Source organism: Esox lucius, chromosome 6 (genome assembly GCF_011004845.1).
Source record: "Esox lucius isolate fEsoLuc1 chromosome 6, fEsoLuc1.pri, whole genome shotgun sequence".
Classification (NCBI taxonomy): domain Eukaryota; kingdom Metazoa; phylum Chordata; class Actinopteri; order Esociformes; family Esocidae; genus Esox; species Esox lucius.
In genome coordinates, this window is record NC_047574.1 from 1,387,337 (window position 1) to 1,637,882 (window position 250,546).

General features: G+C 43.6%; 6 protein-coding genes and 1 long non-coding RNA gene across 19 annotated transcripts in view; 4 read left to right on the forward strand and 3 right to left on the reverse strand.

The window, feature by feature from the left end:
* rbfox3a (RNA binding fox-1 homolog 3a) overlaps positions 1 to 15,239 on the forward strand; it is a 546,865-nt gene extending 531,626 nt beyond the window's left edge. The window contains exon 16 of the mRNA XM_029120435.2: positions 10,874 to 15,239. Coding sequence (XP_028976268.1) covers positions 10,874 to 10,876 — 3 coding nt within the window. The 3' untranslated portion in view covers positions 10,877 to 15,239. The remainder of the gene's footprint in view (positions 1 to 10,873) is intronic.
* A 23,780-nt stretch (positions 15,240 to 39,019) lies between these two features.
* On the reverse strand, positions 39,020 to 56,753 carry c1qtnf1 (C1q and TNF related 1). The gene is made up of 5 exons (XM_010904268.4): positions 56,263 to 56,753; positions 44,742 to 44,908; positions 43,889 to 44,037; positions 42,102 to 42,648; positions 39,020 to 40,615 (listed from the first exon to the last, which is right to left on the reverse strand). The coding sequence occupies exons 2-5, from the start codon at positions 44,906 to 44,908 to the stop codon at positions 40,582 to 40,584; spliced, it is 897 nt and encodes a 298-aa protein (XP_010902570.1). The 5' UTR covers positions 56,263 to 56,753; the 3' UTR covers positions 39,020 to 40,581.
* A 10,992-nt stretch (positions 56,754 to 67,745) lies between these two features.
* Positions 67,746 to 91,760, forward strand: abca5 (ATP-binding cassette, sub-family A (ABC1), member 5). The gene is made up of 37 exons (XM_013134059.4): positions 67,746 to 67,849; positions 68,502 to 68,686; positions 70,847 to 71,036; positions 71,533 to 71,706; positions 72,005 to 72,102; positions 72,333 to 72,562; positions 73,757 to 73,898; positions 74,292 to 74,480; positions 74,723 to 74,870; positions 76,393 to 76,570; positions 77,085 to 77,143; positions 77,288 to 77,574; positions 77,708 to 77,827; positions 77,947 to 78,085; positions 78,342 to 78,432; positions 78,811 to 78,950; positions 79,118 to 79,237; positions 79,555 to 79,756; positions 80,083 to 80,249; positions 80,434 to 80,561; positions 80,951 to 81,088; positions 81,318 to 81,431; positions 81,805 to 81,975; positions 82,152 to 82,265; positions 82,488 to 82,694; positions 82,891 to 82,982; positions 83,315 to 83,438; positions 83,762 to 83,879; positions 84,204 to 84,295; positions 84,404 to 84,579; positions 87,435 to 87,510; positions 87,636 to 87,730; positions 87,966 to 88,085; positions 88,161 to 88,313; positions 89,192 to 89,271; positions 89,405 to 89,460; positions 89,547 to 91,760. The coding sequence occupies exons 1-37, from the start codon at positions 67,837 to 67,839 to the stop codon at positions 89,766 to 89,768; spliced, it is 5,148 nt and encodes a 1,715-aa protein (XP_012989513.2). The 5' UTR covers positions 67,746 to 67,836; the 3' UTR covers positions 89,769 to 91,760.
* A 5,552-nt stretch (positions 91,761 to 97,312) lies between these two features.
* Positions 97,313 to 100,537, forward strand: chmp6b (charged multivesicular body protein 6b). Its single transcript, NM_001305885.1, is given in 8 exon segments — positions 97,313 to 97,511; positions 97,835 to 97,944; positions 98,150 to 98,237; positions 98,485 to 98,571; positions 98,770 to 98,835; positions 98,951 to 99,031; positions 99,619 to 99,703; positions 100,001 to 100,537. Coding segments are annotated over 8 exon segments (621 nt in total). The 5' UTR covers positions 97,313 to 97,448; the 3' UTR covers positions 100,042 to 100,537.
* A 3,119-nt stretch (positions 100,538 to 103,656) lies between these two features.
* baiap2b (BAR/IMD domain containing adaptor protein 2b) lies at positions 103,657 to 176,741 on the forward strand. Of its 13 annotated transcripts, none has more exons than XR_004575803.1 (16): positions 103,658 to 104,037; positions 120,334 to 120,409; positions 125,318 to 125,404; positions 142,391 to 142,402; positions 143,730 to 143,791; positions 144,764 to 144,835; positions 146,191 to 146,328; positions 155,694 to 155,846; positions 159,115 to 159,351; positions 162,032 to 162,266; positions 162,815 to 163,019; positions 163,373 to 163,444; positions 164,345 to 164,528; positions 166,709 to 166,746; positions 167,004 to 167,096; positions 175,687 to 175,797. XR_004575803.1 is itself a non-coding variant. In XM_029120322.2 (16 exons), the coding sequence occupies exons 1-15, from the start codon at positions 103,963 to 103,965 to the stop codon at positions 174,301 to 174,303; spliced, it is 1,683 nt and encodes a 560-aa protein (XP_028976155.2). In that variant the 5' UTR covers positions 103,658 to 103,962; the 3' UTR covers positions 174,304 to 174,318; positions 175,687 to 175,773. The 13 variants fall into 13 exon arrangements, 12 of the variants coding, with proteins under 12 accessions (XP_034148561.1, XP_028976155.2, XP_028976152.2 ...); XM_029120322.2 differs by lacking the exon at positions 167,004 to 167,096 and adding an exon at positions 174,267 to 174,318 and having other exon boundaries at positions 175,687 to 175,773; XM_034292670.1 differs by lacking the exon at positions 167,004 to 167,096 and having other exon boundaries at positions 103,657 to 104,037; positions 166,712 to 166,746; positions 175,687 to 176,741.
* LOC109615876 lies at positions 113,866 to 116,303 on the reverse strand. The gene is made up of 5 exons (XR_002196882.3): positions 116,071 to 116,303; positions 115,617 to 115,755; positions 115,043 to 115,217; positions 114,357 to 114,464; positions 113,866 to 114,204 (listed from the first exon to the last, which is right to left on the reverse strand). It is a non-coding gene; the product is annotated as an uncharacterized LOC109615876 (long non-coding RNA).
* Positions 176,742 to 178,783: 2,042 nt separating the features above from the next.
* aatkb (apoptosis-associated tyrosine kinase b) lies at positions 178,784 to 242,739 on the reverse strand. Its single transcript, XM_029120425.2, has 14 exons — positions 242,007 to 242,739; positions 213,619 to 213,752; positions 204,607 to 204,748; positions 198,321 to 198,400; positions 197,257 to 197,375; positions 196,878 to 196,965; positions 196,024 to 196,157; positions 192,586 to 192,792; positions 191,495 to 191,644; positions 188,745 to 188,941; positions 184,557 to 188,131; positions 182,939 to 183,062; positions 182,551 to 182,778; positions 178,784 to 181,444 (listed from the first exon to the last, which is right to left on the reverse strand). Exons 1-14 carry the CDS (start codon positions 242,194 to 242,196, stop codon positions 181,416 to 181,418), a joined length of 5,397 nt encoding a protein of 1,798 aa, XP_028976258.2. The 5' UTR covers positions 242,197 to 242,739; the 3' UTR covers positions 178,784 to 181,415.
* Positions 242,740 to 250,546: the final 7,807 nt, after the last annotated feature.

Consider the following 250,546-nt stretch of genomic DNA (forward strand, 5'->3'; position numbering starts at 1 on the left):
CTCTCTCTTTCACTCTCGTTCTCCTTTAATTGACCAATTTGTAAAAAAGTAATTGTCACAGCAATTCGCTAATTTGCAGGGGAACTAGGGACCGCCACCTCAGTCCAGATGTCGGTTTCCACACCATAGAAATGCATTGCTACCTGAAAATAAATTCACTATATTTCACAAGAACAATAAAATCAACATTGGAGTTTTTGTCACCTTTTAGAGCGAAATGAGACTTTTCTGGGTAATTATGATATTCCCCAAACCCAGAAGGACCTTATACAGCCAGTATAGTTTGTCTATAAAATAACCTGTGTTGGGGAATGTTACTTTTGAAAGTAAAATCCTGTTTAGAAACAGAACATGTATTTGGATGTTCATTTGCAATCAACTTTGGTTGTCCGACAGAGGATGATTTGGGATCGAACTTCGGTTGTCCGACAGAGGATGATTTGGGATCGAACTTTGGTTGTCTGACTGAGGATAATTTGGGATCGAACTTTGGTTGTCCGACAGGATGATTTGGGATCGAACTTTGGTTGTCCGACAGAGGATGATTTGGGATCGAACTTTGGTTGTCTGACCGAGGATGATTTGGGATCGAACTTTGGTTGTCCAACAGAGGATGATTTGGGATCGAACTTTGGTTGTCCGACAGAGGATGATTTGGGATCTAACTTTGGTTGTCCGACAGGCAAGAGATTGCAGCAAAACACAATAACCGCACTGATTTGTTATAGATGAGGGTTATAATGACGTAGTCAAAATAATAAAGTGCTTCCCAACCTTGAATTGTGCAGCCAAGCCTTTCACTGCAGAAGTCGCTTGTGGACACTACGTATTGATTTGAAATGAACGGGAGCTGGGCGGTGGTTTGGTCTATCATGCCCTTCATCTGGGAGAACTCCTGCTGCTATATTTGTGTCCTTTGTTGCCACTTGCTACTGGAGATAATAACACTACTGTACATGAAGCTAAGTTGGTTGCACTGCGGTTAATTAAGTAACTTTATTTAAAAAGTAACTAGTAAGGGATTATTTAAAACTAACGCGTTACGTTATGCGTTACCTTTAAAAGGTAGTCTGACTGAACACTGATATAATAATAACATTAGATAATAACATTAGTTAACTTAGGCTAACCATAACCCCTTACCATAACCCCTTACCATAACCCTTACCATAACCCCTTACCATAACCCCTTACCATAACCCTTACCATAACCCTTACCATAACCCTTACCATAACCCTTACCATAACCCTTACCATAACCCCTTACCATAACCCCTTACCATAACCCCTTACCATAACCCCTTACCATAACCCCTTACCATAACCCCTTACCATAACCCTTACCATAACCCTTACCATAACCCTTACCATAACCCCTTACCATAACCCCTTACCATAACCCTTACCATAACCCTTACCATAACCCCTTACCATAACCCTTACCATAACCCTTACCATAACCCCTTACCGAATGTGCACCAACCAGATCGACATGCTTCGCAAAACCATTGGTTCTTAAAAGACTAATTTCTCTCATCTTCTTAGAACAGCAAAGCTGGCAAGAAACAATAATCATCAGGGCTGGCCTGATTTTGTCTACACACGTCAGCTTACAATTGAATAGTGTTTGCAGTACACACATATGATAGGTTCACGCCATATTTCTACAATAATGGAGAAATCCAGATGTATGACAGAATAATGTTTAGCCTGTGGATATGATTAACAAACTCACACACGCCGTCAAATGACAAGCCGTCAAATGACCCATTAAATGACCCATTAATCAAAGACACCAGGAAAACACACACAAGAGCTGGTAAAAACCTAGGGCCATTGGACAATGCTGAAAAATTACAGACTATCAAACTAATAGGCATTGAAAGTTTTAAGGGGGAGCCCCTGTTATCCACTCAGTGAGTGGAATCATAAAAGGCTTTGTCAGCATTGGCCGATAGTTGGGATGTCCCAACCTGGAGGGACAAACCCTTCTGGTCTTCACCCTGTCCTTCTAATTCAGACCTGAGACACCTGGTGAGGATGAATACCTACCAGGTAGAAGATATGTCTTTCAGCCCTTCAGGATGGAAGTTCCCAGGTGTTCCCAGGTTTATGCATTGACAAGTAGTGGAAACAAGATGTAACCTGTCCACTGCCACATAGTCAACTGTCAATCAACTGAAGTGAAGCATGTGTCTTATACATCATTAGCCTGTAATGTTTTAGATTTGCATATGAGCCTATTGGGAGGAAAATATTATTATAAGCATTTACAAACCCATTCCATGTCATTTAAATGACTGAATATGATAGTCATGTTTTACTTACAATAGCGTTTTTTTTATGGTGCACAAAAGTTGGGGATGAGTGCATCTTTTAACACTGACATCTTGAGATGAGTGATCATGTCGTGAATGGCTCAGAACTGAAGGGAAACCTGGTTGTTGGACACAATATGAGGACAAATGGTGAGATTCAGTAGCAATCATTAATGTCAACATATCCACATCCTTGATGCAGTTAGAAGATGTTGATTCCAGAGCATATCTGTTATATCTTCTGACAAATAGGCCATACTCTGATCCCAACAATTTACACAGTATCTACAGCCCCCACTCCTCCACCACACACACACACACACACACACACCCACTATCACTCTCTTTTTCAGTTAAATGTGTAGGTGCAAAGTCAGTAAGGCCTGGTGGTGGAGAACCAGTATGGCATGTTAACAATCAGACCAAACTCTTCATTCACTTTGTGTCAAGAGGTCACTACTAATCTCCAAGTGTTCCCCATTGACTGTGGGTTTGGGTTGATAGCGCTCACATTTCTCTCCATCTCTTTCTTCCAAACACCCTGAAAAATGTCTTTAAGGACATGTTCTTCTTTCATTTCTCTGAGATTGACTCTCTCTACTCGTATGGAACCCTCCTCAAGGTGACTCCACACACACACTCCCAGGGCTAGCAGTGTTCAGGAATGGTGGGGTGTGTGTGGGGGAGAGAGAGAGAGAATGAGAGCGATAGAGAACAGGTCATTGTGGGAGGGATGGAGGTGAACCAATTTAACGTGGTTGTAAAATAGTCCCCTCGTCCCACAGATTCTTACAACAATGAGCATGTTCCCTGATCTGGGAGGACGAACACACACTCTCCCCACCTCCAAGACTGACACACACACTCACACACACCCCTAGACAAAACACTCTCCCCATCCCAAAGACTGACACACGCACTCACACACACCCCTAGACAAAACACTCTCCCCACCCCAAAGACTGACACACACACTCACACACACCCCTAGACAAAACACTCTCCCCATCCCAAAGACTGACACACGCACTCACACACACCCCTAGACAAAACACTCTCCCCACCCCAAAGACTGACACACACACACACACACACCCCTAGACAAAACACTCTCCCCACCCCAAAGACTGACACACACACACACACACACCCCTAGACAAAACACTCTCCGCACCCCCAAGACTTAAACAAACACTCACACACACACTCACAATGTTATACAAACAGACACACTCTCACCACCACAAATACTGACACACGAACACCCTTATACATACAGACACATTCATGAATGCAGTAATAGTTGTGTGTGTGTGTGTGTGTGTGTATATATGTGTGTGTGTGTATATGTGTGTGTGTGTGTGTGTGCGTGTGTGTGTGTGCGTGTGTGTGCGTGTGTGTGTGTGCGTGTGTGTGTGTGCGTGCGTGCGTGCGTGCGTGTGTGTGTGTGTGTGTGTGTGTGTGTGTGTGTGTGCGTGCGCGTGCGTGCGTGTGTGCACGAGGGGAGGTAAAGGGGGAGGATAGAGGGCTGAGTAGAGGAGTTCTACCAAGGCAATTTACCCCTCAGATCACTGATAATAGAGCTCAGTCAATAAGCACTGATCTCATTTCAAGATACACCACGCTGACTACAGACAGATACACACACACACACACAAGCGCAGTCCCAGTCATAAGTGCAAGCACACACACACACACACACACAAACAATGTTGCGTAAGCTACTTTGAAAATATAGTTTTCCAAGGTACTTGTTAATACAAACTGAAAGAAATGAACCCATTCTGAAACATAGTTTGGTTGACTAGAATCACTTTTCCAAACCATGTACCTAACAACATAGAAAATTTAAGCAATTGATCTGGTCTTGATTGAGAAACTGTAATTCTTTAAAACGCCATTATAAACCTCTTCTAACTTCAGCCTCCGCAAAAAATCAATCGACGTCAAAAGGACATCGGAACATGTGCAAAAAGAATCCCCAGATCACCAGAAATCATCTTCATATTTAGTTTGATGTTACTTACAGGTGAGTTGGCCATTAAAAAATGAACATTCTCACATGGCTTGATGAGGTCCATTGATTTTTAGCCAGCAGTGGCTGAAGGTAGAGCCTGTTTGAAGGAAACTGAACCGTGGATTACAGTTTATCTTGACTCACAGGCTACTTTCACCAAGAGGAAACATCTAGCATCAAGTTTAAAGACCTTTTTTAATGGCTGTGTGCTCATACTCATACCCCCCCCCCTTTCTGGTTTTAGATTGGGTGTCTGTTTATAAACATTAAATACTGCTAATGTAAAAGAGGGTTTAGATGCATTTATGAACAGAACTGGATTGTAAATTAATACAAATTGCAAGAATACGTACGGTAGATCACTTTTTGATCGTGCTGTGTTTTGACCAAAAGTGTATTTTATCCTGTAAATAAGAGTCCTTTCAAGTGTTCACTACACCAGTGGTTTACTACTGAACACATCCTCTGGATTTGGGTTTAGCTGAACAAGCACCAATCTACTGCAAATTAGAGCTAAATTACAAGTTACAACGTAGTTCACTACTCACAATTACATTACACACACACTACCCCAAAACACTACGCAATACACGCACTCACTACTCCACAACATTACATCACACACACACACACACACACCACTACATGGTCCCTTGTCATGGAAACAACATAACAATGCACCCTTTTGGTGAGTTGTCATGGCGGGTGTGTTTAATTGTCCGGACTCCTTCTATTCTTCCTTGCAGTTCCCAGTGAACGGCAGGCTTTTGGGAAGTGTGATTGGATGAACTGCTTCTTCCTCTCCCTCCTTTCATCTCCTACTTCTGTGTTCATCCTCTTCCTCTCTTTGAAATGGAGGACATGTGATCTTCCATCCTACCGTGTCCTTGGGTTTCTGCTGAACTTCTCTCTTGGGATCCTTATTTATGCAGCTCAGACGCCACGTCCTCATACACATATTGTAGTGCTTCTCCAACCCTTCACACATACACATATTGTAGTGCTTCTCCAACCCTTCACACATACACACGTATGCGGAGACACATGTTAACGCTGTTATCTGAGCACTCAGAGAATATAGCAGCCAAGGTACCAAAGACCTCACTGGGAAAATACTTTCAAAATTAAGATTAATTCATTTTTTATTCCAGATCCATTTAATTCTCATAAGCAAGGTACAGTTTAACTAAAGTGACTGAAGTACTTCAACATCTATTTCTCTTATGAGAATTAAATGGATCTGGAATGAAAAATGAATTAATCTTTATTTTGATTTATTTGTCCTAAAAGGTAGTGTTTAATTCCTGTTTCCACCCCTGCATGGGAATAAGGTATTGAACTACTGAAAACACTACAGTAACTGGATTTGAGCGTGTAATTCCACGAGTAGTTGTACTTCACATCATTCCGTTCTTCCAAACTCCTGGCAGTGTGTCTAACAGACTGTGATTGCTCTGTTGATAGTACAGCACCTGTTTTATCAGCACAACATCTGGGGCTTTTTGTTTAGCTACAAGGGCAAACATATGGCTTTTTTATTTTAAAAGAGGGTGCTTAAAACCTTAACACTTATTTCGTTCTTGTTGTTTCAGTTGAGTAGTTGACATTTCTGTTAATAGAGGATGGTACTCATCTGTTATCATGACAATACTTTGACCTGTTTGGCTAACTACTTAAAAACACTAACAAATAAATCACATGAAATATATCAGTGTTTATATATATAAATATATATATATATAAATATGTATCAGACTACATCACCCTTTTTGTTAGAATATTAAAATGTAAAAATAGCTGTTCTGTGGTAATGGGATACCAACTCTGCTGATCTAATATTTTGATGTAAATAATCATTGAATGTGAACTTTAATTATATATATATATATACCTGTATATGTATGTATGTCCGAATCTCTTCCATGGCACTTTACACAATTCTTTCAGGATTATTCTTTCAGATTTTTACAATTTGTGGTTTGTTTCCAAGTCATCAAACCTGTATTTGTGTGTAATTATAGATTGTAAAGTGTTATAATGGTATTTATTAGTATTTACAAATGATTATAGTGCTCTTATCTATTATTGTATAGGAAAGTTAGGAGAAAAAAACGTTCTTCCTTTTATAAACATGTATCCTGATATTTATGAGTAAAAACAGTGGGGAGATTTTATATGACATGAAAAAAAAAGCTTTCACCTCTTTGTTGATACTTTCACATAGAAGAACATATGCTTCCCAAATGAAACCCTTTTTCCAATGCTTACTATGTAGGAAACAATGGTTCACTGTGTCTGTGTGTCTTAGGTCAGATGACCATGTGAAGTGTATCATTAATGACCATGTGAAGTGTATCATTAATGACCATGTGAAGTGTATCATTAATGTATGTGTTTAAAAAATCTGTCCAAATGACCTATTTTCAGGCAGCATCTGACAAATTGTTTTTTTATTTGATGTTGTTGTTTTGTTTAGTTTGTTGGTTTCTGTCGTTATTTTCCTGTTTCAAAGTAGACAAGCAGAATTTTAAACGACCCTAGCTTTGTTCCCCTTTACGACGCTCCTAAAACTGAAAGAGCGCTTGGAGGCCAACATGGAGCGTTCTGGAAGGAGTGGCTGCGGAGGCGAGGTAGGAACGGACGGGGCTCAATAAAATCCAGCTTTTTTTTCAATCCTTCCAACTGCATCTCCATTTCTGGTGAAAGCAGCAGAGCCTGTTCTGAAAATCTACATGAGTTTAAAAAATGGAAAAATAATTGTTTATATTTGTTCCAAATATTAGTTGTTTATTCCAAGATTATTTTTGCCCTTTCGTAAAATGTACATCAAATCGATAGTTGTCATTAAAAACAGACACAGCGGTGTTTTCGAGCCGTGTGACTCTGGGCCGAGAGGAGGCTTGGAGACGTGGGATCAGTCCACTGGCCAGAATGCGGGCCTCTCTCCGCTTCGGCTGAACGCTGTCGCCTTACGGCCCTGTTTGACGTGATGGAAGTCCCTGTCTCGCCTGGCTGGGTAGGCAGCCATTAAATGATTGCCACTTTAATTGGCTCTGTTAATGCAGTCATTTGTAAGATGGTACGGCGTGCCGCGGGCCACGGGCCAGGCACAAAATGGCTGCCGTTGGCTCTGTGTTGGGAGTCACTCCCACTTTCCCTTCATTTCTACTTTATTTCTACCCTGCTGGAACCAAGTCAATGTCCATAGCCTGTTCAGCTGCAGCGGAGGTGGTCCCCACTCGTATGATATAACTGTTCCGGGCGCCGGGCTCGTCTGCCATGTAACTCATCATTATCTACCCCATGTAAAGAAACAGAGACGCCTTTCCTCAATGGAATATCAGGTGACAGTATTCTGGTGGATATTACGAACGAGCTGCGGTGTCAAAGGACCCACGTGGGACCCAATTTATAGTCTCACAAATGTTTAATAAACTCCAGTATATGACTCACGTTGCCATAATATTTGAAGGGAATAACTAACTTTAGTTGCAGTAATCTGTAATCCCTGGTGTGCATTTCTGGTTTGATTAACTCAACATCTTCATTTCTCGTCGTGGCCCAGTGAGGCGGAGTGGAGTCGTTTAAATGGATGTTTGTTCGACTTTGTTCTGTTTTAAAACGAAATATGTTTTATAAAAAGCAGAATAACTCAAAATAATGTATTTATGTAAACTTGTAATGCAAGTTCTTTTGTATATACAGTATCTACTCAGATGTCCAGTGGTCATAACAGAGTGTTTGCCGTTCAACATGTGGATTTGTTGCCTGTGTGTCCAGTTTTTCATTTTCTTGATATGTTCAGAAACCTTCCTGCATCAGGCTCCACTGGTAGCATGGTACTCCATCCTGAACATTACTGTTCTCCAGACAAAATCCAAGGCTTCTCTGTAGGCCTGATATAAAAGGATCCGCAGATTTTTCAATGTCAATATAACAAAACAGTATGTATCATCTTGAATTGTTTATCCTCAAGCTCAATATACTTTGTCTTTAAACAAGTTACTCCCAGGCTTCACGCTTCTCTGTTTGGTCAAGGATGCTTATGACATCACAACACTGCAAGGTGACATGGAGGGTCATCCAGAGGATTCTCCATACACCCCCTCCTTTCATGTCCCCTCTCTCTTATCTCTCCTTCTGTCTCTCGTCCTCCTTCTCAATCCCTCTCTCGCTATTCATTCCTCTTCATATCTGTCCCTCCTCCTTTCTTCTCTTAGAGGGAGGGGCTTCTCAACCCATTAACTTCTTCAGGAGTTATTTACCCCAAGTGATTAATACGTTTGTCACCTCTGCTCTCAAGGAGGCAGTGGGGGAGGGAGGGATGGAGAAGGGGGACAGGGAGGGAGGGAGGGATGGAGAAGGGGGACAGGGAGGGAGGGAGGGAGGGATGGAGAAGGGGGACAGGGAGGGAGGGATGCAGAAGGGGGCCAGGGAGGTAGGGAGGGAGGTAGGGAGGGATGGAGTGGGGGGGCAGGGAGGGAGGGAGGGAGGCAGCGAGGTGGGGGAAGCTTTCACCACAACAACAACCAGAGGGGCACCGCTGTTCTTCTTCAATCTTCTTCATCGTTCTTCTCTCCCTCCATTCGTCCTGTGGAGAAGACTGGCTCTGTGGTTGTTTGTGGAGCAGATCTTTATCTGTCCTCTCTGGGGAGGCTGGGAGAGGAGCCCCTACGACAGACGAGAGGGAGGCGTTATTGAGGCTGATTGGGGAAACATGGTACAGATTCACAGGTTTCTGGGTTCCTCTCTCCGGAGGACCAGGAGGGGCAGGGGGAGGCGCTGAGAGTTGGAGGGGGGTGAGGTGTCGTAAGGGACAACAAAGTGTTACTGAAATTAAAGTCGGCCTCTGTGTTCTTCCTCTGAAGATTGACGTGCCCAGCGCTCATCTCTCCAAATTAAAGAGGTTCTGTCATGACAACAGCCCCCAGGACCCTCTCCTTCACGCCTCCTCTTCCCTTCTTCCTCTCCTTCTCTACTCCTCCTCTTCTCTCTGAGTTGTAGCTGCCGGTCATACAGCCCTCTAACCCCTGCTGTGTGACGCCCAACTCTGAAGAACACAGAGATGATTCCCTTCTCTCTTTCTGTCTCTCTTTCTGTCCACCTCGCTCTCTTGGTTGGTCTCTCTGGTTTCCTCTCTCTCTCTCTGTTGGTCTCTCTGTTTTCCTCTCTCTCTTGGTTGGTATTTATTTTCCTCTCTCTCTTGGTTGGTCTCTCTGTTTTCCTCTTTCTCTTGGTTGGTCTCTCTGTCCACCTCTCTCTCTCTCTGTTTGTCTCTCTGGTTTGCTCTTTCTGTGTCGGCCTCTCTCTGTTTTTATATCAGGCTCTTTCTTTTGGCCTCCCTTTTTCCTGTGTCAGTATCTGTCTTTCTCTCTCTCCGTCTCTTTTTCTCTCTGTTGGTTTCTCTAAATTCAATTCAAATGGCCTTCACTACATTCATTGCCACAGCAAACAGAAATATATAATATTACCAAAACAGTGAGCAGGTTTTACTGTAAGAAGAGTACATTGGAAAGGAGACAGTTGGAGTTATTCATTATCCTGCCTGTATTATCCCCATTCATTGTGTAGCTGGTGGTCTTTTACCTGTATTATCCCCATTCATTGTGTAGCTGGTGGTCTTTTACCTGTATTATCCCCATTCATTGTGTAGCTGGTGGTCTTTTACCTGTATTATCCCCATTCATTGTGTAGCTGGTGGTCTTTTACCTGTATTATCCCCATTCATTGTGTAGCTGGTGGTCTTTTACCTGTATTATCCCCATTCATTGTGTAGCTGGTGGTCTTTGTGGTCACTACGTCTGTAGTCTGTGGTCTCTCTCTCTTTAATTTCAATATCAGATCAAAGGGCTTTTTTTGCACGTGAAACATTGTCAGTCTGTTTCTATCTGTATTTGTCTCTCTTTCTCTCAATGTCATTCCCTACCAGGACCCAAAAAGGTCATTGTTTGATATCCATTAGATATCGCTGGCCTACTGGTAAACCTACATAACATTCCCCGCTTTAGGGAATAACCTGTTTAATTACAGTGTGATTGCCATGTAATCACTGCTATATAAGAACAGGTACTTAAAAGGTGCTTACCACTGTTCTTTCATGTAATTGTAGGGAAATGCAGGAACATTGTATCATTAAATGGGTCATTTCTCCAGTAGCCCGTTGCAGGTGACAAGATGTTTCTACTAGGTGTCCTGGTTTGTCCTGTAAAGTCTGGCTTTTATTTCTTCACATTCTCTCTTAATGGTTAACTGGTTAAAATGTTACAGATGTGTTAATGTTACTGTATATACAACAATATTAACAATATAAATGTATATATATATAACAATATTTATATTGTTGTATGGATTTTTATGTTAAATCAGCTTGTTGCCATGATATTTATTTTGACAGATTTTGTACAGTTTTAATCCTGTCCTTTGGAAACATATTAAATTCTCCCATTTGGCATTTAATATATTACAAATCATTTTGCTGAAAATACAATAGTTTTAATTAGCAATTGACATTGATCTATTTGTTTCTTCTTCACTCTAGTAAATGAAACACAGACTAGAAGGTTGACAACATGGACAAACACAACAACAACAACAACAACAAAAACAAACACCAACAAAGTAACCAACACAAATACAAACAGAAAGGACATTGTCAGGATCCCTTCTGTCGAGGCTTAAAGGGGAGGATGGATGGAATATGTTTTGGCCGGGAACCATAGCAACGGCTAAACCACTGCGCCTCAACTTTTAGGGGCGGAGCCAGACGTAGCTCTCCCTGGGACAAGCCCTGCTCAGCGGAAGAGACCGTGAGAAAGGTCACCATAAAACTATTTTATTTTTCTAAACTTTTTTAAGTTTATGATTTCCAAAAAGAGCAAAGATTAATGTATGTAGATATATTATATGTATGTATAAGAATGATCATGAAAAGAAAAAAGTAATGAGTATGATGTGTCTTGAAACAGATCAACAGTGTCTAATGTCTTTGAGCTGACTGGGGGAAAGAGGGGGTGACGTTCTGTCCTCCCCCTACACACCACCCCATACCCCCTGCTTTTTGGGGGTTGAAGGGATGTTTGGAAGGACCGGCTTATAAGATGGTGGTAATGTGGCTGGTGACTGAGAGCTAGGCTGCGTCTTCCACTAATGTCCACTGGTCATAGGTTGCCAGGGTCAAGACCTGACCTCATACACGAGCTATGATCCTAGTGGACCGCGTTTACAGGTCAGCCTGGCTCGGCAGTCGACCTGCTGTTTAGAATGAAACACCAGACACCCTCTGGGGGGTGCGGGATGACTGCGGGATGACTGCGGGATGACTGCGGGATGACTGCGGTCGGACTGCGGAGGAAGGACGTGGACTCTTGGAATAGCTCTTCAAACACAGCTCTTCTGTACACATTGCGCTTCGAGTCCACCTGGTCTGTTGAACGAGGAAAACCCCTGGATGCGACCATGTCCCATGCCAAAGACAGGAGAGGAGGTGCAAGATGGTTGGAGGAGCCTACAGGGCAAATAAAGCTGAGGAAATACCCTAACCCTAACCCTAACCTAACCCTGACCATAACCTAACCCTAACCTCTGGATCGGTTTCAAAACCCATTTCTATGCTGTTGTGATTAAGACGGCAGTGTTCTGGTGTGGGGCTAAATTGACCTCCTAAACTCTACATAGTGTATATTACTGATGGGAAGGAGTGTACTATGTAGTGAATAGGATGCTGGTTAGGAGACAGTCTCAATCCCTGTACTATATGAAAGAGAAAGGAGAGAGTGTAGGACAGAGAGAGAGGCAGGGTGAGAAGGAAGGGGGGGGGCAGGGTGAGAAGGAAAGGGGGGGGCAGGGTGAGATGGCGAAGGGGGCGGTGTGGACGGTTCTGTCAAAAGCATCTAAAAACCAACCAACAAGTTTTCTTAAAGTCTCTTTAAGCCTTTCTATTTCTATGGAGCTGTACTTCCGTCACATCCTTCTATATTTAAACATTGTACTAATAACATGCTGTCCAACATGGTGGGAAAAATCCATTGTAGCCATTTACTAATGTTGTATTTATTGTATTACTGAGTAAGAAAAAACATTTATATATGATGAATATAAATATATCTATTTGTGATCTGCAACCCCTGGAAGTAAGTTTGCCTTTGATTTGAGATTTTAGCGATGTTTCATTTGATAACACAGGATTTAATGCACTGTTGAACATACAGAGATTTATACTATACTTGTGTGGCGATATTATCTGTTTGATTTACTTTTCTTTCTTCAGTTCAACTATTGAATGTAACTTAAAAAAAAATGACTGGACTTTTTATGTAAATGTTGTTATTTTTTATCAACATGTTGTACTGTGTAACCTTATAGACTATAGGTAGAACACTACGCAATGATAATATAGAAGAACATTTTTCGGACATAAAACTGAACAGACAGTCACTCCCAGGCCAGAAACCACGGGGGGACAGTATTCCTTGGAACACACGGAGAAGGTATTCCGGAAGACACACTCGTGCCCTGCAGACTGTCTCGCTCCGGATAAGAACTTTGTAATCGTTACTGAATCAGTCAGAAGGCTTCTCACCAAGTATCTTCACATTTGATGAGAACAAGAACATCAGGGAGGACTGGGAGCTGGCCACAGACGACCCTGTGCGCCAGATAAAAGACGTTTTTTTTCAATTATTGATCCCCCCCCCCCCCCTTCTCTCTCCTGACGTAAAAGACAGTGGGGGGGGGGCGAGAGCCAGAGACTAGCACTGTGGGGGTGGGCGAGGGAGGGGCCTGTCTGATCAAGACAAGGCATGGTGTGTGCCCCATGACGACAGCGCTAAGCTGAAACCCTGAGGTTTGTTTGAGGGGATTTGTGACCCATTTACAAGACTGGGGTTGAGGATCCTGGAACGATGCGACGCCCTCTCTGCTCTGAGAGAACAACATGGTGGTTCTGTAAAACACAGAGCCCTCTCTCCTGTCGCTGGAGAGGTTTCCCCACACCCCAGTGGTCCTGTCTCTGGCTGTGTAACAGTACCTGACCAGCAGGCCTAAGTGCGTGTACTGGACGGAATGTTCCGGAGAAATAATCCCATTTTGCTGCATTCTTTTCCTCAGAGATGACAGGTTTGGTTTCCACAGGACAGGTATCTTTTAAAGCTGGACAGGAGGACAGGTGATAAGCTGTATGTTAATTCCATACAGCACAGATGAAAACACCTGACCCGGAAAACTGTGCATGTGTGTATGTGCTTGTGTGCGTGTGCGTGTGTGCGTTTCAGAGGAAATACCCAACAGAGAGAAGCCCTTGTTGGCCTCTCACTACTCAATATGTGGCTGGCAAGTTGTCATTGCAAAGCTCCAGGGACACTTTCTGGAGTCGCATCTGCACTGAGGGAGAACAAGGCCTGATATATAAGGACAAGCAAACAAAACAAAAAAATAACTATGATGTCAATCTAACAGAGATCTGGGAGCTGGACCTCTGAGGTGTTTTAGTCACAGAGACATTCTAACATTCTGATATTCTGATTCTGTTAGTTCTATTGTTCTGTTACTTTGTCTGTTTGAGACTTCCTTCCTGTTTACACACAGACTTGCTGTCCATCCCAGGTGAAAGACAAGTGTGATAGAAGCAGTGATGAAACTAACCCTGGTCATTGGTGTAGCTCTGTGCCGCTGTGAATATGTTACTCTATCGGATTCACACATGAACAAGTGAATTCTTAAGCAGGGAGCATTTTTTTTCTTCATTGATCGCAAACCACTGGTGAGTTTTTTTTATTCCCGGCACCACTGAAAGAGGTGGGTTTAGTGTGTTAATATTTGCTCTGAAAGGGATGAATTCTAATTTGAAATCAGCACACGTATCTCTGCAAGTCTTTTGCGCACAGCGTGCTTTGATGTCAATAAGGACTTGAGTCCTATTACCTACTCAAAATGTTATTTAAGTGTGCAGATCTCCAGTTAGGATTTGTCCCCAGCAGGTGTGAAGAAGCCTTCACTTAAACTCTGTTTCTGAAAAAGACTTATTACTGTACTGTATGACCACTCGCTGCTCCTGACCTCACCCTTTGACCCCTGACCCCAAATCCCAGATCCAGCATCTATCCCGATGACGTATGGCTTCCCAGAAATCCACAAGCTTCCTTCCTTCCTTCCTTACTTCCTTCCTTACTTCCTTTTAAAACCCAGCTGTCAGTTGTCCTCAAACAATTTGTTTACAAGCTAACACCCAACGCCGACCATGTCTCTGTTCAAAAACCCAACCTGGTCCTGGACACAGTACCCGATCCAGCTCCCCTGAACCAAAATCACTGACCCAGCTACCTCCCTCATATGCCCCACCCATCACCAACCCTGTTCACAATCGCCCTATGCAGTCCCCCAAAGCACAAAAGTGGGTGGTATAGAAGTAAGCTTACCCTGTGAAAGACAACCCCTTCCCTTCTGTGTGTCTGTCTTGTCTGTCTGTTTACGGCTTATAAACGTTGTGCTTTTGTATTCCCAATGTACAGATGCTCCCATGTCCTTTCTCACAGTATATCAGAATGTTGTATTACTGTATATTCAAAACAAAACTCTTCATGTGCTTCACTGAAATCTGTGCAAGAAACCGAGCTATTTCAGTTTTTTTTCTTCTTTTTGGCAGTTGTTCCAAGGTAATATAGAATAAAAGAGTAGGTAAATTAATACATAAAGACATATATTGAAGAATTTAAAGTTTTCAGCTTTTCAAAGACGTGTACTCTTAGTTTTTCTTTTCTTTTTTCTCTTCTAGTTTTGTTGTCCTTTCTGTCTTCTTCCAGTGTGCTTCAGAGATACAGTACTATTTATTATATCGTTAAATTATTATCACTGTTAGTGCAGTTATTATCATGATTACTACAGTTATTAATAAATATTTCTTTCCTCAACGAGTGACTGGTATCTTGATCATGCGTCGGCCCTGAGTTGATACACCGCCTGTTGATTCTAGTGGTTTCAGTAAGAACTCAGCACAGCTGATGCCAGAAAACAGACAAGAGACAGACTTACTTAAATGAAACAACTTTAATTAATTACTAATCCCTCTTCCAATGTAAAATCTGCGACATATTACCATTCACTACAAGCGCAATATAAACAACAACATACTAACACAATACCACAACCATACTATATACAGCAACATATTACCACCACAACCACAATACAACAACATATTACCACCACAACCACAATACAACAACATATTACTACCACAACCACAATACAACAACATATTACCACCACAATACAACAACATATTACCACCACAACCACAATACAACAACATATTACAACCACACAATACAACAACATATTACCTCCACAACCACACGATACAACAACATATTACCACCACAACCACACAATACAACAACATATTACCACCACAACCACAATACAACAACATATTACCACCACAACCACACAATACAACAACATATTACAACCACACAATACAACAACATATTACCACCACAACCACAATACAACAACATATTACCACCACAACCCCACAATACAACAACATATTACCTCCACAACCACACAATACAACAACATATTACCACTACAACCACACAATACAACAACATATTACCTCCACAAACACACAATACAACAACATATTACCTCCACAAACACACAATACAACAACATATTACCACCACAACCACAATACAACAACATATTACCTCCACAACCACACAATACAACAACATATTACCTCCACAAACACACAATACAACAACATATTACCACCACAATACAACAACATATTACCACCTTAACCACAATACAACAACATATTACCTCCACAACCACAATACAACAACATATTACCACCACAACCACAATACAACAACATATTACCACCACAACCACAATACAACAACATATTACCACCACAACCACACAATACAACAACATATTACCACCACAACCACAATACAACAACATATTACCACCACAACCACAATACAACAACATATTACCTCCACAATCACAATACAACAACATATTACCACCACAACCACAATACAACAACATATTACCATCACAACCACAATACAACAACATATTACCACCACAACCACAATACAACAACATATTACCACCACAACCACACAATACAACAACATATTACCACCAAAACCACACAATATAACAACATATTACCACCACAACCACACAATACAACAACATATTACCACCACAACCACAATACAACAACATATTACCACCACAACCACACGATATATAATATCTTACCCAACACACCAATCCTAGACAGTCCATATCCTGTACATAGATACATGTTACTACACATCACATCTAAATCTATTTTCTAAAACTCAAATTCAACAACTTGGTTCTCAGAGACCCTCTCCTTAAAAGGTAAGACTAATGAGCCAGATCTTTGTTGGCCAAACAGCCCAGTTAGTTTTTCCTTGTTCCTACTAGAGGACATCCCCAGACAAAAACATCTTAAATTCACGCATGCACATTTCCTCCCCTGGTTGTCTCCTGACCTATGGAGCTGGGAGTTTGTAGACCTCTCTCCACCTGAACCCAGACACACTGTCAGACCCCACAATCCCTGCCACTGGTGACCTCTAACATGTGCTAACTCCCTAATTTGTCTGACCTTTACATTGAGGGCCTATAACATTTCAACTTCCCTCGCCGCCAAGTCCCCCAGATGTCATCCGGACCTCCTGCCAGTCCTCGTTTTCTGCCGTCAGCGGTGGACGAACCTCCCTTTCTGGTTCTGGAAACACCTCCTGGACCTTTCCCATGATCCTCTCAAGCAAATTAGCCTGATAGCTAAGCCAATTATTGAGGTGATTTCTATGCTTCATCACCCAGAAGTAGTGAGACACTGAGAAAGCCACTGGGGGACAGACAGATTGTGAGAGAGAGAGACTGGGGGACAGACAGACTGTGAGAGAGAGAGACTGGGGGACAGACAGACTCTGTGAGAGAGAGAGACTCGGGGACAGACAGACTGTGAGAGAGAGAGACTGGGGGACAGACAGACTGTGAGAGAGAGAGACTGGGGGACAGACAGACTCTGTGAGAGAGAGAGACTGGGGGACAGACAGACTCTGTGAGAGAGACACTGAGGGACAGAGAGACTCTGTGAGAGAGAGAAGAATGTTGTGGGTTTGATAACCATTTGTCTTCACTCTCCTCAGGGACGTAAGATGGAGTGCTCCTGTCCGTCTCCACGGCGATCATTTACCTAAACAAAACAAATGCTTCATCGATCCCTTTTTACAACAACAACCGGTTATCACACAGATAGTACACACACACGTGTTTACACACACACACACACAAACACACACACACACACACACACATGTGTTTACACACACACACACACACACACACACAAAGAAAAAGCACACTCCACCTCACAGCATGGATCCTCTTCACTTTGTCATCCTTTCCTATTGTTTACCAACAGTTCAGTTAACAGGCTGATATCTCACTGCTATCAGGGGTACACACACACACACACACACACTACACAAACAGACACCAACAAATATACACACACTACACTCACACTATATAAACACTCGCACACACACACACACATGCACTGTTCTCCAATAAAATCTTTAAGAGGTTGGACTTTACTCAGTGGAACTAGTCTGTCTGGAATTCAAATTTCAAATCTGAATTACCTTTTTGGCATGATGTAACAAAGTACACTTTGCCAAAGCCTACAGAGGAAATAACATTCATTCTGTTTCTCTTTTATAGCTCTCTTTATCTCTCTGTCTTTTTCTCTCTTTGTCTCTCAAGCTGTAAAAAATGTACATGCAATGGCACATTGTGGATTCAGTTTAAAAAAAGGGTTTTAAAAACTCTAACTCTTTGTCTTTCTCTGCATTTTGGTCTCTGTCCTTTCTCTCTTTTTTTCTCACTCCCTTTCTCTCCACTTGCGCACATACATTTATATATACACACACACACACACACACATACACACAAACACACCAGATTATAGCAGTCTCACTTGGCTAGCGGGATGCGTCCTCTTCATTCTCCTCGCTAGGCTAACTCTGCAGTCAGGGCAGTCTGCCGGACGGTGGAGGCAATAGCCGCGTCATTTAATTCCCCAGTAATAAAGCACATTAGCTAGCCTCACTACAGTAGCCGGCGTTGCACCGCTGCCGCGATTCAGACGGATCCCTCTAGCTAATGGCTGGCAGGTGTGTTAGCAGGGTGGACACTTACCAGGACACACACACACACACACAAAACACACACCCCTTGCCAGGACACACACGCACACCAAAATGGATTACACGCACACAAATGCTGACACACACACAGCAGTGTGGTTTTACCTCTAACAGGCCAGCAACATTTAGTTCAATAGACAGAAAATAAAATCACACACCACAAAACACATACACCACACACACACATTCCCTTGGAGCAGAGCATTAAGCGGTAGACACAGGCGTTGTTCCCCACGGGGCAGACTATTAAGGTAACCCCAGAGTATTGTTCTGCACCTGATTACACACCCCAACATGTAACCCCAGAACAGCCCTGATCATATCTCCACTGCTCAGACCCCATGTTCCAGACCACAGCAGAGAGAGAGAGAGACTGGCAAAGCATTAATACTAGTCAGTGATGCGGTAAATTAATTTTGGATTGCTTCTCTGGGTTCGAACAAAATTGTTTTGTTGAGGGGAAAAAAGAGATTAAGGTTTTAATTATACTTGGTAATTCATTCCACAAAATAAATCCCTGCTAAAATGGCCTCTTCTGAGGCAGCCGCGATGTGTCAGGCATTTCCCGGGCGTGCACGGTTATTAGGACACACACAGGATACACACACAGGCGCACACACAGGACACACACACACACACACACACACACACACTGGACACGGACACACACTGGCCCATCAGTCATGTTTAAAGCTGTGCAGCCTTTTTCTATGTACTGCACCTTAAACACCTAATAACACTTCCTGTTGCTTAAGACAACAGATGAATCAGGAAGGCACCCAGGCCGAGGCAGACGTTGGACGGGAATGTTAGGACCCGGTGCGATCAGATCCGCTTAGCGGTCCTGCTTTAGCCACGTCGTACCGCTTTGCACCTGTCATGTCCAGAAGCAGCACCAAAAGGTTTTGGAGTCCCAGTATTCCAACGCAGTGTCTGTACAGCAATGATCCTTATTATTTATTTGAAATTATTTTCAATGTCATTATTTCAGTGGCTGAAGTTGACTTCCTTTATTTTTCCTAATTATTTGGCATATTTGTATCCTGATTTCAACTGTCAATAATGCATTTTAGACCACGTCTTCATGAGAGCTCATTAGACCACATCTTCATCAGAACTCATTGTGCATTTGTGCAATGTTGTGCCTTTTTTTCTGCAAACACCACGATTGCATAACAAATGACAAGAAGATATTTTATTTTATTTATTCATTCATTTTATTTAATCTTTATTTAACCATGAGAAAACCCTTGAGGTTCAAACCTTGTTTTTTAGTGGGACTTGGCAAGAGGTTCAACAGGAAGTAGTTAGCGTGTGTATGCAATGCATTATCACTATTAAATACATTACCACTATTAAATGCATTTCCACTATTAAATACATTACCACTATTAAATACATTATCACTATTAAACCACTTTCATTCATCAAATAACATGTATGCATATATACTGTACATATAACCCTTTTCACACTTCAGTTTGTCAGCTTGTCTAACATCTTTTTGCCTGTCCCGAAATGAATTTAAATTAAATCACCTGAGTTTGTTCAATATTTGATTGATCGTTTTAAAGCGATGAACTGCTGAAAATGTTGCAGAGTGTGTTTAAAAAAAGAGAGATAGAAATTACAGATAATTACCTCAGACACCTTTTTGAAACCGTAGACATTTCTGTTTGTTGTGTGATAAGGGCCCCCTCAAATCGGAAAAGGTGTCAGCATTTCACTCGAACTGTTTGCCAAATTGTTTGAATAATTTGAATCAATGGAAATCTTGTTTGGGTTTTTGACTCCAGAGAGAGGGTCTAAATAGATTAAAGGTTGGATAGAAGAGAGAATGGGAGATGGACTTAGAAACAGGGGCAGGAACGGCTCTGGGATGAAATGACTGAGGGGGCATTTTTTATCAAGGGGGGGCATATCTAATTCAATAAATTGGCAAATGCTCTATAAAAGGCTGCAGCACCCAGACGCACTACTGAACCTCTAAATCAACTGTCTACTGTTTACAGATCAGCTGGTGTCTGTAAATAGTAAACAGTAGTACAGTTGGTGTCTGTAAATAGTAAACAGTAGTACAGTTGGTGTCTGTAAATAGTAAACAGTAGTAAACAGTAGTACAGTTGGTGTCTGTAAATAGTAGACAATAGTACAGTTGGTGTCTGTAAATAGTAAACAGTAGTACAGCTGGTGTCTGTAAATAGTAGACAATAGTACAGTTGGTGTCTGTAAATAGTAAACAGTAGTACAGTTGGTGTCTGTAAATAGTAGACAATAGTACAGTTGGTGTCTGTAAATAGTAGACAATAGTACAGCTGGTGTCTGTAAATAGTAGACAATAGTACAGCTGGTGTCTGTAAATAGTAGACAATAGTACAGCTGGTGTCTGTAAATAGTAGACAATAGTACAGATGGTCTGTAAATAGTAGACAATAGTACAGATGGTCTGTAAATAGTAGACAATAGTACAGATGGTCTGTAAATAGTAGACAATAGTACAGATGGTCTGTAAATAGTAGACAATAGTACAGATGGTCTGTAAATAGTAGACAATAGTACAGATGGTCTGTAAATAGTAGACAATAGTACAGATGGTCTGTAAATAGTAGACAGTAGTACAGCTGGTGTCTTGTTCTGAAGAAAGGAGCACCTACAGAACATAGGTCTTCTGCACACATTCTGTCAGTCCTGGGCCTTGAAAGTAAATCTAAGACCAAAATCATGGTGTCTGAAAAATAACTCAAGTGCTATGAGCAGGATTTTTTTTTACCTAGTTACTGTGGCCCTACAGATTAAACACCAGTGGTTCCTTCAACAAGGCTAAATTATCTGAGAGGCAAAACGGGCCTTCTACTCTATCAAAGAGAACATAAAACCCAACATCCCAAGCAGGATATGGCAGAAATTATTACAATCCATTATAGAAGCCCTCTAGATTGCCCTCTTGGACCACATGGCAAAAGTAAATGTCAGTCAATGGCCTCAAACAACCAAGTTACTAAAATCAACTGCGCCTAGAGGAAGTCAATTTTATTTTCTATTTATCTATGCACCATTCTTCAAACATTTTGTATTATTGTTTTATTATTGTGTTAAAATATTATAAAAGCAGAAATCTAAAATATCATCCCCCTTGTGATAGCAATTCAAAGCTACCTCAAGTGTGGCCTTAACCTGTGTTTGGTTTAGTAGCAGTTTCTACGCAGTCCTTTCTGTGTGTAGTGAACTGCAAAGCAAACTCTCAAGCATGAGCACCAAGGAGCTTTCGAAAGAACTAAGGGACCAAGTTGGGTGAAGACACTGATTGGGGGGTGGGTATAAAACCATTTATAAGACCTTGGATATCCCTTGGAGAACGTTCCATGACGGTTACTAAGAAGTGGAAGGTGTAAAGGACTACCAAGACCCTGAATGCTTTGCATTGTTCAACCAAACTGGATGGCTGAACAAGTCAGAGACCAATCAGAGAGGCTACCAGGAGACCCACGCAACTTTGACTTAGCCACAGAATTTTAGGACTTAAACTGTACAGAAAATCCCAAGAACCACACATTTGTCCTGTTTGGTGGAATGGCAGGAAGGAAGTCTGAAAGCCCAACTTGAACCAATTTGAAGTATGGCAAAAAATTCTGGACATTATGTAAAATATGTACACAAAACATGCCATCACACAAGCAACATGAATGGGGACGGCAGCATTGTGTCATGGGGTTGTTTCTCATCTTCAGGGGCACTTTTCAGGATACAGTGGTAAATGACTGGAGCATTGTACAGAAAAGTCCTTGAGAAAAATCTGCTGTGCTCTGCAAGAAAGCTGAAACTGGGACGGCAGTTCTCCTTTGAGCTTGACATGACCCAAAGCACACTGCCAAACCTGCAGCAGAGTGGCCCAGTCAAAGCCTGATCCAAATCCAATTGAAAATGTGTCATGACTTGAAGATTGCTGTCTGTTGATGCTCCCCTTGGAACTTGATAAAGTTTGAACCACTTCCTACTGGAGAATGGTCAACTATTTGTCAAATCTCGGTTTGCAAAGTTGGTCTCCCAACAAGCTCACAGCTGTAATTACAGTCAAAAGAGCTTTAAAATATGCTTTTCCAAATAGAATTAAGTTTTCAAATAAATATATATAAATTATATATATATATATAATATGTTTAACACAATATATATTACATATATATATGTATTATTGTGTTTCACTGTAAATTCATGTGTCCCCTTAAAAGCATGATTTAGTGTAGGTTGGCGTGTATGTACACACAGATACCCAGAACTCAATGTATAAAACTCTGGCAATGGGTTTCACGGGTGGTTTAGACTTTCTTCAGGCAGGGTGTATTTATCCGTTTATTTTTCACATTTCCCATGCCAATAAAGACCCGTTTTAATTAATTGAATTGACAGAGAGAGAAAGAAATAGAGAGAGACAGAGTTTTTTACTTTTGTTAATTATATATATATATATATATATATATTTCATTTAGTTATTTATTTTATATATTTACTTTCCACTTACTTTGGCAATGTAAACAAATGTTTCCCAAGCCAATAAAGCCCATTTGAATTTAATTGAGTTGACAGACAGATGGACAGAAAGTGTGTATAACAGAACAGCAGTGAGAACACAGTGGATTACTCTCTCTGATGACTGTAAATATTGTCTCAGGGCTCAAGAGGCTGTCGGAGAGTGAAAGTGCATTCACCTGGTAAACAAACGAAAGCGTACACACAAACATGCGCACACACACACAGACACACCCTTAGCGGATTTATGAGGAGCAAGCAAGTACTCCTCTCTGACTGCTCCCTGCTCACACACACACAGACACACACACGCTTTCTGGTAGTGTTAATATGTGTCCTGTGGGAGAGAAGCTCTGCTGTGTCCGATGGCCTTGCTCACCACTTGCTATGAGGAATAGCTCTATTTACCACAAGCCATCTATCTCCATCACATCCTCTCTCTTACACACACACACACACACACACACACACTAACACACTCACATGAAAACATACATAAATCCACTCACACACATGAAAACACACACACACAAATCCACTCATAGACACACACCTGGACAGGTATTTAAAATGATAGAATGGAATCTGAGAAGACTACCAAAGTCTGTTTAAGACATTGTTCAATCTTGCTCCTGGTGGATGTGTCTCTTCTCTTAGTGGATGTGTCTCTTCTCTGTCCTCCTGGTGGATGGGTCTCTTCTCTCAGTGGATGTGTCTCTTCTTCTGGTAGATGTGTCTCTTCTCTTGGTGGATGTGTCTCTTCTCCTGGTGGATGTGTCTCTTCTCTGTCCTCCTGGTAGATGTGTCTCTTCTCCTGGTGGATGTGTCTCTTCTCTGTCCTCTTGGTTGATGTGGCTGTCCTCTTGGTGGCTGTGTCTCTTCTCTGGGTGAATTTGTCTCTTCTCTGTCCTCCTGGTGGATGTGTCTCTTCTCTTAGTGGATGTGTCTCTTCTCTGTCCTCCTGGTGGATGGGTCTCTTCTCTCAGTGGATGTGTCTCTTCTCCTGGTAGATGTGTCTCTTCTCTGTCCTCCTGGTAGATGTGTCTCTTCTCCTGGTGGATGTGTCTCTTCTCTGTCCTCTTGGTTGATGTGGCTGTCCTCTTGGTGGCTGTGTCTCTTCTCTGGGTGAATTTGTCTCTTCTCTGTCCTCCTGGTGGATGTGTCTCTTCTCTTGGTGGTTCTGTCTCTTCTCTGTCCTCCCGGTTAGTGGAGGTGTGATAAAAGTTTTTTAGTTTTTTCACTGTGATGATTGTTTTATCTATCAATCACAATTAATTTTAAAAACCCTTTTTACATCAGCAGTTTTCATATATTCATTTTACAGACACCCAGCCAGAGACCCCAAAGAACAAGCAAAAATAAGAAATGTTGAACAGTGGTATGGTCAGAATATAAGAAGAAACCTAGAGTGGAGCCATACTCTGAGGGTTGGTCAGTCTTCTTCTGGCTGTACCAGGTCAAGATTATCAGAGTACATTAGCTTTTTGGGTCAAAACAATGTTTTTGCATTTTCAGGTGACAGGCAGAATAAATGCATGTGGGCTGTGTCCAGAGTTTTTAGGAACAATCCAGATCAGCTGCACAACCAGGTGGACGGGGACAGGGACAACCAAGTGGGTTGTGGGCAATAATGACTACGTGGATGAGGACAGGAATGAGCAGGTGGACGAGGACAGGAACCACCAGGTGGACGAAAACAGGAATGACCAGGTGTACTCTGGGCAGTGACAACCAGGTGGATGAGGACAGAAACAACCAGGTGGATGAGGACAGGAACGACCAGGTTTATGAGGACAGGAACGACCAGGTGTACTGTGGGCAGTGACGACCAGGTGGATGAGGACAGAAACAACCAGGTGGACAAGGACAGGAACAACCAGGTGGACTTTGGGCAATGACAACCAGATGGACAAGCAAAGGAATGACCAGGTGGAATGTTGGCAGTGACAGCAGGAATCATCAGGCACCAACTAAATCAGAAACACAACCAGGAGGACATTGGACAGGGACAGCTACCAGTAATCAGACCAGATAGCCCAAGGTGATATCCAAGGGCTCATGTCCTTCTAATAGCATTGATTGGATCTAAATGGTGACCTCAGGATATAGTTCAGACTGATCCCTGTCCCTTGTCATATAAAGTATTGCAGCATAAAACTGAGGCGTGGAGTCCGGAGACATTGTGGCCCCATCTGAAGGACACCAACAAACCACAAACCACCCTGAGCAAAGGCCGAGTACAGCCCACAGAGGTCACTCTCATCACATGAAGACAGCAAGCAGGAACACGATTAAGACAGTGAATCCGCCCCAAATGGCTTTGGATAGTGGAGATGAGGGCCTGAGGTTAGTACTGAGGATGACAGACTGGGGTTAGATCTAAGGATGACAGACTGGGGTTAAATCTAAGGATGACAGACTGGGGTTAAATCTAAGGATGACAGACTGGGGTTAGATCTAAGGATGACAGACTGGGGTTAAATCTAAGGATTACAGACTGGGGTTAGATCTAAGGATTACAGACTGGGGTTAGATCTAAGGATTACAGACTGGGGTTAGATCTAAGGATGACAGACTGGGGTTAGATCTAAGGATGACAGACTGGGGTTAAATCTAAGGATGACAGACTGGGGTTAGATCTAAGGATTACAGACTCAGGCTAGTATTGAGAATGGTGATAGGGAAAAGAGCTGGGGCTTGAAGGATGAAGGAATGCGGCTGAGGTCTGGGGATGAGTATAAAGGCTAGGGACTGACGGATAAGGGATAAGGGGACTTGGAGATGAGGGATGAGCGCAGACACACAAACCACACACATGCAGAATGACACACACAAACACACGACACACACACAGAACAACACACACAGAGAACAACACACAAACACACAGTGTTTAGTCATTTATATAGGAGTGATTAGGGTTCTCTGAGGAAGAGACTCACTGGCAGAAGCATTCATTTCACCAAATGAGCACTTATTGTTCTGGGCCATCCTGACGCAAAGCTCTATGTGTGTGTTGGGGGGGGTTAGGGTTAGGGAAGTGGGACAAAGAGCACCTGAGGGTTACTTTATTGGTAGACAGTGAGGAACTGTCTATCCTCAGGGGGCCTAAGGATAGATACAAATCTATATTTATATATAATAATTAGCTATTTTGTTTTCATTGATTTAATATGTTTTTTTATCTTCCTAGTGAATGTCTTCAGTTTGGGTTGAAAAAAATATCCAATCAGAATTTTTCTTTGGTTGCCTCTTGGTAGAAATGATCTAGCTGTGCTCAACGCTCATTGGCTAGGCCCTCAGGCTTTGAATAGAAGGCACCAGCTAACGTCATAAACATTTACTTCAATTAGAGCAGCATTTTGGAATGACCGTAGAATAAACAAATCACAAATTGTCTTGGTGGGACAATTGTATGACGCTTCAAAGCTCTCTATAGGGCCTAAGTAAACGTCACCAATTCTGAGCCAATAGCGCGCCTCATGTTGTTTTCTCACGCTTGAGCCTAGCTAGCTGGCTGGCTTTTAGCACTTGCAGTGAGGGTACGTAAGGATGGAGAAGGCCCGGCAGTCAGCCCTGGCTTTGATCTCAATCAAAACAGAACTTCTTTTGGATTTAAAATCAATAGACAAGCTACATGAACCTGCCATTATCCATTTCATAAAGACGGACTGGAGAATGGACTTTGTTTTTAAATGATAATCATAATGATGAGTGGACTTTTTTTTTTTCATCTACAGCTATCTTCACATTTCATGAAGTAACACATGTGAAATCCCTACATAATTTTAATATGTTTGGACAAACACAACTAAATAAATTACTAAACATTCACAAACAAAGGCCACAGCTGCACATTAAATTATTATTATTATTTTTATATTTAATTTTCTATCTGTTGCACTTAATTGGAGTTGTCTGTCAGGCGACTCTCATCACATTATCTAATAGGGTTTTTGGGGCCGTGGAGACATGACAAGTGTCTGTCACAAATAGCAGCCCATTCCTTACATAGCGCACACGTTTTCCCCAGACCCATGTAGGCCCAGACAGAACCATGCTAAAGCAGTGTACCACTTAGGGAATGGGGTGCAGTTGACATCTGGTTGTTGCCTTTACTGTACGACATGATTAATGACAACATTAACCACATCAATTAGTGGCTTGATTAGAAAAAACTGCCTGTTTAATTTCTGTACCCGGGTCCTAAATACAGTAGCACCATGTTCCCTACGAAACGCTCCTCTAGGGTCCAGGGCCCATATGGATGTATTAAAGGTAGTGTGCTGTGTAGTGGAGAGGGCGCCATAGAGGATGCTGGCCAAGGCCTTCATTAAATATGACCACAGTTTCACCACAGACTCTGAGTCCCTCAAAACAAGCTGAGAGTGTCAGAATGTTTCTATGGGTTGTATGTTGGTTGTGTCTTCGTGTGTGTGTGCAGTGTGTGTTGTTGGTGTGTATTTGCATTACGTGTGTGTGTATGTATGTGTGTAGGTGTGTATGTGTGTTGTGTGTGTGTGTGTGTGTGTGTGTTGGTGTGTGTATGTATGTGTGTTGGTGTGTATGTGTGTTGGTGTGTGTATGTATGTGTGTAGGTGTGTATGTGTGTTGTGTGTGTGTGTGTGTTGGTTTGTATGTGTATGGTGTGTGTATGTATGTCTGTTGGTGTGTGTGTGTGTGTGTGTGTGTGTGTGTGTGTTGGTGTGTGTATGTATGTGTGTTGGTGTGTATGTGTGTTGGTGTGTGTATGTATGTGTGTAGGTGTGTATGTGTGTTGTGTGTGTGTGTGTGTTGGTTTGTATGTGTATGGTGTGTGTAGGTACGTCTGTGTGTGTGTGTGTGTGTGTGTGTGTGTTGGTGTGTGTATGTATGTGTGTAGGTGTGTATGTGTGTTGTGTGTGTGTGTGTGTGTGTGTTGGTGTGTGTATGTATGTGTGTTGTGTGTGTGTGTGTGTGTGTGTGTGTGTTGGTGTGTGTATGTATGTGTGTTGTGTGTGTGTGTGTGTGTGTGTTGGTGTGTGTATGTATGTGTGTGTGTGTGTGTGTGTGTGTGTGTTGGTGTGTGTATGTATGTGTGTGTGTGTGTGTGTGTGTGTGTGTTGGTGTGTGTATGTATGTGTGTTGTGTGTGTGTGTGTGTGTGTGTATGTGTGTGTGTGTGTGTGTGTGTGTGTGTGTGTTGGTGTGTGTATGTATGTGTGTGTGTGTGTGTGTGTGTGTGTGTGTTGGTGTGTGTATGTATGTGTGTGTGTGTGTGTGTGTGTGTGTGTGTTGGTGTGTGTATGTATGTGTGTAGGTGTGTGTGTGTGTTGGTGTGTGTATGTATGTGTGTAGGTGTGTATGTGTGTTGTGTGTGTATTTAATAAATGATTCAGTGTTAATTAAGTTGGAATTATCTTCCATTAAGGCAGAACAGAAGCATCTGCTGCAAAGGGAACAAGACGAGAGCAAGTTATAATGTCCACCTCACACACACACACACACACACACACACACACACACACACACCAACACACTTACATACACACACAGACACCATACACACACAAAGACTACACACACAAACATACACACACAGACACCATACACACACACAGACTACACACACACACCAACAAACACACATACATACACACACAGACTACACACACAGACTACACACACACACACACCAACACACAAACATACACACACACAGACACTTCACACACACACACACACACACCCAGTCCCGCACCACAGACAAACACAGGAAAGGTGTCCTGAACCGTTTAATTACAGCAGGAGGAGGAGAGATGATAAACCAAACAGAATACCAACGGGTACATCTCTGAACGTCCCAGTTAATGAAGTATACAGCAGACTCTGGAGGCAGAGAGAGGCCTAAAGTGACATGACATCTGGCTGCGACGAGCATTAAAAGCCTATTCCGCTGTTTTAACACCAATAAAGAGGCGTTAAAAAGGGGAGGTGAGTTGCAACGCCCCACTTTACACCTCCCTGTTGTGTAATTCCCGTCGCTTTGGTGAGCACACACACACACACACACAAACACACATACACACCAACACACTTACATATACACACACACACATACACACACAATAATTCTTTGTTGGTTCCGGCTTAGAAAAATGTCATGTCCTGCTTAGGGGTTAAGTTGAGGGGTTAGGTTTAGGGGTTAAGTTGAGGGGTTAGGTTTAGGGGTTAGGTTTAGGGGTTAGGTTTAGGGCTTAATGGGGCTTAATGGTAGAATGAGGGTTAATTTTAGGTTTTGACATTACTAGTTAGGTTGAGGGTAAGGTGATAGGGCCTCCACATTAATAGAAAAAAAAATGTATGTGTGCATGTACACTCACCTAAAGGATTATTGTTTTGTGTTTGACCCCCTTTCGCCTTCAGAACTGCCTTAATTCTACGTGGCATTGATTCAACAAGGTGCTGAAAGCATTCTTTAGAAATGTTGGCCCATATTGATAGGATAGCATCTTGCAGTTGATGGAGATTTGTGGGATGCACATCCAGGGCACGAAGCTCCCGTTCCACCACATCCCAAAGATGCTCTATTGGGTTGAGATCTTGTGACTGTTTGGGGCCATTTCAGTACAGTGAATTCATTGTCATGTTCAAGAAACCAGTTTGAAATGATTTGAGCTTTGTGACATGGTGCATTATCCTGCTGGAAGTAGCCATCAGAGGATGGGTACATGATGGTCATAAAGGGATGGACATGGTCAGAAACAATGCTCAGGTAGGCCGTGGCATTTAAACGATGCCCAATTGGCACTAAGGGGCCTAAAGTGTGCCAAGAAAACATCCCCCACACCATTACACCACCACCAGCCTGCACAGTGGTAACAAGGCATGATGGATCCATGTTCTCAATCTGTTTACGCCAAATTCTGACTCTACCATCTGAATGTCTCAACAGAAATCGAGACTCATCAGACCAGGCAACATTCTTCCAGTCTTCAACTGTCCTATTTTGGTGAGCTCAAGCAAATTGTAGCCTCTTTTTCCTATTTGTAGTGGAGATGAGTGGTACCCGGTGGGGTCTTCTGCTGTTGTAGCCCATCCGCCTCAAGGTTGTGTGTGTTGTGGCTTCACAAATGCTTTGCTGCATACCTCGGTTGTAACGAGTGGTTATTTCAGTCAAAGTTGCTCTTCTATCAGCTTGAATCATTCGGCCCATTCTCCTCTGACCTCTAGCATCAACAAGGCATTTTCGCCCACAGAACTGCCGCATACTGGATGTGTTTCCCTGTTCACACCATTCTTTGTAAACCCTATAAATGGTTCTGCATGAAAATCCCAGTAACTGAGCAGATTGTGAAATACTCAGACCGGCCCGTCTGGCACCAACAACCATGCCACGCTCAAAATTGCTTAAATCACCTTTCTTTCCCATTCTGACATTCAGTTTGGAGTTCAGGAGATTGTCTTGACCAGGACCACACCCCTAAATGCATTGAAGCAACTGCTATGTGATTGGTTGATTAGATAATTGCATTAATGAGAAATTGAACAGGTGTTCTTAATAATCCTTTAGGTGAGTGTATGTGTGTGTGTGTGTGTGTGTGTGCTCACTATATTACAGTAGATTAACTATAGTAAAAATACTATGTGGTAATATTTAAACTTTAGGGGAATATTAATATTTTTCTGTAGGTTAATATTACATCATATTTTACTATAGAGAATATCACAGTATATTTTACTAAAGTGAAATATTACAGTATTTTTTACTGCATGGGAATATTAAATGATATGTTGCTCTAGGGGAATATATATATATATATATATATTGTAATATTCCCCTAGAGAAAAATATACTTTAATATTCCCAAGCAGTACAATATTCTGTAATAATCCCTTATAGTAACATATACCTTGATATTCTCTACAGTAGGGGAATATTACAGTCTACAGCTCCGGAAACAATTAAGAGATCACTGCACCTTTTTCTTTCCTTTCCAAAAAAAGTCTTAAAGGAAGGTTTTGAGTGAGGAATAGAAGGCTTAAAATTAAGAGACCACTGCAAATTGAACGCTTCTGTTCTTCACTCAAACTTTCCTTTTCAACATCTTTGGAAAGGATATAAAAAGGTTCATCCATTTTTTCCTGAGCTGTATTTTACTTCATAGGAATATAACAGAACATTTTACTGTAAAGTAATATTTAAGTATATTTTACTGTAGGCTAATATTACAGTATATTTTACTGTAGGCTAATATTACAGTTTAATTTACTGTATAAGTATATTTCATTTTCTTGTTGCAGGCTGCAAATGTTGTCTCTGAGCTCAAAGACCCTATAGACATACTCCATGTGTACATCTCTCTCTCTTTCTCTTTCTGTGCTATCCATCTCCGGACTAATATTTGAAAACTTTGAATCATTCAGGCATTTTTCTCTCCCTTTATTAGTTTCTCACCCCGGAGATAGAAAAGAGGAAAGGAAAAGGAGCGAGAGAAACAAATGGAGCAGGAGGATGTGTGTTAATGTTTTATATTTACCAGGCAGGTAGGCAGAGAAAAAGACAGAGGGAGGGAGAAAGGGAGAAAGAGAGACAAAGAAAGAGACTGAGAGGGAGAGATAGAAAACGGTGAAGCAGGATGGCTCATGGAGAAAGAAGTCGGCAGATTATTATTTCATGTTGTCTTTGTTTGGCTGTTAGCTGTCAGGTAATTGGCCAGGGCTGCTGTCTTTCGGCGTGAGGCCCGGGAGACATTGTGTCCTACATAGAATGGGGACACATCCTGAACGACAGGGGTCAAAGTGGAATTCAGGCTCGGCCAATGGCTGCATTGTTTCTGTAAACCCACCGTCACCACGTAATCCAGAGGAAAATGACCAAAAAGGAATGTCATCCATTAACATGTCAGGTTACCCCCCCACCTTCTCTCACCCCCCCCCCCCCCTCCCCACACCTACCTGGATTAGTCCTGGTTTAGGTCAAAGGTTTTGCTTCCCTGGTTCTTTCCTCACAGCAACGAGTCACAGATCTTGCTGCTGTGATCGTCAGACAGGAATTTATCAATGTTTGATTTCATTTGGAATTTTCTCTCTCTTTCTCTATGGCACAACCTAGTCACGCTTTAATTCTTTCATCACCCCAGCAGTCCATCTCTCTCTCCTTCCTCCTGTCCCTGGATGGAAGCAGAGACATTAAAGGGATCTTTTACCTACTCTGATAGCTGTTGCATAATTAACAGTGGTGCTCCCAGCACAGTGAAACAGAGTGGCTGGGAGTCTATCTAAGAATGCAGACAGCCGCTCTGTCCCACTCTTTGTCAACAGACCGTTTCTCACCCTCACATAGCGGTCTACCACACACACACACAGGGGCACACATCCTTGCAGGCAGCGTTGACATGGTCTAGCTGTGGAAAGGGCTCTCCATGTGGTGATGACACAGCTGTATCTGGCCAGAGAGACGAGGGGGAAAGACAGAGAGAGAGACAGAAATAGGGCAAGAAACTTCCACGATCCAGGAAGTGTGAGAGTAAGGAAGAGAGATGGAGTGAGGAAAAGAGAAAACCTGAGAGGGAGACAGTGAACGAGCTAGGCTGGTTGAACCTGTAGGAGTGAAGAGTGGTGATGGTCACTGTACTGTGTTGATTCTACATTGACATGACTAAAACAGCCCTGGTGCACTTTCACTTCCCCAGGATTTATCTACGGCTATCCAATGACTAGCCAGTAACTAGCCAATGACTAGCCAACAATAGTCAACAACTAGCCAATGACTAGCCAATAATAGTCAACAACTAGCCAATGACTAGCCAACAATAGTCAACAACTAGCCAATGACTAGCCAATAATAGTCAACAACTAGCTAATAACTAGCCAATAATAGTCAACAACTAGCCAATAACTAGCCAATAATAATCAACAACTAGTCAATAACTAGCCAATAATAGTCAACATCTAGCCAATAACTAGCCAATGACTCAAAATTCATAGTCTTTTTCACTGAGTGAGACAACAATGCTGTTGTCTGCCTCTTTCTATTTCTGTCTCTCTGTTTCTGTCTCTCCTCCTCTGTCTTGCCAGACTGTGGTTGTGTTAGAATGAAACATCAGAAACCCCATTCATAAGTGCAATCACACATTCTCAAAATGTAGGTTGGAGCAGTGCTGCAGCCAAGAGACGACCTACAGGAAACCAAAACACACCATCTATACACGGTTTATATACATTATATACTGATGGGTGAGCACATAGCAGGAAATAAGGTATTGAAGTACAAGGGATGAATATTTTCTGTATATAGATTTACAATCGATGTACAGCATCTCACAAAAGTGAGTACACCCCTCACATTTTTGTAAATATTTGATTATATCCTTTCATATGACAACACTGAAGAAATGACACTTTGGTACAATGTAAAGTAGTGAGTGTACAGCTTGTATAACAGTGTACATTTGCTGTCCCCTCAAAATAACACAGCACAGCCATTAATGTCTAAACCGCTGGCAACAAAAGTGAGTACACCCCTAAATGAAAATGTCCAAATTGGGCCGAAAGTGTCAATATTTTGTGTGGCCACCATTATTTTCCAGCACTGCCTTAACCCTCTTGGGCATGGAGTTCACCCAGAGCTTCACAGGTTGCCACTGGAGTCTTCTTCTACTCCTCCATGACCACATCACAGAGCTGGTGGATGTTAGAGACCTACCTTCCATTTGAGGATGCCCCACAGATGCTCAATAGGGTTTAGGTCTGGGGTCGTTATCATGTTGGAATACTGCCCTGTGGCCCAGTCTCCGAAGGGAGGGGATCATGCTCTGCTTCAGTATGTCACAGTACATGTTGGCATTCATGGCTCCCTCAATGAACTGTAGCTCCCCAGTGCCAGCAGCACTCATGCAGCCCCAGACCATGACACTCCCACCATCATGCATTACTGTAAGCAAGACACCCATGTCTTTGTACTCCTCACCTGGTTGCCGCCAAACACCCTTGACACCATCTGAACCAAATAAGTTTAACTTGGTCTCATCAGACCACAGGACATGGTTCCAGTAATCCATGTCCTTAGTCTGCTTGTCTTCAGCAAACTGTTTGCTGGCTTTCTTGTGCATCATCTTTAGAAGAGGCTTCCTTCTGGGACCACAGCCATGCAGACCAATTTGATGCAGTGTGCAGCATATGGTCTGAGCATTGACAGGCTGACCCCCCACCCCTTCAACCTCTGCAGCAATGCTGGCAGCACTCATATGTCTATTTCCCAAAGACAACCTCTGGATATGACGCTGAGCATGTGCACTCAAGTTCTTTGGTCGACCATGGTGAGGCCTGTTCTGAGTGGAACCTGTCCTGTTAAACCGCTGTATGGTCTTGGCCACCGTGCTGCAGCTCAGTTTCAGGGTATTGGCAATCTTCTTATAGCCTAGACCATTTTTATGTAGAGCAACAATTATATTTTTCAGATCCTCAGAGAGTTCTTTGCCATGAGGTGCCATGTTGAACTTCCAGTGACCAGTATGAGGGAGTGTGAGAGCGATGACACCAAATTTAACACACCTGCTCCCCATTCACACCTGAGACCTTGTAACACTAACGGGTCACATGACACCGGGGAGGGAAAATGGCTAATTGGGCCCAATTTGGACATTTTCACTTAGAGGTTTACTCACTTTTGTGAGATACTGTCTATATATACAGTGTGGGTTTAGTGAAGGTTGATGAGCAGTTTCAGTGGGGCTATTTATTAAACAGTTTGGATGCGTCTTTATGTGGTGAACATAGTTTCATAGAGCCTCCACAGGACGTAAGAAACTCGACAGAGATTTTGGGGATATTCGGGGTCCTGATTGATCACCATGCAGGTGTAGAAGAACAGGGAGTTATCTCTTCCTTAGTCACCTTTCTGGTGAGTGCCATAAAAAGAATGTTTGGTTTGATTTGAAAGAACGGGATTTTGCTGCGACTTGACATCTCATCCCCCTCTGAAGGGAGTTAAATCTTTAATACAACATAAACCATAATGAAAATTAAACTCACAAGAATATATCTTTAAAAATGCAGTGATACATTGAGGTGGGGCCTGCTACTCATTTAAAATATTAATGTCCCCCTGTCAGCCTTGGGATGTAGATTATTTATTAGGCTACATATCGGCATATGCTAATAAATATACTCTGATGTGTGGGTATTCAAAGTGAACTCTGAATCAAATATTTATACTGCTTGTGGCCCTCACATATAGAATGCCGTGTATCCGGAGCATTCCCCGGCCCCCCCACTTCACCGGAGAACACAACCCCCCTGGGGCTTCGCTAGACGACATGTCAGTGTGGTCCTCGGGTGCCGTACAGACGTCAAAGGCATGGTGGGTGATGAGGGGTGGGGTGTCTTGTTACTCCCATAGCGAGAAGATTCTGAGATGTTCTGTACATTTGGGCAAATCGCTGATCATAGAGCTGCATCTGGGAGGTAGATTCTGATCTGTTGACTTCCTCACAGCACTGACTTCTGCTGGTATCTCATTCATTGAGCAGAATATCCTAGTGAGTTGTGTGGTTCTCCCACCTGGTTGTCTTAAATGTATGTACTGTAAGTCGCCCTGGAGAGGCGTGTAAAATGGTTGAAATGTAGAAGATGTGATGACGGTTGTGTACAGTTTGTCTTTTATCACGGACGTGAGATGAATTTAGATGTGTCATATTTACATTTCTGGTGAACTGGCACAAGTCAAATTCCACTTGACAGTTGCAGAGGCCCCGCTATAAAAATGGGTTTCAAACCTTTATCTCTGATTCATCCAATCACCAATCCTGTTCTACATTCCAGGCATACTCAAGAAACAGCGGATAAAGAGATTAAAGAAAATATTTAATTAATTGTGTTAGATATGAATTTTCCGTTCAATGTGGCGGTCGCCTTCAATGTAATTAGGCCTATCTGGTTAGCAGGATAGGGCACTTTTACCATATGCCAATCCTCTGCCAATCCTCTGCCTCCATCTGCCAGTCCTCTGCCTCCGTCTGCCAGTCCTCTGCCTCCATCTGCCAATGAGCTGCCAATCCTCGCTGTCATCATGTTTGCAGTCAGAACAGGGTTAACAGGCCTCATAGTATAGGTGGCGTGGCAGTCCTAGGTCCCTTATATCTAAGGACCAAATAGACCCTCATAGTCTAAGTCATGGCCTCATTGCAACAAGTCCACAGCATTTGTGGAAGAGTTGAAGATAGAGACGTGGGTCATCTCTCGTGCACATCAAGCCAAGCTGTTCTGCTTCGTATCCCACTGCTTGTTGAACCGCTACATATTCACTGCCATACAAATGCTGGAGGAGATGCATTTCTCTACCAACAACCACGATTGAGATTGCAAGTGTTGAACCATCAGGTGTCACTCTGGACTGGGAGAGACAAGGCAGCCCTGTCCCGTGTCCATCTGGTGCCGCGCTGACCGTGTCCCCTGACCCCGTGTCCCCTGACCCCGTGTCCCCTGACCCCGTGTGCCCTGACCCCGTGTCCCCTGACCCCATGTCCCCTGACCCCGTGTCCCCTGACCCCGTGTCCCCTGACCCCGTGTGCCCTGACCCCGTGTCCCCTGACCTCGTGTCCCCTGACCCCGTGTCCCCTGACCTCGTGTCCCCTGACCCCGTGTCCCCTGACCCTCTGCAGGTTATAAAGAATGTCCTGTTATACTTCTGGTATAAATCCTGGCTGGTATACAACAGATGTACTGCAAGTCACTCACTTTAGCTACTTCCAACTCGGTTAGTCTGGGACTGAAATTAAATGTGTCCTGGGAATCATTTGATTAAACAATTGCCTTACTTGGAGGTTCAACCTTTGACTGTTTCTGTAACTGACAAGTGATTTGGATGACCCATGGTTATGACCTTTTACCAGCATCACCTGGGGAACAGGGGTAGTCAGGTTCCAGGTGTGTTTGACCCACTGGGTTGGAAGAGCCTTGTGGAGCAAAGCAGGGCCCTTGATTCTGTTACATTCTGTTGAAGGTACCATCAAGTTTTATAAAATCAAATAATAAAAGACACACTGATGACCCTGATATGCCTCTTTTTTTAGTAAAGTGACAATTTGTTTTGCATGATGTGATTGTGTCAAAAAATGTATTCATGTTCCTTGTAAGTGAAGAATTTCCCAAACCATTAGCCGAAGAGGAGAGAGTGTATGCGTTTGGCCCACAACGGACTTCGGCAGTATTCGCTGACGGGCAATTTCAGAACTCTTGTGTGGGGCTTAAAAACATAGACGATGCTGCCACCGTGTGGTCAGAGTGCATTAAAACACCCAGAATAGAGCCAGTGTTCCTGTGTGCATCATGTGTGGAGTTTTTATTCTCCGTCTCGCTCTCTACAGAGGTGCATTTCACCTTCTTTTTGTTTACATTTCTTGCTTTACTTGCGCTTCTCTGAACCCTTGACACATTTGATCGACATGAGGGTGTAGCCTATATATTATCTGCCTCATTTAAACAGCCGACATGAAAAAAGACTATTCCAAAAGTAAATCTATGTTTGGTCTAATTTAGGATGTGTGCAACCGCTCTTTCTTTGGCAGAAGCAGGGGACATTTGACATTTGACTTCCGGACATTTGACTTCCCAGTGACAAACACTTCCCATTTACCTTTTGATTTTAAACATTTCCCAGACCTCAACCATAAAACTAACCAGTCAGAATTAACACCAAACCCTAAACATAACTATTCAGAATTAACACTAAACCCTTAACATAACCAGTCAGAATTTACACCAGTCCTCAACACTTAAACTGTCAGAATAAATACCCAATTCTAAGCCACTAACTCTGACTCCCAAACTCTAACCATATCGATTCAGTAAGAATTCCTACATGTAACCCTCAGACTTTAACTGTTAACCATTAGGAAGGATTGCTTCAGGTTTCATTTCATACATAGTTGACCCAGGTCACCAAAAGATCTCACCAATATAAACGTCCTCCTGTACATGGAAAACACAGCGTTCCCTTAACAGGTCCAGAGATACGGTGGCAGTAGCTACAAAATGGCTGCCACCTGTAGAAAGAGATGTGGTCATGAACAGGCCAGATGCCGGAGTCCAGTGTCAGCCATTTTAACCGCTATCTTTCCCGATGCATTTGTGCTACGCTGGTGAGATTGCTTGGCTTGGGTCTGTGCTGATTATCCCTGCACACTAATCTATTCTCATGGCTTATTTATAAACTGCTCACTCTCCCCCTGCGGGTAAAAGCCTTTTAAATCACGTTACATATCTTCATCGGGGAAGAAAGAAAGGTGGAAGGGGGAGAAAAAGACTACTGGTGTCACTTTCTTAATTTTTTTATTGCAACAGTTTTGCAGCTCAATCTTTCTAGTGGCTGAATGGCTGGAGGCCAGGGTTGCTGGGGGGTAGTGCTGACAGAGTGCTTGTGTGTGTGTGTGTCTGTGTGTGTGTGTGCGCATGCTAGCGTGCCCGTGCGTCCATTTGTGTGAAATATGAGCGCTTGGGCCTGGTCTGGTTACAACTTAGAGATGCGTCACCAAGCACTGCCACTAGAGGGCAGCATGTCCTCTACTAAACCAGGATATTTTAGATATTTTTTCAGTGAGTTTAGTGTTGTGAAAAAGTTTATGAAATGCATACATTGTGTGTTTGTCGTTGAGTTGCCAAAAAGACAGGACTAGGGGAGAGAAAGAGGGACAGATAACACCACCCGTGAAGCCCAGACCAGAACCATGCTCCTTCCAAAGATTGATTAGGACCCTCCATTGTCGAATTCAGTGGTGAGACACTGAGGGTGGTGTCCAATATGGCCACAGAATTCGGGATGCACTGATTTTAATTATTAAGTTCATGTTCCACAGTTTATTAATAAAACAAGCAGAACATTCAAATGAATAAATCCCTCCAGTTGTTTTAAAAAAATAAATAACTTGGGTAACATTTAAACACAATTTAGAGGGCGTTTCATGTTTTACATCTTTCAAAATCAGACATTAACAAATTCAAGTCATGGAATTAGGGATCTGTCCAGGCTTGTGTGTGAAATTAGTCAAGTTACGTGATTCTACTGAATCTGTCCAGTCTTGTGTATGAAACTGGTCATGTTTCTACAGTATGAGAGTCAGAGGGGTTATAACTACAGTATGAGATTCAGAGGGGTTATAACTACAGTATGAGAGTCAGAGGGGTTATAACTACAGTATGAGAGACAGAGGGGTTATAACTGCAGTATGAGATGCAGAGGGGTTAAAACTACAGTATGAGAGACAGATGGGTTATAACTACAGTATGAGATTCAGAGGGGTTATAACTACAGTATGAGAGACAGAGGGGTTATAACTACAGTATGAGAGACAGAGGGGTTATAACTACAGTATGAGAGACAGAGGGGTTATAACTACAGTATGAGAGACAGAGGGGTTATAACTGCATAATGAGAGTCAGAGGGGTTATAACTACAGTATGAGAGACAGAGGGGTTATAACTGAAGCATGAAAGACAGAGCCATAATATTTGCTTTCTCCATTTTTGTTTTTTGCAGGGTCTGAGTCTTGGTTGGTGCTCTCAGTTCTCTCTAGAACATTCCTGTGTGTCCACTGACAGAGCTTGGCAGACACACACACCATCAAATATCCACGAGAAAAACAAATTTACACCATACACAGCACACAACACACACACAAGAAGCAAGCCAGTGTGCCTGGTCTTCCAGCCTCCCTCTCTTCGACTAACAGCAGGACATTCTTTATATTTTTAATTATCCTTTACTAATTTTCTTCAAAACTGCTTTCAAAGAGTCCACTGAGGATCACGACCACCAACAGCTGGTACTGACCATTCAAAATATATTAACAGCTGCAGGCAATAAATCAGTTGTATGTCAACTCCAGTTATCAGTATTTCCTGGGTTTTTATCCCATGCCATATTTAATATCGGTACTTTCTACAATTAATGTAAGAAATTTGGATGACCTCTTATTTGTCCAAGAAAAATGTTAGATAATTAAGTAGGATTCAAAGAGTTTTTCTGATGAAGTGATGGGAACACGCCTGCCAGGTTATATGTCATCACGTCTTGGTAGTATCACCAAAAGGAGAGGTCAATTCCACAGCCAAACCTGTCGATGATAATGCCCATCACAGACCAAGTTCTATGTTACGGAGGTCAATGGCAGTGGTACATTTAAGTGAAATCATATTGGTATTTCTTTCAGTGTGGCTTATTTAATGAAGAATATGTTGGGCAATGTTCAGGTTGTTATGAAATAATGTTAGAATTGTTATAAAATAAGTATACACAGCATATAGTTTTTGTTTAATAAAAAGTATTTTAATTTGGACATTTGTATTCCACACGTGAATCTGCTGTCGTATTGGCTAGAATATTCCAGCCTCTCTTCCATACATCTTAGTGGACATTTGTTCCCATGGCTGATGTCGACACGCCGTTGACTTTTCACTACAACAGATTCCTATTGGTTACGCTTCTCCTGACCTTCTCTAGGGCTTTGTGGGGAAGTAAAGGAAGAACAAGAGATAGGTTATCAGTGTTTGATTTGGAATGGGACCTAACTAAGACCCAGGGATAACATGTGAGGGCTTGGGTTGGAGCAAGGCCCCAGCTTAACAATGAGACATTATGTCTCAAGGTTTCATAGAATGTTAATACTGGCTTGTGACAAAACACTTTATGTCAAAGTTGACGAACGTTTTTCAATGTTATTTTGAACCTTTTCATCCTGAGGTCTAACACATGAAATAAAAAAGAAAATACAAAAGCACGCAAAAGCAGGTAAAAAAATTTTGTGCTAAATATGATAAAAATACAAATGGATTGCTTCTCCTAAACTCTTAACAGCACCGTTAAGTAAAAGCACCATGTAATCATATTGTGTGTTTGATTTTGCACTAAATGTCCATTATTGTTGACCCAATACAGCACTTTCAGTGCAACGGCTCCTTTCTCTTCCATTTTCAGTATAAATCATGTACAGGAGCACGGGTAAAGGGCCCACCCCAAACCACACGTTCTTCCCAGAGTAATACAGTGTAACTGAGTAGGGTGACTAGGGCTCCCATAACAGGTTTTACACTATATAAGGAATTGGGTGCCATTTGGGACATAGATTTGCCAATACTAGTCCTGGGTTTTCATTTGAACCCCACCCTTGGACAATAATCGTGGGCCTGACGGAGAATCACGACAACGTGTTTTGAATGTCCGCAGCCGGGATCCAACAATGTGTCTGGATGTAGAGCCGTGCTTTGTCCAGTTAAAATGAAGAAGTCAAACACGCCTACCACCTGCTGCTGTAGTCCAGTAAAGCTTATTTTGTGATGTGTTTTATGGATGTGCTATGGAGGTTTTTTCAGCAGAGGACAACAAAGGTCTTTGGAATTGAAAATGAGACTTTTCCATCTGCCGAAAAATGCACAAAAACACACACACACAAAATACAGTCACTTGTAATTAGCAATCTTGTAAGTCACTCTGAATAAGTAACTCTGTTAAATGAATCTCTGAAATATATTACAGCATGTGTTTACAGTAAATGCAAACCTTATCCAACTTAAAAGGTTCTACATCTACATTTGAACGCAACAGCATGAGAAAGAATTTGGAGTTTGGTTCATCTGATTTTGATGAATTGAGACCTGGTTTGGTTCACTTTACTCAAAGTAATTCAATGTTACTTTTTCATTCTGGATTATGTCATATAAACCACAAATATATAAATATATAAAATGTATGTTTTTTTATAAAATACATATAAAGATAATAACAAAACAAGAGCCAATCATGCTTCAGATTTGGTTTGTGTCACACGTGTCCATTTGACTGTTTCATACAAACCCCGGCATGTGTCCAAAGTAGAGCCCCATTCCCTATGTAGTGTGCTACTGTTGACAGACCTGCACTTCTCTGATCAAAAGTAGCACACTACATAGAGAATAGGGACCCAAGCGGCATTTGGGACACGGCGTCCCCTACCCGTCGCTCTTGGGCTTGATGAGATGTCCGTTGAAGGTGATGTAGGTGTCAAAGTCGTCGCTGAAGAGGGCGTTCTCCCGCTCGCCTTTGAAGAGCCGGACCCACACCTGGTCTTCAGCCTCCAGCTCCAGCATCAGACTCTGGCTCTGCATAATGCTCCGGTCACTGGGCTGGGCGTACAGGATCACCACCTCCCTGTCGTTATGCATCACGTGCACGTAGGTCTCCTTCTGGTTCCATGTATGCACGTTCAGGCTGAAGTAGTAGATGCCAGGCACGTAGCAGTAGAACTTGCCAGTGAACATGTTGAAGTGGCCGTAGAGGTTGACCAGCTCCGTGTCGAACACCAGGGTCTGGTAGTAGTCGTTGGAGTGGATGGCCTTCTTGCGGCCCACGGAGAAGGCAGCGTACTGGGATTTGCAGGGCTCCCCTGGGCTCCCCATGCTGCCCTTGGTACCCTTGAAACCCTCAGGCCCCCGCGGGCCGGTCAGACCGACCTTGCCAGCCTTCCCGTAGGGACCTCGCTGGCCACTGTCCCCCTTCTCACCTGGAGGAAGAGGGACATGACAAAGTGTGTGTCAGACCCAGATTTCTGTCCTGCAAAGATTCACCCGCTGTGTCAGTCCTTTAGCTCTGGTGAGCGATGTCCATTTAGCTCTTATTTTCCTCACTCACAATATACCACATGACAGATGCAAACTAGCACAGCTGGTGTCCACTCTGCCAAACCACTCCCAAAAACCTTTAATTCCATCATCATCATCTCCCTAGTCTCAGCCCAAATTCCTCCCTAAGGTATACTGTAGTGCACTGATTTGAAGCAGGGTCTATAGGCATCTGGTCAAATCTAGTGCACTCTGCAGGGCATAGAGTGTGGTTTGGGATGCACAAGCCTGTGCAGTCTTAAAGCTTGAACCAGTTGCAACCACCACCACAACCCACAGATGATTCCTCACCCAGTACCCTGGGGAACATTCCCCTACGCCACAAACCCAAAGCCTTGGTCCTCTCTCATCTTTGGACTGAAACCCTGAGCTTGCGCAGTCACAGATGCTGCTTGCATGCCTGTGGTTAAGTCAGACCCTGAATTGTTCTGGTTAGAAAAGTATGAAAAGAACACAAACTCTCAAACATCTTGTTTGGAGTTAGCGGTTCCAAGTTTCAGACCCATTTGCTATAGCTACAGCCTCTGAAATGATACTGACTGATTAGAAGCTGTTTACTACTATAGTGGATATTTCTTGTGCATCCGTAAACCCCTTTGTAGGAACCTGCATCTAACGTTTACAAGACTTTAAACAACAACAACACGACATCCTCCTCCTCTTCCATTACAACTGAGATCTGAATAATATCTTCTAGTCCAGGGTGGTTTACAGTGGGGGGATGGTTCTGTGAGTGTCTAAAGCAAGTATGAAGAGACTACATTCAATGCAAACATGTCAATTCACTACATGTCAATTCAAACTGATAGATGGACCGGTGAGAACATTTTTAAATATGTAAGATCTCAGGCACTCTGAAGGGTAAAAAAAACTAAATGTAAACATTAACTTAAAACAGATGGCTTTTGGTCATTTATAACTGGTCCTTGTAGTAAAGTATAAAGGACTTACAAATGGCCCTTTTAAATCTGAAAAGTGCTGTCTCCTAGTGACTCAGACGGTAAACACCGCTCGCAGCAGAGCCAGCGACTGAAGGAAACGCAAAGTGCAAATGTTCAAGGAACTGAATTTGAATGCAACTTTCCTCTCGTCAGTCGGCAGCAGTGCAGGTGGCCCACCTACCTTTGAGGATGGTGATGTTGATCTGGGGTGTCACTTGGTACTGGGGGTATTGTTGTGGGTGGGGCCGAGGGTAATGGGGGTTGGGGTATGGAGGAGGGGCCTCCTCCCCAGGGTCACAGCAACGCCGACACTCTTTAGCCCCCGCCTCACTACCAAGGGCAGCAGAACACAGTGTCAGAGGCACACCCCCCCTAGCCTCCCCATGGAGTTCACTACTCTGACCCTGTTCATGGCCAGGAGACAAATTACAATGCTTTTCTTTCCGCCACTCTCCCAAGAAGCACCCAGAAACACTGTGCTCTGGGTATAATTCAAGGCCTGGGAAATGCTCTTGTGTCCTGCCTCCGATTGGTGCTTTTCAAGAAGTTTACTTTTTGTTAGAAATTGTAATAATCAACTGTGGGACATCTCAGAAACAGGTGTATTTAATCTGAAATAAATTGTGCATAGTCCTTTCAAATAGTTTGTAGCAAATGTATGAGTATTTAGTATTATTAATTATTATTATTTTTCAGTTTTTATCTGTTATTCAATTTGGACAGTCTGTAAATTTTATTTTTCACTTTGACATTATGGAAATGATTGTGGGAACCACTGGCATCAATTGTGATTACATTTTGTAACACAAAATGTTGAGAAGTCCAAGGAGGTGAAGACTTTTGACAGCCACAGTGAATAATGAATGAATAAGGCTACTTTCAGAAGACACCGTCCTTGGCAGAAGACTATAACATAGACTTAAACTATTTGAAAGCAAAAAGAAAAGAAAAAGTTCCATGATCAAACGCCCCATAGGAAATATCAGATATCAGGCGTTATCAGATAGGAGGATTGTTGTGTAGATGTATAGGACCTGGTATCTCTGTGATATTCCCTGAGATCTGTCCTGGGATCTGTCCAGGGATCTGGCCTCTCTCTATTCTGGTCCTGTTCCTGGTCGTAGGGGGTCCGGTATGGTTCACCTGACACCACCAAGAGAAGCAGTATCACCCACACAACCATAGCACCCCGCACTGTCATCTTTAGAAAACAGGAAACAGGAAGTGATAACAGTCATGATCAGAAAATGATTGAGCTCCTGTGGTAGATTAACAAACCTCAGATACCACTACATTTTATTTTAAAGGAAGTGAGGTGACAGAATGCAAGAAAACAAAGAAAGTCTTGTTCCCTCTAAGGTAATGCCCTCGCAATCTCAGCTCAATACTTAACATCTGCTGCTCCAATAGTATCTTGCAATTCACTTGACATCCGTCTCTGGTCACCATTTATTTATCCATACATCCATTCATTCATCCATTCATCCATTTATTTCAGTTTGGCACAGCCGATGACTGGAAGGAATTGCGAAAGACCGTAAGCTTAACCCTTTCACCCTAACTCCAGAACCAAACTAAACATGCTGCTGTCTCGTTAGTGCATCTGCTGAACATTTTGTTGTCTCATTATATTTAGTGCACTTTGATGGTTATTGTCTATTCACTCATATATAGTGGCATTATATACAATACAGACTTTCAGCTCCCTCCAAAGATTTTCTATTGGGTTCAGGTCTGGAGACTGACTAGGCCACTCCAGGACCTTGAGATGCTTCTCACAGAGCAACTCCTAAGTTGCCCTGGCTGTGTGTTTTGGGTCGTTGTCATGCTGGAAGACCCAGCCACGACCCATCTTCAATGCTCTTACTGAGGGAAGGAGGTTGTTGGCCAAGATCTCGCGATACATGGCCGCATCTATCCTCCCCTCAATACGGTGCAGTCGTCCTGTCCCCTTTGCAGAAAAGCATCCCCAAAGAATGATGTTTCCACCTCCATACTTCACGGTTGGGATGGTGTTCATGGGGTTGTACTCATCCTTCTTCTTCCTCCAAACACGGCGAGTGGAGTTTAGACCAAAAAGCTCAATTTTTGTCTCATCAGACCACATGACCTTCTCCCATTCCTCCTCTGGATCATCCAGATGGTCATTGGCAAACTTCAGACGGGCCTGGACATGCGCTGGCTTGAGCAGGGAGACCTTGCGTGCACTGCAGAATTTTAATCCATGAAGGCGTAGTGTGTTACTAATGGTTTTCTTTGAGACTGTGGTCCCAGCTCTCTTCAGGTCATTGACCAGGTCCTGCCGTGTAGTTCTGGGCTGATCCCTCACCTTCCTCATGATCATTGATGCCCCACGAGGTGAGATCTTGCATGAAGCCTCAGACCAAGGGAGATTGACCGTCATCTTGAACTTCTTCCATTTTCTAATAATTGTGCCAACAGTTGTTGCCTTCTCACAAAGCTGCCTGCTTGTTGTCCTGTAGCCCATCCCAGCCTTGTGCAGGTCTACAATTTTATTCCTGATGTCTGGTCTTGGCCATTGTGGAGCGGTAAGAGTCTGTTTGATTGAGTGTGTGGACAGGTGTCTTTTATACAGGAAACGAGTTCAAACAGGTGCAGTTAATACAGGTAATGAGTGGAGAACAGGAGGGCTTCTTAAAGAAAAACTAACATGGCTGTGAGAGCCTGAATTCTTACTGGTTTGTAGGTGATCAAATACTTATGTCATGCAAAAGAATGCAAATTAATTATTTAAAAATCATAAATCATAGTTGAAGTGTACCTATGATAAAAATTACAGACCTCTACATGCTTTGCAAATAGGAAAACCTGCAAAATCGGCAGGCAAAACACGTCTTTTATTTCTTGTGGGATTCACATTCAACTGTAGGTCATAACAGAATGACACAATCATAAAACAAAACATGGCAACAAAGAAAAAAATGAACTGACCCCGGTTCAAAAGTCTGCATACCCTTAGTTCTTAATACTATGTATTGCCCGCTTTTAAACCAATGACAGTGTGTAGTCTTTTGTAGTAGTTGTCTATGAGGTCCCGAATTCTTGCAGGTGGTATAGCTACCCATTCGTCTTGGCAAAATGCCTCCAGGTCATGCAAAGTCTTTGGTCATCTTGCATGAACTGCCCGTTTGAGATCTCCCCAGAGTGGCTCGATGATATTAAGGTCAGGAGACTGTGATGGCCACTCCAGAACCTTTTTTCTGCTCTATCCACTGGAGGGTCAACTTGGCCTTGTGCTTAGGGTCATTGTCGTGCTGGAAAGTCTAAGAGTGTCCCATGCGCAGCTTTCATGCAGAAGAATGCAAATTGTCTGCCAGTATTTTCTGATAAGATGCTGCATTCATCTGGCCATCAATTTTCACAAGATTCCCTGTGCCTTTTGAGCTCACACACCCCAAAACTTCAGTGAGCCCCCACCATGCTTCACAGTGGGGATGGAATTCGATTCACTATAGGCCTTGTTGACCCCTCTCCAAACATAGCACTTATGGTTGTGACCATAAATCTCTATTTTGGTCTTGTTACTCCAAATTACAGTGTGCCAGAAGCTGAGTCGTGTCAAGCTGTTATTGAATATTGTAACCAGGCTTTTTTGAGGCACTGGCACAGTAAAGGCTTCTTTCTGGCAACTTGACCATGCATCGCATTTTTGTTCAAGTATCATCATATTGTGCTCCTTAAAACAACCACACCATCTTTTTCCAGAGCAGCCTGTATTTCTCCTGTAGTTACCTGTTGGTTTTTCTTTGTATCCCGAACAATTCTTTCTTGGCTGAAATCTTTCTTGGTCTACCTGACTTTGTCTGGTAGTGAATGAACAGTACTGACTGGCAATTGCATTTGGATATCTTTTTAAATCCTTTTCCATCTTTAAAAAGTTCTATTAACTTGTTACAAAGGTCTTTTGACAGTTCTTTTCTGCTCCTCATGGCTCAGTATCTAGCCTGTCAGTGCATCCACATGAGAACTAACAAACACATATTTATACACAGACACTAATTGCAATTTAAAAGCCACAGGTGTGGGAAATTCACCTTTAATTGTCATTTTCACATGTGTGTGTCACATTCAAGGGTATATAAACTTTTGATCAGGGCTATTTGGGTGATTTCTTTTGGGTGAAGATTTAAAAAGGAGCCGTAACAACTATGTGATAATAAATCACTTCATATGATCACTATCCTTAAATAAAAGACAGTTTTTTCAGTCACATTTCTGCCAGGGTATGCAAACTTATGATCAGAACTGTAGTGTCATTATATACATTATATACAACCCCAGTGGTTGCCATTCTAGGATAAATGTTTTAATATTCTTGTTTTGGTTTGTTCCATTTGATTTTGAGTGACATAATTTAGATTTTTTGGGGGGACTGCAAACCACTGGGGGCTTGTCTGGGATCTAAGTATTCCTTTATAGGGGGGTTTAGATTTTTTTTTGAATGAGCATTCCTGTTCATATGCCAAAACCACCTCCTGTTTTTACGGTCAAAAAGCTTTATTGTTGTCTCCAATAACCATAGATCCTGGAGCTGGTCTTACGATACAACAGCATCGGAAGACCCATAAATCAGCATTGAGGAAGGTAGTTTGCTATATTGAAATTGGGTGCTATTTGTGAAATATATATAAACAATTCTCTCAAAGTAAAAAGAAACTAACAATATTTTCTGATTTAATTTACACTGAAGACAAAAAAACTAAAGGTTCCCGGTCTTTGAACTGTGTTAGTGATACCAGAACTCTCTTCATCCGCACTGATGATCAGATATGTTTGAAGAATACCTTTAGCCAAAGGTCAAGTTAAGGGTCACTGTTCCCTTATCCTCAGTTCCAAGGTGTTACGCTGCTATATTATGGTGCTGGGGGATATGAGGAATGCACTTTCTAACTTTTCTCAAGTCTCCTCCAGTTTAGGAGGAGATGAGGTCCTGGTCCACACCTGCGGAGTACCTGGTTTGGGGGGCTCGTTGCTGTCCCTGTCCTTGTCCACCTGGTCATACTTTTGACCTAGTCTAAAATAAAATAGACTCTGGATTTAGCCCAGAGACATTTATTAATTATTCCAATTGGACTCTTAATATCTCACCCGGCACAGCCAGAAGAGGACTGGTCACCCCTCTGAGCCTGGGTCCTCTCTAGGTTTCTTCCTAAAATTCGACCTTCTTAGGGAGTTTTTCCTAGCCACTGAAATTCAACACTACTGTTGTTTGCTCCTTGGGGTTTAAGGCCGGGTGTCTCTGTAAAGCACTTTGTGACAACTGCTGTTGTAAAAAGGGCTTTATAAATAAATTTGATTGATTGATATGAAAGGAATGTTAAATCCGCTGGCTGATCATGTAGTTGTTTTATAATACACTATAACTCACATACATACTACGTAAGGCCCAATGCCATATTTGGCATCTATTTGACACTACCAGTGATCAGATATTATATATTAATTATCATAAACATCCACTCATCACCCTGATCTTAAACATCCACTCAATAACCCTGATCATGAACAGCCACACGTTTAATATAGTACATTTATCTCCCCAATCAAATAATGACTTTCTCTGCAGTTTGACAGAAAAGTTTCACTCCATTTTATCAAAGTGTGTCCAAAATGACACCCTATTCCCTCATCAAGTGCCGTATGATCCCATTGGCGTTCTATAAAGGGAATTCAATAGCATTTGGACTGAGAATGTGGTCCATTATCAGAGGAAGTGCCTCATATCTGTGCAGTGAAGAGGAAGTGGCTCTTATCTGTGCAGTGAATCATAGGGTCTATCAGTGTAATAGTAGGCCTTGATTGGTTTTCTTCTCTGTCTAGGAGATCATACACTTATCCCCCTAAAACCTGTAATTACGACACATAAACACACACATATATACACACACACACACTTCTCCATATCAAGGAATATAATTGCCATCATCACACCAGCCATTAACCTGGAGGTCAGTGTTTCAGCATTTCATTTTGTTTCTTCGTGATGCAGTATTGTAGCTGTTGAAAGCAACTAGCTTCTTTAGAAAACAAAATTGCCACCCCCACTGCAGTAAGTAGACCTGTTCTTTTGAATTAAAATCATAGGCATACCATCACCACAAAGAGAAGGGAAGACAGAGTACGTTGAAAACACACAACGTGAACGAACAGATTAACAATGCCGTCAACATGGATAGATTCAGAGAGAGAAAGAAGACAAAAGAAGAGCAGAGGGGATATCAACAGTCCAGCCACGGTTTGTCTTTGCGTGTCTGGAAAACCAGCCGCCTCACGCATCTGGAGAGCTTCAAAGAGATTGTGGCCACGACCGGTTCTTAATCTCCTGACTAATCTCATGTGATCACACCATGACCCCTCACCTCTGCCACAATAACCTTTGCTTCTTGATGTGACTTTGTGCCTCACAAACGAGACCCTGCTCCACACCTAGTGCACAGCTTTTGACCAGAGAACCCATGGCACCAAGGGAACATGTAGGGAACGGGGTGCCGTTTGGGGACGTCCAGGTTGGAAGAAAGAGATGAGGGAATAAGAGAGGAGAAGGAACCCCTGATGTTCAAACAACACGTACTCCACATTCTAAGTGTTCTAGAATAATTCAGCCCACTTGAATCTTGGATGATCTTTGGAATGGAACTTCATTCTTAAAGGATTCCATTTAATAGTTGTTTTTGTTTGGTCCTCTATGAACAAGCATTCTGGAGTCTGGTGTGCAGGTGATGATGGTTATTTAAGGGGGTAGTTAGCTGTGATTTATGCCTGTTTACACAACAGTACAGTGGAACAGCAGGAGCTGGTCTTTAAATATGGATGCTTCTATGTATCTAAGTGAATCAGCATGTATGTTCACCATCCAGTTAACTTATTGGTCATTTGAAGCAATGGTTATTCTCAGAGAATCTGCACTCTCTTAGACCATGCTAGCATTTACATATCGAACATTGGAAGCCGATAAATATCAAAAACATTGTTGAAATACAAAATAGTTATAGTCCCACATCCAATATCATCCTAACCATCCCTTTAATTCCCTCAGGATCCACTCCAGTCCCACGTCATATGTTGTCCTGGCAAAGGTGAGATTGCTTCCCATCGTTGATTCTTGTGGCTACCTGTTCAACCAAGACACTTTACCTTGGTGAATGCATTCGCAGGTTGGGTGGGGCAGCATGGCAGCTGCCGTTGTGTCGGGACTTACTGTCCCAGGTGCATGGGAGGGTTTGGCTACCACGACCGGAACATAAGAACCTATGGGCTTGGTGCCTGAGAGGTTCGGTCTGTTGGCGAGAGGTTTGCACCTTAGTAAGTTAGGGTTGGTCATCGCTACCATGAGGTCAGCAATGCGGGCAAGCTACACATATAAACGGCAGGTTGTTAAGTCTTGGTGGGGAAACAAGGGAACAGATCCATTTCAAAGTGTTGCTTTAGAGGCTAACTCTGTGGCCCATAACAGCAAAGAGGACGTGGCCTCTTGGGCCCTGTTTTACAGGACTGTGGAACAACCTCCCAGCCCTGTTCATGGTGGGTCGAGAGAGGGTCAACAGGGAGCCTTCACCTCTGGGACGGAACCGTGGTTACAGTCATGGTGGGTGTGGCCTTCCTTGTCATCACTGATGTCATGGAATGGCAGACGTCTATTACATACGTATGATGTGGTCAGCTGGTGTGTAGAATATTCTGTACAGGCGTCAGCAATGTATACACACGCACAGTGCAGACACACACACTACATTCCCATGGATTAACTATAATGATACGTCATTCTTTGGGCTGGAGTGTTTAGGTAATGGTGAAATGGTCTGCATCCAACCACAGGGCTGACCTTACAGTAAACTGTGTTGCATAAGCCCATTGCGTGTTTTTGCTTCCCATCTCCAGAGAACTCCTGTGTTTCTGTTTACACTTTACTGTGTGTGTGTGTGTGTGTGTTAGCTATTGGTTTTATGTATGTTTGACATGTGTGCTTGCGTGTGTTCTACTACTTACATGTTCTCTTGGGAACTTGTGCAAAAGGAGGCATGAACTATAGACGAGAACATCTGACATCTATTAGATCCTGGGTGAGGGACCGGCAGGGTAGACCCTGAGACCCTGGGACATGGTGTGTGTGTGTTTGTGTGTGTACAGTGTCATACATGTCATTAATAAACATCAGCCCCACTAGAAGGCCTGCTGTGGGGAGAAAACACTCCAAGATGTTACATCAAAATGAATCATCAATATTTAAGAAAAAAAAAGAATATTCAATTCAGTTTGATACCAGATTTTGGAGGATTATTTCCCTCACATGCAAGGCTTTGGTCCACTAGCCACTGTCACTAACAGATCCAAAAGGTTTGTGTGTGGGTCCAACACTAAAAGAACGTTAGACATTGAAATACAATTTTTGGGGAATGTATTTTTAAGATACATGCTAGATCGTTTCTGAAGGGGAAAGGGTGTGTGCCTTCATGATCAACAACAGGCAGATTTCTTGGTTTCATGTGGAATTAGTATATGGGTATTTGCCTGGCTTAAAACCCTGCCAAACAGCCATCCTGCACACACAAACACACGGAGACATACACAAACACACACAGAGACACACACAAACACACACACAGATCAATATTACACCAAACCTTTTCCCTTTCAAGCCTTTACAGTATAAAAGTGACACATCCTTCTCCAGGAAGGATAGCCAGATGTTTTCAATCATTTGATAGCACAGTTTCAGACAGGGGTAATGCATTTTCCCTCTCAGTTTTGGACAGGGGTAATGCATTCTCCCTCTCAGTTTCGGACAGGGGTAATGCATTCTCCCTCTCAGTATTCAAACGGGGTAATGCATTCTCCCTCTCTGTATTCAGACAGGGGTAATGCATTCTCCCTCTCAGTTTCGGACAGGGGTAATGCATTCTCCCTCTCAGTATTCGGACAGGGGTAATGCATTCTCCCTCTCAGTATTCGGACAGGGGTAATGCATTCTCCCTCTCAGTATTCGGACAGGGGTAATGCTTGTTTCAGCTGAAGATCAGGTTCAGTTACCTGTCCATCAGTCATTAGCTGTTGTCTGAAACATGGTGCCCTCGACAGTAATGAAGACATGCACACACACATCTCATGCAAGTAAACACATGCAGAAAAAACAGACCATAACATGACAGACAGAGAAGGTGAAATTAAACAACACATTTATGCCCCCTTCAAAATAGCACATTATTCTCTAAATAGTGCACTAGTTTAAACCAGAGCCTGGCAAAAGTAGTGCACTAAATATGTAATATTGTAGTGTGCTATTTGGGAGGTACTCTAGTTAATCACAGGCTAAAAACCAAAACATGGAGAGAAATATTCACCTGTGAAGTATGTAGACAAGTATCAGTACAGTTCCTTTAAGCGGCAGCAAAACCTCGGTTTGGTAGTGTCAGTTGGTTTTATATAAGTTGCTTGAGCCTGGACATTTCAATTTAAAGCTTTAGGCCTTAATGTTTAAAAAGGAAATATCAGTCAACTTGTATATTAATACACACCTGCCTGGCTAAAACAGCAGCCTTTTCATTGCACGATTACATTGTTGTATGAGATCTAAAAACTGCTAGTGTGTTTATGTGGTTAGTTCCAACACTAAGTGTTGTTGCACACAATCGGGCTTCTAGCCTTCTTCTCTGGTTGCTTGGCAAAGATCTCTTTCATTGTCACCACTTGATCCAAATGTATTCTATTCATGGACTACACCTCCTTGTTGCAATGGTCACTTACATTCTATGGACGCTGCAGCCATTTTGATGACCAAAAGTTGAGCAGAGGCTAATAGGGTCTGTGCACAAGCGTATGGACGAACTTCCGCTTTAGCCAGATGTCGGCATATCATTTTCCGGTTTACTTAAGGCGATCACCCGCGTCGCCCAAAATGTCAGTTTTTAGTAGATGTCTCCAAGACCTGCCTAAAATAAGCATTAGTGATGTCCATCGAATTGTTGATGCCTGGTCCCCTGCTCCAACAAGCAAGCGGAACAAGGGATTCAAACTCTACGTATCGAGTTATCTGCACAACTACGAGGGTAAGTAGTTTACTGTGGTGTGCCGGCCGGCTATTGGCTAAGCTAGTTAGCCACGTGTTCCTTTTTAGTGTAGTATTAGGCAGGACAATAGAACGCATACAAATACACCCTAGCCTCAAAAACGTCAAAAGAACCCTGGCTGAGCTGGAACGATAGCGCGTCCCCATAGCAAGTGAATTGAAACAAACCTTTGTTCAGCCTCTTCTAACCTGAATGAAGCTTAAAATTCCATAGCCTCAAAAAAGCACCAAAACAGGTCTCCTCTTTTATTTTACTACTGTAACCTCATTTCACAACGAAACTGAAAAATAACAACTGGCATAGGAAGTAAACAGCTGGTCCTATATGGTAATAATTGCGCTTAAACCTGCGTTATGTGGAAGTATATAAAAAATCGCCTTTTCTGACTATTTCTAGTCTAGCGTTTGAAGTAATTGAATGACGCAAGCCATATTTTATTAAAAAGAGGACATTCTCCTGAATAAAATTATGCCCAAACTTAAATGAGTCACCATTTTTTTCCATACAACAGCATCACTCATCTTGTTGTGAGTTTAGGTGTTTACTAATGCGGATGAGTATTAGTAAGTAAACCGGAAACTGCAATACTGACTTCTAGACAAAAGCAGAAGTTCGTTACTACGCTGGTGCACAGAGTCTATTACAGTACCAGTCAAAAGCTTGGGCACACTTACCCATGGCTGAATATTGTATTTAGCTAGCAAAGTCAGTCAAGAATAGCTAGCGATGTTATAAGATTATCTAGAGCACTGCTAGCGAAAAGTGAGCTGGCAAAATATTTGAGACTCGGTATTAGCTAGCTCATTATACTGCATCTAAAAATGGTACTGTGTTTTTTTTTTTTAAATCTTAGTAATGCACTTTACTCCAAATATTAATCAGTTTCCTTTGAAGGTGCATTTAGTGGAATGCTCAGTTGGTCGTCAGCCCCAAAACAAACATGTCTACTGTGACAGAAGGTTTTGCATGCATTTACTGTGACAGGTTTTGCGTGTATTTACTGTATCTACTGTGACAGAAGGTTTTGCATGCATTTACTGTGACAGGTTTTGCGTGTATTTACTGTGTCTACTGTGCCAGAAGGTTTTATGTGCATTTACTGTGTTCCACACATGTTATGCCATGGTGATGGAACATATTGAGATAACACTTGCACATGCTAGGTGGTGGGGCAAAGAAGAAGTCCATTCATCACTATGTCCTGAAAGATTTAGGCACCTAGACACCATTCAAATATGTGCAGTTGTTCCCCTTTAAGATTAAAAAAAGGTTCATATTTTGTTTTTATTTCTCTCTCTGTCCCACCCTCCCAGGCGTTGCGATGGCATGCCCAAAGAATTCCTGTCCCAGATTTTATTTGCACATTTTGCTGCTGTCTATTCAGTGTTTGCTCAGTGTTGGGACTAAGGCAAACCATGAGGTAACCTCAGGACAAAACAAAAGGACGTCATCAGTGATTTCAAGTATACAATGAAAACACCTAATAAGCGTTGAGTAATAAATGTGTCTGAGTTCCTTGCTGTCAAGAGGGCTGTTCATAGAGGTGCTCAAATGACTCCTCTGAATGCAGCACGTCTAACATCTCTGACACCAGTTCTCCTCTCCTAGCATCTCTGACCTCATTTCTCCTCTCCTAACATCTCTGAGACCAGTTCTCCTCTCCTAACATACCTGACACCAGTTCTCCTCTCCTAACATCTCTGACACCAGTTCTCTCCTAGCATCTCTGACACCAGTTCTCCTCTCCTAGCATCTCTGACCTAATTTCTCCTCTCCTAACATCTCTGACACCAGTTCTACTCTCCTAACATCTCTGACACCAGTTCTCCTCTCCTAGCATCTCTGACACCAGTTCTCCATTCTTAGCATGGTTTATTCAAGTCCTCTTCTAGCAAGGCTGACAGCCCAGTCACTAGGCCATCGTCCAGTTGCTGCTTTCCAAACAAAACATTTAACTTTGTGAAACCCAGTGTTCAGTGGTTGACTGTGACCCAGCAACCTCTGCAGTTCTTCTGGGAGATCAGTTCCAAGACAGGGGTGGAGGGGATTTTAGCTAGAAATCTGGGAAGGGTTTGTCACAGTTCCACACAGAAGCTGTGTGTGTGGGTTTGTGTGTTGTTGCCATATACATCTGGACAGAAATGTCCCCAAAACCGGTTGAACCAGTAAAATGGGTAGAAAAGGCTATTTTTCGCCCAAGTGTAAGGTTTTGCTAATGGTTGGAATTTGGGTTAGGGTTGGAATTAAGATTACATATTCATTTTAAGGATAATCTGTCTGTCTTGACAGGCTTTGTAAACACACTTCATAACTGACAGAGAGTTTACAGAAACAAAAAACTATTGAAAGTGGATCTGAGCAGCAGGCGACAGGCTGTTAAAAAAGGAGTGTTTAATGTATCAACATAACATTCCTCACATTTAAGATGCAATTCAGCAGTGACAAGTTCAGATAGTATAACAACACTCACCTCTCCTAAATGCTCCACAACCCTCAGGCTATATTAAGAAGTTCCTGCTTGTCCCTGTTTTCACTTGTTTTGAAGTGGGTTTAGCCCACGTTATCCCAGCTCCGTTATCCCAGCTCCGTTATCCCAGCTCCGTTATCCCAGCTCCGTTATCCCAGCTCCGTTATCCCAGCTTCACCTCTGGCTCTTCAGGTCCTGGCAGAAAGTCAGTCTTTGAGTGTCACCATCCTCGTCCGTCTCTGTCCTAACTCTGAGCACTGCAGCCTGTCTGTGGTATCACTGTGGAACGGAGAGTCGGACGGGCAGACAAAGAGAGAGAGGGGGTGAGGCAGGGAGAGGCAGGGAGAGGAGGGGTTATAAGGGGTGGGAAGAAGAAAGGGAGGAGGACAGAGGAATGAAAGAAAATAACAAACGAGTGAGGAAGGAGAGAGGGAAAACAGACTGAAAGAGGTTAAGGGGAGAGAAAGAAAGAGAAGCGGTGAAAGATGAGTACTGGAAGGATGAGTGGGAGGAGAGAAAGGAAAGGGTGAGAGATTATTTTTTCTAGACATAGGGAACAAATAGTTCTCCCAATGTTTTCTTAGGAATCTGTTGTAGTTCCATTGTTTGACACGAGGGGATTTTGGGCAATACAACTGCAACCTTTAGGCACAATCAGGCCTGAGTGGAGGTTTGATAATGATACTGGGTGGAAAAGATTTTAGCAGGACTGACATTTTAATTTTAAACTTGGCATCAAGCCAAAATAACCAAGGCAAGGTTTTCAATATGATCAAAACACTGAACCTATGCCTTTCAGCTAAAGATGTTCTCAATGTTGAGGGCAGTCTCTGTGTTTCATATTCTGTTTGATGGAAATCCTATCCACCTCGTCACACACACACACACACGTTCTGTGAATAGTTCCTTGTGATGACAGACTGAGTCCCATAATGGTGGCGCTACAACAGACAAGTAGATAAACTCCGCCCCATGTAGGCCTCTGGTCATGAGTAGATAAACTCCGCCCCATGTAGGCCTCTGGTTATGAGTAGATAAACTCCGCCCCATGTAGGCCTCTGGTCATGAGTAGATAAACTCCGCCCCATGTAGGCCTCTGGTCATGAGTAGATAAACTCCGCCCGATGTAGGCCTCTGGTCATGAGTAGATAAACTCTGCCCCATGTAGGCCTCTGGTCAGAAGTAGATAAACTCTGCCCCATGTAGGCCTCTGGTCAGAAGTAGATAAACTCTGCCCCATGTAGGCCTCTGGTCAGAAGTAGATAAACTCTGCCCCATGTAGGCCTTTCGTCATGAGTAGATAATCTCCGCCCCATGTAGGCCTCTGGTTTAGGAACCATTGGAAACAGCCTGGACTTTGCTTACGCCTGAGAACCTAAACAGGGTTGGTCGTGCACCGCTCTGAAAGGTGTGTGTGTGTGTGTGTGCGTGCGTGCATGCGCGTATGTGCTTTGTGACTAGATTCTGTGTGCCAAGCATCCATCTGTTGAGAAGAAACAGTGTGCGAGGTCATGGCTTCTGTTCCATGTAAGAGGAGGAATTTCCCAGCAAGCAGCACAAACACAATCCTTATGGTCATCATCTACACTAAACAAACACTACTACAACTACATACACATCACTACCACTGGTACTACTTCCGGAAACCCACACACACATACACATGCGTGCACACACACACACACACACACATACACATGCGTGCACTCACACACACACATGCGTGCACACACACACACACACACACATACACATGCGTGCACTCACACACACACATGCGTGCACACACACACACACACACACACACACACACACACATACACATGCGTGCACACACACACACACACACATGCGTGCACACACACACACACACACACACACACATGCGTGCACACACACACACACACACATACACACACACACACACACACACACACACATGCAAATTCTACCCATAACATTATCCTTAACATAATCGTTAAACCAAAAACCAAAACCTTTCCCTAATTTTTATCCCTAACCCTAACCCTAAATCCTAACCATAACCCGAACCATAACCCAATGTTAGGTAGCATCTATATTTGGTACTATTTCAGCACTGCAGTCCCTTTAAGTGATAAAACGTACAAATTATCTCCAGTCAAAATATATTCTGCTACTATCAGAACACCACTAGATGTCACTCTTGTCTATATTAACATAGAATCATCAGAACAGAGCCACCGACATAACTTGTCTATATTAACATAGAATCATCAGAACAGAGCCACCGACATAACTTGTCAATATTAACATAGTATCATCAGAACAGAGACACAGACATAACTTGTCGATATTAACATAGAATCATCAGAACAGAGCCACGGACATAACTTGTCTATATTAACATAGAATCATCAGAACAGAGCCACAGACATAACTTGTCAATATTAACATAGTATCATCAGAACCGAGCCACCAACATAACTTGTGTATATTAACATAGTATCATCACAACAGACGTAACTCGGAGCCAGATGTCTAAATAAAGGATCCAGTTGTTATTATCGCTCCCCACAGGGAGAGGAAGTCCAGCCTGGAGGTGGGGGTATGGAGGGATATGGAACTGGGCCGACATTCTCATGAATTTCTGAACAGTAAAGAGTTTTCTCTTCCCAGAAGTATGTTAAGAACAGAGAGGCATAAGACTGATGGACTTTTACCCAATGCCAAAGCTTCCAAACATGGTGTTGTTCAGAAGGAGTGCAAGACAGAGGTAGGTGTTTGTACATTTCCCGGCTTCCAATTCTGATTTGGAGCTTCAAATTTGTCCAGTGTTCCTCTGCCGAGGCATAGCTGATGCCATTTAGATCTTAGAACACCTGCTACCTCTGCCCCCCAAACCTGTGACATCGCAGTTTGGAGTACCACAAAATATCAGATCAATACAGGTACAACAAAACCTATTCTATGTTTAGGCTAATTACATGAACAATGAATGAAGAGAAGATCACAATAACCAAAGCAGGTAAGCAGACAGCTCAGTTGTCTTGCCATTCAGGCATAAACCTGCTTTAAACATGGAACATCAACCAGGTCATAAGTTCAGAAACACGCTGTGATCTGGCCCAAATACCTACCCTTCTGTCTTTTGAATCTAATCTGACGAAAGTCGACTGGCTTAATCTGCCTGTCCACAGAGGGTAAAGGCCTAATTGAACTCACCTGACTATAATTAGCTCTGAGGCTTGGTGGGGGCTGTTTTACTGGGGCAAATGCATTTCGTCTCTAGTTATTTAAAAAAAAATTCAGGAGCACAACCAGGCAGCCTGAATTCTCCACCACTGTGGGGAAGCCCACAGTGGTGTTCCTCAAACAAATGTTCCTCAAGAACCCTTAAAGTCTGCCATCTTAGATTTTCTGCCATTTTGAAACCTTCCTATGTAAACCCTTCCTATGTAAACCCTTCATATGTAAACCTTCCTATGTAAACCCTTCCTATGTAAACCCTTCCTATGTAAACCCTTCCTATGTAAACCCTTCCTATGTAAACCCTTCCTATGTAAACCCTTCCTATGTAAACCCTTCCTATGTAAACCCTTCCTATGTAAACCCTTCCTATGTAAACCCTTCCTATGTAAACCCTTCCTATGTAAACCCTTCATATGTAAACCCTTCAATGCAAACACTGAATTTTGCTTTGAATCTGTTGGAGAAGTTCCTTTAACTTTCATTCGACCACTGCAAACTCAACCGGTACTTCCAAACCAAATAAAGTAATGTATGTCCCTGATTAACATACATCCTGACTTTGATTCCAGTTCCAAGCAGTGGCAATAGGATTGGAGCTCTTTCTTTATTTCCATGAACCTAGCAAGTCTGCTGGATCTTGTCTTAAAACTACAGTTAGGTCTGGAAATATTTGGACACAAGTTTCATAATTTTGGCTATACAGTGGATATAATTAGTCTACACACCCCTGTTAAAATGCCAGGGTTTGTGATGTAAAAGACTGAGATAAAGATAAATAATGTCAGAACTTTTTCCACTTTTAATGTGACCTATAATGTGAACAATTCAATTGAAAAACAGACTGAAATCTTCAAGGGGGTAAAATGAAAAATGAAAAAAGTACAATAACCTGGTTGCATAAGTGTGCACACCCTCTTATAACTGGGGATGCGATTGTCTTCAGAATGAACCAATCACATTCAAACTCATGTTAAATAGAAGTCTTTACACACCTGCCATCATTTAAAGTGACTCTGATTGATCACAAATAAAGTTCAGCTAGTAGGATTTTCTTAGTTGCATCCCAGAGCAAAAGCCATGGTCCGCAGAGAGCTTCCAAAGCATCAGAGGCATCACATTGTTGAAAGATATCAGTCAGGAGAAGGGTACAAAATAATTTCCAAAGCATTAGATATACCATGGAAAATATGCCACAACAGAGACATTACCAAGAATTGGATGTCCCTCCAAAATGTATGAAAACACGAGAAGAAAACTGGTCAGGGAGGCCTCAAAGAGGCCTACAGTAACATTAAAGGCACTGCAGGAATTCCTGGCAAGTACTGGCTGTGTGCTACATGTGACAACAATCTCCCGTATTCTTCATATGAATGGGCTAGGGGGTAGGGTGGCAAGACGGAAGCCTTTTCTTACAAAGAAAAACATTCAAGCCCAGCTGATTCCCCAAAAGCACGTGGGAAAATGTGTTATGGTCTGATGAAACCAAGGTTGAACTTTTTGGCCATAATTCCAAAAGGTATGTTTGGTGCAAAAACAACACTGCACATCACCCAAAGAACACCATACCCACAGTGAAGCATGGTGGTGGCAGCATCGTACTTTGGGGTTGTTTTTCTTCAGCAGGATGGTTAGTCAGGGTGGAGGGTATTATGAACAGTTCCAAATACCAAGCAATTCTGGCACAAAACCTTCAGCTGTCTGTTAGAAAGGTGAAGATGAAGTTCACCTTTCAGCACGACAACGACCCAAAGCACACATCCAAATCCACAAAACCATGGCTTCACCAGAAGAAGATTAACGTTTTGGAAGGGTCCAGCCAAAGCCCAGACCTGAATCCAATTGAACATCTGTGCGGTGATCTGAAGAGGGCTGTGCACAAAATCTGACAGATTTGGAGTACTTTTGCAAAGAAGATTGGGCAAATATTGCAGCGTCAAGATGTGCCATGCTAATAGACTCCTACCCAAAAAAGACTGAGTGCTGTAATAAAATCAAAAGGTGCTTCAACAAAGTATTAGTTTAAGGGTGTGCACACTTATGCAACCAGGTTATTGTGAGTTTTTATTTTTTACCCCCCCCCCCAAACATTTCAGTTTGTTTTTCAATTGAATTGTTCACATTATAGGTCACATTAAAGGTAGAAAAAGTTCTGACATATTTTTCTTGTCTCATTCTTTTACATCACAAGAACCTGGCATTTTAACAGGGGAGTGTAGACTTTTTATATCCACTGTATACGCCACCACAATGGATTTGAAATTAAACAACCGAGATGCAATTGAAGGGCAGACTTTTAGCTTTAAGGAATTGCAACCATTTTCATACACAGTCCCCTTATTTCAGGGGCTCAAATGTAATTGGACAAATGAACACAATCATGAATAAAAGTTTTTTTTTTAATACTTTGTCAAGAATCCTTTGCAGGCAATGACTGATTGAAGTCTGAAACGCATGGACATCACCAAACATTGGGTTTCCTTTGTGATGATTTGCCAGACCTTTACTGCAACTGTCTTCAGTTGTTGTTTGTTTGTGGGTCTTTCTGGCTTAAGTTTTGTCTTCAGCAAGTGAAATGCATGCTCAATCGGGATGAGATCAGGTGATTGACTCGGCCACTGCATAATATTCCACTTCTTTGCCTTAAAAAACTCCTGGGTTGCTTTCACAGTATGTTTTGGGTCATTGTCCATCTGTAAAGTGAAGTGCTGTCTGATCAACTTGGCTGAACTTGGCTTAATCTGAGCACACAATATATCCCTGTACACTTCAGAATTAATCCAGCTGCTTCTGTCACATCATCAATAAACACTAGTGACCCAGTGCCATTGGAAGCCATGCATGTCCATGCCATCCAACTGCCTCCACCGTGTTTTACAGATGATGTGATATGCTTCGGATCATGAGCCATTCCAAGCCTTCTCCATACTTTTTTCTTCCCATCATTCTGGTACAGGTTGATCTTAGTTTCATCTGTCCAAACAAAGAATGCTTTTCCCGAACTAGGCTGGCTTTCTTGATGTTTTTGGGCAAAATCTGGCCTATTTTTGAGGCTTGTGAATGGTTCGAACCTTGCAGTGAACCCTCTGCATTTGCTTTAGTGAAGTCTTCTCTTTATGGTAGACTTGGAAAATGATATGCCTACCTCCTGTCAGTTCTCCTTCCCCACTAAGTTCTCCTTCTCCACTATAAATCGTTGTTGATATGAGGAATGCATTTTCTGAATTTTCCCAGTCTCCTCCCGTTTTAAACTTTAGGAGGACATGAGGTCCTGGTCCACACCTGCGGAGTACCTGGTTTGGGGGGCCCGTTGCTGTCCCTGTCCATCTGGTCCTACTTCTGACCTAGTCTAAATTTAAATATACTCTGGATTTAGCCCACAGTATCCTTTGTACAAGACTACACTTTAGTTTTAAACATTCTGTTGCCCACAATATTTCAGCAAAAATGTAATGGCTGGGATAAAATTTGCATTTTGAGACGATAAGGAGGTGGACTAACAGCAAGCCCTGTGGTTTTGTGGGATTATCCATGAACTTCAGTGTTTTCATATGAGTTGAAAATTTTCAGTTTTACTTCAGCATAATCAATGTCAAATTTTACCCGATGTGGCTCAATTTATCCCCTCCCTAGGCTCATGAGATCACATTTTTGGAGTCATATTTTGAAAAGGGTTTATTTTAGATCCAAAGTGATTAATCCCATTCCCATTCCTACAAAACACTAGCAAAAGCGGCTGTGTACAGTCATAGACATAATAAAGAATAGACGCTGCATCGACCGCTACTGCCTACTGGCGCTGACAAGCCGTGGGACCGCCATCTTGGACCGGTCAGCTGCTCCACTCAATGTAATCTGTTTTGGCAGGTGAAACGACCCGTCAGCGCATTTAATTAATCATACCTCAGTGAATACCTTACTGATTTTCACGCGGGTTTTTTTGCTGCAAAGGTCATACATGTAGCTATGATACAGGACACATGGTTCGACGTATTTTAATATTCATAGTTTTATATTCATCAAAACTGTGAACATAATCCCCAAAAAGGGAGAAAAACAGGAACATTTCCAGTTTGACTATCATTCTGATTGAAACACCTAATGTGTAAATAGTGGCAGTAAAGTCAGAAATATTTTTATATTCATCAAAAACTGTGAACATAATCCCCAAAAAGGGAGAAAAACAGGAACATTTCCAGTTTGACTATCATTCTGATTGAAACACCTAATGTAAATAGTGGCAGTAAAGTCAGAAATATATATTTCTCTCTCTCTCATTTCACAGCCCCCATCCCAACATACTCACATGGGTCCCAGTCTAAAATAGCAGGATGAAATGAAAAGTGACTGTTTTTATTTAAACTACACATTTACTTTGTTGAAACTCCCTTGAAAAGTCTGCAAATTTAATTAATGTAGCAATTTTCAAAACACAGTTACAAGTGCTTTTCAGAACCCAGAGGGAAAGGGATCAGGGCTAAGACAATAACAAGGACATAATGTAAAGATAAACTTCATTATACACAAGCTCACAAACTTAGTGTAAGGTAAAGGAGACCAACATTTGGATTCCTGGAGACACACCATGAGGCTAGAGTTCATGAAACACAAACAAACAGAGGTATTTACAGACCCAACAACACTTACAGCAGTATTCACATAAAATGTGACAGACCACTGTTTTCAGGCAGTTTTAAGCCATTGCTTTCAGATTCAGTGTTAATCTTGTCAGAATGATGACAGATATGACATAAAGATACTATATGTGATGAGTAAGGTTAAAGTACAGATAAAGCTTAGAATTAGTTTTGGGATGCTGGAATTTAGGATTAAAGTCTTGAATTGTCGTGGAACCACACACATGCACACGCTCTAAAACCCCTGAAAGAGGACAGTTCTTCCTCGTGCTCCCTTTCTGCAGTTCAAGAGAGGTGAGTTTGGTAATGTGGTGCAGCCTTATTTTGAGAAACACAGACACAACCAATGACAACAAGTCAGAATGATGGTTGTCGATGCCAAACTGAGTCTCCTCAATGTGTTCCCCAAGCAGAAAAACATCCTCCGTTCCAATCTGCTCCCGGACGATGTCTGTGACTGTCGACACCTTAGGAGCTGGCATTGGTGAAGCTTGGCGGATCACCCTCTCTGCAGCACTCAGCACCTTATTAAAATAATAATTAAAAAAAATACATTATAATTTATATAGTGCTTTACACAGGTGAGACACCACACCGAACCATCAGGCGGCGGAAGATGGCCTGGAAGTGCCGATGGATTGTTATTCCAGCCTCCTTATGTGGAAAACAGGCACACAATACATACATACATTACTCACAAGACATAAAGATATTCATTAGGTATATTTTCTAAATTGTAATTAAAAGAACACCAACCCTACCTGACGCTCTGATTGAATTAAATAGGAGCTCCAAGTGATCTTGGCTGAACCTGTAGGTGAGCACATACCGCTGAACTAAATAAGCTTGTTTGAAAACCATTCTACTATCAGATGTTCTGTTGCCTTTATTTTAAGTGTGGTGGGTATGAGACATGAGAGGTAACTTACTTGTGTTAGGGTGAATTACACATGAATAATACACAGTGTTGGGCAAGTTACTTGGAAATTGCAGTGAGCTAAGCTATTAGTTACTCTGTCATGAATAAAGCTTCACTACACAAAAGCTACCACCCAGTCAAATGTAGCAAGCTAAGTAACACAAAACACAAAAAAAATATATATAAAAAAAAAAGTTACACAAACACAGCAGTAGGCTAGTTCATTACATAGGAAGCTACTTTAAGTTGTGCTAATTTCACATGACAAGAAAAGACGCTTGTGTGGCCAAGCTACTTGGTAAATAAAGGAGTTACTACTACTGAAAAATGTTACTTGATTCTGAAAATAGTGAAGCTACCACCAAAATACTAAGTTACTAGCTAAGCTAGTACTGCACAACAATGATAATACCGTCTTTTATTTATATGAATATATAATTAGCTGGCCAATGTTATACCAGTAATATTTGCTTTATTTCTACAATAGCATTCTTGAGTCAGTGTTATAGAATATGACTTATCAAGTCTCAGTTCGCTGGGTGAACACCGGCTGGTGCAGTAAACATAGCCTAGCTAGCTGGATACGATTTCCGTACAGTAATATCAAAGATCCTTGCTCCTTCTCAACTCTCTGGTAATATTCTAGTCACAAAATACAACCAATAATACGGTAATGTTAAATTTTACTTGTGAAAAGTAATCCCCCGAGCCCTGCTTTCGATGGTCCGCCGATATGAGCAGGAGTATGCTCCATAGTGCTCTGGTATCGTTGCTTCTGCTGCTACGCAAATAGGAGTATGACCGGTCAAACATGGCGGCCGTATTTCTCGCGCCCCAGCAGCCAATGCGGCGTCTACTCTTTATTATGTCTATGGTGTACAGTTACCATTATAGCTAACTCAAAGATGGTAAACACCAACCCGTTACTGACTAACATAAATTGAAAACGAAACACTTCACTAGCCTAGAAGCAATTTTCCTAAATAACTTCCAGTTCTTTTATCTACTCGGTGATTGGACACTACAGACCACAATGCAGCCCTGATTGTACCCTTCAAATGTAAGCTACCATAACCAGTGTTTTTGAAACTGCTATTCTACAAAATGATGGGTTCATGACTTCTTTGAACCTGTTTCCGCTTAACGAAGGGGGGTGCTCGTTCCTTCGCCATTCGTGCCGCGTTCAACCAATTAGCAAGTCGAAATGTACCGATTTTTTAGTTCGGAGCCAAACTGAGCTCAAATGTATTGGCCATAAGAAAAGAAAAACGTAACTGAAATATTTAATAGTATGAAAAACCTAATCAGTCGTATGAAGAAAGTGGTAAAATTGTATGCTAAAATCATTAAATAAATTTCCGATCTTAAAATGTATTCGTCCAACCAAGTTTTTTTCACGTTCGCTTCTTCTTACGATTACAATTTCTTTCCACCCTCGTTCGAGTCATCTTTTATCAAAACCAATTTTTGAGCCTCTATTGGCGTGGAGGCGGGGCAAATTTACAATGAAACATTTACGTTTTTCTTTTCTTACAGTCAATACGTTAGAGCTCAATTTGGCTCTATACCACCGGTTCCTGCTAGCACATGAACGTGGTTCTGCATTGATTGAGGCGGAAGTACGACAGTGACGGTTGCTTGGAATTGTATTAGCGTCATGCAGGCAACATTAGAGATTCCGTAGCAACAATAAGACTTCCGGTTTTCGGATTTTGCCTTCAAAATAGAAGTCCGCGGTAAAACGCGATTTTAATAATATTAAATGTATCTATTTTGACACTTTGCTTAGTGTATATTGTAAAAATGTACTCCAGGAAATGTTCAGGAGACTCTATAGAATAATTATATGCAAAGAAATCAAGGGGCACTATGTATTTGCAATTGTTGCTGGTGTTTTACTCCACCCATCCTAGATCCTATTGGCCACAATGTAACTCAATGGATATGAAATATATATTGGCCTATAAAAAAAAAAACTGTTCTATACGCCGCGGTGAATGTATTTTAGGAAATGTTCAGGAGACTCTATAGAATGATTATATGCAAAGAAATCAAGGGGCACTCTGTATTTGCAATTGTTGCTGGTGTTTTACTCCACCCATTCCATTGGCCACAATGCAACTCAATGGATATGAAATACATATTGGCCTATAAAAAAAAAACTATTCTACACGCCGCGGTGAATGTATTGTAGGAAATGTCAAGGAAGGTGGATAGAGTAATTATATGCAAAGAAATTTTTTTTTTATAGGCCAATATGTATTTCATATCCATTGAGTTGCATTGTGGAAAAAGAGGGTGTGGAAATATTGTGTTGCTAGATGTAGCACACTGTTCCCCATGATTAGACAGGTTTGTCTTACTCTACACATTCTCCTGGACATTTCCTACACTGCTTTCTCTGTGGAATATTCAATAGTTTATTAGTTATGAGGCAATATGTATTCCATATTCTGTCATTGGCATTGTCTGAATTTTACCCTTGGAACGTGTTTTAACACCCACTAACACCCACTTTTTATCGAAATTACTCTTAAATATGATCATATGTGAATTGTTGTCAATGTTTTGAGAGGTACATGTTCTCAAACAATTAATAAACTCAATTTATCTCCGTTTTTAAGTAATTCGTTGGTCTCTTTTATTTTGAAAAATTCCAGATTTTCGGAAGTGTTTCTTTAATGTTGCTCACAAGACGCAGATTGGAATTGTTTGTATACATAAACGCTCCTAAATCAGACTGTCTCGCAAGCTTCAGAAAGCAACACGTTATTTTATGAAAGACATGTCTTAATGTATTTCATACGTAAGTAGCAAACCCTTGTATACTATGCTTGATGGCATACCTGTTTGCGTTAGGACATGTTAATCAGTAAGCTAGCTAGCGTGCTAAGATAATAACGCCTTTCTTTTTTTTATCTCTTACTAATACTACCTAACGTGATTCAGTGCTTATCTAGCAATCGTGCTAACAATTTAAAGGACGACCAACCTGTTTGTTTTACTATATTATTACCCACCTATATCCACTTAACCGAATATTTTGCATTTTTGATTACATCCATCCTCAGATGTCAAATTATTCCATTCGTCAAGACCGTACCTAGCCAAAATCCACTGTACAACAATAATGTTACCTTGCTAGCTAACAACTGTATTGTAACATATGTATCTGTCCCCACATTTCGGGGGTTTCTTTTTGACGTGGCATTTCGATCACATCCTGATGTTAGTCTACTGCAGAATTAGAAAAACTCTACACCTTGTTTGCTCAATTCGATTGACCAGTTATTTAATAGCTTACTGGTTAACCTGCCGGCTAACTAACGTTACTTTTCTTGACACTTAATAATTGAATGCCAACGAGCAAGCGCCATATATATATTCAGTTATTATATATACGTACCAAGCTAGCGAGTCATCTAAAGTTTATCACACAAGGTCTCTTATTTTTGCAGCTATAGCGCCCGGCTGTGGAGAACGTCCTCATTCTTGCCCCAGGCAGTTGAAGCATGCCGGCGGTAGTAACGTTAGTATGCAGCCGAACATAGTGAGAAGAAATGCCGGAGTCTGGCCTCAGACAAGAAGCCTTCTTTACAAGAATCTGCTCATCAAATGGAGGACCAAACAACAGAGCCTGCAGGTGGGCTATTTACTGATCGAATGAATCATAATCTGCCCATGCAAACCTGTAAACGTTTAACCAATGAGTCCTGCTTCGCAACTCTGCAGATATACACATCACATTATTTGGAATTTTACGAAGAAACATACTATGAAACTATATATTTTTCCCTAATAGTTAGGGATTCGGGAATTGTTTATTAATACATTTTGCTTTAGTGCATTATTAAGGACCTTCTCTCTTTAGTCTGTTCTTTATTTTTCTTCTGCGGTTTAGCTACTGTTTGAATGGGGCTTTCTGGAAAAGGAAACAGCTTTTTTAAGGAAGGCAGGTGCCTGGGATGACATTCTTGTGTTGCAAATGTCAGGTGTTCCCTCTGCTGTGCACAACTTTTGACATCAACCCCATGTAGGCCTTATCAAAAATAGTTCACTAAACGTGAACTATGACTCGTCTTTATGAAAAATCTTAGGGGAATGTCTACACTGGATTGATTTAATGTCCTTGATGTCCAATGCTTTCTTAAACTGAGTTCTAAGTTGAAGGGCAGCGGCGAAGATGCTTCCCTTATCCGAAAATGTCTGTCCGTTTTCACTGACACGAGACAGGATGTCTCCAGACCACGGTCCGGATTTCATCATGGGGTCATGTTGTTCACCTTCTCACTGGATCATTGTAGCCCCAGAGCTGTACCCATAACAGCTCCTGATGCAAATGTGAAGCTGAAGGCTAGATTTATTAATCCTCCTAACTCCTCCAGTCTCTTTCTGACAGTCATCCTTTTTTGGTTGGTTGTGGTCCTTTTGTAGGTATATTATAATGCAATCAAATAAATGTTCCACTTCATGCCTCCATGTCAGGGTGACTAGGAGCAAAGGTGTGAGTTCAGCTGTAATGATTCCAGCTCTAATAATATCAGCTCTAATGACTGCTGTGTTGAGATGTAACTGTGTAATATCCCTTCATTATGTGTGCTGGGTTGAGTTGTAACTGTGTAATATCCCTTCATTATGTGTGCTGGGTTGAGTTGTAACTGTGTAATATCCCTTCATTATGTGTGCTGGGTTGAGTTGTAACTGTGTAATATCCCTTCATTATGTGTGCTGGGTTGAGTTGTAACTGTGTAATATCCCTTCATTATGTGTGCTGGGTTGAGTTGTAACTGTGTAATATCCCTTCATTATGTGTGCTGGGTTGAGTTGTAACTGTGTAATATCCCTTCATTATGTGTGTTGGGTTGAGTTGTAACTGTGTAATATCCCTTCATTATGTGTGCTGGGTTGAGTTGTAACTGTGTAATATCCCTTCATTATGTGTGCTGGGTTGAGTTGTAACTGTGTAATATCCCTTCATTATGTGTGCTGGGTTGAGTTGTAACTGTGTAATATCCCTTCATTATGTGTGTTGGGTTGAGTTGTAACTGTGTAATATCCCTTCATTATGTGTGTTGGGTTGTAACAGGATAATATCCATTCATGATGTGAGCTTTTTACTCCTAGAAACCAACCAACCAGCCCATTGATATTGTCCTAGCCAGTACTCACAGAACCAGACAGGCATGACATATTCTGGGGTGGGCATAGATCTTTCTGTGGTGCCTTGAAGCCAGCTCAGGGCTTAACATTCCAACCACCCAGGTCGGCCGATCAGAATGGGTTGTTTTGTTGTTTGGCACTGCCTGTTCAACTTGATTTCTGATTGACAGTTGGACCTTGAACTGGGTGCAGACTGTTTGACTAAGCGGCCGACAGTGTTGGCGTTGCATGACTGAATGATTATCAAATCACTTTCTATCAGAAGTGTTTGTAGATCAGCTCGTTAGTCATCAAAATGAATCATACATTTGAAACAATATTTTTTATGTTAAAGGGGAGGCGAATAGTGGTTTGTTGTGGGGACATCACGGCTGTACAACATTGACATTCTAATTTAACCTGGGCCTTGTCTTTCCATTAAGGTTGAATTACTGTCAAGCACTTCAACAAGTGCTGAAATGTGTGGACAGTAGAAAGTATTGTTGATGCCTTCAATTTGATGAATTGAGCTATTTATGCTATTTCCCTCCAGTAGGTGATTTGATTTATTGATTTCATTAGTGGATTGGTGCCTTTCCTGCTACAGCAGTTGATTGGATGTACTGATTGATTAATTGACTGATGGTTTCCTGTCTTCCTACAGGAGCTGGTCCTTCCCTTGTTGTTGCTTGGCCTGCTGATCCTCATCAGCGAGCTGAGCCCCCATGTCTATTATGGAGGCATCAGCACCATGGAGCTGGAGAGGGAGGAGTTCCCCCTCCTCAAGGGCCTGGGATACACCCCCATCAACAACGCCACCAGTCACATCATGGATGAAGTGGCCCAGGAAATGCGTGAGTCAGAGGAAGGAAATGATGATGTTAAATTAGGGGTTGTTTGTTTGCATTGGATTTTTGGCACAGTTGTCCTTTGAAATCCATGATCAAGTAATCAAAACCTACAGGACAGTCGGTCTCCAGTACTTTATTCCTGGGGAAAATCCACATCGTGGTGGATCTCCAGGAACATGTTGGGCCCGCCCTGGTGTAGACCATACATTGACTTAAGCATAGAGGGAATTTTTACTATTGTTAAATCCATTATTTAGAGTAAATCAGTGCTCTCTCTCCTCCTCCTCCTCCTCCTGTAACTCCAACCAAACACCTAGCTCCTCCCCAAACAGCCAAGGAACGTTCAGGACAACAGATTGAGGGTGTTATGTCCAGTCATCCTAGTGTAATGAGATCCTGTGGTCTCACTGGATTCGTCTCCTTTATATTGCTCTAGTTTTTTCATGTTATTTTCAGCATAGATGAAAATGTTTGTCTTCCTCGTTTCCTGTGACTGCAGGTATGCAGGATCGGCTGGAGATGTTCTCTAGTGAGGAAGACTTGGAGAATGCCAGTTTGTATGATCCGTCAGGTTATGTGGGGGTGGTTTTCATGGGCAGCACGCCCACCTCCTACAAGCTACGCTTCCCTTACAACCAGCTGCCCCTGCCCAGTGACTATACAGAGTCCATTGGTGAGACACTTTTCACTGTTCGTGTTGGTGTACTTTATTTTCTGTTGTGCACGACAGCTGCTCCTGTTCCTCGGTCTTGTCTGTGAGGTAGATATGTAAAGACGCTTTCGTCTGTGTACAGCAGACATTAATGAAAGGAGTGGATTCCACTGTGGAGTCAAAGTATGAATGATGTGATTGTTTAATTTAAGATCATTATAAACTTGTTAATCATATTAGATAATTCATTGAGTTTTTCTTATATAGGTAATAACTGAGTCTGTCGTTTTGTCTGCCTGCCTCTGTTTTTCTTTTCCAGCCAATTGTTTCACCAACTCTGTGAACTGTCAAGCAGCAAACTACTGGTACTCTGGATTTGTCCGCCTCCAGACTCTCATTGATGCCGCGATCATACAGGTTAGAGGTCATGACCTCTAAAATGTCAGACTTCCTGTTCCTGAGTCCATACACAGGAGCTCCAACCATGACTCTGTTGAATGGTTGGACATGGGTGGAAACAGACTCGCTTGGGGGTTTTCGTTAGTCGTCTTTTGTAGGACTGCAGCCGATTCATTACCTAGGAAAGTCTGTTCTCTGGAGGCCATATGCAATGCAGATCATTAACCTTTGTCATTTCCTGTGTTCAGATGCAGACCAAGCGGTCAGTGTGGAGTGAGCTGGACCACCTGCGTGTGGTGATGATGGGTCAGCCTGGGTCAGTGGAGGTCCAGAAGTTTCCCCACGCCCTCATCTCCATCTACCTGGTGTTGGCCTTCACCCCCTTTGTCACCTTCCTCATCGTCAATGTGGCAGCAGAGAAGGAACACCGCCTCAAAGACACCATGAGCATGATGGGCCTCTATGACTCCGCCTTCTGGTGAGGAGGACGTGTGTGTGTGTGTGTGTGTGTGTGAATACACGTGTAATTGTGCATGTATGCACACGACTAGAGTCCTTGACATGTCTTGAAATTCTGCCTATAGATACTGGCTCATTAGTGAGCCCAGGATTTATGGATAGTGTTCCTTCCCCTCCTCATTTTGGCCCACTGCCTCTCACCACCTACAGGCATTTGGTATTCAGCTTCTGCCATCCAACAAGTCCCTGCCCCCATTGGTTTTAGCTGGCTTTCATTCTCAGGGCATTGTTCGTAAGGATCTCTCTGAGTCGTGGTCTTTAAACTATTTCTTCCTCAGAGTTTTAGCTTTCCCATTCTCTGTTCCTTCTCGGTTTCTTTTCCACTGTGTCTCTTCCAGTCTTTCTTTCAGAGCCAGTTCGTTCAGGAAAACGCAAATGTTCTCTAAATCTTTAACTGAACCAGAGGTCTGTGAGACCAGTTCTTGATGATGGTGGCTCCTGGTTCTGAGAGGTCGCTGGTACCTCTGGGGGTCATTCTGAGAGGTCGCTGGTGCCTCTGGGGGTCATTCTGAGAGGTCACTGGTACCTCTGGGGGTCATTCTGAGAGGTCACTGGTACCTCCTCCCAGAACACCACTGGTCTCATTAAATCCCCAGTCAGGCTTTTCTTCCCAGGACTCTGCCTCCCTTCTGATGGATCGGCCTGTCCAGTTGGCCAAACCTCCGCTGACCGTGGTTCAGTGTTGGGATCCGTGTGGTCTGTGGTACGTTGGCAGTGCTGTGAGAGAAGGATCAGACAACATGCTTCCCCTCCTGGAACCATGTTAGAAAGGTTGTCTGTCTTCGGTGCCCTGGAACACAACCCTGCTTAGAATTGTTATTTTGCCTCAGTCTCATTTAAACATCTCCTACACAGCTTGTGAGGGAAACATCCAACACTCTTCCTGATTATTTTACCTTTAATTGAAGAGGCATTATCGCTAATGGCTCAAACTGTTCAGAAGCTGTAGCCGAATTTGTAGGACTGAAATCGGAGGTAGTCTGTATGTGCCAACTGCTACGCAGCGGTCATCTGCAATTGCTTGCCTAACTCAGGTTGTGTGAAGGAAGTGTCAGTTCATTGGGTGGGTCTTTTCCCTAATGGATATTCTTTGGGCTTCTTGGTGGCATTCCTGGCAGGTTCTGCATTTCTCAAAAAAATTGTGTGTTAACAGGCTATCGTGGGGTCTTCTGTATGCAGCTCTGGTCACCACCATGTCCATCCTGATGTCCATCATCGCCACGTACACAGCACTCTTCCCCAACAGTGACTTCATCGTCATCTTCCTCCTCATCTTCCTCTACGGCATATCTTCTGTGAGTACCTCTGAGGAGCCCTGGTCAAATGATGACATGGAATTAATTTCATTAGTTAATATATCCCCCTTAAAAGCTGAGATTAGAGATTGAAGTTCAGACTCATCTAAAAGAATTTAAAGAAAAAGGTAGAGCCATAATCAGACCAGTATTTCCCTTCAATGTGCCTGGCAGTCATTGATTAGAGCAGTGATTTATGTACACATTTTAGTTGTTTTACAGCCTTATCTTCCACCAGGAGACACAAACTTGCATTTGGTTGACAGGACACATTAAAGCAATAGTTCACTCAAGTAAAAGCTTATTCAGTAACCGAGAAGTTTATCTTTCCATCATCATTAGATGTACTGGGCAAATAAGGGAGATTCTGATTGTCCTTTTGTGGTTCCTCAGATCTGCTTCTCCTTCATGCTGACCCCTTTATTTAAGAAGCCTAAGTTTGCCAGCACGGTGGGCTCCATGCTGACCATGGTGTTTGGCTGCCTGTCCCTGTTCACCGTCCTGATGAAGGACTTTCCTCAGCCGCTGGTCTGGGTTCTCTGTCTGCTCTCCCCCAGCGCCTTCTCCATCGGCATCGCCCAGGTAACCATGTCACCATGGGGAATATATTTATCTCTTCTGTTTCTCATTTTACGAAAGTAGCCTTCATCTATTCGGGTTCACTACCTAACATGATCCTATCAAATTATATTTTTATAACTAATTTCAGACACAAAGGCAAAAGTGTCTGCTAAATTACTAAAATGTAAATGTTGTGCATGTTTAAGTGAAATGGAGATGTGATGGAGATGTGGAGCAGAGTTAACCCCACCACATGTGTTTAGGTGGTCTACCTGGAGGCCCAGGGGGATGGAGCCGTGTTCTCCACCCTGGCCAGCGGGCCGCACCCCCTCTACGCCCCCCTCCTCATGCTGGTCCTGGACTGTATCCTCTATCTGCTGCTAGCGGTCTATCTGGACCAGGTCCTTCCAGGTGTTGTATATTTCTCTTCTGCTTTGTTTTAGTTCAGCTGCCGTACTGATCTGTTCTGCTGTTCAGCCTCCCCCCATCCCGTTCTGCACTTGAAAAATTATCTTATTACTGCTGCCTTCTGGTCTAGGTATTTGTAATCCTATCCAACCTAAAGCTTCAGGGCCTGGTGTCCTTACAGGATTTTAATGGAGAAATACTGCTGCATTGATGCTTCTGTCTTGGCCCAGTCTCCTTCCAAAATCATGTGCTTTATTAGGGAGTTAGTTCCCCCCTTTTTGCTGCTATAACGGCATCCGCTGTTCTGGGAAGGCTTTCCGCTAGATGTTGGAACATGGCTACATGGGTTTGCCTCCATTTATCCGAGTAGGTCTGTCTGATGTTGGGGCCAGTAGGCCTTTCTGATGTTGGGGCCAGTAGGCCTTTCTGATGTTGGGGCCAGTAGGCCTTTCTGATGTTGGGGCCAGTAGGCCTGTCCGATGTTGGGGCCAGTAGGCCTGTCCGATGTTGGGGCCAGTAGGCCTGTCCGATGTTGGGGCCAGTAGGCCTGTCCGATGTTGGGGCCAGTAGGCCTGTCCGATGTTGGGGCCAGTAGGCCTGTCCGATGTTGGGGCCAGTAGGCCTGTCCGATGTTGGGGCCAGTAGGCCTGTCCGATGTTGGGGCCAGTAGGCCTGTCCGATGTTGGGGCCAGTAGGCCTGGATCGTAGTCTGTATTCCAAGTCATGTCAACAGTGTTTGGATTGCATCAGTAGATTCGGTGTGAATATGGCATTGTGGACGCTTAGTGCTTAATCAAGATAAGGCCTTCCCCAATCTCTTACCACAAAGTTGAAAGTACAGAGTCGAATAGAATATCATTGCCCACTGTCGCATTATGATTTCCCTTCACTAGTACTAATGGCCTAGCTTGGACCATGAAAAACAGCCCCAGACTATAATTCCTCCTCCACCAAACTTCACAGTAGCTGTTATGCATTCAGGCAGGTAGTGTTCTCCTGCCCAGTTTGTCTGTTGGACTGCGAGAAGGTGATTCCTCCCTCAATAGAACACCTGTCCACTTCTCCAGAGTCCAGTGGTGATGGGCTGTACACCCCTCCAGCTGATGCTTGACGTTGCATATGGAGTTCTTAGGCTTGTGTTTGGCTAATAGGCCGTTGAAACCCATTTCACATTGTTTCCAGAAACAGTTTTGGTAGCGAGTGTTGCCACCAAGCACAACAGTTTCACAACAGTTTCGCACAATACACACTTGAGCACTCAGCGGTCCAGTACTGTGAGCTTGTGTGGCCAGCCTCTTCATAACCGAGCTGCTGTTTCAACATAACAATAACAGCGCTAGGAGTTGGCTGGTGTAGGGTTGGCAGGGCAGACATTTGAGCATGTTAGAAGTTTCTGATCTCTTGAGTCTGGCGCACTTTGCTGTCAACGTTTGTCTGTGGAGATTGCATGTCTGTGTGCTCAACTGGTGTTTTCAAGAGCTCTCTGTTTAAACTACATTGTTACCCGGATGTGTTTTTCATTCAGGTGAGTTTGGAATGCGGCGCTCCCTGTTCTACTTCCTGAAGCCGTCCTATTGGTCCAAGCGCAGTAAGCACTACGTGGAAGTGAGCTCTGTGTACGACACAGAGGTGAACGGGGTGCCGGGAGGGGCGGAGCCTGTGGAACCCATCTCTCCGGAGTTCAGAGGGAAAGAAGCCATCCGGTGAGAGCAGCCCCCTTTATATCCACAATACTCATCCAAGCCGGCCATACTGGGCGTGGTCATGGAGGGGCCTTTCCAGTGGTGGTGTCTGGAGCTGAACCTGCTTCCCTGTGTAGTGACAGGACATGGGCTAGGCCTTTGTGTCTCAGTTGGTTATATGATTAGGCCTTTTCCCTGATCCCTCTGTGCATTTGTTCATTTTACGGTATTGTCCCCCAAAAAATCCCCCCTCCTAAATCCCAGGAGTGTGTCTTCATGTCTAGGTTTGGCGTCAGGTGTAATAAGAAATTGCCATTGGTCCATTGTGTATTGGTGGTGGAAAACCGACACACAACGGACCAATGACAACTCCATATTCAAAGAAAGTATCTCGTTTGTATCCAGCTCAGCTTTTATCGAACTGTGAACGCTGTTTGTGTGTAGTTTCTATATATATCGTAGAGGATTTTTTAGGGCCAGAAGGAAACCTGTTGTTGATGTTGACCCTCATTCTGTGTGTCCCTCCTCCTAACAGTATTAACAACATCCACAAGGTGTACCAGGAGAAGGATGGATCTGTGGAAGCTCTGAGGGGTGAGGCACATTCTGTGTGTCAGTAGTCCCATAGGCACACCCACATCTTCAACCAGTCACCCTCCTCCATGTGAAGGGTTAATATGTGCCCATGTTCACACCCCCCCTATGTTCTTCATGCTCTCCAACCCCCATTCTGTCCAGGCTTGACCTTTGACATCTACGAGGGTCAGATCACAGCGCTGCTGGGTCACAGCGGCGCGGGGAAATCCACTTTGATGAACATCCTGTGTGGGATATGCCCTCAGAGCGATGGCCACGCCTCCATCTACGGTTCCCCAGTGACGGAGATCGCCGATGGGGCGGAGATGAGACAGCTGGTGGGCATCTGCCCCCAGTTCAACATCGTCTTTGATGTGCTGACGGTTGAGGAGCACCTCAGGATATTTGCTGCCATTAAAGGGATCCGCCCCGAGGATGTTAACAGTGAGGTTAGTGTGCGTGCGCGGGTCATTCAGTTTGGCCTGATTCTGATCTTAATGGACTCCATTAACTATGTTGTAGGTTTTGTGAAGGAATTGGTGGCTGTGTTCAGTGTTGTTGTCTTATCAATCTCTCTGGTAGGTGACCAAGGTGCTAAAGGATCTGGATCTTGAGAAAATCATGTCGGCCCAGGCGAAGAACCTGAGTGGAGGCCAGAAGAGGAAGCTGTCCATCGGCATAGCGATCCTGGGTGATCCCAAGGTGGCTGGAACATCCACAACACACACCAGCGTCTGATGTTGATTATCAGTGGAAAACTTCTGTCTTCCTGGACTAAAGTGTGTGTGTGTGTGTATGTGTGTGTGCACGTGTTCATTCAGATCCTGCTTCTGGACGAGCCCACAGCAGGTATGGATCCTTGCTCCAGACACCAGGTGTGGTCTCTGCTGAAGAATCGTAAAGCGGGCCGAGTCATTGTTCTGACCACTCACTACATGGATGAGGCTGACATCCTGGCTGGTACGGCTCCCTTCACTGGCGACTTACTGGAGTGAAACTGGGGCTCATGAGCCAGAATGGGTCCAGTTTTATTTTTTTTAACTACCGTGTCATCTGTCTTTTCCACTGGTGTTCTAAATCCAGTTCTTAACATAGTAAATTAGTTTGGTGTACTTGAACATCCTGGAATGGATTTAGCAGGATGTCTCGTATGGTTCAGTAAGCTCTTTCTCCATTTCCTCTCTCACTTTGCTCTTCTGCTGCTCCTTTCTTGCAGACCGTAAAGCTGTGATCTCTCACGGCCAACTCAAGTGTGTTGGTTCGTCGCTGTATCTCAAGACCAAGTGTGGAGTGGGATATCACCTCCGGTAAGGGTTGGAAAACAACAACCACCCAACAACAAGCAGTTTAAATCATTGAGGAACAGAAATAAAACCCACAGCTTTCCTTTCTGCCACTGACACATGTTCTTATTGCTGGTAGCTGCTTTAATGAGACATGGTTCATTCTTCAGTGAGATTTTCGCAGTATCCAGCGAACTTAATGAATGAATGCATTTATTAGACTGACTGACAGCATCAACTAAAATGTTTGTTTTCCATACTCTCCCAGTGTAGCTCAAAAAAAGATGAAAAAAATTATCAGAAGTTAAGAGTTTCTGGCAATTTCAGTCCTGTAGAACTTTGTGTCCTAACATCATCAAAGTTGTTTAGGTATAATAAGATGAAAACTTCCTGTCCCAACAGAATGTCTGTAGGTGGAGGATATGATGCGGGTGGTGTGACTTCACTGGTGAAGCATCATGTCCCCAAGGCACAGTTGTCACGCCAGCAAGAGGCGGAGTTGACTTTCACCCTTCCATTTGAAAGCATGGACTCTTTCTCAGGTCAGAAACCAAACTGTGTACTGGAACTCATCGGTTTCTGGTTCCCTTAACTTAAAAATAGTATATTGAGTTTAGACATGAGGGAACTCGTTTTGCTGTCTTCTGTGGGTGTATTCCCCGTCTGGGAATTTGTTTTTCTTATGGGGTGGCTTCTGTCTCTCCCTTAGGGCTGTTCTCAGAGCTGGATCGCAGGCCAGACCTGGGCATCGTTAACTACGGGGTGTCCATGACAACGCTGGAGGACGTGTTTCTGCGTCTGGAGGCTGAAGCGGAGGTGGATCAGGCTGGTAACACCAACTTCCTTCAGTCCAGAGGGGCGGGGCTTCATGTATTGCCAGGACTTTGTAGCAGATTTCTATTCTCAAAGTAGTGAGCTCGCCAGCATTCTTCTAGAATTTGAGCATTTTGACTATGACAATGTAGAAATATAATTGCTGCCATTACTAGTCAATACACCATTTGTTTTCCAGGTAGCCTTTTGACAAAAATGTGCAATTCCAAAATGGCGTCTTGCCTGAGACAACCTGGTTAAATATGAGTCCTATTGAGAACCAGTGGCCTAAACGACAACCCTGTTGATCAGCCTGACCTCCTCTGCCTCCAGATTACAGTGTCTTCAACCAGGAGCAGGGGGAGGATGAGGCAGACACGTCATCCCTGGACGACACCGACCAGAGACTGCTGACCTTTGCAGACACCAAGCCAGTTGGTGTCCACGGTCATGCTCTGTGGAGGCAGCAGTTCAGCACCGTGGCCTGGCTTCACATGCTCAACATGAAGAGGGAGAGGAAGGCCTTTGTCTACACGTGAGTCTGGGGAGGGAACTGCTCACCCTTTCGTGATCCGGTCCCGACATGGTGGTGTTTGACCGCTGGTCCCACCATCCCACCGTGGGCCCAGTGGTGGGAGGTGGGCAGTTTCCTCCCGACAGGCTCTCCGTTCAGAGTAAGGAAGAATCAGATGTGATGTGAAGGACAGGAACCACCCTCTAAAGACACTGTATATCTGGGACCCTGGTTCAGAGACTGGTGCTATGTGTCTGTCAGTTATGTTGTCTGTCTCTCCTGCTCTAATACCCCTTCACATGTTCTCTCACTGTCTTTCTCTCTGTGCCCACCGCCCTTCTCTTCAGTTTTGTGTTGTTCCTGGTCTACCTGGGTGCTGTGCTTGTGTTGTCTCTAGCCACTGGGAACATCCAGATCCACGCTCCAGAACTCCAGTTTGGCCCAGACTACTTACTGAGGCCAAACCAGTCTCCCCGGAAGTACACCACCAGTCTGTTGGTTCAGAACTCATCAGGTAGGTCAGTCAGTCTAGATAAACTGCCACTCTATTGGTTCAGAACTCATCAGGTAGGTCAGACTATTTTCCCAAGTGGTTGACTCTTCCTGGCACCATTTGTGCTTAGATGTGAATTTTAATAATAACATCTCTGATGTGTTTGATTTACGACAGGAAGTGTGACCTCTGGTTCTCTGTACAGGCTCTGACATCTCTGACTTTATCCGTAACCTGGAAGCTCAGAACATCAAGGTGGAGATGATGAGGAAGTTGGACTACATGTCCTGTGCTCCTCACAGCGCCGCCATCAACGTCACTGGTTCCATCAAGGTCAGTAGTTCTCACCTAGGAGACTGGTGGGGTCTGTGTCTCTCTTAGCTCAGTTCTCCAGAAGGTAAACCGTGCCTACAGCTTGTCTTCTGTCTCTGTGTTCAGAGCAGTTAATGGCCCTCTGGTTTTATGGGTGATGTGCGTTTTTAGATGCAAGTGGGAATTTAGGTCAAAGGAATGGATGTGTCAGGCGAGGGATGTGTCAGGAGGTTATTGTTTCATCTGTCTCTGATACAGAGCAACATGGAGGGAACTGGTGCCACTTCAAATGACCAGGCCATGATCCAATGCCCACACAAGTATTTAGCTGATTGGCTGTGAACTGCTATTATAAATGCCAGTGGATTTTGACAGGCAGGATTGACAGCAGACTCTTCCTCTGCTTGCAGGGCTTCAGGTACAGTGTTGCGTTCAACAGCACTACGGTCCACTCTCTGCCCATGGCGGTCAATATCCTGAGTAACGCCATCCTACGAGGCCTGAACGGCACTGAACAGATCCACACATGGACTAAGCCCTTCGACTACGTAAGTCAGGTCACTGGTTAAAAGACCGAGCTGATTCTCCCACGATGGGATGACCGTGGAATCAAGCGTTTTCTGTTCTAGTGCTTGTTTTACTTCCCACAGACGTTCATCAATGCGTTCTACACATGGATCCCTGACTAAGATCTATGTGATCTTAAACATTTGTTTCACGTGTTTCTGATTTCTTATGTTGCCTACGTTCTTATGTTCCCTACGTTCTACCCCTCAGCAAATTCCAGATGCCACTTCCTTCACCCTGGTGTACATCGAGGCTATCTTACTGGGGATGCTCGCTGCCGGGATGCCTGCCTACTTTGCCATGGACCACACCCGAGACCGAGAGGTTGGCACCAAGCAGTCGTGAACAGTCAACACTCCATGAGTACTGAGTGGTGCTCTGGGTTTTCCTCATTTACTAATAAACTCATTGTTTGCGCTCTAAGTCTTCCCTAAAGAAGAATTACACCGGGCATCTGACATCAGATATTTTTTATAATTGCTCAGCTGGTAGTGGATGGTGCTTGCAGCCCCAAGGTTCTGTAAGCCTGTCATCATCATGCTAAATGACGTGGAAGTGATGGTCAACCAGAATGCAGGGTTCTCATTGGCTCATCAACAACAACGAAAACTGTGGAACAGGAACTGTCTCCTTAAGGTTTATAAACATTGTTAGCTTGACTGGACGTTTGTTGACTGATGGTGTCCCTCCTTTCCAGATTAAGTGTCGCTCCACGCTGAGGATCTCTGGCCTGGTTCCGTCTGCATACTGGTGTGGTTTGGCCGCGGTGGACATCCCGTTCTACTATCTCATACTGACCTCCATGACCACGGTTCTCTTCTCCTTCCACACCACCAACATGCTCACCTCAAGCAACCTCACGGCCGTGGTTAGTTTGACACAGTCACACACACAACCGCTCACGCACGCACTCACTCACACACATGCACGCGCTTGCACGCGCACTCACACACCAACTCATATGCACCCACACTCTCACGTACACAAACGAACACAGCCCCACACTCAGAGTAAGCTGTCTGTTCTTGGTCCGTTTGGGTCTAGATCCTGTGTTTGATGGGGTTCGGTCCAGCTATGATCCTGTTCACCTACGTGGTCTCCTTCATGTTCACACGTGTCCAGAGCAACAGAGACTTCTTCTCTGTGGTTTCCATGATGGTGAGAACAACAACACTGATGCAACCTTTAGGCAACATTCATTATACAAAGTGGAAAACCTTTAAATCTAAGGACAATATTTCACAAAGAGGTGACCAGTTAACCAGTTGTGTGTGTGTGTGTGTGTGTGTGTGTGTGTGTGTGTGTGTGTGTGTGTGTGTGTGTGTGTGTGTGTGTGTGTGTGTGTGTGTGTGTGTGTGTGTGTGTGTGTGTGTGTCCCAGGTGTGTGTGGTGTCGGCCTCCATGGTCCAGTTGTCCTTTGTAAACGACAGCCCGGTGTTGACAAGGATTCTGCACAACGTCCTGTGTTTCTTCAACCCCCTCTACCCCCTGATGGGTTGCCTCAACGCCATCACCAAGGCCACCTTCCTGCCAAGCCTCTACGAGGAGAACTACCTGTGGAAGACCCTGGTCATTGCCGTCTTATCGGTAAGCGGCCAGGGCTCTGTAAAGGTCGTACTGGCGTTGTGGTCATGGGAACACACGCCCCGGTCGTCTTCTGCCAGAGTCAGTCTGTGATCAGAGCTTGGGCCGTAATCTATCTCTGTGGGAGAAAGAAGCACAGAGTAATTGACTACATGGATGTTGAGGTGTGATTGTGGATTGATCTTCTGTCTGCCTCCAGCCCTATCTGCAGTGCGTCATGCTTCTCTTCCTGCTTCGCTGGCTGGAGATGCGCTGTGGAGGGAGGACCATGAAGAACGACCCGTTCTGCAGGTGAGGGGGGGGCTGTCTTGTAAATGGAAATAACGGTTGGTGTGTGGCATAGCAGATCGTATTCACGTGGCACCACGCAGTGTTGTGGACCTCTAACACCGCCTGGAATCAAGCCCGACTGAATGACCTCTGACACATATCTAACCCTGGAGATTTCTCCGTTGCGTATTTCTCCTCTCATCCTTTAAAACTGTTGGAGGAGTTGGTCCGAGGACATGGTGTTCTGGCTTTCTCATCTCATTTTGAGTAGGAGACGAGGAGAGAGGACCTGAGGAGTATACGGTTACGATCTTTCCCATAACACTAGGTTTTCACATTGCTCTTCCCTAAAGGATCTCTTCGAAAGCAAAGCCCAAAATCGAGCGGAACCCGGAGGAGGCTGTCAGTGACGATGAGGATGTTCAGATGGAGAGAACTCGGGTGAAGGAGGCGCTCATCTGTCAGTCCTGTGAAGAGGTGTGTGTCTGTGTGTCTGTGTGGGAGTCTGTGTCTGTGTTATTATGAAGTGTGTGTATGTCTGTGTCTGTCTGTGTGTGTGTGTGTCTGTGTCTGTGTTATTATGAAGTGTGTGTCTGTGTTATTATGAAGTCTGTGTCTGTGTTATTATGAAGTGTGTGTCTGTGTTATTATGAAGTGTGTGTCTGTGTCTGTTATTTGTGTGTGTGTCTGTGTTATTATGAAGTGTGTGTATGTCTGTGTGTGTGTCTGTGTTATTATGAAGTGTGTGTCTGTGTTATTATGAAGTCTGTGTCAGGGTCTCTGATAGAGTCTCTTTATAGAAACCGATAATGGTGGTGAGTGATTTAACGAAGCAGTACAAATGTCGACGGGAAGGAATCTCCCTGAAGAAGAAGAGGATTTTGGCCACCAACAACATCTCCTTCTGTGTCCGGAAAGGTCAGTTAGATCCCCAGTACCAATCAACTTTATGATACCAAAAACATCCCCATCCGTTTAGTAAAACAAGTGTTTTCCTGTTTTACTCTCCACAGTGAGAACATTTTATTCTGCCCTCATTTTTAAAAGAAGCCCTATCTTGGGGTTACGTTTAGGTTTAGAATTGGAGTTAGGTTTAGGAGTTGGGGTTAGGTTGAGTTTAGGCATAAAGGTTTGGTTTTTGAGGTTAAGGTTAGATTTAAGTTTGGTATTAGGTGGTTATTTTAAATGGTACTAAATGGCAGGTTCTCACCTTGATGATGAAACCAGCATGTGTTTGCTCAGGTGAGGTGCTTGGCCTGCTGGGACCCAACGGAGCGGGAAAGAGTACCATCATGCATATGCTGTCCGCAGACACGGACCCCACCACTGGACAGGTGACCCCCCCCATCTCAGCCTCACGCCACCACCCTCTTCAGTATTTACACGTGTCCCAGTTTTACCTGGCTGATCCGAGGTGATCGCCCAACACTCTGCCTCCCCAGGTCCTGATGGGGTGCTACAGTACGGAGGGCCGTCCAGTAGACAACCCCCTGGAACATGTGGGGTACTGTCCCCAGGTTAGCCCCCTCTGGCCTCGCATCACTCTGATGGAGCACCTGGAGGTCTATGCTGCTGTCAAGGGGCTCCATGGACAGGACGTCCCTGGGATTATCAAACGGTACCTTCCCTTAAATCATGTAGAAACAAGCTTCTTTTACATGCTAGATTTCTCACAGAGGAGGCGGTGAAGTCCACCTTGCAGGGAAAGTCTGAAGAAGCTAAAAACACCAATGATTGTTGATTATTTAGATTTATTCATCACACTGGAACAAGACCATTGGCAAAGTGCCACATGTTGTTCTGCCTTTTCATTACCTTTTTATAGCCCTCTTCAGTTCCCAAAATTACTATGTCTTCTGTTCCAAATACACACGAGGAAACTAGTCTTCACACAAACATGAAAATAGGATAGAACACTACGCTGTCATGGCAACAATGTTTCTAGGTCAAAGTTGACAGATCTGATCTGTGCTACCGCTCATTTCTGTTCTGCTCCAAATGGAAGGACCAAAAGAAACGCAACAGCCGTCTGTAGCTGTGCCATGGATGTGTTGGTTTCAGGTCGGGGGCGCCTTCTGCTCATTCTGGCTTCAGTACACAGTTGATTTCACCTGCTAAGACAATTACGGCCTAGTCTAACAGTCCATTTATTACTACGGATTTTGGAAGGCAGTCTGGCCGGTTTCTAATTACTAAACAGAATATCGTTCTTACGGAGCCTGGTTTTCAGAATGTGGTTAATATGTAAGGCATGATGAAGATGATTAAAGTAATAAATGGGTACTCATTTTTTTTAAGTACAATTTATAAATAATAAATAAGATGTGTTGATCAAATGCTTGGTTGCTGTTGACAACCAAGCGTTAGCGCAGTTGTTTTTCTATGCAGAAAACAGTTTCATGGCTGGCCTTATTGTCTGTCTAACCATATCTTTGAGAATGTCATTACTAACTGAGGTATGGTAGTAAATTTAAAGGGATGTTTTGTCCAAAAATCTTATTTTTCAGAAAATTTACTTGCCAAAGGTTATTCTGGAACGCACATAGTAATTTTTTCCAACCACTCATTATTCAGCTCTGTCCCAGGCTGTAATTAGCGTTCTTAGCATTGTCCAAATTCATGAATGAAAACTGTTCATCCCATTATAGCCAAGCGCCATTGCAAGCAGAAAATTACTCCAAAACACCTCAAACTATATTCAGTAATCTGTCATCGACTTTTTCCAACTGTACACTGACCAAACAGCCTGCGGAATTTGGTCTATCCTAACTGGCAATCGCGTGCTATTTCCTATAGCCACTCAACACAGGTTTCCATCCTTCGCCGATTACGTCAAAAAAACTACAGTCAACATGAGACATTCTAAAACGTCCTCAGCCATTAATTTGAAAGTGGATAGTTAACGACTAGGCGTTTGTCTTGTGCTAGGTTGGACATACACTTTAATATGTTAATAGGAATTTCAGGGAGACATACACTTGGACATGCACTTTAATATTGTAATAGGAATTTCAGCCTTCGTAGGGAGTTTTTCCTAGCCACTGAAATTCAACACTGTTGTTGTTTGCTCCTTGGGGTTTAAGGCTGGGTGTTTTGTAAAAGCACTTTGTGACAACTGCTGTTGTAAAAATGGTTTTATAAATACATTTGATTGATGCTAAATGTAGTTTTTAGTATGCCTGATTTTATTATTATTATTATTAAAAAAAATTCTAAGCATACAGACATATAGCACTTTTAAATGCCCTGTGTATGGAATATGCTATCCAAATAAATAGCCGTGCCTTATACACTTGTTTGCTAATGTTAGGTAGCTACTTACTCTGGCCTTTGGGTCCCTCTGGCCTAGAACCTATTTTCCAGTAAAGTTTTGGAATGTAAAAAAAGGTCTCCAGCACCCAAGGAGTTATGAGGGCGGCGAAAACCGGATGGTCAACAAACATCTTGGAACAAGTTCAGCGTCAGAGACTGGGTCATTCGTGGTCTCCAGCATTGGAATCAGTAGTTCCCATTCGTTGCAACAATAGCATTCCGTTTTGGTTGGCATTAGATTGCACTATCCACAGCTACACCACACTCCTCCAAACATTCTGGGTAAGGGTTGGGAATTAACTGGTTCATCATCTCCCCCATTGACAGCTGCTGTTATAGCCTTTAGTTCAGTCAATTCATCCTCTGTGTATTCTCGTTTGAACAAGTATGGTTCTATCCCCCGAAAATGTATTCTTCCTGGTCGTATTCAGAGTCAGACATGATACATATATGTATTTTCCTTTGTCTCTCAAGCAAATAAACTTGCTTTCTAGCTAGCGAACACTACCTTTTGTTTACTGTTGTATACACCTCTTCACGAAAGAATGTGCGGTTTGATGCAATTGTGAACAAAACTGACCGGCTAACACAGGAAGAACCCTTTATTTGAAATTACAATTATATCGCGAAACGTACAACTTTTGTAGAGGAATACAACATTGTCATGTTCTTTGAATTAAACAACACCTCTAGTCTTAGTTTGGAATGTTTTTGGGTAGTTTTACACTTGTAATGCAGGTTTGCTGTAGTGGGACGAACAGTTTCCATTCATGAGTTTGGACGATGCTAAAAACGCTAATTTCCGCTTCGGACAGAGCTGAATAATGGGTGGTTGGAAAAATGACTGTGCATTCCAGAATAACTTTTGGTAAGTTAATTTTAAATTTAGTTTTTAAAATATGATTTTTTGACAAAGTATCTCTTAAATTAGATTATAGATTATGCAAATGTAAACTGTATATTACACATCCAACCCCAAATGGGGGGTGTTTTAAAAAATATTTTGTTCATCGCAAAAGTCCCAGACTGCAAATTACAGGGACTTATTAAAGATGTTTACTGTACTACAAAAATAAATATCAGCATAAATGATCAGAAGACATGTGCAGTTGATGTTTTAAGCTAAAGTTTCCAAAAAAACCTTGTAATTGTTTCATTCAGTGTGGTGAATGCTTTGGAGCTAAAGGACCATCTCCACAAGAAGGCCAAAGATCTCTCTGCTGGCATCAAGAGGAAGGTGTGCAAGACTGTTTTAACAGAAAGGGACTTTGTCTGAGACTAATTCACACTTAGCTGTTTAGTTGGATGCCTAAGCATACCTGTGTGTCACTTGACTGTTGTTTTCCTTATTTCTTGTGTTAGCTGTGCTTCGCCCTCAGCATGTTGGGGAACCCCCAGATTGTCCTTCTGGATGAGCCCTCAACAGGCATGGACCCCAAGTCCAAACAACGCATGTGGTAGGACAGTCAGACCGAACATTTCTAATTGTATCCTGTGGTCCTCCATAATGGATGTAATCACCCAAAACGCACTGCAGTCAACAAAAAGGGAGTTTAATACTGCAAAATGTCTTGTGTGTTCTTCTGTAATTGTACTCTATAGTATATATCAGCTTCGGCGATTGGATGTTTCTATTGTAGTTTTTGGATTCAGTGCTGCCTGGTGCTGAAACTGTAGTACCTGTCTCTCCAGGAGGTCCATCCGGGCTGCATTTAAGAACCGCCAGCGTGGGGCCGTCCTGACCACCCACTACATGGAGGAGGCTGAAGCTGTGTGTGACCGAGTGGCCATCATGGTTTCTGGCCGGCTCCGGTATGTCAGAGTTCCACATGGACATTTGGTGTAAATATTGTGGTTCTGTCTGGTTAACCTTGTGTTCTGTCCCAGGTGTATTGGTTCTATCCAGCACCTTAAGGGGAAGTATGGGCGTGGCTACAGCCTGGAGATCAAGTTGAGGGAGGAGCTGGCTGGACTCCAGCCGGTGACCGTGCTACACAACGAGATACTGCAAATCTTTCCTCATGCTGCTCGACAGGAGAGGTGAGGCTGAACAGGGGTTTTCTGTCCACATGGCTGCCTGTGTTGGTTCTTATGACATGCTAAAGGTGTCTGCCTGTGTTGGTTCTTATGACATGCTAAAGGTGTCTGCCTGTGTTGGTTCTTATGACATGCTAAAGGTGTCTGCCTGTGTTGGTTCTTATGACATGCTAAAGGTGTCTGCCTGTGTTGGTTCTTATGACATGCTAAAGGTGTCTGCCTGTGTTGGTTCTTATGACATGCTAAAGGTGTCTGCCTGTGTTGGTTCTTATGACATGCTAAAGGTGTCTGCCTGTGTTGGTTCTTATGACATGCTAAAGGTGTCTGCCTGTGTTGGTTCTTATGACATGCTAAAGGTGTCTGCCTGTGTTGGTTCTTATGACATGCTAAAGGTGTCTGCCTGTGTTGGTTCTTATGACATGCTAATGGTGTCTGCCTGTGTTGGTTCTTATGACATGCTAAAGGTGTCTGCCTGTGTTGGTTCTTATGACATGCTAAAGGTGTCTGCCTGTGTTGGTTCTTATGACATGCTAATGGTGTCTGCCTGTGTTGGTTCTTATGACATGCTAAAGGTGTCTGCCTGTGTTGGTTCTTATGACATGCTAATGGTGTCTGCCTGTGTTGGTTCTTATGACATGCTAAAGGTGTCTGCCTGTGTTGGTTCTTATGACATGCTAAAGGTGTCTGCCTGTGTTGGTTCTTATGACATGCTAATGGTGTCTGCCTGTGTTGGTTCTTATGACATGCTAAAGGTGTCTGCCTGTGTTGGTTCTTATGACATGCTAAAGGTGTCTGCCTGTGTTGGTTCTTATGACATGCTAATGGTGTCTGCCTGTGTTGGTTCTTATGACATGCTAAAGGTGTCTGCCTGTGTGTTGCAGCTTTGCCACTCTGATGGTTTATAAGATCCCCAGGGAAGACGTCACATCACTGGCCAAGTCCTTCGCTCAGCTGGAGAGTGGTGAGTCGTGCGTGTGTGTGTATGTGTGTGCGTGCGTGCGTGCGCGTGCACTGTCGTCTCTGACATCCGGCCTCGTGTCGTAGTGTTTTTGTTTTGTTTTTTTAAACACAATGAACCTCTCCTCTGCCTTCAGCTAAGCAATCCTTCAATTTTGAAGAGTACAACTTTTCCCAGTCTACCTTGGAGCAGGTGAGTGGCCATTTGGGCACCTGGACTGTCAGGTAATCCCTGTCAACATCTAGCTTGTGTGAGCCACTCCCCCTCCACCCCTGCAGGTGTTCATGGAGTTTGCCAAGGAGCAGGAGAATGAGGAAGATGAGATGGGGTCCCTTAGCACCACTTTCCAATGGCAGCGGCTCCGCCAGCACGACCCAGTGCCGGGCCAGCACGACCCAGTGCCGGGCCAGCACGACCCAGTGCCGGGCCAGCACGACCCAGTGCCGGGCCAGCACGACCCAGTGCCGGGCCAGCACGACAGCATCGTCCACCAGCTATGAGCCCCCCCCCCCCCCCCCCTTGGGCCACCAGACTGACCCCCCAGGACGGAGTGGCTGTGAACTGAATGTCAATGACACCGGCCTTGCCCGCCCTAACTAACGGGCAAACACACCATCACTGTCTGAGACTTGTGGTTCTGCTCCTTCTCCTGGGTCTTTTGGGAGGTGTTACCCTGGTCTGATCCCCAGGTGCTGTGTGGTTTCATCAAACTTCACACTGAGGGTTGCCTCATTCAACCAAATCATTCAACCAAATCATTCAACCAAATCATTCAACCAAATCATTCAACCAAATCTCATTCAACCAAATCATTCAACCAAATCATTCAACCAAATCATTCAACCAAATCATTCAACCAAATCATTCAACCAAATCATTCAACCAAATCATTCAACCAAACCCCCTCCTTTGATCATGCCAACTGGGAGTTGGTAGGTTTCTATTATTTGTTGTTTCCTCTGTACATTTTCTTACGTGGGGTGACCTCATCCCCGGGAAATTGTCTGGGAAGGTCTGGTGAATGAGAGGCAATGCAGAATAACACATTTGCTTGGGTCTTTTAATGTGGGTTCTACTGTGTTGGTGAAGCTGTATGTGTGTTTTATAACACCGGTCCAAATCTGGGTCCAGAGCCACCAGTACCAAAGCAGCCCATCTTCTGAACCAGTCACTCAGTCCTTACCTGACACCTAACCCTAAACCCATACAACACAGAGGTGCTTCAGTGTCTGTACCCTGATGTGGACTACATTAGCCTCCTAGTTTTGCTGATTAATGGTTTCCTAGTGACTTTAGACTGACAGCTCTACTAACCGGCCAATCTGGGTCCAGAGCCTCTGTCCCTTTCCTGATTGGCCCTCCACTGGCTGACCGTCTGTTCATTACATGTACTACTGAACAGAAGTAGAGTCATATTTTATATATATATAATTAATATTTGTGGACAGTGTCATTCATGCTTCAGCCTGTGGCCTCCTGTACACCAGCATGCATTGGTCATTCCCACTTTAAAAGAAGAATGGATAAATAACACCAAGATGGTCTGTCTTTGCATTGATGCTTAAATAAAGCAAGTAGGGGTTTCAAGGATTTGCATTTCCTCATCCAGAGCGACGTACAGGAAGTCACTCATCTGAAGGCAGCTGGGTGGACAGACACACATCCATAGTAGTCAGTACACCAACTCAATGAAATAATCACTGACGGAACAAGTGTCTGTTGTGCAGGGTTCAGGATGAGTCATTGAACTATGCAGAGGCCTTCCTCTACACACTCCTGTTTCCATTCTTGGGAGTGTAGCGTCCATTTAAAGTACATCAGTACATGTAGCAGGCTTCACCTAACATTGGTTTTGGTGCCCTGTCACCAACAACAGAATTTAGTTTCATTTATTTCACTGTTGTTTGACCAGGTGTGGCCGTTGGGAATAATTTCTGATTTACTACAGTGATCTGACGCCAGGGGGTAGTAAAAGACAGAGGTTTTGAATGAGTTAGATGTGACTGGTGTAGTTTCAGAGTCTCTCCTTCCTGACAGAGAACAAGAAAGAATGTCTGACATTTACCACAGCACAGGTTAATGACCAGTGTGTGATATTAACTACAGTCCTGGTTAATGACCACTGTCTGACATTTACCACAGCACAGGTTAATGACCAGTGTCTGATATTAACTACAGTCCTGGTTAATGACCACTGTCTGACATTTACCACAGCACAGGTTAATGACCAGTGTGTGATATTAACTACAGTCCTGGTTAATGACCACTGTCTGACATTTACCACAGCACAGGTTAATGACCAGTGTGTGATATTAACTACAGTCCTGGTTAATGACCACTGTCTGACATTTACCACAGCACAGGTTAATGACCACTGTCTGACATTTACCACAGCACAGGTTAATGACCAGTGTCTGATACACTCACCTAAAGGATTATTAGGAACACCTGTTCAATTTCTCATTTATGCAATTATCTAATCAACCAATCACATGGAAGTTGCTTCAATGCATTTAGGGGTGTGGTCCTGTTCAAGACAATCTCCTGAACTCCAAACTGAATGTCAGAATGGGAAAGAAAGGTGATTTAAGCAATTTTGAGCGTGGCATGGTTGTTGGTGCCAGACGGGCCGGTCTGAGTATTTCACAATCTGCTCAGTTACTGGGATTTTCACACACAACCATTTCTAGGGATTACAAAGAATGGTGTGAAAAGGGAAAAACATCCAGTATGCGGCAGTCCTGTGGGCGAAAAATGCCTTGTTGATGCTAGAGGTCAGAGGAGAATGGGCCGACTGATTTAAGCTGATAGAAGAGCAACTTTGACTGAAATAACCACTCGTTACAATCGAGGTATGCAGCAAAGCATTTGTGAAGCCACAACACGCACAACCTTGAGGCGGATGGGCTACCACACCAGAAGACCCCACCGGGTACCACTAATCTCCACTACAAATAGGGAAAAGAGGCTACAATTTGCACGAGCTCACCAAAATTGGTTTCCAAATTTCAAATTGGTTTCTTGAACATGACAATGACTTCACTGTACTGAAATGGCCCCCACAGTCACCAGATCTCAACCCAATAGAGCATCTTTGGGATGTGGTGGAACGGGAGCTTCGTGCCCTGGATGTGCATCCCACAAATCTCCATCAACTGCAAGATTCTATCCTATCAATATGGGCCAACATTTCTAAAGAATGCTTTCAGCACCTTGTTGAATCAATGCCACGTAGAATTAAGGCAGTTCTGAAGGCGAAAGGGGGTCAAACACAGTATTAGTATGGTGTTCCTAATAATCCTTTAGGTGAGTGTATTTACCACAGCACAGGTTAATGACCAGTGTGTGATATTAACTACAGTCCTGATTAATGACCACTGTCTGACATTTACCACAGCACAGGTTAATGACCAGTGTCTGATATTAACTACAGTCCTGGTTAATGACCACTGTCTGACATTTACCACTGCACAGGTTAATGACCAGTGTGTGATATTAACTACAGTCCTGGTTAATGACCACTGTCTGACATTTACCACAGCACAGGTTTATGACCAGTGTCTGATATTAACTACAGTCCTGGTTAATGACCACTGTTTGACATTTACCACAGCACAGGTTAATGACCAGTGTCTGATATTAACTACAGTCCTGGTTAATGACCACTGTCTGACATTTACCACAGCACAGGTTAATGACCAGTGTGTGATATTAACTACAGTCCTGGTTAATGACCACTGTCTGACATTTACCACAGCACAGGTCATTGATGGAATAGCAGAGGTTGAGGAGTGAGCTGAGATAGAGCTGGGATTAGCCCACTAGAGTCCATTAAGTTGATACCAGTCATTCTGATCATGTGTATGTAGCAATGGTCAGAACCAGAGTGACAGTCACCGTGGTGAGTGTTGGGCGACGGTGATGAAGCTTTATTGGTCGGCGTGTGCCGTGGGTCACCATGGTCCGTCCCAGGTGTCGTGGGGACGTGTTCTAAAGTGTCATTGTGGGTGAAGGATGTGTCATTGTGGGTGAAGGATGTGTCATTGTGGGTGAAGGATGTGTCATTGTGGGTGAAAGATGTGTCATTGTGGGTGAAGGATGTGTCATTGTGGGTGAAGGATGTGTCATTGTGGGTGAAGGATGTGTCATTGCCGAATGTGAAACGCATTGTGTATTTAACGTCTGACCAATGGTGGGGGACAATGGGTCATTGTAAATCTGACTCATTGTACTCGAGTGACGGAAAAAAATCTAAATCAGAGGCTTTAGCTACGTGCCTAAAGACAGCAACACAACGCTGGTTATACAGTCAGTATGGCTTGTTTGCTCTTTAGCATTTTATCTTGGCCATGTTAGATTTATTTTATTTAATACAAATGGTTAAATACTGAATGTATGACAAGGAGTGTTATTGTTTTATCTAGGTGAATGCGTTTTCTACATTTCTGACCTCACATTCATGATATTGTGTTTACACAGAACTCCTGCTTTAGTACAGCTATAATACTGCTACAGTACTGTTATTACTGTTATACACAATATTTACAAATTGATGTAATACGTACACATTTTAACTATATAAATTGTAATGTTTTCTTGTGACATTCAAGTGAGCTTTGAAAGACTATGGGAGAAGAAAAACCATTGAGAGAAAATGCTTTGTTTTCTGTGGTTGCCCATCTAGGAAATTAGAATTCAACTACAGGTCTTCTGAGTGCTTTCCAATGGTACTTTTGAGACCATTTGTGAGGCATATGCTCAGCATGGTAGATTCTTGTTTGCTTGAACGCATGATCCTTATGGCCTCTTGCTTGATGACGTTGCATCACATACTTATAAAGATGCAAACACAATTTTGGGGTGCCCTAAATGTGTCTTCAGTACTCAGTAACTGTCTGTGTGTCTCACTAAAGGTAACTTTAATGTACAGTATCACGTGTTTGTGTTTTTAATATAGGTGTGTTCCTTATTCTGCTGTAAAAGAAATGTCATAGTAGAGTCAGTCATCCTGCCATTGAAATGTCATAGAGAAAGTCATCCTGCCATTGAATAAATGTCATAGTTATCCTGCCGTAGAGATGTCATAATGTCATAGTTATCCTGCCGTAGAGATGTCATAATGTCATAGTTATCCTGCCGTAGAGATGTCATAATGTCATAGTTATCCTGCCGTAGAGATGTCATAACGTCATAGTTATCCTGCCGTAGAGATGTCATAACGTCATAGTTATCCTGCCGTAGAGATGTCATAATGTCATAGTTATCCTGCCGTAGAGATGTCATAATGTCATAGTTATCCTGCCGTAGAGATGTCATAACGTTGTCCTGATGTCGGAGAAATATTGTAGCAGTGTTGCGGTCTTGCCAGCCTTTCTACTACTGAGAAGTACGTTAGGATCACTGTGTTGGCCAGGATGGTCTGTATTAGAGGACAGAAGGCACTATTGGTTATTGTTTATGGGGGTTGTGGCCACAGAAGTATGGGGCACTATTGGACAGTTTTATAAGCAATTTAGCAATATGCCCACTTTTAGCCCTATATGAACCCACTTCCAGTCCCTCAGTCTAAACTGTATTCCTCTCTTCTCGCTAACTTGGGTGCAGAGCTTTTAATAGTCCCCTTAACTTTTAAAAGGAGTGTTGTTTTTTGTGGGTATTTTAATTGAAAGCTGTGTGAACCTTTTTTCGTTTTTTGGTGGTTGGGTTATTGAGGTGTTGGATATCAGAGCAATTTACTTGAAATGGTTGCTTATAGCTTCCTTTAGTGTGTGTGCGTGTGCGCGTGCGCATGTTTAGTTTACCAATATGCTATTTTGTCATGTGAACTGATGGAACGTGTATAGATGGAAGAGGTTGAAGCTCAAGACTGGACTACATTTCTAATTGGAGGCCTGTTTTGTCACCACTGACCTTAATGTGATTACATATGTGTTTTCCATTCACTCTTTCAGTGAGTGGGAAATATACACTTAGAGAACAATGTTGGGAATTAAAGGATTACTTTTCTTGAAAGCTGGATCCATAATTTGGACAGCTAACTTTATATATATTTTGAAATAATTACATCCTTTGTAAAATGTAGAAGTATTTATTTACATGACGACAACAACATGCAATATACCAGCAAAGCTTTGTCAGTCAACCAGAGAAAACACATGGCTGTTTAAGCTGGTTAATTTAATAATCTTTCTGTCGGGAATACTCCACAGACCGTAACCTTCAAGATGTTTCGTTCTGCTGACATACTGTAACACTGTCAATGAGACAAGGTGGGAATATTACTTTTTTATTCAGTGATCATTATTGTTTCACACTTGTAGCCTTGTGCACTTGAACAAAGCCTACTGTAATGGTGACTTATTAGAGCAAATCTAGAATGTCTGTGTTTCTGTCTGTATGAGTTGTGGGTGGACAGATTAAATTCACAGAATTTGTATCTATTTTAACATGTTTTTTCCCAAGTGCAATATTTAATGCGTGTGGTCACAAGCGTTGTATTATAAAGACTACAATGACTAACTTCAAAATTTATGTTTTGTTTATTTACATTTTGGGAGGTTTGACTGAGACCTAGGACGAGGTACATCTTGCCTAGACGAGTGGCTTATTACAGCGCTCGCTCAACCAGGATGTATTTTCGGTATATACAGTGCCCTCCATAATTGTTGGAAAGCTAGGTTAAAAAAAAAGATTGATAAAAGGGGCTTTTCATTGTTGTATATAAGCTTGATCTTACTTTCAAAATATGATCATGACACCTGCTTTCACTGGCCATGGGGTATAAATATGGGCTGACACACAGGCAAAACTCACTTAGTCCTTCATCTAAATGGGAAATCACACAAATGAAAGGAGACAAGGTTATTGACCTTTACAAATCAGGCAATGGCTATAAAATATAGCTACATATCTGAAAATACTACTTACCATTGCTAGGACAAAAATTAAGAAATGTAAAACAGTTGGAGCTGTGATGATACTCTGCAAGCGAGGAAACTGGACTCGAAAAATGGGGAGAATTTCTTTATGGAGGAATGGTCTGAAATCCCATGGTTCTCCCTTACTTAAAGTATGAGATGACTCAAATGTTATCTTGGCAATGAAAGAGTGCACAAAGTACTTAATGCATGGGTGCCAATAATTTTTAGATTTATGTTTTGAGTAAAATAAATATTGATTTTTCTTTGAAGAATCTCCACTTAAATGTTGCATTCTTATATTCTTTGTTATATGTTTTAAGATCTAGCTGAAAAAGAACAATGACATATTTCACAGCCTTTTGTGTTAATGTTTACCTAGTGTTCCAATAATTCTAGAGAGCATTTTCCAACCTGAAAACACAATTAAGCTTCTATGTACACTATAGTGTGCAATATTATTACACTATTACTAATCGTTAAGGCCATTTTCTTATTAAAATGCAAAATATTCTACATGACTCTGTATGTCCTGTCGGTGTACCGCTGGGCTCGGGCTGAGCTCCCACACGTTTGCAGACAGGGACGCAATAATTTTGTACAAATGTATTTATAAAGCCCTTTTTACATCAGCAGGTGTCAAAAAGTGCTTTTACAAAACACCTGGCCTTAAACCACGAGGAGTAAACAATAGTTTTGAATTTCAATGGCTAGGAAAAACTACCTGTTCAGAATAGTTAAATGAGATCGCATTCTGCCCACAGCCGAGATACAGATAGTCACTGTTCTTCACAAATGTGCGGGCCTTGTAATGAAGAACACTGGTGTAGATCAGTGTATATGCTGCTCGTCACTGTCTAAACCCGTGGCTATTTGTGAGTCCTTGACTCCGCTACTTGAACACAGTGTCCAAATCCAAAACATTTTGGCAAGGGGTCACAGGGTAAACTTCTTTACGTGATGACGTTATTACGCAATTGTTTTGATTAATCTTTTCAGATATGTTCAAGGGAACTGAAATCGTTTAGCAACGGAATTCGACGTATCAATACCTAAATTGTTCTAATGTGGATACCGTACTTCCTGATGTTAGGGGTGTGGCTTTCAGGTTTCACTTAAGAGTAAGTAGAGTGGAGAGAAATAGCTAATCCGATATGTCGCAAACCTATGCACAAACTGTGGAATGTACGCAATGTTCTTCTGAGAAGTAGATTTGTTTGTGAGTGAACTCTAGCTGCACAGTGGAAGGGATGCGGTATCAAAATGGGTAACATTTTCGGTAGAAAGAGACGCACGCGAGTGACAGAGCAGGACAGAGCTGTTTTGGTAAGTAACGTTAGCGTTCTTAGCTAGCTAGTAAATCAGCATGCTAACATAGTTAGCTACAAACCGGTTTCTCTTTCTTGATAACCCATTAACTGTAGATCAGGAGTCATTTGATAGTGTTTTGGTCTAGGGGAGTCCGGCAACACAGCTGGCTGTAACAACAACGTACAGTTGAATAGACAATACTGGCAAGCTAGACAGTAGCTAAGAATTTAACTCCAATAGTGACATTATTGATGTATTTGCTTAAGACTAGCGAACAGTAATTAGCTAATGGTCTTCTGTCAATCGTACTTTAATTCGTATTTTGCACTTAATTCAAGCAACTAAAACAACAGCGTGATAAGTTGAAGCAGTACCAGAAGAGAATCTCACTGCAACTGGAAAAAGAGAGGAATCTGGCGAAGCAGCTACTGAAAGATGGCAAGAAAGAGTAAGGATTTGCTACTGTAATTGTGCCAGGAATGCCCCTTGTGAATACATTGCTCGTATTAAGTATGGTTGAGAAACGGAAGTATTTCAAAACTGTCATGTTTTGAGACCAATACTATATAAATATACTATTTTCATTCCAAACTCTTTATATAAAATGTTGTTTGTAATTTCATTGAATTTTCTTCTTTATTGTATTTTTAAAGAAAAGCCCTTCTTTTGCTTAAAAAGAAGAGATACCAGGACCAGCTGCTGGACAAGACGGAAAACCAGATAAGCAACTTGGAGCGCATGGTGAATATCTGTCATTTGTCAAACATTGCACCACAAGATATAGTACAAAATTGAAAATCAGTATTCATTAGTCTAAAAGATTTTCATAATTGCTAATATTTCACCACAGAAAGTTTGCTCTATGCTGCAAACATTTTTGATTTAAAACAGTTCTTTCTGTTGGATGTTTTTTGTCACTACCAGTTGGCTTTACATTGTTTTGTTTGAACACACCCCTGTTCTCAACTAAACTTTTTTTTTTAACCAGTGTCAAGACATTGAGTTTGCCCAGATTGAGATGAAAGTTATTGAAGGCCTTAAAGTGGGAAATGACTGCCTGAAGTCATTGCATGAGGTACGTGAACAAACTGAGATGAATTTGATGTTCATACAGTTTCTCTCTAAAATGGATGTGTAACGTTTCTTGTGTTCAGCTTTGTCACGAGTCAGTCCGACTAAACAGTTTCTTACCCCCCTGCATCTATGATCCAAATGGCATTCCACATGAATAGAAAGTTGCCTTGCGTGTTAACTGTTTGTGCTTTCCTATCAGGCGATGTCCATCGAGGATGTGGAAAGAATCATGGAAGAGACCCAAGAAGCGATTCAATACCAGAGGGTGAGGTTAACTCACTACTATTGTTGAATGCAAATTTAATCAACACATTGATATCGTTGCAAAGATGCTTCATTTTGTTTGTGTTCATTTGATTGGGACCTTGACCCCTGTACAGGAATTAGATGAGATGCTGGCAGGTTCCCTGACACAGGAGGACGATGATGCTGTTCTGGCTGAACTTGAAGCCCTCACTCAGGTCAGTCTAAATGAGTTAAACACAGACTGTCCATGAGGCATCGGTCTAACCACCAGCCTGTCAGCCTGGGCGCTGCACTGAATGCTCAGTCTAAGCAGTGAGGACTGAGGATGTGCCCTGTTGGCCCCTGGGTGTTTGGAGCCCTGACCCCTGTGTTATATCAGAATGTATGCCATGGGTATTTGCTTTGTAACCGTTTTGTATTAGCAGTTAGGCACTTTGGGATTTTGTGGTATACTGGCTATATTATCCATATCCCTGGACCTTATGGTGTACCATGTCTTAGGGATGTCATTAGTCATGACACAAAAAGGAATTCTGTAATATTTGGCTGTGTACCACAAACCCCTGAGGTGCGTTGTTGGTGTTATAAAACCCTTTTTTTTTTATACATTGTCTGATTTTAAACGCAGCTTGAATGCTGTTTCAGCCAATAAGCATCCAGGGCCGACCCTAAACTTCTTGGGTTGCAATTTCTATGAATGGAAACTGTTTCTGTAGTTTGCTCTAGTCTGTCCCCAGTTTCTCCCAGTGTTACACTCTCACCGTTCCTTTCTCTGAAACATTGGTTTGTTATTCTGTGTTAGGGAGCCCTTGACCTACCAGAGGTACCTGTGGAGTCCCTGCCAGAGGTACCAGACGTCACCAAGGAAGAACTAGAGCCTCATCCCGGTCAGTCTCCTCACACATGACATCATACTGAATTACACCTACTATGGTTTCATGTAGTGAGCACATGTTTATTGGTTAGGAATTCAGATTTCAGATTTTGATTTTAATAGACATGAAATGATGAACGGTCCTTTTAAGGTGTCATTGGTGTTTGTAATGCCAGGGTAGTTGGTTCAATTCACAGAACCACCTATATATAAAATACATGCATGCATGACTATGTCCCTAGATAAAAGGAGCTGCTAAATGGTAGATGTCATTCTCAGTATGTCTTTATCAGTATTATCTTTATTTCAGAGAGGCAGAGGAAGAAGCAGAAAGAGATGTTGGCTGCCTAGAGTGACAGAGCTTGTTTTCCAGTGGACTCTAGATGTCTTGGAGGTTACAGGAACCCCATTGGCCTATTCCCCACCACACACACACACACACACACACACACACTACCATGGGAACATTGTCTTTGCTCTCTGGTGCCAGAATATGTTCCAGTTCCTCACCCCAAGACTGTTGCTCCTGGTACCCAGCATGTCCTTGGTCTTCTCTGGACTCCACTACCAAACACTCCAACTACAGACATGGAGGGTCCTTTCCACATCATTGCCTGCAGTTTTTCGCCTATGGCCTTTTTAAAATTAATAATGAATAAATAGCAGATTGAGAAGATTTTGCCTTTTGCTTAAGTCCCTTGACAGTTCTTTTTAAATATTATGTGAACTGCCAGTTCTGTGATTAACTGACACATTTCTTTTTAACCTTTGTAATTTCTGACTACAGATGAATTGTTTTGAAATGATATTTATCTGACTACAGATAAAGGTTGTCTGTCTTTAAACACCATGAGGGAATTGTTTTTCTCAACTGTGGCCTGTTAACTGTTGAGTTTAAATTCCATGATTCCTGAAAATTGCTGTCATATGAATTTGGTTTGAACTTGTTGATTTAGAAATCCAATACCGTTTCATAGCAGCCATTTCATATTCTCCATTCTTTGTCCCTCTCTGTTGGACAGCTTATCCTGCCTAATGATTCAGTCCCCTTGGCTAGGGGATTAGTGTCACTGGTGAAAGGAAGGGCTAATCGTATTGTCAGTGGGCTTACTTACCTCTTCCACAGCCAAGACGACACTAGACAAGACTTATTGTCTGATGCATATAGTTGACTATGAATTCAGTTCTAGACAATCCCACAGAGCCTGATGTCGAACCTACCTATGCAGTAAGTATGGTAATATTAGGTTTGTCTTCCTGTGAAGTGTAACATTAGCTTGTTGGTTGCATGGGTCAGTTATAGTATGCATGTCTTATCATGATAGTCTTAGGCCCGTATCTATAGCTAAATCACTACCTGAAATATGAAGGACGATCAGTACCAGTATTTTATGAAGTGTAAGATATGGGTATAGGACAATGGTGTATTACAGTGCTATGATTGGTCAGTCTCTCTGAGAGACACTCTCCAGGCCATTCCGTAGCTCTGTTCTACTGCCTTATCACATCACCCGTCTATGCAAAATTGCCTTGTAATTCCGTAACAATGCAAGTATGTAAAACATACTGAATTCAACAGTCTGGTTTTACGCTACGTGGTGATGTCTTATTTATACAGTCTATGGGTGATGTGTGTACCAACTGCCACTAGAGGACAGCAAATAGCAGCATATGTTTTTCCTATATGTTTTTCCTGTGGGCAATCCCTTAGAATAGCTTGATCAGAGATTGTACTTAAGGGATTGAGGTGCATTTCTGTTTTACTGTGTTCTTTACATCTATTTGGGACAGAAAAATTACTCCTACGGTTAAAGGGAATCATAATGTCTGCCTTTCGCTATATGCTATTCATACTTCATGTGATAGATTATAATTGTTAATGGAAAATTATATAAAATGAACACTGAAACACAATTTTTATCAAGCAGCCTTTTGTTGATTATTATTGGTATTTTATTATTAAAGGATCCTAGCAATGAGCTGGTGGGAGGATGTATGCTACAAGACCTTGGCATTTCATTCTAGTCTGTGTGAGGGTGTGGAGAGAGCTGTTGATTTCTGAGAATCTACTTGATGTTTTCAAAACAAACGGTGAACTAATCTGCGACAATAGACTGTTAGCGATTGGTCCTTTTGAGCCAATCAGAGAGTGGGAGACTGGGAGGGAGTGGGAGGCTCAATGGCAGAGAGAAGAGGTTTTCTGTGATTCATTGAAGAGCCTTGTGAACTAGAGAGACAATTAATGACGGGGGACTGGAGTGAGTAGGATGTGGAGGAGGCTGTTGAACAGCTCCTGAAGGTGAGCTGGTTCTGCAGAGGGAGGTAAGTCCAACTGTGACCTGGGGGGTGTAGATGAGCTGCGACCACTAACACCTCTCAGTGCCAACCCACCTCCCCACAACCACGCCTTAGGGTTCGGAGAAATGAATGGCAGAAACAGTAGAATGATACAAGCACTAGTATTCTGCTGTGTCATACAAGTTATATAAAACGTTGCTTTCCTCAGGCCTGCCTAGAGTCCAGGGGATACTGCAGGTATAGGTCAGGCCTGCCTAGAGTCCAGGGGATACTGCAGGTATAGGTCAGGCCTGCCTAGAGTCCAGGGGATACTGCAGGTATAGGTCAGGCCTGCCTAGAGTCCAGGGGATACTGCAGGTATAGGTCAGGCCTGCCTAGAGTCCAGGGGATACTGCAGGTATAGGTCAGGCCTGCCTAGAGTCCAGGGGATACTGCAGGTATAGGTCAGGCCTGCCTAGAGTCCAGGGGATACTGCAGGTATAGGTCAGGCCTGCCTAGAGTCCAGGGGATACTGCAGGTATAGGTCAGGCCTCTTCCTAGATAGACTTCATGCGCGGTGTCACTTAAACTACCTGCACTAAAACCAAAGTTTGTCACTCCCAGAGAGGCCTTCTGTACCAGGCCTTCTGTACCAGGCCTTCTGTACCAGGCCTGGTTTACAGAGGCAGCGGTTTGCTCAATTATGACACAGTGTTACACAGAGTCTTGAAAGGACAACTTCAACCCTAAAAGAACTACACATTTTAACCCCAAAATGCATATTTGTTGTCTCAAATAAAACCTCTTTTCATTGGCCTTTGGTAGCACACATCTGCAAATTACTAGAATATAAACCTATATAATGTACATTGACCCATTTTACGTTGCTTTTATCGCAACCTTATTTTTTATGTTCTTTTTTGTTTTGTTACAGTTCCACGTTCCTATATATCTTCCATGTCACGACTCAGTGAAAGTTATTCCTTTGATTTATATTGCACCTTTCTCCCAATGGAGGCACTTAAAGCACTTCACATAGCAATGAGGTGGAGGGGTGAGGAGGGATACCTGCCAATTTGGAATGTGGCGAATAGTTGAGTTAAACTGTCCTACTCTTGGACGGCCTGGCACTTTGGCCAGACAAGCCTATACCAACCATGATGAATGTCAGTTGATCAAAAGGTGGCCAAAATCTGAATTATGGATTTTGTCACAAAACAATGAGGTTTTGACAAGACGTACTAGAAGGTAAAACATGTATTTTACTCTTCTATGGAAACTTATTAGCATACACTTTAGTTCAAGTGAACTGATGACACTGTACCCCACTTATAATTACATAGGACTTTGGCAGATACTGGTGTATGTGGTAATGCTAAAATGGTAATGCTAGAGGTGATCAAGGGGCCCCTGAACTGAGCTTTGATTGGGGCCACAAAGTTAACAAACCCGCCACCGTATATAGACGTGGATCACGCTAATACAAAACTAGCTACATAAATGCAGTCATTTATTAGGTTACGTGTAAAATGTTTTTATGCATTACATTTTTACACCCAACCTTTAGCAACGCACCCTAATGTGTTAAAATGATATTGTTAAGTTTAGCGACGTGTGCATTGCTCTATTGGCTATTGTGGCTCTACAGATGCAGGTGTTATGAATGATTTTTACGCAGAGGCGGCAAAGCAGAGTCAGTCAAGAGTGGGTAGCGTTCGAGAGGAAGGAGGAGTAGCCTTTATAAATGGCAAGCAGAGCTATCCCTATGACAAGCCTCCCACGTCGCTGTCTGTCAGAGTGGTATAGCCCCAGACTGCGTGGGTTAGTGTGGGTCCAGTAGAAGAGTTTAGTATAAAAGCGGCTATTCCAGTCTGATATTACGCGCGCCGGCCTCGCTCTCTAGTTATTTGTTACTACGACTCCTTACACCTGATTTGTCTACTATCTTCCTAGTATTTCCACGGAAAGCTCGCATCACTAAAGGAAATCTTGTCTATGGTTTTGCCAGAAGAAAATTCCACGATGTCTCGGACTGACGAGGTGCACCGTATAACGGAGAATGTCTATAAGGTAAGAAGCACAGACCGCTGTAGCCTATTCCATGCAGGTTTTGTTCAACGTGTCATTCCTCTTAATAATATATTATTATTACTAAATGGTTTTAATAAGTTGAGTTATCCTGTTGTACCTGATGAGGTCTGATACAATTGTGCAGCTGCTGGATACGTTTTTAACTTTGTTTTAAGCACATATAATCTTTCATGCTAAACGGGCTTTTCATGAGCAGCCTACCTCTCATCGGGTCCTCGCCGATTCTTGTATTTCAAGTACTCCACATCACCTGATTTCGTTTGCCAATAATTGAGCCTTTGAAAGAATAAATCAAGTGAGTTGCGGAGTTCAGATTACACACATACAATAACATGAAACCTCTGGGGGTCCCTGAAGACAGGTTTTGAAACCACTTGAGGAGAACAAATTAATTGTAGTGTGTTTAGATGTCTATGACGATCGACTTAGTGTTCGAAATTGAACCATTGACGACAACGACTGACTTCTATTGCATCCCGGGGGAATATACATCGTCCTCCCGCGGTTCGTCTGCTCTTCCGCCAACATTAGTGTCTCAGTCAGCAGAGACACCCTTGCTGGTTTAATTTGAATTTATCGCAATACTGTAGGTCTGGGTTTACAATGCCAGTATATTTACCAGTCGATATGTTCACCAATGTCATCAGACCGTTTCATATCACATCATTTATTCCTGAGCTGATCCGATTTGTTAAATATTTTTGTACCCCCCCACCACACACACACACATTTCATAATTTCCTGTCATATTGAAAACTCTTTCATGCATTAACTCAGAATGGATTCAGGACAATTGAAGTTCGTAGCAAGCCTTCCTCCTAGGAAGCCATGCAAAGCCGTTCTGCATTTTATCTCACGGCTCTTCCAGTCTGGGCATGGGACATGAGAAATGGGTCAGCCACCAGAACACCTCCATTGGCCCATGCAGGGGCCTTAGGGAGTGCTAAAGCACCATGAGAATAGAAACACTGTGCAGATGCTGTCGCCTTCCTCTTCCCCAGCCAGAGGCTTGAACACAGTACCAGTCAAAGGTTTGGACATACTTACCCATTCAAGTGAATATAAATATATGTATGTGGATGTGGGATATTATGCTTTAAATGGGACTCATGGCTTATCTGTCAGCCCACAGAAGGGTTTCTGGCTGAAACCAGTTGGGTTTCTGGCTGAAACCAGTTGGGTTTCAGAGAATTTGTTCCCCATGGGTCCCTGAATTTCCCCGTTCCGTTACCTCAGATGAATATCAACCTGGTCTTCCCAGCACGTCAGCAGTGATGCTCCTATGCTGTATATAGACTGGATTAAACACTCAGAAATTAGTTCAGCCATGAGTGTGTGTATATAATAAAAAGCTCCCACAGTAAGTTCACCTGTTGCCGTGTCATCGTTCAGAGACGTCTTAGAGCAGGGTTTTCCTTTGTTGATGAGGGTGTGTGGTAGGTGTGCCCCTCTCTAATTACTGTACTAGGGGATTGTTGTTTGTCTCAGAGAAGTACTTAAACACACTTGGCAGATATACTGAGGCTGAGAAAAGCAGTAGTGTAACTGTAGTCCCCTACCTCTCCCATTTAACTTAGCAAGGTGGCTTGGGTGAGAACCACAGCAGTCTGACTGATTCTTCATAATTTTGCCAGACTTTTATCAAACTACATGAGGGATCGTCAAGTTATTGTTAACCCGATGTAGTCAAACGCGTGACTCTACTGCCAGGTTGTCCTTTAAGCTGAGCTGAGGGCAAAGATGCCACTCTTCAGTTTCACTGGAAAATGTCAGCAACCCAAAATGGCATCCTATTTCCAGTGTTTTAAGCAGGAAGGGAGGGCTTGGGGGTGGGGGATGTACAACACTGACTGACTGTAGCTCTGTCAGCTCGTTCTCCCTTTGAGCGGCATTGGATGGACGGATGATATGCTTACTTTGCATATTATCAGTGAAGCCCAAATGTCCACATCCACTTTTGATTTAGTGGTTTTGCATTACTGTGGAGGCTGAATATGGGATCAGTGTTGCAGAAGAGAGAGCCTGATGCTCTGAATGAGAACCCTGCTATGTTTTCCAAGGTTCTCCGATTGACCAGGAGAGGGGTCAGAGTGGAGGAAGACCAGGAGAGGAGCAGGTGATTGTCTCAGAAAGACGCAGGGCTGTTTGAGGTGCTGTGGACTGAGAGTAACCAGAAGCAGACAGGCAGGCATACAGACAGGCAGGTAGGCAGACAGGCAAGCAGACAGATGGGGAGTATTTCAGCTTGAAGAACCAAACAGGAGAGGAATGGTGGACCGCTGCAAATGAGATGCTGCCCTGCTAACCTGACCCCATGACAGGTGGAGCATTCTGGGAGATGGATGCTGCCTGCTGTGTGTATTCATCGGGACTGGTGGTGTTGTGGGTAAATTTAAGGGCTGTTCTGAAGGAACCCTTCGATGTCTGGGTCAATCCATTAAAGGAGAACAACAGGCCCTGACCTGCCGGCTTCTATTAGGTACAACCGAGAGGGAGGACACAAAGGGAGGGATAAGGGAGGAGTGGTAAGGGAACAGGAGGAGGAGGTGAGAGGAGGCTGCTAGCAGGTGGTAAAGTGTTAACAAAGGGATTCATCTCATGGAGGCCAGGTGTGAACATCACTCAGTGACAACGGTGGTGCCCCGTCGTTGGCCACGGGAGTGTGTCGCGGTGCGATTGCCTCGCCAAACATGGTGAGACATTATTCCACCGTAGCTGCTGGTTGCTGAGTAACCCCCCAGCTGACCTGGACTCCGGGAAGACATGACTCGCCCTGTGACAGTGCTGTGACTCACCCGTCGTTTTCAGATGTAGGTGTAGATGTGGGTTGTCTCACGACTACATTGGTGTGCATCTGCCCACACGCCAGTTTTGGCCCTGGAATGAGAGCACCCCCACCTGAGACAATCTGCAGCACCCACCTACAGCCTCGGCAGCCCCGCACACTCCGACACTGTGTGGGTGTGTCGGAGCGTCGTCGTGGCTGGCTCGCTCAACTGAGAGTCCAAGAGAGGATTTCTCCGATTTAATTAGATTCTAACGTTGGCAAACAATCTGTTCAAAGCCTCTTTTGGCTTCAAGTTGAGTTAATTGCTATCATTTAAATGGTGCTGTTTGAGAGCCGTCTAATTGTTAACATGATGATGAAATCCATTCCTGAAAGCCAACGTGATTGGGCTGTATTTGAATGTAGAAGGTCATCTCTTATCATACTGAATAAATTGATCATGCTTTACTAAAACACAGATTGGAGAATTTGCTGCTCAGTGGCAACCTACTCCTTATGTATTGCATGGCGTTTGACTTGCAAATCCCCAAGTGGTTCCTTAAAGAGTGTCATTTGGGACGCCCTCCTGTCTCAGACATTCATTAGTATTATAGGTGGGTTCCATTTAAAACCCGCCAAAATGAAGGGGTGTGTGTGAAGCATAAGTACTGTGAGGATGTGGGGCTAGTTTAGGCTGGCGTATTAATGGGAACATTAGGCAAGTGTCCTGTTAAATGAATGGGCCTGTCTTGCTTGTCTCCCTATCATCTCTACCAGTCAACCTGTGGCTAGGGTGTATCAGTTTGATATGCTAATTCATCTAATTCATATTAATGTTGAGTCTATGAATAATGATGACGATCAAAGAATATCAGCGAATCAGAGACTGATTCATTATGGACAGGTTGTTAATGGGCTTACTCAACACTTTAGCTTGATTTAAGAATGTTTGTTTATTCTCAAGAAATGGTTGGTATTGGTTTTGTGTGTAGGTCAGTGTGTAGGCCCAGGTCAGTGTGTAGGTCAGTGTGTAGGCCCAGGTCAGTGTGCAGGTCAGTGTGTAGGCCCAGGTCAGTGTGCAGGTCAGTGTGCAGGTCCAGGTCAGTGTGTAGGCCCAGGTCAGTGTGTAGGCCCAGGTCAGTGTGTAGGCCCAGGTCAGTGTGTAGGCCCAGGTCAGTGTGTAGGCCCAGGTCAGTGTGCAGGTCAGTGTGTAGGCCCAGGTCAGTGTGTAGGCCCAGGTCAGTGTGTAGGCCCAGGTCAGTGTGTAGGTCAGTGTGTAGGCCCAGGTCAGTGTGTAGGCCCAGGTCAGTGTGTAGGTCAGTGTGTAGGACCAGGTCAGTGTGTAGGACCAGGTCAGTGTGTAGGACCAGGTCAGTGTGTAGGACCAGGTCAGTGTGTAAACCATGTTTTTGTTTATTCTGTGTTTCTGAAGAGCACTCTGTAATCTTCCTAATTAAACTGCTTTGTTGTTCTCAAACCACTTATTGATAGAGATGGGCCACTAAAGAGCCACATAAACGTAATGAATTTTAATTCTTCATGTGTGTCTGTCACTCCTCTATCTCCTAGGCCCGTAGAAACGTAATTAATAAAACTGACGAATGGTTTGCGAAAATGGGTACTCCCATTTTATTTGTAATACTACTATGCATTTGACGCTGTCAAATAGCTGTAATCCACATAACATTTGTACAAACTGTGTTCTGAGAACTCCAGTCCTGGTTGACCCTATGCTCCAATGTAAGTGCTGTGGAGGGTTAACAGGGCTATCAGTTCCAGCCACGGTGCAATCTGAGGTACGCTGTGCACCTTCAAATAGTTGTTGATCACAACACTGGGCCCTTGGCAAGGGGTTGGTTTTAAGAGGTCTCTGAAAAGGGGTTGGTTTTAAGAGGTCTCTGAAAAGGGGTTGGTTTTAAGAGGTCTCTGAAAAGGGGTTGGTTTTAAGAGGTCTCTGAACGCTGACACTTCAACAGAAATCAGCGGGGGGCAATGAGGTGTGTTTACAGGTCCTCCCACTTTCGAGCGTGCTTGTGTGTGATCCAACAACAGAAGTCCCCCAAAAAAAGTAAGGAGGCGGACACCTAAAGACTTTCCGGGATCAGGTTTAGGGTATAATGTGCGATTTGGTTGGTGTTAGAGTTGGTTACTTTTAGGTTATGGCACCACTGGTTAGGATAACCATTAGGGTTAGATTAACAAAGTTAGGGTTAGGCTAAGTATTAAGGTTAGGGTTAGGTTAAGTATTAACCTATGAGGATCAGGAATAATGTTTCTACTTAAGTTTTGGGAACAATTGCATGCATTGCAGTTTGAGTTAGTCTAGAAAGTAATGTTGCAAGCTAGTTTAGTGCTGTCCCTTCTCATCGTGCTCAACCTGAGATGTTAAGTTTATTCCAGATCGGCGTAATCTGTTCAAAGACAAACATCTACTGAATTGTGTGTGTTTCGTGTCCCAGGCGGCCCAAACATAAGAGACCGATTTTGTTCCAGGCAGTAGTCACCAGGTGAGATCCAGCCAGCTGTTGGAAAGAGTGTAGCGGATGGTGAAGAGATCTCTCTCTCTCGCTCGCTCGCTCGCTCTCCAACCTCCTGGTATCCAGATTAATTTTCTGTCCTCTGCAACTAACACAAAGTTCTGTCAGATTCAACCAGCTGTAATTACTGACACACACAGACTCTGGGCATTCGAGGGTGACATCAGATCATACTTCCATCGTTACATCAGCCAGTCCCAAACGGACCCCTGCCCAAGTCCCTGTGCTGCCCTGCCTCTGACCACATCCCACAGGGAACAGAGTGGCGTTTAGGATGGAGACAGTGACTCAGCAGTAGAGGTCGACACCGTGGCCATATTCATTATTCTGAGGTTATTCTGGGTGAGTTCTCTGATCCATGTGGATGGTCGGCTGTAGAACAGACAGTGTCGGCCCTGCTCCGGCTGGGGGGGTTGTCTCCATGTAGAGTGATTGTTTCAGACCAGTGTTTTCTCTGATTGGTCACGGTGCTGCTTATCTTTTGTCTTGATTGTAGTAGCTAGCAGCCCGGTGTTAACCTGTACCCTAGCTACAGTAGCAGCCCGGTGTTAACCTGTACCCTAGCTACAGTAGCAGCCCGGTGTTAACCTGTACCCTAGCTACAGTAGCAGCCCGGTGTTAACCTGTACCCTAGCTACAGTAGCAGCCCGGTGTAAACCTGTACCCTAGCTACAGTAGCAGCCCGGTGTTAACCTGTACCCTAGCTACAGTAGCAGCCCGGTGTTAACCTGTACCCTAGCTACAGTAGCAGCCCGGTGTTAACCTGTACCCTAGCTACAGCAGCAGCCCGGTGTTAACCTGTACCCTAGCTACAGTAGCAGCCCGGTGTAAACCTGTACCCTAGCTACAGTAGCAGCCCGGTGTTAACCTGTACCCTAGCTACAGTAGCAGCCCGGTGTTAACCTGTACCCTAGCTAGAAGCCCAACCGATACAGAAAATAAATACATTTTAAATATGTTATTATAAACATTTTTAGGATACATTTAAAAATAATAAATTGGCCAATTCATGTATTTAAGGAAAATGAAATTAATAAATTTAGAACACATTTACAAACATTTTACTAAATGTGTTTAAAATATAAAATTTATATCTTTCAGTACATTTGGAACATATATTTTGGAGTACATTCAACAAGCAGCCCGGTGGAAAATGAACTCTAGTCTGATGTTCTACCCCTACATCCTTTTTGAAATGACTGTGCGTGGGTGTTATAGTGTCATTTTAATCCCTGATCTGATAGAGCGAATTATGGGAAGGATACAGGGCGCTGGGGGAGAGGATACAGGCCGCTGAGGGAGAGGATACAGGCCGCTGGGGGAGAGGATACAGGGCGTTGGGGGAGAGGATACAGGGCGTTGGGGGAGAGGATACAGGGCGTTGGGGGAGAGGATACAGGGCGCTGGGGGGGAGGATACAGGGCGCTGGGGGAGAGGATACAGGGCGCTGGGGGAGAGGATACAGGGCGCTGGGGGAGAGGATACAGGGCGCTGGGGGAGAGGATACAGGGCGTTGTTTCTGTATGCCAGAAGGGATCTCATCTCTCATGTAAATGTCTCTGTGACACCGTCTGTTTATATGCACATGATAAGTTAGTGCTGATAATGAATCCACACTTACTCAGGTCGATAATAAAACATTGACCTTTAGCTAATATTGAACCAAACCTCTATCACTTTACAGTAGACTGGGGAGTGGGGATAGGAGGAAGTGGGTATTGAATAATGTTTTTGGTATGTAGTTGTCTATACTAGTGATTTTACACTTGAGAATGCAACATTTTTGGGAACTATCAATTCTCAAGTGCTTTAACTGAAGTGAGGCTGGTACCCCTGAATCAGGCAGACTACATTCTCCACATGCCTAAACCTCAACCCTGCTGAGTGCTGAATAGATGAGGATTGAGCCCTGGATTGTTCCATGTCATGTTACTAAGTGGGCTATTGTGTATATGAAACATAGTCAAGTGTAGGGTTTTTTGTTCCAATAATTATGTGTAAAATTATCTCGCTGCACAAAGAATGCTTGCATGATGTTAGCTAGTAGTAGTTAGCTGGTTTAATGTTCTGCAATGCTCCTGGTTAGTGTCTTTTAGACTGCAAATCAACAACGTCAGCCTAACCCTCTCTCCTCCAGACATTCCCATTGTTCCAATGAATTGAACATTTGAATATTATGTAACTTGAAATCTTCTGTTGCAACTGATGTGAATATGACAATCCCATTTGCCCAACTAATCCAATCAGAAGTGACGTTTACCACCTCCGTTAAAACCCAGCCGAGGCGATTCTCTTCCCTCCCGTTGCTTCAGCCTTTCAATGGTATGACCCAGACGTGTGTGGAATGGAGATCAGGTGCCCAGATGCGGGGGGAATCCGGTATTTCCAAATATGGCAACGGAAGTGCTTCCGCTCTCCTCCCTCCCTCCTTCATCCACTCCTCTCTCTCCTCTCCTCTCCTCCTCACTTGCCACTTCCCATTCCTTTTTCCCTTCTCTGCCTCTCTGTTTCAGCGCAGTGAGGTTGAGGGGGCGAGCCTCTCTCACTGCTGGCTGCCTGCACATAACTGCTCATCTTAAAGGGAGACGGTCTGTTTTAACCGCACAGAGACACAGGTAAGGCTGTCATGGATTTCCCTCAGAGGACACTGAGACATGACAGTCTTATAACCCAATGAATGACCCTGGACACCGACATGCCCACTTATAGGACAGGTGTGTTGCTGTGTGTACGTGTGTGTGTTCTGTTAGGGGCTAAGAGATGTAGTATGATAAGAACAACACATGCAGGAGTCAGTCAATTGCTTTTGTGTGTTTGTGTTTCCAAAGACACACATCTGATGGTGCTACTCTACTAAATTACGTGTTTACCTCAGACTTTCACGCACATTTGTTTCTATTTTTAGTGTTTGTGTTGGAGCGATGTGTGACGTATTTGAATGGCAGTGGCTGAGTGCACAGCCTTTTTCAACCCCTCCTCGTTCTTCAAAAGGTCGTTGAGTACAGTGCTGTTTTTGTCCAGTTGAACGTTATGTTCTCAGTGTAGCCAGGTCACCTTGAGAGCTGGCAGAGTAGTGAAGTCCCTCCTAGTTGGCATGGAGACCAGACCACCACAGACAAGCTGACCTTGTATCCCTCCACACCCTAGTAACGTAATCTGGTTTAACTAACCTTTTTTATTTAGGAATGCTTACGCAAACACTTATCTTATCAAATCCACAGCACAACACAGTTCTGTTTCTCAGTAGAACACACAAAACTGTAGAGTGTGATTTAAATGAGGTCATCCGTAAGGTTCTGGCGTTATGTCTGCTCACCAAGATAACAGAAACCTAGAAATGTCTCATGGTCTCTTAGCTCACGCATGATCCCTCACACAAACATGGCAGTAGGCTTCCTTCAGGTGGTGGAGTGACCCTGTTTGTCTCAGGACATACAGGTATGTAACCTTGGTCAGCAGCCCAAAAAGGGTTTCCACTGTGAAATAGGACTCACAACCTGGTAGGTCTCCTGGGATGTCACTCTTTACCATCTGATTCATTTAGCAAACTCTCTTATCCAGGGGGTGTACTATTCATACTGGTCCCCCTTGGGAATCAAACCCACAGCCCTGGCAAGACCCGTGGTCCACCTACCCTCACCCCAAGCCCTGTGGTCCTCCATCATCTACTCACCTTGCAGCTGTCTGGGGAAGAGGGGGCGGGACAACTAGCAAGAGGCTGTGTTCTAATTGGCACCCTATTTCTGTCAAAGTACTGTACCATAACCAGGACTAGTACACTGTGTCGAGCCGCTGTGCCGCAAGGCTGATCAGTTGTTAGGGAGATGCACTCTGGGGGCAGGAAGTGACATTCACCTGATAGAGGTTCTATATACAGCACCGTCAGCCCCCCCTTTCCTCTTCTCTTCTACAGTGTATTTTTCTGTTATCCTGCCCCCTGGATCTGCCATGCCCTGGCAGTTAATTTGTTTGGAAGAGTGAGGCTGTGCAGCGTTATGGTCACGTTGGCCTTCATTTTCACCCCTTCCATGAGATGATCCTGGTGTTGATTATGTAGGAAATATCCATGATGACACACACACACACACCCCCCATGTGGTTGAGAGGGGGGATGTTATTGCAGTGCTAGTCTGTCACCTTCAATGGCAACTCTGCTAAAAGAACATATGATTTCCCCTGTGGAAGTGTCTGCTTCCAACCTACATGTCTGAAAGAGTCCCCAAAATACGGTCTCCTCCGGGTTGAGTACCCCATCCCAGCCCCCCACCACGCTGTTCCAGGGAAAATGGCTCTGCTCGCCTCCTTACAACAGCATTAAAGCACTCTGATGCTTAGGTGTGTGTGTGTGTGTGTGTGTGTGTGTGTGTGTGTGTGTGTATGCATGCACGCACGCGCATGTGCTTCTCACAGATGTACTATGTGACCAAGTAGGCATTTTAGGGCATTTTATGTAAGTGCGTGTGACCAAGAAGGCATTTGTTATTTAATAAAAGAACAGGCTGATGGGTATAGTCTGCTGCCATAGTCTGCAGACGAGGATGTACGCTCCACTAGGTTCTTTTCAGCTCAGTCAGTCTCATGAACCCTTTAAATGGACTTAACATAAGAAAATCCTGAGGAAGAAACAAGGGAGCACTGGTGAGCTCAACAAATCACCTGTCAGGCCACCAAAGACCTCTACAGGGGATAACCGGAGGAGTCTTGACCGGCGGAGGCTTAACCGGAGCAGTCTCAGCATAATAAAGGTAGAAAAAAAGTCACGGTTCCGACAGATCAGGAACTCGGTCCAGGAGGTCGGCGTGGATCTGACATTCATCCACAGATGAAAATACACATGTTGAACTGCAAGGCACAGAAACACAATCTCAAAAACAAGATGGACTAAAAATACCATGGAGAGTTATGGAATAAGGTTTTAGGGCCAGTTAAGACGAATATTAACATGTTCCAGAGTGATGGAAAATGAAAGCATGGAGAAAAGATTTCTGGCATACCAGCAGCTCGTCTGTGAAATGGGTTGCATTTTTTTGGATGATATGGCAGAGCATCTCCAGAGAAAATACGCTGAGCCTGCTGATTCACATACTTCAGGGAATCACTGCCTGCAAAGAACATGACCAAGTACTGAACATCACTAGCGTACATTATGATAATCGGTCTAAATACTCCTGGAATCCTAAAATGTAGGGTACTAGGCCTGTGCTGTCATTTCAAAGTGTTTCATCCAATATGGATGGAAATGCCCTAAAATTAAAGCTGGTTGTCTGCCATATAACACCATCCACATTCTATCATATCATGAGTCCAAAGTGCTGGAATACAGAGCAAGAAAACAAAAATGTGTCACTGTCCAAATACTTTTGAAGTTCACTGTAAATATATAGGACTAAACACTGCAGGGGGTCTTTAATATATTCCTGTGTAAAGCTACAGGATATCTCATCTCTCAATCTGTTTATCAGAGAAAATAATCTCTCTAATCCTACATGGAACCATCTAGCATGAGAGACCAGAACAGCACATTTGGTATCATCCAGAACCCATTAGCATTTTTCATTAGGTTGGATGGATTTTATCTCTATTTAATTAGCTTAAACAATTATCGGCACGGCCAAATGAAATGCGTAGCTAATAGGAGAGTCAAAGGGGACAACTGCTAACACAATGTTGAAGACTTTACCCAAAAATATCCTCCAGTTTTCTCTGTGTGTGCCTGCGTGTGCGAGATCCAGGTCTGTGTCGGTATGGGGACCCGCAATTATGGTTATATCTGACAAAATGGCCTCCACCAGGTTTTTGCCGTGCAGTGAGTATTCGGAGACGCAGACTGCCACACAGCATCCCCCGTATCAAATCTGTCAGGGGACAAAAGAGATTATCTGAGGATAAACTGGCTACAAGCATCAGTAGCTACATACAGTGAACCAAGCAACCAAGACAAAAGAGAAATACAGCCGCACTGGCTAAACTATCCGCGGAGGAGGGACATTCACCACAAATACGGTGGCGTTTACAGTCCTGAAAATGTAATGCAGAGCGATAATGTAGCATGGAACGTCATTAGGGCCTTTGTGTCTCAAAATATTTAACACAATTAATAAAAAGTTTGACTGAATTTTTTTGTAAACGTTTTTGATTTACACGTAGGGATTACACTTTCTTTCGTAATGCTAGTTACGGTGATTAATCGGTACGTATGTAATGATGTCGGGACAGTTGTGTGGCACAATGGTCGTCGCAGGAAAGCAACCTACAGTACAGTACTTTAGTTGTGGCCAGAAGGAAGTGGTGGAGGGGTGTGTCTCTGGCTGGAGGGGTGTGTCTCTGGCTGGAGGGGTGTGTCTCTGGCTGGAGGGGTGTGTCTCGGGTTGGAGGGGTGTTTCTGGCAGGGACCTGAGTCAATGACAAGCTGACTTTAAGACTCCAGACAGGGATGCTTCTTGTGCTGTGTGTGGGTGCGTGTGCGTGCATGTGTGCGTGAAGTGTAGTGAAGCAGTTAGTCTACTCCCAGTTCTGCCTTAATGGGTGAACACAAGCCTTGATCACATCAATGAGTTAACAAACCATTTAACAAAGAAAATATTGGCACTGTTTGGTTGATTTGGTGCGTGTGTGAAAGGTTGTCGTTATGTGTGTACATGTCACTCTACATGCATGGGGGACCCTGCTGTGTTTAGAGGCTTGACATGTCTGACTGGTGTCTCTTACAGACACTGGTTCCAATATTCCCATCTTTTCTGTCTCCCGGTTGGTCTTCCTCCTGTCATGGAGGGCTGTATTCAGAAGGATTACCAGGCTGGAACGATTCCACTATTCCTTTGCTTTGCTAGCAACACTGCCTTAGAAAAGAACATAGATGTACACATGGAGCAGGGGAAAGGACAAAGATGGAGGGACAGATATGGGATATAAATAAGTTGGTCGTTATGAATTATGCAAACACTTTCTGTTTTGACGTGTGTTTACGTGTGGGTGCCTAACGTGTCTAAGACACAGCGTCAATGTCACATGGTTTCTGGTCCTGTGTCTGTTCTCTGTGGGCTGATTGGCTGTTATAAAGAGGACTGACATCACGGTAATAGAAAAAGCATACCAGAATGATGAATCCACTGGTTCCATAGAGGCATGGGTCTTCAGGTTGTTTTTATTTTTTAGATTACCTTCAACTTTTTCACTGAACAAGTACAAGTACAGTACAACGAAATGCAGTTAGCATCTAACCAAATAGAAGAGGGCAGAAATGTAAAAGTATTAAGTATAATGTATGTTACAAGTGGGATGTATTGATGTGCAATAAAGGAACATTAAAGGTAGCATGTGCAACTGAAATGCCGGGATTGGAGCAGTGAGGGTCCTGAGATGGACGTGTATGTAACCTTAGAAAGTCCAAGTACAGTGGCAGTTGTAAATGTGCAAGTCGGCATGTGGAAATGAAGTACAGGAATAGCACCAATGACACGTAGATGTAGACAACCGAGACTGAAACCCTTATCAGAGTCCAGTAGTACAAAGGGTCTCACCTTGTGCTTAATTGATTGATCGAAATTCAACACTACTGTTGTTTGCTCCTTGGGGTTTAAGGCCGGGTGTTTCTGTAAAAGCACTTTGTGACAACTGCTGTTGTAAAAAGGGCTTTATAAATACATTTGATTGATCAATCAATTGGGGAAAAATTGAAAGGAAAAAACAAAAACTTGGGCTGAATCTCAATATGCATACTACAAGTACATATTTGGTGGCTGATGAAGTACATACTGTTTATTTTATGGTAAGCTAGTATGCCAGTATTGGGACATTCTACTTTGTCATAAAATTGCATCTCTAAATTAGATAATTTTCCAAGTTTGAATATTTAGCTAGACACCATTGAGCATTGTGTTAAACTGACTAATGTTTCTTATGAAGTTTACTTCCACCCCAAATAGCATCTATGAACTGTATGGCTTTTCCCACTGGCTGTTTTAACAGCTTACAAGCCAGTCATAGTAGTATCTTACTGCTTGGAATAGTCATAAGAATTTGAGCAATCACTCGTGAGACTGAAGACAAATTTTATGCTCCCAAAACTGTTTAATTTCATGGCACAACAACTGTGTTTTTCTTCATTTGTAAATGACATTGATACAATAACTATCAATATTGGTGACAATAACTGACGTTTTCATCAAGTGAAAAGACGAGAAAATCGTGGAAACTCTTTTTCTGTGCAAGGGGTTGTGGTCTGTATTAACCCAAAGAGCATGCATGGATACAGATGTCGAAAATCCTCCAGAAATAGCAGACCAACCGGGAACTTTTGGCATACTATTTTCAGCATTCTATGGTTTGGGACATACTAATCTGGAATACTATATAGTATGCTGCAAGTATGCAATTTGATATTCAATCTAGGCCCTCTGAAACCTGTCCTAAAGGACCCTCCAGGAACCTCTGGAACCTGTTAATTTTAGATGCTCTCTGTTTTTCATTAGTCCTGTCCAACTTCTATTTTTATTATGTATTTTGGGACTTTTTAAAAACTGTTTTATATGTGCATACAATATAAGTAGAATCTCTATAAAAAAAAAGTTGTTAATGTCATTTCATGTTTGAAAGTCAGTAACTTTGTCATTTAGGTCTCAATATGTGAACAATGTCATCAAAAGTGCACTATATTTGGGGTCCCTTTTTGACTCAACGGTGCATCTTTAAGTCCTCTTGAAGTTGGGGCTTCAAGAGGGTTGAGTACCTGGTATACTTCAGTAGGCAGTCCTCATCATGGCAGCAATATGACAGGTAGACTACTTCAGTAGGCAGTCCTCATCATGGCAGCAATATGACAGGTAGACTACTTCCGTAGGCAGTCCTCATCATGGTAGCAATATGACAGGTAGACTACTTCAGTAGGCAGTCCTCATCATGGCAGCAATATGACAGGTAGACTACTTCAGTAGGCAGTCCTCATCATGGCAGCAATATGACAGGTAGACTACTTCCGTAGGCAGTCCTCATCATGGCAGCAATATGACAGGTAGACTACTTCCGTAGGCAGTCCTCATCATGGCAGCAATATGACAGGTAGACTACTTCCGTAGGCTGCCCTCATCATGGCAGCAGTGTTTTTGCTGTCTTCCTGTTGCCAATAGAAGAGATCCCTTCCATTTTCCTCTGTTACAGAAAGCTTAGATGCATGAAGTGGAGAGGAGAGAATAACTCTAACAAATACAATAAATAACAGAATAAAGTAGAGCACAAAGCACCAATCACCCGGACTGTGTGGAGGAGGGTGACTAACCGCACCTCAGAGAGAGACTATACTTCTCATCTCTCGATGACACCACCTATTCCATTCTACTCCTCTGCTCAGTGTGTGCTGAAGCCTCAACTTGTGGGCTGTATGACACACACACACACACATACACACACACATATATATATATACACACACACACCGTATGTGAACAACAGCCTTGGGAAGTCATTACAGCTGTGTTGCTGTGGAGGAGGAAACCCAGGTTTGAGGCTGGGATGGGAGAGTAGGCCTACCGATGACGATTATTGGGAAACCAAAAAGCTGATACCGATTAATTTTTAAATAGTTCTATTTAGTCTCAAATAATGTTCAATTTGGTATGAATTAAGCAAAACAAAATACAAAAGAAACTGGGTTGGACCAGTAAAAGTGCAATTTGCGCCAAGCGCATTTGTGCCAAAAACTTTTAGTTGGTGTTTTAGGGTTAAGAAGTTGCACATCTCAGTAGCTGACCTATTTATGATCAATCGGTTTTGGTGCCGAAAAGCATAACTAACGAGAACGCACTTGCTTAATTTAATGAAAGAGAAATGCAGAGACTGATGTTTCCCCTGTACTGGTTGACTGTTTGTCACTGGCATAATTTAGGAAGATACGCTAGGGAAGGCTCGGAGACCGCTCGCCAGAGATTGAGCTATGGGCGAGTTGAGCGAACATATACTGTCATTTTGATGACTGCGCGTCAACCTGAGCGCGGAGCCTTCCTTGTGGATTGCGGGGTAATTTTAATACGTGCTCCCCCAAAAAATAGTATTGTCCATTTTGAACTAGGCCGATTAGCGAATGTTTGGAAAACATGTTCAAACTGAAGCTGGTGACGCTCCAATGCATATTTCGCAAAGCAATCTTTTTATTACGTCCTAGCTTCGTTTTTCAGAAACTTAGTGGGATTAACTTTCTGTTATAATGTCCTTTTGCTGTGGACATTGCCCCGGAATCTGTCGGTATGTCTTAAACAGGACTCCAATTACGGCACAGCTGGTAACGTGAGACCGTGACCAATGGGCCAGCCAGGGCGCCCTGACATGCTATTTTCTAATATGGTAATTTCTGATAAACCAGTTTAATTTCCATGTAATTACTGTATCGCCCATGCTGGAACCCACACAAGCCAATCAAGTCTTGTCATCTCAGCCAGCTATATTTAACCTGCACAGGACTCAACCGCCTTGCTGTTGCTAGTCAGCACTGTGATTAATCCAACTATGCCAGCTGAATTTTCTTTTATACTCCTTTTTTCTCTACTTTCTTGACACCCAAATGTTCATCCCTGCCCCTCGCTCCCCTCAGTCCCTTGTATTCCTCTGCTCCACAAAAACTAATTAGCACAAACGACATGACACAGTTAAGAGTGACGGGGAGAGAGCCAGGATTGCTCCTGAGCCACAATGCCTGGGCATCAACACCCACAGCCAGGCTTTTTTGGGACAAGTGAGGTGTAAACCCCCCCCCCCTCGACTCTCTCACTCTCTCGCTCTCTCTACCTTGGGTGTGCGATTCCTGAATGATTCCACACCCTAACACACATTTATCTTAGCCAACCAGGAGGTAGGAGCTGCTTGGTTGGCGAGTGTGCGCGCACATGTCTGTAGTTTGTATGTGAGCAGACGTTTGGACTACAGATTAGAGAACCGCTTCTACTGCCTTTTAATTAAAAAAAACACCCTCTCTCTCTTCAGTCTATCATGGAGCAGTTCAACCCATGCTTGCGGAACTTTGTTGCCATGGGGAAGACCTACGAGAAGGCCCTATCCAGTGAGTACGATGTTCCTGCTTTTCCTCATCTTCATCTTCTCATTTCCACCCGACCTCGCCTCCAGGGAGCCAGCTCAGATGCTGGTGAACTGATATTAGTCAGGTTGACGGCTGTGGCCTGTAGCCAATGTCCTTGTCCAGGCTTTGGGCACAGATAAGACTTAGCAGTGAAAGACATGGCCAGGTGCTTAATGCTTTTAACTACATACAGCCTGTAGTAGTTAGTCAATATCCAGAATCAAAATGTACAACTAAATGAATCTCCTCAACATTCTTATTTTAATGTTGAATGTTAGGATGTGATGTTGTGATCCCGAGGCTGACTTCTGTGGTGGCATGTGTTTGAATATTCAATGTCTGGATATGTCCGCATCATTCCTCCATCCCAGCATGCTAAATTTAACTGCTTTTTGGTGTGTGTGCGTGCATGTGTGTGTGTGTGTGTGTGTGTGTGTGTGTGTGTGTGTGTGTGTGTGTGCATGTGCACAAGGCCAGTAGGAACTAGGGCAGGTGGAGCTGTGAGAATGAAGATGGCCTCGCAGCGGGAGGCGAAAACAGAACGTCCAGAACTAGTAACCAGGACAGGCTTGGGTGGAGGTTTGGAGGGAAGGAGGGAGTCTGTACATCCAATATCTTTCTGCTTCTACCAGTGGAGCAGAAGCAGCGGAATATGTCTACACAGATGGACATGAGGTTCAAATGGGACCCCAAATCCTTCTATTAGCATGTTCCAGGCATTCTGTTTAGGTTGGATTTGAAATAATTTTCATGCTTGCTTGACAATTTCCTTGGATACTGTAAACTTCCAGGCAAATTGAGCTCATCTGCTACTCTTCAGATACAGTACTCTTCTCATACTGTAAGCTTTCAGGCAAATGGAGCTCATCTGCTACTCTTCAGATACAGCACTCTTCTCATACTGTAAGCTTTCAGGCAAATGGAGCTCATCTGCTACTCTTCAGATACAGCACTCTTCTCATACTGTAAACTTCCAGGCAAATGGAGCTCATCTGCTACTCTTCAGATACAGCAGTTTACATGTTTTGTATCCCCAGAGCATCGGTCATGTGCCCAACTACAGGTGTCAGAGATGAAGAACTAAACGAATGACGTCTGGTTGCACTCTGCATCAACGCACACTTTCAATTTAATGGGCAGAGCCAACGACAGCAAACGCAATCAGATGTGATGAGAAACACCTGACAGCAACGCTCGAGCCAGGTGGGAGAGGAATAATCTGTCGTCTGTAATCTAGCGCTGTTGTCTTGATCAAGCCACTAGCTCAGATGATTATTAAGGTGAACTTTTGCTCTCCGGGGTTTCTCTGGGTGCTTGGATGGCTCCTATTGGGGCTCTTGTCAGTATGTGCATTTACATAAACACCAGTCATTTGATATTAAAGTTATTATGGCAGTCGGTCGACTGTGACATTATCCAGACATCTGGTCAAGTTGAGCACACTCCATACGGATTAGCGTTCCAACTTTGATCTCAGCGCCTGGTTGCATCAGGTGGGCCTTCAGCAAGTGAAGAGAGGTGAGGACATCTGAAAGTACCAGTTTTATAAGAGGAGTTCTCATGCAAACCTTGTATCTATTCCTAATCAAAACGGCGTCATGAAAATCTGTGGTAGAATTTTTACTTTCGATGTCCCTTTTTGGCATTTATCAGTGTCCAATCAGGCTGTGTGCAATTCCAGATCTGTCAATGTAAACAGAATTTTTTTAAGGAATCGTTCTTCTGTAACAGCAGTTGAACATTTTCATCAAGCTGTTGTATCAATCGGTCCATTATAATGTTTTATCTGCATTTAGCGGGTGACCGTTGAGTCCCATGAAGGTCCGACACCAACAGCTGAGCCAGTTCATTTTGAAAATGTGAATAGATCCTGACTGTATGGAGACTTGCTGTTCCAGTGTAACTTATGTGTGGTCCTCAAACATCCCTTCATTAAAATTAAGGACTTTTACGCTGAAATGTTTTTGGTTGAAAAGAATGGTGATCATCAGACACAGTTGCGCTAAGAATCTTTTTAGTTGATTATGAAACAGTGCAGTATTCCACAGAAAAAAGTAAAATGATATGAAATGATCTTCTCAGTCATGCTTCTTATTTAATGTTGCCTTCAGCTGTGGACTTGCTAGTATTTCAAAGGGCACCCCTCTCTGCATCGAGCAGGGAAAGAGGTGGAGTGAGGCAGGAAAGATTCCCTGCCAGGAAGCCCTGAGGGACCAATAAAAGAGGTCTCTGTGTAGTCTGATAGAATAGGCTAAAAATAGCCACATGACTCCCGGATGGGGAATTACGCATTATCAGTGTCAGGCAGCAATGAGTGAGATCTTGGCGCGGGCTGTAGGGGCGCGGGCTGTAGGGGGACAGGCTGTAGGGGCGCGGGCTGCATTCAACTTTCCACAGGGTGGCCTTCTGGGTGTCTGTCCTTTAGCTGAACATGTAAAAATGGCAATCTGCCTCTGCTACAAGGATGGGGAACCCAGAAATAAAGGGAGGAGAGCTGGTGCTGGACTGGAGGTCCCTGGAGCATCGCCATCATATTAAAGACCACAGAATGAGATGCCAGCTGTTGGCCCTGCTATGAAAAGAAGCTGTTTGGTTTTGGAGAATAGGATATTATGCAGTGGGAGCAGTGCTTGATTAGGGGAACACTAGAAAAGGTGTACTTAATAAGGTGTGGGTCCTGGGCATTTGAGGGTGGGTTGTGGGTTATTACAACACCTATAATCACATGCTGTTTGTTTTTAATTTGGGTCATTGGAAGACCATTTGGATGGCAGGATTCACAGTTTATTCAGACGTTTCTGAAGGGCTGACATGCCTGCATCAATTATAAAACCATCCCCTCCAAACCTATTGAGCGCAAGCAATGCTTACAGATATATGCTCTCTAAATAACTTACATAAATTACTCATAAAGCATCATTTTAAGTCACTTTGTTTTGTTTATATTTTTTACAAATCGTCCGGAGGGCTTACTTTTGCTGCTGATTCTCCAGCATGTTTCCAGCATGACGCTAATCTATTGTAGCCGATTGTAGCTTTGACAGCTAGTTGGTTAGCTAGCTAACTTCCTACCTCCGGTTGTCTCTCAGACGAAGGTTACCTCCTTATATCAATGTGACAGCAACTTACTGACAGTTCAGCACACACGTGCGCATGCATAGACACAGCCAGTTTCTCTGACCTCACTCGCTAGCTTGACACTCCGAACGTCGGGTGCAGGACATAGTTGCTTTGCCCGGATTCTGGTGTGATTTTAAATTGTGCGTGATGGTAAATTGGGCTCAGCTTGGGGAAAAATCGCATTTCATAAAAATATTGTTTTTCTGTGGCTGCGCATCACAATTTAGCCATGGGCCGCTGCTGTAATTACAGTAAGAGGGAAACCGTGCTCTATATACTATCAGCTATCGGCTTTATATCTGAGGTTTAATCCTCTTTACTGAAGACCAGCATATAGACACACTGCCCTAGACAGCAAAGCACTCGTACCTCGTCCTAGTAAATCCAGCCTTACCTGGCCAGCCACGCTTCACCGGCGCTCTCACTTCCCCTGCTGGCTGTGATTTCTGTGCACGTCACTAAATTAGCCAATCCATCCACGCAAGGGCTTACTTCACCATGTACTCCCATCTCCACATAAACCCTCTCGCTTTCCCTCTCATCCTGCCCGGGATTAACCAAAGCTGTGATCGGGTAGAGCCGAGAGGGTCTCTCTTCCTGGAAGTAATCAGTTAGTGTCTGTGTAAAACCTGCTTCAGGAAGTAGATATGTGGGTTGTTATCAGTTTAGTGACCTCTGGAAAATTATCTAATAAAGGTAGATAATGAAAGGGGTTATTGAATGGAGGGAATGGAAGAAATTTGGGAGGAAATGAGTGAAACAGAGGATTGAAACCGTCCTCAGGGGAAATGGTCAGGTTCCTTCTGTTATGAAGGTCCGGAGACTACAAGCTCAGATGTTTCTCTTAAACCTGTTTTGAAAGGATCACTGTGTGAATATTGCTAATGATAGACCTGTAGATAGCAGCAGCTTTCTTAGTATTGTAGAAGAAGACAAAATAGACTGGAATGGAATGTATTAGAAAAGACTGGTTTGTCGTTCAGTGAAAACATCCAATAATATTTTTGAAATGCTTTCATCTTACACCCTGGTTCATGTCTATCCTGGGGTGACCAGGGCCCCAAGGGGTTAGATGCCAAGGGGTTGCAGTTCTGTCTCTGAGCAATGTGGGGTAGTGAGCCTAAATGCTGGTCTAAACTAGTGTTTTTCCAGGGCCCATTTACCTGGGCCCATTAAGGGCCTCACAACAAACCTGTCTGTGGCCTGGCGTCTGAACACTGGCAGCAGCATGTGGACAGTGATCAGGGTGGTTTTGGGAGAGGCAAGAAATTGCCAAGAGAAATGAATTCTACCAGTAAATGCTAGATGCCGATTAGCTCTGGAGCATATGGCTTAATTTGCATTGTGGTATGAATTAAACCGCTTGGCCGGTTACAGGCAGGTTGACATAATTACCTTTTATTTATTGCCATTTTAAGATGATCTTTATTACTTTCCACCCTGTATTCACCTTGTCAATACTAGTTATTGTGGATGTCCTGTAGCCGCCACTGTTGCTTTTATTAGTAGTCTGTTCCATTGTAGCTTGTGGCCTTTTCCATAGTAGTTTGTATCTTTGTACATCGTAGTCTTGTAGCTTGTTTTTCTCCACTGTAGCTTGTAACTACCCGTGCTGTAGCTATATCCATTGTTGTACCAGCCTTTTCCATTGAAGCCTATAGCCCTTTACCTAACTGTCTGGGGCTACAGCTCTGGGGTGAAGAAGACTTTAATGTCCAGTAACTTGGCTCCGCCCCCTGATCTGACGCCCACCTGCTTCCATGTTTCCAGGTGTCACATTTGCTGCGAAGGGCTACTTCGAGGCACTGGTGAGGATGGGCGAGATGGCCAGCGAAAGTCAAGGCTCTAAGGATCTTGGTGAGTCCTAGATGTGGATTTAGGGGGTGAAGGTACCTGTGATGGGGTGGACGAGGGCTGCGCTGGAGTGTAGCACCCCTTGTGTGCTGGAACGGGACTGCAAGTGTGCCATGCAGATGACAAATGCTTGTGGATGTGGATGCTGTTAGAGTGGAAGGGGTCAAAGGACAAATGATGAGCAAATTATTCTCTGTATTGCCTGAAAATGGAGATGTGGCCGCACGCAACACACCTACAAGCGATCACAACAAATGTACAAAAAACACCTTGCATATACTGTGTTTTAAATTAAATTCTACAGCAGTTTCTTTTTTTCCTCAATATGGGAAACTGAGCTTTTAGTACTTCAATATCTCCAGCTTTTTCCAAAGTTGTAATGAAGGAAATCTCATCCCCTTGGAGTTAATCAGATTTATTTTATACAGAAAAGCTAATTTTGTTTACCTCTTGTTTTCCCTAGAACTCTGCATCTTATGAATTATGCTGCATTAGTTTTTTTTTTGTTTTACCCCTGAGAACATAAATATTAAAATTAATTCCAGAAAGTACATTTTACATTCAATATTTACAAACCCAACACACATTTATCATTCAACATATTTTATTTCATAACATCCTAGGGTTTATTGATAATGTTTAATAGCACTGTAAGGACTGTGGAGATTTTTGCAGTCTGGGAAAAACAAAGACAACCTATAGAGTAAACGAATGAAGACCTGGGCCGATACAACCTATATGGTAAATTAATGAAGGAATGTGACCTGGGCCGATACAACCTATATGGTAAATTAATGAAGGAATGTGACCTGGGCCGATACAACCTATATGGTAAATTAATGAAGGAATGTGACCTGGGCCGATACAACCTATATGGTAAATTAATGAAGGAATGTGACCTGGGCCGATACAACCTATATGGTAAATTAATGAAGGAATGTGATGGGGGCCGATACAACCTATATGGTAAATTAATGAAGGATTGTGACCTGGGCCGATACAACCTATATGGTAAATTAATGAAGGATTGTGACCTGGGCCGATACAACCTATATGGTAAATTAATGAAGGAATGTGACCTGGGCCGATACAACCTATATGGTAAATTAATGAAGGAATGTGACCTGGGCCGATACAACCTATATGGTAAATTAATGAAGGAATGTGATGGGGGCCGATACAACCTATATGGTAAATTAATGAAGGAATGTGATGGGGGCCGATACAACCTATATGGTAAATTAATGAAGGAATGTGATGGGGGCCGATACAACCTATATGGTAAATTAATGAAGGAATGTGATGGGGGCCGATACAACCTATATGGTAAATTAATGAAGGAATGTGATGGGGGCCGATACAACCTATATGGTAAATTAATGAAGGAATGTGATGGGGGCCGATACAGCCTATATGGTAAATTAATGAAGGAATGTGACCTGGGCTGATACAGCCTATATGGTAAATTAATGAAGGAATGTGATGGGGGCCGATACAACCTATATGGTAAATTAATGAAGGAATGTGACCTGGGCCGATACAACCTATATGGTAAATTAATGAAGGAATGTGACCTGGGCCGATACAACCTATATGGTAAATTAATGAAGGAATGTGATGGGGGCCGATACAACCTATATGGTAAATTAATGAAGGAATGTGATGGGGGCCGATACAGCCTATATGGTAAATTAATGAAGGAATGTGACCTGGGCCGATACAACCTATATGGTAAATTAATGAAGGAATGTGATGGGGGCCGATACAGCCTATATGGTAAATTAATGAAGGAATGTGATGGGGGCCGATACAACCTATATGGTAAATTAATGAAGGAATGTGATGGGGGCGGATACAACCTATATGGTAAATTAATGAAGGAATGTGATGGGGGCCGATACAACCTATATGGTAAATTAATGAAGGAATGTGACCTGGGCCGATACAACCTATATGGTAAATTAATGAAGGAATGTGATGGGGGCCGATACAGCCTATATGGTAAATTAATGAAGGAATGTGACCTGGGCCGATACAACCTATATGGTAAATTAATGAAGGAATGTGATGGGGGCCGATACAGCCTATATGGTAAATTAATGAAGGAATGTGATGGGGGCCGATACAACCTATATGGTAAATTAATGAAGGAATGTGATGGGGGCCGATACAACCTATATGGTAAATTAATGAAGGAATGTGACCTGGGCCGATACAGCCTATATGGTAAATTAATGAAGGAATGTGATGGGGGCCGATACAACCTATATGGTAAATTAATGAAGGAATGTGACCTGGGCCGATACAACCTATATGGTAAATTAATGAAGGAATGTGATGGGGGCCGATACAGCCTATATAAATGAAGAGTCATTGCTGTAAAGAGGGATGTGTTCTTTGCCAAACTTACCTGGGAAGATAACGGTTATAAATACAAAAAGATGTAAATAGAAATGAGGTCAGATGAGTCAGCCAGCCTATATGGAGTCTACTTGATGTTTGCCACTCCATCCTGTCAGTCTGCTGTACTGGAGTCTGAGGAATGGGACTGGCATGTGCCTAGATTCAGTCTACCACTCTTCTTCCTCTGAGCTTTCTGAATCTGAGGTGAATTTGGATTGTACTGGCCATCGACGAAAAGGAAAATAGGAAAGGAAGGAAGGAAGGAGCAAATCCAAGATCAGAGGTTGGAAGAGGAAGTTGGAGATGAAGGCGGTATCAGCATGTATTATTCATGGTTGAAGAAGGAAGTATTTTATTTATTAAGTTCTTTGACCATCACACTTCTGAAGGTTTCATGTCTCCATTCTGTCTGTGGATAAGGCTGGTAACACCATGTTATGTTGTCCAGACAGCCAGCAGACTCAACCAGCACTCGTTGTTGTTACGGTCCTTCGCTCAGATCCAGCTTTGTGTGGTTGAGAATGCGAAGTCAGAGGATGAGGCTTTGAGTATGCTAGGGCAGAAGAGGATGATGCTGCGTGTTGCAGAGTATGCTAGGAGAGAAGAGGATGAGCCTTTGTGCTACAGATTACGCTAGGGCAGAAGAGGATGATGCTGCGTGTTTACGAGTATGCTAGGGCATAAGAGGATGAGGCCGAGTGCACTAGGGCAGAAGAGGATGAAGCTGTGTGTTGCTGAGTTTGTTTGGGTGGATGAAATCCAATACTAAAGGGCTCATGTGTCAGTCCATGCCACTATTCCGCCACTATTCCTCCACTTTACATCTCATTATCCTGTCTGTGTACCAAGCAAATTCTGTGTATTGGCTACTAAACAATGCAGTCGTATGTCCTTATGAGTACAGATTAATACTGAAATTGTGTGTGTCCGTCCCAAGCTCTGACTCAGTTCAGCAAATCCCCCTGTCTCTCAGCCAGGGCAGGACAGGGGTACTGTCTCGTCTCTGGATGTCTGTGTTGCCGACAACAGTGTATAAATGCAAATCATATACAAAAAAAATGAGGAAACCACTGAACTTTCTCTATATTTTTAAATAAACAGGGCAGCTCTTATTCAAACAACGGCCATAATGTCATCCCATGTCCACTGTGCGTCTAGTCAGTTTCGCCCCAGGGGCGATGCCAGGCCAAGCAGACCGTGAGCTGGCTATCAGGATGTTTTGCATTCACTGGGACCTCTTTGTCAGCGTAGCCGCCTGCGCGAAAGGGTTGGAGAGATTGGAGGGTTTTGCAGAGTTGCTTTTCTGGGCTGTTCACTTGTCTCTGCCGTGACTTGCCCGCCCCCATGCATCCGCGGGCCGCCGTCTATCTGCAGCCATTCTCCAGGCTGAAGGCCGATAAGGACCACTAAGGAGATAACCGGCACTGGATGGCTGGACTGTGTCACGCCTCGTGGGGCTAAATAATCTCTTCCATACTCACCTCAGCTGGACGCTCCATTGGATGGAGGGGGGTTTTGGGGAAAGAGTCTCCTAATTCTTGCAACAACTATAGTTGCTTGTGGAAATAACTGTTTGCATTAGTTATTGCCCTTGTAGTTACTGTTCGCATGGTACCGGGGCTTTAAAGTACCTTTACTGAGATGAGGAGTCTATCTATATATCCCAAATGGAACCCTTGACAAGAAGGGGGTAGTTTGTTGGGTTGATAAAGGACAAGAAGGGGGTAGTTTGGTGGGTTGATAAAGGACAAGAAGGGGGTAGTTTGGTGGGTTGATAAAGGACAAGAAGGGGGTAGTTTGGTGGGTTGATAAAGGACAAGAAGGGGGTAGTTTGGTGGGTTGATAAAGGACAAGAAGGGGGTAGTTTGGTGGGTTGATAAAGGACAAGAAGGGGGTAGTTTGGTGGGTAGACAGTGACGGGGTCCACGACAGAGTCCGTAGTATCAGTAGAATGAACTCAAAACCCTCTTTCTCTCCCTTTGTATTACATAGGTCAAGTCAGAAGTATTCATGCAGTTTCAGTTTCAAGGTTTATTTGTCAAATACACAGAACAACACAGCGTCAACCTGCACAAATACATTCTTGGGACACCCGACAACTACCTCATGAGTTAAGCAGAAGAGTATATAAGCAAAAATATAGCTAGACAGAAAATAATAATAAAAATAAAGCAATGATATACCTAACAATGTACTCTACCGGCAGTTTAAAAACAAGTACTGTAAACTAGCTGTGATCTGGGTAGTATTATTGATATAGCAGCAATCTGGGTAGTGTTATTGAACATTTAGATATGGCTAGTATGGGAGTAATATACATAAGTGTGAACTAGCAGCAATTGGTAGAGTTATTGAATTTTATAGATACGTATGAGTACAAATCAATAAAACATCATTCCTAGCTAAACCGTGATAACTCGGCCAATTAAAACACTCTGAATCACATGATGCTCTGTAATGCTCTCACTCGGTATCCCATGATGCTCTGTGTTACTCTGTGAATCCCAGTGACATTCCTATTCTCTGGTGGGCTTTGGTCTAAAGTGGTACAGTATATTGGGAACCAGGAGCCTCCTTCTGAAGGTTATGTAAGCACTGTCTGTAAGATATCTACAGGACATTCAGCATGTGGTGATAAATAATGTGCTGTCCTCAGATGATGTTCTGGAAATATTTACCCTTGCAGTGTTTCTGAGTAGAGTAATGGCTTGTACAGAAAAAATTAAAGAAGGACCCAATGTGAGACTTACACAGTCCTGACATCCACAGAGACTGATGAATCTATTCTTCACAAGTAACAACCCAGTCTGAGGAGAATTACTCCCCTTGTCAGAACTGCAGCTAAATAATTACCACTTTGGCTTGAAATGTTAATTACACCATGTCCGGGCTACAGTTTGAGGATTACTACTTTTGACAAATCTTTCCGTCTCGTAGCTGTTCGTCAAACTCTGCATAAATTAACCTAAAACCTAAAAAAGGCCTTCATTCTAGGCCTTCATTCTGAATAGTAAGTAGTAAGCATTACATTTTGGGATGGGAATTAAAATATACACCGCTCATAAGAATTACGGGAACACGTAATCATCACAGTACAACACCAAGTCAGTTACACTTCAGGGACGTCAATCTGTCCAGTTAGGAAGCATAAGCGACTGTGAATCAGTGTCACCTGTTTCAGTGCAAATAAAAGCGATAACCAGTGCACTGGAGAAACAACAGCAAGACAACCCCACAAAAGGGAATGGTTTTGCAGATGGTGGCCACAGACATTTGCTCTCTCCTTATCCTTTCTGACTGATTCTTCTCTAGTTTTGCGTTTTTGCTGTCCTTGTCACAACTGGTAGCATGAGGTGGTACCTGCGGGCCATTCAGTTTGCACAGGTAGTCCAGCTCCTCCAGGATGGCACTCCCATACGTGCCGTTGTAAGAAGGTTTGCTTTGTCTCCAAGTACAGTCTCAACACCATGGATGAGATACTGGACAGGGCCGTAGAAGGGCATCAAACCAGCAACAGGACTGGTATCTGCTCCTTTATGTGAGGAGGAACCTTCCTGGATGATGAAGTCATTGATGCCATTGACTGGCCCTCACGTTCCCCAGAACTGAATCCAATTGAGAATCTATGGGCTGTTATGTATCGGTGCATTCGACGCACCACAGTAGCACCACAGACTTTCCAGGAGTTCACTGATGCCCGGATCCATTTCTGGGACGAGATCCCCCAGGACACCATCCACCATCTCATCAGGAACATGCCCAGACATTGTCAGGAGTGCATACTGGTGCATGGGGGCCATACACACTACTGAGTCACATTATGAATTGCTGTGATGTAATTCACGCAAGTTGAAATAGCCTGTGATTTCAGTGTATATTAAACCGTTGCACTGGTATTGAACCTCAGCTTGACTCTTGAAGCCTTCCAGTCCACAAGGACCTAGCAAAGCTGAAAGACTACTAGATGGCAAAAGACAAATAATAGAAATGTACTAAAGAAGTATATTTTCATGTTATTCCACCCCTCTGTTCTGCCCTGACATAAACTGGCATTGGTTTGTTGATGTGAATTCTGTTGGCTGTTTATGATTTGGAGGAGGTGGTTAGAGCGTTGAGGCAGTAAAAAAAAGTAGTTGGTTTGAATTTGTGAACTGATGCTTTCAGTAATAAGTGTCTGCTAAGTTACTGAAATGTCAATGTAATGCAAACACTAGCGTTAGGGTCAAACACAAGGGTTAGCGTTAGGGTCAAACACAAGGGTTAGCGTTAGGGTCAAACACAAGGGTTAGCGTTAGGGTCAAACACAAGGGTTAGCGTTTGGGTCAAACACAAGGGTTAGCGTTTGGGTCAAACACAAGGGTTAGCGTTTGGGTCAAACACAAGGGTTAGCGTTTGGGTCAAACACAAGGGTTAGCGTTTGGGTCAAACACAAGGGTTAGCGTTTGGGTCAAACACAAGGGTTAGCGTTTGGGTCAAACACAAGGGTTAGCGTTTGGGTCAAACACAAGGGTTAGCGTTTGGGTCAAACACAAGGGTTAGCGTTTGGGTCAAACACAAGGGTTAGCGTTTGGGTCAAACACAAGGGTTAGCGTTTGGGTCAAACACAAGGGTTAGCGTTTGGGTCAAACACAAGGGTTAGCGTTTGGGTCAAACACAAGGGTTAGCGTTTGGGTCAAACACAAGGGTTAGCGTTTGGGTCAAACACAAGGGTTAGCGTTTGGGTCAAACACAAGGGTTAGCGTTTGGGTCAAACACAAGGGTTAGCGTTAGGGTCAAACACTAGGGTTAGCGTTAAGGTCAAACACTAGGGTTAGGGTCAAACACTAGGGTTAGCGTTAGGGTCAAACACTAGGCTTAGGGTCAAACACTAGGGTTAGCGTTAGGGTCATACACTAGGGTTAGGGTCAAACACTAGAGCCCCAGGGGTTATCCTTAATGGTGCTGACCAGCTGATGTCCTGTCCGCACATCGGGAATATAAATGCACACGCTGTTACATCCACATCATTGCTGATGGTTTGAATCTCAGAGCCAACAAGTTTAAACAATCTGTCATTGTGCCCTTGAGCAAGGTGTTTAATCCCTCTTGCTCTGGGAAATCTGTCTGGATGATAGAATTAGATGACTACACTGGAAATGTAAAGCATTCTGCCACTATCACTAGCTCCTCTTTCACTCCACAATACAATGTCACTGACTCATATAACATTCATTCATATGGGTGAGGACACCTTTTATTTTCTGGGCCATTGTTCTGTAGGCTTTCTCATGGTTTTCATGGCTGAAATTAGATGTGGAATGGGCATTACACTGCAATTCTACTCAGTTTTCGTTTGCTAGTTATTCAGAGTACGTGAAGGCATTTTCTTTTCATCAATCTTTTGAGAAGGATGTTCAGCTCTCTATCCCTTCATTCCTTCTCTATCCCTTCATTCCTTCTCTATTCCTTCTCCATCCCTTCATTCCTTCTCCATCCCTTCATTCTCTCTCCATCCCTCCCTCTTTTAATCTGGTCGCCCACACAGTGATGTGGGAGAGTGTGCAGACAGGCAGGCAGCCTTGAGAGAACACATTGCCGTACACAAAGAGCTATAAATAGATCAAATGCACTTGGTTCCTTAATGGGAGTGGAGGAGGGGCTTCTATGTGATGTCACAATGATTTTAAAATCATTTTAGACTAAATAATATTAGACCTCTGCCACTGGCAATTTGGCCATATACCCAAAACCTCAAATCTTCCTCATTATTATAATTAACTGGTTTAGAATGTAATTAGAACAATAAAACATATACAATATGTTTATTTCAGTATTACACAGTCTCATTCCTTGGCTATCAGCAAATTAGCGTTTAGAACAACACAGTTGAATGTTTTCTAAACTCCTCAAAAGTAATAAAAGATTTGAGATTACAGTAGAAACAAAGTTTTACTGAAATTGGGCAACAAACTATTGAAATGTTGATTAACAACTAGTTCTCTGTAATATGCTGAATCTATTTTGCCCCGTCTTCACAAGCTTTCCAGATCCTGTTGCAAAGAAGCATCCCCATAGCATGATGCTGCCACCACCATTCTTCACAGAAGGGATAGTGTCCAAACATAGTGCTAAGCATTGAGGCCAAAAAGCTCAATTTTGGTCTCATCAGACCATAGAACATACTTCCACGTGTGTCAGTCTCCCACTTGCATTTTGCCACTCTCCACAAAAGGCCACTTTTCTGAAGCAACCTGGCAATTGTTGAAGTATGCACAACAGAGTATCCCAACTACGCCATGGAAGACTGTGACTCCTTTAAAGGTGCCATAGGCCTCATGTGGCCTCCCTTTGTGACATGGTAGCCAAATCTCCATTGTTTTTCATCTTTAGTGATAAGAGAGGGAAAAAAACTGTTCCTTCCAGATACCACCTTCTAGGGTGAAAACCTTACTCAACCTACAATTAAAATTGAATAAGTGCCTATGTTCTAATTTATTTACTGTTTTAAAGTGGGTAACAGAATCAGTTTGGTATTATAGATTGGCTAGGCCTATACAAAAGATGGGTCTAGGCCTAGACCCAAAAATTAACAGAACCAAAACGAAACAACACAATAATGTGAATTATGGACTCATCCCAACTGTCCCTTGAAGAGCACAAATCCATCGGTCCTTTAGTGGCGCTTCAAAACCAGACGAGGACCTGGTTGAGAAACATTTATAAAGGGTACAAGTCAAACATCTCGGTTGTGGCGGCTGCTTCCATTCCCCGCGGGTATTGTGTCACCGTGGCAGTTTCTGTGGTGGTGCGGTTAATGCGGCAGCCCTTTGCACATCCTTCGGGTCCTTGGGGCAGTTTGGGAAAAATACAACCGTGGGTCTAAAAACGACCTCTTGTTACCTCACCACTACGCTACTAGCACCTGTCTGTCTCTCCTCTCTGCTGCCTGTCTTCTGTCCATCTCTCCTTATACAGTCTTCTGTCTGTCTGTCTGTCTGTCTCTCCTCTGTCTTCTGTCTGTCTCTCCTCTCTGCTGCCTGTCTTCTGTCCATCTCTCCTTATACAGTCTTCTGTCTGTCTCTCCTCTGTCTTCTGTCTCTCTCTCTGCTGCCTGTCTTCTGTCCGTCTCTTCTCTGTCTGTCTCTCCTCTCTGCTGCCTGTCTTCTGTCTCTCCTCTCTGCCTCCGGTTATGGTCGTGTGTAACTGTCACCTAAGTCAATGTGTCTGAGGTATTGTTACATTGACAGCAGCAGAACAGCTCCTAATGACCCTTTGATTTTATTTCTACTTAAATGTATTCCTCTTCTGCCATTTGTTTCAATGTTACCTTCTCTGCCCTTGTAAGGAGGCAAACACACACACACACACACACACACACACACACAATGACCATCCTCATTACAACGATTTCAAGTTGAAGTTAAAAGGCTGGATCTGAGGTTCCAGAGATAATTAGCCTTAACAGAATGTAGCGTATTGAGGTGGTGGTGAGTCATGCCTCGGCTCTGTGCTTCTGTGTGCCAAATTAAATGATGTTATTTGCCGAAAACCATGTAAACAACAGATAGATAGTAGACTAACATTAAAATGACCAGCTTCCATCTGATGCCTTCATGTTTCACCATATGTTGTCTTTGCCTGATCTTTCCTTACATGTTGAATGCGTCTGCAAGTCTGCTGAACACGAGCAGAGAGAATAACCTCTGAGACATCTCTGGACTGGACTGTGCTGTTCCACCAATGTGCTGATTGCTCCCGGGACCTCTGTGCTCCTACTGGATGGCCTAGTTGACTGGGAAATAATTACCTTGAAATTGGAATGTGCATCAGCACTTTTGTTCTGGTCCTGTCAGTCATTAAAAGCATGGAGAGGTCTCTCACGCAGAGCAGGATCTTTCGTGATTCTATGTATGTCTGTGAACTCACTATTACTGAACCAGATTGATATCTGATATCTACAGATTATATATTTTTATTTCATCTAATTTGGCACGCTGTATCTGAGGTTGAAGGAAGACTGTAGGAAGAAGTTGATTCAAATGACCTTGTGCTTAAGGAGTGTCTGGTCTGACCAAAGCCCTACCCTGATCCTGCTCAGTTTGCTCAGTTTGCAGCCTGTGAGGAAAATGCAATGCCAGCAACCGACCTGTTTCAGAGGGACTTTTGTTCCACCATGTAAATATTTAATAACCATGTTTATTTGTCTTGGAGACTGCCATTTCAGAACAGTCTTGTTAGGAGTGAAGGACAATTAAACAGGAATAACATTGAAAAAAGATTAATGGGTTACATTTGACTTCCATTTTATGGACCGTTCATGTCCAAGCTCTGCTAGTGAGGACGGACTGAAACAGAACACTGGTCCTCTGGTCTCCATGACTCTGATTACAGTAAACAGCCTGTCTGTTGCTCCCATTCAACACCCCTCATTCTCTTCATCCTCATGTTTCTCAATTGAACAATACATCTGCTTTTTGGTTTAATTAGAACAAGGGAGCGTGAGCAGGAGATGTAAGAGGGAGATGAAGACCTCAGCTTGTCTTCCATATGAAATCTACAGTCTTTGGTCATTTGTTATGTGATTTATTTTATTTATTTCACCAGAGAAGTGATGGAGTGTTAATTTGCATTGTTTCTGTTGGACTCCGTCAAATTCATCCTTGATTGGGTGGGCCACTTGTCCTTGGTACCAGGAGTCTGTTTGTCTGCCAAATACTGACTTAATGGGCCCGATAATAAAGTACAACAAAAGCCATGAGTGCTCTGCTGTACTATAATACAGTCATCACGTCACATTGCCATGTCAGCTGGTTGAAAAGATTTGAACCTACCAACCTTCGACTCGGAAAAAGAGCATTATGTTATGGGCTGTTAGGGAATTTTCTGAATCGTTTTTTGGTGAAGTAGGTTTTTACAAACAAAACTAAAGTATTAACCCGTCCCAACCTTGTTCATAGTTGTGGTTAAATTTTTAAATGTTTTTGTTGTTATCGCCAAAGGCTGACTAGAGCCCTGTGGGCTCCATTGTTAGCTTTATAACTGTGAAGCGGTTCCTTTGGGCTTCACTGTTAGCTTTATAACTGTGAAGGGGTTCCTTTGGGCTTCACTGTTAGCTTTATAACTGTGAAGGGGTTCCTTTGGGCTTCACTGTTAGCTTTATAACTGTGAAGCGGTTCCTTTGGGCTTCACTGTTAGCTTTATAACTGTGAAGCGGTTCCTTTGGGCTTCACTGTTAGCTTTATAACTGTGAAGCGGTTCCTTTGGGCTTCACTGTTAGCTTTATAACTGTGAAGCGGTTCCTTTGGGCTTCGCAAAGCTTAGCTACTAACTGATGCCAGTGGTCCTTTGTGGCTAATGCAGAACGTTACACTTGGTGAGGCCTTTTACAGCACACCGTCTCTGAGTCCCTCTCATTGTCCCCATACCTTGGTGTGGATCTAATATCACCTTCACTGTCATAGACTCTTCCCCCTCTCTTTCTTCCCTGTTCTCAGTTTAACTCTGTGAGGAGGAGCCAACATCTTTGTTTCTTTGAGGAACCAAGTGAATGCACCATAATCTCCATTAAAAACTAGCGGCAAAATATAAAAAAAAAAATGTGGGTCATGTTTCACCATTCATTTATCCCATAAGGAATTTTATACTTGCTTCCAATAAGGTGTGTTTTCGTTTCGGCGTACCCCGGCTCAGCTTTTTAAATAAGGTGTATATTGAGTCAGGACAAGGTGATGATTTTCAGCATATTTGCATCAGTTAACTGTAACAAAAATACATCTGCTTATATTCAGCCATTATTGATAAAAGTCCCCCTTTCCAGTTATCAATATGCTGAGGTGGTGTAAGTACACGAAACACAGACCTTATTTGAAGTGGGTCTAAAAATCTCTATGAATGAAATGAATGGTGTAAGAACAGAGAGACACTGTTTATCCACAAGGTTTTCTGGGGATTATACATTGTCTTTAGTGGGGCCTGGCCTAAAAACATTGGGGACCACTTTGTTAGGTTTTACTGCCTTTGTAGGGACATGTACACAGGCCTGGATTTCACATACACATCCTGCATAAGTTGGATGGGAGAGAAAGTTTAACCAACACAGATTTATTTCACCTGAATAGCTTTTCCGGAGTCCTGACCTATTAACTGTATCTTATGTAGGTATTGATCTTGGTCATCCAAACATTAATAGATTCAGGAAGTTTAAATAAATTAAATCTCAGATTTTCTCTAAATATGGAATTAGGAGAGAATAAACACAAATCCATAATCCTCCAACAAGGATTTCTAGAACAACCCTGTCTATATAAAAAAAAAACAGTTTCTGTATCTAATTAAATGGCAATTAATGTCCTATTCACTCTGCCCCCGAACCTGAGAGCAGACAGCAAAGTGACAGACGACTCCTCGCCCTAGAAACCAATTACATCTTGTAAGGGGGAAGGAGACATACAAAAAAAGGATTTAGTGTCAGCCGTGAGTGGACACGTCCTGAATACCACCCTAATTCTGTTCACTACACAGTCCTATCCTTTTGACTAGATTCCTACATATGGAATAGGGTGTTATTTGATTGGGCTCCAGTGAGACCAGACGACAATATGCTTTCGTCTCTGTAAGCCTCAGGAGTTGTGATCTGTGCTGATTATAGATAAGAGGCTTATATTCCATGACACTGGGAGAGGTGGAAGAGATGACCAGATCGGTTTTTCAGATTGCAGGATAGAGTTGTGTGATGCACACACATGTTTGTTCCATGGCAGCTGATATATTGGTTCTCCTTCAGTTTCTTTCCACCCACAAACCTAGTTAACCTTTGGCTGCATTTCATCCCAGGCTCAGTGGGCAGACCAGGGTTTTTTGGCTTGGTAGTAGTGGAGGTTGGTGGATGGATGGAGAAGGAAGAATTGTCTAAAGGTGGAGGAAGATTGACAGGGTGCTGGGCAGGAAAGAGCCTTCAGAAAGTGTTCAGACCTCTTCACGGCCCTCGTAGCACTTCCCTCTGGCCATGAAGCCACGAAAATCATTTTATGCCCTACGGCCACCACATGGCCTTTGTGCCCCAGCTACTGTAAAAATGTTGCAGTCCTTTTTTGTAAGTTTGTTTGTAGTTCGCAACTGAGAACAACCGCAAGAATGGACTACATGCAGAAAAGCAAGCAAGCTAGCTATATATCGATAGATATCGGACTTATTTAGCGCTTACCTGAATCAAACCTCTCAGTTTGGAAGTTGGGTTCATGAGCAACTGCTCTCAGAAGTAACGTTCGGTTTGACATCACTCGACATGGCAGCGCTGTGGTGAAAGATTTAAAAACAAAAATGACTTGCTCCGCGCACAATTAAGTCACCACTTTTGTTTATTTAGGTCGTACTCATTAGCGCAGGTGACTGTGATGTGATAACATACATCGCTGTTTACATCTGTGTTCTGAGGTAATGATAGCCTTCTGGCTAGCTAGCCTTAACGTTACTTAACTGTCAGTACCGTTGCATCTTTGTCGTCTTTATGTGAATGCATGGAATGAATCTCCAGAATCTACAAAAAAAATTGAGGAAGGCGTAGATGTAACTTCAAGGATTAAAAAGTGAAATTATCATGTTTTAATGTGGAAAGACATTAAATGTAATTGATTACCGTCTGTCTCTACACACAATACCCCATAAAAGCAATTTATTGAAAATGGGAAATGTTCAGAATCTCATGCACATAAGTATTCTGACCCTTTGCCATGACCTTTCCATTGAGCTCAGATGCATCCTGTGTCCTTTTTTGCTCCTTGAGACATCTGTAGAACTTAATTGGAGTTTACCTGTGGCAAGTTCAATTGGCTGGACATGCTTTAGAAAGGGCTCAAGCCTCTTTAAGGTCCCACTTCTCAATGCACACCTATATAAAATCTATACCTATATAAGGTCCACTCCTCAATGCACATTAAATCTGACAGAGCTTGAGAGCATCTGCAAGGAAGAATGGGAGAAACTGCCCAAATCCAGGTCTCAAAAGCTAGAAGGGACAAACCTGGACTCAAAGCTTTGATTTCTGCCAAAGTTGTTCTACAAATGACTAAATAAAGGATCGGATTTAATTATGTACAGGCAATATTTCAGGTTTTTCCATTTAATTGGCGCACATATCTAAAAGCTTGTTTTGAATTTGTCATTGTCATGTTTTGTGTGCAGATTGATGGCATAACAAAAACATTTAATTGATTTATAAATTTACTCTACAACGCAACACATGTCTGAATACTTCCCAAAGGTGCTGTATGGAGTTTTAATCAGTGTGAAAAGTGCCACTGCTGTTAGACATTCTACAAGGATGAAATACACAACATTTACTTAAGTCAACCACATTTTTTCCGGAGCTGTGAATTTGCGAGACCACTGCACTTTTTTCTTTCCTTTCCAAAAAAGTTTAAAAGGAAGGTTTTGATTGAGGAACAGAAGGGTTAAAATTAAAAGATCACTGCAAATTGAACGCTTCTGTTCCTTACTCAAAGCCTTCCTTTTAGACTTTTTTTGTAAAGGAAAGAAAAAGGTGCAGTGCTCTGTTTTTTCAGGGGCTGTATTTACAATGCAGGTGGTGAAAATATGAGATGAAGGAATTTTCATGGACAGGTGAATTACAGTTATGTAACTTCAGAAAAAATGGACCCTGATGTCCTTTAAGTGGTCTGTAATAGATCAGTAGTGGAGATGTGCATTCCAGCTTGACATGATCTAGCCCGAGAAATGTCCATAGCAGGTTATTTTCCTGGGGAGAGGGCCTAGGGTTGTGGGGGGGGGGGTTAAAGTCGGATTGTGAGCGTGTTTGCCAGACTGCTTGTGTTCTTATCTAGCATGGCTGCAGTCAGGCCCGGCCAAACTAATTCACCTGGCAGGGTCACCAGAGCAACAGGGTCACCAGAGCAACAGGGTCACCAGAGCAACAGGGTCACCAGAGCAACAGGGTCACCAGAGCAACAGGGTGTCTGCAATGTTGAGTCAATGCTCCATCAACTGAATGTCAAGAGACAAAGAGCAGGCAATCACAACATAAAATGTGCCTTCAGCGTCTGACCACTAGCTTCACTTATACATATTAATGACAGGTTTTTATTTGGGCTGGACGGACAGCCATAGTACTTCTGTTTTTATTGTTTTGCATTACTTTGACATTTTGTCTTTGATTGTCCTCTGCCAATCAATTCATTTCATATCTTATTGTGGTTTGTGTTTTTCTGTCGGCTATGTGGGAGTTCATTATATTTGACTCTCTGTCTCTTTGAATCTGTTGAGGTTGGCTTATCGGTTTACATAATGGACCAGTCATACTGCACTTGATCTTTCTATTTGAATCTGATTGTTTACCCTGCACGTGTGAGCTCTCAGGAGGCACTTTCCACTCTGACAAAGCTTGCCTGTTGATTAGGCCTGTCTGTGGAGTTCATTTTTGTTCTCCAGTCAGGAGGCTATTCATCGTCTGTAAATGAATGTGTTGCACCCAAACCACCCGTACATCGTGGCCGGGTGGTCGTTAGTTCAGGATGGTAAAATGGTGGACCGGTGAAAACCCAACATTGTTATGGCGCATAGACACAATGTGCAAACACTTTCAAACCCCTGTGTGTGTGGTTACATGTAGTTAGTACACAGCTAACAATTTGATCTGTAATCTCCCATTTCTGCATTTATATGCTGTATTTGTGGATTTTAATGCAGGACAACAAACCTTGTTGGAAAGGTCCTTATTGTGTCCCACAGCTTCCCTACTCATAAAGTATTTTCTCAGTCAACACCATCACTAACGCTTAAATCCTCTTCGCAGCTTGCTGACCTCAGCACTTCACTCTAAGCTTCTTTATGCTGTGATGTCATTAATGAAAACCCCCTCTAGAGTGTATTTTTTAAGGATGTTTTTCTTAGTGCCACATGAAGGATTATGTTGTTTTTAATGGGTTCTACACTGACTTAATAACTTCTCCTTCCCCATTTGTTTCCCGAATAAGAAACTTTTAAAAGCCACTGATGACATATTCAAGGGACAAGACATGAAGGGGTGTGGTCTACGGCAGATATGCCACAGCTTCGAGCTGTTCTTCACATCATAGTCTCACTACTCTTATTTTTTTTATGTATAGCGATTTGATAATGGGATCTTTCCTACCTTGCATCTGCTTCTGAGGGTCAAGAGCGCCGTTATGACTAGTTTTGATCTACCACGGAAGTGTTTGGTTCCCGGTTTAGAAGACAGAGAACACATTTTGATGGAAGTACACTTCAGTTTTGGCTCCAGTTCAGCAAACCAGTGCTACTGTGATACTGACAAAACAATTAGTAGAAAATGTAACATTTAATAACTGTTTTAATATTGTTCCCCATTATTATAATGCAATAGAAAAGTTGAGTTCAGGCTGTCTGGCATCTGTGCGTGTGTGTGTTTGTATGTGTGAGCGTGTGTGTATGTGTAACCCTTTTGTGTGTCTCATCCTTCTATGTGGGCAACCTGTTTGGTCTCATATCTCTGGGTACTCTGATCTGTCATGTCTCTCCAGGCCGTTTTCCTTATTGGTTATTTGCTCAAACTAGATCTTTTTGTTCCTTTTTTACAACGCATTGCATATTCAGAAGAGGCAGCATGTAGGTATCTGATAACGACACGCATTATCTCGCATTATCTCCTGGCTGCATGAATCACCCTTTATTCCTCTTTACTTTTCTCTTGGTTCTGCTTTTTTGGAGTATTTATGTGCTGTTTTATTAAGTGCACTTTAACAACTATATCTCTTAATATAAATATTTAATAATTCATGTCTGGAAGTTTCATTTAAGAATTATTTCTCTCATTTATAGCCTCAGTCTTATGAATAGATATTTTATCAACTGTTTCCTTTCTTAAGATATCTTGATTAACTCATGAGTTTCTTACATCCTTTGTCTCTCTTAATTTTCATGTCCTCCTTATTTTAAGTTGTCTGTGTTTGTTTTGTCCATCTGCTTGTGACTTGACCAACGTTCCACATCATCCATCCCCTCTCTCTTGTGACTTGACCGAACCTTCCACATCATCCATCCCCTCTCTCTTGTGACTTGACCGAACCTTCCACATCATCCATCCCCTCTCTCTTGTGACTTGACCAACGTTCCACCTCATCCATCCCCTCTCTCTTGTGACTTGACCGAACCTTCCACATCATCCATCCCCTATCTCTTGTGACTTGACCAACGTTTCACCTCATCCATCACCCTCTCTCTTTTGACTTGACCGAACCTTCCACATCATACATCCCCTCTCTCTTGTGACTTGACCAACTTTCCACCTCATCCATCACCCTCTCTCTTTTGACTTGACCGAACCTTACACATCATCCATCCCCTCTCTCTTGTGACTTGACGAACGTTCCACCTCATCCATCCCCTCTCTCTTTTGACTTGACCAACGTTCCACCTCATCCATCCCCTCTCTCTTGTGACTTGACCAACTTTCCACCTCATCCATCCCCCACTCTCTTTTGACTTGCCCGAACCTTCCACCTCATCCATCCCCCCTCTCTCGTGACTTGACCAGCGTTCCACCTCATCCATCCCCTCTCTCGTGACTTGACGAACGTTCCACCTCATCCATCCCCCACTCTCTTTTGACTTGCCCGAACCTTCCACCTCATCCATCCCCCCTCTCTCGTGACTTGACCAGCTTTCCACCTCATCCATCCCCCCTCTCTCGTGACTTGACCAGCGTTCCACCTCATTCATCCCCTCTCTCGTGACTTGACCAGCGTTCCACCTCATCCGTCCCCTTTGGCTTCACCTGTCCTCTGTGTTTTGTCTGGCTGCATGCTGTTGTTTTTGCACGTTGACGTGACTTTCAGCGATGCTCTGAAGATGTAATATTATTTTCTCTCTTTTTCTCCCTCTCTCTTGCCTTTTATTTTTCTCCCGTTTTCTTTCCGGCCTGTTCCATCTTAAGGGGATGTGCTCTTTCAGATGGCAGAGGTCCATCGGCAGATCCAGATGCAGCTTGAAGACATGGTGAGGATGATCACAACATTCCCTATGATGAAGCCTCATCCATTCTGTCCCACGGTGCTCCATGTTTAGACCAATTAAAAGCTTGTACCCCATTCCGGAACACCCCCAACCACCTGGGAGTGTTCTGACGGAGGAGGAGGTGGGGTCCCCAATGTCAAACAAACAAACTGCTGGCCTCATAACAATTGTTTTTACTCACACACCCAATAGCTTTCTGCCTCTTGATTTTTGAGCCAACTGATAGAAGTTAAGAAAATGTTTTGGCTCCAGACTTGGCTCGACTAGCAAAGACCAGGAACAGAGAGGAAAAAATACCACAGGGCTTTGATGTTGAGTGAGTCCCAAATGGTACCCTACATGGAATGGTCTACTGTTGACCAGGTTTGACAGGGTTCTGATAGAAGACTGGGCGCTACAAACTGGAGGTTGTCATTTGAAGCACAGCGACTTCATGGCCCTTTATAAAGAGCCATACTCCATGGTGGAGGTAGATATTACTATTGGAGCTGTTTATTCATTGGAGCCAGCGTGTGAGGATTTCCTTCATCATCGGAAGCCAACACCTCAGCATGTGTTCATTTGGGTTTCCTTTAATAATTCAGAGGCACCATTGATTTAGTTGTTTGTAGTTTTTGTGACATTTCTGTGTCGCCTGGTGTGTGACTTGAGATAAGTTTGGCTGTAAATGTAAAAATGTATCATGAACACGCCTCGCGCATGGGCATGCACACACACACACAAGCAAAACAACCAGACTGCATCCCATGATCCTCTAGGTGTCAGTTAATGTTGATTCAACACTGCATACTTACCACTAACAACTCTGTTTTAACAATACTTTGTGTTTCAGTGGTTTTAGTGGTGCGTAATATTACAGGGTTTATGGCTTAGTGTCTTTTTCTGAGTATCTAAAAAAGATGGACGTTTGAATTGTGTAACTCTTTGATATATTCTGTTTTTTTTTTTTTTTAGCTGAAGTCATTCCACAATGAGCTTCTGACAGAGCTAGAGAAGAAGGTTGAGTTGGACGCTCGCTACTTGAATGTGAGTATCCTTTGGGAATGTCTGTCATGGTTATTCTCAGTAGTCTGGTTTGACACCTTCGAAACCCCTTTCATGTGAAGACAAATGTATGTCTCCCTTATAAATATTGCTGTTTGTGACATACTTATTCGCTACTAGCTGTGTTTCCAGTTTTCTAGTCATCTTCATGTTCTCCTAGTCCATTCTTCGGTGTTGGTGCTGTGTGTATTCTGCAGGGAGGGACACATTTAGAAATGCAGAAGTTGATCCAGACTGGTGCTTTAAACTGCGTTCCTCATCCACCAGCTGAACGTCCTGATGGAGCAGAAGCCGAGATACATTACCATCCACATTCTCCTTCAACCATCAGCAGAACATGTCCTCTACGGCTGATTCGTTCCCACATGTTCTGATCATAACCGCAGTGCCAAATGAATTATTTGCGATACCCGTCAATAGTTTGGATATACCTTCTCATTAAAGGGTTCTTTTTATTTAAATTTAATACATTTTTCCACATTTTAGAATAATAATGAAGACATCAGAACTGCGAAATAACATGAAATTTTATTTCATACACTTTTTTAGTAGCTTCATGATTCCATGTGGTAGATTTATCAAAGTAGCGACGGCTTTGCCCACTTGGTATTCTGTCAGGCTGCTTCGTAAAATAGACTAACATTAACATTGAATCAAAAGCGGTTCATCAGTTCATGTAAATATGTTTATGGCAGTGGACAGACATGGTTTTACTGCTTTGTTCTTTTCTCTTTTTCGCTCTGTTCCTACATTCTTTTTCCTTATCATTTCCTTCTTTTTTTTCTATCTCGTTTGTTCTTTCTTTCTATTAATGAATTACTCACAATCAGCCTGGTCATTCATCAGACAGGAATGAAAGATCTAAGACTGGAAACGTTGTTCTGCAGCGGGCGAGACAGGCAGGCAGACAAGGCCAGAGGATTGTCAGAAACTCTTGGCCGTGGTTAATGAGCGAAACACAAAGGCTTTGGTTTGGAACAATATGAGTCCTACCAACCCCGGGAGCAGGCTGTCCTGGGTGATGGGGGTGTAGAGGGAGGAACCGATGGAGGAATGGGAAGAGAAATCACTGAATGAAAGGATCGGCGGATGAACGAAGGTGATGAGAGGAATAAAAGGAAGGATAGAGGGATGAATGAAGGTGAAGAGAGGATATTCCGCAAAGTCCCCAAGCTGCCAGACCTACCCATTCCTCTGTTTAATGCCCTATTACCTCCATCAGTGACTCATAGAAGACTTGTAATGGGACCAATCGCATGGCTGCATTGGTGGAACACTCTGGGGTAGCCAATGACCGCACAGCAATGTTAAGAACGGCTTTATACTCCCCCCTACAGGCGGCCCTGAAGAAGTACCAGATGGAGCACAAGAGTAAAGGAGAGAGTTTGGAGAAGTGTCAGGCAGAGCTGAAGAAGCTGCGCAGGAAGAGCCAGGGCAGCAAGAACCCCTCCAAATATGGGGAGAAGGAGATGCAGGTGAGTGACTGGGTGGAGAAGGAGGCGGGAGAGGGTGGCGGAGGTGGCTGCTCTGTGTGTGGGTGGTGCCCTTGAATGACTCAAAGGTAATTTGATTAACATGCTTCTGTGGACTGGGTTTGTTTAGTCAGGATGAGCAGGATGATGAGCTGATGGGTTAAAAGCAGTGGCGGCTGCTGATATTTCAAAGAGGGGAAGCTCATTTTCGGCCTACATTGTAAACCTCTGATGGTCTTCATTTGTAGTGACACTCTGGGTGTTTGGGGTCTTTTGGACCCCAGACAATAACATTTAATTTTGTAACAGAACAACATATATTTTTTTACAAATATAATTTTACTCCGTTTATTAATGGCTTTGCTAAAATCAGGTCGACAATATTAGCACTGTCTGCCATCGTGCGCCGTTTCACCCGCCTCCCATGCTAGCCTAGCCTACTACTGTATATGAATGAATGAATGAACTATCTAAAAATATATATTAAACTTTGTAAAACTGAAACAAGGATTGTGGTGTAGCCTTTAATTGTGTGAAATGTATGATGCAAATCGGCTAGCAATTTCGCCAAACAAATATATATGGCAGCAGTTTGTCTTTTGAATACACTTGAGAAATCCGCGATGGGACTGAGCGCGAAATAGCCTCAGTGACTTCTTATAGTACAGACTGCTGTCAGTCAAAAGGAGATGCAGTTTGACAGATCGTCAGATCATCCAATCATCACATGGAAGCCCGTCTACTGTTTATTTGGGAACTGCTGTAATCTACTTTTACTATAGGATTGTATTACCTAACGTGGTCAAATACAAAGCTCCAGCAGTTCAATTCAAATGTGTCCAAACACTCAACTGTTGTACTGTCAAAAAACGTTTCCCATAGATAATACTCTACTGTAGTTAGCCATTGTATGTTATTACAATAACTAGCTACGTTTGCAAGCAGCCTAATTTATAGTTAGCCCAATGCTAGTTAGCCCAATGTAGATTGAAGTTAAATGTTGCTTGAATCTGTCTTGAATTTAACTGTGAATCGGCGCTCTTCATAAGAAAAACAGTTTTTTTTTAATAAAATAATATATAGTACTGGTGAAAATGCTTACCTCAGGATCTTGTTTATTTATTGCTTGTCCTGTTCTCTAGAAGAATGAACAAGCTGCTGTTCTCCTGCTTGTGCCGTTATTATTGGGACAAATCAAAAATGATTTATAGAAATGCAGGTCTTCCTGGCATCCAAACCAAGCCACTTGTCTTTTTTCAACACTGCCTATCCGAACCAAGTCGCCCGGGTTAATGCGTGTGAAGGCTCGACCAACTGATGACCTGCTTTACGGGGGCCTAGATGTTCCTGGACAGCTTGATGCGATGGGAGAGACTGCTATCCAAAGCAACAGCTTCATAACCTTCAGAAATTTCAAGTCCGTTTGGAGTTGTTAGCCAGGGCTTTATTATAAAAGCAAGGGGTTTCCCACAACCTCTGTGCCAAACCACCATATACAGGACACTTTGGTCCAGCTCAGATGTAGCACCCTAAAAGAAAGAGGGAGTTATTTAGAACCCCCGTACTTCCCGATCTTCCAGACAGTACTGGAGATTCTTTAATAGCTGGGTAGACCCATCATTACCGTGTGCAGCTGCAGACTGCAGGATAAAGATGGGGACCCGCCCCCGGGCAAAGCACCCCCCCCCCCCCAAAACGAGGTTGAGGGTGAGAGTGAAAGATTCAAGCCTCTAACTCAAGGACATCTGGTCAGATAGTGCAGATTGCGAGTTTGTTGGGGATACCATGGTATTCTGATCCAATGAGATGCCAAGTCAGTGATCTTTGTGAGAATGTTCCCACTGCTGTTTAGGAATTGCTCAGCAATGTAAAAATGCTATGAGTCATCATAGCTGCACTTTTTATTTAGATCTTTGACTTTTGCTGCTCTCCACTCTTTCGTTGTTGCATAACGTTTATTTATTTGGTTTGATGAAGTGTTTCTGTGGCCTGGGTACCTGGGCTGGGGGAGGTGTGTGAGGGGTCCTGTGGTGCTGGGGGAGGTGTAGGTTGGTGTGGCTCCACAGGGACAGGAAGTGTGTGGGCAGGGCTGAACAGACAGAGGCGGTGGAGGAGCTGAGGGTGTGTTGTTCTGACACTCTGAAGCCGTATTCTGATTCAGAATTTTTCTTTTTTGCTTCAATGTGAGGGTGTGAATTGCTTTGCAGCCCTGGCCTTATACCCAGAGTGTGTCTGTGTGTCTGTGTGTCATCCAGTAATGGTAACTATTTGACAAACACTTGGGGCGTCTGACCGAAGAAAAGCAGAGGATTATAGTTTTCTGATCTGACTACCAGCCAGAGCAGAACATTTACAATCCCCAATGTTCGTCTCGGAGTGGGTGTCTTTTACCCATGACGAATTGTTGGCGGACTCCAGACCCTAAAAGCTGGTCCTCATAATCTTCGCCTCCTGATTCCTTCGACCCTGGATCGTTTAATTCTACTAACAGTTCACTGGAGTGAAAGAAACAAAAAGTAATCTCTTTTTCTGCTCTACTCCTGATTGATGTTAATGTGAAACTGACTGGGTGACGAAAAGTCTCTCATTTACTTCATAGTCGCTGGGGGAACATAAAGGACAGACCCTAATGCCCGAACAGTATGTCCCTCATATTCATTAAGCTAGGGAGAGGGAGGAATAGAGGGAGGGAGGGAGGGAGGAATAGAGCGAGGGAGGGAGGGAGGAATAGAGCGAGGGAGGGAGGGAGGAATAGAGCGAGGGAGGGAGGGAGGAATAGAGCGAGGGAGGGAGGGAGGAATAGAGCGAGGGAGGGAGGGAGGAATAGAGCGAGGGAGGGAGGGAGGAATAGAGCGAGGGAGGGAGGGAGGAATAGAGCGAGGGAGGGAGGGAGGGAGGAATAGAGCGAGGGAGGGAGGGAGGGAGGAATAGAGCGAGGGAGGGAGGAATAGAGCGAGGGAGGGAGGAATAGAGCAAGGGAGGGAGGAATAGAGCGAAGGAGGAATAGAGTGAGTGAGCGAGGGAGGGAGGAATAGAGTGAGCGAGGGAGGGAGGGAGGAATAGAGCGAGGGAGGGAGGAATAGAGCGAGGGAGGGAGGAATAGAGCGAGGGAGGGAGGAATAGAGCGAGGGAGGGAGGAATAGAGCAAGGGAGGGAGGAATAGAGCGAAGGAGGAATAGAGTGAGTGAGCGAGGGAGGGAGGAATAGAGTGAGCGAGGGAGGGAGGGAGGAATAGAGTGAGCGAGGGAGGGAGGGAGGGAGGAATAGAGTGAGCGAGGGAGGGAGGGAGGAATAGAGTGAGCGAGGGAGGGAGGGAGGAATAGAGTGAGCGAGGGAGGGAGGGAGGAATAGAGCGAGGGAGGGAAGGAGGAATGGAGCGAGGGAGGGAGGAATAGAGTGAGGGAGGAGCGGTAGCATGCAGTGATTGTAGGATTATTTGAATGTTAGTTGTTATGTAGCTGAGTAAGGAAGGAGGAAATGGATTGTGGCTTTTGTGTTACATAACATCTCAGTTGGATATTAGATTAGCATTAGCAGTGGTGTCTTAGTGCAAATGAATACCAAAGTATTCCCTGTTTTTATTATATTGCATTTATTGCTTCCATTAACTGAGGCATCTTATTGGATTTTTATTGTACACTCTTCTCCGGTTTCCAATTGGATCTGTTGATGGGGGGGGGCTACTGAAAATTGACTAGAAAATCCGTCCGACAGAGTTGAGCTCATGGTGAATGTATGGCGAATGTAGCCAAGGGAAGTTGGTGTGCCCTTCACGTACACTGAGAATTACGGTTTCTCCCACTTCTATCTGTCTGTCTGTCTGTCCGTCTCTTCTGCAGAGGCCACAGGAAGTCTGTTTCTAAACAATGGAAAGACACCATCCATAGTGATAGTGATAGTGATAGTGATAGTGATAGTGCTTCACCCATCCAGCCCCCAAGGGTGTTAAAGGTGTCAGCAGAGTAGTAACACCAATCCAAGAAGTCATTAACAGGACACTGGCAACAATGTGAGGCTGAAATGGCACATTCTAATACCACATGAAGACCAGAGGGAATCGAAGTGACACACTGCGTGAGTCCCCGTCGCACACGCTAGTCAGAGCTTTCCGTGCGCACCACCCTGCCCACTCTGTTCAGTTCTCTCTGTGACACACATTGGCTTGAAGGTATCGGAGCTGATGGGACAGGGGGCACTAAAGATGGAGGCCGAAAGGCGGCGTTGAACTGGGGGCACCCAGCCTCTCCGGCTGATGAGGGAATGAAAGAGATGCTATGACTCCTCTGCTGATGCCAAATCTCTGTGAAAAACAGAATGTTGCAGATGGAGAGGGACGGAAAAGAACAGAGTGAGAGCGAGAGGAAAGACGAGAGAAACGGGATGAAGAGGAAGTGGCACTTTAGAGGAAGGGTGAGGAAGGTAGGGAGAGCGGGGGAGAGAGAGGGAAATTAATGATGTTCTTTACTTGAGTTATGCGACCCAGACACTTTCTCTTCATTTCCTGATCTCCCTCTCAATCTCTCCCTTAACTCCTCCTCTTTCACAGTCCCTGCCTTTTCCACTGGGATCTCTACTGAATGACCCATTTCTTGTTTTCATGCTGTTAATAAGTCGGTTTGATGTAATTGGTCTGATGTTTGGCATCAGAGGAAGCTGTGCACTGACAGTCCGACCCACAGATGAAGCTAATACGTTATTAAATTATGATTTTGAATTTTCACCGGAGTCCATATTAATGTCTGCATTGTAGATCTCAAGGGAACTCAGTGGTTAATTTAGTTTAGGTTATTGAAGAAATAGGGAAAAAAATACATTAACCTAGACTAGATCAAAACAACACAAACATGTTTTGCAAAACTACTGTAATTCTGGTTGGCTGCATGGTACAACATGAACTTTCAGAGGTCCCTCCCCTTTCAGAGGTCCCTCAATCACTACTTCCTCCTTATTTTTTAAAAGCTTATATTGTATATCCACCCTGCCCAAATCCTCTATTCCCCTGACAAATGACAGGCTTTTGTTGAGAGGCTCTTATTTCCGTTTTAACAGAAGCCAGCTTCCTTTTTCAGAGGGATTCAGTTCCATTTTCTCCTTATGATCTATTGTTCTTAGCATCCTGAAACCCCTCAATTTCAGCCCCCCTTTTTCTTACTGCAGAATCTACTTCCTGTCAGCGTAGACTAGGGGTCCCCTACCATTGTCACCACTAAGGCCCATGTGTAGACTACAGTGAGGTAAAGGGAAGAGGTCTCAATGTAGGAACCTCAGATGTTCTCCTTCAATGTGTTTTATAAAGATGAGGCAGTATGTGAGAAATTCTGACGAAGTTAAGATTTGCCTGTAGGCTTTGTGGGCATGGCCTCTGGTGATTGACAGCTGCAAGTGATCTCCATGGAGACCAAATGACAGATGCATTTTGAGTACTTAAAAACTATTCAGATAAAATGGCATGACATTCAAGCTACAATTTAGATGCCAAGTAAAGGCTGAAATTATGCCATAATTAAATGTGCAATGAGTAGTGTGGGTGTGTGTGACCTAAAGTACTAAATATATATGAGCTCTTGTAATGTAGGTTTCATGTGCTGTAGGTCTCTATCATCAGAAGTAAGATTTGAATGTAACACTAACTTGTGGAAAACATGGGATTTTCTTTTGTAATAGTAAGCCAACAGGTAAGCTGTTGAGAACAGTAGCAGACAATTTTGCCATATATTTAACCACATCCTAAAAGAGCTGGTGGCCACAAGTGCAGTGGAATCTAAAATAATCCCACTACCAAAATAGGTGAAGCGGCCTAAGCGTTCTCTAACAGCTGCCCAATCAAATGGCAAAAGAACTTAGCGTTCTCTAACAGCTGCCCAATCAAATGGCAAAAGAACTTAGCGTTCTCTAACAGCTGCCCAATCAAATGGCAAAAGAACTTAGCGTTCTCTAACAGCTGCCCAATCAAATGGCAAAAGAACTTAGCGTTCTCTAACAGCTGCCCAATCAAATGGCAAAAGAACTTAGCGTTCTCTAACAGCTGCCCAATCAAATGGCAAAATAAACGCTTAAGAGGGCGAGTGTAATTTCCAAAGCATTTTCAAGTTGTTGACTATAAACTGTAACTGGAGAATGTCACATGTTCTGGCTTTACCTCCCATTCCATGGTTCTGTTTCTATTCTCAGCACTAAGGATCACTTTACAACCAATTTTCTACTCTTAGACACTTGAAAAATTGGTCGTAAGAGCTTCCAAAATGTTTTCAGCAACACAATCTGTAGGTGACTTGTTATGTGGTGTGACAGTGTCAATTTTATATTTTGAACAGGTGGGGTGAAGGAACCATTAACAGATTTTCTCAAAATCAATTAATTATTCAGTGCTTATATCCTCCATCTATCATGGTAAAATAAGAGCTATTCAATCAAAGCTTCTTTAATGTCAGATGTAAAGTGATGTCCCTCAGGGCAGATGCCTTGGGCCATTACTCTTCTTTGTCCAAACTACTTGGCACTTGCAGAAGCGAAATTAATGATCAATGCTGATGATTAAACAGAGTACATTTTAGCCAGTGAGTTCACTGAAACATGGGTGATAAACAGTATATATAAGTCATAGCATTGTTTTGGTTAAATATTTGTTGAGAACATGAACTTAATTAGTGCACACGGTGTGAAGGCCATGAGCAGGTTAAAAATACTAAACTCCTATAGAAAACGTCTCTGGAAATTGCATGATTATCTGTCTATTTAGCTGTAATTCTTGTGTAGCTATTTGGAAATGCTTTAGTGCTTTATCAACTATAACCAATAATGGAATTTGTAAAAACAATCCAGCAATTTTAAAAACATTCCAACAACTATTAACACAGTTAACTTTTTTCTTTTGATGGAATTGTGGAAAAGGTGCATTAAATCTTTCAAGGATGCAACAGAAGCATTTTGCATTCCACTGCGCCCAATTCAGCCGTTGCAATGTTGAGATTTAAAGGCAGTGTTTGTGTGATTTTATGCTAACAGTCAAATCAAGCAAGAATAAACTGAAAGCATCCTTCAGAGGCTTAAGAGGCATCCAAATGACTGCAGGGCATTGCCAACTGATTGATCTACAAATCCCCTAAATAATTAAGAATGGTCTTCCTTTGGAGGTCCGTCAGTCAGTCACAATATAAACGGACATTATGCTGTTCCTGAACATGACCACATCTACAGCTGTTGTGCTGTACATTGAAATGTTGTTCTGTTTGATATTGTATTATGAAACAGCTCAAAATCAATTCTTGTATGGTGACATTGGTTTTATGTTGGGAAGTATTTGTACGAAATATTTTGCACTGTATGTATTTTGATGTGCAGTCATGAGACGTTACTCCCACTGGATTTGTGTTTTAATGTCATTGATAGAGGAAAACCAATTCCACAATTAACACAAGAAACGTTAGGAAACATTTATGCAATTATAATAAATGGAAATGCAAGGAAAAAGTTATTACTTCCCTATACCATCACATCAAATTATGAGAAAAACCTTTGGGGGTAACTTGGGAGGGTCCCGCCTTCCATTAACATTAGAAATGGAGATGGGTGTGTAATAACACATCATGCCAAGACAAAATACCTGTCTGAGTCTGGGAGCGTTACAAAGACTTTTCCAAGCACTTGAAGTACAACCTTCTACTGGTTGATGGATCATCTACAAGATTGAGAAAATTCATGACTGGCAATTTACATGGGACCGGTTGTTCTAGCAAATTCAGGCCAAGAATTGACCAAGAGATGCTCATTGAAGTCTCTAAGAACCCTGGGTTACATCAGCAGATGGATGGGTCTCTCTTGTCCCTGTCAGCCCGTGAAATATTTCTCCAGAACCATCTATGGAGGCTTTGGTATTGAAGGTTTGAGAATCGCTTCCTTTTTGGCAGTTGTACAATCAAACTGCTATTTTCTGTGTTTTTCTATTTTCTATGTTTGTTATTAGTACAGTTCTTCAGTAATCTAGTGTGATATGTAATGAAAATGCATGAGGAATATTTGTGTTTAGGAGAGTTCAGAGTGTTGATGCATCTGCCCATAACTAGTCTCAATGGACGCACTAATAGAAGGACTATAATGTGTTAAAGACTATTGTATATAATATATTAATGGAATGACTTATGTATTTCAATGGAAGGGTTAAGGTTGGATCTACAGTAGTAATTCCTGTGTAATTATGGATCCTTTCAAACATGCTTTAATTTGGACCCCATGTAAACATGTCAGTTAGGTTTCTAGTGTGGAGAACACTGGAACGCAGGCTTTGGATATCTTATTAGAACTTGTGTTAACTCTGTTCTTACGTCCTTTGGGGTGGGGGGGTGAGTAAATGGGTTGCTGTGAATTTAGAGAACACACCTGTCTGGATTGACTCAATGACTTCTAATGTGTAATGGGAACTTCCATTTGCTTTTAAGGTTTTAGCACCTTAATACTATAAGAGCTAAGAGCTAAGGAAACACCTGCATCTCTGTAAAGGTGTGTGTTTCCAAGAGCATTGGACCGACGAGCTTGTTGGGTGTGGGTGTGGGTGTGGGTGTGGGTGTGGGTGTGTGGGTGTGGGTGTGTGGGTGTGTGTGTGTGTGTGTGTGTGTGTGTACTGTGGGTGTGTGTGTGTGTGTGTGTGTGTGTACTGTGGGTGTGTGTGTGTGTGTACTGTGGGTGTGTGTGTGTACTGTGGGTGTGTGTGTGTGTACTGTGGGTGTGTGTGTGTGTGTGTGTGTACTGTGGGTGTGTGTGTGTGTGTGTGTGTGTGTGTACTGTGGGTGTGTGTGTGTGTGTGTGTGTGTGTGTGTGTGTGTACTGTGGGTGTGTGTTTGTTCTTTGCGGACGAGTCTCATTGTATCTACCCTCAATTTCTTGTTGTCTTCAGCTTTCTGATCAACATCATTAGTGACTAATTCTCCTATAACTCTGCTTAAATCAGCCATTTTGTTTTAAGGCAGGAGTTGGTGGCTGTTTGCTACTGAGTTTAACAGTGAGTCAGTAGGTTCGCAAGGTTTACATCTGGTTCTATACCCACATTATTCATTATCCACTAGTTTTTAGATGCTGTCTGTTCTAGGTTTACTCAAGGTGAGGTGTACTGCACTTTTAGCTCATTAGCGGCTATATTTAGGAGGATTGAAGCAGACATTCAGGTTGTCGTTGCTTTTATTCCATGTCTGAGCTAAAAGTTGACCCTAGGTACTGATCACCAGATTCATAGACAATACTCACAAGATCTCTTTGGGGGGCATTACTGACCTTAGATCAGTGTTTAGAGTCCAAACATGGGCGCAATGCCATGCTCCTCTATCCTCATGGCTTATACTCAAAGCCTTTCTCTGTTCCTCCATGTAACTTCCCAGTATGTTGAGACCATCAGCAGCAAGCAGAGTGACCTGGACCAGTACACTGCAGAGGGCTACAAGAACGCGCTGTCCGAGGAGAGGAGGAGGTACTGTTTCCTGGTCGACAGACAGTGTGCCTTGGCCAAGAACAGCTCCACCTACCACAGCAAGGTGAGAAATCTGCCGTTACATTGGCATTTCAGTCCTCCAGCCGGGATAGAAATCTGCCGTTACGTTGGCATTTCAGTCCTCCAGCCGGGATAGAAATCTGCCGTTACGTTGGCATTTCAGTCCTCCAGCCGGGATAGAAATCTGCCGTTACGTTGGCATTTCAGTCCTCCAGCCGGGATAGAAATCTGCCGTTACGTTGGCATTTCAGTCCTCCAGCCGGGGTAGAAATCTGCCGTTACGTTGGCATTTCAGTCCTCCAGCCGGGGTAGAAATCTGCCGTTACGTTGGCATTTCAGTCCTCCAGCCGGGGTAGAAATCTGCCGTTACGTTGGCATTTCAGTCCTCCAGCCGGGGTAGAAATCTGCCGTTACGTTGGCATTTCAGTCCTCCAGCAAAGGTAGAAACGGTCTGGTCTATCACACCTGAATAGTATGTGCATGTCCAACTTGCCTCAGTTCTATGGTTTTGAAATTCCAGCCTTTAACAAAAAATTCTAGCTGGACAGAAATTTTGAAGACTTCCCCCCCAATGCATACCCTATTTAATCCCTTAAATTCCACATCTGGGATTTCTGTGGTAAATATTGGAAATGTTTACAGACTTAACTACCAACTTCACTGAGGTAATCACAATCCTTCGTGTTTCTCTGCTATTCTGTGGTCTGACTTCAGCCAAAGTTGTTCTTTGGCTTTGCCTTGAGACGGCATTACACATCAGTGCGGCCCCTTAATCACTTTATTCAGATTCTTTCTTAACCCACTTGTTCAGGAATTGGGCTTTCTTTTTTCGGCTGTCTGCTTTGTCTTGGGCCTTGGAGTTGGGCTGAGGGACTGAGCACTAAAAGGAGAGGTGGAGGAGCGGAGGGGGTGGATGTTACACTGAATACTGGAAGAAATGAAGAGGAAAGGACTGGAAGCAAAGTGGGTCTATGGAGTGTCCTACTTCCTCAAGTACACTCAGACTTGCCAGTGGGAATGTGTGATTCAGGTCTGTTTGTGTATGTGGGAACCCAAAGTCGCTAAAATGACAGAAACTTCAAACATTGGGTTCCTACAGGGTTTTTTGGCAGGTCCCTGCTTGGAAAAAGGTAATGTCTGGCTTAGGTGTTAGCTTTTAGGAAAAACACACATTTGGGCAATGTGTTGCTTAAGGATTAGGCTTTAAAGTGAGGTTATTGAGGTTAAGGTTAGGGTTAGATTAGGGTTAGGGTTAGGCTTAGGTTTAGATTAGGTTTAGGCTTAGGCTTAGGTTTAGGGTTAGATTAGGGTTAGATTAGGGTTAGGCTTAGGTTTAGGGTTAGGGTTAGGCTTAGGTTTAGGGTTAGGGTTAGGCTTAGGTTTAGGGTTAGATTAGGGTTAGGCTTAGGTTTAGGGTTAGATTAGGGTTAGCGTAAGGGTCAGAGAGGGGGCAGAGGAGATAAAAGATCAAATGAAGCGAAGCCGGGGGTGGGAGGAGTCAAGTTAGGGATAGGGAAATTTGAAAGACGCCACGAATATGCTTAATATTGAGAACAGTAGATTATAAATGAGAAGACGTTGACATGGGTCACGAGATTATATATGAGAAGAAGTCGATGTGGGGAGAACGAGAGATTATATATGAGAAGACGTCCATGTGGAGAACGAGAGATTATATATGAGAAGACGTTAATATGGGGAGAACGAGATATTATATATGAGAAGAAGTCGATGTGGGGAGAACGAGAGATTATACATGAGAAGACGTCCATGTGGGGAGAACGAGAGATTATATATGAGAAGAAGTCGATGTGGGGAGAACGAGAGATTATACATGAGAAGACGTCCATGTGGGGAGAACGAGAGATTATATATGAGAAGAAGTCGATGTGGGGAGAACGAGAGATTATACATGAGAAGACGTCCATGTGGGGAGAACGAGAGATTATATATGAGAAGAAGTCGATGTGGGGAGAACGAGAGATTATACATGAGAAGACGTCCATGTGGGGAGAACGAGATATTATATATGAGAAGAAGTCGATGTGGGGAGAACGAGAGATTATACATGAGAAGACGTCCATGTGGGGAGAACGAGATATTATATATGAGAAGACGTCCATGTGGGGAGAACGAGAGATTATATATGAGAAGAAGTCGATGTGGGGAGAACGAGAGATTATACATGAGAAGACGTCCATGTGGGGAGAACGAGAGATTATATATGAGAAGACGTCCATGTGGGGAGAACGAGAGATTATATATGAGAAGACGTCCATGTGGGGAGAATGAGAGATTATATATGAGAAGACGTCAATATGGTGAGAATGAGAGATTATATATGAGAAGACGTCGATGGGGGACAGACCGAAGGAACAAGTGAGGGCGTACTGTGACTCATTTAGGAAGAGTGGGTGTGAGAGAAGGCTTGTCTCTCTCTCGCTCTCTCTCGTCTCTCTCTCGCTCTCATCCATACTGCGGAATACTTCATAGTCTGGTGGGATGAAGCCATCCCTGTGTGTGACAGACATAATTGTGATTGCGTCAACTCTGCTGTGGTGACAGAGCAGGATCATGGGAACAGAACGAGGATAAAGTGAAATGAGACGTGAAAAGCTGACCATCTGCCAGTGGGTTTCATATAATCTCTCTGCCACTGAGGGCCTCAGGCAAACGCGCTGGCTGCCCACACTACACATGCTACATTACCTATAGCGCATACTGCCAACTGGGGCTTAGTCACTAATCGCTATTGGCAGGGAGTCCCTTAACACAGAGGGACCCAGGACGAGCATTCTGACTGCTCCACAGAAGACATGGAGACGCATGTGGACGTAAAGGTGGACAAATGGATCACTTCATTAAAGATGTCTGACTTGATAGTTATTTGGTACGTGGGCGTGTACGAGGGTAGCTGTAGTGTAGGGGGGCGTGGGGTGTAGGGGGGCGTGGGGTGTAGGGGGGTAGTCGGGGTGTAGGGGGGAGCGGGGTTAGGGGGGAGCGGGGTTAGGGGGGTAGCTGGAGTGTAGCGGGGTGATTGGTGGAAGGAGGTGCCCTTGATACAAACTAGAGGTTACCGTCAAGATGCTGGGCAGCTTTGAGAGGTTTCTTCCTGGGAGGGGGGCAGCTCTGGGCTGTCCGGAGCTGAGGTCTTATTTTGGGGCTTTTCACATAATAATGACTTGTTCAGCAGTTTCTACTAAACCTTGGGTCTATCTTCTCCAGTCACTTGCTTGTGTGCTTGAATGTGTTGATGACATCACTGTAATGTGTCCCTCCCCCTCTTCTGTCGTTAACTCCGTTGTCTCCAGGGACGGGACCTGCTGGCCCAGAAGATCCCTGGCTGGCAGCAGGCATGTGCCGACCCAACCAAGCTTCCGGAGCGGGCCATGCTCCTGGCCCAGCAGATGACTTCTGCAGGAGGCACCCTGGGCTCTGCCCCCCACACTCACCATGGTTCCAAGGGCAACCTGCACATCTCCGACCCGATCCCTGGCGCCAAACCCCTACCCGTGCCTCCGGAGCTGGCTGCACTCATGGCTCAGCAGGTTGGTGCCGGTGACCGGTTCTAGTGTGTATTAACCAATGCTTTGGGCTGATCAGGCCTATGTGGGGAAATATTCAGGTGCTGCAGTCATCAGTTATTGCTCATCGATCAGCGTGAGTAGTCTTCATGATGAAGCTGTGTGACTCCCGGAGAACGTCCATATCTGCAGACAGTATTGCATTAGTGTTGTAAAGGAAGTCTTGAGTCATGCCACAGTTCTGTGTTCTGTACTTCTACCTACCGTCTGCCCTTAATTAACAGCACCGGCTAGCTTGTTGCCTAGCGATGCCCCACAATGTTTATATTCCATTAGGGGCTCAGAATCTCTTCTACCACACAGACACGCAAACACACGCGCACACACACACACACACACACACTCTAGGTCCTATCAGATTCTTTCCCTGATTCCTCAACACACAGATTTGCTGATGCATATAAACTTATTGCTGCATGCTAATTAAAATGTTGCCTGTAGGAAGGAACGGATTCCTCAGGTCTGATGGGCTGTTGTTTCTTTCACACTCTGAAACCTCCCGACGGCTGTGTTTATCATTTGTGTGTGTGGGGGTGTGTGGGTGTGTTTGTGTGTGGGTGTGTTTGTGTGTGTGTGTGTTTGTGTGTGGGTGTTTGTGTGTAAGCTTCCTCAGTCGTCATGAAAGATTTTGAATCATGTCTGTCAAGATGGTCTTATTACAGGCCCTGGAACACATGATGTGGAAGAAGAAGCAGATTTTAAGAGCACAGCAACAGAAATGTATCAACATCAGAAGTTGATAATCGTTAGGGTGGAGTCTTCAACTACCGCATCAGAATTTGATAATCGTTAGGGCGGAGTCTTCAACTACCGCATCAGAAGTTGATAATCGTTAGGGCGGAGTCTTCAACTACCACATCAGAAGTTGATGACCGTTAGGGCGGAGTCTTCAACTACCGCATCAGAAGTTGATGACCGTTAGGGCGGAGTCTTCAACTACCACATCAGAAGTTGATGACCGTTAGGGTGGAGTCTTCAACTACCGCATCAGAAGTTGATGACCGTTGAGGCGGAGTCTTCAACTACCGCATCAGACGTTGATGACCGTTGAGGCGGATTCTTCAACTACCGCATCAGACGTTGATGACCGTTAGGACGGAGTCTTCAACTACCGCACCAGAAGTTGATGACCATTAGGGCGGAGTCTTCAACTACCGCATCAGACATTGATGACCGTTGAGGCGGAGTCTTCAACTACCGCATCAGACGTTGATGACCGTTAGGGCGGAGTCTTCAACTACCGCATCAGACGTTGATGACCGTTAGGGCGGAGTCTTCAACTACCGCATCAGAAGTTGATGACCGTCAGGGCGGAGTCTTCAACTACCGCATCAGACGTTGATGACCGTTGAGGCGGATTCTTCAACTACCGCATCAGACGTTGATGACCGTTGAGGCGGAGTCTTCAACTACCGCATCAGACGTTGATGACCGTTGAGGCGGAGTCTTCAACTACCGCATCAGACGTTGATGACCGTTGAGGCGGAGTCTTTAACTACCGCATCAGAAGTTGATGAGCGTTAGGGCGGAGTCTTTAACTACCGCATCAGAAGTTGATGACCATTAGGGCGGAGTCTTCAACTACCGCATCAGAAGTTGATGACCGTTAGGGCGGAGTTTTCAACTACCGCGTCAGAAGTTGATGACCGTTAGGGCGGAGTTTTCAACTACCGCGTCAGAAGTTGATGACCGTTAGGGCGGAGTTTTCAACTACCGCATCAGAAGTTGATGACCGTTGAGGCGGAGTCTTCAACTACCGCATCCGATTTATTTAACCAAAATGTACTTTGTTAGGAGAACATGGTCATCACCCTGGCAGCAGAAAGGCTGGCTGCAGACATGCAGCTCCAGATCATTTGATTGTCTCTATGATTTTTCTTTACAGACCAAAAGAAATGCCTGTTCAGTAGACGTCTCCCGAGACCTGGTTTGGCTTAGCATTTAAAATAATTTCCCTTCAGATTAATTTTGTAACCAGAATGCGCCTCAATTTGTCAGACATCATTGAGCATTTTTCAGACATCATATAGCACCTGTTGATGTTTCTTTTACCAAAGTCTGTTTTGTGATCATGTGTATTGAACATTAATTGTCTTTAAATAACTTAAGGAGGGCACACCGCATCAATGTCATCTGTCAAGGATGTAACATTCATGTTAATTTCATGTTAATGTCATCCTAATTATTACAGTCATCTTTATGCCTTGTAAATGTCACAGTTGTCTTAATGTCATGTTAATGTCATGTTAATGTCATGTTAATGTCATGTTAATGTCATCCTAATTATTACAGTCATCTTTGTCTTGTAAATGTCACAGTCATGTCAATGTTGTGTTAATGTTATGTTGATGCACGGTCTTGTTAATGTTGTGGGAATGACCAGCACAGTCATGTAGAAATCCAGCCTAAACTTCCCCTGCTTATTCCTTTTCATTAGATGACACATTGATCTGTTGATGACACTGACATTGAAATTACTTACATGCTTGATCTTTATGTTAATCAACCGTTTCAGTGGGATTCTAATTAGTTTAGATGGGTTTCAGACTGTGATGCCTTTTTTGTGACGTAACAGTGGTAGAATGTAGAATGTCAACTAAAATGAACACACACGTTCCTTCTTAACCTCCCCCCTTCTCCCCAGCGTCTAACTGGACCAGGAGGAGTCGAGGCAGGGATGTTGAACGGAGCATCTGGAGCCCACGGAGGAGCAAGCGGAGGTGGGGAGGACTACCAGGACTGGATGGAGGGGAAGATGGCCCACGCCCAGATTCTGGCCCAGCAAGCCTCCACCCAACCCCACAGACAGGGCAGCGAGGTCTACTCCAACACCCTGCCTGTCCGGAGGAACGCCCCGGCCAAGAGCAGCGCCACCATGAGTATGTAGCTCTACAAACACACCTTAACAGGGGGCAGCATGGAGCTCTATAACCATACCTTAACAGGGGGCAGCATGGAGCTCTATAACCACACCTTAACAGGGGGCAGCATGGAGCTCTATAACCATACCTTAACAGGGGGCAGCATGGAGCTCTATAACCACACCTTAACAGGGGGCAGCATGGAGCTCTATAACCATACCTTAACAGGGGGCAGCATGGAGCTCTATAAACACACCTTAACAGGGGGCAGCATGGAGCTCTATAACCATACCTTAACAGGGGGCAGCATGGAGCTCTATAAACACACCTTAACAGGGGGCAGCATGGAGCTCTATAACCATACCTTAACAGGGGGCAGCATGGAGCTCTATAACCACACCTTAACAGGGGGCAGCAAATGTTTCACATAGCTGTGGTCTACTGCTTGTGACCTTCAAGACGGAGGCCCTACATGATGTCAAGGAGGCAAATGCTGGACACAGTGATGTTTTCTTCTGTTTTCCTCTGTTCTGGTGTCCCAACCTGTTATTTGCTCCCTCTCTTAGGCCAGGAGACCCGCACTCTGCCCAGATCCAGTTCTATGGCTGCCGGTCTGGAGAGGAACGGTCGCACCCGTGTTCAGGCGATCTTCTCCCATGCGGCAGGAGACAACAGCACCCTGCTCAGCTTCTCCGAGGGAGACGTCATCACCCTACTGGTCCCGGAGGCCCGGGATGGATGGCACTACGGAGAGAACGAGAAGAACAAGATGTACGTGCTCTAATTCCCCCTGGTTCACCCTGTCAAAGGGGTAGTAGTATTACCTGAGTCTGCTAGCAGTGTTACCTGAGTCTGCTAGCAGTGTTACCTGGGTCTGCTAGCAGTGTTACCTGGGTCTGCTAGCAGTGTTACCTGGGTCTGCTAGCAGTGTTACCTGGGTCTGCTAGCAGTGTTACCTGGGTCTGCTAGCAGTGTTACCTGGGTCTGCTAGCAGTGTTACCTGGGTCTGCTAGCAGTGTTACCTGGGTCTGCTAGCAGTGTTACCTGGGTCTGCTAGTCAGACTTGTTCTGCTATCATTTATGACTGACGATTGGCAATTAATCCGTTTCTGGTTTCTTGTCAGGCGCGGCTGGTTTCCTTTCTCCTACACACGGGTCGTCCCGGAAACGGACAGCAACAAATTACCAGTTAACAAGTAAGTGTAGTACACAAACATGGAACCATGGGACCATCAACCATCTGAAAGTCTATTGAATGACACTGGAAATATTTTGGAGTAAAACAAGCATTTATTTTTTTGGTTGTGATAACTGAAGCTCATAAAGCATAACTTATATCTTTCAAGAATAATTCTGTAATTATCTGTAAATATCATTGTTAGAAGGTAAATATAATTCATTTAGAGGGCAAATATTCATTTATAAGATACATTTTATTAATTTAGAAGGTACATATCTTTAATTTAGAAGTTCAAAAATATTACTGAGGTAGCAAACGCAGAGTGCTACTGTAATGCTAATCTGTGTGTTATTTTTAGTTCTACCTATGCATATTCTAATTGCCCAGTGCAAAGAAATCTGTGTATGAGTTCATGCCTTGCTGTTGTCATCACCAACTGGCGTGTTAGTTAAAGACTGTAAGGTACTTCATTAAAGTGTTAACCAGAAATTATTTGATATTGGGATAAATAAAAGTCTGCAGATGTTTTCTGGTTCCCATGCAATACTCATACTATTTCAAGACCAGGAGCAAGAAATAAAATCACTCCACTGTCTGTGTCCAGCCCCCAACATTAAAGAGCAGCAACACTGACTGATCATAGAAATAGAATGATAGAATGACTGTTGTTTTATGTGACCAGCCCCCAACATTAAAGAGCAGCAACACTGACTGATCATAGAAATAGAATGATAGAATGACTGTTGTTTTATGTGACCAGCCCCCAACATTAAAGAGCAGCAACACTGACTGATCATAGAAATAGAATGATAGAATGACTGTTGTTTTATGTGACCAGCCCCCAACATTAAAGAGCAGCAACACTGACTGATCATAGAAATAGAATGATAGAATGACTGTTGTTTTATGTGACCAGCCTCCACCAGGCTCGGAGCAGCAGCACTGGAAACCTGCTAGAGAGGGATGATGTGGTTGCAGTTCCTCCGCCAGGCTATGGCATGTCGTCCCGCCTGCTGGCACAGAGCATGCAGACAGCCCCCATGACACACGGTCGACAGCAACAGCGGCCGTACAGCGTGGCAGTGCCAGGCTTCTCACAGGTAAACGCCAACCCTCTCCTCTTGCTGGCAGGCATACCCACAACTGTGGACACCAGCTGACCCTAATTAACCACCAGGAAGAAGTGAAATAAAAGAGTTTTATCCATCCGGGACCAGACTGGAAGGGCCTGGATCTGAAGTTCTGCTGATAAATAGATGACATAAATTATCCAGTACACTCACATACAGATTCTCAGTGCTTTGGATTTATGTCAAATCTGAATTATAATACCTGATTACGATTTGTAATTATTTTTATTATTCATTTCTATACTGTGAGCTGAAAAGAACTGTAGCACTCCGTTAGCTAGCCCACCTAACCAGGACTCAACCATGGTTGGGGCCTTCGGTGCTTTCGTTGACTGGTGAAGCCGAGTGTCTGAACTTCCAGCCTGGTAAATCCATCCGTGTGATTGGCTGTTGTTTTCCCAGTCACACAATGGTCTGCTTCATTAACATAATGAAACACGGGCGGTCCACTGCCACCGCTACTGAGGAGAGTGGTTGTGACAGGATCCGGGCGATAACAGGAACAAGGGTGAACCCAGCTGGCTGATCAGACCGACACACACACACACACACACACACACATAAAAGCAAGCAAGTTTATTTATATAACACAATTCATACACAGAAGCATTTCAAAATGCTTTACCAAGAAAAAGAAAAAAATTAACAATACAATAGCATAAAAACAAATAATCGAATGAAAACATCAAAACAACATCATAATAATCAAATATAGAATAGGAAAGTAGAAATAAAACGGGATAAAAACATAGGAAGCTATAAAAGCTGTAAGGCTGAACAGTGTGGTTAGGTTTAAGTGCTCAGTCATAGGTGTGTGAAAAGTGTTTTTAACCTGGATTTAAAAATTGATACGTTTGGGCCACGTTTAAGATCTTCTGGTAGTTTATTCCAGTTTTGTGCAGCATAAGTGCTAAACGCAGCTTCTCCATGTATAGTTTGGACTCTGGGCTCTACTAGCTGACCTGTTTTCATGGATCTAAGAGCCCTGCTCGGTTTATATACTTCAAACATATCAGAAATGTATTTGGGACCTAAACCATTCAGAGATTTATGAACTAAAAGCACCACTTAAAAATATATTCTGTAACTAACTGGAAGCCAATGCAAAGATTTAAGAACCGGAGTGATGTGCTCTGTTCTCTTGGTCCTGGTTAACATTCTAGCAGCAGCATTCTGAATGAGCTGCAGCAGTCTTTTTGGGGAGTCCAGTTAAGAGGCCATTACAGTTGTCAACCCTACTAGAGATAAAAGCATGGATGAGATTCTCTTGGTCTTTTTGGGACACCAAGCCCTTGATTCTGGCTATATTTTTAAGACAATAGAATGCTGTTTTGGTGACTGCCTTGATGTGACTGTTAAATGAGGTCTGAGTCTATCAAAACACCAACATTACAAAACGCACACACAAAATACACACACACACACACACACACACACAAAACACATTGCCAAGGCGAGAGCAAGTGGGGGGCCTTGGCCACAATATGGCCGATAGAATCCTCTGCCAGGCTTTGTGTGGGTGGAGGCCAATCCTCTACAACTGAACCCTCTACAAGGTTTTAGGTGAGGTCTATACAGGTTGTCTGGTTAGTTTTGTTGAAGTCTGGACAGATTTTTTTGGTATGTTTTAGGAAGGTCTAAATAGAATGTTTTGTTGAGTTCTTGGTAGGTCTGAATAGATAGTTAAGTTGTCTGAACAGAGTTTGGCTAGTTTTGGTTAAGTCTGAATAGACTGGTTAGGTCTGAATAGACTGGTTAGGTCTAAACCGCTGTGTCATTTCTTGTTGCAGTCTTACACTGCAGTGGCTAGTCTGCTGTGTGAGTGGCTGGTGCCCCCTGCAGGCTCAAATACGTATGACACAAACAATTGTTAAAACACAACAAATGCCGTTTTGCAGATGCTTTTATCAAAAGCCATTTACAGCCATGATTTCTCTTTAGAGAAATGCTGCTAATGTCCTTTTCAGGTATTCTCAATACACTGAGATACGTAGGGCCTCAAACTACTTCTAATGGGCAGTTGTCCATCAACCTGTCCTCTCTGTCGAACATGGGTGTGCCACACTGTCTGTGTTTCCCATTGTTCTGAATGACTGATCAAACTTCAAATGTGATTTGATGACTGAAACAGGTTTTGTCTCTGTTTTCAGCAGGGACTTGAGGAATATGAGCAACGTTTTCCAACAAGGTAAGGTTCTCTGCTGTCTGAGTAGATGATAATTACTGGTTGTGATACTGAATAAATGCCTGGACTGTAACAGATTGACTGGGGATATATGATCAGGCGTCAGGCAGGGCAGCTAGGGTAGCAGCAGTAACTATTCTACTGATCGGAATTCCCACATTTTATCATAAATTATGTATTTTTTAAAGGTTGATATTTCTCATATAATTTAAATTGTTTTCTTTCTGTTATGTTTTTTTCTCATTTAATTTGTTGATAAGACCTAGCTACGATATTATCATGATCATGTGATAATGGCATGTGGAACGCTGCGGTTGGCTGCCTGCAGCTCGGCCAGCCAATCACAGTAACAGGTGAGGTAATCAGGAATCCAACAGGCCAATGGTAGTCCACCTTTACCCATGTTGGAAATCTGATGTTACACTTCTCTCCCTCAGTCTTGTTATCCTTTCACTTGGAAACATACTGAATTTTAAGACCCTTTAATTTTGTTTCTGCTGCCTGAACCTCATTGGAAGTTTATTTGGCTAAACTCAACCCCATTTTTGTTGTGAAGTGCGCTCCAGTCACCCAATTATCCTGCTCAAATCTCTTTCCGGGACTCGAAGACAACATTAGATTGAGAACTATTTATGACCATTTGAAACAGAGAGAGCAGGTTATCCCCCTCCCAAACCCCCTTCTTCCCACCTGAACCTCATTTTGATGGTGAGACAGCTTGAGATAATGTTTAGGTAGATGTACCTGGGATGGAGCTTATGTTTAGGTAGATGTACCTGGGATGGAGCTTATGTTTAGGTAGATGTACCTGGGATGGAGCTTATGTTTAGGTAGATGTACCTGGGATGGAGCTTATGTTTAGGTAGATGTACCTGGGATGGAGCTTATGTTTAGGTAGATGTACCTGGGATGGAGCTTATGTTTAGGTAGATGTACCTGGGATGGAGCTTATGTTTAGGTAGATGTACCTGGGATGGAGCTTATGTTTAGGTAGATGTACCTGGGATGGAGCTTATGTTTAGGTAGATGTACCTGGGATGGAGCTTATGTTTAGGTAGATGTACCTGGGATGGAGCTTATGTTTAGGTAGATGTACCTGGGATGGAGCTTATGTTTAGGTAGATGTACCTGGGATGGAGCTTATGTTTAGGTAGATGTACCTGGGATGGAGCTTATGTTTAGGTAGATGTACCTGGGATGGAGCTTATGTTTAGGTAGATGTACCTGGGATGGAGCTTATGTTTAGGTAGATGTACCTGAGATGGAGCTTATGTTTAGGTAGATGTACCTGGGATGGAGCTTATGTTTAGGTAGATCAAGGGGAAGGTCAAAGGACATTTCTCCTTATGATTTCCTTTTTGCTTTGTTGTTACATTTCATTCTGGTTAATTCTTCATTTCTTCATTTTAATATCAGTGGATTCAGAAAGTTAAACAGATTCAAATCCCAATTTTCCTCATGTCAAAGTAATAGATTATTAGATTTGGAATTGAAATGTCTGTATATTTCTTTGAATTATAAATTCCTGAAAATAAACGGAAACCATCCCATCCCAAGCCTCATGCTTTCATGCTTCCCTCGAAGATGTTGCCCTCCACATGCTGTGCAGTTAACTTCCTTCCATAGCTATCTGGCACACCTTGCTCCAGCCAAATGCTATGCTGTTCTCACAGACGTTTATTTTCCTGAGGCTTAAACTGAGCACCTTTTGAGGAAATATAAATATATTTCCAGAATATTTCTAGAATATAAAACAATTGAACAGTACTGAAATATGAGTGGATGAAGGGAATGTCAGTGTGAGCCAGCATTACAGCATCCAGCTACAACACTGGCCAAACTAGACCCCTGTAGATGAGCAGACTGGCCAGCTGTAAGTGGTTGTGGTTATGCTCTTCCAACTGTTGTTTCTGAGTTCATAAATATCCCACCTACCTGGAAGCTTCTCCTCTTTCTCCACAGTTCTGAAGGGGGAACCGTTCCGAAATTGATTTCCACAGTGTGAGACGGGACAGAAAGACACGCAGACAGACTGACTCAGACCCAGCTTACTGCTGCTGCAGTAGGACTAATGGCCAGTCACCTCTTCAGTCCCTCAGTGTCTGCCCTCTTAGCCACCCCCTTCTGCCTCCCACTGATCCAACACAACACTCCCCTCTTCACCTGAGCCAAGCAGGCCAGCTCCCATGTCTTCGTCCTCCCATCGCGCCAAGGGAAGACCCGTCTCTCTCCCCACTCCTCTCCTTCCTCCCATCACGCCAAGGGAAGACCCGTCTCTCTCCCCACTCCTCTCCTTCCTCCCATCACGCCAAGGGAAGACCCGTCTCTCTCCCCACTCCTCTCCTTCCTCCTCATCCTGCTCTTCCACTCTGCTCCGCTGAAACCAGGCTAAACCTTGTCTAACCAGACCCACGAAGCAGGACCAACTAACCCCAATGCAAAAGGACTGACTAAGCCCAGAACTGTCTGTTGGAATAATGGACGTTGTCTGAGGAAAATGTGGAAACAATATTTTGCTTGTCTTTCATGCATGTACACATTTTATTGGGATGCACCGATTCTGAGTACAGAACTGACTATCTGCTGATGCTGAATGCTGATCTGATACTGCCATTTTGTTTTGTTGAGGTGCAATGATGCCATACATCTTTTAAATGACTGAATTGTATGTCATACAAAGTTTTATCTACAACTTTCTCAATGTTTAAGATTATGGAACTTACACCATTTTAACAACATCCAATTGTAGTAATATATATTACAATACACTCCAAGGGAGAGTTATGCATTTGTGGAAATTATATTGCAATCTAAAATGGGAAAGTGGATGTTGGAGAAATGGGTCACTGCTGTGAAAACTAGGCATGTGATAAATTACAATTTTACATAAAGTTTATACAAGCATTTTCAGATCGTGTATGGTTAAAATCAATGTGAATTTGCACGTTTGGCTTGTCATTGTCCAATAGCAACTTCACAAAATGGCAGTAGAATAATAAGCGCTTTAGGCTAATCGATTGAAAATGAAATCGGAAAGACTGTACAACACCAAACAGATAGCCTCGCTATTTAGCTATGAATCTCAATGGATTTCGGGCTTATAAATCACACAGTTGAAGTGATGTATTTTCAAATCGTTTGGTATTAACATGCTGACGTTAGCCAATTTAGTGGACGTTAGCTAGCAAGCCTAAACTTTTCTACCGTCACCCCTTGAAACGCTTGGCAAAATGTACAACTGCTAGTTTAAAGTGTAAAGTAATTCCATACTGCAGACATTATTTTGGTTGTTATTGAGTTCACTGGGTATAGCCGGCAACGTATGCCCATCAACAACAATTTACCACGTTTTTACAGCACATTTTTATTCCTAACTGTTTCGTGATATCGGCTCATTACGTCGTCTCGCTGTCGCCGATGCCCAATCCCGTATTTTTGGTCCATATCGGATCGGTGCATCCCTGATCTTTTATATTAAATGGGAATTTCTTCCTCTTCAAAATACAATAAAATATGAGTGTTTTATTTTATTGACAGCTTTCTCCTGTCTCCACCAGTGAAGGTGAAGGATATACAGTAGCCTATATCAGTGTAAATCAAAATGCTAATCCAAAGGGGATTGTTTTAAAGACGGTTATGTATAATGATCAAAAAGGTCAAAATAAGCTGTAATGGGTGTCATTATGCTTTAGACAGTAACTTTATTCTACAGACCCAGATTTTCTTCTCATAAGTGTCTCATGATGACCCTCTTTAAACAAGAAACTATGTATCACGTGGTGAAATTACTCCAATGTAAATGCTCATTTTTTTACGATAGTTTATTAGGGGCATCAGACCAGCTAAATAGCTGTGTACGATAAAATAATGTACATTTGACTCAAACGGAAGATGATTGTTGATTATATCAGTTGATCGAAACGCACCTTAAAGACCACTTATTTTATGACTCTGATCTAAATAGTTATTGTCCTGCTATTACAGTTGTTAGCGTAAACGTATTTTCTGATAATTATGTCAGTTTTAATTTTTTATGACCAGTGAGATGTTCAGCATTGTGGAAGACCCAATACACTGTTTTCCAGAAACGTGTGTTCTGAATATCTTGTGTCTGAATGTAATCATACTTTCCCAAAGCTGAATGGCTACAAATGACACTCATCCCTGAATGGAAGAGATTTACGACTCTTGAGTTAGTTTGGTTCAGTTCAGTTGTCACATCCTGTTCCTGGCCTCTCCGGTCATTAGCCGATGACAAGGAGTGAAATGTTGGCTAGAGAGTCTGCTACCCAGAATATGGTTATCGTTCTGGCCTTTATGCATGGAAAACAAGACAAATGACACCCACAATGCACCTCACCAAACACACAACAAAGGTGCTAAATGTCATGTGCATTAACCAAATTGCCAAAAGCAACTGCCTCTCCATGTTCTCTCATCCCCTCCATTCAGTGTTGCCTGGTTACTAATTGTTTACAAATAACTCAACAAATGACTACCCAAGGCCTCTTCCTGGGGTTCCTTCTGCGTACCATAGGGAAATAGTTTGAGTTACATATATAATGTTTCTTAGCAATAAACCATTCAACGTAATAATTTGTCATGTGTAATTACCATACAGTATATTAAAGAGATAATGAGTAACTTTTTTGGTCTGTACAGCTATATACAGAAACCTGTACAGCTATATACAGAAACCTGTACAGCTATATACAGAAACCTGTACAGCTATAGACAGAGACTTTGAGGCAATGAATGGGTCCAATGCTCTTGACATAATTAACAGAACAACTGCAAATTCCGGCAATAATTGAATTAGATCAATAGCCATTTCGAGATTTGTGATAAATACGCTTTTGCAACATGAACTGTATCCCTTGCTTCTATGACATTTGCAGTACTGAAATAAGTTACCTCTGACAAGGAGAGGGCTTAATTTGCTGTTGTAACTTCATTCAGCCTTCTTGTATATTTGTAATAAAAGGGAGATGAGGGACCTGATTTCTGAGACAGAATAAAATATGTTGTTCTTTTGAGATTTCTATGTGCTTGAAAATGAAAGACTCAATAGTCTGTCTGCTTGTCTGTATGTTGATTAGTACATGTTAATGATTAACCCCTAACCTGTCTATCACTAATTCTTGTATCTAAATTTTAGGCTGTTTATAATGACCAAAGTGTCTTTGAATCCCCATTTAAAATCTATAAGATTAACCACATTTTAATTAGCCTTAAAGATAAATATATTATATTTATATATATATATACTCCTAAACCTGGCAAAATGTTACATGTGCCTTTTCTCTCTCTAGCGTCTTCTTTGTTTCTCCTCTTTTTATTCTTTGTTTCTCCTCTCCTCTTATTCTCTCTTTCTGGTTCTCCTGCCATATTCGCTTTGTCTCTCTCACTCCCTCTGAGTGTTAGTTAACCCCTGTCTTTGCCAACCCCGCTCTCTGTGTTCTCATAAATGTAGAGACAAAAGCGCTCTCAACTGAGTGTTCACCACTGGAAGCTGCCAGTGTTTCTTCTTTCTCTTCTTGAATTAGTACAAGGTATGATTGATCAGACTCCCACAGCACAACCACTCTCGGTGCAATAAATATGGAAATACACTACATTATTTTTCTATTATGTTATTTTATTTTTTGGAATGATTCACATTTTTGTTGTAAAGTTGAATCTGAATAATGTACAGACAATTCTGAATATTGATGTGCATGCTTTGGTTGACATCCAAACAGTGTAATGTTACAAATTCACCTCATATATATATATATCTATAGACACAGTGACTTTCTACTATAAAAATAAATATATATTCAGTTGGGAGCACTGTTGTATTCCTCCACGCTTAATAATGCATACCTCCCAGGCCTTTACACTCTCTGGAGACATTTAAAATAAAGACACTTCTATTTTAAAGATTTTTTTTTAATTGATATTATAAAGTGAGTCTGCTATGTTATACAGCGAGAGGCAAACAATAGTTTTTCGACAGCTTTATTTCCACTCAAATAATTGTATTTCAGTTTAAATAATTATGATTAATGACGAGATTGATGTGTGTAGACCTATAATTTACATACACAGAAATGTCAGTTAATTTCGTCATATAAAAAAAAAAATACAGAGTTTTATTGCAACATGCAACACTGCAATGTGTAATGCAAAAAACATCAGTTTACAAAAAATCCTACATCTAAATTACGATACAGTAATGTCAGAGGTTCTGACATTTCGTGGAATAGAACATAGCAATCCATGAATAGGGTTTATAGTAGACTATATTCTGCCCATACGAATGTTTTATTCTGGCCATATAAAAACTGACACAGGCTGGAAATATAAGCAGTAAACGTTTTTCAGTTATAGCACTTTCAAGTGGGTGTCAATTCTCCCAAATGCCCCCTTGTGGCCAATTCTATTTCTTATTTTCTGTTTTTGTACATGCTGCATGGCACTGCAACCTTCCGCAGGATACCGCTGTATAAACAAGGCATGCTGTGCCATGGACGCCCACCTTGGTGCTGGAATTAGAAGAGCGGCATTTGTACTTTGGGTATCTACAGTATGACTGCAGTATCTCTTGGATTGGATATCTACAGTATGACTGCAGTATCTCTTGGATTGGATATCTACAGTATGACTGCAGTATCTCTTGGATTGGATATCTACAGTATGACTGCAGTATCTCTTGGATTGGATATCTACAGTATGACCGCAGTATCTCTTACAGTAGAACATGGAAAAACACCACCGTGGTCGTGGGGGATGCAGTTCATCACTGGTTCGTGTACGTAACCATAATGATGTGGTTTGGTCCTCACCAAGTTCCCCATAGCCCCTCCTATGACCTGTTGGATCCATGTCATTTGTCTGTTGGGTCCCGTATTTTAAAGATTATCCCTACTGGTTTACTGATACATAGCCATTAGGACGAAGTGCCTTGCTCAAGGGCACATCTACCCCCCCCCCCCCCCACACCACTGTATCCCAGCAGGCTACGCTGTACCTCAAGTACTACTCCCTATTAACCTTTAACCCTGTCTGTGACATCTGGCCGGCACTTGGCTTGTTTGTTTGCCATTTTTGTATGCTTCCTCTGAATACGAGTCACGTCTGCTTGCTTATCTCTGGATCTCAATCAGACATGGATTTCATTCAGCCCTTTTCACATCAGCAATTTCAATGCAGATGTGGAAACGCCATTCATTTTTATCTATGTTGTTTTCTTGCACAGAACAAATAGAATGTTGGGAGCTTTGTTGAATTCTTTAAAGGTATAGGATTTTTACCTTAAACAGGCTACTTATGGAAATATGTATTTTAAATGTTTCACTATCTGTAACCGATAAATTGTTTATTTGAAAAAGTAGATGTTGAATCAAGCGTATGGTGTTTTAGTCCGGTGGCCATTATTATTTTACTGTTAACTAAGGAGTTACAAATGACCTTGGTAAGTAACGTGAGTGAATTTTCTTCAAGACAATCATTCACACTCAAGGCCTCTGTTTACCTTTCAGTATGGTGCTTTTGAGTGAACAGTTTGCCCGCTTTTGAGTCTACTGGAGCTTCGTAAGTGACAAAGAAAAACATCACCAGGTCACCAGCCTTTTCTCACTAGTTAAACACACCGATTCATTCACTTCCATCAACGTCCCGTCCCTGACATCGGCTCTCTGGTTTCACGGCCCCATTTCTTTTGTCTGAAATGTCACACTATCCTCTGTGGAATGTGTGTTACTGGTGCTGTATTCAGGGAATGTCACTATTTCTCATAGTAATAACATCACTTGGTGGAAAACCATCTTTGCTGACCTTGTTTCATTTTGGCATGCCACCCTGTAAGGGTTTTGCGTGCGTGTCTGTTCTGAACAGATTTCGTCTTTATTCTCAGACTGGTTGAATGACTGCTTGCTTTGCTCACACGTCTTATTCCATCTTTAATCTTTTATTTGTGGGCTGATTCAAATCCACTCTTGCTGATGTCGGTGCTAATCCTTTACTTTGCTCAATGCAATTGTATTATTATATCCAATTTCTGGGTGACAATGATCATAATGTAAAGGATTTCCATTAAAGTTGGCATGGTAAAGTGGAAGCTCGCTGTGATTGGCAGATGGGTTTGGAACTCCCCTCTTTATTGGTCTATTCCTATTTATTTTATGGTGGCATTACCATGGAAAGCCCCCCCCCCCCCCCATTCTGGTGCCAATATGCTGATAACAACATTGTGTTTTCAACCAGTGAAATAACACCTTTTTTCTCACAAACTGTTAGTGTTCATTTCATCAGCTGTTGTGCAATATGATGCAAACTACAAAAATAGGCCTAATAAAAAGACTTTAATAGACATTTATTGCAGGACAAAAGACAATATAAACCGAAAAAGCCACATTCAAAACAATGTCAACCAATGACAAAGCAACATTTAAGTCAATGGCAACCAATGACAGAACAACATTCAAGACACCTTAAGAAAAATGCATTGGAAGTCACTCTGAATAAGAGCATCTGTTAAATGACTAAAATGTAAGCCAATGGCAACCAATGACAAAGCATCAGGCATCACACATGGGCATAAATATTCAACAAATTTAACTGCACTGGGCCTTTAAGGTGAAAAGAAAGATAATATTTTTTCTATTTTGTTCGCCTATTTTTTTTTTTTTTTTACAGCTTTTGTAACCTGGTTGACAAACTGTGTACAGTGAATCTGCTATAAGGGGACAGTTGACTTAAATGTGAACTGGTGTTGCTGTCACCTAGGTAACTTCCTGAAGGTGGCAGCAAATTAGGAACAACTCCTTTAACTAAATACTAATATTGATATTGCTTTGGGCTGAAAGAAATCCCTTCAGCTCATTGATCTGTTGCTCCCTGTCCTTCATCCAATCCTGTTTTTTCCTACCTGTCTGTTTTCCCTCTCTCCATCCTCTACAGTGACCCATCACCACCTCTGGAAGAACAGTCCCCCATCACTGAGGACCAACCCAAGCCTCTTATCTCTGCTGATGACCAGCCTCCTCCAATCCTCTATTAGTTCAGTACCCTCCTCATCATCTCCATGGCTGTGATTGGTTGATGGGCACAGACACATTTTGACCAGTCAAAGAGTAATGATTCTGTCGGACAAATCCAAACTCATAGGATTGATTGTTTACAAGTACTGCAGGCCAGGTCCTGCACTTCCCTTGTAGTTTTAGCAGGGCCCCTAAGGACTGTTGCTGGGACTCTGGTTTAGCAGGGCCCCTAAGGACTGTTGCTGAAACTCTGGTTTAGCAGGGCCTCTAAGGACTGTTGTTGGGACTCTGGTTTAGCAGGGCCTCTAAGGACTGTTATTGAGCCTCTGGTATAGCAGGGCCTCTAAAGGCTGTTGTTGGGACTCTGGTTTAGCAGGGCTTATGAGTCAACATAATCTGTGCTCATTGAAGCACATCTAGCCTTGCACTGTATTGTCAGTAAAATGTAAAGTATTTTAAAGGAGTACTATGCTGTATGCAGTCAGATGTAAAGTATTTTAAAGGAGTACTATGCTGTATGCAGTCAGATGTCAGAAGCTTTGTACATATCCATGTGTTTAATCATGTAATTGTTTGATCTATTTAAATTTGGAGTATAGCACTAATTAGAATGTCAGCAGAATGGACTGGAGCCTGGGTCCAATTTGCAGTAAATAGTAAATACCTTTCACAGTAACATAGGTTTTAACATTCTATATGTGTAAATGCTTTCCAGTATTACGTTCATATTTATATGACAGAAGGATAGTGAATATACTAATGGCGATAGAACAGAATACCATTATATTGTATAAAACCAATCTGGTTTTATTTTGTACCAGTGAATGAATTGGCTTGTTAGTCTATTCAATTTAAATAAAATACTTGCGCTGTATAAAAAGGAGAATATATGTGGATATACCATGTGTGATCCGTATGTTGTTGCCAGTGTGTTTTCACTGTGTTATGAAAAATAAAGAGCACATTCATTCTCAATCCTGTTGACGTGTGTAATTGTACCAAGAAACACCCATTGTCAACAATGACATATAAAACATTGAAATCATACTAGAGGAAGACTATTCATCAAATCAAATGTATTTATTAATTTGTGCTTTTTCGAAACACCCAGCCTGAAACCTCAGGGAGCAAGCAACAACAGTGTTGAAGCACAGTGGCCAGGAAATTGAGGAACCAGGCTCAGAGGGCTGGCCAGTCCTCTTCTGGCTGTGCCGGATGAACATTTTAAGAGTACAAGTTGTAATAATTAATAAATGCATGTCGGTTGTGTCCAGAGTCTATAAAACCTATTCCAGGTCAGAAGCCTGACCACATGGACAAGGACAGGGACAATTCGTTGGTGGTGGAGGGGGGGTTATCAGACTGGCAGCTGGGGGTTGCCAGGTATCGTCTTGATCTGCAACACAGCCATAAGGACTTTGGACTGTGGCAGCAACAAGTCTTTAGAGCCTGGTATTCGGGAGGTGTGGGCCAAGACCTCATGTCCTCCAAAGTTTTAACGGAGCAAGAGACAAGAACATTTAGAGAGTGCATTCCTTAGGTTTACAAGGATTTCGATTGGAGAAGGAGAACTGACCCTACTCCCCCAGCACAATAATACAGCAGCGTAAGACCTTGGGGCTGAGACGGGGGTCCAGTGACACTGACTGGGCCCAACAGGCAGGTCAATCCACCCAGATTGTCAAGCATCAACCAACCAACCGCACCCACCCTGAAATGAGGGCCGAGTAATGCCAGCAGAGTTCACCCCAATTGCACAATGGGTGCAACAGAGAGACAATAACAACCCAGTGACTCCGCCCCCGAATGGCATTGGAGAGAGAGCATCCCAGTGACTCCGCCCCTGAATGGCATTGGAGAGAGAGCATCCCAGTGACTCCGCCCCTGAATGGCATTGGAGAGAGAGCGTCCCAGAGCCAGACTGCACATAATTATAGACCATACTGAAGAGATGTGTCTTTAGTAGACACTTGAAAGTTTGCACTGAGTCTGCATTTCTAACCTTGATTGGCAGATAATTCCACAGCAGTGGAGCTCTATGAGAGAAAGCCCTAACCTCCAGCTGTTTGTTTAGAGATTCTAGGTTCAATTAGAAGGCCTGCATCTTGCAATCTAAGGTTACGTGTAGGTATGTATGGCAGGATCATTAAAGAAAGGTAAGTAGGAGCAAGTCCATCTATTGCTTTATAGGTTAACAATAAAACCTTAAAATCAGCCCTAACCCAACAGGCAACCAGTGTAAAAAGGCTAGTTCTGGAGTAATGTGTTCAAATGTTTTTGTTCTAGTTAGGATTCTAGCAGCCATGTTCAGCACTAATGGCCTTTATACTGTATATCATAAGACTTTATACTGTATATAATTACAATATTCATACTGTATAGCTTAAGACTTTATTCATACTGGATATAATAAGACTTTATTCATACTGTATGTCATCAGGCTATATTTGTACAATATAGTGTAAGACTATTCATACTGTATGTGAGAGTAAGAATAAATGCATACTGTAAGTCGTAATAAGACTTGATTCATATTGCATGTTGTAAGACATTCATACTCTAAATCATAAGACTTTATCCGTACCGTATGTCAGAGTAAGACTTTATTCTTACTGTATGTGGTAATAAGAGTTTAAGCGTACTGTATGGTGTAAGACTTTTTTCTTACTGTATGTGGTAATAATAGTCTAAGCGTACTGTTTGGCATAAGACTTCATTCTTACTGTATATCATAAGACCTTATTTATAGACTTCAGAGTAAGACTTTACACATACTGCATGTAATATGACATTATTCATAATGCATGTTGTAATAAGATAGAGTATGTCTTATGACTATTCATAATGTATATGATACGACTTTATTCATAAGCTGTCATAAGACTTTAGTCACACTTTATATCATAAGACTTGATTCATACTCTGTTAGAGTAAGACTTTATATATACACTTTATGTCATAATAAGACAATTCATACTGTATGTGATAATAAGACTTTATTCATAAGCTGTCATAAGACTTTATTCATACTTTATAAGACTTTATTCACACTTTATATCATAATACTTGATTCATACTCTATGTTAGAGTAAGACTTTATATATACTTTATGTCATAATAAGACTATTCATACTGTATGTGATAATAATACTTTATTCATACTGTAAATCATAAGACTTTATTCATAAGTTGTCATAAGACTTTATTCATACTGTATGTCATAATAAGGTACAGAAAAAGTAACCATGTGACCAGTGGTTGAGTGTGTGTAGGGTACATTACTGACACGATCCCTAGTCCCGCTCGGTTACATCATGACCAAACCCACTTCGTACCATTAGCATGGCAAGCAGTCTCCCTGAGCCATTATGACAAAGAGTGGAATAACGGCACGAGCAGACTGGGAACCAAGCAATCGTCCCACTACTTAAAGGGCTGTAACAGATGAAATACCATAGTTCCTCATTACTTCTTAAATATAATAATTCCTTTCCCAGATTACTTCCTTAAATAGCATAGTTCCTTTCCCACATTATTTCATTAAATGCATCTCTTTGGCAACAGTAAAACAAACATAAATACCTCTCCTTTTTACCTTCTCCTTCCAGGTAAATTCCAGATATTCTTAAAATTATTTTAATTTTTTTGAGATACAAAAATAGTAGGAACAAACGTCTGTCTAGATGAAGTGATGAACACTATACTAGTATACAATATTAAAGCCTTAGAAAGGCAAACAAAACACACTGACTGCATGGAGAACAGAGTGGATCTTTTAACCACTGAAATAGAATCTATATGATTATACATCTGTCTTGAACCAAATTGTCACTCATGGTTTTTTGTGGGGTCTACCTGTAATATTAGCCTGGCTCCCAGCTCTGATTGTACTGTCTTGCCAACCTATGATCATTAAAGTAGGGAAAAAGGCACAACCAGACCTGATATCCAGCTACAATCATGTCTCTGTAATGCTGAATTCGACGAACAGGATCACCGCACGGTTTTCTACAAGTTACACCCTCAAACAAACCTTTTCCGTTCTTTCTACAACACACATTGTTATCCGTAGTAAAATGTCCACAAGATGAACAGTTTTTCACAATTAAAATCCTGAAACCAACCATGGAATAATGCACAGCGACAAACTTATATAAAATCACCAAGCTCTTGACAGCTGAAGATGAACAACACGTTAACTCTGAACAAGTTCGTAGTTCTCTGGTCTTACAATAGTCTTTTAGGTGTTTAGTCTTCTTCTGTAATGTGTTACCGAAGCCCCTGGAGCCACTAAAAAATAATAGTGTTTTAAAGTTGTATTTTTATGTTTGATATTTAATAAAAGTGATTTTTTTTCATCAAAAGTTTCTAGGAAAATGATATGCTACTGTATGTTTGTGTGTTTGTAAGCGTGTTGTTCTTACATTGCTGTACAGCTTTTCGAATCAGAAATGTCATTCGATCATATTACAAAGAACCTTCACGTCAAGAGTATCAGAAACCACAGGAAGCTGTGTGTTGCTCTCAACACAGTGATAAACAACAGGCTTAACATGGTGATATCAACCAATGTAAGCTAAGCAGAGTATGGTGTGTTTTACCCACACTGTGCTGCAAAGCACATGGATCCAAAGTCGTTAAAAAAGGGAGTACAGCACTTCTTTAAAGTGATTGATATTGCCTTGAAACCGATTGAATGGATTCACACAAAATCTTTTGTCCAGAGAGATATGGAAAAGTGGAGGTGTGTTCCCAAGCTGCGCAGAACCCACCTGAATCTGACCTACAAACACTTGGGATTTCAAAATGTTTTGCAGCTATTAGCTACGACATGAACTTATGACTAGAACCCAGGCCCTGAAAGGGAGGGGCATTATGACTCATAGTGATAGAAGGCAGGGATTGTTGTGATTGGTCAGCTGCTGTACAAAACAGTGGTGGTCGTTATTAGAGGAAAAGTGGAATCAATGCTGCTTGGATCCTGTCCATTAAAACACAGCCAATCCTGGGCAGTACCATTTAGCCTGGTTCCGATGCTTCATTCATTTACTCACTTAGAAGCCTTCGTTTTGTTCAGTAGACCAAACAAAAACATACGTATTGTGATCTTTCATTTATATTTAGATGGTGGCGGACAAAGCAATGTCTCAAAGATAAGTTCTTGGTACCGTCATTTTCCAACACTTCCTGGATGTTTTTTCCTGAAGTCCTCTATGATTGGTGAGTCAGTGGGGTTTTGATATCCATGCCATACGTGTGATCTGTAACATACTTATCTTCCAAGTTAGAAGGTGTAATTTATAGATATTTTTTTCTCCCAAACATACAGTACTAGTGACTGTGTTGTCATGTTATGTCCAAAGTTCCTCTACTGAATTACTGTTTCTTCTCTTCAAACAGTATGTTTAATGCAACCTTATAGTCTTTACCTGTTTTTTTTAATGTACATACTTTTTTGTATTATATATTATCATCATATATTTATTTACATAATCTCTTGATTTACTACTTCCATATCTCTTCTTGTCTTCATTTAAAAAGGGGCCCTAAAGAATAAGAGGCACTGTCTTTTAAGACCTGATGTCCAAAAGCCATAAAGTCATGTTTCGAGGCCCACTCGTCAAGTTCCTGGGTTGTCACAGTTCTGGATTAGTCTCTATCCCCATCCTCACTGCTTCCTGTAAAAAGAGACAGACAGAGACAAAAAGACACCGACTTGTTACAACTTGTTCATAGTATGTTATTTTGTAAAACCCTTACAGTGACTTCTCCTTGTGGTCTGTTAGAATAAACCATCAAACTGGTGCCGTGCAGTTTGCAAATTATTTGTTCTTTTTGAACTAATCTTTATTTTGAGAGTTGAATTTCCATGTGCAGGTTTTGTATAGACAGTCATACTATCACCAACATTTCAACAACATTTCTGTTGATAAGAAACTGTTTGCTGAGGTTTGGGTTAGGTTTAGAACAGGGTTTAGGGTAAGATTTAATAGATATTGAGTTTAAATATTTCTTAGAGTCAGTAGATCATCTCCAAAGCCTCTACAAAAACACTTTAGGAAGCCAGAACCAATATTTCCAATATGCTGACTTTACTGTCAAGTGTTTTTTTGTTAATTTTAACGTAGGGCTGTGGATTTCCACAACATCACCAGCAGGATGCATATGTTGTCCTCCAGCTTAGTGCTTCGACCAAAACCTGTAGGTTTTACTTTCACAGAGAAAAATAGATCAACCCACAGACAGGATTATGAAGACATGTTTCATGTGATAATAGGAAAAAGGTTGCAATAATGAATACAGTTATTTCATTATTGACTGTGATGATTTATAGAATAAAAATGTACACAGCTCTTGCTTAAGTCAAAGACATGAGAACGATTGAGTGATTAGTTCAATTAAATTGTTCCTGGCAGCAGAGTTCTACAACAGAACTGCCAGGATTAATGGACTGCCTTCCATTTAAGGGTATAGACCAACAACTTAAAAAGAAATATCTGCAGGTAGTATTCAAGATGAAAAAGACGTATTGATTTTTGAATGTGATAGACAAAGCTTTATAGATCTTACATACGGAGCCTCTTCAGTTAAAATGATAGAAGGATTGATTTCTTCCATTTGATCGTTTGGTCCAGATTCAAGTTCCACCCAGACCCACCTGGTCCAGATCTAAGCTCCCCCCAGACCCCTTTGGTCCAGATTCAAGTTCCTACAAACCCACCTGGTCCAGATTCAAGTTCCTACAAACCCACCTGGTCCAGATTCAAGCTCCCCCCAGACCCACCTGGTCCTGAGTCCATGTCGGAGTCAGACACATGTGTGATGGAGAAACGTGCTGCGTGGCTGGGGGACACGGTGAAGCGGGAGTACTGCACTGCCGGCTTGGGATCCGGTGTCTTAGAGGATGAAGGCAGGCTGGGAGTGGATGGGGTGCAGGAGGAGGCAGCCATCTTGCATGAGGGAGTGGGGAGGGGCAACAGCGGGAAGTCATCCTCCCACTCATAGCCGCCACCTAGAGAGGGGCAAATGAACCGAAAGGGAAGCTTTTAGGGCTCTAACACAGTATTTGACTTTTAAACCCACTGGCTTTACACTGATTAAGAAATGAAACACTGATTGATTTGACTTATTGTTAGAATGTATCACATTGTGGACCAGACTATTGTACTCACTCTCTTCTGAGATGTTTCCATCTGACGAGTCATCAGAGGTTGGTTGTTTGACCTCTGATCCATGTCTGCTGATCTCACCACCAGGAGGAAAACCACTCTCAGCCAGCTCCTTGGTTGGGCTTTGCTGGAAACAGACAGTATTCTACAGTTTAGACCTGTGGTTACAGACATTTCACTCTGAAATACTTACATAAATGCATACACAGCAGTATTTTGTGTTAAAATTCAAGTAAACCTGGCACTAAATATCTTAATGTATTTCTTCTATCATGTCTGTGAAAAGTTTATGAGAAAAGCATTGAAACAACCACAAAAACCTCCAGCTGTGCTCATACGTTTGCATACCCTGGCAGAAATTGTGAAATGTTTGCATTTTGAAAATATGACTGATCATGCAATTTTTTTTACATTAAATTTTATTTAAGGATAGTGATCATATGAAGCCATTTATTATCACACAGTTGTTTGGCTCCTTTTTAAATCATAATGATAACAGAAATCACCCAAATGGCCCTAATCAAAAGTTTGCATACCCTTGAATGTTTGGCCTTGTTACAGACACACAATGTGAAACACAAGTGAAAGTGGCAATTAAAGGTGAATTTCCCACACCTGTTGTTTTTTAAATTGCAATTAGCATCTCTGTATAAATAGTCAATGAGTTTGTTAGCTCTCATGTGGATGCACTGAGCAGGCTAGATACTGAGCCATGAGGAGCAGAAAAGAACTGTCAAAAGACCTGCGTAACAAGGTAATGGAATAAAAATGGAAAAGGATATAAAAAGATATCCAAAGCCTTGCAAATGTCAGTCAGTACTGTCCAATCACTTATTAAGAAGTGGAAAATTCTGAAATCTCATGATAACAATCCAAGGTCAAGTAGACCAAGAAAGATTTCACCCAAAACTGCCAGAAGAATTGTTCGGGATACAAAGAAAAACCCACAGGTAACCACAGGAGAAATACAGGCTGCTCTGGAAAAAGATGGTGTGGTTGTTTAAAGGAGCACAATACGACGATACTTCAACAGAAATTAGCTGCATGTTCGAGTTGCCAGAAAGAAGCCTTTACTGTGCCAATGCCCCAAAAAAATCACAGTCAAAATATGCCCGACAACACCTTGACACGCCTCACAGCTTCTGGCATACTGTCATTTGGAATGACAAGACCAAAATAGAGCTTTATGGTGGGGGCTCACTGATGTTTTGGGGGGGTCTAAAGGCACAGGGAATCTTGTGAAAATGTATGGCAAGATGAATGCAGCATGTTATCAGAAAATACTGGTAGACAATTTGCATTGTTTTGCACAAAAGCTGCACATGGGACACTCTTGGACATTCAAGTATGACAAGGACCCTAAGCACAAGGCCAAGTTGACCCTCCAATGGTTACAGCAGAAAAAGATGAAGGTTCTGGAGTGGCCATCACAGTCTCCTGACCTTAATATCATCGAGCCACTCTGGGGAGATCTCAAACATGTGATTCATGCAAGACGACCAATATATATATATATATTACCAATTCTCCAAGGTTATGCAAATTTATGAGCACAACTGTAGTACTTTAGTGCCGAAACAGGCATCAGTTCGTTTTCCTTCCTCTGTGACTGACTACTCACCTGGTCAAACAGGTAGACGGTGACATCATCGAAGAAGGACACCACCTTCTTCTTGCGTTCCAGCAGGTCACTGGTGAGCGTCTCTGCAGAGAGCATGGTGGGCATCTTCAGAAGACTCCGAAGGTTATGACCATCGCTACAGTTGCTAAGCACTATGGGTACGGTGTGGTTCTCCTCCTCGCTCTCCTCACTCTGCTCCTCCTGGACGCTGTAGCTCCTCAGCTCTTCATCAGACTCACTGTCATCCGAGTCACCATCTCCGTCCTCCTCGTCCGCCTCCTCCCCGTCTCCAGATGAAACCCGACCCAGAGGCGGAGTCATCGGGGGGAGAGGAGGAGGAGGTGTGGAGGGAGGGGGTGGGGAAGAGGAACAGCGGATATGGCATGAGGGAGTACCGTTGTCTTGGTAACCATCCTCCTTGTCCTGGGTCTTTCCACTAGATGCCTTTTCCAGGACTCCTGCTGATTCTAAGGCTTCGGATGAGTACACCATGTCTCCTTGTTCTGTCTCTTCTTCTTCCTTCTCCTTAATCTCTTCTTCTTCCTCCACCTCTTTGGTACTAGAGCTGGTTTCAATACTGCTGCTCCTCTGGAGTTCTCCCAAGGCCTCCTCCATAGCACCTACCACCTCCGCTGCCCAGTCTCCCAGGGAAGAGGGCTCCTCCTGGGCAGGCCAAACCTCAGATACTGCTTCACCTTCTCCAAAGGGATTGAAGGCTAGATCAAGCCCTGGCTCCAGCTCTTCGTGCCGGGGGGAATCTTCTGTCAGGCAGCCCTCCATCTCTGGATTGTCACTGTCCTTCAGAAGAAGAGCTGAGGTCTTCTGCTTTTCATCGCCATCATCCTCTTCCTCTTCTCCCAACCCTTTCTCCTCTTCTTGCTCCTCTTCTTCCTCTATATACAGTTCTATCTTCTCTATCTGCCTGTCCTCCACTGCCTCTTCTTCCTCATCCCCCCTTGCATTTTCATGATCCTCAACTTTCTCATCGCCCTCATCCCTGGAAAGGCGTTCATTTTCATAGTCAGAGAAGTATGCAGAGTCACGGTAGGGATTTTTCTCACTGATTGGTTCCAGCTTCGTCTCAATGTCTGTGGTCTGGAAGGCCGTTAGCTCCACATCATCATCAAGGGTAGGTTCATCGTCATCTTCTGGGGCGGTCACCTCTGCCTCCTCTCCCCCCTCCTCCCCCTCCTCATCCAGACTGTTGTCCAGGATTGACTCCCCCAACGGTTGGGTGAACGTATCTGGATCCCTTGGCTCATTGTGAGGCTCCTTGGGGATAAACTCTGGGCTTTCGTTGTTCTCCGTGTCATACCCACTGTCCATGGCCTTGGGGGAGGAGCTAGATGGGTGGGAAGAGCTGGAGGCGGGGCTGAACGCCTCACAGCTGGTACCTACCACTGCAGGAAGATCCATGGAGTCCATGGAATCGGGGTTTCCCACCTGCTGCTGTAGGGACGTGACGGGACGACTCAGAGACGGAGAGGCCGTAATCTCTCCGACTGACACCTCATCAGCAAAGATCCCAGAGGTCACGTCAGTGATGTCATCGTCTTCGTCATCGTCGGTGCAGCAGTCTGAGATGTCTACTAGACTGATGCTAGAGCAGTGGTCTTTGTCCAGGCCGCTGTCAAATGTCTGGCTCAGCTCTGACTCAGGCTCCACCAGGGGAACGAGGCCACCCAGCGGAGTGGTCGTACCCCGATCCTGGGGTTTAGGGTCTGTGAGGACCCCCTTGTCTTCGGTACCGACTTCTTGCTTGTAGTCTCTGGAAGGGGTCTGATCCATGGTGACGTCAACATACTGCTCAGCGTGGTCCTGAGGGTTGGTGTTATTCTTGTGTGTCAAGGTTGATTTGGATACCGCAGGCCCTCCCGGTGCTGGTGACAGATCCACACCCTCCTCGTCCTGATTGGGTATCTTCACCAGCTGGTCCCCGTAGTCCTCCCGGGCGTAGTTCCACACCACCAAGCCTGTGAGGGGGTCGACAAAATGAGAGTGGCAGCACTCGATCTCCCCCTCCCTCTTCTCTCCATCCTCTTCCTCTCTGTCATGGCACAGATAGATGTAGGCATTGCAAGCTTCCTCTGAGGGCACCAAGGTGTGAAGCTTCCCCATGGCTAGACAGCCGGTGTCTTTAACTGGACATGGCCTAGTCTCCAGGTAGTCGATAGGTTTGGCCACACCTGGGCCCGAGTGGAAGGTCTCAGGCCAGGAGTCCTCTATGTCGATGGTGGGCATGGTGTAGTGGAAGTCTGCATAGGCATCCTGCTGTTGTCTGCAACCAGCCTGTCTACTCCGGCCAAGGCTCAAACCCAAACCCAGACCGGTGCTGTTAACGGAGTGGCTGGACGGTTTAGTGGGCCAGGTGTTACAAGCGCTGCTCCTCTCTAAGAATATATCGTCTTCCTCGTCTGAGTCACTGTCCCGGTGACTGATGAAGAGGGCCTCTTCCGATGCCATGGTGATGCTGACTGAGTGGCCTGGCATGGTCTTCCTCAGAGAACCCATCATGTCATAGTAGCCACCTGTGACACTGCTTGGCCCGAGGACGGACCCTGATCCCTGGGCTGGTTCCAGGTAAGGGTCCCCTGCATCAAAAGGAGGAACACCACCCTGGGGAGGGCCGCTGATGGACGCAGGTATCCCCAGAGGGTTCTCCAGTTCCCCCAGGGCCTGACGGAGGCTCCTGGAACCCCAGCTCTCCTGGTGGGGCTCAGGGGCTGAGTGTTCCCGCCCCATAATGTAATGCCGGTGGTGGTCCAAACCCAGACCCCTGTGGTGACCGATGCCCAGGGGAGGGGAGTGCTCATAGTAGTACCCCCCATCCCTGTCCTTGTAGGAGACGTAGTGGCCGGTCTCCCAGGGTCTCAGGGGGCTGGACTCAGAGACCTGCCCCAGAAGAGGCTCCATGGTCAGGGAGATGGTCGGGCTGCCGTCTGGGTCGGAGTCATATGCTCCACCGCCCCTGGCCTTGTGGATGTCTGCTGACCAGTAGGAGTCTACGGGCTTGGAGTGGGCCTGGCCCGTTCCCATCATGCAGTCCCCTGAGTCAGCGCTGCCCGTCAGGAAGCTTCCGTTGCTGCCTTGGTAGTCCGGGCTGTAGGAGCACATGGTGTAGTCCAGGTCCATGTTGACGTGACAGTCGGCACCTGGCTCCTCGATGCGGATATAGTACTCCGAGTTCACAGAGGGACTGTGGGCGCTGAGCACTGGCACCACGCCTACCCCAGAGCCGTGCAGCGCCTTGGGCTTGTAGTAGGAAGGGGACACCCCCAGTGTGAGACCCTCCAGCTCCACCGCCCCACAGCCCCCCATCATGCCCCCGGGCCCAGGGGGGTAGTACAGTTCCTGGCAGTGGTGGTTGACAGCCCCCAGGGCGCCGCTGGAGGACGAGGCCGCGTGGTGGTACGGCTGCTCCACCCCCGCCTTCTCCCACCTGTACTCAAAGTTTAGACCGTGGCTGGTCTCTGTCACAGTCAGGACATCGTCTCCTGATTCGCTGTGGTATCCGTCACAACCTGAGAACTGTTCCAGCAGTGGGAAAGAGGAAGAAGAGCAGGAGGATGGTCGGTCTGTAGATGGAAACAGAGAGACAGAGGCAGATTTAATGTCATACACCTAGAGAGCTGAATAACCAATGTGACCCTGAAAACTGTGATGTGACATTGCTCTCGTTTGTATGAGCAGCAGAAAAACACACAGTGTATGGGACCCCCCCCCCACACAGTATATGAGACTCCCCCCACACACACACAGTGTATGAGACTCCCCCCCACACACACACAGTATATGAGACCCCCCCCCACACACACACAGTGTATGAAACCCCCCCCACACACACACAGTGTATGAAACCCCCCCCCCACACACAGTATATGAGACCCCCCCCCCACACACACACAGTGTATGAAACCCCCCCCACACACACAGTATATGAGACCCCCCCCCACACACACACAGTGTATGAAACCCCCCCCACACACACACACAGTGTATGAAACCCCCCCCCCACACACAGTATATGAGACCCCCCCCCCACACACACACAGTGTATGAAACCCCCCCCACACACACAGTATATGAGACCCCCCCCCCACACACACACAGTGTATGAAACCCCCCCCACACACATAGTGTATGAGACCCCCCCCCCCACAGAGCCGGATGTTGTCAAATGTCCCGTACCGACGGCCAAGGTCCTACGGTGGAGGCTGCTGGTTGGGCCGGCACGGGGGAGGGGACGCAGGGAGTCCCAGCGCCTCTCAAAGTCCTCCTCCGCCTTGCTGACTCCTTTGGCACACAGGAAACTCAGTAACATGTGGACCTCCTCAGAGGTGGGCCTCTGGTCTGGTTGGAGCCAGCAGAACTGCATCACCTCGTACCTGGTGACACAACAAGCAATGTAGTGTATTAGATAGGGGCCAGGGTGAGCCAATGTAGTGTATTAGATAGGGGTCAGGGTGGTCCAATGTAGTGTATTAGATAGGGGCCAGGGTGGTCCAATGTAGTGTATTAGATAGGGGCCAGGGTGGTCCAATGTAGTGTATTAGATAGGGGCCAGGGTGGTCCAATGTAGTGTATTAGATAGGGGTCAGGGTGGTCCAATGTAGTGTATTAGATAGGGGTCAGGGTGGTCCAATGTAGTGTATTAGATAGGGGTCAGGGTGGTCCAATGTAGTGTATTAGATAGGGGCCAGGGTGGTCCAATGTAGTGTATTAGATAGGGGTCAGGGTGGTCCAATGTAGTGTATTAGATAGGGGCCAGGGTGAGCCAATGTAGTGTATTAGATAGGGGTCAGGGTGGTCCAATGTAGTGTATTAGATAGGGGTCAGGGTGGTCCAATGTAGTGTATTAGATAGGGGCCAGGGTGAGCCAATGTAGTGTATTAGATAGGGGTCAGGGTGGTCCAATGTAGTGTATTAGATAGGGGTCAGGGTGGTCCAATGTAGTGTATTAGATAGGGGCCAGGGTGAGCCAATGTAGTGTATTAGATAGGGGTCAGGGTGGTCCAATGTAGTGTATTAGATAGGGGTCAGGGTGGTCCAATGTAGTGTATTAGATAGGGGCCAGGGTGAGCCAATGTAGTGTATTAGATAGGGGCCAGGGTGAGCCAATGTAGTGTATTAGATAGGGGTCAGGGTGGTCCAATGTAGTGTATTAGATAGGGGTCAGGGTGGTCCAATGTAGTGTATTAGATAGGGGTCAGGGTGGTCCAATGTAGTGTATTAGATAGGGGCCAGGGTGAGCCAATGTAGTGTATTAGATAGGGGTCAGGGTGGTCCAATGTAGTGTATTAGATAGGGGTCAGGGTGGTCCAATGTAGTGTATTAGATAGGGGCCAGGGTGGTCCAATGTAGTGTATTAGATAGGGGCCAGGGTGAGCCAATGTAGTGTATTAGATAGGGGTCAGGGTGGTCCAATGTAGTGTATTAGATAGGGGTCAGGGTGAGCCAATGTAGTGTATTAGATAGGGGTCAGGGTGGTCCAATGTAGTGTATTAGATAGGGGCCAGGGTGGTCCAATGTAGTGTATTAGATAGGGGCCAGGGTGGTCCAATGTAGTGTATTAGATAGGGGTCAGGGTGAGCCAATGTAGTGCACTAGATAGGGGTCAGGGTGAGCCAATGTAGTGCACTAGATAGGGGTCAGGGTGAGCCAATGTAGTGCACTAGATAGGGGTCAGGGTGAGCCAATGTAGTGCACTAGATAGGGGTCAGGGTGGTCCAATGTAGTGCACTAGATAGGGGTCAGGGTGGTCCAATGTAGTGCACTAGATAGGGGTCAGGGTGGTCCAATGTAGTGCACTAGATAGGGGATAGGGAACCATTTGGAAGGGAATGAGGGAGGACCATTTCATCCTATGAGATGGGATTAACTGCCTTCTGTATCTGAGATGATTTTGGATTTTACATTTTAGTTTGTTGTTTTATGTATCCTATCAGTCAAAGACACTGTGTTCCCCGCTACGTGTCCTCCTCATGACATACCAGATCCTATGCACTTAACCGGGAATAGAGAGCAGTTTGGGACACTGAAAACCGCTGGCAATGTGGGTCTGAACCAGCCATCTGAAGGAGGTGTTGGACCAGTGCAGATCAAGATCCCCAGTGGGCTTATGAGTTGTGAGAAATGAACCACCCTGACCCCTGTGTGTGTGTGTGTGTGTGTGTGTGTGTGTGTGTGTGTGTGTGTGTGTGTGTGCGTGTGCGTGTGCGTGTGCGTGTGTGTGTGCGTGTATGGTAATTTTATCGATCAGAACTATTTACGAAGGAAGTACAGAGACGAAATACTCTCGGCACAATTAACAGTTTATTAATTATTTGCAAATAAGAGAGACGCGTCAAACGCTTACCAACATAAACGTCCGAGGAGTCTCTAACTCAATCAACAGTACATATCACATACAAAAAGGGGTGTGGTAAGTTGTTGCCCATCTGTCTTGTGTAACATTTACCCAAAGGGCGGGCTGTCCCCCCACCTTATCCTTAACTCCTGAGGAGACACAATGTCTGGATAATCAACAGAGACACTAAAGGGTTATACAGATTTACTGATTTACGAGTAACCATCTAATCCACTGGTGCCGGTCAAGGATGCTGGTCAAGGATGCCCCCCTAGGCAAACACCAGACCCCTCTCTGCATCTTTAACTAGTAACTCATTCATACATGTATAGGATGACCAAGAATACATCAGTTCAAGAATTTCCACAACAGTGTGAGTGTGTGTGTATTAACGTGAATGTGCATGTGTGTGTGTGCATGATTGTGTGTGTGTGAGCATGTGTGTGTGTGTGTGTGTGAGCATGTGTGTGTGTGTATGTACGTGTGTGTGAGCGTGTGTGTGTTAATGTGCGTGTGCATGTGTATGTGTGTGTGTGTGAGCATGTTTGTAAGTGCGTGTGCATGATTGTGTGTGTGTGTGTGTGTGACTGACCAGCGTTCAGCTAGGGGTGTTTTGAGCAGAGGTTTGGGTAGTCTGAGCTGCTGTTCCTTCACAGCGTAGATCAGGACCTGTCTGTCAGAATAGTGTTGATACGGTTGGTTCCCCATCTCAAACAGCTCCCAGATGGTGACCCCCAGCGACCTGACAGGACAGATCACAGAAACACACTGATCACCATGGAAACATCACAGCAATCATTTATATATTTGGGACAAAAGACACTGGACAATTACCATCCCTGATCTTATCACAAAAGACGTTAAACAAAAACCAAAAACTGTACTCCATACAGAATCCCCCCCGTCCCTCCACCCCATCCCCGTCCCTCCGCCCCCTTCCCCGTTCCTCCGCCCCCATCCCCACGCCCCCGTCCCTCCGCCCCCTTCCCCGTTCCTCCGCCCCCATCCCCACGCCCCCGTCCCTCCGCCCCCTTCCCCGTTCCTCCGCCCCCATCCCCACGCCCCCGTCCCTCCGCCCCCATCCCTCCGCCCCTGCCCCCATCCCTCCACCCTGTCCCTCCGCCCCCATCCCTCCGCCCCTGCCCCCATCCCTCCACCCTGTCCCTCCGCCCCCATCCCTCCGCCCCCTTCCCCGTTCTTCCGCCCCCATCCCCACGCCCCCCGTCCCTCCGCCCCCATCCCTCCGCCCCTGCCCCCATCCCTCCACCCTGTCCCTCCGCCCCCATCCCTCCGCCCCTGCCCCCATCCCTCCACCCTGTCCCTCCGCCCCCATCCCTCCGCCCCCTTCCCCGTTCTTCCGCCCCCATCCCCACGCCCCCGTCCCTCCGCCCCCATCCCTCCGCCCCTGCCCCCATCCCTCCACCCTGTCCCTCCGCCCCCATCCCTCCGCCCCTGCCCCCATCCCTCCACCCTGTCCCTCCGCCCCCATCCCTCCGCCCCCTTCCCCGTTCTTCCTCCCCCATCCCCACGCCCCCGTCCCTCCGCCCCCATCCCTCCGCCCCTGCCCCCATCCCTCCACCCTGTCCTTCTGCCCCCATCCCTCCACCCTGTCCCTCCGCCCCCTTCCCCGTCCCTCCGCCCCCATCCCTCCGCCCACGCCCCGTTCCTCCACCCCCTGATTACCAGACATTGCTCTGTTGGTTCTGGTTCTCCACCAGGATGTTGCCATGGGCCTCGTCAATGAGTTCTGGAGCGATCCAGCGCAGGGGGACAGACATCTGGTCCGATGTCACGAAGTAGTCATCTTTGTACTTGTTCTGTGACAAACCATAGTCTCCAATTTTCACGGTGAGGTCAGAGGTTAGCAGGCAGTTTCTCAAGGCCAGGTCACTACAGGGCAAACAGGATAATAATAATGGCATTTATATGTATATACATATATGTGTGTGTATATATATGTGTGTGTGTAAATATATATGTGTGTGTGTATATACATGTGTGTGTTTATATACAGTGGATATAAAACGTCTACACACCCCTGTTAAAATGTCAGGTTTTTTGATGTAAAAGAATGAGACAAAGATAAATCATGTCAGAACTTTTTCCACTTTTAATGTGACCTATAATGTGAACAATTCAATTGAAAAACAAGCTGAAATCTTCGAGGGGGGAAAATGTAAAATAAAAACCTCACAATAACCTGGTTGCATAAGTGTGCACACCCTCTTATAACTGGGGATGTGGCTGTGTTCAGAATTAACCAATCACATTCTAACTCATATTCAATAGAAGTCATTACACACCTGCCATCATTTAAAGTGACTCTGATTAATCACAAATAAAGTTCAGCTGTTCTAATAGGATTTTCCTGACATTTTCTTAGTTGCATCTCAGAGCAAAAGCCATTGTCCGCAGAGAGCTTCCAAAGCATCAGAGGGATCTCATTGTTGAAAGTTATCAGACAGGAGAAGGGTACAAAATAATTTCCAAACTTTAGATATAAGACAGTCCTAATCAAGTGGAGAAAATATGGCACAACAGAGACATTACCAAGAACTGGACATCCCTCCAAAATGTATGAAAAGATGAGAAGAAAACTGGTCAGGGAGGCTTCCAAGAGGCCTAAAGCAACATTAAAGGAACTGCAGGAATTTCTGGCAAGTACTGGCTGTGACCTACATGTGACAACAATCTCCCGTATTTTTCATATGAATGGGCTATGGGGTAGGGTGGCAAGACAGAAGCCTTTTCTTACAGAGAACAACATCCAAGCCTGGCTGAAGTTTGCAAAAAGAAACATCAAGTCCCCCAAAAGCACATGGGAAAATGTGTTATGGTCTGAACTTTTTGGCCATAATTCCAAAAGGTATGTTTGGGGCTCTTTTTCTTCAGCTGGAACCGGGGCCTTAGTCAGGGTGGAGGGAAATATGAACAGTTCCAAATACCTGGCAATTTTGGCACAAAACCTTCAGACGTCCGTTAGAAAGCTGAAGTTGAAGAGGAAGTTCACCTTTCAGCACGACAATGACTCAAAGCACACATCCAAATCCACAAAAGCATGGCTTCACCAGACGAACATTAACGTTTTGGAATGGCCCAGCCAGAGCCCAGACCTGAATCAAATTGAACATCTGTGGGATTATTTGAAGAGGACAGTGAACAGGAGATGTCCTCGCAATCTGACAGATTTGGAGTGCTTTTGCAAAAAACAGTCGGCAAATATTGCCACTTCAAGATGTGCCATATATTGACGTGGCTATATTTATTGACTCCTACCTAAAAAACTGAATGCTGTAATATGAGCAAAAAGTGCTTCAACAAAGTATTAGTTTATGGGTGTGCACACTTATGCAACCAGGTTATTGTGATTATAAAATTTTTCCCCCTCAAAGATTTCAGTTTGTTTTTCAATTGAATTGTTCACATTATAGGTCACATTAAAGGTGGAAAAAGTCCTGACATGATTTCACCCTGTTCTTGTAGACTTTTGATATTCACTGTATATATATATATATATACTGTGTGTGTGTGTGTGTGTGTGTGTGTATATATATATATATATATATATATATATATATATATATATATATATGTACAGCGCCAGAAAAAATTAAGAGACCACTACACCTTTTTTTTCCTTTCCAAAAAGGTTGAAAAGGAAAGTTTTGAGTGAGGAACAGAAGCGTTCAATTTGCAGTGGTCTCTTAATTTGAACCCTTCTGTTCCTCACTTAGAACGTTCCTTTTCAAAAATAAGAGACCACTGCATCTTTTTCTTTCCTTTCCAATATAGTCTAAAAGGAAGGTTTTGAGTGAGGAACAGAAGGGTTAAAATTAAGAGACCACTGAAAATTGAACGCTTCGGTTCCTCACTCAAAACCTTCCTTTTCAACTTTTTTAGAAAGGAAAGAAAAAGGTGCAGTGGTCTCTTAATTTTTTCTGGTGCTGTATATATGTGCGTGTGTGTATATATATATATATATATATATCTGTGTGTATAAATACAGATGTATGCAACTTATAAGCAAGATATACATGCACACATTTCATTTCAGTTGAGCGAACCTGGGAATCTAACCCACATTCTTGGCAAAGCAGGCACCATCTTTCACCAAACCCCCCAAACAGGATCATATGTACACACATCATAAACTTGGTGACATAACAGAAGTTATCATCTTGATATAGTTTGACATTTTCTTCTAGACAAACTGGATTTTAAGTAAATAAATGTACATTTAAATTTCAGTCGTTTAGGAGTCACACTGATCCAGAACAACTACAATAAACAATAAAGGATTAATGCTTTGGTCACGGCCACTAAAAGCAGATATTCCAACCAGTAGTAATAAATATTCTACCACTAGTTGCTGAATATAAAAGTACATACTCTACCACAAGTTGCTGTGAATATTTAATTATTTTATCCCAATTCTTTGAAAGCGAGTGTGTTGATTAACCAGGATGTTAGCCTGACCAATGCCAAGGGGTGGCAAAGACTGTCAGACTCACAGATGCATCATGGGATAGAATCAAAGGAGCCTTGGCACTAGGGAAGATGAGATTATCTGATACATAATCAAATAGCTTTCTGATGATTTTTACAGCAGTAGGAATTAATATTCTGTCACAAGTACATTACAGATCAAAGCAGACAAACAACCAATCAAATCAATGGATCTTGAGGTGGGCATTCTGGGCAGTGTAGAGAGGACACCTCCTGCAACAAAATCACTGATGCTGGAGTCTATCTACAGACACTCAGGCAGCATCAGGATGTTGTTTCAGGAAAGAACCAGTGGCAACCAGGAAAAGGAGCCAAGCGATTGAAGAACCAGGACTCTGGGAGACAGCCATCAACCCAAGTCGTAACACGTTTTCTCCAGAACTTTGTCCTGAGAGTGAGACTACGATTTGATGTTTGGAAACTGGTGATTACTGATCTACATGAAAACAATGCCTATAAGTCTGGACTGTCTATATGTAGTGAGAACTTTAACAAGTCAATATTTATTTTTATTTTATTTTACCAAAATAAAGTGTTTTTTTCCCCAAAATAATAAACAAACAGTGATAGTGGCTGATGGGAACGACACTATGGCGTTCTGTTTGCGACAGTTACCTGTGTATAAAGTTGTGTTTGTGCAGATGCAGGAGTCCTGAGGCGATTTCACATGCCATCCTCTGAAGGATCAGGGGTTCAGGGGTTACAGTGTCTGCGGCCCGACAGCTCCGCAGGTAACCTTTTACATCACCCTGGCGACATGGAGGACATATGGACGATAGGGTCAAGGGTCAAATTCATTTAAATTCTAGCGAATTCAGAAAATGAAATGGCCTGCAAATCGATCTTCCCTAAAGAAGCCATCCTGATGACTCCCTCAGCCTGTAATATAACATCTGTCCACTGGGGGGCAGTCAAATGCATCCAAATATAATCTACTGGTTCACCCTCTTCAGTACATACAAAGAAGTGTTATAGATTTGACTCCACTGACCAGATATCATTGGATTTACTATGTTTTTCTTGAATTACTTTTTCTTGGCTATTCATTCTACATTGTGTTTTTTGTGGGGGTTTGTACCCTTTCCTATTTAATGGAAAGCACCTTTGAATGCATTTTATTTTTAGAAATACAAATAGAGAGAGAGAGAGAGAGATGGAGAAAGAGCGAGAGAGAGAGGGAGAGAGAGAGGGAGAGAGAAATAAGGGGGAGATGGAGAGGGAGGGAAGGAGGGAAGCAGTTACAGTGTAGTTAACGGCTCCATTCTAATGCAACACGCATCACCAGAAAGCAACACAGACGGTTGTCACGCCATCTGGTGTCGGACAAAGGTCTCGTCCACGATGAGTGCCGGTGTGTCAGACATACACAGCCTGTAGAAAAGTGGAGCAGAACCTCAGCCAGTCCTGGACTGACTGCAGCACCCTGCAGGTCTACCGCAGTGCCGTGACACTGATAGTCTGTAACTCACCAGGGGGCAGAACTCCACCACCAGCAGGTACGGGGTGACTTCGGCGCACTGGGCCAGGCACTGCAGGAGGGCCGGGTGCTGGAGGACCCTGGGGGCAGAGAGCGGAAGCTCACAAACATCGTCAGATCCACTGATGTCATGGAATCTGACCTCCAATCAAGTCGGCGGTCAGAGTCATACAAACGACGGACGCAATTGCATTGTTGAAACTGAATGAATGGGAGGTTTCGTCATTTAGGCCCAAGTGAGGATTTAAAAGCATAAAATGGAAGTGGAGTCGGAGACAGAAACCTTGACAAAGATGAGAAACGGAGAGAAAGAAAGACAGCAAGAGAGAGGAAAAATAGCAGGACAGTGTGAGAGAGGGAGACAGACTCACCGGTATGGTTGAGCCTCCTCCAGGAAGCGTATCTGGTCCTGGACACTAGCACTGGCCTTCAGCTCCTTTACCACCACCTGGCTGGTACTCAGGCCCGCATTCACCTCCGCCAGGAGAACCTAGGAGTGGAGAGAGAGACAGAGGTGGGGAGGAATGGAAGACACAGTCATACAGAGAGACAGACAGGAAGACACAGAGACAGACAGAACAACAGACAGAGACAGACAGACAGAACGACAGACACAGACAGTAGACAGAGACAGACAGTAGACAGACAGAACGACAGATACAGACAGTAGACACAGAGACAGACAGAGACAGACAGAGACAGACAGAGACAGACAGAGACAGACAGAGACAGTCATGGGACATGCAGGTTGACACAGACCAACAGGAGAAAGACCAGAGGAGACATAAAGACACACCAGACGGCGTAAATAGAGAGGAACGCATGCAGTTACAGAGACACACACACACACACATGAATGGACATACCCAGCCAAAGTACACAAGTGTGGAAAAGGTGTGTGTGTGTGTGTGTATGAGTGTGAGAAAGAACAGAACCGACAAAGAGAGAGAAAGAGAGGGAGGAAGAGAACGAGAGAATGACAATTATCAGTTATCTAATTGTCATAGTAGCTTTTAAATATATAATTAACAACCCTAACCAATTCCCAGTGATATATTACTGTGTTAGTATTTCTGTAAAGTGTAACAAATTGAAATATTTGTTTCAGACTTAAAAATCATTACTACGAACAGTGAAATTAAGAACATTTAGGTGAAACATTTAGGTGCTGTCTAAAGACAATGTGTTAAGGTACTGTATAAAGACAACATGTTAAGGTGCTGTATAAAGATATTCCTTCCAGGGCCTTCTACCTCTCCCTGTACCCAGCAGACAGACAGATACCTAAGACATGGGCATAATTCCAGTATTACCATAACTCAGGTTAACCCAACACACAGACTGATGGGACTTTTCCTCCAGTTCCTTCTCATATCTCTGTAGTCTCCAGTGGAATAGTGACTGAGAACACGAGCAGAGGGCGGAGTGTTCTTACCTTTCCGAACCAGCCATCACCAATCTCCTTCAAGTACAGAAGACTGTGGCGACAGAGGTCTGTGGATTTCAGGAGTTGCACTGGGGAGATGGAATGAAGACAGATCATTATAGAAAGACAGTGGTCATGAAGTGATTCCAAGGCTCTGTCATTAAACAGAAACATAATGTGACCCGACACACACCAGCATGGTGGACACAAACGACAGCATCTTAAGTCATCCATCCTGCAGTGGGTCAAGTCTCCTCCAGAACCCAAACCTTGCAGTGTTGACTTCATACAACGCAAAAACTGCATTAAAAGCCATGGTGCAAAAATAGGTTTCCCGTAGTGTGCCTTTGGTTTCTCAGAAGGAGACCGGGACACCACAGAATGAGCCTGAATGGTCTTCTCCTCTGACTTTACATCTATACCCAGTAACACTGGTGACCTGCCTCTGTCCTGGAAACACCAGCCTAACTAAACCCATCCAAAAGAGACCCGGGTGACTGAGACGCTACTACTCTGTCCTTCACTCCCTCTCGCTCTTTCTCTCTGTCTCTCTCTCTGTCAATCCCTCCATCTCTCCAACCCTCCCTCCCCCAGGAATGACCGATGACACTCACATTCCCTGGTCCGGAGGGAGACAGGAAGATCTTTGTGTCAGTGCCACCCCAGGCCTCAGCAGCCACACAGACCCCTCCCTGTGTGAGGGTCCTGTCTGACGCCCCTGCCCTGTGATGTTCCAGAGGACGCTCATTCCTCTGGTCGTGGGTAAGCTGGCTCACTCAGGCCGACTTGGGCCGGGGAGAATCACAGCCATTGTCTCGGTCATAACAGTGGGTGTGAATGGTACCAGGAAGAACCCAACAGTCAGACACTGGTCCTATTATCTGGCAGCTGTGTGACAACATGGTGAACTGGGCATCTTAGACTAGTAACGCCATTTTGATTCCTCCGTCTCCCTCTCACTCGTGAAATGGCTTCTTTAATATCTTGGAATTTAATCGTCTCAAAACGCGGAACTTAAAGCTTCTTCCGGAGCTTCCCAGTTGACACAGCGGTTTAAGAATTTGTTTCGTATCACCAAACGGACCACCCCATTAAAGACTTGGAAAGGTCAAACTGCAATCTAGTGCCTCCCTCAGGTGTCCCGAAGGCATGCCAAGCTAACTGAGGCCTGTCGGCTGAGTGTGCATGAGCCCAAAATCACATCGACACCCCCAGAGTTCCCTGTTAGAAGAGTATCTTGATAAAAACTGAATGACGAGCCGAGGATGCTTAAAAGGAAGGCTTGCAATGGTTTTTAATTCGTCCAAATCTGGGAGTTTTTGATATGAGGCACAATATTCATTTAGATATTATGCAGCTGGAGATGGGGAAAAAGGGGGTACCTTGTCCACTCTGGTCTTGGGAGCCTACTGGAAGTTGTGCGCTTCGCATGACTTGGTTATAGTCCAGTCAGACCTGATTCAACTATAAGATGTGGGGGACTGAGTTGGAACAAAGGCCTTCATACTCTGTGGGTCTCCGTGCCCAGGATAAAATAACCTAACTCATCAGACTGCTGAAGGCCACAATCAGACCATGGATATAGATGGTTGTTCCCATAGTAACAACAAGTAAATGCCCAAATAAAGTTGTTGACTTGCTGCTACTGAAGTATGATTTGGGCTAGACTCCTGACAGAACTTTCTTGAGAGGATCTACCAGGGAGATCCCGGCAATCAAAGCTAGTAGGATCATATCCAGCCAGACTCAAAACTGTGATGGCCACCCAAGACACTGCTACAATGTACTGGATACGTTTGAATACTTGTGTGCATAAGATATTGCAGTTTTTATTTTCAATAAATTGGCACAGATTTCTAGAATCTTTCGCTTTTTCATTATGGGTTTTTGTGTGTGATTGATGACAAAAGTTTTTTTAAATCAATCATATGTTAAATCAGTAACACAGCCAAATGTGGAGAAAGTAAAGAGGTCTGTATGCTCTCTGAAGGCATTGTGACATTAAAAGGTTGTTGTCCAAAACAAAGTCATCGGCAATTGGATCGTCTCTAACCAATGAAAGTATCAAAGCCAATCACAAATTTGTGGATTCTGGCTCTGCTTCAACCCATCAATTTCGGGGACCAATCCGAAGGAACCCATCGCTTTCCGAGACCAATCAGAAGGAACCCATCGTCTTCTGGGACCAACCAGACAACTGGGTAATTCTCGCAACCAACCTGTTGAGATTAGATACTCCATGCAGAGAAGACCTTTCTGTCCGTGTGCGTGACACAGTGTTTGGCAGCAGCAAGGCGTTGGGTTACCCAGGCAAGAGAAGGCTGGTCAATGCAAATGGCTGACATTCAAGACAAGACTGGACGTGAAGGTCTTTTGGGAGATGAGGGCGTTAAATCACTCAGAGAAAAATTGAATCATTATCATTATTCCAGTTCCACTGCAGCACAGAGTCCTTTTAACTGATAAGGATCCATCCCAAATGGCCCCCTGGTGCTGTGGGCCTTGGTCAAACTGAGTGGACTGTGGAGGGGTTAGGGTGTGGGCTGGGTCAGAGCAGAGGTGAGTTATCCCACTCAGACATAAAATGTGAGTGTGTGTATGTGTGTGTGTGTAAATAGTGAGAATAACAGATGTGTTTGGGTGAGTCTGGTCCAGGGGACTGGGTCGGGACCTGGCCAAGACTGAAACTATGGGAGAGGCAATAACATGAGGCCAGCCTCTCCCCCTCTCCCCCCCACCACCCCTCTCCCTCACATTCTTCCTCCCCTTTCCTCCCCTCTAACACCTCCTTCTATCCCATCTACCTCCCCCCTCCCCCCTCCCTCACCCTCTTCCTCCCCTTTCCTCCCCTCTACCACCTCCTCCTATTCCATCTACAACAACAACAGCCAGACCTCACTGTTCCATCCTGGGAACAACAGCCAGACCTCACTGTTCCATCCTGGAAACAACAGCCGGACCTCACTGTTCCATCCTGGGAACAACAGCCAGACCTCACTGTTCCATCCTGGGAACAACAGCCAGACCTCACTGTTCCATCCTGGAAACAACAGCCGGACCTCACTGTTCCATCCTGGGAACAACAGCCAGACCTCACTGTTCCATCCTGGGAACAACAGCCAGACCTCACTGTTCCATCCTGGAAACAACAGCCGGACCTCACTGTTCCATCCTGGGAACAACAGCCAGACCTCACTGTTCCATCCTGGGAACAACAGCCGGACCTCACTGTTCCATCCTGGAAACAACAGCCGGACCTCACTGTTCCATCCTGGGAACAACAGCCAGACCTCACTGTTCCATCCTGAAACAACAACCGGACCTCACTGTTCCATCCTGGAAACAACAGCCGGACCTCACTGTTCCATCCTGGGAACAACAGCCAGACCTCACTGTTCCATCCTGGAAACAGCCAGACCTCACTGTTCCAGAGGAGGGAGAGAGGAGGGAGAGAGGTGGGAGAGAGGAGGGAGAGAGGAGGGAGAGAGGAGGGAGGGTTTTGGGCATCGTGGTCCTGTAAGAGGAAAGGTTTGCCTTCAGCCCTGCGTGTGTCTGCTATCCTCTTACTCTCCACTGAAACATCATAGAGTTAATACATCCCATCATAGAGTTAATACATCCCATCATAGAGTTAATACATCCCATCATAGAGTTAATACATCCCATCTTAGAGTTAATACATCCCATCATAGAGTTAATACATCCCATCATAGAGTTAATACATCCCATCATAGAGTTAATACATCCCATCTTAGAGTTAATACTTCCCACATATTCATATGGGAAAACACATGTTAACAAAATATCCTCACTGCTCCCTGGACCCTGAACAGCTGTTTTCACTATTTATCATCATGGAAGAGTATATTTTCACTCCTCAGGGACAAAATCACTTTCATGGTGTCCACTGAATCCTGTATTCCAAAAAAAATTCACTAGGATCTGAGAGACCGATCAGATTCCAGATCAGAGTTCCTACGCTTTTTGAATATGGCACCAGGCTTTGATTGACAGTATAAGGAATAACTGGCCAAGATCCCCCCTGTGTGGGAGGAGTCATTAATTCAGCCCACCATTCGGACGTCAGTAGTTTATCGGTCAAAATCTGCATCAGTCGTATGGCCTTCACATCAACACACAATCAGCGCCATTGTAACAGATTGAAAGAAACAGGGGAGGGGAAGGAGGTCTGCCTGTCTCACATGCCGGGAATACCAACAAGCACTCGGCCAGTGGGACCAGGGAGATTACGCAACAGCCAGATGTTTGTTGGAGAGAGAGTGGGAGGGGCAGGGGGACGGGAGAAAAGGAGAGAGAGGAAGAGAGAAGGCTCATTCACGGACGACAGAGCTCCTGCAACAGGGACTCATCCCATCTCAGGAAAGAGGGTAACATGGGTGTGAACTAAGGTCTGAGGGCCCCAGGAAGAGGGACCAGGAGATGTAATCGGGCCAGGAGATGTGATCGGGCCAGTTGTGGTCCTGTGTTGGGGCGTTGGTCACGTCCGGTGAGACATTGTGTGCTAACGCCAGAGACACAAAACATGACTGTCCACCCTAACATCCTCAATGAAAACATCTAACTCAGAGTCCACTGCAAGCTTTACATCCATGAATGATTATTATTATTTGATATTTTATTCCCTTTCTGAAAAGTTGATTGACGACATTCATTTTACTTGGTGATCTCTGATAGTCTGGGACATTCCAGGAACAACCCCTCTCACAGGGCTCACTTCAAAAAGCCACGTGTGGAAAGAGAAGCATTACATCGTTAATGAGCTGCACCAAACTCAACTGTTAATACCACCTAGAACTAAATAAAATCAAACAAACATTGGGGTATTTACAGGGTCTTTTTTTCACACGGTCAAACAACTACCAGACTGGTCCTGGCACTGTAGAAAACCTACAACTACTACCAGACTGGTCTTACTATATAAAATCTAAAACTACTACCAGACTGGTCTTACTGTATAAAACCTACAACTACTACCAGACTGGTCTTACTGTAGAAAACCTAAAACAACTAACAGACTGGTCTTACTATACAAAACCTAAAACAACTACCAGACTGGCCTTACTGTATAAAACCTACAACTACTACCAGACTGGTGTTACTGTATAAAACCTACAACTACTACCAGACTGGTCTTACTATATAAAACCTACAACTACTACCAGACTGGTCTTACTGTATAAAACCTAAAACTACTACCAGACTGGTGTTACTGTATAAAACCTACAACTACTACCAGACTGATCTTACTATATAAAACCTAAAACTACTACCAGACTGGTCTTACTGTATAAAACCTACAACTACTACCAGACTGGTCTTACTGTAGAAAACCTACAACTACTACCAGACTGGTCTTACTATATAAAACCTACAACTACTACCAGACTGGTCTTACTGTATAAAACCTAAAACTACTACCAGACTGGTGTTACTGTATAAAACCTACAACTACTACCAGACTGATCTTACTATATAAAACCTACAACTACTACCAGACTGGTCTTACTATATAAAACCTACAACTACTACCAGACTGGTCTTATTGTATAAAACCTAAAACTACTACCAGACTGGTCTTACTGTATAAAACCTACAACTACTACCAGACTGGTCTTACTATATAAAACCAACAACTACTACCAGACTGGTCTTACTGTAGAAAACCTACAACTACTACCAGACTGGTCTTATTGTAGAAAACCAACAACTACTACCAGACTGGTCTTACTGTATAAAACCTACAACTACTACTAGACTGGTCTTACTGTATAAAACCTACAACAACTAATATTAAAAGCAATGATACAGGGATACTGATGCTCCTACCAGATGAACAAACAGACATATTAAAACCAATGATACAGGGATACTGGTGCCTCTACCAGATGAACAAACAGACATATTAAAACCAATGATACAGGGATACTGGTGCTCCTACCAGATGAACAAACAGACATATTAAAACCAATGATACAGGGATACTGGTGCCTCTACCAGATGAACAAACAGACATATTAAAACCAATGATACAAGGATACTGATGCCTCTACCAGATGAACAAACAGACATATTAAAACCAATGATACAGGGATACTGGTGCCTCTACCAGATGAACAAACAGACATATTAAAACCAATGATACAGGGATACTGGTGCCTCTACCAGATGAACAAACAGACATATTAAAACCAATGATACAGGGATACCGGTGCCTCTACCAGATGAACAAACAGACATATTAAAACCAATGATACAGGGATACTGGTGCTCCTACCAGATGGTCCCGGCTGATGGGCCACTGGGTGTGACACCTCAGTGAGCGGCAGGATGTAGACGTCCGGTCCAGTCTGTGAGGCTGGAGACACCAGAGTGGACTGTTCCGTCTGGTACTCCTCCCCCTCTGCATTCTCAAACTCCTATTGAAGGACACAAAAAGGTCAGGGGTTAGATGGACCATCAAGTTCAGACTATGAGTAGGTTTGTGATCCATTTGAGAAAGGCATGTTGCAGAACTGTTAGCATGATTAGTAAATTAGATGTTATTTGGAACATGACTAATAGATCAGTGATTTTGTGCAAACAGACTGCTTGTAATGAATCCAACCCAACAGTAATGTAAAAATGACTCCATCTGTGTATACATTAAACTAGAGTCTGTCTCTGTCTGTGTATATATTAAACTAGAGTCTGTCTCTGTCTGTGTATACATTAAACTAGAGTCTGTCTCTGTCTGTGTATATATTAAACTAGAGTCTGGCTCTGTCTGTGTATACATTAAACTAGAGTCTGTCTCTGTCTGTGTATACATTAAACTACAGTCTGTCTCTATCTGTGTATACATTAAACTAGAGTCTGTCTCTGCCTGTGTATATATTAAACTAGTCTGTCTCTGTCTGTGTATACATTAAACTAGAGTTTGTCTCTGTCTGTGTATACATTGAACTAGAGTCTGTCTCTGTCTGTGTATATATTAAGGTGGAGTCTGTCTCTGTCTGTGTATACATTAAACTAGAGTCTTTCTCTGTCTGTGTATACATTAAACTAGAGTCTGTCTCTGTCTGTGTATATATTAAACTAGAGTCTGTCTCTGTCTGTGTATATTTTAAACTAGAGTCTGTCCCTGTCTGTGGATACATTAAACTAGAGTCTGTCTCTGTCTGTGTATATATTAAACTAGAGTCTGTCACTGTCTGTGTATATATTAAACTAGAGTCTGTCTCTGTCTGTGTATACATTAAACTAGAGTCTTTCTGTGTATACATTAAACTAGAGTCTGTCTCTGTCTGTGTATATATTAAACTAGAATCTGTCTCTGTCTGTGTATACATTAAACTAGAGTCTGTCTCTGTCTGTGTATATATTAAACTTGAGTCTGTCTCTGTCTGTGTATATATTAAACTAGAGTCTGTCTCTGTCTGTGTATATATTAAGCTAGAGTCTGTCTCTGTCTGTGTATACATTAAACTAGAGTCTATCTGTGTATACATTAAACTAGAGTCTGTCTCTGTCTGTGTACATATTAAACTAGAGTCTGTCTCTGTCTGTGTATACATTAAACTAGAGTCTATCTGTGTATACATTAAACTAGAGTCTGTCTCTGTCTGTGTATATATTAAACTAGAGTCTGTCTCTGTCTGTGTATACATTAAACTAGAGTCTGTCTCTGTCTGTGTATACATTAAACTAGAGTATGTCTCTGTCTGTGTATACATTAAACTAGAGTATGTCTCTGTCTGTGTATATATTAAACTAGAGTCTGTCTCTGTCTGTGTATACATTAAACTAGAGTCTGTCTCTGTCTGTGTATACATTAAACTAAAGTCTGTCTCTGTCTGTGTATATATTAAACTAGAGTCTGTCTCTGTCTGTGTATACATTAAACTAGAGTCTGTCTCTGTCTGTGTATATATTAAACTAGAGTCTGTCTCTGTCTGTGTATATATTAAACTAGAGTCTGTCTCTGTCTGTGTATACATTAAACCAGTGTCTGTCTCTGTCTGTGTATACATTGAACTAGAGTCTGTCTCTGTCTGTGTATACATTAAACTAGAGTCTGTCTCTGTCTGTGTATATATTAAGGCTGAGTCTGTCTCTGTCTATGTATATATTAAGGCTGAGTCTGTCTCTGTCTGTGTATATATTAAACTAGAGTCTGTCTCTGTATGTGTATACATTAAACTAGAGTCTGTCTCTGTCTGTGTATATATTAAGGCTGAGTCTGTCTCTGTCTGTGTATATATTAAGGTGGAGTCTGTCTCTGTCTGTGTATATATTAAGGCGGAGTCTTTCTCTGTCTGTGTATATATTAAGGCGGAGTCTGTCTCTGTCTGTGTATATATTAAGGCGGAGTCTGTCTCTGTCTGTGTATATATTAAGGCGGAGTCTTTCTCTGTCTTCCATGGAGGCTGATGGAGTCAGGCCATTAGAGCAGGAGGTAATGTGATGATTTTCTTTTAGATCCATCAGTAAGTACAGCCTAAGGCATTAGATCCTTTCTGGATCCGGTTATACCAAGACAGCTGGACACTGGCAAGAAGGTGAACTGAATGGGAAATTCCTTCAGAGATCTCCAAAGGCTTGGAGACTAAAGGCACATTAAAGATTGGCTGATAAGGAAAGAGAGATGGACAGAAAGGGAGAAAGAGCATCAAGGCAGAATGGATACAAAGAGAGAGAGAGAGAGAGAGATTTGAGACCGGATATCAATGTAAAGCCTCCCAGCAGGATGGAGTTGAGTGGCGGGGGGGGCTATGGAAAATTATGACCTACCACAGCACCCACCTCCCTGACTCACCCATCCCCCTCACCCCTCCTTTATCCCTACCTTCATTCTTCATCCCCCTCACCCCTCCTTTTACCCCTACCTTCATCCTTCATCCCCCTCACCCCTCCTTTATCCCTACCTTCATCCTTCATCCCCCTCACCCCTCCTTTTACCCCTACCTTCATTCTTCATCCCCCTCACCCCTCCTTTATCCCTACCTTCATCCTTCATCCCCACACCCCTCCTTTTACCCCTACCTTCATTCTTCATCCCCCTCACCCCTCCTTTTACCCCTACCTTCATCCTTCATCCCCCTCACCCCTCCTTTTACCCCTACCTTCATCCTTCATCCCCCTCAACCCTCCTTTATCCCTACCTTCATCCTTCATCCCCACACCCCTCCTTTTACCCCTACCTTCATCCTTCATCCTCTTCACCCCTCCTTTTATCCCTACTTCCATCCCCCTCACCCCTCCTTTTACCCCTACCTTCATCCTTCATCCCCACACCCCTCCTTTTACCCCTACCTTCATCCTTCATCCTCTTCACCCCTCCTTTTATCCCTACCTTCATCCCCCTCATCCCTCCTTTTACCCCTACCTTCATCCTTCATCTTCCTCACCCCTCCTTTTACCCCTACCTTCATCCTTCATCCTCCTCACCCCTCCTTTTATCCCTACCTTCATGCTTCTCACCCCTCCTTTTACCCCTACCTTCATCCTTCATCCTCCTCACCCCTCCTTTTATCCCTACCTACATCCATCCACCTTCATCCTCCTCACGCCTCCTTCTATCGTTACTTCATCCATCCTGTCCCAAGACGGACTACAAACATGGAACCAAACAGGATGCACACACACATACACACACCCACACACACCCACACACACACCCTGGGGTCACCAGATCCATGGGTTCACACGGCCCCCGGCGGTCTGCCCAACATGTGTTTTCACTCTCAGGATCATCAGAGGGTTGGAGACTTAAACTTTTAATATGCACCCTCACAGACACAGACACACACACACACACACACACACACACACACACATACAGATATACAGATACACACACACACACACACACACACACACACACACAGACACAGACACAGACACACACACAGACACAGAGACACACAGAGACAGATACACACAGAGACCCACACACAGAGAGTACCAGACAGACACACACACACATACAGATATACAGACACACACACACACACATACAGATATACAGATACACACACACACACACACACACATACAGATATACAGACACACGCAGACACACAAATTCACTGTATTAAACATAAACATGTTGTCACTCTCTCACACACACACACACACACACACTCAGAACTGTGCTGTCGTGTCACTCTGTGTCTCTGTTATCTCTCCTCTGCCCTAACAATGACACGTCGTTCCCTTCATTCTGACCCTGAGCAAGACAGTTACCTTTAAGTACTAGCTATTATAATTATCATTTTAAGTAAAGGCAGAGCTCACTCAGCTAGAGTTCAGACCCGTCCCTGTATCATCCCAAACATTTCTTACCTTAACTCAAGTTCCATTGGGAAATCCTGGGTTAACACTCCCAATTCCCCGTGTTAACAGATGTCCAGCCCACCTGAAGGTCATTAAGGTGAAACTCCCAATGCCTGTGTTAACAGATGTCCTGCCCACCTGAAGGTCATGGGAGCAGCAGTGCCAAGCCTACAGTAAGGCCTTAATTAATACTGTCATTGTTGAATCTAGCAAAAGCAGCTATCTATGGATTTAGTCTTTGACACCAGAATGGTACATCTTAATGTCACAGATAGAGAAAGGAGGACAGAGAGAGAAGGACAGAGAGAGGAGGACAGAGAGAGAAGGATGGAGAAAAAAGGGGAAAGAAACAGGGAGGAGCAGCGCCTCCCTGTCCACAAGCCAGTTCTTGAGCTCCTCCCTAGCAGAAGGAAGGAGGAAGGAAAGAAAGTGGGAGGGGGCAATTGAGAAAATTAAAGAAAGTGCCCCCACAAAAATCTGAAGCTGGAAAAAAATTGTGGGATGTAACGCTTTCACATTGTGTCCTCATGACATAACTACAACTTTCTGTTCTATCACACTCTCTCTTCTCCAGCCGGGAAACATGTGCAGAACAGAACGCTGACCATAAACACACACACAAACAGACCTCTTCCTCACTGAACGCTGACCATAAACACACACACAAACAGACCTCTTCCTCACTGAACATTGACCATAAACACACACACAAACAGACCTCTTCCTCACTGAACATTGACCATAAACACACACACAAACAGACCTCTTCCCCACTGAAATGACCATAAACACACACACACACAAACAGACCTCTTCCCCACTGAAATGACCATAAACACACACACACAAACAGACCTCTTCCCCACTGAAATGACCATAAACACACACACACAAACAGACCTCTTCCTCACTGAACATTGACCATAAACACACACACAAACAGACCTCTTCCTCACTGAACATTGACCATAAACACACACACACAAACAGACCTCTTCCTCACTGAACATTGACCATAAACACACACACAAACAGACCTCTTCCTCACTGAACATTGACCATAAACACACACACAAACAGACCTCTTCCCCACTGAAATGACCATAAACACACACACACAAACAGACCTCTTCCTCACTGAATACTGACCATAAACACACACACAAACAGACCCCTTCCTCACTGAAATGACTGTAAACACACACCCACAAACCAACCTCTTCCTCACTGAAATGACCATAAACACACACACAAACCGACCTCTTCCCCACTGAAATGACCATAAACACACACACAAACAGACCACTTCCCCACTGAATACTGACCATAAACACACACACAAACAGACCTCTTCCTCACTGAACACTGACCATAAACACACACACAAACAGACCCCTTCCTCACTGAAATGACTGTAAACACACACCCACAAACCGACCTCTTCCTCAATGAAATGACCATAAAAACACACACAAACAGACCTCTTCCTCACTGAAATGACCATAAACACACACACACAAACAGACCACTTCCTCACTGAATACTGACCATAAACACACACACAAACAGACCTCTTCCCCACTGAAATGACTGTAAACACACACCCACAAACCAACCTCTTCCTCACTGAAATGACCATAAACACACACACAAACCGACCTCTTCCTCACTGAAATGACCATAAAAACACACACAAACAGACTTCTTCCTCACAGAAAGCTGACCATAAACACACAAAAACACATTTGTTTTTCCACCCTTGCTGGGATCAGAAAAAAATAAATTCTACATCACCTGTCCCTTAGCCCTAAACCCAACCCTAATCCAAACCTTACGCTTAACTCAACCTAACTTTTATACATAAAGTCTACTTGATTAATGAACTGATTCCTAAACCTAACTTGTAATGCCAAAAACCTGAAAGCTATCACATTTAAAAAACAAAGCATCATTTTATGTTTAACTTTAACTAAAATCTAAGCGTTCCTATTGGTAACCGACTAACATTTGTCAACTTTTCATCTCTGATGGGACATCTGGCCCCAACATGTACACATGTACTTGGATCCCACTTTCTCACACTCATCTAATAAATATCCCTGAAATCCCTGGTTCCTGCTAGGGGAGTGTCTGTGTGTAATTCTGGTCGGGGCTCTGAGGTCCGGGGGAGCGGATGTTCTGTTGGCTCTGGGGTTTGCTGTCCCTCATGCCCTTTCACTCTTCTGTCACCCCTCTCCTCCTTGTCTCCCTTTGTCCTCTCTGAGTTCCTTCTCCCTCTTGCTCTCATTTGTCCTCTGACTCTTCGCCCCTCTGGTTCTCTTATTTGCCTGCCTCTCTCTGCTCCACTTCTTCCTTTCTCCCTCCATTCTTTTCCTCTCATTTCCTCTAACTAACCCTTTGTCCATCTACCTGTCTGCTGTTAATCTGAAAACATCATGAGGGAGCAGGAGGTGGTGTGACTGAAGCAGAAAAACAACAACAAACCCACACTGAAGCAGTATGGGGTTGGCATTACAGCATTAGCATTATTGTGTTAATAAGCAGTATAGGTTTAGCAATATCATGTTAGCATTACAGTGTTAGTAAGCAGTTTAGGTTTAGCAATATCATGTTAGTATTATAGTGTTACTTAGTAGCATATGGTTAGCAATATAGTGTTGGAATTATAGGGTTGGTTTGACAGTATCAGGTTAAGCAAAATAATGTTAGCATTAAAGTGTTAGTTAGCAGCACACAATTAGCAATATAGTGTATAGTATATAGCAGTATTGTCACAGCAAGATTTCTGCAGTCAGAATGCCAATTGCACACTCTCTCAACACTCTCATTACTACAGTATTTGTGACACTGTGTGACAAAAGTAAAAATGTGGATCTGTGCAATGAGCCTGTTGTCTAATCAGGTTCTTAATAAGAAGCTCAAGTCGAGTGAATGGATTATCTTGGCAAAGATGAAATGCTCACTAACAGGGATTTAAACAAATGTTGACAAATAGTTTGAGAGAAATAATCTAATTGTAATTATGGAAGATTACAGGGATCTTTTAGTTCATGAAACATCTTAAATTGTCTGCATATTTGTGATAATTTTAGTACATCAGAAAGAGAAAGTGTATTACATAATCAGATTTAACAACTGAATAACATATTATTTCAGTTACTTCTGGTCTGTCTGTTTCTCAAAACGAAAGAAGCTCCGTAGAGACAGATTACCTCAATCTTTATCACCAACTCTACCTCAGCCTCCATCTCAGCCTCTATCACCAACTCTACCTTCAGCCTCCATCTCAGCCTATGTCACAGCAACTACCTCAGCCTCCACGTGTTTATACCTCTACCTTCAGCCTCCATCTCAGCCTATGTCACAGCAACTACCTCAGCCTCCACCTGTTTATACCTCTACCTTCAGCCTCCATCTCAGCCTCTGTCACGGCAACTACCTCAGTCTCCACCTGTTTATACCTCTACCTTCAGCCTCCATCTCAGCCTCTGTCACATCAACTACCTCAGCCTCCACCTGTTTATACCTCTACCTTCAGCCTCCATCTCAGCCTCTGTCACATCAACTACCTCAGCCTCCACCTGTTTATACCTCTACCTTCAGCCTCCATCTCAGCCTCTGTCACAGCAACTACCTCAGCCTCCACCTGTTTACACCTCTACCTGAGGGCTTGTTTACATCATGCTACACTTTCCGAGACATATCGAAGAGGACTTGAAACACTACACTATTTTGTTGTGTAATCTTCTGAGACACCTTCTGGGTTTTGCAAGGAAAATGTGAGAGAACTGTATAGTCTTTCTGTGCAGTGCGCACGCATATTGCTCGATATTCCAACGATTGACGCCCACCATCCTGCGTGGTACGTCTCGAACACGCCGGTGTAAATTCACACGCTGTGGAAATGATTACACAAACTAAGATACATCTACATAGCTCCTTATTCACTTTCTCGTAATATAAACAAGCCCTTAGACTCAAAATCCACCTCAGCTACTCTCTTTGTCTTTATCTCAGTCTCTACAGACTCTACCTCAGCCTCTATTTCTATCTCAGCCTTTTACTCAGACTCTATTTCTACAACAGACTCTACCCCAGCCTCAATTTCTAACTCAGTCTTTTAATCAGCCTCTCCATCTACATCAGACTCCACATCAGCTAAGCCCGCCTTCTTCTGTTCATCTCCGTCTGCTCTAATTCTCTTCTTCAAAGTCCTTTTTGCATGAAGCCAAGGAGAAACTGTCAGAGGTGACTTGCAGTATGTTAATAAAACATTACAGGAGCATCAGTGCCTTCATCCCACTTTGAAACAATCCTCTGTGTGTGTGTGTGTGTGTGCGTGTGTGTGTGTGTGTGTGTGTGAATAACTGAACAACATGAGACTGGATGTTCTTCTGTTTCAGACAGACTGGCTTCACTGAAAAGGTTTCTGATTGGTGTTTCTGCTGATTCTCTATGAGACAGTGCTGCTGTAATCAGGGCAAGAAATGTACGGATCAGTCACGCGTGCACAAAAACACACATTTGTACAGTATACTTATATACACACACACAGACTGAGTCTCTGGAAGAGGTTTTATCTAAGAGCAGCAGGAGGGCGTAACATTTTATACCCATCTAATGGATGTGATGTCATCAGTGTACTTTAAAATGGGTCAAGGCACCAGAGAACTTAGATCATGGTGAGATGTGTGTTTGTGTGTCTGTCTGTGTGTGTTTGTATGTCTGTCTGTGTTTGAGTACATTTGTGTTCTTGTTTTGCCAGCATGGCTATAACTGAAAATCCCCAGAAGGACAGTACAACAAGGAAAACCTTTTGCCGGCCTCCATGAGGAGTAAGACTTGTTCAGGTCAGAGGTCAGGTTGCAAGTGGGGTTGATTTAAGAAATAGGGTTAAAGGTTAGGGGTCACAGAAGATAGGATCTTTAATATAGTGTTACTTTGGGTGTGTGTGTGTGACAGAGAGCCTTACCTTGAAACCAGAGTGTCCCTTCTTGCAGCAGAGGCAGGCCAGCATGAGGAAGATGAAGATGAAGAGCCCAGACAAGGAAACAGCCACCACCGCCAGAGACGATGGCCACGACAGCTCACTCAGAGGAGCCCCATCTGCAGGACAGAGACCTGTTAGAATACACACTGTAGACCAGGAATAGGCCGCTACATTCAGAGAGCTGGTAGAATACACACTGTAGACCAGGAATAGACCGCTACATTCAGAGAGCTGGTAGAATACACACTGTAGACCAGGAATAGACCGCTATATTCAGAGAGCTGGTAGAATACACACTGTAGACCAGGAATAGGCCGCTACATTCAGAGAGCTGGTAGAATACACACTGTAGACCAGGAATAGACCGCTACATTCAGAGAGCTGGTAGAATACACACTGTAGACCAGGAATAGGCCGCTACATTCAGAGAGCTGGTAGAATACACACTGTAGACCAGGAATAGGCCGCTACATTCAGAGAGCTGGTAGAATACACACTGTAGACCAGGAATAGACCGCTACATTCAGAGAGCTGGTAGAATACACACTGTAGACCAGGAATAGACCGCTATATTCAGAGAGCTGGTAGAATACACACTGTAGACCAGGAATAAACCGCTACATTCAGAGAGTTGGTAGAATACACACTGTAGACCTGGAATAGACCGCTACATTCAGAGAGCTGGTGGAATACACACTGTAGACCAGGAATAGACCGCTACATTCAGAGAGCTGGTAGAATACACACTGTAGACCAGGAATAGACCGCTACATTCAGACATTCTTTGATGGAGCTGACAGACAGTGTAGTTGGAACCACCTTATTATAATATCTCAACCATAACATGAGCCATAATAACAATCAATGTAAACCTTTATAACAATAACATAAGCCACAATAACAATCAGTGTAAACCTTTATAACAATAACATGAGCCACAATAACAATCAATGCAAACCTTTATAACAATAACATGAGCCACAATAACAATCAATGTGAACCTAAATAACAATAACATGAGCCACAATAAGAATAAATGTAAACCTTCATAACAATAACATTAGCCACAATAATTCTGGCTGAATTATTGGTAGTTTTATATCCTGACTCCATGTAAAAAACAAGGAGATTTAATCAACAAACATGTTTGGTTTTTAACAGAGTACTGCTTGTCAAAGTAAACAGTTACAGGCGGATTTGTGAATAAATCAGGTTTGAAATTAAAAAGGTATTGGGAAGTTCAGAAGAACATGAAGGAAGATCATCAGGAAATAATTATGTACAAAAGAACATTGATGTTCCCTATTCCTTTATAATATACTACCTGTGTGCTCAGCCCAGATGTACTGCCCCAAAATACAGCACTACATATATAGGTAATAGAGTGTTATTTATGACTCAACCTTTTCTATTATGTTTTTTAATGAAAACATATCACAAACAGACACACAGACACAGACATACACACACACAGACACAGACACACACACACAGAAACATAGACATACACACACACACAGACACACACATTGTGACATCTGTTCCCCGTGACCCGGCAGCTCCTCTTCCTGTCTGGTGCCTCACCCTGCTGGTGTACTAACCACTGGCTGGAGAGTGATGGCAGCAGCCCCCCCTCCTCTCCAGTGCTCCACCTCAACGGTGTACTAACCACTGGCTGGAGAGTGATGGCAGCAGCCCCCCCTCCTCTCCAGTGCTCCACCTCAACGGTGTACTAACCACTGGCTGGAGAGTGATGGCAGCAGCTCCCCCTCCTCTCCAGTGCTCCACCTCAACGGTGTACTAACCACTGGCTGGAGAGTGATGGCAGCAGCTCCCCCTCCTCTCCAGTGCTCAAACCTGCTGGTGTACTAACCACTGGCTGGAGAGTGATGGCAGCAGTAATATTTCAACCATTCACTTGTTTTGTTTTCCTTTCATTTTTGGCCTCACTTTTACGCACGCATCACACTCACACACACATACGCACACACAGTCACACACACACAGTCACACACACACAAAAACACACACACACACAGACACACACACACACAGACACACACACACACACACACAGACACACACACACAGCCACACAAATGTCAGGGCTGTAGTTAATTTGGTTACTTTGCTGGTTTAATGCTCACCACAAAAACTCTCCCTTCTCTTCTGTCTCTCTTTCTCGTTTGCCCCCTTTTCTCTGTCTCACCCTGGTTTTGAATTCACTACCCTATCAGAAAAAGCAATTTCCTATAATCTTAGGCAGGGGCAGTGTGTGGCATTGTCTCCGATCTTTTGAATCTTTTTGAATAATATCTTGTTTGGGCTCTGTACTGCCAGATGTATTTTTACCCAACACTGAGGGCCAGCAGTTGCCACGGAAACAGATTGGACAGCCATGTAGGATTGTAAATCTTTTCAGTTGATTCATGCACACATGCACACACGCATACACACACACACACACACCCCATCATGCCTGCTGGCAAATGGTGCTGATCTTGCAGAACCTGGTCCTAGTGCTGGCAGGCTTTCAGTATGTAGCCTATATATCATGTAGCCTATATCTCATGTAGCCTATATCTTATGTAGCCTATATATCATGTAGCCAATATATAATTTAGCCTAAATGTTATGTAGTCTATATGTCATGTAGTTTATATATCAAGTAGCCTAAAAGTTATGTAGATTATATGTCATGTAGCCTCTATATTATGTAGCCTATACTGTATGTCATGTAGCTTTTATACTCTCAGGAGAATTGGGTGAGGAAATCAGGAGAATAATGTAGACCAATAGTAGTGTGAAGTTCCCAGTATAAGCAGTAGATGGTATGTAGATTACACTACTGAAACGGTCAAAAAAGTGTTCTGCTCAACATCAGAAGAGTGTTTTGTTGCATTATGTACAACATGAATGACATTAGCATGACCTTCCCAGAACCCCAGTGAACAGAGAGGTGAAGGAGGACTGTGTAATGGGCTCAGACAGTTCCTTCTCTAGTCCTCAAAAACTGCTACTTAAAGTCTTTCTGTAAGGCTGACATCAGATGATGAAAGTTATCAGTCTAAGGTCTAAAAATTACAACAGGAACATTATTATTCTTTAGTAGTGTAGTGAGCTGTGAAAAACACTTGCCCTCAACACTACACCAACACATCAGTTAGCAGGATGGAGCTGTAGATTAGTTTTTCAAGACCAGAGAGCTGTGTAAGGACATCAGGGATAGAATTGTAGACCTGCACAAGGCTGGGATGGGCTACAGGACAATAGGCAAGCAGCTTGGTGAGAAGGCAACAACTGTTGGCGCAATTATTCGAAAATGGAAGAAGTTCAAGATGACGGTCAATCTCCCTTGGTCTGGGGCTCCATGCAAGATCTCACCTCGTGGGGCATCAATGATCATGAGGAAGGTGAGGGATCAGCCCAGAACTACACAGCAGGACCTGGTCAATGACCTGAAGAGAGCTGGGACCAGAGTCTCAAAGAAAACCATTAGTAACACACTACGCCGTCATGGATTAAAATCCTGCAGCGCACGCAAGTTCCCCCTGCTCAAGCCAGCGCATGTCCAAGGTCATGTGGTCTGATGAGACAAAAAAATATAGCTTTTTGGTCTAAACTCCACTCGCCATGTTTGGAGGAAGAAGAAGAATGAGTACAACCCCAAGAACACCATCCCAACTGTGAAGCATGGAGGTGGAAACATCATTCTTTGAGGATGCTTTTCTGCAAAGGGGACAGGACGACTGCACCGTATTGAGGGGAGGATGGATGGGGCCATGTATCGCGAGATCTTGGCCAACAACCTCCTTCCCTCAATAAGAGCATTGAAGATGGGTCATGGCTGGGTCTTCCAGCATGACAACGACCCAAAACACACAGCCAGGGCAACTAAGGAGTGGCTCCGTAATAAGCATCTCAAGGTCCTGGAGTGGCCTAGCCAGTCTCCAGACCTGAACCCAATAGAAAATCTTTGGAGGGAGCTGAAAGTCCGTATTGCCCAGCGACAGCCCGAAACCTGAAGGATCTGGAGAAGGTCTGTATGGAGGAGTGGGCCAAAATCCCTGCTGCAGTGTGTGCAAACCTGGTCAAGAACTACAGGAAATGTATGATCTTTGTAATTGCAAACAAATGTTTCTGTACCAAACATTAAGTTTTGCTTTTCTGATGTATCAAATACTTATGTCATGCAATAAAATGCAAATTAATTACTTAAAAATCATACATAAAAATCATACATGTGATTTTCTGGATTTTACTTTTAGACTCCGTCACTCACAGTTGAAGAGTACCTATGATAAAAAATACAGACTTCTACATGCTTCGTAAGTGGGAAAACCTGCAGTGTATCAAACACGTGAAGCGTGAAGACACATATTAAGGCAAATCAAGGTCTTGTGGCAAGTTTTGGTTAAAATTTCCCCATTAAATTGGAATCCAGAAGAAAATGCAACCCTCTGCATGTGCAGTGCATTCTCCCATCACATGAATCATTTGGCCAAGAGCACAAAATTCCCTCAGAGCTCAAAACAAGCAACCCCAGACAAGACTCCCTCTGCTTTTGTTCGAAGTGAACATCATAACTCAGACATTTCAGCAACAGATAGTGTTCCTCCCAGAATCAGAGGATTTTTCGACTCAATGGATGAACAGACAGAGAGTGAGCAGTGTATACAACCGGGTGACCTCTGATGTTTACTAGCAATGTGTATTGGAAGAGATATCTGAATGTTTTACTCCCAGCATCCAACCCTCCCACCAGACATGCCCTGTTAACTCATTTGCTGGATGCCGCGTTCCACAGAGTTCAAGTGGAGGTCAAGCAAACCACAGAGAGAGCAGATTGCGGTGCGATCATCTCTGATGGACAGTTGAATGTACGTAGGCAGGGAAAAATAAACAACATCATCTCCACCCCTCAACCAGTTTTCTACAAGAATAGAGACATGAGGGACAACAGACACACAGCCCCAACACTGCAGATGAGCTGAAGTCAGTCATCGATCACACTGGACTGCAGAAGGCCTTTGCACTGTTGACAGGCGATGCTGCGAACATGAAGCTGCTTGGTCTAAAGTGGAGGAGGCCAACGCAGACATCACGCCTATATACAGACATCACGCCCCTGTCTTTTGGCGGAGAGAGTTGAGCTGCCTGAGACCCCTGAAACCTACAGCAGTAACCAGTGTCCGGATTGAGGGAGACATCCTGTCCAATGTTGGGAGCTTGCTGCCCTGTCCACTTCCCTGCTGCACCAAGCAGAGGACATGGAAAATGCATCAAAAAGCATGAAGACTTGTGCCTGAAGAGCTGGACATTACGGGGAAGACATAGCGGAAGACACCCAAACCAGAGGCTTAGCTTGAATAACCAGACAGACTGCATTCATGTTTATGTTGAGAAGGTATTGTTATGGGGGGGTGGTGGGGGGGGGGGTCATAGGTAATAACTTTTTCAATATTCCTGTTCTTTTGTTCAGTGAAACAATCCTACTTAAAGCCAATTTATTTCATTAAAGTTCAACTCATAACTACATTTTATTGGCTAGGTTTGCTTATTATTATAAAAGGTTTATGTTCCTGTCTGCATATGACATAGTAAATACACTGTACTGTATATGCAACCTATTCAAATAACTCCTACATTTCCATTTTATACCTGTTAAATCCCATTTATTTCCATTTCCACAGAAAGTGTCCACCTTTGAATATTTCCAAAATTGTGCAACCCTTTCTGGGACATGTTATGGACATTAAGTGAGCTGATGTTCTGATCAACTGGACCATTGTATAGTGGACTGAAAAATCACTATCTGAGTACTGTGCTTATAGTAAATTAAAGAGTCCATGTATTTAGGCAATAGGAAAATGCAAGATGATCTAATGGATTTCTAAACTAATCAAAGGAAGGAGCCTCGGCTGCCTGAGAACAGATAGACATGGTTAGCGGTTTTGTACGATGTTGTCACACCTTCTTGCCTTTACAAAAGGAGGTCTTTCTGAGCTGCGCCTCAGAAACATTTCACAGGTAACCTTGTTGCTATGATTTTTTGAATGAAAGATTTAATAGGTTCAGTTTGATGAGTTTGGACTTTTGTACTAACAGTTTTGAAAAATCACCACATACAGTACCAAAGCAACTAAAAACTGTAAGAAAGACGAATCACTGCTTAGCTCCGTAAAGTTAAATTCTCCTAGTATATCCCACCATTACTCAATACCTCCATCACTACATTTTTCTATCCCTCCATCCTTCTACCACTCAACCCCTCCATCTCTCCACTCTTCAATCCCTCAAACCCTCCATCACTAAATCCCTTCATCCATTCCTCCATCTCTCCAGACACACCCACACCACTGAACACGTCACATCCCACAGAGAGCTCTATTATTTCAGGAAGAGGGAGACAGTGTGTGATTAAGAGAGAGAGATTAGGAGAGGGATGGAGAGAACAGAGAGGTACATAGATAGAAAGAGAAAGAAAGCTGGAAGAGTAACATCCATTTTCTCTGCAACATGGTGTACTTGATTGTAGAAACCTCTCTGCTCCTGTTGAGAGACTCAAGTGTGGTAGCTGTTTTTAGCCCAGTGAAGTGGAGGGAGCTGAAAACCACTCTGATGACTAAATGATGAAAAGAAGAGAATGTGGAGGAGAGAAGTTAGAGAGTTGGACAGGATTGAGAGTGTGTAGGAAAGAGGAGGGAGAAAGTGAGACAGAGGGAGGGGAGAGGAAAAGCATGTGTGGGAGGCCTCAGTGTTTCAGGAATCTTGTAACCAGTACCCAGAAGTCTCCTCTGCCCCCTGGAGTATTCTCCAGCCTAACTGGATCACAGGAACTCAACTAACAAGGCTTGCTTTGGCTCCAGACTAGTCTGATCCGGACAGAACCGGACTGGAGATTCGTTGTACCAAACAAGCTATTAAGCACATTCCTCCCAAGCAGTGCAAGTGAATGAACTGTCAAGACTGTCACAACACTTGAAGGCTGTTGACCGGCATTTGGTCAAGGGACGAGTCTCAATGTATTCAAGCTCTGGTGTAGAGACAGAACTAGCTCCAGCAGCACCACCAAGGGTTTAAATAGGACAGTACTGGACCAACAGAGTGACGAGTGGACCTCATTCACTGCTCTGCAGGCAGCACAACAAACGTATCGATCAGCCCATCATTATGACGCCCAGCAGTATCAACACTGAACACTAAAAAATACAATCCCATAGAGATTAGACACTGCATTTATCTGAGAAGGAAACGGACACACTCTCCATCTGTGACAGACCAGCAATGAGCTTGGAGAAACTACAGAGACTAACTGTAGGTACACAGCCTGGTGAATAACCTTTGGAGGACCAGTTTAGACCAGTACATGAGGAAGCCAGGAAGCCAGCTCAGCAGTCTGATGACTCTTCGGGAAGCTAATGACGGCCGAGTGGGCACAGCCAGGAAGAGGAAACTCAGCCAAGACAGCCGACTCATGAAATTCCCTGTTGAAATAGATGATGCATTGTGATTTACTAATAGAGGTTGCCTGTCCAGAGCCACCAGTAACAAAGCAGCTGTGTCCTGTCTACTTAGTTCATAGACTCCAGTGAAACAGCTCTAGATTATCATCCATCTTTGATGTCTATCCTCAATCACAACAGATTTCTATCCCCAATCCCAACCATACCCCTTCAATGTGTCAGAGGAGACCAGGAATCCATGTTTGGCCAGACTCACCACACAGGCCTGGACTCACCACACAGGCCTGGACTCACCACACAGGCACAGACTCACCACACAGGCACAGACTCACCACACAGGCACAGACTCACCACACAGGCCTGGACTCACCACACAGGTCTGGACTCACCACACAGGCCTGGACTCACCACACAGGTCTGGACTCACCACACAGGCACAGACTCACCACACAAGCCCGGACTCACCACACAGGCCTGGACTCACCACACAGGCCTGGACTCACCACACAGGCCCAGACTCACCACACAGGCCTGGACTCACCACACAGGCCCAGACTCACCACACAGGCCTGGACTCACCACACAGGCCCAGACTCACCACACAGGCCCAGACTCACCACACAGGGCTGGACTAACCCCATGAGCCCAGACTCACCACACAGGCACAGACTCACCACACAAGCCCGGACTCACCACACAGGCCTGGACTCACCACACAGGCCTGGACTCACCACACAGGCCCAGACTCACCACACAGGCCTGGACTCACCACACAGGCCCAGACTCACCACACAGGCCTGGACTCACCGAAATATTTGGTAAGAAATACTTAAAAATTACAATACATTTTGTTGACTACCAACAAAGAACTTTCCAGAAAATGTTCTATTGATCTCAGCCTAACTAGCAGTTTTTGAAAATCAACCCCCTGGAGACAGCTGAGCTAGAGAATTGTTACAAATCTGACTGTTTTAATTCCATTGCATTTTGTACATTGAATTGCTTCTACGTATAAATTGTGCTATATAAATAAACTTTCTTGCTTGCTAATCTTTCCTGAACAAGTTCCTCAAACTGTTTTGGTTTTGCTGTGCTTTTGTGGAAGATGTGGCAGCTGAGTTTCATCTTGTTGTTTTTATATATCAGTAGTTCGTTCTGCTCTGACTGAAATAGTCACTGTTTTTTGAATGAAAATTGAATTTTATCTTCTCTAAAGGAAACCCATGATATAAATGAATCTCTAGTATCTGCTGAACCTGTGTTGTGAATAACAGTATTAATTCAGACATGAATTCCTTATTTAATGTTAAGAAGTTATTGTCTGCCAATAAACAGCCCTCCTCCCCTCCTCGTATCAGATAATGGTGTAATCGCATTTGACCTTATGACCTATTGACGTGTAAGTATATAGGTCACCTTCGTTAAGCCCCCGTCCAGAGTCAAGGGAGAGAACAATTCAATGTGTTTACTGAATAATATCACAGTACATGTAGCCTCGTTGTTCACCAACTCAATCTCACTGGAAAGATGGTTGCTAGCTGGTATATACATTGAAGGGCGTGTCTATCTGGTACCGCTTGCATTTCCACAAGAAGCCCCATGTCAGATGGTCAATAAATTCCACAGACACATGCTCAACTACTGTATGCTGTAAATCATCTAGCATTACAATGGAACTGTCTGTACACACAGAGAAACTGCTATTTATTTTCCGTGTGTGTGTGTGTGTGTGTGTGTGTGTGTGTGTGACCTTCCCAGTCATTGTAGGTCAGGGATCCACCTTCACACATAGGTCTCTCTGTTTCCTGCATCACTGCCTACTGTTCGCAGTTGAACTTCACTGTGTGTGTTTGTGTGTGTGTTTTAGTGTGCATGTGTGTGCATAAATGTACAAATGTGTGAAGCTTAACTACACAATGTCTTTGTGTACCTCTATTATCCATTCAGCTGGTGTCACTTGTTGAGGATACACAGCCAGTGGGCTGGACAGGGTGACAAGGGCTTAATAAAATCAATTTCAGAATGTATTCATGAATTTGTTTCTATTCTCAGAACACTGTAACTACAGGCTGTGACCCCACAGACCTATGAGGTTAATAGAGACAATCACAGCACAAAGCACTGAAGGAGGGTGGGTGTGGGTACGTGTGTGTGTGTGTGTGTGTGTGTGTGTGTGTGTGTGTGCATGGCTGTGCATAGGTGTGTGTGTGTGTGTGTGTGGTGTGCATGGCTGTGCATAAGTGTGTGTGTCTGTGTCACTGCAGCAGAAGTGCAGGCTGTAATAATTCAACTTTGCCTTCTGTCCCTCTGCTATTCTGTCCTCTCCCTCTGCTATTCTGTCCTCTCCCTCTGCTATTCTGTCCTCTCCCTCTGCTACTCTGTCCTCTCCCTCTGCTATTCTGTCCTCTCCCTCTGCTATTCTGTCCTCTCCCTCTGCTATTCTGTCCTCTCCCTCTGCTATTCTGTCCTCTCCCTCTGCTACTCTGTCCTCTCCCTCTGCTATTCTGTCCTCTCCCTCTGCTACTCTGTCCTCCACCCTCTGCTACTCTGTCCTCCACCCTCTGCTACTCTGTCCTCCACCCTCTGCTACTCTGTCCTCTCCCTCTGCTACTCTGTCCTCTCCCTCTGCTACTCTGTCCTCTCCCTCTGCTATAATGTAGTACAAATGCTGACACAAGCCTTTTGTCACACACAGAGAGACAACATATACTGAGAGGGGGAGAGGCAACATATACTGAAAGGGGGAGAGACGGAGAGACAACATATACTGAGAAGGAGAGAGGGAGAGACAACATATACTGAAGGACAGAGAGACAACATATACTGAGAGGGGGAGAGGGGGAGAGGGGGAGAGGGGGAGAGACAACATATACTGAGAGGGGGAGAGGCAACATATACTGAAAGGGGGAGAGACGGAGAGACAACATATACTGAGAAGGAGAGAGGGAGAGACAACATATACTGAAGGACAGAGAGACAACATATACTGAGAGGGGGAGAGGGGGAGAGACAACATATACTGAGAGGGGGAGAGGGGGAGAGACAACATATACTGAAAGGGGGAGAGACGGAGAGACAACATATACTGAGAAGGAGAGAGGGAGAGACAACATATACTGAAGGACAGAGAGACAACATATACTGAGAGGGGGAGAGGGGGAGAGACAACATATACTGAGAGGGGGAGAGGGGGAGAGACAACATATACTGAAAGGGGGAGAGACGGAGAGACAACATATACTGAGAAGGAGAGAGGGAGAGACAACATATACTGAAGGACAGAGAGACAACATATACTGAGAGGGGGAGAGACAACATATCCTGAGAGGGGGAGAGGGGGAGAGACAACATATACTGAAAGGGGGAGAGACAACATATACTGAGAGGGGGAGAGGCAACATATTCTGAGAGGGGGAGAGGGGGAGAGACAACATATACTGAGAGGGGGAGAGACGGAGAGACAACATATACTGAGAGGGAGAGAGGGAGAGACAACATATACTGAGAGAGGGAGAGACAACATATACTGAGGGGGGAGAGACAACATATACTGAGAGGGGGAGAGACGGAGAGACAACATATACTGAGAGGGGGGAGAGGGGGAGAGGGGGAGAGGGGGAGAGGGGGAGAGACAACATATACTGAGAGGGGGAGAGACAACATATACTGAGAGGGGGAGAGGGGGAGAGACAACATATACTGAGAGGAGGAGAGGGGGAGAGACAACATATACTGAGAGGGGGAGAGGGGGAGAGACAACATATACTGAGAGGGGGAGAGGGGGAGAGACAACATATACTGAGAGGGGGAGAGTGGGAGAGACAACATATACTGAGAGGGAGAGAGGGGGAGAGACAAGGCGAGAGAGAAAAAGAAAGACAGAGTTAAAAAGTATTAGTGATACATTGGAGCTTCAGAAAAGTTAAGGACAGTGATGTACATGGGATGATTATCATAAACAAAAGACGGGCAGGGAGGAAAGGAAGGAGGGAAGGAAGGAAGGGAAGGAGGGAAGGGAGGAAGCGAAGGAGGGAAGGGAAGGAGGGAAGGGAGGAAGGGAAGGAGGGAAGGGAGGAAGGGAAGGAGGGAAGGGAAGGAGGGAAGGGAGGGAGGGAGGGAGGGAAGAAGACAGGGATAAATAATGTTAGAATGCAACCAGTACACACAAGCTACACGGAGTACAGATGGACACCATGGCTGAAAACCAGTAAGAAGAAATGAGACATGTTGATGTTTTTCCTGTTTTACACACACACACACAGACACACACACACCTACTCACAAACACATACACCTACACACACACATACACACACACACACCTACATACACAAAAATATACGTGCAGTGAAGTGTTGTATACCAGGTATGTTGGCATGAAAAGTAGATGCGGTTTTGGCATTTCCCAATTTCCCTTAGAGAGTGGCGTCACGACGAGGGGTCACGACCAGGGGTCACGACCAGGGATCATGACCAGGGATTACGACCAGGGGTCAGAACCTTGGATCATGACCAGGGGTCACGAACAGGGATCACGACAAGGGATCACGACCAGGGGTCACGACCAGGGGTCACGACCAGGGATCATGACCAGGGATTACGACCAGGGGTCATGACCAGGGGTCAGAACCTTGGATCACGACCAGGGGTCACGACCAGGGATCACGACCAGGGGTCACGACCAGGGATTACGATCAGGGGTCACGACCAGGGATTACGACCAGGGGTCACGACCAGGGGTCACGACCAGGGGTCAGAACCTTGGATCACGACCAGGGGTCAGGACCTGGGGTCAGGACCTGGGGTCAGGACCTGGGATCAGGACCACTGTAGACTGACTTTAACCCCACTCTACCTGCTACTTTATACAGACAGGTTCACATAGCATACTGATGGACAGAAGTTACATTAACACAATAACAGACCTCATTGTCTGTGTGTTGTATAACAGACACCTCATTGTCTGTGTGTGGTATATAACAGACCTCATTGTCTGTGTGTGGTATATAACAGACCTCATTGTCTGTGTGTGGTATATAACAGACCTCATTGTCTGTGTGTGGTGTATAACAGACACCTCATTGTCTGTGTGTGGTGTATAACAGACCTCATTGTCTGTGTGTGGTATATAACAGACCTCATTGTCTGTTTGTGGTATATAACAGACCTCATTGTCTGTGTGTGGTGTATAACAGACACCTCATTGTCTGTGTGTGGTGTATAACAGACCTCATTGTCTGTGTGTGGTATATAACAGACCTCATTGTCTGTGTGTGGTGTATAACAGACCTCATTGTCTGTGTGTGGTATATAACAGACCTCATTGTCTGTGTGTGGTGTATAACAGACACCTCATTGTCTGTGTGTGGTGTATAACAGACACCTCATTGTGTGTGTGTGTGGTGTATAACAGACCTCATTGTCTGTGTGTGGTGTATAACAGACCTCATTGTCTGTGTGTGGTATATAACAGACCTCATTGTCTGTGTGTGGTATATAACAGACCTCATTGTCTGTGTGTGGTGTATAACAGACACCTCATTGTCTGTGTGTGATGTATAACAGACACCTCATTGTCTGTGTGTGGTGTATAACAGACACCTCATTGTCTGTGTGTGGTGTATAACAGACCTCATTGTCTGTGTGTGGTGTATAACAGACACCTCATTGTCTGTGTGTGGTGTATAACAGACCTCATTGTCTGTGTGTGGTGTATAACAGACACCTCATTGTCTGTGTGTGGTATATAATAGACCTCATTGTCTGTGTGTGGTGTATAATAGACCTCATTGTCTGTGTGTGGTGTATAACAGGCACCACATTGTCTGTGTGTGGTGTATAACAGACACCTCATTGTCTGTGTGTGGTGTATAACAGACACCTCATTGTCTGTGTGTGGTGCATAACAGACCTCATTGTCTGTGTGTGGTGCATAACAGACACCTCATTGTCTGTGTGTGGCGTATAACAGACAGGAAACTATTGTTGAGTCACCAGTAAACACTCAGACATTGTGTGAAGACTGGAGTCAGTGGATCACTGGGAAAGAAAATAAGCTGGTTTCCATGGTGACTAGTACTAGTTCTCTTATTCTACCTTTATTTCATTCACCTGTGTGTGTGTGTGTGTGTGACTGTGTTTGTGTGTGTGTGTGTGTGTGTGTGTGTTTGTGTGTGTGTGTGTGTGTGTGGCTGTGTGTGTTTGTGTGTATGTGTGTGCGTGTGACTGTGTGTGTTTGTGTGTGTGTGCGTGTATGAAAGCTCATCTGCCATGTTAGTCCCATGATCCTTCTCCCTGCCATATTGAGAATGTATCAACCATTACCAATAACATTACCAGTACAGAGAACCTATGCTACCAAACAGAACCAATACAGAGAACCTATGGTACTAAACAGAACCAATACAGAGAACCTATGGTACTAAACAGAACCAATACAGAGAACCTATGGTACTAAACAGAACCAATACAGAGAACCTATGGTACCAAACAGAACCCCTGAATTAAACAGACAGGCAGGGAGAGAGCCAGCATAGCCAAGCACAACAGTGAAACTAAGACACACACCTAGACACACACACTCACTCTTTCTCACACATGCACACACACACTCCTTCTTTCTCACACATACACACACACACACACACACACACACACACTCACACACTTACTCTTTCTCATACTCACACACAAACACAAAACATCAAGTCGAAAATCCCATTTTAATCTCTCCCCTCCATAGTTCTCCTGAACATAGAGGAAATTCAAAATGGCTGCTCTGGAGAAACATGTTGCTGACATTAGGAACAGCAGTTAGCTATGAAACACTGCTTCCTGCATGACTGAATTACAGTATGGGTGTATTTCATGCTCCTGAGAGCCAGCTGGAGAGTGGACAGTCAGGTCCGTTTTGTAGCCATAAGACTTACGTGACACTCGGTCAAAAAGCCCAGGCATATTTAAGCAAACAGGTTAATTTCAGGCAAAGAGCTGGCCTAACCAGATTTAGGCAGGACACACTGGGCCGAAAGCTCCTTTGCACTCTGGTTCCACATCGGCCCCCAAAGCATTAACCCAGTGTGAGCAGCCCATATCTAGTGAGGGCAGCCCATATCTAGTGAGGGCAGCCCATATCTAGTGAGGGCAGCACATATCTAGTGAGGGCAGCCCATATCTAGTGAGGGCAGCCCATATCTAGTGAGGGCAGCCCATATCTAGTGAGGGCAGCCCATATCTAGTGAGGGCAGCCCATATCTAGTGAGGGCAGCCCATATCTAGTGAGGGCAGCACATATCTAGTGAGGGCAGCCCATATCTAGTGAGGGCAGCCCATATCTAGTGAGGGCAGCCCATATCTAGTGAGGGCAGCCCATATCTAGTGAGGGCAGCCCTTGCTTTGCCTGATGGTGCTGATGGGAGCGTGTGCATGCCGGCTCTAACCTGGCCGGCGAGCCCGGTGGCACAGAGTACTGCAGAGCCCATGATGCTGACAGGGATTCTCAGTAGTAGACTTCCCTTATTCTACCAGGTAGATGTCAAAAGAGGAGCCCGTCTACACTTCCTGGTTTATCCTACAAGGAGTTGGATGAGCGTTGGATGAAACAGGCTCTGGAAAAGGTTGAGTCATTTAAACATTTGTCTGCAACCCTCAGCCAAACACAGCGACTCCCATCCTCTGTCCCGGCCCAGGGTCTTTGTTGACGTTTGGGAGATTATTTAGTACATCCTGGTCTGTGTACCGTACTGGGAACGCCTGACTTCCTGTTGTTATTGTGCATTCCCATGGTGATGCAATGCTCTCCTCTGGGGCTCAGATATGCTAAAATCTGTGTGGGATGAGCTTTTATTATTTCCTCCTACTCAACATCATTTGAAAAGCTGTCTCTTTATAGAACCAAACCAGCTGGGAGGCAATCTCCTACAGTGCATATATGCTGTTCTCCTCTGAGCCTCTGCTGTGCAAACAACAGGACAGCAGAAGCTAACAAACGCACTAACTCAAACACACACAGTACTCTGTACATGGTCCTGCGTGTTTGCTACAGTTCTTGGCGTGTATGAGCATGCATGTGTAAGTGTGTGTGTGTGTGTGTGTGTGTGCATGTGTGTGGCTGCATTAAGAGCAGCTGATGACTGGTATTATATTTATGTTGTTAAATGTCACTCCAGGACATTTAACAACCAGGCCCATGATGCTATGTTTTCTATAAGAGAGAGGCTGTATGGATCTATATTAGACAATGAATCTATTTGAGGGTAGATGATGGATTTATTAGAGTCGATAATGGATCTATTAGAGTAGATGACGGATAGAGTAGATTATGAATCTATTAGAGAGTAGATGATGGATCTATTAGAGAGTAGATGATGAATCTATTAGAGAGTAGAAGAGAGTATAGGATGGATGGAGTAGACAATGGATCTATTACCAAGCAGATGATGGATCTATTAGAGAGTAAACAATCGATCTAGAAGAGAGTAGACAATGGATAGAGTAGACAATGGATCTAGAAGTGAGTAGACAATGGATCTATTACCGAGCAGATAATGGATCTATTAGAGAGTAAACAATCAATCTAGAAGAGAGTAGACAATGGATAGAGTAGACAATGGATCTATTACCGAGCAGATAATGGATCTATTAGAGAGCAGTTGGCATGCAGCTGATATAAATGAAATCTGACCACAATCTTCACGATGTGTACTGAAAGAAGAAGAATTCTGCCAATAACCTACAACAGTACAACATGTGTCACACACAAATGAATGCTTATTTCACCCAATGCATCCATGCACTCACACTCCCACACAAACATGCATGAGTGAACGTGTTCACACACAAACACACACACACACAAACAGACACACACACAAACAGACACAGACATACTCATGTAGAGGAGAGGCTCAAGGGAGCAGAGGAAACCCACATTGTAACACTCACTGAAGGAAGAACAAGGAGGCTGTATGGCCTCCACCTCCTCTCCACCTCCTCTCCACCTCCTCTCCACAACATCTCCACCTCTTTCCACCTCCAACTCCTTTCCACCTTATATCCCCCTCCTCTCCACATCCTCTCCACTTCATCTCCACCTCCCTCCACTTACTCTCCACCTCCTACCCACCTCCTCTCCACCTCCTACCCACCTCCTCTCCACCTCCTACCCACCTCCTCTCCACCTCCTACCCACCTCCTCTCCATCTCCCTCCACATCCTCCTGACATTCTTCTCTCTTTCCCCCTCCCTCTCTATCCCCCTTTTCTCTCCTCTCCCCATCCTTCCTTTACTCTCTCTCTCTGCTCCAGCTGAGACCTGAGGCCAACTGAGCAGAAATAATCCCCCACTCCTGTCTTCAGCCCTGAAGGTGCACACACACACACACACACACACACACACAAACACACACACACACACACACACAAACACACACACACACACACACACACACACACACACACACACACACACACACACACACACACACACACACACACAAACACACACACACACACACACACACACACACACACAGACACACACACACACACAAACACACACACAGACAATGACTGTATAACTGCATGTGTCCATGACGTAACATTGACAAGGCTCATATGAGACATGTTACATAATCACAGCTCCTCTTTGGGCTAAACACACACACTCCCCTGTGGACCACATAGGATGGAACCCATGCACACGCATGTACAGGAATACAAATGGAAGGGGACACACGTACTTACATACACACACACACATATACACAACAGAGAAAAGGTTTCCAACCTGCATGGTCTACAAACAGTTAGTACCATAAACATTTATTTCGAAAGTAATAACGGTTTGTCGAATAATCTGGGATTATAACTAATTTGAAATTAGTTTTCACAAAGTTTAATAACAAATAATAAAAATGACAATAAAAGGCCTTTAAATAACCCTATCCAATGCTACAACCAGTCCCACCTCACGCTCACTGAGCAGGGCTGTCTCTAAGCAGGAGGATATTCAGCCTGTGTCCATTGATTTCTAATGAACAGAGAAAGATCTTTTATATAGATTTGGGCTTCTTGTTGAAATCCTTTTAAAGTGCTTAGGGTGGGTTGATCCTGGTGGAGTGTGTGTTTGGGGGGGTTGATCCTGGTGGAGTGTGTGTTTGGGGGGGTTGGTCCTGGTGGAGTGTCTGTTTGGGGGAGTTTGATCCTGGTAGAGTGTGTGTTTGGGGAGTGTATGTTTGGGAGGGGGGTTGATCCTGGTGGAGGGTGTATTTGGGGAGTTTGTATTTGGGGGGGGGTTGATCCTGGTGGAGTGTCTGTTTGGGGAGTGTGTGTTTAGGGGGGGTTGATCCTGGTGGAGTGTGTGTTTGGGGGAGTTTGATCCTGGTAGAGTTTGTGTTTGGGGAGTGTATGTTTAGGGGAGTTTGATCCTGGTAGAGTGTGTGTTTGGGGAGTGTATGTTTGGGGGGGGGGTTGATCCTGGTGGAGTGTGTGTTTGGGGAGTATGTATTTGGGGGGGGGGGGGTTGATCCTGGTGGAGTGTGTGTTGGGGGGGGGTTGATACTGGTGGAGTGTGTGTTTGGGGGGGGTTGATTCCGGTTGGAGTGTGTGTTTGGGGGGGTTGATACTGGTGGAGTGTGTGTTTGGGGGGGGGGGTTGATCCTGGTGGAGTGTGTGTTTGGGGTGTTGATCCTGGTGGAGTGTATGTTTGGGGTGTTGATCCTGGTGGAGTGTATGTTTGGGGTGTTGATCCTGGTGGAGTGTATGCTTTGGGTGTTGATCCTGGTGGAGTAATGCGCTAAATATTGGATGAGCTCAGAATCAGAAAGTAGAGCAAATTCTTCAGTGCTCCATATATAGACTCCATATCAGACATCTCAAACACACACTCAAAGGAACACGCACACACACACTCAAACACACATACAAAGAGACACACACACATACATGGACACACACAGACTTAGGCTCCATTACTCCATCCTTCAGTCTCCAGGAGCTGCAGATCAGCTCACATCGAAAGCCTCCACACGTGACATAATCATGCTGCAGCCAATCAGAGCCAGAAGAACAAACTTGACCTTGATCACACACACACACACACACACACATACAGCCAACATCAACCTCGGCTGAAACAAGCAACACACACTTCTGAGGAGCAGACGAGCAACACATTGTCACATGCAAAACACACACGTCATTAATCTACAGCTAATCAGAGCAGAAATAAAATGTGTATGTCTTTTTACACTGTCAACAACCAATCACAGGCTCCCAACTCACAGCACATCACATGGTTTGTCTCTGAGGTGAATTCTTATGAATGAGGATGTTTATTATGAAGCTAGTGTTAGCATGGCCTTCATGGAGCTTCTGCTGAGTCACAACTCTGAATCCACCTTCTCATCTCCAAGACAACCAGGCTGACCTCTGCAGCCTGACCCATTGGTTGTTCAAAACCATTCGGACAGTCTGTGTGTCGGGATCCTTCTCCTGTCTTCTATTGTGTCCCCTCTAGTCCAGTACTCTTGGCTCTGTCTCTAACAATGTTTTTGTATGTCCAAACTGCATTAATATAAATAAGTCAGACTTGAACACTAGAGTTTTACTTACCAAATGTGATCTAGAGAGTGTTAAATGAACACTTCAGTTTTTACCAGGGTTCAGTCCCTATCAACCCCTCCCCCCTGGTTTAAGATGGAGGGGTTGAATCCTGGTTTATGGTGGAGGGGTTGAATCCTGGTTTATGGTGGAGGGGTTGAATCCTGGTCTCTCTGATGGAGGGGTTGAACCTTGGTTTAAGATGGAGTGGTTGAATCCTGGTTTATGGTGGAGGGGTTGAACCCTGATTTATGGTGGAGGGGTTGAATCCTGGTCTCTCCGATGGAGGGGTTGAACCTTGGTTTAGGGTGGAGTGGTTGAACCCTGGTTAATGGTGGAGGGGTTGAACCCTGGTTTAAGATGGTGGGGTTGAACCCTGGTTTATTGTGAAGGGGTTGAACTCTGGTTTAAGATGGAGGGGTTGAACCCTGGTTTATTAAGAAGGGGTTGAACTCTGGTTTATTAAGAAGGGGTTGAACTCTGGTTTATGATGGAGGGGTTGAACCCTGGTTTAATGTGAAGGGGTTGAACCCTGGTTTATGATAGAGGGGTTGAACCCTGGTTTATTGTGAAGGGGTTGAACCCTGGTTTAAGATGGAGGGGTTGAACCCTGGTTTATTGTGAAGGGGTTGAACTCTGGTTTAAGATGGAGGGGTTGAACCCTGGTTTAATGTGAAGGGGTTGAACTCTGGTTTATGATAGAGGGGTCGAACCCTGGTTTATTGTGAAGGGGTTGAACCCTGGTTTAAGATGGAGGGGTTGAACCCTGGTTTATGGTGAAGGGGTTGAACTCTGGTTTAAGATGGAGGGGTTGAACCCTGGTTTATTGTGAAGGGGTTGAACTCTGGTTTAAGATGGAGGGGTTGAACCCTGGTTTAATGTGAAGGGGTTGAACTCTGGTTTATGATAGAGGGGTTGAACCCTGGTTTATTGTGAAGGGGTTGAACTCTGGTTTATGATAGAGGGGTTGAACATTGGTTTAAGGTGGACGGGTTGAACCCTGGTCTCTGGTAGGATATCTTTGCAGTTATACAATTTAACCAACGCCCCTCTCTCCTCTCCCGCTCAGCTACCTCTTGCCCTCCTCTCTGCCTCACCTCTACCTCTTCCCCTCCTCTCTGCCTCACCTCTACCTCTTCCCCTCCTCTCTGCCTCACCTCTTCCCCTCCTCTCTGCCTCACCTCTACCTCTTCCCCTCCTCTCTGCCTCACCTCTTCCCCTCCTCTCTGCCTCACCTCTACCTCTTCCCCTCCTCTCTGCCTCACCTCTTCCCCTCCTCTCTGCCTTACCTCTACCTCTTCCCCTCCTCTCTGCCTCACCTCTACCTCTTCCCTGACTAATCTCTCCTTTTACCCCCCTAATCTGTCTCTCTTTCTTACCCCATCCAAAGCAGTCTAACACCCCCCATCTACAACAGAAGGGCTTGGTTTAAAGTGTAGGCTCAGGTTAACGTAGACAGACAGCGGGCTGGGAAGAGATTATAGAGATGAGAAGGGAGAAAGGTAAACAGAGAAAGAACTAGAATCTGAAGAGCCTATCGATGAATACATTGATTTCTCACCTAATCTCTGCTAACCCCGCTAGTATTTAGCATAATTAGTTAGATGCTCAATTCAGTTTTGGGTTCATAATGCCTCTGTTCCTGAGCATCTAAGCTCCAGAACGACTCACTGTCCCAGCCAGGGAGTTCTGTGATGCTGACAGCAGCTGTCCAGGGTGCTGAAATGACTAGAGCGCTGGAGTTGCCCTCCTTGGTGGCCCTGCTACACAAACACACACCTCGGGGGGGGGGAACCTTGATGGGGGGCACTTCACAAGCACCTCACTCACACACACACACCTCAGCCATAGCTAACTGCACACCTCATACCACATCTTAATAGTCTCTTATTTAACGTGGCGTTTCAATATAAGCAAAGGATGAGCGCTGACAATCTGTTCATTACCTTGTAATAATGGATGATGCAATGGACAAGGCGAAGCCGAGTCTTCATCCCGCTTATACGCACAAACAGCAACATAAGCAAACATTTACTAGTACTAGTATTTTCTATTTAAATGAGTATATTCAAAGAAAAGGTTACGGGTTCAAACACAAAACACCAGCTCAAAACCAGAATAAAACCAACTCAAAGCAAATTCAAAAACCAGCACAACACTAGCTAAACAGTATCTCAACACTAGATAAACATTAGCTCAATACCAGCACAATAGCAGCTAAACATCAGCTCATCACCAGCTCAACAACACTCAACCAACCACATCAAAATAAGTGCCTTATTGACTCTGTAATGCTGTGACAACACAGTTCCTTTAGGACAAGAAAAATCAAGAACAGCAGGGTGGTAATAAAACATCTCACATTCTATCAACAATATCACCACAATGACTGTTTATCTGCTGCTCTCAACAGTATCACCACAATGACTGTTTATCTGCTGCTCTCAACAGTATCACCACAATGACTGTTTATCTGATGCTCTCACCAGTATCACCACAATGACTTTTTATCTGCTGCTCTCATCCGTATCACCACATTGACTGTTTATCTGATGCTCTCACCAGTATCACTACAATGACTGTTTATCTGCTGCTATCAGTCAAACAAACAACACAATCAAACAACCAACACAGTCAAACATCCAACACAGTCAAACAACAAACACAGACAAACAAACAACACAGACAAACATCCAACACAATCAAATAACCAACACAGAGAAACATCCAACACAGTCAAACAACCAACATAGTCAAACAACCAACACAGTCAAACAACAGTTTGTCAAAGTCAAAACTTCTACAGTTTACTCTGGAGATGTCCAGAGAAAGCAAAACATGACCAGGCCAGTAACATTCACGCTATACAAACATTGGAGAGTTGCCGAGATGGAATTTGGATACTCCTCCACGTCCACTCTTGTGTTTGTTCACGCTGCTCCTCCTCTTCTCCTGATCATGTGTTTCCTCCACATTAAGGAAAGATACAGCAGCACCAAACTGACTGCAGAACTGATATGACCTCCAGTCAGACAAGACATTTCACTGTCAAGTGAAGGTACTGCATTCCAGTTTCATTCAATTTTCTAATGTTTACTGTCTCCTTTCCTCTGCCTGCCTGTTGGCTAAAAAATAAGCACACAATGATTTCTCTAATCCCTCTCCAAAAGACCCTTAAAAATAGCCTGTTTCCATCACAGATCTGACTCAATGAGTTCCTAAGCTTTGATAATCTCTCCCGTAACACAACAAAAATCTGTCACATTCAGGACTTTAAAGCAGTGATGTTTTCAGACATCCACATATAAAAGATAAAGCAAGCAAAGCAAATTTCTTGTTTTAACACATTGTAAAATTCTTAATGGTGTATCAGGTTAGTCACCAAAATAACACATGAAAATACATATTTGTTTTGTATTATTTTGTGTACACGACTTCCTTTCTTAAAAAAAAAACATGGCTCAAGGTACCAGCATGTCTGTCTGTCTGCAGGTGTCTGCCTGTCTGTCTGTCAGCCTGCAGGTGTCTGCCTGTCTGTCTGTCAGCCTGCAGGTGTCTGCCTGTCTGTCTGTCTGTCTGTCTGCAGGTGTCTGCCTGTCTGTCTGTCAGCCTGCAGGTGTCTGCATGTCTGTCTGTCTGTCTGCAGGGGTCTGTCTGTCTGCAGGTGGCCTCTGAGGTGGATGAAGGTCCAAGGACCCGTTGATCAATGTGCCTCTAAGTCAGTACCTCTAATGAACTTCTAATGAACCTCTAATGAACTTCTAAAAACCTCTAATGAACCTCTAAAAACCTCTAATGAACATCTAATGAACCTCTAATGAACTTCTAATGAACCTCTAATGAACCTCTAATGAATCTCTAAAAACCAATAGATTATTCTCAATCTTGGTTACTACTGCACACTCCGGTTATACACCCACATATGTGCAAACACAATGCAGGCAAGCACACACACACGGACACACACAAACACACACACACATGGACATACACACACACACACACAGACATACACACACATGGACATACACACACACACACGGACATACACACACACACGGACACACACACATGGACACACATGCACACACACACTGCACAAGACCTCCCACGGAGAGGAAACTCAAGCATCACTGCAGTAACTTCAGTTGGAACACCTCTGGCTGTTGAACATGGGAAAATGGGATGATTAGGGTTCACAGCACAGCAAGGTCTTCAGTGTGGATGAACGAAAAGAAAATCATAAAATCATACACAAACACTGTACAAACTACAGGAGGAATATGCAGTGAATGTTACTGAATCTCTCCCCCCAACCATGACCAGTGACTCCTCCCCCAACCATGACCAGTGACTCCTCCCCCAACCATGACCAGTGACTCCTCCCCTCACCATGACCAGTGACTCCTCCCCTCACCATGATTAATGACTCCTCCCCCATCAGTGACTCCTTCCCTCAACATGACCAATGACTCCTCCCCTCACCATGACCAGTGACTCCTCCTCTCACCATGACCAGTGACTCCTCCCCACACCATGACCAGTGACTCCTCCCCTCATCATGAACAGTGACTCCTCCCATCACCCTGACCAGTGACTCCTCCCATCACCCTGACCAGTGGCTCCTCTCCTCCCATTACCCTGACCAGTGACTCCTCCCATCACCCTGACCAGTGACTCCTCCCATCACCCTGACCAGTGACTCCTCTCCTCCCATCACCCTGACCAGTGATTCCTGTCATTCATAACAAACCAGCAGATACAGTCAGACCATGAGAGCCCAGAATCAGAACCACTCTGCTGGGGCTGCTTGGATCCGTCCTACTGGGCCCTTAAACAACCACTGGGCCAACTACCGCAACGCTGAGTCCCGTCTCAACCTTCACACACCAAACCCCACCCAGTCCTGACCCATTCCACCACCCCTCTTACCTAAATGTCTTCTGTTAAAGCCCTCAGAGGGAACCAGGTGTCTCCGTCACAGCCTGCCAAGGGAGACGTGTCCAGTGGGGATAAAGAGCAGCTTAAACACCATCCCGATGCGTCTCGTCCCTGCTGGGTGGATGCTCTGCACTGTCCTGCTAATAGCCGAGCGGCCGCTGAGTAATGTGAAATGGAGAACCTGGAGGATAGCCTGGGATGCCAGCCAGCGCTGCCAGTAAAACCCCCATCTACCCCAGCTTCCTGCTCACTCATACCATGATGTCATCACCACCAAGCCAATGGGAGAGGGAAGGCCTTCCTTTTATTAATCCCACCCCCCAAACCCATCATCTCTCCTCCCCTTCTGGCTCCACCACTCCCGCTACATCCATATTTCTCTCTCTCCGTCCCTGTCTCCATCCTTCCATCTCTTTTCACCCACTGTCCCTCTCCCTTTAACTCATTAGAAGTGTGGTTTTCATGTGGTCTACTGTGATCTCACACCCCCACATACAGAGGCCCGGGTCATGAGCCAATGATCCATCTTAGGATGAAAAACCCACAGGGTTTCCGGTTACTTATTTATTTCTTTATTTACCTAAAGTAAACAATCAATTAACCAGAAAAATAGCACTGGACGTGATTTCAGCCACGTTACCATGGACGACCAGACAAATGGACAGTGTAATGGAGGAACGGAGCACACTGATTGGTTAGCCTTCAGTACAAGGACAGGAAGGAAGGAAGGATGGAAGGAAAGAAGGAACGAAAGAACAAAGAAAGGAAATGAGGAAAGGATTGTGGAACGAAAGAAGGAACAAAAGAAGGAAGGAAGGAAAGGAGTGTGGAAGGAAAGATGGAAGGAAAGAAGGAATGAAAGAACAAAGAAAGGAAATGAGGAAAGGAGTGTGGAGGGAAGGATGGAAGAAAGAAGGAACGAAAGAAGGAAGGAAGGAAGGAAAGAAAGATGTGTGAAAGGAAAGATGGAAGGAAAGAAGGAAGGAAAGGTAGGGAAGAAGTGGGGGTTGAATGGGATCAAATGAACATTTCACACTGGGGAACATGAGGAGGATAAGTATGTATTATCTCACAAAGGGACTGATGGGTTCATCCTAGCACTGGAATGCCAGGATTGAGATACCGGGGTGTTGAAGTTCATGTACAGTCCCCCTGGAGACATATTGTAACTATCTGTTTTAATTCTATTGTATTTTTACAGTTTTCTTTTCATTGTAAAGCACACTGAATTGCTTCTATGTATGAATTGTGCTATATCAATTAGCTTGCTTGCTACTGTAAAAAGAAATGCAATACACTGTACATAATACTGAATTTATTTTCACTTACACTTATATTTTCAGACATAGACAGTATAGTAGTACAATTTAGTGTACCCAGTACATCCTGTGAACACTGTGGGCCACTGATGGAGGATCCATGAGTAAAACAACAGTGGTGGTGGATCACAAGACAAAGCATGTCAGAACACTGTAGAGGCCACGTCACATCCTGAAAATCCTATAACATCTACAGCACAGACAGACAAGACAAAGCATGTCAGAACACTGTAGAGGCCACGTCACATCCTGACAACCCTATAACATCTACAGCACAGACAGACAAGACAAAGCATGTCAGAACACTGTAGAGGCCACGTCACATCCTGAAAACCCTATAACATCTACAGCACAGACAGACAAGACAAAGCATGTCAAAACACTGTAGAGGCCAGGTCACATCCTGACAACCCTATAACATCTATAGCACAGACAGACAAGATAAAGCATGTCAGAACACTGTAGAGGCCAGGTCACATCCTGACAACCCTATAACATCTACAGCATAGACAGACAAGACAAAGCATGTCCGAACACTGTAGAGGCCAGGTCACATCCTGACAACCCTATAACATATACAGATCAGACAGACAAGACAAAGCATGTCAGAACACTGTAGAGGCCACGTCACATCCTGACAACCCTGTAACATCTACAGCACAGACAGACGTGTGGAATAACACAGTAGACATAAAAAATGTATACACCCTTGTTAAAATGCCAGGTTCTTGTGATGTAAAAGAATAAAACAAAGATAAATAATGTCAGAACTTTTTCCACCTTTAATGTGACCTATAACGTGAACAATTCAATTGAAAACAAACTGAAATCTTTGAGGGGAAAAATACTAACACTTTGTTGAAGCACCTTTTGATTTCATTACAGCACTCAGTCTTTAGCATGGCACATCTTGATGTGGCAATATTTGCCCACTCTTCTTTGCAAAAGCACTCAAAATCTGTCATATTGTGAGGACATCTCCTGTTCACAGCCCTCTTCAGATCACCCTTCAGATGTTCAATTGGAGTCAGGTCTGGGCTCTGGCTGGGCCATCGAAAATGTTAATCTGTTTCTAGTGAAGCCATGCTTTTGTGGATTTGGATGTGTGCTTTGGGTCGTTGTCGTGCTGAAAGGTGAACTTCAACTTCATCTTCAGCTTTCTAACGGACGCCTGAAGGTTTTGTGCCAACATTGCCTGGTATTTGGAACTGTTCATAATACCCTCCACCCTGACTAAGTCCCCAGTTCAAGCTGAAGAAAACTGCCCCAAAGCATGATGCTGCCACCACCATGCTTCACTGTGGGTATGGTGTTGTTTGGGTGATGTGCAGTGTTGTTTTTGCGCCAAACATTTTCCCATGTGCTTTTGGGGGACTTGATGTTTGTTTTTGCAAACTTCAGCCGGGCTTGTATTCTTTTTCTTTGTAAGAAACGTCTTCTATCTTGCCACCCTACCCCATAGCACATTCACATGGGAGAGTATTGTCACATGTAGCTCACAGCCTGTACTTGCCAGACATTCCTGCAGTACCTTTAATGTTGCTGTAGGACTCTTTGAAGCCTCCCTGACCAGTTTTCTTCTAGTCTTTTCACAAATTTTGGAGGGACGTCCAGTTCTTGGTAATGTCTCTGTTGTGCCATATTTTCTCCACTTGATGATGATTGTCTTCACTGTGTTCCAAGGTATAGCTAATGCTTTGGAAATTATTTTGTACCCTTCTCCTGACTGATATCTTTCAACAATGAGATCTCTCTGATGCTTTGGAAGCTCTCTGTGGACCATGGCTTTTGCTCTGAGATGCAACTAAGAAAATGTCAGGAAAATCCTACTAGAACAGCTTAACTTTATTTGTGATTAATCAGAGTCACTTTAAATGATGGCAGGTGTGTAATGACTTCTATTTAACATGAGTTTGAACGTGATTGGTTAATTCTGAACACAGCCACATCCCCAGTTATAAGAGGGTGTGCACACTTATGCAACCAGGTTATTGTAAGGTTTTTATTTTCCCCCTCGAAGATTTCAATTTGTTTTTCAATTGAATTGTTTACATTATAGGTCACATTAAAAGTGGAAAAAGTTCTGACATGATTTATCTTTGTTTCATTCTTTTACGTCACAAAAACCTGGCATTTTAACAGGGGTGTGTAGACGTTTTATATCCACTGCATGTTCTAAAATTCCATCATTGATATTGTCAACAGATATTGGGCTATTTCATATTCGGAGGATGGACTCAGAGATGGGTTTCCTGGTCACCAGAAGCACAGACTGAAGATGACACTCCAGAGGAATTGATCGGGGAGGGAGGTAGTCAGTGCAGCCACAGAATCAACAGCATTTCCTCTCAACTCCTCCACTTGGCTGCAAACACTAGCTGCTTGTGACAGAGGCTCAACATGCCATAGGTAAGTCTAAACTGGGTAAATGATTTGGCTCTGGGGTCATGAAATTACATGTTCTTATAAAATATTTGCATGAACTTGTCTACATCATTGTGGCCTGGTGGTCTTAACTGATGGCCCTGGAGCACATGTACAGCTGTATCATGGGTTGAATGCGGTTGGTTAAATCACCCCATTAAATTACTGGCTTTAGGGTGACCATGACAACCAGCGCTTTGAGGTGACCATGACAACCAGTAACTGTGGAGGGGTGAAGGGTGAGTACTACCAGTTTAAGTAATTACACAGACCCTCCTTTCCAGAGCAACTTACAAAAAGTAAGATATTAGGCTACTGCCTGTCAATTGGTCGGCCAATTCAATACTCAGGCTCAGCCACAGGTGCAATGGAAAAGTATCTCTCTCTCTCTCTCTCTCACACACACACGCACACACACACACACACACACACACAAGCACACACAAAACACACACACACACACAAAAAGATAATCGGATGTACAATATTTGCATAATTGGACATGTCAGTGTTAATCGTGACATTTTGAAAACATTTAGGACATTTTCTACTACTCGACCAACTGTAAGAACAGCCTTCACACAACGCGATGGAATGTCGGAATTTCCGTTAGAACTCACCTAAGTCGAAATGGGAGTTGAGTGCAAAACCGGGAACGAAGAGTGATGAAGACATGATGCTCATCAACGGTATCGCCAACATCTTCCTCGCCGGGGAGAGGGGGTGCTGATGTTGTAGAGAGACACTACTGCAGGTTGAAATTAAATAAACTAGCCAGTGGTAGAGGGAAAGACTGCATGGTTTGTCCATTCAAGTCCGGTCTAATTTGTGTTTCAAAGCGCTCCTCCATCTTTAAAGGCAAATAATGCAATCGGTTAAGAAAATTTCCACCCCCATTTGATGGCGTGTTGGCTATTTGATGCTGTGATTGCTATCACTGTGATTGCTTGCCTAACACTGCATAGCAACACGAGATACCGTGCAATTGACCGTTTGCTCTTGCTGTCCAATTGTGCATAAATTTGCAAATCTCGTCGCTGCAGAGGTGTCCCAGTCCATGAAAGTATCGTTACCGGTAGCAAACAACTGCACACCGCATAACATTTAAATATGAGATATTTCCCGCAGTCTCTGTTGCACCAAACGGTGGACCGGTCAGGTGTATCCCATTCACATAAGAACTCCAGCGACAGCGCGGTAAATGGCTTATGAACACCGACAATAGCACCACTCTATCAATCACGCAATCTTATTCAAATAAATGCATTTGCCTCCACTGTACTGAGAGGGTGCTGTCCGGTAGCGGGTGCTGACAGCGACAGCGCCATATTGCCCGCAAATATGTTCCTTTCCCAAATAGAATTTCTGACTAAGCTGGGGTATCTCTCGGCTCCGGAAACTGTAGGGGGAGGGGTGATGTGCTACGCTATTCTATTTGAGGGTAATTGATTGGATTTGTTTTGTGCGTAGGCCCTTTTCTCAATCAAACTGTCTAGTCCGTGTTAAAGTTTGTTGTCATAATAACAGTTAATGATATTACTTATTTAATGTTTTAATAGCCTACCCTGAAAAACTGAATAAACGAGGTTTTTGTCCATGATACCTGTGCACTGGCCAGAACCGTGCAAACTAGATTGAAAAATCTTTTAATACACGTATTTTGGTAGAAAATACGTTTTGTGTTCACTGACTAGCCCTAGTGCCTACTACAGCCTTACAGATGTAAAATGTCGACATTTTCCCCGCACGTCCAATTCACTCAAAGCTGAAAGCATGGCTAAACGGCAGGATACAGCACCCAGATCACGGACAGAGAAATTATGTACGCAACGAAAGGGCCAGAGTCCCCACACACACCCCTCTGTAATCCCACCGTTTAGTCGAGTGTGAGACAATTCTACCTCCCTTATCCAACCTAATAACCATGTGTCATACACACACACACACACACACACACCACTACTTTTCTCCCATTCAGATTCCTGCCGGAAGGGTTCGAGTCAAACGGACGCCTCCTCTCGTGCCATTGCCTAGCATGACAAATGTATCCCAGACCCTCATTTCGGTTATCACTATGGTAACATAATGCCATCCCTTAAAGTTGTTTTAGAACAGCATACGTTTTTCTTATTTGGGCTCTATACTCCAAAAGGTTAAAATCACACAATTTTCATGAGGTTTGCAATGACTATTTCATAGCAACAGAACTGGATATTCCTGGTGATGTTCTGCCAGGCCATCTTCACTTGTTTGTTTTGAGGTATTTCTGCTTTAAGCCTTGTCTTAAGCAAATGGAAAGCAAGTTCAGTTGGATGAAATCGAATCTGTGAGGCACTTGTTTGGTTTAATAGCTTTTATATGGTGAGCATTCTTCACTCATCCATTCTAGAGGTCAATGCTGCCTACTTGTTTTGTAGCGACTGCTGAGCTGACAACTGTTTCGAAACAGTTATTTTTGGTTAGTTAAAAGAAATCTACATAACTTTCTTGCAAAAGCGATGTGATGAAACACAACTGACTAACCAGAAACATGTTTCACGTTTTAAGGTTTATTTGTCAAATGCACCGAACAACACAGCGTCATCCTGCACAATGACATTATTATGACATGGCACCCGACAACTACGTAATGAGAGTTAAGAAGAAGAATATAGAATCAAAAATATAGGTAGACAAAAAAAGAAAGCAACACTATACATAAAACAGCACACTAGCAGCAGTTTAATAGAAGACTACTGTAAACTAGCAGCAAAGTGTTATTATAGGTATGGCAAGAATGCCAAAATATACATAACAAAGTAAACTAACAGCAATTTGGTAGAATGATTGAATATTATAGATTCATATGAGAGTAATAAGCTTATGAATGGTGGTATAGCAGACAACTACTACTAAGAGAGAATGAAGAAGAAAAATATATACACAGCAAAAATATAGCAAGAAGATTAAGCAGTACACTCACCTAAAGGATTATTAGGAACACCATACTAATATTGTGTTTGACCCCCTTTCGCCTTCAGAACTGCCTTAATTCTACGTAGCATTGATTCAACAAGGTGCTGAAAGCATTCTTTAGAAATGTTGGCCCATATTGATAGGATAGCATCTTGCAGTTGATGGAGATTTGTGGGATGCACATCCAGGGCACAAAGCTCCCATTCCACTACATCCCAAAGATGCTCTTTTGGGTTGAGATCTGGTGACTGTGGGGGCCATTTCAGTACAGTGAACACATTGTCATGTTCAAGAAACCAATTTGAAATGATTCGAGATTTGTGACATGGTGCATTATCCTGCTGGAAGTAGCCATCAGAGGATGGGTACATGGTGGTCATTAAGGGATGGACACGGTCAGAAACAATGCTCAGGTAGGCCGTGGCATTTAAACAATGCCCAATTGGCACTAAGGGGCCTAAAGTGTGCCAAGAAAACATCCCCCACACCATTACACCACCACCACCAGTCTGCACAGTGGTAACAAGGCATGATGGATCCATGTTCTCATTCTGTTTACGCCAAATTCTGACTCTACCATCTGAATGTCTCAACAGCAATCGAGACTCATCAGGCCAGGCAACATTCTTCCAGTCTTCAACTGTCCAATTTTGGTGAGCTCGTGCAAATTGTATCCTCTTTTTCCTATTTGTAGTGGAGATGAGTGGTACCCGGTGGGGTCTTCTGCTGTTGTAGCCCATCCGCCTCAGGGTTGTGCGTGTTGTGGCTTCACAAATGCTTTGCTGCATACCTCGGTTGTAACGAGTGGTTATTTCAGTCAAAGTTGCTCTTCTATCAGCTTGAATCATTCGGCCCATTCTCCTCTGACCTGTAGCATCAACAAGGCATTTTCGCCCACAGGACTGCCGCATACTGGATGTTTTTCCCTTTTCACACCATTCTTTGTAAACCCTAGAAATGGTTGTGCGTGAAAATCCCAGTAACTGAGCAGATTGTGAAATACTCAGACCGGCCTGTCTGGCACCAACAACCATGCCACGCTCAAAATTGCTTAAATTACCTTTCTTTCCCATTCTGACATTCAGTTTGGAGTTCAGGAGATTGTCTTGACCAGGACCACACCCCTAAATGCATTGAAGCAACTGCCACTGTGATTGGTTGATTAGATAATTGCATTAATGAGAAATTGAACAGGTGTTCCTAATAATCCTTTAGGTGAGTGTATATATAACACTGTACACTAGCAGCAGTTTAATAAAAGAGTACTGTAAACTAGCAGCAATATTGGTAGTAGTATTGAATATTATGGATATGGTAAGTATGCCAATAACATACATAAAAATGTAAACTAGCATACATTTTTGAAAGAGTAGGATGGGGAGTATGAACAATATGGTAGAAGTATTGAGTATTATAGATACATGTAAGTGTAATATATTTATGAATGGTACATGCAAGGAATATTCTAATGCCCATTAAAAGTACCTGAAAGGACATCTGCACATCTGGAATGTTCGTGAGTGATCAGTATGATCATGGATCAGTGTTGCTGGTTGAGGAGCCTTATGGCCTGAGGAAAAAAACAGTCTGAGAGTCTGGATGTGCGTGCCCTGATGCTCCTGTAGCATCTACCAGACGGCAGCAGGGTGGACAGACCATAGGGGGCTGTGATCTTTGATGATGTTCGATGCTTTCCTCACTCAAGTCAATTATCCCAATACTTTTTCTGCCCGGAAGTGGGAGGACTATTTGTGAAGCGTTGTCATTTCTAAAAGGTGATCCCAGTGTTTACGAAAACCCTTGAACTGAATCTGATCCTTACTGCTTTAATGTCACAGTAATTCACTGTTTTCCAATCCAGATATTTTGGGAAATAAAAGAGCAAAAGGTCACATTACATTTGTATGCATTACTTACTGGGAAGGCAGAAAGCTTAGTGGTTAAAGGGTTAGACCAGTAACTTGTAGGTCATGGTTTCCATTCTCTCAATGGACAAGATGGGAAAAAACCTGTTGTTGTGCCCTTGAGGAAAGCTCTTAATTTCTCCAGTAAGTTGCTAATGATAAGAGCATCTGCTACAACGCTGTCTGCTTGGATCCTGTTGAAGTCAGCTCATAAACTTGGATCTTGGATCCTGTTGAAATCAGCTCATGAACTTGTCTGCTTGGATCCTGTTGGGGTCAGCTCATGAACTTGTATCTTGGATCCTATTGGGGTCAGCTCATGAACTTGTATCTTGGATCCTGTTGGGGTCAGCTCATGAACTTGTATCTTGGATCCTGTTGGGGTCAGTTCATGAACTTGTATCTTGGATCCTGTTGGGGTCAGTTCATGAACTTGTATCTTGGATCCTGTTGGGGTCAGCTCATGAACTTGTATCTTGGATCCTGTTGGGGTCAGTTCATGAACTTGTATCTTGGATCCTGTTGGGGTCAGTTCATGAACTTGTATCTTGGATCCTGTTGGGGTCAGTTCATGAACTTGTATCTTGGATCCTGTTGGGGTCAGTTCATGAACTTGGGGACATTTTCACCTTGGAAATAAATAATATAAACAGATGTTACTGTACTGAATCTGTGCCATAGAGGGGCAGAGGATAAGATATGTTGCTTGTCACTTCACTTCTTGATTCCATCCCAGATCCATTCACTTCCTAATAATGTAGAACGAACAGAACGAGTCGGCACACATCCCCTTTGGGAACATACCAACGCTACACCACCACATTATGTTACAGAAGGCTCTGGAATCAGTTACCTAGGTGATTCCATTCCGGTTCTCATTCTCCCGGCTCTGTGTTCTCCCAGATGTGTGGCTGGTGAGTGAAGTATGTTTCTATGTTCGACAGGCCTTGTACATCTCTGAGGTAGTGTGTTTCATCTCTCTGGATGTATTCACCTCCCTGACAGGATGAAACACTGTGTGGTTGCCCTGGTAACAGCATGGATGGATGGAGCTGTGGCTTCTGAGACGAAATGCTACAGTATCTGAAGGGGTTGCCTTTTCAAACCATCGTGTGGATCATGTTCATAGGCTACTTTTTACAGAGTTGCACATGAAATCATTGGTATATGTGGAAGCATCTACACTGGTGTTTTGTGACTAACAGTAGAATCTACACTGGTGTTCTGTGACTTATAGTAGAATCTACACTGGTGTTCTGTGACTTACAGTAGAATCTACACTGGTGTTCTGTGACTTACAGTAGAATCTACACTGGTGTTCTGTGACTTACAGTAGAATCTACACTGGTGTTCTGTGACTAACAATTGCATCTACATTGGTGTTCTGTGTCTAACAATAGCATCTACACTGGTGTTCTGTGACTAACAAAGCATCTACACTGGTGTTCTGTGACTAACAATAGCATCTACACTGGTGTTCTGTGTCTAACAATAGCATCTACACTGGTGTTCTGTGTCTAACAATAGCATCTACACTGGTGTTCTGTGACTAACAATAGCATCTACACTGGTGTTCTGTGACTCGATTAACAGCAGAATCTACACTGGTGTTCTGTGCCTAACAATAGCATTTACTTGAACAAATTCAAACAAACAAAAGGTTAATGTTCAAATTAATCTGCAGTTAATAGGTGGTTCTGACTGACCTCCTAAGCTGCCTGAAACACAAATTTTTTTCGCATTTCAGTGGTTTTACAGTTTTTACTTTAGTTTAGTTTAGATTAGTCTCTCCAGTCCAGTCTACAAAGCTGTTCAGGTCAGAGAGTGGTTGAAGATGGTGTCTTCTGCCAGTTTGACACTGAACTGAGCCCCCCCTGTCTTCAGTGCTGGAGTGGATGGTTCTGTCCGTAGTTCTAAACTGGATGGATCTTCTATGTTTCTCCCGACACCACAGCATTGCAGATAATTAATGCATCTCTCTGCTCACAGAGCACTGCAGTAAAGAATCACTGTATTGGAATTCCAAAAATAACTCCCTCTACATCCTACTGTACATTTCTATACACACGCTCCCCTAACCTCACCCCTCAACATCCTATACCTTCATAAGCACGCTCCTCTAACCTCACCCCTCAACATCCTATATCTCCATAGACACACTTCCCTAACCTCACCCCTCAACATCCTATATCTCCATACACTTGCTTCTCTAACCTCACCGCTGTACATCTTACATCTCCATACACACACTCCCCTAACCTCACCCCTGTACATCCTATATCTCCACACACATACTCCCCTAACCTTACCTCTCAACATCCTACATCTCCATACACACAATCCCCTAACCTCACCCCTAAACATCCTACATCTCCATACACACAATCCCCTAACCTCAACCCTCTACATCCTACTGTACATCTCCATACACTCCCCTAACTTCAACCCATCCACATCCTATATCTCCGTACACAATCTTCTCTCCTTCTCCACACCCTCACCCCCCTCCACACTCCCTCTTTCAGAGATCCTCCCCCAACATTCCTTTCGTCTCTCTACCCCAGACCTGGAGTACTCTCCTGGGGTTGATAGAAGAGGGCTTGTAGCAGTTTAATTACCCCCTGTGGAGCATGGATCAGTCTCCACCTACAGCAGGCAGCTGGGGCTCTAGCACTTTGTACTGAGGTTTTACTGTGGCGGATCTCACTGTTTCTTTCTCTCTTTATACTGAGGTTTTACTGTGGCTGTTCTCACTGTCTCTTTATCTTGCTCATTCTCTTTATCGGTCTTTGTCTTTCCCTTTCATTCTCAGTCTCTCCCTCTCCTCTTACTGTTCCTCCAGCTCCAGTAGCCTGTAGCTTCATGTTGACGTAAAACATCTGTGGGAAAATCTCTCCAGCTATCCCAGTGTAGATGATGACTTTATGAACACACAGGAATACATACTGTACTGTTATGTCTAAACTCCACATCTCCTAAACAACCCCAGGTTTTCCCATGATCCCGGTTGGATGAAAACCTAATCCCCTAGTTTTTGTGTGACAATCAGTGTTCTTGGTGAAAGTTACTGGACATTTGCAACCCAAATATACAATGTCCCTCTCCAATCTTTGGATAGGTTTGAAATTATAGTTACTGGCACCATGTGACCATGTAGTGGAAACTCACACTAAATCTCTGAATGCTGACATGTCATTAGGAAGCTGTCATCAACAGCTGTGGTGTGTTCATTTAGTATCATGTACTAAACACGTTATTACACAATAATTTACTAAACATGTCTTCACCACGATATGCCTCTGTAATTAATGCATTTTTAATCATGTACTAAACATTGTATTACAAGATCATTTATTAAACATGTCTTTACCAAGCTGCTACTTTCAATTTGACCTTTAGGGTTGTCATTGTGTACCAGCCATCTAGTTAGAAGAGAGCCCCCCTATTGGGAGTTGTAGTCCTCAGTAGCTGTACCAGCCATCTAGTTAGAAGAGTGCCTCCTATAGGGAGTTGTAGTCCTCAGTAATTGTACCAGCCATCTAGTTAGAAGAGTGCCTCCTATAGGGAGTTGTAGTCCTCAGTAATTGTACCAGCCATCTAGTTAGAAGAGTGCCTCCTATAGGGAGTTGTAGTCCTCAGTAATTGTACCAGCCATCTAGTTAGAAGAGTGCCTCCTATAGGGAGTTGTAGTCCTCAGTAATTGTACCAGCCATCTAGTTTGAAGAGTGCCCACAGGGATCTGCATTGTTGGTCTTGACGAGAAGGAGGAAAACAATTCTGGGAGGTTTTGCATAGATAGACCTTTACAGATACTCTCACATACACACACATTACCTCTTACATCTCAAATCTCTCACATTTGCATAAATACTATAACAATGCCCTATAACTTTGTTGAAGAGTATATAACGTGTATTTCCTGTCGTAATCCTTAGCAAACCCTTTCATATTGGACATGCACATGTGTATTTGAGTCCTTGAAAAGCTTGAAATAAAACATTTATTGTCAATATTTTGTTTTGTTTACATTCATAACTCATGTTGTGTTCGTTACACAGACATATAACCACAAAAGGTAATGTAACTGTAATGTGCTGCAAAACTGCTTCAGTGCTCTTTGCTCTCTGCTAAACAATGTTTTAAACGGCCCAGTGCCTTCAGAATACAGTGTTGGCCTGGGTTGTGTGTCTTATTGTAGAACAGCTAATACCATACACTTATTTCCTAATAGTTTCTGGATGGAAACACAAGACCTGAGAGAGAGAGAGAGAGAGAGAGACTATGCTGCAACCTGCCACAGA

Coding starts and splice junctions, on each gene's coding strand:
- baiap2b (XM_029120319.2), top strand. CDS start 103,963: ATGGTTTTGCCAGAAGAAAATTCCACGATGTCTCGGACTGACGAGGTG. Junction 162,267..162,814: donor CAAGAGCAGCGCCACCATGA/GTATGTAGCTCT, acceptor TCCCTCTCTTAG/GCCAGGAGACCCGCACTCTG. Junction 166,747..175,686: donor GAGCAACGTTTTCCAACAAG/GTAAGGTTCTCT, acceptor CATCCTCTACAG/TGACCCATCACCACCTCTGG.
- abca5 (XM_013134059.4), top strand. Junction 76,571..77,084: donor AGAGGGAAAGAAGCCATCCG/GTGAGAGCAGCC, acceptor TCCTCCTAACAG/TATTAACAACATCCACAAGG. Junction 89,461..89,546: donor CCCAGTCTACCTTGGAGCAG/GTGAGTGGCCAT, acceptor CCACCCCTGCAG/GTGTTCATGGAGTTTGCCAA.
- aatkb (XM_029120425.2), bottom strand. CDS start 242,196: ATGGACAAACCATGCAGTCTTTCCCTCTACCACTGGCTAGTTTATTTA. Junction 197,376..198,320: donor GTGATGGCTGGTTCGGAAAG/GTAAGAACACTC, acceptor CTCCACTCCTAG/GTTCTCCTGGCGGAGGTGAA. Junction 191,645..192,585: donor AACCAACAGAGCAATGTCTG/GTAATCAGGGGG, acceptor CTGTCCTGTCAG/GTCGCTGGGGGTCACCATCT.
- c1qtnf1 (XM_010904268.4), bottom strand. CDS start 44,908: ATGACAGTGCGGGGTGCTATGGTTGTGTGGGTGATACTGCTTCTCTTG. Junction 44,038..44,741: donor GAATATCACAGAGATACCAG/GTCCTATACATC, acceptor TGCCCTTGGTAG/TGAGGCGGGGGCTAAAGAGT. Junction 40,616..42,101: donor ATCAAGCCCAAGAGCGACGG/GTAGGGGACGCC, acceptor TTCCCCACAAAG/CCCTAGAGAAGGTCAGGAGA.